This window comes from Liolophura sinensis, chromosome 6 (genome assembly GCF_032854445.1).
Source record: "Liolophura sinensis isolate JHLJ2023 chromosome 6, CUHK_Ljap_v2, whole genome shotgun sequence".
Taxonomy (NCBI): domain Eukaryota; kingdom Metazoa; phylum Mollusca; class Polyplacophora; order Chitonida; family Chitonidae; genus Liolophura; species Liolophura sinensis.
Genome location: NC_088300.1, coordinates 47,370,345 through 47,580,038, shown reverse-complemented (window position 1 = coordinate 47,580,038; position 209,694 = coordinate 47,370,345). Strand labels below are relative to the sequence as shown.

The window sequence follows — 209,694 nt, the reverse complement described above, 5'->3', positions numbered from 1 at the left end:
TCAACATACATGTATATGCAGTTAATGTACAGATAATATGGCCCTTTTGCCTTTGTTTTCTGGAGTTAAAATCTATTTACATAATTTATAATTATCAGTTCACCGCTGTGTAATTGCTGAGCATGGCTTTTCACTTTCCTCTGTCATGTTAGCCACTTTCTAGTTTCCACCTATAATAATTGGTTAAACAAGTATCAAATTGCTTAGAAACTATAAAACAGCCACAATTTGAGAAATCTGCATCTATATAAGTTTAGTCTACTGCACGAAGTTTTTATTTTAAATTTAGTAAGTTAAGCAAAAATTATTTACACTCATAGCATATTTATATTTAAAATTATGAAGGTACTGCACCAAAATTATGGATTTCAATTCCACATGTTGAAAACTATCATAAATCATTCATTGGTTATATTTATATTTCTGATAGGAGTTAAATATGTTGTTGTCAGGGATGTTTAATTTAAACTAACATTTCCCTTGTTACCTGAAAAGGCATATGCTCTCTCTGCTGGATAGTTGGTCTTAATTGAGAGTGCATATTTTGCACAGATGTACGAGTTCTTTGTCCTCTTTCGTCAACAACGAAAGTTGATATCTGTTCATGCCAAGAATGAGCTACCCTTAGCTGTAAAAGAAAAATTTGGGATATCCTTCAAAGTTTCAACTCCACCTATAATGATTAGGTCGATCTGGAATCCTGTGAAGATCTTCCAGATGGTGGGAAAGTCAGTGTTGGTTTTCTTCATCATGAAAGTCGGAAGTTAGCTGCAAAGCCAAGTACATCAGCAAATGGCGACAAGTTAGCTGCAGAACCAAGTACATCAACAAATGGCGACAAGTTAGCTGCAGAACCAAGTACATCAGCAAATTGTGACAAGTTAGCTGCAGAACCAAGTACATCAGCAAATGGTGACAAGTTAGCTGCAGAACCAAGTACATCAGCAAATGGCGACAAGTTAGCTGCAGAACCAAGTACATCAGCAAATGATGACAAGTTAGCTGCAGAACCAAGTACATCAGCAAATGTGACAAGTTAGCTGCAGAACCAAGTACATCAGCAAATGTGACAAGTTAGCTGCAGAACCAAGTACATCAGCAAATGGCGACAAGTTAGCTGCAGAACCAAGTACATCAGCAAATGTGACAAGTTAGCTGCAGAACCAAGTACATCAGCAAATGTGACAAGTTAGCTGCAGAACCAAGTACATCAGCAAATGTGACAAGTTAGCTGCAGAACCAAGTACATCAGCAAATGACGACAAGTTAGCTGGATAACCAAGTACATCAGCAAATGGTGACACTCAGAGTATCAGTGAGATGGAAAATGACTCTATGGAAGGAAGCTCTCCCATGTAAGTGTCCAGTAGGCCGAAGGCATGGAGACAATTTCTGTTGCCCGTTAGCAAGTTTGGGAATAGATTGTAAGCTGCTCTCCAGAAAAAGAAACCTCTTGACAAGACCCAAACCAGTGCGCTGATGGATATTTTGTATGAAGAAATCACACAATACACCTTGTGAGTAGTTATACAGCCCTTCATTTTTTTTAAATTTGTGAGAAAAGACTTTGCTCACAATTATAACATTAAAAAGTTAGAGGTCTGTGTTTACCCGCTGGACAGATGGTAAAAGGCTTGTAAATCTGCTGATTCCATGGGTCGCCCAGGTAAGCTTCCAGATTACAAGGATCAGCAAAGGTGCAACAACGCCATCTGAGACCACATGCCTAGCTGTCATTGTGGCCAGTAGTGTCCTGCACAAACCTTATCTATAAATGGGTACTTTATGTGTCCTAAATACCTCCAGATCAAGGGGTGTATAGTTAGATGTCAGCAGAACTGGCACTTTAGATGCTCTTGGTGTTAAGGTCACTGTTACAGCTAAATTTGCGATTTATTTGACAGCATATACAATAAGTGTATATATAAAAATCTGAGTTTTTGTTTTTATTCTTTCAGTTTTCTCTCTCCCTCCCTCCCAGTATGCAGATGTCATTGAGGCTTTACTAATGTCTTATCCCTACTTAAGAACTTTAAAAATCAGGGATTTTACTCTTGAAGGAGACCCTGCTTTGGTGAGTTTGTTTGATAAATTTTTGTTGGCATTCCAAGAGATTCCAAGATATAAAATGGTTTGACTTCAGCTGGCATTCTTGAAATTGTCCTAGATGCACAGCTTGGACAGGGGATTTGTGAATTCCTTGGCTTTCAATGCTTGTTACAAAAAGCAGCCTTACTGGTATGGACATCTGCACAGTTTAATGTTAATTCCAGACCACTAGTCTTCCACCAGTAGTGTGTATATTCACCTTGCCGGTTACAGCAGAGACATGTGTCTTAACTGATAGTTTGTGATGTTGCTGTTGTTTGGCTTGTGTGGTCAAAGTTTTCCATGCTTTAACCATGTGCTATTTGTTACTTCTCCTAATCACTGAACACGAACACTTGACTTGACTTGCTAACATTTACTTTCATACACCCAAATACATGTACAAACACCTGAGCACTCTCATCACTTCGCACAGACTTCCTCCTGTGTAACCCCGCGTTGCTACATGTATTTTGTAACTGTGAGGTGGGTAAACAAACAGAAAGTGTAAGACCGTTACAGTTATCGCTGTTCTCCCCAAACACGGTCAGTTTTAGATCGTATGACGCTATCAGCTTAATAAAGTCTTTATTTAATAACTAGAAGGACCACATGACTGCAAATAGCTAAAATATCCCAGAATTTGAGCCAAAAGAGTACAAATTGCGTAACCTCCACATAACCTAACAATCATTCTCGTCAAATTATGAGGCCTGACATGGCTATGGTTATCAGTATCTTGCTGAAGGTTGATGGTTTACCCCTTACACTCTGGTTTCATTCACCCATGGAGCTGTCCACTATATTATGAGTGGAATATTCTTGGCTAAGACATTAAACAACATTAAATAAGTATGTGCATGCCAGGGGAATAAGACAAGTAGCTGTGTCAAATGCACTTGACACGACTCAGTCTTTGTGATGCACAAGGACATCACATTCCCCATATTAAAGCATGTTGTCGCAACGCCTATTGAAATAAATTACGCCTATTGAAACAATTACTACAAGCCCTATTGAAATAGTTTTTCATTGTAACCGCAACCCCTATTGAAGTAATTGTTTCAGTACGGTAGGTGTTGCTGCTGTAACCCCTAACGAAACAATGTTGTTTCAATAAGCACTTTGTTTTACATTCATGACCGTTATTGAAATAAGTCGACTAGACACCAAGTTATGTTTGTTTGAATCTTGTATTTGTTAGTACTGTGTAAAACTGTAATATTGCTTAAAGGAGTTTGTACATAGGTTCAAGGTGATAAGTAATTTTTTAATTGAATTCTTTTGAAACAGAAAATTATTACAAAGTCGTGCTGTGTAAGCGAGATGTCAACATACATGTGGTACCATTTTTAATACTTTTAGATGTGGTATTTTTGTTTCTTGGGTCTCATTTGCTTCTGTCTGTTTACAGAGTAAACCACTGCGGTGCATGTGATCAGTGAACAAATTCATTATTCGCCCTTAAATCATCTGCTCCTTAGCATAGAACAATTTCCATTTTAATGTCCAGTGGCTTCTGATACTCATTGAATGACTTGTGGTAGATCTTATGCTTTCCAGAGACTCTCACTGCAAATTTGGGCCTCTTTAGTTTCTGTTATGTCATATCTATTGCATTCTGCGTTTAGATAACTATTCTTGATTGTTGATGAGGCAAATCTCTTTTACGATCTCATCCAACTTGTGAACATCATTAGTGATGACAGTTTATTTGTGCTTGTTAAAAGGTGACTTGATAGCAGAGCTTACTGTCAGTTGTATTCACTTGACTAAAGTTGGTTTAGTTGGTTGATTGATCAATTGGTGTATAGAGGTTTAGTACAGTTAAGGTTACAAATGTTGCCGCTTATCATAAAATGTTCTTTAATCATGTTCATTTATTTAATTATTTGATTGGTGTTTTACGCCCTACTCACTCACTAGGACAGAGCCTAGGGGAAACCCATGACCATCTGCAGGTTGCTGTCGTACAACTGGAAAGAAAGCCAACATGAGTTGGGCTTAAACTCACGATCGCACTGGTCAGACGCCTCTTGAATCAGAATTATGAGGTCCCTGCATGTTACACTGAATTCAGCAAGATTTGTGAACATGACAGAGCAGAACTACCATAAAACAGGATTTTCAGTAATATTTAAGCCACCATCCCCAATTCCACTAATGCATCGTGGAAAAATGATCAACAGCTCAAAATATTTGTAGAAAATAAAACAGTTTCTGATATTTTGAATACATGATATTCTATCAGTTAGGGAGATAATGCCTTTGAAACTATAATATTACAAAGATGTGAATAATTTCAAATGGTGAGTAGAGTGTATGCAAAAGTGTCTCATTGAAATAAATCTTCTTAACTTCAACCTTTTGAAAAAGTATTTCATTAGGGGTTACGACGGCTATCCCTATGGAAGTAATTGTTTCAATAGGGGTAATTTATTTCAGTATGGGTTGCGACACATGTACATGTATACCTGGGCAGTCACACACAATTCAACAAATTTTGTGTGATTTATGTGAATTTTTCAGACACTTCATGTGCATGAGCATAGTTTAAAGTCGAAAACTTAGAAAAACACAGTGCAGATGAAAAACTAGGGCTGCTAATTGCTGCACTGCAGCTGAAGTCCTCTGCGTTGAAGCATAGGCATAAAATCTGTGTGCTTTTATTTATGCCGGATATGACATGTTTTATGCACATGTACGATGCTGCAGCTATCTAGCCCATAATGTTATCTTTAAGCTACTGTTAATTATATGTTAGTTTCGCTTGACTCTTTCTCACTCATGTGATATATTTCAAGAAACAATTAAAGTACATGTGGGATTGGTGTTTTAAAACAAATTTTTGCTCAAAATCTCATTTTGAATTAACATTTAAGTATTACCACGATATGAAGAAGGTCTATTATGTTTCATTAATATAGGTTTGTTGTACATTGAATTTCTGACGCTGAAATAACAATCTCAAGACCAGTGAAAATACTGGCTCGAGTGAGACTCTAACTCAGGACGGCGGGGCTAGACACCACTCGAGCCAGTTTTTTCATTGATCTGATGACAGTTATTTCAGTGTCGGAAATTCAACATTGGTTTGTTGTAATGATATCATTTAGCATAAATAAATAAAATTGACCAGTAGATGGCAGAATATGACAAAAAAATACACTGTGCCACATGTCTGTCTGGATCATAGGGGTAACTTCCTTAACCGTAACAAGAAGGAAACTGTTTGGTTGCCTCTTAGTTATTTGTCTGATATTGTTTATTATTTTCAAAAACAGCGAGTTGTTCCAGAGGTGGCTTTCAAGAAAAGGGGTCAAAAGGTACATGCAGACAGTCATGAGCCTAAATGTAGGTCTTCAAAGCCAAAACACTGGGGTGTAAAAAACTTCCACCCTGACCTACCTTTGACTGAAGACGAGTCAGTCGCTAGAGCCAAACAGTGGTTACAATGTGAAGCTATGAAGAGATGACAGGATTTGTCAGGTATTCGTTTCCATTTGGAACTGACATTTCCAGACCAAAGGAAAGCAATCTTTACAGATCAGACCTCAATCCATGAAATCAGAGAAAACTTTCCCCTTATGTTTACAGAAGATGAGGTGAGATGTTATTGCATGGATAATTAAAAATTGTGTCTTCATGTACTAAAACGTGTGTTGGCCGCACTGTTTCTGTTTTATCATTTGTATCTACATAAATTCACCAGTTCCTAACTTCACCACATCACTTGGTTATTTGTATTGTTCTTGTAAGTGATTGTGTCATATTAAAAAGGAAAGGACATTAGGACAATAAGTGAAACTGAAAAAATGTTTTCTTTTTACAGAAAATTTAAAGGATAATGAATGAAGAAAACTTCATTAATATTTCTTGCAGTTATTAAAAGAATTCCTGAGGCTAACAGAAATTGACCGAGATAAACAGTTCTTGGCCGGATTGAATACTTAGGGCAAAAGGATATTCGATGTGACCCAGTCAACAAATTCTGATAAAGAGAAGATCCTAAATGCTATGGCAACATCTAAAATTGAAGTTGATAAAAACTGTGAGATGTGCAATTAATTTTAAGCAATTGAAAGACACACAGTAGCTATATATTACATGGGAGATCTATTGGGCTTGTAGGAAAACTATTGCTTGTCAGCAACAAGATCACTGGTTCAAATATGTCTCCTGTCGGTGCTGGCCCAACTAGCACAGTAAAGAAGAGACGAAAATATTAACATAAAGTCATCTTTAAAAAAAAGGTATGCTTTGTTGGACATAACTCAGCACTGTCAAAAAAAAGTAGGGTAGGTCAGCATGAAAATCTTTTTTTCCTTATTCTTGCTAATAAAAAAGAGAAAAATAAGAAAATCAACCAAAAACCCAATAAAACTTTTATTGTCATGTACCTGGCAAAGGTTTACACTAGTTTTCATAAGTGAAAAACTCTTCAAGCAGGGCATTAAATACCAATCAATGAATCAATCATAAATAATCAAGCGATCAGTTCTTAAACATGTTTCAAGATCTAATGTATAAATCTCTTGGTTAGAAATAACAAATTAATGTTCATACATTGTTGATATATTTTGTCAATGAACAGAAAAAAAAAATCATCCATGACAAAGTAAATGGAGACTATACTTCAGTTGGTGGAGTTTATTTTTTTTTATTTTACATGTATCTATTTTGTACATAGTATCTTGACTTCAGCGCTTTTCATTTTCTGTTTTGTTTTTTTGTTTTTATAACAGGGCTGGTTGGTTATGTCTCTCTGCTTGTCTTGTCACGTGTCTTGAAGGAGTGCCTGCCAGATATCCTGTGTGAGGAAAGATCCGTAACTTTACATTTGACAACTATTTTTATGAGTCTGTTGGTGAGAACGGCCACAGGCCTATCACAGAGCCATGAAAAAAGGTGGAGAAATTTTCGAATGTAGCTCACCCAAGTACTCAGTGTCAGTGTGTTTAACGAAATAGAGCATGTGTTTATGGTCGAATATTAGCTTCCTTTGGTGATGTGTTATTCATTGTTTCACCGTTGACATTACCACAACAGGCTACATGTACATAATTTAAATTGACTGCTGAAGCCTTACGAACACTAGTTTAAAGCCATTCTGACACACCAAGAATTTTTGTATTTTTATTTTATTAGGCCATATATATTTATGATATCACTCTAAACTTGACATATTTTCTCCATATAAATGGATATATATTCATCCATAGATTCTTCAGTGTGTACTAATTTCTGTTATTCTTAGTCTTGTAGTCTTTGTCACATTACCTTGTTAGCTGCATTGATTAGACGCTGTGTCTGTTACATGTTTCAGAAGCCAGAACATGCGAGTTCACCAACACAAATGTGTATCATATGAATTTCCAAGAAACATGTCCAAGTCTTGTTTAATGTTTTGAAAACTTTCTGTTACATTGTTCGAATGTGAAGTATCATGGTCATTTTAATGACATAGTTAATCTTAAAGGCATTGTTTTTTAAAGTGTAGTGATGACATTTTCAGGTTTTTTGTACAGACTTTCTTCAGCTGTTTTTTCCAGGACCGACAACATTAATGTAAATACAATTTGAAGTCCTGCTTTATCTAGGTATGTTTAATATTTTGACATTTTTCTCTGAATGTACTTGAGAGATCAAGTATGGCTGCAGTTAAATAGTTGATTTAAAAGCCACTTGGATTTTTAAAGTATAGGGATGAAGACTACCACCTTTTCCTGCTTTTTCAAGACTGACAATAAATACTTAACTGTCTTAGAACATTCATTGTGTATGATCTTAAATTCCAAAGCATGTGTTATCCTGGTGATCTTAAATATTTTTAAACTTTTATTGGAAAAACATGTGGTTGGAAGTTAAAATTAGTTGTATTTTTATTTTTGCTCTTCATCAATATAAGATCACTGAAATGAAACCCAACAATGGAACCATACTGTTTATTAGCAAATTAAACAAAAGTTATGAAACTGGTAACAAAAGGTTTTTCAAAATAAGATGATTTATATTTGGTTCAGTGTATTGAATGGTGTGGATATTTCCAATGACAAAAAAAGTACCTGTTTCCATTATTCTTGTTCCCTTTGGTGGCAGTAAGTGGATGAAGGTGCTGTTTCATGTAGTGTTGAATGAAATTCGCAGTTGACCAAACATTTTCCAACAATATGTTTTGTGACAAGTGGAAAAGTATAGTATAACGTGCCAGTATAACAAAGTTAGTGGGTTACCCTGGGCACTGCGGTTTCCCCCACCCATTAAATAATATCTGCCATCGCAAGAGTAAAGAAATTCTTGAGTAGGTGTTAAACAACAATCCTTTTGAAAAAAGACATAAATGTGACTGTTTATTAAGCACTGTGGGTTTATGGTACGTGTGTGTCTCGTGAATATCGCATGGTACGATTTATACTGAACTCCGCAGCTTTTTTTATGCATACTTACCACGCAGTTTTGTTTCTTTTCTCTATGTAAAACGTCATCACTAGTTGTTATTCACATACTCATGGCTGTGTAGGTTTTAAGAAAAGTTGCGTGAAATCCAGTGCTGTGCAATGCCCAGTTTGCTCTGGTGACTCATTGTGCAAGTCTCATCATCAAGTGAGTCAATATAAAACTAGGTCAACAGTTGTGACCCTCTGGGTTGGTCACTTGACTCAGCAGTTTAGTCAAATTAAGGATTTACCAACAACTCCAGTGACTCATTTGTTTTTCTGAGTGTTTGCGAATCTGTTGATGCTTGTAGCTTCCCGTTCAGATGATCTCCATCTCAGCACACCAATTTTCAGTATTTTAAAGTTAAAGGCTCCGTACATCTGTTTGTATTTACTTTCTGAAAACTGTCAGAAAAGGCATTTAGAACATGTCTCCGGACGTGTGGAAGCTCGGAGCCTCAGGGGCTTGGGCGATCCCTGGACCCTCGCCCACCATGTCTATAATTGGCTAGGATGCTGCCTTCAGGCCTGATTACGCTGGTCAATGTATAATAAGCATTGTTCAGTTTGTCCGCATGCGCTGTTAGAGTAAATATTTCACAACTCACATAGCGCGTATTGGTATTTCAACGGGGTATAAGTGTATACATGTAAAGCATTTAAGTGATCCGAAAACTGAATTTGTGCCATAATGTGTAGTATAGGCCTTCTTCATTACAACCGTGAGGATGGATATTTTTTCTCATAAAACACGTTCAAACGCGCGTACGGCTATGTAGTCCAAGAGCTTCTGCGGCCTTGCAGCCCCTGGGCCCTCGCCTCATTGGCTGGTATAATGACCCCCACCCCCCCTTTTTAATTTGGTTTCCACGCCTCTGGTATACAAAACCTCCGTCCACTGTTCTATTGTGGAACCTGAATCAATTAACCATTGCTGTTCATTTAATTTTTTTTAAACAAGAACTGATTACTCAAACCAGAACATTGATCTTGAAAATGCAGTGATATATTTGTTACATCTGAGAAATTCATCAGTCATTAATTCATATACTGCTTAAAATAACTTGCTGAAGTCGCTGTGAGCTGAAGTACACTTCATGCTGACTTCCTCTCCGATGGTACAAAATAAATGTATAAAATATGAGAGGTAATGACGTTACATATGCTGCAATCCAGCTATACAACTTGGGCGGGTAAAGTTCCAATATATATGAGAATGTGATCTATCATCAACCCATTGTAATCTCGTAAATAACTCGTATAATTGTATACACCAACTTAAAAAAAAAACTTTTGTGGGATAAAGATTCCCGAGTTCTTTTCCCACTCATTCATTTAACACATTAGCAAGGTTAAGTTTCAAGGATGAAAGACTTTAACCATGATTATGGAAGCGTGTTCTGAGATGTGCCTATATCAGATAAGATGATGAGAAAACTGCTCCATGCAAAACGGATACAGAATTGCAGTTTAAATACTGTACAACATATTATTATATATACCATTAATCCTTCCATGGCGCTACAAGAATCGCTTTCTTAATATAAATATTAAACAATTTTTGTTTTCATATAGGCAAAACGGTCTTGCCACAAATTATTTTTACATGAAAAGAACACCAAAATGAATGAACGAAAAGAAAGGCAATTTCAGTCAACTATAAAAATGTGCGATACTAACGCTGTACTATACATAATATTACGTGGTGTGCTTATAGGTGTGCTTATAGGTTCAATGTTCAAGGCTTTGTAGTCTATATAAGGAATGCAAAGAAAACATAATATCGCTCCTGAAAAGGAAAAAAAAGATTGTCTGGAAGAATAATTGCCTCAGGAAATAAAGCCAGACACAAACGACTATTCCAAAAGTCATGTGTGACAGAGATCACATCAGGCCTGGCGGCAGATGGCGCTTCAACCCTTGTCTTTGTACCAGCTGTTGGACAATTGTTTTCCCGCCAGTAGGATATTGCCAATGTCCCTCGAAGGGTGTGTTAACGACAGAGGTTACTGCCCTTGCCAATCCATCAAGGTGCTGCATGTGTATACAGTGTTCTATCGCCCACATTGCTTTTGCGAAGTACCAAGACGTTTGATTAGTCCCGCCTGGTATGTCTCCAGACGAATACTGATCACAACGTGGAAACCATTTAATTGATATTCCTATAACGAAGCTTACTGAATGTCAGCGTACATGGAGATATTAGCAATTGTAATTTTGTCAGAATATGCCATCAAGAAGCAACCCTTTCTATGGGGTTTACAGTTTGTCTTATAACAATACAATCCGAAAAAATTGTAGTTTATATACAACGCTCACCTATTGTCTTTGAAAGGCTTTCCGGTGGAATACATGCATGGCAAAACGGAAACTGGGCCATGCTTCACAACACCAGTCCAATCTCGCACGACCTTTATAAAATTCCTCGCTTTCCACTGTGACGTTACTACTCCTTCATGTGCTGCTCTTCTTTGAATTTCTTTTCTAGCCATTCTCACTGGTGATGGGAAACGCTTGCCACTCATGGTTACTGGTACATACCGTAATTATAGTTCGAACTTGTGTGAAGGCTGAAAGAGTCTTTGTCGTTCAGTAGGACAACCACTGAAATAAAGGAACAAAATCTTAATGTCTTGCTGTCAGAGACTTCCGACATGCTCTGGACATCTTCAGTTCTTATAATTATATATAGGTGATCTTTTGGTGCATTATTTGTTTTGAATATTGCGGATGATGCATGGATTTGAACTCCTAATTTTACTGATTTATTATTACTACAAAAGAAAAAGTCAGCAGTACCACTTATTCATCCAGCTAGAGTCGGGTCCATATGGGTATATATTTTATACTGGCAAATGTTAGCCAAGTTGGTTCAAGGCCAAGTTATTGGTTGAAAGAAATCGAATCTCACGCCCATCAGGTTAGGTAGCATAATTAAGTAGAACTGGTCATCTAGTTAACTCAAATTAGCACGGCACGTGTCGACGGACAGGATAATGACCGAGCAACAAGACGGTAAGTGGAATTCTAATTAAGGGTCAGACACTCTAAACGCTGGGCAGGGCTGACTCGGCAGCCAGAATCAAGCTTAATCAAGCCCAATGAAGAGGGATGCCAAGACAGGCAACACAGATCGGCTAGAGCTGAAGAGGGTGTTTGGAAAAAAAAGAACTCCCAACGTATACCATGAACGGGAACAGTTTTACCCTGAGCCAAAATTCCCCCTATCGAAATGCTTGTCTGGTGGTTAGTTTGTCTGCCTCAAGTGCCAGGGTTCAATCATCAGCCACGTCATGCTAAATTTTTGGCCAGGAGATTCGTCAGATAGTAACCTGACAAAGTGTGGTTTTCTATTTCCACTAACCTCATCGTCTTGGTTGAATAAAAAAAAAGAAGAATAATACAAAAAAATTACAGTGATTTTGAAAAGACAACAAATAATATAACCTTGGTTATTTAGGATGAAACCTATTCGGTGTATAACGGTTAGAGTGGCCACCTTGAAGTCCGGAGATGCCGGGATCAAACCCGGGTATCGTCGTACCAAAAAATGGTAATTATTGCTGGATCGCTTGGCACTCAGCACTGAGAGGTTAGAACAAGGAAACAGGATTGGTTGGCCCGGTGTTCAGTATAATGTGACGGTGGGGTGTCACACCTGGTGTCTTCGATATGATTCCTCAGTTGCGGCAGCACTTTGGAGGCATGGACTTGCCCTGCCACAAGAAGACACAATATATGTACAAACACCTAATGACTCTCTGTCGTCATATGACTGAAACATAGTTAAGTACGACTTTAATCTGCAAGCCTTTACCCCCGGGTCTACCGACTTCGAGGGGTCAATTTAATCATTAGCCCACGGAAGCGGACGCTTTCAAATCGTGGTAACAATTACAAAGTGTACACTTCAACCAATACTTGCAGAATCCATTACATTAAGGCCTTAAATTGTCTAAAGAGATCAGCATTTCTAGTCATTTCGGCTATACTTTGAGTATAGTGCATTTAAACAAACACATAGCACGTTAGTTAGTCCCAGAAACTTAGGACATTGTTTTCATCGGCCATAAGTAAGCCTTAAGTCTTACAGTAATAATGTTTACATGAGAAGCATCGAAGAATGCAGGTGTTGTACCAGCACACTTCTAGGGCTAACCTTATAATAGGTCTGGTGGTGTACAAATGACGCGAATCAGTGAATCACTTACTGATAATGATAAGAGACCAGATTTCACCGGTTATCTATGACCATTTGCCACGTTGTCGTCCATGCTTTGGTTTTACTTACTTTATAGTTGTTTATTTATTTATTTAATTTTTTTTGATTGGCGTTTTACGCTGTACGCAAGAATATTTCACTTATATGGCGGCGACCAGCATTAGGGTTGGAGAGGAAGACAGCTCTGGACTTGAACTCACAGCGACCTCATTGGTGGGAAGCCCATGGATCATTGCGCCTTGCTGGCGTGCTAATCCCCTCGGCCACTGAGGGCCCCTACTTACTTCATAAGCTGTAGCCTTTTGTATTATGTCCTTGAGAAGTAGGACTACCCGTTGACCATTTGACATTACGTGTGCATGACTAAATGTCTGGTGTTTCGATCAAGAGAGGACCATTCGCCACAGCTACATCCTTCCTCTGGCTGCAGTGCGCAGGTCGACCCAGTAACAGATGTTAATTACCAAACCTTGGCCCAAACGCCTAACGACGAGAAAGTCAAACAGCGAGACCCAAACTACCCTTGCTTAATACATTCCATACATCACATTTGCAACTGGGGTTTACAGGTGGCTCTCGTACACAGACCTAAAGCGTGGATTTAACGACTTCATACAGTTTTTTTTTCCTTTGGAAATAAGTCTTCACACTGAGACGATTATTGGCAAAATTACCAAACTGGCAATTGCCTGTATCGTATAAGAGTTTCTTGACTGCAGATGTTGGGTTCTGAGTAACCCGCATTCCTGACAGTTATTGACAAGGCTCCAGCCGTCTGCGATCGCCTACCATCTCGTTGAGGGGACAACGTCGTAAAGTCATTGACTGTAGGTGCTTAAATAGGGGTTTTACTACTGCGCCAGGGAATGTACGGGACATTCCACTCTGGGTTTCCTCTGTGTGTGGTATTACACAGACTATCCAAGACTCTCGGCATGGGATTCCTTCTCCCTGGAGACTCCGTCACGATGTACGACTTGTTCACTCCAACACGGATGTTTAACGACCTGAACCTTTACTTTAATTAATTGGGGGGTTCATTTTGGCTACAGACAAAAGGAGTCTTTGCAAACAAGTAGACAGAGCTTTGCAACGTGATCGGAATATAGTGAGATGACCAGAGGGCAATGGAAAAGCTTTCTCTGCGAATTGGAAATACCATGTGGTTGACTACGTGATATTCTTGTGGCTTGACCAAGAACCGTCTTCCTAATATTCACGTCAGCGAGGTAAGCGGTGTCAAGGTTGATATGAGTACCAGAAGGCTCTCCAAGTCTGACGCTGATGTTGGATTTATGCTCTCACTATATACCGATTAACCCAAGAGTAAGAATTTAGCTGTTCTCTACACGGGATAATTAGACTACGGATATGTGAATTTAGGATGTCTGTAGTAAGTAATTATTGCTGGAGTGTGTTCAAGTTGTGTAAAGAATGGGTTTCTTTTGTCTTTTGTAAAAGCGAGAAGCTTGAATTGCTTGTGAATTTTGATCGCTTAGATTGTGCTTGACGACGTTTCGATGTTTTCCGCTCCAGGAACAGTGTAATACCTCAAGAAATACACTGTCTTTCAAACCGCTATATTTCTAAAGAAATGCCAACGGCATCTGGAATTCTTGGAGGATGGTGTTAATTCAGTAATTCAGCCGTTGGAAATGGCTGGCATTTGTTTCTTCACGGACAGTTTTCGACATATCCACTGATTTGGATTTATTCCTGTCGGCTCTACAGACATAAACAATAAAGGAGCATCAGAAAAACAATAGTGCGGGAAATTCGTCACATTTTAGTGAACCACAGTTGAGAAAGGTAAACCCATACTACTGGTTAACATGAAAGTACTTCGCGTTTGACGTGTAATTAGACCAAAGGAATGTTCTAGAATTCTACATGGATGAGTGGTTGTATTGGGTGGTGAGGAAACATTCAGTCGAGCACCGCTTCCTGAGTTCTGAAGATCATACCATTATGCAACTGAATAGCCAAATGGAAATGAGAGCAACCCTTCTTGGTCTAATTTTCATCACCTTGATGACTTTGGACATGGTGCTTTGTAAGTACTTTCAATTTTGATACCATTTCATTTTTACTTTTATGATCGAATGTCGTAAAGTATATTACATCAGCCTACTTGTATTTTAGTAAAAATTATCCACCTTCAATATTGTCTAAGATAGCTACATGTGATATTTTTGCTCCCCACTAGATTCCGCTTGTCATAAATCATAGATCAAATACAACAAAAGACGGGTAGCCCTGCAACACAAACATTTCAGAAACAACAGTCGTCAGTTATACATTCATAAAACAAAGTAAAATTTCCTTGGCACAAGAAGCATAAACCACCGCGCTAGGTGGTTGTCAATACTTCTCTTCGCCTACGCAATGTCACGAGAACTAGAAGCACGTACTGTGCTCATTCAACGCTTACTACTTTAGTTTTGGGAGCGGCAAACAACTAAGGCATCAGTAAGATTGCTAAGTTTCTCAACTTGTTACAACACAGATAGTGGCATTAAACAAAGCTGATTATATCTGCTATGACGTCATTCCGATCAACATCATGGTTAACCGACCACACTGCAGTGGCCCAGGCGTTCCAGTAGCGCAGCAGTATGGGTTGGTCTAGTGTCTGTGTACTACCACTGGGCGGGTGTCAGGTCTGGTGTCTTCGTCTTGGCGTTCCCGTGATACAGCGCTACAATATGCTGACATGTGTCTGGCTTGCTACGTATTGGTGAAACAACGCTGAAAACCGCTGGAAAACAAATTACGGAGAACGGCTTATATAGCTCATTCTGAGCTGTGGTTATCTTTTTGAAATAGTAAGTTTGTTTTGTGGTGTGTGGTTAATACATCCAACAAAGAAAATGTTGCTTCAAAGTAAGTAATAGAATTACTATCATTTAATTACTTAGATTCACCCAAATATTCTTTGTTGGCTGTACAAGAATAGAAAGAAATCGCCCTTATTTCACAAGCTAGGTTTAATTTCCAAGCATTCTTTTGTGACCATGGCACTGACGTTTGGCATCTTACGAGCGGACGAAAACAGGGACTGAGAGGCCAACGACCTCTCTTAGCGCTTTAAAGGTGAACCGGTTCTCAGGGGAAGTACTCGTTAACTTCATAGTTGATGCAGCCAATTCTGGCTACCCTTGGGTGGACCACCATAGGAGAGCGGGCCGACTATTTACACCTGTTATAAGGGGAATGAGTACTAAGGCAACGATGTTTTAAGACCCGCAAAACACCCATCCCGCCAGAGGTGTGACGTACATTAACACTTCGATAATGTAACTTATATCCAGGAAGTATACAGAGCAACGAAAGCCATTTGCCCTGTGGGCTTATACCCGTGTAGTGGAACTTCAATGAAAAAGTATCCTTTTTGGATTCTCTGTCACATGTTGGTTTGTGATACCTTTGATAGGAGGAAAATGTTTTTTATTTGCTGACTGACGCGGAATTGCTGAATACTTATTTAACGTAGCGCTATACCGACAGCGTCTTTATATACACTTGATGTAAGATTTTGCCAAGAAACCCTCTGTCATTTTTGTACTCTGTTTACAACTTACTCAAAAAAAAAAATAATAATCGTCAACAATTGTAACTAACAGCATGACGTTGAAGACAGTAATTAATTAAACGTAAATTGCGGCTTCAAGTCAGATGCAGTTTGTCAAATACTAGCAAAGAGCTTTGATTTCCAGCGGCTACTTCCGGCTTTTTTTTTTAATTTTTTACCATAAAGCTGAGAAGAGGTGTATACATATTAAGTGAAGTACTCTAAGTGCAACATCATGAACACCAATAAAATACGAACAGTATATCAATAAACACAAACAAGATTTTTAAACAGTATTAGCCACATGTATGAAAAGGAAACACATATGGTGGAGTATCCTGGAATATTCTGTGGAAGACCAACAATATCAAAGCTGAGGGAAAATTGACAGACATAGTATTACACTGGAAATACGAGAGACCCTGTACCGTGTCACCTAGATCTCATTACGATCATTATATCAACACAACCAGCTGCTGAAAACAGGTGGGCTACTCCGGGGTGTTCTGTACCTAGTGGGAGTTCTACTCGTTCGGAATATCTTACTAGTCGTGTAACCTTGCACAAAGATTACATCCTAATTAACAGCTGAAGTTGTACATGGTTAAAAAACGGTTAAGATTTGGGTGCGTAAAATCTCAGTAAATGTGCAAAAGATGTCTCTCATGTAGATGCATGCACAACTACATCTTTCCGTTGTTTTTCTCAGCTTAGTTTCCAGTTGATACTTTGAAGTGTTTGTGACATACATTTAATGCAGAGAATGTGCTGTTTCTCTTCTCAGATCGAGCTTATAATTGAGAAATTCCCTTTGTTTCTCTTTCTGATTGATTGCTCATTATAGGCTTAAATAAGTAACAGTTTGACTATAAACAATATTTTTTTCAAATTGTCTAATACAAGTACACAAACCATTATATCTGATTTATTATATGCATACACATATAGCTGATTGTGATTTCGATTACACATAAACTAAAATGATACTGTTCTTAAGCACATAATGCCAATCCATGGAAATCTGTGAAATTGCGGCCTGAAAGGATTTCCATATGTACGTTGAGGGACAACAGATATAGGCCTACAAGTTTGCCTGTAACGAAAAGGGCGAATTTATGTGCCTCCGGTTTGATGTTCATATATACGTAACTGAACTGGCTTTCAAGGACAAGAACATTTCCAGAAGGTTCTTTTTCAACAACTTGTTAATTATTCAATCTCGCGTGGTAATAATAATGAGGGATATACCAAGGTAATAAACAAATCGAATGCTTAGTCAGGCATTGTGGTATAAACTCTTCAAAAAGAACTCTTCGTCTTGAGTTATTAGATCGTATCTCCGACCAAATTGGTGTCCATGAATATTCCCACATCGAGCCGCTCAATTTAAGCACCTCTTGGACTTTGGTAATAAAACGCACAGGGAAATCAGGGCTCCGGCAGCAGCTAAAGCAACCGGCATTCAGTGGAATACGTTCAACTTGGTTAATATCGCTATTGGAACGCCATCTAATGAAGCAGAAATCGATAAGTTGTTTTTCCGCTTAAACACAAAAGCCTTGATTAATATTAGGCGAACAGCTGTAATTAATTCCCGGTTGTTGAGATTGATTAGGACAAAGTACCCTAACAGCTGTCCCGTTTTTTGTCGGTTGGTTTAGGATTCAGTCGTCAGAGTTGTATTGCAAGACTGCAGAAAGAAGACCTTGTAAGTTGATGCTGTGAAAATAGGATTTACCGACGTTTACCGAGTTGACCAAAGGGAATAATTCATGATTTTCTTGCCTGGAATATTGTATCTTGCTCGGCGACTTATTTTATTGTTTTCCTAACTCAATATTCTTAATTCAGAATTCTTGGCGATATAGGCCAAAATTTCGGGAAAAAAAATCAGTGATACTCTATGGCTTCAAAACAGTTCATTATGAAACCTAAAAAATAGACTTCCCCACTGTGCTTCATATACCAAGTTTAGATTTTTACGTCAACAACCAGTGCCTGGTTTTATTTCATTAATCTGTTGAAGGGATGGGAATGAAATAGAACACTTGGCTGCACAATCCAATCAATACATTACAATTTATCAATTATCAGTAAATCAGTTTGTGTTATCATTAATCTATGATGTTTAAAGTTATCCCTGCATGGTTATGATTGAGGAAGTATAACTTACTTTACCATAATCTAGACAGTTTGATCTTATAGGTAAATATTGCCGATGCCAGAAATGTTCATGAATGGATTCGTCCATACATGTATATCCTCCCGAATATGATGCTTTGCCCATTGTTATTTTTTTACGCCAAGAGATCGATATAATCCTAGTTGTACAATACAACTTACGGACTACACCCTCACGAGCTACCAAACCCCCCTCAATCATACCCATTACGTCCATCATTTGCTAAACCGTTGTAATTATGTGATTCCCTTCCAAACTGCTGTCGATATAATAGCAATATAATAACACAGTTGAAGTCTCTCTTTATGCCACTGGAAACAGTAATCAGAGCTATTGTATATTCATGAATAGTTTTGTCGGCATGTGCGGAGAGGAAATTTGGCTGTCCAGAGTTCCAAATGGCGAGAGGCCATGTGCTGTCCATCAAAGATTTTTTAAACAAATTGTCATGTGGATGAATCATGTAATCCAGTCAGAGTGAGCTTAGTAATACATGGAGATAAACACCGAAAATGTAAGACGGATCTATACCCCAAGACTGCACGTATATATACTTCTACATTCATACACTGCTCATATATACTGCTAAACGCAAATACTACTGTATTTCATAGTACGAATATACTTACATGTATTTCTACAGCCTTATACTCACATATACTTACTAGAGTAGATACTAGAGTAATTTTAAACCTTTGGTGCCTAATAAACTGCAGTTGAAATTGACAACACTGCTTTTAGTTTTACCTAATTCTGCTTATTCAGTTGTGCTTGGGGGCATCTAAGTTGCTATTGTTTAAGCATTTAAATGAAATTTAGACCAAAATCCTGAGGTAAATTGACAGGAGGCTCTGACCCCTTACCAACCATGGCACATTTTGTCGTCAGTGCTCTGGTTTTGCTCTCTATGCTGTTATCTTTTTATATTGTATGCCTGCATAAACGGGAATTCTGCTCGTAGACTGAAGATCTCGTGGCCTGCTCCCTTTGAATTATTATTTGCTCGATCATACTCAGGTGATATGAATTCAGAATTATTATATGATCACGGAATACCTTTCTTGTCGCCTATAGCTTTTACACTTTGAGGACAGCGCAAGCGACAAGACCAAGTTCCTGGTTTAAGTAGGCAGCGATTCAATATGGAAGCTAAGTTGAGAACATGACCAATCACACATGTTTGTCGTCAGATACCGGCAACCGATCACACATGTTTATCGTCAGATTCCGGCAACCGATCACACATGTTTATCGTGAGATACCGGCAACCGGTCACACATGTTCATCGTCAGATATCGATCACACATGTTTATGGCCAGATACCGTCAACCGATCACAAAATTTTATCGTGAGATACCGGCAACCGGTCACACATGTTTATCGTCAAATACCGGCAACTGATGACATATATTTATCGTCAGATACCGGCAACCGGTCACACATGTTTATCGTCAGATACCGGCAACCGATCACACATGTTTATCGTGAAATACCGGCAACCGGTCACACATGTTTATCGTGAAATACCGGCAACCGATGACACATGTTTATAGTCAGATACCGGCAACAGGTCACACATGTTTATCGTCAAATACCGGCAACCGATGACACATGTTTATAGTCAGAAACCGGCAACAGGTCACACATGTTTATCGTGAAATACCGGCAACCGATCACACATGTTTATCGTCAGATACCGGCAACCGATCACACATGTTTATCGTCAAATACCGGCAACCGGTCACACATGTTTATCGTCAAATACCGGCAACCGATGACACATGTTTATAGTCAGATACCGGCAACAGGTCACACATGTTTATCGTGAAATACCGGCAACCGATCACACATGTTTATCGTCAGATACCGGCAACAGGCCACACATGTTTATCGTGAAATACCGGCAACCGGTCACACCTGTTCATCGTCAGATTATATTCAGGGTAATCTCAACAAAAAACTCCATTGGTATTGTAGTACAACAACGAGTCAGTTGAAGCTGATGGGTTGCACATGTTAATATGTTATAATAAATCCATGCGACGTTAGATGGTAGTACGTAGGCCGTTTTCATACCGTCATCCAACTCCAAATAGTCTGTGGATGAAGATGTTCAGTTACATGTACGTCCACCTTGCACGGATTAACTGGATTTAACTATGATATTCATATGGTTTTACGTTTGTTTATGTACGGAAGCACAATTATTTGTACCGGGTAACCATCATGATCTATTTGCCTAACTTCAGTCACGACATATAGTAATAAAGCAATAAGGTCAGTAAAGTCCATAATGTATTCAGGAAAATTTGAGGTTCCCTGGGTGTAAAATTTCAGATTCATTTTCCGACTCTCATACCCAGTCTGTTCTTAGATTGGAAACAGGTGTGTGGTCTTTTGACTCTGTTTGCCGTAAGGGGCGCCAGAAGATAGCTATGTAGCCTAAAGTTGTTCAGAACTGTCAAATATTCAAACCCTTTTCAGTTTCTACTATATTTTGTTTTTGTCACTGTTTTCAGGTCGTCAGTCTTGCAACATTAGCCCGAAACTACGAGACAAGTGGTTCTTCAAAGACAGGAAGAACAAAGGTTTTATGAGGATTCGTGCGCATGCATTAATCTACGTCAACAAAGAAAATAATACCAAAATACGATACAAGTGTTTAGAAAGGCGTGGAAACATATATTTACTGAGGTATATAATTAGATCTAATGCTGTACGTTTTTCCTTATCTAAACCATGCATTTGCATATATTTCACTGTTCTATTTATATCATAATGCCATTCAGTTGACCTTGATTTATGAGTTGTAGTATCATTTAATACAAAAGAAATTTTTGACATTTACATGTAAACCTGCGTGAGTGAAAAATGAAATTTCATTCATCAATATATAGTCTGTCCCCATAAATTGTTCAGACTTTAGTCACTGTGGCATGTTTAATGTCACTGTTCATATCATTCTTCAGTTGGTGTATTTCCCCTTTATTCAGAACCCACAGGACACCGAAAATAAAGAATGGAGTGTTGTGTTTAGGCTTTAGTTACCTGGGGGTGTCGCCATACGAGGGGTACGGGATGTTACGACTCAACTGTAAGTGCAACCAAATTTTCTCGCAAATATGTGTGTAGACATGTGACCGCATGTAAATGCAATCCCTGCAATATTCGCACCTTCTCGTCTGACATTCAGTGGGCCATGCCACTATATTATTAGTGAGCGGGACATGGTGTCATCGGTATGCATCATGTTTTTGTGGTCAGCATTGTGCTCACCTGGTACAACAAGATGGCTTCATTTGAAAACGTTAACCCTCAACTAAAAAAATCAGAAGAATCAAGTTTGGTTGTATCTGTAGCTATGACTTAGCTGTGAGTAGCAGTTACTCGGGCTATATTTCCAGATGACTGAATCTTCTTGCGATTGCAAGCAGTAAATCCTGCCATTATACGGAAGTTTAACAATCGTTTCGTCCCCAACCTTATGAGACAAATTTGACCTTGAACTGAACTATGTTTTGCCGTATCCCTTTTATTCCTTGTTCTGTTTACTGTAAGTCAACTGATATAGATTAGAGAATTCATCACAGAAGTTCATTGTGAAAACAATGCATTGCGGTGCTTCCGATATTTCTGTAAAAACTATGGAAAATACGATCATATAGAAATGGAATGCTGAATGGGTAAAACCTCTTTTTGGATAGATATATGTCTTAAATTGGGCCTTTACTGTAATCTTATATCTTGTATGAACCTTAATTTTTGCTTTCTCGTTTAACTTAGCAAACGGAGACAGTTTCAGTCTGATCAGTCCCAAGCCCGTGAATCGCAACACACCCATCGAGATTGATACCTCTTGTGATCTACTTTATGGGTCTCGCAGACAAGCCTTTGCCTTCATCAGGCGAGCAGGTGGGTCAAGGAGTTCCTGTTATCATCAACGATTAAATGTGTGTAATTGTAATTAAGGTCGTGCAGCTATCAGCGTAAACATGGCACTTACATTGCTTCTTGTGTTAGAATATTTCAATTTAGTCGTCAGTGTATGGCTTCGCTATTAGTCTTAGCATTGAAGTTAAAAAGGTAAATCAGTATTTTACTATATTAAACTGCTCTGCAGTGTTCGATATAAACCTCAGTCAGCATCCTTATCCCGGAGCTAAGGCATTCCCAACGTATCAGTCGTTTAATTGCAGTAGCTGTTTGCCTGACTTTATACGTCTGCCATAAACACATGTATTAATTAATTCATTAAATGGGTGTTTAACGTTGCACTCAGTTTTATGGATGAAGGAAACCAGAGTTCCCAGAGTACACAACCGGTTTTGGGCAAGTAACTGACTAGCACTCATGCAAATTGGACACATGTCTTTTCATAAAGCGTATAGGGTGTATGTCATATTGGTGGGATGCACGTGATCACCCATAAACTTCATATAAGGCCACCTAAATGGCCTTTCAAGTATTGTTGGCCATTTATAGTCGCCAATCTCCCTGGAGCATTGAAAGTGGAGGGATCTCCGTGATTCCCCATCCGATGTTGGGCTTACCTCTTCCAAATACACTGGTCTGACCACTCGGACACAAATTGGTTCTTTGGCCAGGGGGCGTTCGGCTGACGAGAGCCGAATGATAACAATTTACATTGAGGAAACATGAAATTCAGATGGTGAGCATTAACCGCAGATAAGTAATTCGAACCCAGTCTGTGCAGTCTGTCGTTCATTTCTACATTTGCTATGACGATATGTTGCCAGTCTGCCAGCGTAATGCTTATATTTTACAAAAACAAAATGGACAATCGGGCTTGGACCCGATTCGCCATTTTGCAGGAAAAGATAACCCAAATGCCTTAGTTTTGAAAGGTGTTCAATGTGCCTGTAGTAATGGCATTATCAAAGGTAATATACAGTTACTGGTAAAACCATTGGCTGTAACATTCTAACCATCATAAAGTTTGCGATCTTTCTTTACATTCAGGTAGTGGATGCCGATTTCCAAAAAAGCTGCGCGGAGAGTGGGACATAACCTATATCCACGCCCTAAAGGCAATTTTCACCCCAAAGACGCTGATATACCATTTGGTTGACCGGTCCACACTAAGCTTGCATTGTGATAAACGCGATGGAAATTTATTCCTACTAAGGTATTTCTGCACTTTCACCGCATTATTGCAAAACACTAAGATACTTGTTCTTTCATATTTTTTTTGTTTTGTTTCTTTTTGGGGGGGAGGGGGTTGGTCTTGTTTTCCTTTCTTGTCGCAGAAGCAGACACATATTAATGCTATATATTTTATTGCATGGCAAATGGACGCAGTTTTATTACATTACTACATGTGCAATTTCTGATTCTGTTGGTTAGTAAATGAGTGCCTTACCTTTTCCTCAGTCAGATGTCATTGTTTGCTTCTTCTTTTTCTTCAGAGCCAAAAACTATAACAACTCTACAATGGATGCAATCGTATGTTTTAAAATCACTCCCCTAACCGGGTCGGCATATTACTCCTACGAATTGTCGCGCTTGAACAGTAAGTTGTCATTAAAGCTAATTCTATAACGATTTCCACGAAGATTTACGATCGTTTTTTTGTATATACATACCCACGGTATTTTGACCAATTTCATTGACTATGCCAAGCAATCGAGCATATTAATTATATCTCTGCCTATTACAACCGGCATTTAGAATAGGTTTCTTAGTCTTCAAATCATACGAAAGAGGATTTGTTATCCTTCTGTATTCTGTATTACATTTGGCCAGGCGTTGAACATCATTGTAAATCTATTTTCACCCCAAATTTGTACGTGGCTCATACAGGAAATTCAAAAGCAAAGGTTAAAAATATCTCCGCTTAACATTAAACTAAATTCATGCAATGAAATCTACACATCAGTGTATTCTTTATATAAAGGGCACTAACTCTGTTTCATTATGCCATTGTGTTTTCAGGCGGCCATGAGCTCGACAATCAACTACGGCTGATCCCAGCTGATGAGACGGCCCACATACATCAAACGTGTAATTGGATTGACAGCCCCGGGAGACCAGAGTTTCTCTATCATTGAGTGCCATTGACAGGAAATGGCCATATGCATGACATATTTCACACTGTGCGACGATGAAGGATGAAGTTTAAGTATATTGAAACATGTAGTTATGCAGCAAAGTTTCAAATATTGACCGCAACAAGGAGGTTTAATTTGAAAGCTAAGGCAAGTTAAAGGAAAGATAATGTTCATTATTATGATAAGTGGAAACAATGGATTCCACAGTGAAATCACGATGGACAGGGAAATCTTGGTTTTATGCAGTATGATCTGTGGACAAAATGGAATGGGCTAAAATCACTGCCTTCTCTGTACAAAGTGACGTCAGAGTGTATACTGAGAGCATGGAATTTACAAGAGGCCTATAATATGATTGGAGAAAACTACCAAAGATAGAACAAAACACAGATATATCACGGCTGTACATATACGTTGCAAAAAGGTGTTGCACGCAATAAAAGCACATTAAGACACAAACCACATCATAACTTGAATACGTACATATATAACAAATCAGTACCTTATTTTTAGCAACTGTCACACATGTATGCAAATCCTAATGTAATGTGCATGCAATTTTAGTGAGACAAATGGAAAACGCATCCGTATATGGGGTGGTTATCTTTACTGGTATACGGGAGGAATGGTGGATATGGGATGAGATACGTCCAGGCCTCAGCACAGAAATGGGCATATAAACAATTAACATGCTTCATCTTAACGTAGAGGAATATGAAGACCAGATACATACACACTGTGACTCGGCTGGCGGAAATGGAGCACCTTAACGAAGGGCGGAAACCCAGTGCAATTACCAAGTGAGGAAACCGATGCGGAAACCAAAAGAATGAGTGAAGTGAAATGGAGCCTGCATGTGATGACAGTACATGCGGTTAATTTATTAATTATTAGCTTCCTGAAATCCATTACGAATTGTTTGTTCTTGCCCGCGCAGTTCAGATTAGCCGTTAAGATATCCCTTTTTTGGCAGTTTTTCCTAGCTTCAATTATTTTGAGGAAAATTATAATGAAGATACCTATAGGCCTTATTACGAGTGTTCCGATGATAATTTATGCAGTATTTGTTTCATTGTATACCTTTGAACAATACATTGCTACAGGTATAATCGTTTTCGTTTGTAAGAATATCTTGATCTAGTTCCTGATTAAAGGTATTTGTTTAGTTTCTGTATGGCTGTGCAAAACTGGTTGGAATTATTTCGACCTTAACGGTTCGTTGCTACACAGAAATGTACAGCTAATTGTTTAATGGTTGCTGATGTAAATATCCTGGTCAGCTGTGTTTCAATGCTGTTTCAAATGGCCTCTTTGTCTACCTTGTGATTTTATGACGGTTTTGTTGAAAGTTGTAGATTGTTTCAGCTCCACGCCTGAACTGTAATGACTCCTGTATCACTGATTGCTATTGTTACTTGTGACGGTGCTCTACTGCACCTAATTGTCATGGTATAATGATTTAACTGCTTAATATGATACAGATCATAACCGGTGTATTGGTTTCTTGAATGGAAGCCGGTTACAGCCATCACCGTACTATCGTCGGGCGATGGAACAAAATAACACTTGCACGAGTACGATGATGGCCTTAACCTCCCCACTTACTATTACAATATCTGCGCAATGTTTTCGTGGCACGCGATTCTTGCCAAACAAGCATAATTAATGGAGCCTACAAAATTAGAAAAGTATTCGTCTTAAAGAATTCTTGTTTTTACACATTTTATTAGAGTTTTGACGTCCTTCTGAAGAATATTTCACACCCTAAACTGAGTTCCTAGATATGAACGGATGAAACCGAGCTTGATTCGAACATGTAACATTATTGCTTAAGATCTTGTGGCCTAAATGAAATGATATAGACGATCCTGTCTCTGGCGTAATTGCAACGGGATACTTTTTCTGGCTTGATGGCGACTAGCGTCCAAGTCGGGTGTACCATTGTTCCCCTGTAACACACCGGCACTATATTACGTCATCGCTAAGACAGGAATTAAGAAATAAGACGTAGCTTGTCGTGTTCAAATCATGTAGGTAGCGCACAGCAGACGAGAGTTGTCCACTGTTTGAGAACGATGGTCCGAAGGTTTGAAGTATTTACTTCATTCTGGAAAAATGCAAAATCTGTCAGATTTTGGAGGAAGTAGACGCACTCACAGTACAACCTAAATTCCCCTTTTTTTTATTAGGAAAATGGAACTGTCCTGGCGTTCGTGACGTGGACGGTGGCTGTGTTTGTGTTTTCAGTTTGAACACACTCTACTCAATTGCTTTTCATGTTAATATTTTTGGGAATTATATTTAAGATTGAACAATAAACCGCACAGCTGTGTCGTGAATTACATTAGAAGGAAAGGTTCTTCTTTACTTTTGTTTAAAGTGACATGGTCGCCCAAATATAAGGTATTTTGGTGTTATTGCAGAATGAGCTGAGTATTGGGTATTTTTCACAAGAAGTAAAATTCACAACATTTTCGTTAATCCCACCACCAGCAAAGTACGTTAAGTGAATGTTTAAAAAAAATGAAAATTCGGCCAGAATATTTAAATAAGGCGCTGTCAATTCAGTGGAAATGGAGTACAGCACAGCGTTCGGTCAACTTCATATGTAAACAAACATAGCTGATTGCACGCATGAAAGAAGGACTTACGGCTCGCTCGTGACAGGATCGGCCAAAAAACAGAAGCGTAAAAATGAGCTCGACTGATTGACAAGCAAGTCTAGAGTTGTAATTGGTTGTCAGATTGAACGGTGGAGAACACTGAAGAAAGAAAAGGGTTGTTATTGGCAGGGGATGTTAAACTTCGAACAATAAAAGTTTCTGATTCCTAGTTTAATGAGAAGATTATTTGTGACCTTTTCTCAATGCTGGATAAGCCGCTATACTCTGATTGTATCTATGTGTATCAATATTCGAAATTATCCGAGTACGTCGACTGATCGAAAGTCGGTATCATCGGGAACTTTCCGAACACTGCGCATATGCTTCGGGCCCTTCCCGTTAAACATTAATGAAGCAAAATGGTCCGCCCTCTCTGTGTTGAATTTGAATAACAGCAGGGATTCTCCGGGCTCGGACAAGCTACATACTCAATGAATACTTTTTATTTCAACTGAGTGATTTCGTTTATGAACGAAGTTTAAAGCTTCGTTACGACGTCACACTCAGAATTTGTTTAAAAATTCAACCATGTCACTTGAATATGTCTGTGATGTTTCCATTAATCAGGTTGTTGTGCGTTCGTCCGTTTGCGTGTCCATAATCCCTACGGGATCTGCCCGCTCTCCTCCCACCATAACGCTGGCCGCCGTTGTATAAGTGAAATATTCTTGAGTGCGGCCTAAAACAACAATCAAATAAATAAATAAATAAATCATCTTGCTTTTATGAATAACACACCCGTATGCTGAGTACATACATGTAGTCAATGTAATATCACACCGAAGGCCAAACAAACAATGAGAGTGGGAAAAGAAGGTGGGGTGGGTGAGGCTTGGAGGTCATGAATCCCTGTCTTAGATTTAGATTGAACCTACACGTCGTGTATCCTAGGGGTTCGAAGACAAGGGTCTTTACCACATTTTATTCATGTCTTGGTTAAGTGAAAACCTCCAATTTCTGATACAGGCTAATGTGTCATGAGAACAAATGATATTTCAGTGGTCTCTTCTATGTACAATAATTCTTCCAAAATTTCGGACAGTATTTGAGGCTTTACCACAGGTGGCGTCACTATGAGCCTTGTGGGTGTGAAATGGGGAAATGGGTGATCCTTTTCAGGGCTAACTCAACATCAAGGCCTCGCTCCCACAAATACCTCCTATAGACTTAACAGATCTTGCCACCCATTACAGTGGAAACACCCAATAAATGACGAGAATTTTAATCTAGAAGGTGGTGTCATGTGGTAAAGTGATGTCAATTCATTGAAGAAGCAGCTTTTCACAATGAACAATTTTATGTTGTCGGAATCGCACCGGAATAAAAAACATTTTCCTCTTGTCTAAAAATGTGTTGATCGCCTGATAATCTGATTTGTTTTGGCTGGCAAAAAGAGAAACAAAAGAACCATAATTTGAAAAATGCCTATTCGGTCTTTACTCATGATTTAACGAGAACTGTCGCCTAAAACACAGCTGGGTTCACCTGAGAGGAGCTTTGTAAGACGGTGACCGGGTGGGAAGGAAGAGGGGAGGGGGCATTTTTAGGCGATCATGAAAAAGTTGTTTTTTTTTTTTTTTTTTTTTTTTTTTTTTGATTTCTGTAGGTTGAACAAAACATTGTCTAACATGAACAGTGCACTGCTTAGCCCCGAAAGACTCCAACTCCTTTTCTTACATTGGCCTTGCGTCGTTGAAGGAGTTACATATAGGCCTACTCGCATGTCCAGCTTCATAGTGGAGCAGTAAGACTAGAAAATAATAAAGCTATGCTAATGCGAGTGGGGGCATATGGTGGTGGGTGCGGAAAGCAGGTCTTTAGGATGGTGTCTTATTTGCACGAGACTTGTTCGATAACAAAGAGAATCGGTCTGGACCTTCGTTGAGTACGAAATTAATACTGTTGGCCTTGAGACTTTAACGACGCTACGCCAATACCAGAAAAGCTGTTCGACACTATTGGGGCTATGTACTGCTCTGACTTACCGAAATTAGGCTCGGCATTACAGGTTTGCTGTTATGTGAAAATCCATTTTCACCCTACGTCTTCGCACCTTCCAAATGTAGGCTCTAATGATGTAACAATTCATTATGTGGAAAGTTCACTGAGGAGATGTCAGCCTAGAACTGACTGAGTGTATTCAAATATAAACAGCCGAATTGTACTGATAAGCAATCGCAACTTTGAAGTTCCTTGAAGTTCCCTCAATTAGGCCTACAGCAGAGACCCTATTGGACCATGTGTTGTTTTGGTAATTGTTTTCAATTCTTACTACGGTAAATAGATTAAATATGTCGTGAACATTACTAATATATCTGCATGACTCTGCATATAAATGTATGATGGCTTTAGTGAAATGATTTTGTAACAAAGTCAAATGCAAAGACTCCAGAAAATGTGCTGAGTCATCATTGTGCATGTGACAGTGTGTCAAATCAAACTTTGCTAGCATAGATTTGGCGGAAGGATTTACAATAGTGCCAACTCGTTATTCCAAGAGGCGGGTCAATCAAAATACGTTCATCTGATTGGTTAATGTTGAATTCTGTATGGTGTCAGTTACCTATAAGACATTTACGCACACGTGACTGCGAGCTCTCAGAAAATGAAACAGAATGGAAGTAGCCTTGCACAAATACAATGTTAAAAAATGGTTGTAATATGAAGTAGGTATTGGGCAAATTTCCAAGGTATCCAGTTCCACAGTTGCGAACACAATGTTCAACCAATGGACGTTGGGTATATGATCGCCATTTTATGAAAACGAGAACTGAAACTGTCTGGACTATCTTGTAATGAGACAATACCTGCGTGAATCGTGGAAAACATTCCACTGCATTTTAAGGGAGCTTGACGACAAACATCTTTATCACTGAAAAGCATTTAATGGTTTAATTATTACATATATTTCAGGGTCTGTAAGCGAACAACACTGTTCCCCGGATAATGCTTTTCCCGGTGCAGTGTACCTAGTAAACTTAGACAGTAAACTTTGAAATTTACAGGTTTGTAACACCTGTTGCTTGATACTTTCTTCATTTTAATTCATAAGTAAAAATAAAGGTTTCACTGGTCGAGAAATCTTCAAACCTCACGCTCTCCGACTAATACCGGCTCAGAACTGTGTGAAAGGACTAGGTATAATTTGTGTGCTGCCATCTGTTCAGAGCAGTCTCACATGATGGCAGAAATTACATGTCCCCTGCAAGTCACCTCGGGCCATGTTCAGCATTTCACACGTGCTGGGAACATAGCAGGGTTATAAAGTTGACTTGAAATGCAAATGATTTCAAGTCAAGAGATTTACAACAATTTACAACATTGTTTAAATGTATTAAATTCTCACACTATGGTAACGTACGTGTAGGTACAGGGTTGGGGCCCGGGAAATTGGGCAGTAATATACCACAGTGTAAGAGGCTCTAAAGAGGTTACCTTCAATTCCAAAATATTTCATCACAGTGTTAAACATGTGTCAATATCTTGACGAATCAAAAACGTTTGATTGTTTCAACAAATCGATTTTAGTTTTTATTTAAGGTAAATTCACACACAGACTTCAGACCCTCACATTATTTCCCGCCCTTTTTGACTGTCCGCTGCCTAAAACACTGGGACTCAAGAGTCTGCAGATTACATGCATGCCCGCAAATAAATTGTACCTTAAAAAAATCATTTCACATTTAAATTTTAATTACAATACTGTGGAGCTTTAGAAAGGAATGGATGGTGAAAGTGATTACATTGTGTAATATATTGGTACCCTCTTTACTCCAGTTGGATTCAGGCGGAATTTTCTTTGATCTACCACAGCCACGTCACGTGGGCGTTCAAATCACATGGTGGTTTAACAAGGCTGATAAGTTGTTCGGGAGAGGAAACTGCGAATCCAATAACCCAAAGCGGACAGGTTATATTAGGCACCTGGCTCATAGTCCCGACAAGTTTGAGTTCATTACGTTGGGATTACAGCTTGTTGCATTCGATAAGTGGGAATCACTAATGGCGTGTGTTTTTATGGAATATATTTTGATTCAATGCAATTTATCATCTGGATATCTTCCGGGTTGGGCACTTCATTTTCAATTCCAAAACTAGATCGGAAGTTTTGTATAAAATATTACGGAGAACTTACTAGGATTATACCCGGTAGGGTTTTGATGAAATCGGAATCATGGCCCGCTTTCTTTTCTGAGTGTGGTCATGTAGGTACAGTAAGTATTTCTGAGAAGTGTTTTTGTGACGGCGTTGATCTGCTGAAAGTCAGGTCCTTCGTCCAGTTGTTCCCCCCCCCCCCTTTTTTGGGGGGGGGGGGGGTGGTGGTTATTGTACTGGTACCTCAGCGCACATTGATCAATGGCTGATAGTAGAGGAAGAACAAGCGGCCACCTCATTCGGCAGCGTTCTCAGAAGTTTAAATACCTGGGCGTTGGGGTGGGGAGTCTGAATTTCTAGAGTGTCCGACATTTTGGAAGAATTACGGTATACTTTCATTGATTCCCAAATGAACGACGAGATAACTCTTTCGCTCTCCTATTGCATCGATAGTTTCAGAACTTTGGTTACATGCTGTAATGTAGCGATGATATAAGGTTGTCACCTACATGTATATTATAGTGGCGTGGATATACGTGTACCTTGTGTAAACTTAGATACTGACAAAAAAAGTTAATGAAGTAATTTCATGGATAAATAATGATGAAAGGTTTAAATAAATCTGTCTGTATATATTCAATACCGGATATAAACCATACCATCAAAGTCTATATATAAGTCTCATGAAAACGCATTAATGTATCCGCAAAGGCTGTCCGTCACGGAGATTTCTGGTACTGAAATCTTGCTGAGATGGTCCCTCTGGCAGTTGCATTGAGTACCTTGTTGAGAGATCAAACTCCTGTGAGTAGCCGCACGCACAAAACTGTGAGAGAACATTAGACAGTTCCCATTTCTCTGAACGGATTTTTGGGATAAAACCCTTCTTTGATTTCTTTTCTGGACTTTTGTTCAGGTTTTCAGAAGCCATCTTGACGTTGTTTAGCAGTGGAATTCTTTATCTGAATAACTGGTGATTTCTCCTTGGCGTGGACGGTCTCGCCTACAACAGACAATCAGAAGCAGATAATATGTTCGTATACCCAACGTGCAATGACAAGAACGACATTTATACATACATGCATGCATGTATGCACTAATGAGAAACTTGTAACTTCATTATCGCCACTTCGTAATAAGTAACAGAAGTTTATGCCATCAAACCATCTAAATGATTTAGTATTTCTAATATGTAAATATTTTCCACCTGTAAATGTCGCCGCCATCGCACTAAGTGATTATACGAGGCATAACGAATGAGACAAGACAACGGCATCTTCATATGCTGAGGCAAGGTTTGTACAGAATCCACTGAACGGTCATCCTGTACTGGCCTTGACATTGTGAAGGTGTGTCAATGCTCGCTTAAAGCAAAGTTTTGATGATTACGTTTGTCATCACTTTACTTAGGTCATCAGAAGACATCCACATTTCGACAGTCCCACAATACCTACACATTTAAATTAGATTTATTTTTTTTTATTATTTGTCAAGGTCATACTCGAGAATTTACCAATGTTTTATGGGTAGCGGAGTCCCTGGGGTTAAACCACCGATCTTTGTCAAGTTACCCTAATTCTTCCAATTTTTGGGACAGATATTAGTAGTGCTGAAAGCAGAACATTAAATTTATTTCCCAGCTTTTCAGAAAAGTAAAGATATGAGTATGTTGTTCATTAGATGGTCAAACCATGTGACAAAAAAGAAACTAAATACTCCCTAATACAATTAGAGAAGACCAAAAATGTTCCAAATATCAGAAGAAACATAGGGTACTGTCGAAGATTCCCACGTGTGACGGCCACATTGATAGACTACAAGGTTATTTTCAGTGAACGTTAGACCCAAGGACAGGAATGTCCAAGACTGGGACTGAGCCCACACCTAGTGCTTCTGTCCTAGCACCACTCAGGAACGGTACCCAACATAACGATATAAACTGTCAACACAACATTATATCTGTATAATACCATATGAAGACACAAACAGAAGTGAAAACAAAAAACCTGGCGTAAGGGGACTTGAACTTTCGATTAAGGAAACAATCAGCGCATCCTGCATAGGCTTACCTGTAAAGTTACTAAACTTGCCGACTACATAAGAATGTACTTCAGGTCGCAATTCTGGTGAGGTCACTATAATCCTACGGTGATGGACAGAATGTGCTTCAGTACCGGTCTATATATGTGCCACAGCATGGGATCAGCACATGACCTAGAGATTAAATTGAGACCCCAAATGTCATATTTGAGATGAATAAAATAAAGTGCTATATCAAATACCCAATACGTTAGACAAAACATTTGCACATTGCACATGCGTGTTACTTTCTATATTTGAGATTTGTTACCTTGACATTACTTATGCTCCAGCTTTATATGAATACATTCATCCAGTCATATCACTAACCTCTTAATGACCCTCAGGCTTAATTTTAACCCCCCAGTTGTACATGACTATAAGCAAATATAGTATTCTCTTTTCAGTTCTGTTCAGGTGAACTGATAAAGCATGTATAAATACCAGATACACTTCGTTCTACTCACCGTATATAAATCTTCGCTCAATCGTCGGTCCCTCAAAGTATATATACCCGTAGACGTATCACAATGCTGTTACTAGTAACTGTCATCATATGCATAAAGGGAACACTCATCTAGGTACGAAAGGGAACACTCATCAAGGTGCGAAAGGGAAGTTGTCCTGGTGCAGCTGAGCTCGCAGTGTCATGCATCTGTTATACAAATGGGTATATACACGTATTATGGAGCCGTAACATGGCGACATGGTGAAAATAGAAGTTTGTGAAGATAAAAAAAAAAATTTTAAAGATAAAAAAAAAATGACATGGTGAAAAAAAATTTGGGGGGAAGAGGAAAAAAAACTTCTGAAGTCGGGTCTCCGAGTTTACAATTCAGGTCCACTAGTTTACAATTCGGGGCCCCGACTTAATTGGTTAATCACAGGTCGTTTGCCATCAAACAGCCAATAGGGCAGCCACAGACTCGCATCTCTCACTGATAACTACATGTTTTGACTAGGGCCTTATCATGGGATAAATAACTTGTGTTTTAACTCATGAACAAGGATTACAACGGACATGATCGCCTACACAGGTCAATTCCGGTCTGTTTAAAAACACATATTCTCAGCTGCCACGTTCAGTGCTTTTGAACTTTTTTTTCACCGTGTAATTTTTTTTCTCTTCCAATTTTTTTTTTCACTATGTCACTTTTACGGCTCCGTATATATTTGCTTCCTGTGGTGATATAAACCTTTAAAACATTTGCCATAACCGCTAGCTCTGACACCAAACAGGAGTGATCCTACACCAGAAGACACTTATCCATAAGAACAGTACACGTTGCGTATACAAGGTATTTTTCTTAGGGATGGGATGTCGGATGTGGGGATGTTGGATGTTTGTTATTTCACATGGAATAAAAGCCTTAATTTTACAGTATGGAAAGTAAAACCAGAGCAACGCCGACAGTGTGATAATTGAAAAATGGCCATACGTATAATTGGTGAAAAACGGCCCCTTGTCAGTTTACCGCAGTTTAAATCTAACTGTTCCTGTAAATGCGTATATATAGTATCAAATACACGAATCCTGTTGCCATATGGCTTAAGTAGAATTATGTAAAAAATGTAGTGATGTTAATTGCAATTTTACTGACCTAGAATTACTCAAAATGCTGTGTTATCATCACGTTTAACACTCAATAACAATTCGTTTTTCTCACCTATAGGACATTATAATACGATTATCATTAATAACATGAACAATCAATCAGGATAGCTTTGATGATCCGCCTCAATGTAACTTGCATTCCACAATCTAAACAACTTTGAAGCACATCCATTTTAGACAGATGTTTATATAAACATTATAAACTCATATTTCTCCCTCCTCAGTGATAACGTAACAATTTATAACGCAGAAATAAACCTAGAAAGGGAGTGTCTTTGTGAAGCTTCAGCCTTCGTCTGACTAATATATAGAGGCTCTCCACTGGTTGCTCTTTACCAGGCGAGACTACATGTATTTATATAGATAGACTGTACAGTTTTTAGATGAAAAAATTATGTCCCTTCATATGGGTTCTGTGCAGTTTTCCCTGAGGCAAGTAATCATGGCCCAGCTGTCCCACAGTAGACGATATAACGTATAGGGAGATTTGGCGGCTTTACCGTCATTTTTCTAATGTTACTACGCGCACTAGACATGAATAACAGTGAAAGTATTTGTATATACAGCGGTTCAAATCTGTCAACACATACTGTCATACATTCCAATGGTGAGTTAACAGCCTGCACGAAATAGACAACTTAAGACATGGCTGATGGAAGAGTCAGTATGTAGTGTCTCAGTTCAGATCGTATACTAGTACTCGAGCACCAGTGAGATCAGTTGAGCGGTATAATCCAGCTCCCGTCATTTTGAGCGCGGTCACGCGTGGGTTACATAGTAAGACAGATATATCTGGCGAAATGCATTGATATCGTCAGAGCTCTGTCTGGTAATTTCCTTCACCCGTGGGGAAACCCACGACCATTCGCAGCTTGAAATAGTGTATCACTTTCAAATGTTAGAATTGTGGTTGCAAAATAAAAGCGTAAAATCCTACTCACTGTCACATCTGTCCAAACACGTAGTAAATAGACTGTTCATTAAAGACGTATATATTTCTCCTCATGCACGGCAGATACGCGAGACAGATATCACCAGGCATGCGTACTGATTGCACAAGGCTACATACACAGTTAAATAGACGGGGTATATATATAGTGTATATTTATATATCATAAATAATTACGATCGTCTTCCGTGAAAACAAAGCACACTCTCTTCAGCACATCTCAATTTTATCGAAATGACATATTGTATATATGCAAACCTTTACTTGAACTAATTATAATGCCTAAAGGTGTAGAATATAGCATGACGCGCTTCATTTTCCAATTCATGACATCTACATGTGTTAAATGTTTTAAATTATATTCTATGTCTGTACGTCATATGCATAAACATGTACTTGTTCATATTTGTACACGTTTTCGCATATATATTAGGACGAGTTGTATGTATTCAAGGTCAGAATCTACGCTGTACAGTATACTATGTTCTTGGCCGTAAACATCAGTCAAATAAATAAATAAATAAATACACTACACATGCAGATCTTATTCATAAGAAGGAATATATGGCTCTAGAATCACACCTTGTAAGGTTGTCTCACATAAGATATATAAGTAACCTCTACTATATAAGGTAAATTTAGGACATATATGCATAGTGCCTTCTGTAATCATGCGTGAAATTTTCTCTCGTTTTCAAATATATGGTCAGTATTTGCTACAGTCAACCCGCGAGAGATGAATCCCTGTCGCAAAAGTTATTATAGGGCTAAATTTAAAAATATTTTGTACGTGGAAAGGTGTGCAGCGTTCATATACGTGTGACCTAGAATTTGTCAATCTGAAAGTCGTTTCTTAAGTTGTTAGACTGTTCCGTGTACGTGCGTTAACAAAACACTTACCGGTAGTGCAAAGGTAAAGCAGCGTTTTAGTCACGAAAGTCGCGGTTTTGATTTCCTGTATACAACCACTCTAGCCAAACAAATCTTAAAGAACTAAGATTTATTTATTTATATTATTGGCGCATTACGCTGTATTCAAGAATATTTCAAGAATACGGTGGGAAGAAATCGGATATGGACCCACTAATGTTGACTTCTTAACTGAATGTTTTGACAGGAAATCGCAAGTACTGTAAGTAGTTTAAAATGGACACTCAAAGGGCAATTGATATCAGGATTGTTAATCTGGCTTACAAAGTAGAAAAATACGGATTCGGAAAAAGCACGGATTCTATACTCCATGGCATCATATAGACTGGGGCAAACCACAATGCTGTTATTAACAAAACCCAGACACATACTAAAGTATGTGGAGTGCCATGAGGCTCCTTGCTTGTCCCTCTCCTTTTCCTTCATGTTTATTTATTTATCTATCTATTTGACTGATGTTTTACGACGTGCTCAAGAATATTTCACTTATACGACAGCGACCAGCATTATGGTGGGAGGAAACCAGGAAGAGCCCGGGGGAAACCCACGACCAACTTCAGCACGTTGCTGACACACCTTCCCACGTACGGTCGGAGAGGATTTGTGTCATGTATACCTACAACCAATGTGCGAATTCGATACGACTCCTTCATGTAAGCGGATGGTACATGCCAAAATCTATCAAAAAAACTGTATGACTTCACAGATTCTAAAACCATCATGCATGGAATTGCATCTGATTGGAAGTTGGAGCTCAACGTCTTGATATGTATGAGTGTCTTTATTAAAAACAAGCATTCGGTGATCAGGTTTATACTAAGGACGTTGATGAAACATAATGCTAGTTTTACCCTAGTTCATTTAAAGAATTCCTGAATTCGGACCCTGTGCCAAGACGGTGCGCAAAATGTGTTTGTACGTATGTTTCAACTCTCACATGGTGTATACCAAACCGCCAATCACAGAAAAGAATGTTTTGTACGTTTTCAAATTCCAACTTCATTCCAACGGGAAAGGTGAATATTCCAAGACGGTGCACAAAGTTTCATCAAATTCAGTACATAATTTTTCCGTGACGTTTCTGACAAACAGATGGGACGGGCGGACAGACAAACAGACAAATAAACGTCAGCAAATACATGTACGCTCCACTTTGGGAAGCAATAAATAAATATGAATAACGGTTTCAAACCTCATGAAAAACAAAACATGGTTACATTACATGTAACCACCCGTTAAATAAATTACTATAAGGTTTTCACAATCAAGATAATACAGTCTTCAGTTCATGTGGATTTATCAAGATTAAAAAATAATATGGGTGATATACAAACAATTTAGCTACCCTTCTGAAACACTGATTTATATATGTTCTTGACAGAGAGTTTGCTATCACCAACGATGGGCTCAATAGTCGAAATAGTGCTGTCATTTTTCAGTTTTATACAGTGATAGATTGAAGTTAGATAATGTAGCACAAACGCACCTACATGTTGATATTTAATAATGTATAGCCCATGGGCGCACAAACTGTGTGTTATCTGAAGTTGAAAGAATGTTTTATACCGGTATAAGTTCTAAAATACAAACAGCTATATATATATGACTTGTAGGCGTTTCTCCAACTAAAATGCTCATGGAGCACCGGAATAGCGCGTGGTATGCAATTCGTGATAATAATCCAATATTCGCGTCAATTATAACGGCTGATGGGAAAACAAAACTGGACGGATACTGCTGAAACTAATGCAGCTGATCACTTTAATTGCAACTCTAAACAGATTGTATTTTTAAAATTAAATTTCCATGCCGGTATATAATCCTATGGTGTTTATAATACATGTATATAGCCCTGAATCATGATGTTAAATTTTTATTTTATTTATTTGTCTACCTATTACACTGTATATACCCAGTATTTAGAGCATGGGAGAAACCATTGCACGTCATCAGCCGATGAACAAATCTATGGACCGAAGGTGCAAATGCTGGATTCGAACTTTCAACCTCACTGATCAAGGGAGAGGACGTCTGGCAGACCCCATGTTACGGTTCGATCAACAGCAAGAGCTCAAATTTTTTCGTACTGGTAATTAAGATATCACCATCACAAATCTCAAGGCTTAATTACAAATTACACCAGGAAATAAGATGCAATATTGATAAGCTCTAACCATTTATTGTACTTTTTCTGTCCGTAAATATGTTTACTAACTACACAAAAATGTTGGTTGCGACTGGTGGGCTATTACACTGTTATACAGTGTATGAACAAATGTAGTTAAGTTAACTTGAGGTTATAACTTCACATATTTCCATGTATATATGGAAATCGGGGCAATGTGGTATAAATAATTTCCCGGGCACAGTTTAAGCAGGAATCCAGAATGCTGTTTATTGGGTGTCTCCAGCCTCGGTCCGATATTGGTTGTGTGCAATACAAACAAATAGTATGACCTGGAAGGAAAATTCAGCAAATGAACTGTTTTTGGGAGGCCAACAAAGAACTTTGCAGATGCGTGTTTTTGTTGTTGTTGTTGTTTTTTATGCCCTTGTCTTATGTGAATGTAGGTTATGCTCCAGTAGATCTGGACGCTTTTATATACTAAGGGGCCGATCTGAATTATGACAGCATGTGTATGGCAATAGGGTAAAGCGTGGAAATCATAATACCGGTACATGTGATGATGTCATCGGGGAAAAGTGGGGCAATATTTATTTATTTATGTGGTCCAGTGTAACAGTTTATGTGACCAAAGATAGTGGACACACATGACATAATATTAATCAAACCTTTATGTAGGCCACGTTACTAAGGAAAACTGACCAAATCACAGCATTCCCTCTTATTTGCCAGTGCCAGAGGGGACTATATGTTATGACCTCGTCTGTCAGTCTATCAGTCTGTCTGTTCCTCAAACATCAGCTTTGCAGGCCTTTGTCTTTCAAATCCTTTCCTTATATTGAAATGAAATTTGGTATACACGTTGTAGGTTAACCATTAGAAGTTATAGATCACGCTCACGAGTTGAAGTCGTCCATTTTCAACAAAATAAGTGGTTCTTCTACCTGTTAGTTATTCTGAATCGAACTAAATTGGTGCCGTACTTAGGTTAGTTCACCGAAACAAATCATGAGCAAACCAAGTTCGAATCTTGAACTCTTCCATCTATTTCCAACAAAATTATGACCTATTTGTACTTGGGCGTTGACATGCATCTTTGACGGTTCAAACTTGTATAGGACGTATTGCACGTATTGCAAGCAATACTTCCTGAATATTTGTTTCCTGCATATATGAAGATATTGCTGATGTGGATGTGATAGATATGGAATAAATTTAATACTTCTGATTCCATCCGTTATTGGGAATACAGTAGTTTGAAGACTTTGATTGAATTGATACTATCCTTTACTGGGTACTATCCTGTTTTCTCAAATTGTAACTGTTTTAGAATTAATTAATTGCTTTAAATTTATTCGGCAATTTATCTATTGTATTTCATGTGCTGATTTTTTCAGCACTTCCAAGCTCAGAACAGGAAGTAACATTTTCTTATTCTTTTGTATGACTCAACTCAGAACTGAATAATGGTCTGTCCGCCATAAGGTGCTCGCTCAACCGCTGAGTCAGCAGGACAGATCTTCCATGTGCTGATTTTTAGAAAAAAATTCAGAGCATCCAGAAATAAAACAATGTTTCTGAAGACATTATTACTTGATATAGGCCCCTATATTAATTCTGCTTCAACTGCTCATGGCTCAACATCATTACTGTCCCACTTAACCCAATTGGCTGTCCCCACTTTACCCCGACAGTGGTTTTTGTTTTTTCCCATCACCTAATTTCTATATTGGATCATAAAGCTCATATTGATGAAATGTTACTCTGTGGGCATCTGCTTTTATCAGACATTCTTATGATTTCACAGGCCCGGGTGTTTTCATGACCATGGCATTGGGTGATTTCATGGACATGGCATTGGGTGATTTCATGGGCATGGCATTGGGTGATTTCATGAGCATGGCATTGGGTGATTTCAAGGGCATGGCATTGGGTGATTTCATGGGCATGGCATTGGGTGATTTCATGGGCATGGCATTGGGTGATTTCATGAGCATGGCATTGGATGATTTCACGAGCATGGGTTGAAACCCAGCCCAAGCACCCGTGTCATATGTATACACATCATATGCAAACCAGTCCAATCTGTATGCTATTTGTCGGGAAAGTATTTATTCATAACCTCCAATATATAAAAGCAGATATGAACAGTCATTTTGTCCTAGGTAAATGTGAATGTAAGTTAAAAGCAAGCATGCACCACAAGTCCGTTTTCGAAATCACTCCTTCATTTTGGAATTTTATAGTTTCTGTCGTAAAGGAGGTAGGAATGTCGTAAGTGTTGACAAGCTGGGAGAAGTGACATAAAAATCCTGTTTTTCGTGGAATAATAAATATGGACGAGCCCATGGAAGAGAACATCGCGGATTCCACTCAATCGGAACCGCCAGATGACAAGAAGAAACAAAATCCTTCCATTTTGAGGCCAGGGAGTATGGGTAAGGTGTCCTAACATTGGACGTCATTTGTGATCTGCCTAAAACAACAACAACAACGTCATGTTAACCAACCAGCTTGTTGCTTGCATTTATAACAGTCCTGAAGATGCGTTGTTTCAACAACTTGTCATTTCGTGTTATCTTTAATTCAACAAACACTAATTTTAAAATTCAGTAAAGAGAAACGTTTTGGATATATTTCGTCATTCCTGTTGATAAATTGACTCATTTGCGAGAGGTAAAACGTGCTATTTGTAAAATATGTACTTTATTCGGTTATTTGGAAGATAAACACAAATAACAGAGGTATACAACATTATCGGATTTTAAGTGTCATCACACAGATTGGCAGTTCCACAAGCATCTACATCAAGTGGCTAGGAAGATAAAAAAAGCTAACGAGGACCAAGTAATCTGAGTACCAGTACACTCACTGGTAGATTGAGAATTTTTTAGATATGCCAAAATCATGGCTGCTTAACCTGTAGCGAAATCTTGCCATTTTTTAGCTCTTTAGGGCTGTGATTATGTATGCTATCAGTGCTCTATCTTGTTCCATAAACATACCTTGCTGGTTTCAGTATACTACTGCAGGGCACCAAATAATTTGTCTGTCCATAGTCACAATCGTTACAGCTATCAATCCCAGGTAGGTGTTCCATGTGTCATCACTAGTAAACACACACAAGCATGAAACTATGGTGGAAATTGGAGGAATTCCAACTCCAACAGCCAGGTTTGAATACATACACCTCACAGTGAGTGGAATCGTATGCAATTACCACTGCAACTATTAGTCAAGTTAGACCTTTTGACATGCATTATGGCTGATTGTTGAGGATCAGTCACACCAGTAAGGACCTAGAGGGAACCATAATCAACACTGAGCACTAAAAACATTCCTTATGTAAATTAAACAAAATTGAAGAAAAGATTATGTACCAAATATGCTAGAAGTGTCATTAGTTATCTCCCATGTATTGGTTGAGAGGAGTATGCATTCAAACATGGTGGTTGGAGTTGGAATTTATCCAGTTTCCACTATAATTTCATGCTGGTGTGGATTTACTAGTGATGACACATGGGAACACCTACCTGGAATTGATAGCTGTAACGATTGTGACTATGGACAGACAAACCTCCCCTTCAAACCACCACACACACAGTCATACCAGGATGCATTCTCCTGAAAAATTATATTTGATTAGATTGCCATCACAAAATTGTGTGTGACGATTGGAAGGGGAAATGTTACGATGTGGATTTGGACAACTAGAGGTAAATGGAATGCTTATTCACGCTGCAGTCTTCACGACTTTGGGGACTGGTAGGTTCTATGACTAGAAGTTGAGCTGTCATGACTAAGATGTATCTAAATATTTCAACATACTAGTCCGTGTACTCGAGCTTTCGGCTATTAGTATTTTCAAAAATTCTTGGTTGCTGTAAGATGATCATGCCATTTCATTGATAAAATTTCTCCATTGTTTACAAACAAAAACAATATCTTGAAGTTCAAATGCCGTCATGCTCCTAACTTTTTCTTTCATTTGTCTGTCTCATGACTTTCATAGAAGCACTCACATGCCACATGTTAAACAGGTTAAACCTTTTTGCTATTGTAGTGATGATGACATTAACAGTGGAAGATTACGAGACTCATTATTGGCCCAAGCTTGAGAGTGCCATGAACCAACTGCTGACAATGACCCCAGGGGGCTACATTCCCATATCATATGAGCAGATGTATAGGTGAGTTGTACAGGAAGAGCTAACATTTAGTAAACTCCCCTGAAGAAATAACACCTATTAACTTACAACCTGTACAACATAGCAACCCACTTTCATTATGCAATTAAGCACAGAGTGTATCAAGCTACATCCTTATTTTAACACATTTTCTATTTATCTTTTTTGTTGACTTTTAGATTAAAGCTTTTAAATTAAATAACTAAAACCTGGTAACTGATTCAGTTGATCAATCACATAACCATTTAGTTTTTACAAAGGCTCATACCTTGCACCATAATGGAAGTTGCATTACCGATGGAATGGGCCCCATGGTCTGAATGGGCTTTTGGGTTGTTTGTTCTGCATATTTTCAAGTTCTAAGCTCAACTACAAAATTTATTTGATGGTTTCAGTTTTGACTTTCAAGAAATGGAGAACGATGAAAGCATAAAGCAAGAGAGTACATATCCTGGGATACCATTGTAAAAGATTTCCAGTGTTGCTTATCAGACTCATACTGCTGTATTAAAATCCCTGTGTTATTGAGTTCCTATTTTGTTTATATGAAACAGTTGAACAGTTAATACCTTAAACCAGAGGCTGATTTTGAGACGTTCTACATTAGTAACTGTATGTTCTTGTTTTGACAGTTGTGTATATAAGTGTGTGTGTAAGCAGTTTTCTGAGAGATTGTATGCTGATTTACTGAGACATATCACCAGTCACCTGGACAGGCTCAACGTGGATCTGGAAAATAGCGTGAGTAGCAAGTGCTCAGTATGGGAATACTTCATATGTGAAAATTTACGTTTTAATCGACTGGATGTATGATTTGAAATAATAACTTAAAAGGAGTTCTTGTGTCAGTATGCACACAGTGTGAATGCCATATTGGCATAGAAGGATAACTGTAAGTTTCGAAATGTAGTCCTTTTTCTCCTATCGGTCTATATAATCCAGCCATTGGCGTATTAGTGACATCAATTATGTCACACAGTACTTCACTGCCAGATCAGAAACCAATGATATGTAAAAAGAATTGAATGTTTGTTTTTTTAGAAAACTGATGTAAAAAGTTACGTAGAGAAGTTTGCGTTTGCAATGAACCAGTATCTGCAAGCCTTGAGTGGCATCGTACCAATTTTCAATTACATGGTAAGTATCCTGAACGCCACAGTAAGGAAAGTTGAACTAAAGCTGAACCAAAATAAATTTAAATAACTTCACTTGTTTACCTACAACAAAGCCAAAATTGAAACCTTTGCTGTTAGACAAGTGTTGCATGAGCTTGTAGACAATAGTCTGTTAACCAAAGATCTGTTGTGTTGGAATCCAGCACTAGCTGATTTGACTGTGACTGGTAAGCAAAACACTTTTGTGACTTGTGAAAAGCAGAGATTTCCTCTAACTTGTGTAACCTAAGTTTTGAATAATGCTGTGGAATAAATGATCCCAAATAACAACCATCACCGGCACCAATAGCAAAGATAGTAGGGCGTCCACTTCGGGAGCGGTAGATCCAGGGTCAATCCTGGGTCGGGTCACACCTAAGACCTTTAAAGAAGAAGTTGTAGCTTCCTCGCTTGGCGTTGAGCCTTAAGGGGTTAGTACAACAACTGGTTAACCCGTATCAGTATAAGTCATCTCTGTGAAGCAGCACTAGATAAAAGAGCGGTGGAAATCCGTCCTGCAACATTACACGCACTCTAAGGATTCCTCGTCGTCATATGAGTGAAAAATAGCTAAGTATGACGTTAAACCCCAATCACTCACTCACCCACTCCGAATAACAACCAAACATATGTGACCCTCCATCACAAGACGGTCAGCAGAGCTCTCTTGTGGTCTTACATGAACTTTGTTGGAGACTTGTTTGCCTTTTAACAGTATGACATACATGTGTGTCACTGTGTGGGGACAGTTTGGCTGTTAGGGCACATTCTAGTCTAAAAGTGGTCACCATCATATAAGTGAAAAATTTTTGAATATGACGCTAAATAACTATCCAAAGACAAAGGCAAAGGATATGAACGGTGGCAGCTGATTAAATATTTTTAGTCAACTGAATGTGTTTACAACTGTATTGAAATACATCTAAGGTTATTATTGACAATTGTTGATGCCTTATTCTTTACAGAACAGATTTTACGTTGAAACGAAATTAAAAACAGATTTGCATGCAGAACTGCAGAAGATCTTCACATCTCATGTGGCAAAGAACCATATCAACTTTCTACTGCGTAAGTATTGGAGACAAAACCCAGTAATTATGGTTCAAAAACTGCGGATGTACACAAATTTTCCAGCTTTCAGAAAAATATATTAAATAGCCAGAAGTTGGAAAGAGACATGTTCTCAAGTATGCAAAGGTTGATGAATTATGTGGGTCCTCTTCTCGAGCCAAGGTATGATACATGAATGCTGTAAATGCCTTTTTATTCACGTGGTACTAACTTTCGCAGATTTCGCAGCAAACACATTCCTGCAAAAATAAGTGCCATTGAATATAAAACCCATGTAAGTCATTTATTAATGTAGCATGCGTTACAGTTGTAAATTTGTTAACAAGCACTGCAGTTCTAATACTTTTTCAAACATGTTAATTAGCAATACCTAATTAGAATCTATTCTTTCTCAAATCCGGTTTAATTGATCATCAGTTAATCTTGCTTTCTTTTAAGAGGCTTAGTTCCGTCTGAGTGTCCACCACAATGCGACGTTTTTGTTGTTGTTGATTTATTGGGGGGGGGGGGGGGGGGGTAGAGACATACAAATGGATAATTTGTACTGGGTGTGTGTAGGTGATACAATATACATACGATGAGAGAGGCTGATTTTTCAGTGACTGTACTCGCCTTCCAGTCAGATCATCTTTCCGACGCGCCCTATACATCGCTCTGGGGTTTCCGCACTTCAGACTTCCTTTCATAATGATGATTTCTGAGAAATTTACTCAAATCTGTCACAGTTCACTCAAAGTTTCACTCACACTGCTGATGCATGAGAATTAAACAGTGGGATTTATTTATATCACATGTAATACTTCAGCGTCTGCCGGAGTGAGTGACACAAATATTTGCTAACACAGCAGGTAAGGGCTTCGTCTTATAAAGATTAACCATCTTCAAAAGATTAAAAGTTTAGGAGGATTAACTTCCTTTGTCTGATCAAGTTACTGTATTGCATAGAATTTTTGTCACATCTTACAGGTAAATGATAACATTGTTACTTGCATGCTTGAGTTGTTTTATTACTTGACATTTCTATATTGAAGTTTAAGCAGTTGTCCAAAAATTCTGTTAAGATCAGCGAAAGTTGATTCCGGCGAATGTGTCTTCTTACCAAATCCACGAAAGTTTATGTCCACAAATAAAAAGACATTTACAGCAGATTGAATAGGGTATCAGATCTATATCACTTGCCTTCGAAGATGTATATGGGTGTACCTATTTTTTTCCCTTTTTATTTTTTAGAAATGTCTTTCCTGTTCATTAAGTGGTAAAGACCATGTGGCATTCACTTTGTTGGCACAAAATTCATTTCTGTTCATTCATGTATAATTTACAAATAAACACCTTGAAAATTGAGATGATGATTTCTTTATTACCTGTTAAACAAAACCTGAAAATTGAAAAATTGAAACATTGATATTTTGTTTTTATTTCAGCACTGTTAGAAGAAGTCAGTAGTCATCCATTCCTTATCTCTCCTCCTACCATGGCAACCATGATTAAAAACTTACACCTTCTGAACAAAGGTAAGGGCACCAAATGTTATAATTGTGCATGTTCTTTTTACACATTCCTCTGCTTATACATTTACATGTAATATGTCATCCTTTTAGAACAGTGAAGACACTTGAAAACTATTCCATTTCTGTTTAGTAACCATTTGGGGACCAAACTTGAAATGTCCATCCATAAAGTAAGACGTCACAGAAAGACTGAACATAATGTAACCAGTGCGTGCTAGATGTTATGCAACTTTCCATTCAATTCTCTGTAAAGACAGTTTGAACATCATTTATAAAATAATAAATAAGACTGTAAAACTGTGGAGACGCCCATCACAGGAACCTTATTTCATAATTCAACTAGTGGGCAAGGACAAATAACATCACACAATAAACATAAATCCTTGTCAAGTTGACCTCCAGGTAATATATTAGACAGATTACAATATTGAAGGTGGTTTGTATATTTCCTCCATATCAGTTTGTATACATGTAGAAGTTGCATTTGTATAATTCTACTATTTCCAGAGTTCGCTCAGTTGAAGCCCCAGCTGTTTGCAAAGTACATCCCCAATGTGTTACCTGCTACTTCAGAGAAGGACTTAGAGAGATACATTCAGGAGACAAAGGAAATGCAGTCTGCTCTCTATAATATTCCAGAGTTTCACAGGTTTGTACACAATTAAGGTACTTTTTGAGGATATTTTTTGCCAACAGATATTAACGGTGTTAGGGTTAATTAAATGGAAAATTTTTGTTTCAGACTAAGAAATTCAGTTGCTGTTTTTTTTGTTGTTGCTGTTGTACATGGACTTCAAGTTTTAACTTGTGCATTAGCTGCCATTTTTGTGGGTGAAGTAAACCAACTGTAGATGGGTTATATAAATAAATGCTGACAAACTCTGACATGTGTAACACGTCATGTGTAGACCTTCATGTAAGACCAAACAAGAGAGCAGCTTCCACTGTCTATTTACCGGCCCGGATAGCACAGTTGGTAGAGCGTCCGCTTCGGAACCGGTAGATCCAGGATCAATCCTTGGTCGAGTCACACCTAAGACTTTAAAAGAGGAAGTTGTAACTTCCTCGCTTGGCGTTCAGCATGAAGGGGATAGTGCAACGACTGGTTGACCCGTATCAGTATAATGGCTTGGGCGGGGCCGCTTACTTGCCTTCGGTAAGTCGTCTCAGTGATGCAGCACTAAATAAAAGAGCGGTGGAAATCCGTCCTGCAACAAGGAGGCACATTACACGTGCATGCACCCTAATGATTCCTTCGTCGTCATATGACTGAAAAATTGTTGAGTACGACGTTAAACCCCAAGCACTCACTCACTCCACTGTCTATTTCCACAAATTCTCCAAGACTAAAGAAAGCAGGGGAGAAATTTCCTGTCTGACAACTATCTATGTGTAAAATAAGTTGTCAGAAATCACTATATGATGTTAGAGTAAAATTTTTAATGTTACAAAGTTACTTAAAGTGCTTTGTGGTGGCCACTATCATGTCAGTGAAATGTTCTTAAGTATGGCATAAAAGACCTGTTAAATAAAATAAATAAATAAAGTGCTTTGTTTATAATAACAGGTTGGAGAGTCAGAAGAGACCAAATGAGGAAGAATCTGTCAGTAAGTCTCAACGTTTTTCTCTGGTAAAACAAAGCTTGAATGTTGTTTCATTTTAGGAACCTGTGCGTATTCAAACCATGGGATGTTCCTTATAATCCTTGTCAAATTGTCTGTGGAATTTACTGGTTCTTCTCGCTCTTTTACTGGACACATCCCTGTCTCGAAGGCTGGGTCATTCAGTTAGCTATTTTCAGAGTCACAGCACGCTACAAAAAACGTGATATTTATGTGAAAAAGGGACATCAATGGAGATAATTCATTGAGGCCTTATCATGCTTATTGGCATGGTTAAAAACTGATTTAGTCGCAAATTAATTTATTTCAACTTTCTGGTCAGCCTACACTTTGGCGTATATGTTTAAACATTGTACAACAATAAAATAGACAGAGCGTATACAGAATAACAGATTAGAGATCAGTATAAGATTCATAGAAGTTCTGTTGAATTGTGAATGGTTGTATGAATGGAATAGTTGCAGAAGAATTTAACATCAAGTAACCCAACACTATTATCTTTGAAGAGAGAATGTTTTGATGGAGAAAGTGGCAGTAAAACTGTATACACTAAATTAATATGTAGTTCACATACTGTAATTCTTCGACCTTTTCACATGTTTGCAAGGTCTTTATTCAAGCATATTCTAAAGGCATTATTCTGTGAAGCCTTGAAACCAGCAAGCACCCAATCAGTGTAGTTTTGTCTCCAAAATCAAATCAAAAAGGAGCATCTGAAAGTTGCTCTTTCATATGCGAAAAGGTTGGAAAATTAGGGTACTTTGGTTCACTGTATCAACTTGTCACAAAACTTATCCAAAAGCATCATTAATGATTGAATTCAGATAATTGGTAGCTATGAATGGAGCTAATAGTTATAAAATCGCAAGTGCGAAGAGTTAAATCCTGTCAATAAATTTCGGTTTCAGAGCCAGTACCCGTTGTTAATTATCCACGACTGGATTCTTTGTGATAGCAGATGGTAGCCAGTTCTTCTGGTTGGAGGCTATCTACTCTTTGGCTGAACGCTTCTCACTCTGCCATGCCATCATTGACGTTTACTTCCTGTAGGAACACACCAGTGCGGTTGTTCTCAGGCTTCCTGTGTGTGCGTGCGTGTGCATGTCGGCTGTGGTGCTGTGTCATCACAATAGAGCATTGTTTTGTGCAGTGTACACAGACTTGTGCACACCAGGTATAAAATTGCTGAGCATAGCCGTGTATGTCAGCTTATTAGCAACTCCCTTACAGAGAATGACTGATAGCTGTTTGCTCAGCCAATAAATAAAGCTGTTGTACTACAGCTTTATAGCTAAATCTTTATTTATCTACATACCATTAGCTACTATTGCTCAGTGCTCTGGAAAAATGGAATGAGAGACAGCTGTGGACTGTGTGACAAAGCAAACCTGGGATATTGTGTGCAACCTTCTGTGTATTGAGCATATAAAGCCATGTAACATGAGATACAGCTGAAACATTGTGGGACATTGTAAAACTGACTAGATGATACTGCCGGGCAACTCTATGGTGTATCATAGCCTGGATCATTTTGACTCTTCAACTTCATACGCTGTAGCTAGTAATTTAAAAACTACAGCTTTGGTGAAACATCAGTTGATAGAATCAAGTTAACCTTGTGCGTGTGTGTGATACAACCAATCAGATATTTCTCCTGGCAAAGTAACTTAGCACTCCAGCTTGTTGAAGTTGTAAATATTTGTTTTTTTTTTTTTTTTTTTTTTTTTTTGAAGAGTATACATGAGTTTAAAGTGTCGCCTTAATAGGTCAAGTCACTCTTTGAAACGTAAACAAACTGTCAGCTCTCCAAAACGAGTTAGAATTGGCTACGCACTCGTGTATTATTACAGACATGTATTTCTATCTATCATACAGTCACCCGAAAATATGGAGAATCAATTTATGCATCTTTGTAAAATTTGGTAAAATTGTTAAGCTCTGCAGCACTAAGCAACCTATCAAATACGAATATTTTGAAACAATATTTTGCTGGATTTGACTTCTTTTATTTTTTGGAAGTTGTGGAACCAAATTGAATAAAACTTTGTTCAAGGATCTATTGGTAGATCTCCCAAAACATATTAAAGTTTGATCAGTGCAAATCACCTTCTCATCTGACTTTCTCAGTTCACTTGCATCTGCCATAGACTGGAGCTACTTTTGCAGGGCAGGGTTCAAGCCAAATTCAATGTAATTTTATGCCCAGCTTAAATACCGGTGACTGTGATCTTTGATCATATTAGTAAGTTAGATTATGGTCAGTGTAAATGACACTGGACCTACTGTCTCAGGTCAGAGTTTAAATTTGATGTCTATTATGAGGGTTAAATTTGATGTCTATTATGAGAGTTAAATTTGATGTCTATTTGAGGTTTATTATGTCTTCAAAACTACTGTGACAAATTCAGTGAAACTCCGTACATGGATTTACAGTTTCCCATATGTGATCAGCCCAAAAGACCTTGGACATACTTCCTGATGTATCCATTCTTTGTAATTGAAGGACCAACGGGCATAGTTGGGTCTCTTTTCTTGTGTAGATCCCACATGAGAATGAGGTTTCAAATGCCGAAAGTTAACACAAGATCGCTGTTTGTGAATGAGATTTTCACTCCTCATTTTTCCAGGGTTTGAGAGAGGAGTGTCAAGAACGATATTGACATAAAGCTTCCTCTGTGCTCTTTTTGTGAATGCAGCCTATAGTGATCAGCTGCAGAAACAATAGGGATTTGGTTAGCACAGGTTTTTTTTATGAAATTGTCTTGTGGAGAGTGTCCAATTTGTCAGTGTTCATTTATAAACTGTCAGGTTTACTGGATTTAATGGTGTGTGTGTGTTTTGGTTTGATTTGATTGTTTTTCTCTACACAAAATCATCACCTCAGTGATTACTTCACTGATAAATGCTTCAGTCCACTTTAGTTTGTCCAAACCAGTTCCTGGCAATAAATGCTCCAGTTTGTCCATACTAGTCCCTGGCAATAAGTACTCCAGTTTGTCCATACCAGTCCCTGGCAATAAGTGCTTTAGTTTGTCCATACCAGTCCCTGGCAATAAGTGCTCCAGTTTGTCCATACCAGTCCCTGGCAATAAGTGCTCCAGTTTGTCCATACCAGTCCCTGGCAATGTGTAATGTGGGGTTGCTCAAGCAGTAGTGAGAGAAACAAAGTTGTGTGAAGCTGGATAATGATCATATTAATCTAGAGAGCCATAGTTACAATCTAGGTCTGAAGCCCTGGGTGTCTGTAATGCATGTAATGTTATCTCTACTTGATATAGGTTTATGGCTTTATGGATTCGCATCACAAGAGTATTGATATTGGTTACCACTTTAAACTGTATGTTGAATTGAGCTATCAATTAATTTATGTTATCAAAAATCAATGAATAATATTTGAAGCTGTTTTTGAATACTTTAGCTAGTAGCCTCTCTGGAAAAACAAGCATCAATAAGCTGCTGTTTTCTCTTTTAACATGGTAAGGTTAAGTCTTATGTTCAAGGACATACCCATTGTGTCATTTGGTGTCCAGATCATTAATTTTGAAAGCTGTCTTCTCATACTTCCACCTAAAGTACGCTCATATTTCTGTGTGTATGTGCAATGTATACTAAACAAAAATATAAATGCACAAAGCAATTTTAGTGTGAAAACAGAGTGGTAGGTAATCAGAGTTCACAGCACTCAGTACAGAGTGTGTCCACTGTTAACATCATGAAGTACGGTATCTGTTATTACCAACCACTCTGTTTTCACGCTGCCATAGCTCCTGGATTATTGCCCTAGGATGTGAAAATCTGGTGGAAATAAAAGCCACAGTTGATAATGACTTAATTACCCTAATTGTTGAGTTAACACATTATTTAATACTGAGAGAAAACAATATAAACTTGCTCTGTGCATTGTATTTTTGTTAATTAAAGATTTATTTTGACCAATGGGGTTCCTTAGATAGTCCTGAAATTTATATCCTGTACATATGAAACTGTTCAAGAGTGTATTAAACAAAGTCGTATGGGTCTGTTTTTTGTAAAATTGTGCTTGCTGCCATTTCTTTGATCACCAATTTCATATTGCAAATTATGTTATGACTGGATATCTGCTTTATGTATTTTAGCTGGAACAAGCAGCTTTAATATGTCTCAGTCTGTTGATCTAGTGTAACTCGAAGAAGGACCTGCGTGCAAGATGACATGAACTTTTTGTGGGATTTGTTTGCCTTTTTTGCTAATACTTCTGTATGAAATGTCTTGTATCTGTCACACATCTGACCACCTCAGCTTGGAATTTATGATGCTTGACAAAAACTTTTTTAATCCATGAAAATGAAGTGGATCTTTATCACCAAGGTTAGTGATACAGTTTCACACTGAATCTAGTTTATAAACATTTGATAAGTTCCAGGCAAACCTTGGTTTGAGAGATTTATTGTTTAGATAATTGTAACACGCATGGGCTATGTAAATGTTAATGTATGATTGTATATAATTTTTTGTTAGAAAGATCATTTTAACCATGATATGCAGATTACAGACAAATTATGTAAAAGCAAGATGATGATGATATTTGTGAACAAATAATTAATTACTGTATAAAACACATCCAGTAGAGACCTGGCAATAGAACCTTGATCCCAGCACATCATAATGAAATTATATTTAAGACCACATTAGAAACTGAAACATGGTGACATAGTAAATGGGTCTAAATTTGTAAATATTCGCATAGCCCAGGCATGTTACTTTTTTCCCAAGCAATTGGTCTTTGCAGTCGTTACCCATGGGCATTGGGGTGATTTCAGTGGTTTTCCATTAAAACTGTGTCTTAATAGTCTGGTGGAATCAGCAGTGCTAATTTCACCTCAGCTTGCTGGGATATACAGTGATTTTCTGGAACACCAGTGGAAGACTAATTTACATGTTATTGTATAGCTGACACTTAGCTAATACACACTGCTAGCTGCTTCTACATGACTGAAGTAGCAATCAAACTTTGCACCTTTAGTGTAAATACATGTGGTAAGCATTTTCTTTAATAGTGGAAAATACACTGCTGGTGTCTGATTCAAGCTTAGGTTTTATAAAGCATGTTTAGTGTTTAGTAGCCCCTAGCTATGAGCACTTCATGCATGTATCTCCACAACATATGCTATCATGGTACAAGTAGTTAAGGGCTTACAAATTGCTATCAAGTGTGCTTCATGACATCGGGAGATCTCTTGTGTCAAAACAAAGGTAGCTAAATATAAAATGATAAGGCGGATTTAGAATGTTAGCAGATTTTCACCACACTGAGATGTTTTTGTGATATTGGGCTATTACAAGAGAAGATGGAGAACATTTCTGAAGCTGAATGCACCATTATCTGATGAAAAGTGAAGCAGGTTGCCATACCTTTGTAATGATGCAAGTCAGAGTGATATGTAATTTCATCCATATGTTTACAATAATTTAATGTTTCATTATGAATTATGAAAGCAAACACATTTTTTGCTGATAAAATTTTCCAATTCTTTACACCACCACTTTTAGGCTTTATCTTAGGCGTTTTGATGGCATATCCATGTGCTAACTGTAGTGGACAAGTGCATATGAAAATCAGCTACATACGGTTTTCACACAAGTCATTGTCTACTGACACTGTATGTCAAACAGCGTAGTCTTATTGTACTTGCACACTCCTACGCATGCATGCATGCATGTATAATAGTATGTTCAATAGTCCTGTATAAATGGAGTATAACACAGTTTGACAGACGATGGAATAAATTGAGATGTTTGTATAAATTACTAGTATCAGTCAGATGGACTCCTTTATGTTTTATAATTTGTTACCAGCTGTTCAAGCATATATCAATAAAATCATCTCCTACCTAATATTTCCTGTTTTTGTGGTACAGATGTTCCATTGTGCATCTTAGCAGCTTTGGAAGAAAATTTTTCTCACGTATTTGGTGTTCAAACGTCAGAAGGAAAATATCTTGCAATGGTACATTTGGTGGAAGCCTTGGGATATTTTGTCTTCATTACTTCTGTGTTAACTGAAGTTCGAGAATTTTGAAGGTCTGGTGAAATCTGATAGGGGCTTGTAGTATCTGAGAACCAGTTTTTTTTTGTTTTTTTGTTATTGTGATGTAGCACAACTGAGATATTGCAGTTCAAAGTATGCAAGACTGTGCACATTGAGACAGTTCCAGACGCCAGCATTCTCTCAGATTGATGAGTTCTATAACGTGGGGGCCTCCGTGGCTCAGTTGGTTAGCGCACTAGCGCAGCGTTATGACCCAGGAGTCTCTCACCAATGCGGTCGCTGCGAGTTCAAGTCCAGCTCATGCTGGCTTCCTCTCCGGCCGTACGTGGGAAGGTTTGTCAGCAACCTGCGGATGGTCGTGGGTTTCCCCCGGGCTGTGCCCAGTTTCCACCCACCATAATGCTGGCCGCCGTCGTATGAGTGAAATATTCTTGAGTACGGCGTAAAACACCAATGAAATGAAAAAAGTTCTATAACCTAAGGATGCAGATGTTTCTGCTTACAACACCTAGACCTGAGTACGTGTGGCTATCCCTCCTCCAATATATTGCAAGCCATATTATTTGTTGTCTTTTCTTTTAAATTCAAGTTCTTGTTTAATGGTTACTAAAAAATATTTCATTTTAAGAAATAGCCTTCCAGTAAAGGCACTTTCTACCCAGCGGTCCAGGACCCCTCACTGATCAAAGACGAGTAATCTCAACTGAGGGATGCTGTCTAGACTTCTTCACCACTGATTTTACTTGATTGTTGCTAAGAAATCAAAAGATTTTCACTTACACAATGGTTGTCGGTGTTATAAGTGGAGTAAACTGGATTGTCCCATGTAAATGCGAATGCTGAACATATTGGTAGAGAGACAAGTGGTCTTCAGTAGACGTAACAATATCACAAATGCTGTGTACTGCCAGAAGTCCAGTTCTGGTACTACAGTTCGTGAAGGAAAGAGGTGTCATTTGTGCCTCTGGAACATCGTGAGACTGGTGATTTGTAAATTAATGTCAACAAAGATTGCCTAACATATTTCACAAGTCACACGATACAGCTGGACTGTTTTTACTTTTAGCAACAAAAGAATTCAAATTCAGCACTCTCCTATTCAAACCTTTTCCGGGATGATGAATAAGCCTTCCAGGGCTGGGTTTGAATAACTTAATTGCTCCTCCAAGCTCTCTCAGCAAGACGGACCACATGGCCAAGTTATTCTCGTTCATTCTGTGGTTTAGAGTGAGTGAGTGCTTGGGGTTTAACGTCGTGCTTAACAATTTTTCAGTCATTTGATGACGCCTGTGTGTTAGAACCTTCATCTTGCAAGATAATGCATGAAAAGCCGATCCCACACCTTATTCTATTACTAAGGGGTCAGTGAAGTCTTTTGTGTTGCTGAGAAAGAGAGCTGTGTACTTTCACTGAAAGTGTACTACGTTCCACTTTGAAACAAACACAGTGTAAAATGCAATGGGCCTAAAATTCTTACTGAGTTTAAATCATTTTTGGTTACCTTTGAAAACAAAACCACAAACATCCAATCACTTCTGAATAAATATATTGTATAAACTACCGTCTTAAAATATAGCTACTTCATTCTGTATATCAAATTCTTTTCAATATTTGGTATTACTCTATGCACAGGGGCTACAACCACAGTTTAGTTTATGTTTAAAGTATGTGTGTATACTTTCTTGGCATGCCTGGACCAGTGTACATGATAACACTGCACTCTCTGTGTAGACTGATATGGATGTACATATTCATTATATTGCACTGATAAATACCACTGTATGGAAAGCATGCTAATAGTGTGACAATCTTACAAATTATGGAGATTTGTCACGTAATGATATTCAGTAACAGATAATGCACACTGATGATATGATGATGCCCAGTAATAGGTGACACAGAGATGGATGAGATGATACAAGTCACACTCAGATGATCTCCTGTTACAAATAAAACTGGAGACCATTTGAATGAGAATGATCTCCAATAACAGATGACACACACATTTGAAGTTATGATTTTCCAGTAATGGATGAGGTACACACTTGAAGTGAAGATTTCTGGTAAAAAATGAGGCACAGTGCTGATATACTCCATTAACACCTGGCACACTGGTGATGTGATGATCTTCAACAAATGAGGCACACTGCTGACGTGAAGATCTTCAGTAACATATGAGGCACACTGCTGATCTTCAGTAACAAATGCACACTGCTGATGTGATCTTCAGTAACAAATGAAGCACACTGCTGATGTGATCTTCAGTGATAAATGAGGCACACTGCTGGTGTGAAGATCTTTGGTAATATATGAGGCACACTGCTGGTGTGGTGATATTCAGTAACATGTGAGGCACACTGCTGATGTGATCTTCAGTTACAAATGAGGCAAACTGCTGGTGTGAGGATCTTCGGTAATGAGGTGCACTGCTGATGTGGTGATACTCAGTAACAAATGACACCCACTGCTGATGTGGAGATATTCAGTAACAAATGAGGCACACTGCTGCTGTGATGATCTTCAGTAACAAATGAGACACACTGTTAATGTGATGATCTTCAGTAACAATTGAGGCGCACTGCTAACATAATTATCTTCAGAATCAAATGAGGTACACTGCTGGTGTGGTGATCTTCAGCAGCACATGAGGCACACTGTTAATGTGATGATCTTCAGTAACAAATGAGGCACACTGCTGGTGTGATGATCTTCAGTAAAAAAATGAGGCACATTGCTGGTGTGATGATCTCCATTAACAAATGAGACACATCACTGGTGTGGTGATCTTCACACTGCTAATGTGGTGATTTTCTGCAACATATGAGGCACAATGCTACTTTTCAGTAACAGATGAGGCACACTGCTGCTGTGGTGATCTTCAGTAACAAATAAGACACACTGCTAATGTGATGATCTCCAGTGACAAATAAGACACACTGCTAATGTGGTCATCTTCAGTAACAAATGAGGCACACTGCTGCTGTGGTGATCTTCAGTAACAAATAAGACCCACTGCTAATGTGATGATCTTCACTAACAAATAAGATACACTGCTAATGTGATGATCTTCAGTAACAAATGAGACACACTGTTAATGTGATGATCTTCAGTAACAAATGAGGCACGCTGCTAATGTGATGATCTTCACTAACAAATAATACACTGGTGATGTGATGATCTTCAGTAACAAATGAGGCATATTGCTGATGTGGTGAACAAATGAATATCCCTGATAATGTATTGATCTTCAGGAAACAGATAAAGCTTACTGACGTCATGATCATCTTCAGTAACAAAAAGGTGATGATCTCAAGTAGATTGTAGATCAAAAAATATCCATTAACACACAGCATACTGATGATGACGTCCAGCAACAGATGAGGCTTACTTGTGATTTTATTATTTACTTATGTGATAGTTGTTTAACGCCATACTTAAGAATTTTTCACATATACACATGGCATTTAGTTTTATAGTTGGAGAAAGCCATAGCACCTGTTGTAAACCACCACCCTTTGGCATGTTACTGACAAACTTTCCCATGTATGACATACAGGTTTGCTGGTGGGAAGACAAATGGTCTCCACTGAAAGTTAGAAGACACAAACAACTATATGAACATCTTATACCAATTATTGTCACCAAGGCCCCACAAACAGTCAGTCTCAGATTATGGGGATTTACAACTCCCTGTTCCAGGTCACGTTTAAACCAGCACCTTGTGTGTTCTAAAGAATGAAAGTCAAGCTCCTTAACCACTTAGCCAATGTCCATTCCCCTTTCTTTTTGGCATACCCATGACGTGATGATCTCCAGTATCAAATGAGGACCACTGATGATGTGATCAGCTGATGTGACAATCTCTAGTAAAATATGGCATACCCATGACATGATGATCTCCAGTATCAAATGAGGACCACTGATGATGTGATGAGCTGATGTGATAATCTCTAGTAAAATATGGCATACCCATGACATGATGATCTCCAGTATCAAATGAGGACCACTGATGATGTGATGAGCTGATGTGATAATCTCTAGTAAACTATGGCATACCCATGACATGATGATCTCCAGTATCAAATGAGGACCACTGATGATGTGATGAGCTGATGTGATAATCTCTAGTAAAATATGGCATACCCATGACCTGATGATCTCCAGTATCAAATGAGGACCACTGATGATGTGATGAGATGATGTGATAATCTCTAGTAAAATATGGCATACCCAAGACACGATGATCTCCAGTATCAAATGAGAACCACTGATGATGTGATGAGCTGATGTGATAATCTCTACTAAAATATGACATACACATGACATGATGATCTCCAGTATCAAATGAGGACCACTGATGATGTGATGAGCTGATGTGATAATCTCTAGTAAAATATGGCATAAACATGACATGATGATCTCCAGTATCAAATGAGGACCACTGATGAGCTGATGTGATAATCTCTAGTAAAATATGGCATATCTATGACATGATGATCTCCAGTATCAAATGAGGACCACTGATGAGCTGATGTGATAATCTCTAGTAAACTATGGCATACCCATGACACGATGATCTCCAGTATCAAATGAGGACCACTGATGATGTGATGAGCTGATGTGATAATCTCTAGTAAAATATGGCATACCCATGACATAATGATCTCTAGTATCAAATGAGGACCACTGATGATGTGATGAGCTGATGTGATAATCTCTAGTAAACTATGGCATTCCCATGACACGATGATCTCAAGTATCAAATGAGAACCACTGATGATGTGATGAGCTGATGTGATAATCTCTAGTAAAACATGTCATACCCATGACACGATGATCTCCAGTATCAAATGAGGACCACTGATGATGTGATGAGCTGATGTGATAATCTCTAGTAAAATATGGCATACACATGACATGATGATCTCTAGTATCAAATGAGGACCACTGATGAGCTGATGTGATAATCTCTAGTAAAATATGGCATATCTATGACATGATGATCTCCAGTATCAAATGAGGACCACTGATGAGCTGATGTGATAATCTCTAGTAAACTATGGCATACCCATGACATGATGATCTCAAGTATCAAATGAGGACCACTGATGATGTGATGAGCTGATGTGATAATCTCTAGTAAACTATGGCATACCTATGACACGATGATCTCAAGTATCAAATGAGGACCACTGATGATGTGATGAGCTGATGTGATAATCTCTAGTAAAACATGTCGTACCCATGACACGATGATCTCCAGTATCAAATGAGGACCACTGATGATGTGATGAGCTGATGTGATAATCTCTAGTAAAATATGGCATACACATGACATGATGATCTCTAGTATCAAATGAGGACCACTGATGAGCTGATGTGATAATCTCTAGTAAAATATGGCATATCTATGACATGATGATCTCCAGTATCAAATGAGGACCACTGATGAGCTGATGTGATAATCTCTAGTAAACTATGGCATACCCATGACATGATGATCTCAAGTATCAAATGAGGACCACTGATGATGTGATGAGACGTCATAATCTCTAGTAAACTATGGCATACCCATGACATGATGATCTCTAGTATCAAATGAGGCCCACTGATGATGTGATGAGCTGATGTGATAATCTCCAGTAAAATATGGCATACCCATGACCTGATGATTTTCAGTATCAAATGAGGGCCACTGATGATGTGATCAGCTGATGTGATAATCTCTAGTAAAATATGGCATACCCATGACATGATGATCTCCAGTATCAAATGAGGTCCACTGATGAGCTGATGTGATAATCTCTAGTAAAACATGGCATACTCATGACACGATGATCTCCAGTATCAAATGAGGACCACTGATGATGTGATGAGCTGATGTGATAATCTCTAGTAAACTATGGCATACCCATGACATGATGATCTCCAGTATCAAATGAGGACCACTGATGATGTGATGAGCTGATGTGATAATCTCTAGTAAAATATGGCATTCCGATGATGTGATGATCTCCAGTACAGAGATAATGAGATGACATCCCCTCCCATACAGCACACTGCAGATGTCATGATCGTCTCTAACACATCACAGATAAAGATAAAATCTTCATATTCAGCCAACTCCTATCTGAATCAGAATGCCCACCTTCAGATAGTAAGCTTTCCTGTCACCATGACAACAGCCTGACCAATCAACTCCACCCGATCTCCACGCAGCCTGATGCGCAAATCACCACCTCGAGGAGAACATTGATGCGCTGCAAAAACATGAATGTTGGAAAATCTGTTTTAGTGAGCATTGATGGTTATCGAATACGTTAGTGTAGGGGGAAACATTTTGACCCGTGTGCCTAGCCTCTAATGAGATCAAGTGTGCCATTTTTTGGGAGACTTAATTCACACGTTTTAGTTAGTAGGAACTTTCAAGCCCATAAACCTATACAGGTTGAGTTTTTCTGAGACCTAGGCCACATATTCCTTAAAACTTTTCTTTGAACGTTGTGTAGAATGAAAGAAATCAATCCTAACTGAAACAACAGAGCATTCATTTCACTGGGTAAAAGATGGTTACGTAAATTGTCAGAGTCAGAATTGGGGAGAAGGGGGTAGTGTTTTGCCCTCTCCACCTGTACACATGGTATGCCTATCCCTCAATGTAACATCTTTTGTTACAAAATGTGATTCAATGCAACACAGACTGCCACTAATGTGTTCCCCCTAAAATACTCACCAGAATGTTGTTGTACTCATCTGAACATAAAGTTAAACCGTTACATTGAAGAAATATAGGGACGAGATTCTTTGCAATGAATCTAGTTGACAGCAATGACTGTTCCAACAATGTAACTGTTTCCCTGAATGAACTATTGTTAGTTTGGTTGCTGCGCAATTATGAATATTGTTTTTTTTTTTTTTTTTCAAATGGAGCTTAGTCTGATTTCCTTCTAATCAGGCAGACAACTTAATCGTGACTTACCACACATTTCTGTCTTGTTCAACACTATTGACCAGTAACTTGCCAAAACTGTGTGTGCTGAACCTGTAGACAAATTTTCATAAACTAAAATCAAGGTTGATTACCTGCATTGTGCTTGGTGAAGTTGTGGAGTAATTTGCAAAAAAAAAAAAAAAAAAAAATTACAGCCAGACTATAACAATAAATTGCAAGCATCATTTTCTGAAGTTATGAAATAATTCGCAAAAGAGCTATATGAACACCAACAATGATAGTCAGTCTATTGAAACATTCACTATTGCACGAGCTGTATTAGATCCAATCTGATTTGTTTACATTTTTATCTAACAATTATTTTGGAAATAATATTAGTATTTAGATGCATACAGAGGCATCATGTTGTTAAGAGAGGCATGTACATGTATGCATGCTTGGGATTTAATGTCATACTTAACAATTTTTCAGTCTTATGACAACGGAGGAGTCATTAGGTGTGTTTACACATAGTGTGTTTCTTCTGGCAGGGCATGTCATGCCACCCATGTGCTGCCAGTAGTGAAGTGTCATGTCGAGAGATACCAGACATGACACCCCACCCAGTCACAACTATTAAATAAAGGAGAACTAATTATCATAAAGTTTCCAGTTTGGGAAAAACCATCTAGTTGACATTTAAGCAAAACAATGAAGACACTTTTGCTGGTCATTATGATACTTATGGGCTTTAGAGGGCTTTGTCCACTTTGGGCCACTTTCACAAAGCTTTGTAAATCATATTTCTTGTAGTATTTTTTTGTAAAAGACGTTGTCTAGGTTATAGTGCCATAAAGCGATGTCATTTGCCAGAAAATTTATGAATAATTGATTTAAGAAAATTTATGAATAATTGATTTAAGAAAATTTGTGAATGAGGGCCCTGGTCTTAAGGAACTAATTAAAGACAGTGGACAATACCTGTAACAGGGTCCTCTGGAATTCCATTCCAGGGAGCAAAATACCGAGAAATAAAATCATACTGTGGGCCTCCCTTCCTTGAGTCTATATCATCAGCTGCTTTGATCTCCTTGTGGGCGGAGCCAATCACTGTAACAATCACACCTCTGACTTCTGTTGTCAACTGACATTTCATCAGTTGTTGTGTATCAACCTTTAAATTCTCAAGGAATTCCCTATGAAATTGATCAATCAAAATACAAATAGCTGTACTAATAAGGTAACCGGTTTTTTGAAGGGTTGATTGATTTATTGATTGATATGAACAAGGCCGTTTACACAATCCCACTTTACAACTTATTAAGCCAAGTTGAACCAGAATAATTTTTATTTGCATAATTTAACATCATTAATAGCTGTTGTTTTCAGCAGCAAAAATCAGGACATTACTGCTTACTTTCAAACTGAAACTTACTATGCTATGACTTCGGTCATTGCTTTATGTATTTTTGCATAGGTACTTGTAACATATTAGCATACGGAGAGGATCTAAAGGCAATTCACATATATATATATCACCAAAGTCTATTCCAAGATCAGTATAAATTGTACAAAGTTATTACATATCAGTATAATATAATTATTTTGCATCTTACCTTGACACATTATCATGTAACCGTAGCAACAGTTTTTTAGTAGTTGAGGAATATTCTACAGCAAGCACCTTGTCTTCATCAACAATATACTGCAATACATAACCACCATTTAAAGAGTAATATTTTCATTTCATAATGTTACTACATTTACATGCTATGTACAGCTACTTCATAATCTGTGCATCAAACCTGACATTCATATACCAGCTGTCAACCAATAAAGACATTCCAAGTCAATAATCGCAAGGCCAATTCACAAAAATAACGTATGAACACAAATCACCAAATAACTAAGAAAGTATATAAAGTAGACAGACTGATAACCTTACTTCCTGGCTGACACAACAAATAATAAACCTTCAACGTTATGTTCCTCCCCTCTTGTCATTGTAAAGTTATTGGGAGAAATTTTGACACAGTAGTAAATAAAAAATTTTGATGTTTTTCTTTAGATGGCTACAGCACATGCAAAAGATATGAATACTCCCAGTCGATTTTTAGAATATTATTACATTTTTTAAAATCATACCTTGAATAGCTCCAAGAAATCTTCATTCCTCTGAAATAAATATTAATATAAAAGTAAATTAATGCCACCAGCTTGAACTTGACTTCTCATTTTTTTTCTTGATTTAGTTCTATCAGGATGGCAATAAACAGAATTTCTTACTTGTCTTTTTCTTTTTTGAATGTAGCAACTTAGAAGAAATAACCAAAGCTCACAACATCTGCCAAATTTCTTGACTCATAATTTTCATATGAAATGGATACTCTTGTCAGATCCTCTACCCATCACCTGCCCCAAATCAGAAGTTTAGAAAATAATGTACATATAAAATACAAATGATAATTATGTTACAATCACATAAAACAATTCAAATCATTTCCACACAACCTGCTCCTCTGCCCACTTCTTCCCTCACCCCAGCCCTGTCGTGTACCTGTCGTGTGCTGGGATTGAGTGGAAAGTTCAATGTGATTTCCTCCCCCTCGCGCCGAGTAGCAAGGATTCCACTGTGTGTGTCAAACTCTAGCATTTCTGACTGATTTCCTGTTCAGTAAACAAAGAACACAATCATACTTAGGCCCACAGGATTTTCAATCAATTATGACTGACAAACAACTAGGTGTGATTATGTCAATATTGCATTCAATCACAATATAATCATTCATCATATATTACATTTATGTGTTAACTGATTGTTCAATACCAGAATGTACATTCTGAGGTTTCTAGATTTAGACATACCAGTATCCAGGCCTGTCAACACAAAGTGATCAATCTGGCCGAATTTTTTTTTATTTCCAATAACAAATAAAGCATATCCACTCTCTCATGAATATCAAGTAAGACCTCTTAAACGATCATACTATACGGAGGCAGCATATTTTTTTAATACCGTGAGGTGGCACCAGTTTTACCCATACATTGTTATGTCAAAGATTGAAAGTATCGCAATGTCTACAATTTACAATCCATCAAAGGAATGTTTTGTCAACGTCTGATGGGTTCCCGTTGCGCCCAATGGCTTATTGTCACTATGGTCCCAAAATGGTTTTGGTGGTTGATCCCTGACTCTGTCCAAGGATCAGACTGAAGTATTACTTTTTGTGTCAATAAATTAGTGTCAACTGCAGAAACATGACCTGTTCCCTGTCTGTATGGAATGCTAATATGGCTTATTTGTCTTACCGATAACAAAGAATAAGACAGCTGCAGAGGCGAGGGTGGCATGACCACACAGTGGCACCTCAGTCGTGGGAGTGAACCATCTCAGTCTGAATCTAGAGACTGCAAAAATTAAAGTAACAAAATAACACCATCAAAAGTTGTCATGAATCTCAATGGGTTACTATCTTGACAATTGATGTTGGTAATTGTCATGTAATCCCACATTTACATTGTACCTCAGAAGGTACAATGCTTTCAAAAGGTTTGAGCAGCTCTCTTCCTCCAATAATGATGTTTATTTTAATATACTCACCAGTTTTGAATTCCTCATCTGTGTCAGCCTCTATAAAAGCTGTTTCTGATAGACCCACTTCAGCTGCCATTTTCTGCATCTCAATGTCACTCAGCTTCTATAAACAATAAATAGATTTATTTCTTTCTTTATTTGATTGTGGTTTAACACAACACTGAATAATTTCTGTTCTTCTTCTCATTAACTTGTATATTCAGGTTTGAATTCTTATAACACTTCAGGTTTTTTTTTTTTTGTTTGTTTACTTGATTATATTCTTGTTACATGCAATAATAACATGCTCTAATTTCTTTAGAATCCCTATACTTTGTTAGCACCCCCTCCCCTTCCAGCTCTTTTCACAAAGAATTTTTTAACGATGGCCTGACACACATATATGCCGGTACGTCATTATTGCCTTTCACAAATATCTTTTTCCACAATCAAATTACCGGCAATTAGATTTAGCCGAAAATAGCTTCAGCTAGTCCATCTAGATTGAAACTGTGTGTTGTTTTTAAAGTTCGGGAATTCATCGTGACACTGTTTTTTAAACCGGCCACACTGTCTGGATACAGCTAAGCTCTAGGTCTAACCAACGAACACTACAGGCACTCGCAGCCTGGGCTGCGCGAGAACCTTTTCAATACTCACACGGTCTTCAGTAACCACGCAAACTGCTGCTGGGTTACCACAAAAGGGCACAGCTGTAAATGCATCGACGGTGTATAGCGGGTACTCTCTACGATCACTGCTCTCCATCTTCTACTTTTCACTAGAAAAACTTTCCTCGCCTTTTCCCTCCAATGTGCATAACCAAATGGGTCAATGAGAGTTATCCCCACACTGTACCTTTCAAGGGGGACTACTATGCAAACAAAGATTCCTTCCAATGTGACGCGTGTTGTCCACAAATACTCATTCAAGGCCTTCTCCAGCCAGGAATGCGGTAAACTTCTACCTCGGGCAATTTTGTAGCATACATTTTGTCATCAACACAAAATGTTTAAGGGTTAGCCCAGCAATTGTTCACTGTGTGAATATCTGTCATTCCCATGCGTACCACCACTGGTCTAAATACTGACATTTGCCACACTGTATTCATTTACACACAATTACCATCTCCATAACACAAATTTATGTTTGACTGCTGTCTCTACGCTGATGAATCACTTACATTACTGACTTAAGTGCATAAAGTGTTTGAAAATGAACTACTATAATCCATCCACTGGGAAACCTATTTGTTGGGTTCCGAGCCTGGTTTCCTCCCACCATAAAGCTGGCCAACGTTCTAGAAGTGAAATATTCTTTAGAACAGTTTCAACCTCCAGTCAGATAAATGAATAAAATTGTATACAAGCAATGACTTATCTCTTCCACAACATATTCAATGATAACAAAGAAAAAAAAATAAACCCTTTCTGGATGATAAACTGCAATAGTTTATTACTTAACGATGTAAACATTTACCAGATTCATAACAAATGCTGCGTGCTTCATCATTCGTAACAAGAGTTGTCAAAAGGTGAACAGACACAAGATTTTCAAATCAACATAAAGATGTTAAAGGTCTTTTACAGGAGCCACTGGTAAATATACACAGGCACACTGCAGACAAATAGATTGATCTGAAGCCTTCCAAGAACATCCCAAATGGCCTTTAATAAGAGCTTAATGATCTTGAGGACTTGTAACTTCCTTTATATATTGATAACGAGGTGCCTAATTATTAACCTAAGTAACAAGCAGAGGATGGCGTCTGGTACCCCATGCCGAGATCTTTTCGGCCAGCCCTTAAAATTAACAAGTCATAAACTTAAAATAGTGTAATACTCGTTACAAAGCCCTACAACTGTTTCAAGACTTTTAATTGAAATACACGTCATTTACACACACAGGACAAAATAGGACAAGTTTTTTATGGAGGCTTCATACACTTACAGCTGAGATTTGAACGACATGCTGGCCACCTGGATGCTAATGCAGTAATGCAGTTTATTTCTTAAACAAGTTATCATAAGCTTACTTGAACATTGTAGCAGCTAAAGATCTTGTTTTTCCTTTTTTATTATTTCCTTTCCAGCTGATAAATAAAGATGACTGTAGAATAACCATGCCATCTATGACACAGATTGAATAACACTTCCAGGAGTAAACATCCACAGCTAATAACCTTTATATAGCGTCAGCATACCTTTTATAACATTACATGCATCTTCCTAACTGAAAACTGAAATATAACATCACAAATATATGACATTTTTTTTGAAAAATTTCAGAGCCTCCTGTAATTGATGTTAGCAGTTCTCAATACACAGAATTGCCAGACTTTCTTGGCTTGTCATTACTAAATCTAACAATAATCCCTGACTTTAACCAAGACAAAATCTGATACAGCTTGAGATTTCATCATTTTTAGATTTGGGTTACACACATCATATTAAATATTAACATTAGTACAAACATGTACACATGAAAATGCTCAAAGGTAAAATTCATGACTGTTTCAAAACTTCTTGACTGACATTTATTCATGACTATTCAGGTTTTTTCAAGACTGCAGCAAACGGTAATATACCGTAAAGAACGGCCTAAGGAAAAACTTCTATGGATTACATTTCCAGTCTAACAGGACATTTTATTTTAACACAGAATTTAAATACCCTAATCTGAAGATATATGTGTATGGTCTGAAGCATTTAATGCCATCTCTGTCCAAATTAATGAGCCTTACAATGCAGAAGTATATTAAAGAGAACACTGAATTGGCTTTCAGTACGAGCAATAAGAAACGACAACATACAGATTCAAATACTCAACAGTACATACAAAACAAACGTGCAATATCACAGACTTTCACAAAAAATATACACATGTACATTATCAAATTTGACCTGAAAAATTTGTCCAAACGGGCCATGTTTGTGTTATTTCACAGAGGATTAACATGCCTTACACATGCATGGTTTGGCAGCTTATTCTGGAACTAGTAAGTTTGGCAAACCGTCTCAGCCTCAAGCAAATGTTCAACAGATTACATGTACTACATGGAACAATGTGAAGAATTTAACAGCACCAATTTCACAGCTGGACCACTAGCTGGTCAAAATTGTGACAAATGAAGTGAATGAGGAAAACTAGTTACAAAATGGAACTTAGTTGAAGATTTGAAAGTAAGCCTGCAGTTAATTTACTTACATAAGTGACTAAAGAAGGTAAATACACTGTATACTTTGTCAAAGCATTCAATATTTGTCCATACAGTGATAGTCAAACAGCTGCTCTACTAAAACCATGAGCACCACGTCTCAGCATAACTTTGGAACATGAAAGATCATTTTGATCCTAGAGAGTAATAATACCAGTTTCTATGGACACAGTTCTGTTGCTTTTTAGCCACGGTAACAGTAATAATTAGTTTTAGCTTTTAGCTTAATTAAACAGTTCCACTTTCCAGTAGCTACCAATAAACTTAACAGTATTTAAATACTTGAGCTTTCATAAAAATTGACAGTTCTGTCCACGGATTATCCTATTTATTCAAAAGTATTTGTCAGTATGAATAACAATTTTCAACACTTCTTCGCATACATTTGCTAACAATTCATGTGTCACATAACCTTCTTACTTAATGGATATTACACACAATAATTAATACACAGTTCTTTGGTAGTCTTGATACGCCAGGCGTCTCCAAGAGCAGATAACTCCTGATGACAGCTCACTCCAAATCCTGAAGGTTGATGGTCGTTCCTGTGAATTCAGAGCTCACATCTGTACTGGGAGTGTCATGGAGTGTAGCTAGTTCTGATGTTAGGGAAGTTTCATCTGGGTAAAGCTCTGGGTTTGGTGGGTCATCCTTAACAGTAACAGATAAATAACATTAGTCAATAACAACATTATGAGAAACAGGATATAACACAAATGTTGTATGTAAAGACAGATAGCTCTCAAATATTCTATGCATTAAGTAAATGGACAATCATAACAAAAAATAGGAAACAGATGACGATCGATAATATCGTCTAACTAAACCAAATATGTACTAACAAGTGTGATAAAAACAAGTATGAATTTTATGTGTCAAGAAATCCTCATACTAAATCTTTATAAGACAATTAATATAATACAAGGGATTTATGCCGTTAAACTATTGACAGTTTACCTACAATTTCGATATTTTGTTACATGGCAAGTCAGGTTGACATGTTGGCAGAGAACAGAGAAAACACTATTAAACAGGTAAATCTGCTTAACTTCTCATATCAGGAAACAGGTTTTTGTGCAGACAAACCCTATGACACAGTATCAAAATCAGCAGTCCATGGAGTGGAACTAGAACATTAATCAAGAGAGACAACCAAAAATTCACGAAATCAATGTAGTAATCTTACCTGCAATAACTGGGTCTGTACATATGTGGTCCCTGTGTCAGGGTCTCTATATGTGATACCCTGAGAGTTCATGACCTCAGAAGTCCTAAAGGTCGAAGTTGAAGAGGTCATTGCACTATCAGTGAGTGTTACTAGGCTTCGGTTTGCTACCATACTTGTAGGAACTGAAACAGAACGAGAGAATAAATCCACAAAGTTTAAAAACAAGAGAAAAGGAAACCAAATGTGGGTCAATCACAGCCATCCTAGCCCACGTGGGTCTGCATAAAAAAAAGAACACTTCAGTTTGAATTCCATGCATGAAATTTCTCTGAAATTGGCCTATAATTTGCAACTATGTTAAACGGGGTAAACAAGTTAATCATGAACTCTGACCTCAGAAATTATGTCTGAAGTCACTTCACCTCCAAGCACTTATGACTAGTGAAACCAAGTTTGAAATTTCCCTGCGCAAGCCTTGCATATTTTGGCCAACCTTCAACAAATGGCACAGCTTCTACCTGGTAAAGTGGGTAGGTCTATTTTATCCTTCAGCATCAGACGTCTTTTCTTGGCTCTGTCACTTAGCATGTGGTTACTAAGGTAATCCGTCCTCGCTGACCCACTGGTGTTCTCCTGAGTCACCCGTGACGCAGCACCTGGGTACAAAGAAAGTTACATATTATTTATCTCATTTGCATAAAGCCATCCTAATGAATATGTAACTCTAATAACGTGCACAGTTTTGAGAGGAGGAAATCAGGCAGACGGGTTTGGAAACCGTTATTTTAGTTTAACCCCAAACATAATTAGACCAGTAACAAATCTATAATGCCTTTGCCAAACTGTCATTTGTGAATATCTGTCAAGAGAGGATGTCACCCGAAATAGCAGATCTTCCTAAATTTCATCTTGTCAGTAACATTCTCTCTCTTTCTCTCTATGGCTTGTCATTTCAACTGTGTAGTATTTTCTTGCTGCTTGATCCGAAACAAACATTCAGAAAAAAATACTGTTGAGCTTTATTTGAATGACACAATCTTATTTCTACAAATGAATCTAGTATACAAACCTTTCCCAATGGAGATTTTGGCTTTATGTTTGTTGTTGTTGTTGGTGGAGGGTGCTGTAGGGGTTTCAGGACTCTGAGTGCAGGTACAGGTCAACGCAGGTGCAGCGCAGTTCGTACAGACTGTGACAGGACTGCCCGGCACCATCATGGTGGCAGGAGGAACCCCCAGCAGGGCCCCGGGAAACACGCCTGGAGACTGGAGATCATTGGCTACTATGAACTGTGTAACCATATTAGAGCTGAGCTGTTGTGTGAGGCTGTCAGTGGGGAAGGAGCTGGCTGTCATCACAGGCTGGTCTACACCTAATCGGCAAAACGAAAAAATTAATTCAGTTATTTTAACATCATGTTAACAGACCAGAAATGATAACATTACATCCAGAAGAAAATGAATCAAATGGGGATTCCTAAGTTGGTACTACAACTTCTCACCTAAACTATACCTGAATGGCTTCTAAGACAGTCAAAGCTTAACGACTCCCCTCAAATTCATAGAGACAATGAAATATATAAATATACTAACAAATGTACAATATAAGAATATCTCTTAAAGTCTTACTTCAGTGACAAGAGAAACCAGGGAAAAATGTTATTAAGATATAATTATGGTATGAAGGATATCTTATGGACTATAGCTGGCACCACAGTTAAAAAAAATTTACGATGAATACCACTGTTTAACACCTGTAAGTGAAGAATCCTCAAAAACAAAATCCTCTGCAGTTTCCACAAAATTTTCCTGATGTGACGTGATAATATTCCTGAATTAGGCAGATATGACGTCAAGTAAGGCAGTTATACTGGAATGACGTCATATTGTATGAAAGCATGATATCGTTTGTGGCTATACATCAGTGATGGACGACGGCAAGTGTTCTTATATGACGTCACACCTGGCAAAATTGGAAATGACAGAAAACTTTGTTTCCGTATTATCCTCCCAAACTACAGCTACTAGAGCGGGTTGAACACAAGTTAAGGAAGCAATCCCGATTATCTCTACTATCATTTTACCTTGCTTTTAGGTCGGACAAGTCGTGACGCTATTGTAGCTCTTTAAGAGACGAATCAGACCCACTTACCTGTTGCTATGTAATCGCTGGGGCTAATTAACACCGGGTCTGACGTGCCTAATAATGATGTGGGTATGGATGTATTGATGTTCACGGCTGAAAGAAAGAAAGAAAGGTTTTCTTGATGGGATTGGTGATGAACATGGGTAGATGAAATTGACGCATCTATAAAAGCATGTGAATGTTGTTAGGAAATAATCATTCAATTAAAACACATGACAACCAGAGCCTGGATTGTAAGACATCACCCCATTGGTCGAGAGCTTGTGGTCTAGTCCATGGTGAAAGTTTACAAGTTTCTTAGTGTCATTAGACAACTTTCTTTGTGTCATTTAACAAGTTTCTTAATGTCATTTGACACATTTCTTCATGTCCTTTGACAAGTTTTTAAGTGTCCTTTGACACATTTCTTTGAGTCATTTGACAAGTAAACTATCGCTGTTTGACAAGTATCTTATTGTCATTAGACAAGTTTTTTAGCGTCCTTTAACAAGTTTCCTACTGCCATTTGACAAGTTTCTTGGTGACATTTTCCGTTATTGATGTCGTGTTGATTAACTTATTTACTTATCTGATAACTGTTTAATGACGTATTCAAAGGTCGTCTAACGCGATTGATTGTCTCACTTAAAGACAGCGCAACATTTCTGATCCATAGCATCTTTATTTTCGTGTCATATAAACTAGACTTTCCTTTCAAACGAACATAATGGTCTTGAGAAACAAGAACATATTATAGTACCAAAACTGTCAGCATCAAGCTGTGTTCACTAGTGTGACCTGTTGAAAGAACTTTTTGAATATAAACAAAGCATATATACGATTTGTAACATTCAATGTGAATTTGGCTTTTGACGTAGATGGGTGTCATGTAAGCGTTTCTAGTTTCACAGGCACCTATTTACGACTTCTCAGTGACTTTGACTCTTACCTGATACAGGTGTTGTGACAGAGTCACTCTGTGGGGTGGGGAAGTTATCTAATGAGCCCTCAGGTAAGTCATCACCAGCCAGCAAGGGGACAAGATCAAAGTGAGTGTGGTCTGTTACTGAAACAATAACACAATATCATCTTCATTTGCTGACAAACAAAATCAAAACAAAATCTAAGTTAATATCCTGTTTATTGAATTTTAAAATCTTAATTGAATTCAAAACAGTATTAGCTTATATGACCCCAAATCATGTAGAAATTAATTAGTATGATCACCATATCCTTGATGAATCTTTAGTCTTTATATTAAATGGGGTTTTCCAAAATATTAATACTACAAATACTGCCATATAAAGCAGACGCATCTGTGTGTCAATTAAAACAGGTTACCAGTGAGATAATACTGAAATCAGTTTACAGTATGAGTGTCATCACTGTCACCAAACCAGCAAACTTCTGTCCCCTTACCTGACACCGAGGAAGAATAATGCTTCGTGATATGGTTCCTCAAGCAGGATTTGGTAGCGTACTTTTTCTCACAGCCTTCCATCGGACAGAAGTAGATAATTTTTTCTCCCGAGTGGTCATGTTTTTTCAAATGAACATATAAACTACTCTTTGCTGTAAATCTTGAGTTGCACCCTAAAACAAAAGCAGAATAGAACATGTTTAATTCTTTCCACCGTTTGACACCAGATTAATAAAACCACAAATGTACTTAGCATCTTGCTCGATTCCTTCCCTCTAAGCCAATAACAATTTTCATACCATTTCTGGTGCATATTGGATGTCTTAAAAGTATTTCCTTGTCTTAAAAAGGATTTGTACATTTTAAAAAAAAAAAAAACATATTTAAACTTAAACGCAAATTATGAGGTTGTATGCAAGGAATTCTCACAAGGCAGTGCAAATAGCAGGCCAATTGGCTGCTATGTTATAGGGCAAGTCTAGGTCTGCTGACCGGTTTGTGATTTCTCACCTTCCACTGGGCAGAGGAATGGTCGTGCACCACTGTGTGTGACCACATGACCTTTGAGATGCTCTGCCCTCATGAATGCTTTGCCACACCCCTCTATTGGACACTCCCATCTCCGTTCTCCTGTATGCTTGTTGATGTGCCGAGTTAATTTGCTCGCTGTGGTAAATGCCCAGCCACATCCCTGGAAAAGTAACCAAACATCAGAAATTCCTGTTCACTGTTGGTCTATACCAAACAAGAAAAGAGGCTGCCAAGACGCATGCTTCCTTCCCTTCAGAAAAATATAAATATGCCCCCCCCCCTCCCCTTCCTAAGAATGCGGACCTTTTGTTTGAGAACTCTGCATTTCTTTGGTCAGATAAGTTATTAACAAAAACTGTTGATTATGGCAGATAATGGTACATCATTCAACATAAAATGCATTCCTAAACATAATTACCCTATGTACAGTGAATGCAAGCTTCAGTTCATAACATTTCAACACAAATTAATCTGATTGCAGTTGAACACTATATTCCATATATACATGAATATAATATGAATTATAATGCCATTCAAACTCTGGACAAATTATGTGAATTGACAAGCTACATTCACAGAAATCAACACCTCTCAAGATAAATTCATAGAATGAAACAGAAAATTTCATGTCCATATGGTTAATGCTAAACCATAACATGGCGTAAAATTAGTGTGACATCAGAATGAGAAGAAAGTTGACTTTGATATTTAGAACGCTAACCTGTTAACACATGCAATACCAATAACATGACAACAAACTATGAAACAAGAGAAATGACTACACTAGACAAACCTCATAAGTACACAGGTAGGGTTTCTCCCCAGTGTGGGACCTCATGTGCTGCTTGAGCCGACACAATTTCTCAAATGTCTTCCCACAGCCTTCAAACTTGCACGTCAGATCTTCTCTCTCCTGCTGGTGCACTCGGGCATGGGAACCCATACAGTTGGGTGAGAAAAACACCTTGTTACAGCCTACAACTGGGCACCTAGATAATCAAAGCAAACGAGTAAGCATGACAATTACCTTAGCACCTGTATCAAATTTCTTTACAATGCACTTTTAATTCTCTGCTGTCACTTTCATTTTCTTACCAAGGAGGAATAAAGGGAGACAGCTTTGTTGAAATTAACAATTTGGATAAATGAATAATAATTCCAGCCTACTAGATTTCTTAACATAAGAACAGAAATTAAACCATTTGGTGAGAAACACAGCTGCTGGTAAAACTTCGGTCAATGACAGAATGATCATACTTAGTTAAGCATCCAGGAAAATAACTCATCATTAATCATTCATAAGAAAATTAACGTTAAATCAGCACAATAAGTTTGTTCACTCTCTTTATTTTAGACCTGCTAATATCACATTCCTTGATGAGCCGGTATGGCTGTATCAATTCAAATGGCCACAAAAAACACTGGAGAAACAACACACATAAAAGTGACATCATACATACTTGTAATTTTTCTCTGCTCCCACGTGATTTTTCATGTGCAGGTCAAGTTTTCGTTTTGTGTGGAAGCGCTGACCACATCCTGGCTCGGGACAGAGTTCGTTACAAGGACGTTCATGTAAACGCCGATGGGAGTTCAGGTTGTAGATTGTTGTAAATTTCCGCATACATCCATCGATATCACACTGCAAAACATAACAGAAAGAAAATAAAAATATCACAGGCAGAGACCAAAATAACACAAATTCACCCATGAAATATGCTTTGCTTTCAATAAAAAAATATATAATTTTTTTTGGAAGAGATAAACTAAAATTTCTCCGCCCATAACTAAGTTGCACATTTTCTCTGATTCTGAGAGTTCTGTTGACCATGAAAGGCGTTTTGAAATCTACATTATTCTCTTTAATCCCTCTTACTTGTGGCACTCAGGTTTATGGATTAAGAAACAATCTTTCATCCACAAAATTCCTCACACAATCATGTCCTAATCTTGTAGGTCTAATATATCTAATCTGAATACACATATCAAACAATCTATTTTCCTTGACTCCAGCAATAGCCTCAACGTTATAAAGACTCACCACATAATCCTTCCGTCCTTCGTGAGACTCTCCATGTCGTCGTAATTTATAAGCGGTTGTGAACGCCCAACCACAACCAGGACGAGAACACTGAAAATTCAGAAAGCTTACAACTAAAGTAAACATTAAAGTCAGCCACTAAATCTGAATCAATAATAATTATCTAATAAAGTAGTATTCCAGAAATGTTCTAAAAATCAAAAAATTCTACACTGCTTATCAACAGAATGAATAGTAAACAATCGTCAGTACACAGTTACTTATTTGGTGACGCCATTTTGCTATGTTATAGCTATCGAGAGTGACGTCACAAAACCTAGGAGCTCTCCCTACTATCGGTATTAAACAATGTGACAATGAGAAAATGCAAACAAAAAAGCCTGATACCCAATCGAAGAGTATCAGCTCTGTTCCATGTTCAAAGGGCCGGTGTTTCTTTCAGTTGGTTGCTCGGTCAGGGCAATGTTCGTGGAAACAAGCACCATGTTTAGGCAGTCCTGCACGTCCTCGTCCTGCATGAGTGTAAGCATTAGGCCTAGCTTGCTGTACCGACATCAGGGAATTTACCAACATAGCAGGAACTTATACTTGATAACAGTCCCTTCCATTCAGATTGGGAAAATATTTTTATAATAAATCTGACTTTGCTGAGGAAAAATAATGCAAAGTCACAATATTTTTTTTTTCAAGCAATGACTCTCCCGAGATGGTTTTTTTGCTAGCTCACTCTGACAAGTTACTGCATTGTCAAACGCGCAGCTGTTCTAAGTTCCCTGCTCATAAATGAGTGGTCCAAAATGCACCAGTTTAACACTTAAGCTAACTGCAAAATCCAATTAATTGCATGGTATCCCTTTATCCACTGTAAGAAACCACACTGACAATTGAGAGCTAATAGGTTTTTTGACGTTCACAAGAAATATCCCGCGACGCTTTCTGTGCTAGTGATCAGTCAAATTCATAAGGGCTTCTACAACCATGGTTACTGGGAGTGAATCGTCCATCAGCGCCATATCCCCAATATCTTCTCGGCTTTCATAACTTTATTGAATTTTTTACATATTTTTCTGTGCTAATCGTGCCCTGTATGTATATATAGTGACAGACTTTATGCTCACTTTAAGAGTTTAAAAAAGTAAACTAAAACTGTCACTGGTTAGTTAAAATGTATTTGTTAATAATCATAAAAGTACCCACTATTCTCTTTTCATCTCATCAAATGTGTTTCTCACCTGCAGAAATTTCTATATTTATTCTCTTCCTTTCATTATCTCTCCTATTATCATTTTATCCGTTCGGGCAGAGACACCATCACACCATCCCGGCAAATAATATACACTATATGTTAAAGTAATTTTTGCAGATTCATAATCTGTACACCATATGGCACACACAAGAGCTTAAACGTGCCTCAACTCAACTGGTTGTATGGAGTTGGTCCAAGTGGTTGATTTCTACACAATTTAAAGATTTACTGTACAACTTCTGTCATTCTTTCGCAGGTATATAAGTGAAACATTCTGGGGTATGGCATTTAACATTAACAAAATAAATAAACAAATAAATATTTGTTGCGAGCAAATGGTAACATACATACCTTGAATGGCCTTTCCCCTGTGTGTCTCATCAGATGTATTCTCAGCTTGGACTGTTTTCTGAAAGCTTTCCCACAGCCATCTTCTGGACATTGCCAGATCTTCTTAGTACTGTCATAGGCCTGACCTGGCACAATCTCAGATGGCTCCTATAACCAGTTAAACACATAAACATCAGAAAATGGGCCCGTGTGCTGTGGAGATGTCTCATTAAAATTCAAATATTTTCAGCAATGCTAGCCTGGTTCGTAACTACATTGTCAAGAAAACCAATTTTTAATCAGTCCTGCCAGTATTGTTCAATAATTTCACATGAAATCAAATGCTGGTGTTTATGTATCACAACTCAATAACTACAAGTGGCTTCTAACCTATGCAATCGCTGTGAGTTCCAGTCCAGCTCATGCTAGGCTGGAATTCTCTGCGATCGTATGTAGTGAGGTAGACCAGTAACTTGCAGATGGTCCTGGGGTTCCCCCGGTCTCTGCCCAGTTTCCTCCCATCATAACGCTAGCCACCGTTGTATAAGTGAAATATTCTTGAGTACAGTGTAAATTTCCAATCAAATCACTTACAAATACATATTTTAACAAACAAAGACAAATACAAGTTGAGAGACTGGGACCTAATATTAAGATGTAAACAGAGGTACACTCATCTTTCTTATCACCTACCCTTATAAATGACAGTGAATTTCTAAACCTCCTTACTAGTATACATGTATACCAGTACATATATGGCTGACTGTGGCCGAAAATTTAGACTTTCTTTCTCCTAACGCTTCCCTTCCATCATAATATTAACAAAATAAGAGTACACAATGAGAAAAACCCTGGACAAACTGATTTTCCTCACCAGAGCCTGTTCCTCATTCGCTTGCGTCACACTCCCCAACGGCACAGACATTAAAATCCCATTGGTGTCAGACTGACCCACTGGTAATAATAAATAACCTGTCAACAAAACAGATGTTTACACATCTAGTTGTACATGTGTATTAGTGTAGTCACCATTCATTATACTAATTTCCTGTAACATATCATTTTAATATACTTATATGCTTCTGAAAGTGCAGTTTTACAAGCCAACTTTGGATGAAATAAAGCAATTCAATTCATATTATACCAGCACTATTATAAACAACACAGCCTATATCCATCTAAAGCTATCACAAGATGTTACTATAAATTTGTCGGCAGAGCAGATCAAATTTTGCTTGCAGGAGTTTTCCAAAGCAACTTTTGAGATTTTCACATTCTTTGCATTTTGATCAGTCCAGGTATTTTAGTAAAAAATGTTAACTAGTGATAATTCTATTTTATTTACTACCCTGGCCCAAAAACTGTATGTCCTATTCCCACAATATGGTCAATACGGCACCATACATACCATCTGACCAAAAATTTAGAGCATGACTAAGTTACATTTATTTATTTTTCCTGATTCTGAGAGTTTTATTCATCTTAGAACGATGTCTAAAAGATGTCCACAAACATTGCCTGACCAAGTGCCAAACCAAAAGAAACATCGGTCCTTTGAACACACAACAGAGGTGATACTCTCTGGCTGGGTATCAGACGTTTTTGTTTGTATTTTCTTAATGTCACATTGTTTAATACCGATGGTGCGAGAGAGCTCTCAGGTTTTGTGACATCACTCTAGATAGCTATAACATGGCAAAGGGGCATCACCAAATGAGTGGCTAGGTAATGCCGATTGTTTGCTATTGATTTTGTTGATAAGCTGTGTAGAGTTTTTTAAAAAGATATTTTTAGAACATTTCTGGAATACTACTTCATTAATTAATTCAGCTTTAGTGGCTGAAGATATGCTAATTTTACAAAGAAAAAAAACACATGCCATCAGGACATGAAAAAAAAGGATGCACCCCTGACTATTTCACTTCAAATAGGATGGCGTGATGGTTAGTTTTATGGGTGGAGGTGCTGCTCAAGAGCAAATCATCATTCTGTTAAGTATAGAAAGTAACTGACACCCTCTTCCACGTCACTCACAATTTCTCACCCACAAAGTATCACATCTAATGGTTGATAACATGTCCAATGAACTTTGTGTAAAACTACACTAAGAAAAGAGGAGGCCGAGGCTTAAATTGAACAAAAACCTCAACTGCCTTAGCAAGTGAAAGAAAAGCATCTTAAATAACCACTTGGCTATGACCCAACCCTAGTATCTAAGGCCATACCAATTCCATTTTATGCTTTACAGGCAAGTAAAATCTAAAAAAAAACAAACAGAAATGGAATATAAATAAAAATTAATGTCCATTTCCATCTTTTGTTTGATTTACAGGTTTATATGAATTTCTTGTTTTCAGGTCTTTCCAATCATGTTAATATGTCTTCAACAAGAAAAACTGCTTGACAAGACAATATTTTCCACAAATTAGTTGATTTTCTAGTTTTATTTTTATACCCTAATCTAACATGGAAAACAGATTTATTCTGGTGTTAACAAAAAAAATTTAAATTCGTGTGGCCAAACTGGAATGCAAAACAGCAATATATACAGGTTAAAGTACCTGTTAAGCATTCTGCAGGTGGTGTGACCATATCACCTTGTTGTTGGCTTGATGGCGTTGTCACAGGTTGTGGCACTGGATTCTGTACCACAGTAGCCATGGGTGGTGCTCCTGTCAAAGACGCGGTGTTCAGCTGGTACAACTGCTGACCACCACCAGTATTCACACGGATCTGAGTAGAGTTTGCTCCCTTGTCAGTGGAGATATATATTGTGGCTAGAGTACAGTTTGCTGGAAGCGAACTCGTTGAGTTTGTAAGTCCAGCATTCACTTTACTGGCTCCCGCCTGTGACACAGAAAGCACTGGTCCTGGTAGCACCACACTTGGAGTAGAATTGTATGTGATAACAGGGGCAGTGCTCAAAGCAGTCACACCACTCACAGAAACTGCAGGTTGTTGGGTCACCATATTTTCACGAGCAGGTGAACTACAACTTGTAGTAGCGAGATCGACATTGTTAATTTTGCTGTTGTCTGTCAGTAATGAAACGCCTGTTGATCCAGTAAGTTCTGAAATGTTATTACCACTTGACCACATTTTTTTCACAATATCATCCACAGAAGGTGCTAAACTTTCTTCCAAATCTAAACACTCATCTGGAATATTTTCTAATTCGTGTGGTGTGAGCAGTGTATTGTTTTTATTTGACTGCTGCAAATCATGGAATTCTAGAAGGCCTAAATCCTCCTCATCACTTGAATCAGAGTCCGAATTAAACAGCTTTTTGTCTGGCAGAGTTTTAGGATCACTGATATCAGTGACCAATGATGAGTCGGTTACCAGGGACGAGTTAGTTGCCCCTGACATGGTGCTGGCCAAACTATCAGTTATCGGTGTTGTCAATGCTAAATCGCCTGGAGTGAGATGCTCCTCTGGTTTAGACAGCTGAGAATCGATTCCCATGGGCACTTCCCCTAAATCCCCTGTCACACATCCCCCGTCCTCTTCCATACTGACTGAGCTAGCTCCAGTCTCCACTCCGCTACCCAGCCCTTCCACCTCTACTTCGCCGCTATCGGCAACCACAAAGAAATCCCCGATGCCCTTCGACTTGGACGACAGATGCCCGTCCAACTCATCTTGATCGGAGCTCAATTGAAATCCTACATTTTCAAGATTTTTCTTCAGCCATTCGGGGCTGGCCTCCACAACGTTAGTGTCCAAACTAATGAGTGAACTGGTCGTCCCATGAACAATCTGGGCCTGCAGAACCAGCGGCCTGTCATCATCACCGGATGTTGTGACAACAACAGGGCTACCACCGCCATCGCCATTTTGTCTGGTACCAGCTCCTACCACGACAAGTCGATCGTTTTCTTGCTGTGTGATTTCTCTCAAACCTATTTCGTTGTCTGCTCTCTCGCTGACAGTTCCCCCATGTGGGGCCAACAGGGCGCCGCCATCTTTTCCTTTATTTTGTCCCCCTTTTCGCGACATAATTGGTCCCCGTGTGAGTCTCCCGTTTGGGGTTCGCCATTCCTGTCCAAAGCGGCAATGAAAGGGTCACGTGGTCTGACGTCATAGCCGCAACCCCCGTTTACAGAAGATCATATAGTTACTTTTTACAATATTGTAAACAAGGTCACATTCACTTCTAACTAAAAGACATTTTGAATTAAACAAAAAGAGCACAAAAACAATAGTCACGAGGTTGAAGAAAATCTATACGCGTTAAGAGTCGAAAGATGTTTCCTCCCACAGTAATGCTACCCGCTGTCGTGAAAACGTGAATTATTCTCACTTGAGTACGGCACTAAACACCTATATATCAAATAAATAAATATATAAATAAGTAAATACTTTTGGTAGATGCTGGTTGATTGTCGTGCATTTAATCTTTTGTTCCATCTACCTTTAATCAAAGTCATGTCGCAAATGTTTGGCCTGGCTGAGCAAGACGAACCTGTAGAATTCCACATACTGTGACATTGTATCGATGTTTATTTGATATATTCATGTGGCCTGCTACGTGCATATGCCTCTGTATGTGTTTTCCCAGTGGGACCGGTTGTCGAAATGACAGATCACTGAATGAAACGGTATAAATGTTATGCTAGATACAGCTAGGGTTACAAATTGTTAGGGGAATTATATGGCATGCCAGTGCGCGTGTATAGATAGAATCGGGGACTATACCGCAATACCGGAAATTTTGTGTGCCAGTCCGATTCGTTTAACTTCCTGTCTATCTATAAAATCAGTTGTCCTCATGTAAGCGCTTTATCTGGGATACAGTACACTCCAGGCAGCCGCACTATCAAATTACGATTCGTCTTAGTGACGCAATGGATTCCTAGAGTCTAAGCCAACCTTATAGAGTTTAGCATTATGAAGTAGAAAAGTATTCGAACGGCATTTTCTTTGCAATAATACCCAACATATCGATGCATAGAACTTGTCACTAACGAAGGGCAATTTTGGTACCGGTAGCGAGTATACTGGTTGATTTTATAGATAGCTGAATCGCGACAGGTAACAAGTTAAATGAAACAAACTCCAACAGGCATTCCCTGTATACTTAAGCATGCGAACTAGAGTCGTACTTGTAAAAAAAAAGAAAAAGAGTCCTTGTTGAAAGACAGGATCGTTGGTTTAGTTGTTTTATTTGTAGTCACTATTAGCTGAACATAAATGTAATGAAAACCAGTCATGTCACTCTGGTAAGGTACGTTACAGGTTATCAGGCAAATAGGCACATTTAGCTCTACACCTGTACTGTTTGTTTCAAGTTCTTCTTTTGTGTAGTCAGTAACATAGCTATATGGATTGTTGATATGCAAATCTTAATTATATAACCCTCAATATGATCCTTATCAAGGTGTTCAAAGTCTGAAAACAATATTTTCCCAGAGCTTGTGAAGCAAGTGTCATATATGCACCACTTTCACAAAGCAATTACATATGTATTTGATTTATTTATTTATTTCATTGGTGTTTTACGCCGTACTCAAGAATATTTCACTTATACAACGGCGGCCAGCATTATGGTGGGAGGAAACCGGGCACAGCCCGGGGGAAACCCATGACCATCCGCAGGTTGCTGCCAGACCTTCCCACTTACGGCCGGAGAGGAAGCCAGCATGAGCTGGACTTGAACTCACAGCGACCGCATTGGTGAGAGGCTCCTGGGTCATTACGCTGCGCTAGCGCGCTAACCGACTGAACCACGGAGGCCCCCATATGTATTTAACTTTTACATTATTTGTTTGTGCACAGTTTACCATTGAACATTATGTTTGGGGTATATTCCAATGGTGATTCCCAGGCTGATATATTTGCAGTGCTCCCTCACTGGAATGCCATGCTGTAGACATCAGACATGACATAGTATATAGACACCAGGCTGATCAGCACTTGGCAAAGTGCTAGCAATGTGAAATCCTATAAGCACAATTGAACTCAGGAAAGTAGATTACTCTTCACTCTGAGGTGGAAGCTCATAATTTGGTGTAGTTTTACATCATATCCATGGTGCCACGATTAATTGTTTTATTGTTGTTTAATACCAAACTCAAGAACATTTCACGTACATTCGAGGAGAGTCTGGTGTAAACCCCAAACCTTTGGCATGTTACAGACACGCTTTACCAAGTGTGACGTATGTATATTCACACCACAACAGTGGAGGACAAATGGCCTTCGGTGAATGCTACACTGTACAAAAGGCCACACACAAGTGTTGTCATCCACTTTTTGTTACCGAGGCTCCATGAACATTGAGAACTGGGGAATCCACAAATTCTTTACCCAGTGCCAGGCTTGAAGCCATACCTTGTGTGTCTCTAGTAATTTAAGGGCAAGTGCCTTGACCATCTGCTCCCATGCCACAATTCAGTTACATGTTAGCCATACGCATTTTAACGCCTGGGTCCTGTCTTCTCAGAGTGAACTGAAAACAAACTATGAATGGAAACAGTTGGATAAAACATTTGTTTATTGACCTGTTTCACCGCTGTCACCACACAAAGAGTAATGGATTATCTTACTCTTAACCTTTCACTGGAGGAAATGTTGAATTAGCAGTCAGTACTGACAAGGACAGAAATCAGCAGAATAACTGAATCACACATCAGAATTAATTAAACACCTGTACTCTTTGACTATTAAAGCTTTAGCCACGTGATCAATTGTAGCAGGCACAGGTCAACACTCTGGAATGACAGTGTCATGGACAAGACTTCATGCTGAGAACTCAAATGTTCTGAGATCTTGCTGGAGGTCTGATGATAATATTAGACAAATATGATTCATATCTAATATTGATGCAAACTGTTGTAACTACTGTAAAATAGAATTCAATCCCAGCAAAGCAGACCAAAAACATCACCCATAGTTAATATTTTCTTCTTTCCTGTACATATACAGGGGATTTATTAATTTGATTGGTGTTTAATTAACACGGTACCCAAGAATTTTTCACTTAGAGGATGGTGGTAAGGTGGAATACACTGTGGAGTTTTATGAGTGCGGGAAACTACTGATCAAGGGCATGATTGTTATCCACAGTTTCTTGTCATCAAGGTATTGTGAACAGTTAGAGCGAGAGTTTCAGCTTGGGATCTCACTGCTCATAGGGCTAGAGATCTCATTGCTCACAGGGCAAGGATGTTTTATCTGACTGAGCCGGTGAAGAACCCTTCAACCTTCAACTTTTAAGTGTAGTTTTTACAATGGCATACTTTCTGCTTGCCTTGGTTTCTCAATTTTAGCGATTTACACAAAAGCTTAACAAATATCTGCAAACATCCACATTTCTGCAAATAACTGTACAGAGTGTCAATAAGTCACACTGATATAAAAAATCTATGACTCAAAAAGCAGCTAATTCCCTCAGACTTGTCCACTGCTCTGTAACAACACAGATCTCTGCATTTTATTGAGCCATATTGTCTCCTGTCCTGCTAAATACATGTATGTTGGAAGCTGTCCACCAAGACAAGACAAGCAGTATGTGAAGTCATTGGTGACCTTTCAACCATAAAGTTCATGCATCAAATTTTGTGTGTCAAAGGTCATCCCCTGACCCCTGGTTGTGGAGGCTGGCCTGGCTGTTGTTCAGCATTATCCAGAGACTTTAACAACCTGAACAGTCCTGCGGCTTCTCTTATCCGACTGAACTCGATACAGAATGCTTGTACTTCAATAAATATGTCCTAGAAAAGAAACAGGAATTGATGATATTTTAACACCACAGTAACAATTAGCAACAAATTGAAATTCTAGTAACTGCTAACCAACACATGCTACTGGCATTAAAAAGCTGTCTTAAATTATGACATGGACTATCATATACAATGAAAAATTTTCCAGTTAAACAAGACAAGGAGCTTTGATCTGAGAAACACATTTCAGATGACAGCATAGCCAGTTCATCTGAGGTCTGCGTCTAAAAGGGCTTTACTCTGAAAGTTTGATCTTTGTTACAAAACAAATTATTTGATTTATTTATTTATTTATTTGATTGGTGTTTTACGCCGTACTCAAGAATATTTCACTTATACGACGGCGGCCAGCATTATGGTGGGAGGAAACCGGGCACAGCCCGGGAGAAACCCACAACCATCCGCAGGTTGCTGGCAGACCTTCCCACGTATGGCCAGAGAGGAAGCCAGCATGAGCTGGACTTGAACTCACAGCGACCGCATTGATGAGAGACTCCTAGGTCATTACGCTGCGCTAGTGCGCTAACCAACTGAGCCACGGAGGCCCCCGTCAAATTATTTGAAGCTGGAGATTCAAGCTTATGATACCAAATTACACTATCACAGGAAAGGATCTGCAAACTAATGCCCTGAACGCTTTTGTACAACAGGCCAATGGTTAATCACATATTTCACATAAAATGACTTGAAAGTTAGAGAAGCGCTTGGTAACGAAAAAATGTGTCTTTATTAAACTAAGACATATTTTTATTCACTAACATACCGTGACATTTATAATTTTGTTCCTGATGAGGGACTGTAAGAAGACGCAGACAAGTCGCACCAGCCTGTTCTGCATGTATCTATCCTTGATTGTCTCACAGGTGGAGATGCAATTAGAGATGTACAGGTGAATAAATTCAGATGGTAGATCCACAGCCTGAAACATAATTCAGATTCAAATGTAGTTTTGTTATTTACTTCACAAAAAAAATCATTTTCCATTATATGAATGCACTGAAGGAAGTTTTTTTACTTGGATGTGTTTAATATTTAATTTGTGTTCACCAAATGGCGAATAATTTCTCATGGTAAACTAACTCAACCTGTATTAACGAGAAAATCAGACTCACCGTTGTCAATCTGTTCACCACTTCCATAGAATGTAAAGACATCTCCATGTTAACCAATACTGAAAAGTATCTGGAAAAAAAAAAAGTACAAAGCATTCAACTGGCTGAATAAGGCAGGGTGTCCAACTGGAGAACTGTATTTCACCTGAAGTTTGGTATGTAAAAATGCTTTTAAGACACAAATGTAGGCCTTAGAGTGATAGTTTTGTTATAAGAAACTACTGAGTGAGTGAGTGAGTGCTTGTGGTTTAACGTCGTTCTCAACACTTTTTCAGTCATATGAAGAAACTACTGAGGCTTCACAAAAAAATTTTTAAGGGTCTCTGTGAGAATCGTACACAATGTGTCATTTGCAAAATGCTAAATATTAGGTGAATTAAAGTATATTTTAGAAACTCCTCCAAATGGTGACCAACTACCTGTACTATTAAGTGCACATAAGAGTAATGAGAGGAAAAACCTTACATTGCCTTTTCACTGTCAAATTTTAACCAATAATGCAGAATGCGATATTGCAGTGTTTTTAAGTGCTCCTTTCTCAATCTGCTTTACATTGTACACAAGAATATTTCACTTATACAATGGCAACCGGCATTATGATGAAAGTAAACCGGGCTAACATAGAAAAAACAAAACAATTACTGTCTGATACACCATATGATAACCGAATGATTGACTTACTCCGTTATTTGATTTGACTGCATCAATTTGAGCAGAACTTCAATGGCTACCAGAGGGTTGTTCTCTACAAGGTCTGGTAACTGAAAGATCAAAATGGATTACAGTGTAAGGGGGGACAACTCGAACAATACAAACCCAGTACATGTTAGTTTATGTGACACTCTTGGTTTGTCACAGCTGGTATGGGGATTTATCATGAATCTCATAATGTACTATATTGAGAATCTGTCTCATTGACAATGAGAGAGGTCAAAGATACATATTTCTATATGATATTATATAAATCTTTGTTTCCTTCAGTTGAATTCCACTAGAGTGGCACAGTTTATGTCACAACTGTGATTTCATGGACAGACTTCTGTGTGGGAATTCTATTTTGGCCACAAGAAAGTTGACATTTTATACAGACCTCTTCTGCTGTCACAATCTTTTGGGATTACAACTGACTTGGTATCAAATCAGTGTACAATATTCCTTGACGTCAACTTTGTTTTTTATTTTGTTTCTTTGCTTATCTCAAGACTGCTTACAATAAAACCTGCCATAAACCTGGACAATTCATTATTGTATGAGTTGGAATCGAAAGTGTGACCTCATCAGGCAAGGTTGAGTAAAACCATGTTTAGTCACTCTTCAAGTACAGACTGCCTACACACAGGCGTGTTACCTTGGCAGGTGTGAGCCCAATATGGTACACCAGTCTGGGGTCTTTCTCCAGTTCTCCGAGCAGTTGCTGTTGATGGCTATGTACCAGGGGTCCCTTGAACGCCCGGTTCATCAGCCGCCTGACCTCAGCCCCAGCAGAACTGCTCACACACATAGTTGTGTCCCAGGCTATACTGTGATCTCCATCAACTGGATTCATCCACACCAGCTATAAGAAGTGAAACAGAATACATGACTGAGAGGGTGTCTACTGTTACATGACATATATATGTATAACAGGAGCCAGTTGTTCAGAAGTGAATTAAAAGTTAAGCCAGGCTTAAATCTTAATACCAGTCTCAACCTAATACGAAACTAATGGCACTTTAGTCAAGTCTAAAGTTAATACTGGGCTTAACTGCTAATACACTTTTGAATGACTGGGCCCAGAACTCAACTGTAATTATCATTACATGTATATATAAATCGATGACCTCATTACTGGTTTTAAGGAGAAATGAGTCAATACTTTTATTTTATGGTACATCATAAAAAAACACTACAGTGACACGTATATGACATTATGATTCCATTATAAGAGTTACAAGATACCGACTGGCTGACTGTGGATACAGAAACCCCCGCTTTAATGCCTGCAGTTTTGGTTGGGTTTGAATAAATACACAGCATCTAATCTATGATCTAAAATTCAGCACAGTCTAGACTTGCCTATCTGTCACACCAGTCCCTTAGTGGATATTCTGTGAAAGCTTAACCCAGACATGCCTATCTGTCACACCAGTCAATTAGCAGCAATTCTATGCAAACTTATCCTAGACTTGCCTATCTGTCACACCAGTCAATTAGCAGCAATTCTGTGAAGGCTTAACCTAGACTTGCCTATCACACTAGCTAATCAGTGACAATTCTGTGTAAACTTAGACTTGCCTATGTATCACACCTGTCAATTAGCGGCGATTCCGTGAAGGCTTAACCTAGACTTGCCTGTCTGTCACGCCAGCTGATCAGGGACAATTCTGTATAAACTTATCCTAGACTTGCCGATCTCTCACACTAGCGCGTTAGTGACAATTCTGTGTAGATTTATTGTAGACTTGCCTATCTGTCACACAAGCCAATTAGTTGCAATTCTGAGTTGACTTAGCCCACACTTGTCTATCTGTCACACCAGCCAATCAACAACAATTCTGTATATCTTTAAGATCACAGCTGCTTTTAATCGCCGAGAAGATTAAAGACCAATTGAACGCGCCAATACCGACAAGAACATGTTGTGCAAACAATGCAATTTATTTTCCTGATTTGTGTTTTACTCTGTACACGGGAATATTTTCCACATATATATATATATATATATATATATATATCAGGTTAAGAGATTTAAGAGGTCATTAACCTGACCAAGGGCTACAGCAGTGTCAATTTCTTACCTCATCCTCAGCCACATGTAGAGGTGGGGCAAGCCTGATAAACTCTGGTCTCATGGATGTCTGTACAGCAGGGTTTGGGCCCTCCAACAAAGCTTCTATACACTGTCGCTGTACATCAGGGTTGATCATTCCAGGCTTACCAAACTGTTCAAAACTGAAACCAAAACAAGGAAAAGTGAAACAGTATCAAGCACACTGTTCAAATCTAGAAAAAAAACCATGTACAATGAACACAGGTGAAAAATCCAAAGAAAGAAGTAATGTATGAGCTGATCTAGTACGCAGATCTTCAAAAAGAACACCAGCGGTTTGATACTGAGGAATATATGAAGTATGCAATGATGATAGATGTAAACCTTCAGTTTCATCAGCAGTTGAACACATGATATTACCTCTGGAATATCTGCATATTTTTATGCCTCTGGTGGAAGCAGCATTTATAAGTAGTTTAAGCCCTAAATATAGAAAACTGGGCCTTTGTGTAGACTTGACAAATGTATGTAATTGGCTTAAACTCTTTGGCAGTTTCCTAAAGCTGTCTTACTTGTTAGGTTTATTGTCTGGGTCAGGTACCACACATGGAATGCTTGCTTTACTCAAGGCTGGCATCTCTGACTGCCGCTCTGCCAGGGCCAGCTGAAGGCCACTCACATCAAATGACTGCAACAAAAAGTCTTAGAACCTCACAACATGCCCATCATAGTAGGGTGATTTATTTACTTGATTGGTGTCAAATGCCTTGGTCCAGAATGTATCACTCTAGTCTATATGATGGCAGTCAGGTTTATGGGTGGCAGAAACAGGGTGGAAGAAACAGGGTGAATAACTCGCAATGTCATTAGGCTTAGTGCTGATGATCCACATGCATAGGAACACTTGGAAATTTTCAGTGAAACTGTTGTTTATATAGTTTTGAAAAGAAAGAACACATAGACCACAAAAACAGGGAAAAACTCATTTTATATTTTTTTAGCTTGTTTGAACTGGGCTTCTGCTCTGGAGGTACAATGTATGAAGGAAACAAATTTTTCCGCTGTAAGCAGTGAGGAGTTTCCGTAGATAATGCGCTATGATCAAAAACTTTATGGACAGACGGAAAAGACAGAAAGACAACATGATACAATACTATGAAAATAAAGCTATCAATGTATAAATAAGGGAAACACTACTACAGCCTTCCCAGTTAAAGATGTTACCAGACTTCACACATTTAACTTCATGTGTAAAGCTGAACATGTATAAATCACTTCTCAGGTGTTGAAATACTACTGCATAAAACAATTCTAACACTGAAAGCACACAATTATTAGGATAAGCTGCACTGTAGATACTGCAACCTTGCCATAACTCCACACCAGTGATAATGTGCCCAGTGGGAGAAATTTTTTTTCTATGGTTTCTCATCCTTCTGTATGCTCATCATCAGTTTAATGTCATTTTATACATGTGGATTTACACCAGCATTTATTATTCAGGTATTTTTATTAGAATGATCAGAAATCTGAGTAAAATCTACTATACAGTGATACAGCTAAAATACTTCAAAACTGACAGGTAAGACACAATCACAATTTTTTACCTGCATGTTCCCAACATCCATCTGTACTATCTGTGTGGGTGTTTTCTTGAATATCTGTCAACGCAATATACATGACTGTATCGTGCAATCACATTAATGAGTCCATAAAGCAAATCATAACTCAGTTTATCAGAAATAAAAGACCAGCCTTGTACAGAACATTCTGGGCCAAGCAGCACTTCATGACGAAACTCAATGTTTTCTTGCTTCTGTTTTTGAGAATCATCACTAATTTTAACATTGATTTTTGTAATATGATTTCCAGAGTGTCTCCTAAAAGAAGGCAAATCTCAGTTTCTGTGAAATTAATGTGCTGCTTCAGCTTAACAAAGAAAAGCCACAGTGTCACAATATACATATGTAGAAGTGGTGCTGGCCATTTGATGGACTATCCCCTTACAATGATCCTCAAGCAAGGATGTTACAAAATAACCATTTCTACAGTATTAAAAGATTAGTGTCCAGGTTTAGCTACTTGTCCTAAGTATAAAGATTATAACTTGTTGAACAGTATGTTACCAGAAGGACCTCTGAGAAAAGTTATTATGACTTTAAATCCCCACTCAAACAATCCTAGCCGATTTCCAGCTGGTGATGTCATAGATGGCCAACGCAAGTCTAGCTGGCCTTAAATAACCTGGGAATTTGTATCAAAACAGTGACATTTTCGAAATAGATTCTAGCTACACAGAAGCAAATATACTCTCATATCAATTTGGACCCATAGTGAACAACGCTGAAGTTCTGATTTATGACACTGACATTTCTGGTCAGACTTCAGATTCTGAGTTTTCAGACAATGAATTTGATCTTTATCCAGGCATTTCCAACCACATTGGCAATACAAAGTGGTAAGCTACAGCTTTATCGTGTGTTGCACTGTGGGTCTACATTTCATGTGTATATCATATTTAATATTCACCCCTCCCCCTCTTTGTCTGCTCAACAATAAAATATCATTCCATTCCCCGAGTGGATTTACTTCAAAAATGGGTTTGTGGGAATTGATTTTCATGCATTTCATCAAGGCAACACTGAAAGAAAATTCTTACAACTGTTTAATTTCCCTAGTTATATTAGGACCAGAATTACTCACGCAAACTTGATCAAACAGATATTATGGAAGGTGACTTTAATCCTCTTTTGTTTCCTGCGGTGTCACTAAACCTCGTAATCTGGATCAGAGTTTAAAACAATGAGGAAAGGATTGTCACTAGATAAGACTGCTTTTGCACCTACCCTAAGCAGTGTTCAAAGAGATGTCACTTGTTTTCATACCTGTGATGAGTAATTTTAAGCAACAACCTGTTTTTCAACCCCATTCATTAATTCTTGATTAACGCAGTCAAGCAACATGATTAGTTTTGGATTGTTTTCGCTTTTAATCGTCCTCTGTAGCTGGTCAGAAACCGCTGGCATTGTCGCAGCTGTAAAACGGTCATCACGTTGCTGTACACAATTAGTTAGAAGCTCACTCATTGGTCCACAGGAGAGACACAACCAATGGGATAGCGTGTATCAAAGCGACATTCACTGGAAGCCACCACAAGGTTTTCCAGCCCAGCAAAGATTTGGCTGTATTTGATGGGTATAAAACCCTTCTGTCTTGTGCTGTGAATCAATGCTTTCTTGAGGGCCAAATCGTCTGGAAACTTGAATAAACTAACCCCAGGGTTTTTCGACGAACCTGTTTTCAGAATCCTATGCAGAACAGCAAACCATTTCATGGAGAAATTTGATATGCTTGTTGTCACTTTTGTGGACACTGAACTAAATGGTGAAGCTCTGACAGTTCGTTTGATTTGTATGACGTTATTCGGCGGAGAATACCGAGTGTTAGCGAAGAAAATGCATAAACCCAGCCTCATTATCTAGTGATTTTAATGCCAAATTACTTAGATTACTGTACTTTTTTCCAATATTCTTTGACTCTCAATTTAACAATGTACTAGGGTAGCTAATTATAAATAAATAACCAATCTGGACAATAATTCTTTAATTAACTTATTTATTTGATTGGTGTTTTACACTGGACAAGATTTTCTTCGCTAATCTGATGGTGATCAGCTTTATGAGGGGAGAAAAGCAGGAATAAAGCAACCAAAGAATATCTACTGTAAAGTAATATCACGCTGCAAAGCTCAGAATATAGGACAAAATGACACCATAAAATCTGGGATGTGCTACAATTAACACAGAGAAATGGTCACCAGATATATAAGACAAACCTCTTTTGTAGGACTGGATATAAGTTGTGATAAGAAGTAGCGCTCTGAGCTGGAGATAGGAGGGATGGCCCAATGTAGGTCATACTGACCTGCCTCCTGACTTTCTGTGGGTGGATTCTGGGGGAAAAACATGAGGCGAGAAAACATGTACATGGAAGTGTTTAGGTGTGAATCTATGGGGTACAATACAAAACCCAAAGGAAATGACCAACCCCCCCCCCCCCCCCTCTCAGACAAGTCAAATCAAGTCAATAGGATTTTGGTCAAATTTCTCTTTCTTTTTACCAGTACCAATTTTCCCTGTCACTGACAGAGTCTTTCAGATATGACACAATCAATGAGAATGATTGCATTTTATGAAACATTTCTCATTCTTCACTGTCCTACTCATAACCTGTAGCAAAACAAATATACATGGTACTCTATAACCTTGACGATTTGTATTTTACATATAAGGAAGATAATCAAAGCTTATAAATGTTATGTTTTACTCCCTTTGGTGCTTGTGCAAAGCGCTCATCTGACGACGTAAACAGAACGAACAAATCTATTATGAAATGGGATGCTGTTTTCGCTGACAAAAATGAATGTATAGATATCACAGGCCATATGTAACAGAACAATGTTACGCGATCTTGTTACTTTCATTCCATCCTTGGCAAACAACTGTGATGTCACAGAAAGGTTAACCATATGAAATCAGCATATGGTGGACAATTTGCAACTTTGTATTACATCCCCATTGAAGTGACTTATGTGACTTTTTCATCTTTAATTATTAGATTACCCGCATTAACCATTTTGGGGAGGGTTACAGAATTGAAATAATACTCCCTGCTATGGGTACTTAGCGACAGTATTATAGTCAATAAGGCCATCGACCTAATTAATAGCCTCTCCCACCTGAATGACTAGAAAACTGCAGCTAGACAACCAAAGCAGGAACATTATTTCTTAAATCTTTGTTTTTCAAGCTGTTACCAAGTGTCAGACAAATTTTGAATTCAAACAATGTCCTGCCTGGTTAAGTCAATTTCAGAGCATCATAAAGAGCTAATTGTTGTATATCCAGAATGTAAATGTGTTTTAATAACAAAACAACCATAAATCACAAAAGACTAGTCTGTGCAGCACAGTGGAGGAGGAGAACTGAAGTTTAACTCTTGGAAACACATGAATACACAAACGTAATCTCTTGATGGCCTGCTAATAAACATTTTACGAAGTACAATCAATAAAACATGAAGGAACGAAAAATCATACCAGTAAATGTACAAACACAGATGCGAATGGATTGACAGTAATAGGCTCAGTTTTGTACATTTCATACAACAGAAAAATGGCTGCCAGCTTCTGCGTTGGATCAGGCAACAAATCTTTGTTCTGTAACATCAGAACCTGTTGAGATAAAAGCAATACTGTTAGAAATACATGTACAATATGACTGCCAAAAAAACAGGTGATCTGCCTATTTGCTCTGAAACTTTGGAAAATCAGTAGTAAGTAAACTCATTACAAAGTCAATAATTGCAATAAGTTGTATGGATGAAATACAAAAGAGTTCACACTGCTCATTAAACATTTGTAATTACTGAAAATTTGAGCTGATTTGTTCTGCCCAGCTTGATAAAAAAAATTTTCTTTTGTCTTCCTGTTGTATTCATCAGTTTTTATACTTCTTACCACTGCCATTCCAACTTTGAAATGGTCTTGTTTTGAGAAGTAGTGATGGAATACACCAGACAGGGCCTCAAAAGTCTGTGTCTGCGTAGCATCTTCAGATAACACACTGAAAGTAGAGAAGTATTTTAATGCATACATTAGTCGACATGATTTCTTACTCAAAGCATGTGGGGCAGCGCAGCATAAGGACCCAGGAGTCTCTCACCAATGCGGTCGCTGTGAGTTCGAGTCCAGCTCATGCTGGCTTCCTCTCCGGCCGTGCGGGGAAGGTCTGTTAGCAACCCGCGGTTGGGCGTGGGTTTTCCAGCCCAGTTTCCACCCACCATAATACTGGTTGCCGTCGTATAAGTGAAATATTCTTGAGTACGGTGTAAAACACCAATCAAATAAATAAATAAACACCCATAGCACGTTTATACTTTCAAAATTTTAGAGAAACCAGTCACAAACATTAACAATTTGAATTATATCTATATACTTGATTCTTGTTAAACAGTCAGCTTTATTGATGGAGGAAATTTGAGTGCTCACGGTAATTCACTGGCAAATGGAAAGTCACTGATGATTTATTTCTTTATCTGATTGGTGTTTTACGCCATACTCAAGACTATTTCACTTATACAACAGCGACCAGCATTATGGTGGGAGGAAACTGGGCAGAACCCGGGGGAAACCCAAGACCAACCACAGGTTGCTGACCGAGAGTAAGCCAGCATGAGCTCACAGCGACCACATTTGTGAGAGGCTCCTGGGTCATTACATCGCTAACCAAATGAGCCAAGGAGGCCCCAGTTACTGATGAACTTTCTAGCATGGGAGACACACGCGGGGTGACATGCACACCATATTTTTTAGTGGGTGACAAGAGGTCATCATCAAATGTGATACTAGTATTGCACAAATGGTCAAACGGGCATTATCAAAAACTTATAGTCACAGATCCACATTTATATTAGGACTGGGTCCACACTTTGTGGGTTCTAGTGACTGAAAGGCAAGAGGCTTAACCACACGGCCACAACCTGCATGGAAACAAGCTAACTTACACTGATAATAGAACCCCTTTATGACTGGCACGCACATATTTGATGTGTTCAACTACAGATGGATCATAGATCACCAGTGTTTAACGTTATGTGCCCTTTATTTTTGTGAGAGGGCTGTTGACTGAATGATCCAGATGGATGACATAACTTTCTGCATTTTCTGCTGAATGGGTGACTCACTCTAGGGTTACTGGTTCAAATCCTGAAGAAGTCATGACTAATTCTGTGCCTCTGAAATCAGCATGTGCTATACTGGTACATAGAGCATGCAATCTCCAAAAATTACAATGTTGTCAGTCTATTATTAAAGGTGAAAAAAATTCAAATATCAATCAAATACAATTGAAAAGTGTATGCATTTCCTTGCAGGTGCATCCCATAAAAAAATATTCTAATATGTACCTCAAGTTGATAAATTATAAATAAAGTCAGCGCAAAAATCCACTGTGTGCGACTCCATTTTGCCTAAGAACTAGTCCTGAAGTCTTCTGTGTTAGGAGGAGAATTGTTTTCGGAAACTGCCGAAGTGCAGTTCGTACATTTCTGGTAGAACTCTTCTTCTCAGAAGGTAGAGAACAGTACAGTTTGTTTTTCACTTGACGATCGGGAAACCGGAATGTTGGATGTAGGCTCCGAGTTTACACGAACAAGCTGGCAGATTTAATGACTCTCACTGGCTGAGAGGCAACACACCCCTGGCATAAATTACAGGGTGTTGAAGATGGAGGACGCGATGAACTTGGCAATTTATGCCAGCTTTGCCATTTTCAGGCTTTATGTGTATGGCGAGGAAAAATCGCAAAATTATGTAGCAGGCGCCACCAGACAGCAAAAAATGTGCTCTTTTCAGCCTATAGTGTCATGTTTTTAAGTTTTCTTTTCCTTTAGGTATCTGACCATATGTATTTATTTATTTATTTATTTGATTGTTATTTTACGCCATACTCAAGAACATTTCAGTTATACAACAGCAGCCAGCATTGTGAAAAAGGCTATCATTTTTTTTTTTTTTTTTTGTAATTTGATCTGACATAGAGGTACATGTGTTCTGTGAGAAGCAAAACAATTTTTTTTCAATGGGACCAAAAACCCGCGGCACGTTTCTACGAGGCTAGGCATGAGAGCCTCACTTTCGTAGCATCGACTTGTCAACTATGACAGGAGGCCAGTGCACAGAAAATGAGGAGATTTGACATCGTTTAGCCCAAATTTATGGTTACAGAACGTGAATCTAAAGTAAAATGAACTGTTAGTTACATGGTATATACACTATTCTACATATGCAGACTATTGGTTTTTAATTTTGACCAGGTCTTTTGTCACAAATTAGTCTGACGGGATGTCTCTTCATCCTAAAGGATAACTTATGTCAACAATGCTACCTCTCACATAATGTACCTACTTTACGTGCTGTCCATCACACATCAATGTTGGGGTGGACAAAAAATGTCTGTCCGTACTCACAGTTGAACGAAATGCTCATCTCGGCCAGATGTCCCCTCTTCCGATCGCTAGTAAATCCAACAGAGCCGAAAACTACAAGGCCATCGCTGCTAGGCACATAAATCAACCAAGAGGTGCGGACAGACGCTTTTTTTATTGGCCCGAACATCGATGTGTGATGGTCAGCACGTAAAACAGGTATGGTTAGGACTGGTGGCAGGTAGCATTGTTGGCATCAGCGTCGTCATCCTTTAGGATGAACAGACGGCCCGTCTGAGCTAGTCACAAATGTACATCCTATTATCTGATCATACCGCTGATTTATAAACACATGACTGCATCTGTATGGCTGTACAGCTCAAATGTTGTCATAAATTAGACACATATCCTTTCCATAACAGCGTTTCCCAATGTAACTTTGTTTTAATTCATTTGTCCAGAGAAAAACTAAAGAACTTTTCTGGTACATTTGGTGTCGTTGTTCGAACTTTCAAAAAACAAATGCACGCCCTTGTAGTCGATAATTTGCTGGGTGTAAGATAATTATTTAGGTTTACATAAAATACATACCTTAGCAACGATGCTAATTCTTTCAATGTCAACTCCATCGATCTGACAAAAACTAACAATTTGGAACACAAATTTCATACAACAAAATCAAACATTTCAATTTACTCGTCGCTACATCTGAGAATGGAAGATGATACAATACCTACACCGGAAAACTTACTCGAAAAACGGATCGGCACTGCTGCTTTCTTTAAAACAACAAATGGTCAAAAATTGCCAGTTCTTATACAATTATTTAGCCATCAATTTTGATATTTATTTTCTATTTAACTCGTGCTACTGATATTTTCAAAGGTAGTCCATTACTTGTAAATTTTGATTTCTGAAAACTGGATAGCTGAAGTCACGTGATCATAACGCAATCTGTCTGCAAAATAAAAAATCTGACAGGCTTGATGATGTCGACAGCAAGAACTGTGGCAGTTTTTGCCATAATTGTTGGCTGTTTCGCGGTTTTGTACCCAAGACTTTTTCATCCATTTGTAGTCCGACTATTTGGTGGACACAAGCCATCTGGATCAGAAGTTCCACGTAAGAGGAATTGTTTAAATCAGCTTTGTAATTTTGCCCACGTTGTTGTTGCACTGATTAATGTCAATACATTGTTTGCTAACTAGCGAACATACTTACCTAGGGCTAATAATTTGCACGCTGGAGATCCAGTTCGAAGTCGCGATACAATTTTGTCTTTGATTAAATCTTAGTTCAATTGAATTAAAGGTTGAGTTCTATTTTCAACAACTTCTGATATTTACCTGCTTATTCCAGAACGAGGTTTGTCCATTCTGCAAAGCGCTTTGTGGAACTAAGTAGGCCCAAAAATCAACTTTAAAACAGCAGCACATACCAATTTCTGTTGAGGATTGATGGGGAAATGGTGCTGTCAATCACCCATACACCTTGAAATCCATTTCTGACTAGTTATATGCAGAAAATCTGGTAAAGTGCTGAGTTTTCTCTCTTTCAAAGTCACGGTCTGCATGGGCAGATCAGGTGCATCCAAAATCCAGATTATATCTGAGACCATGGGCAGAAAACATGGATAACGAAGTAAATGCACACATAATAGCCGTGACTTTGAAGTTCAATTAAATTAAACTTTGAGATTTATTTTCAACGATTTCTGATATTTACATGCCTCAAAGTTTAATCGTTGAATTCAAAACGGGTTAGGTCCATTCCACAAGGCACTTTGCTGAAAGAAGTTAAATCCACTCCAAAGCTGTGGCACACCCCTACTTCCAGAGAGCTTTGAAGAGAATGGGACCTTTATTAGCACTCCTGCAAGTGTAAATCAATTCCTGAGCTGAAATGTTGTTGAAATCCGCAGAAACATTTCCTTCTGGCTCATCAAAATAACTTGTGCTGTCATGGCGAGTCGGGTGTACTGAAATCTCGAAACCGCGCACCAGAAGATAGGGAAATCAACCTAACAAGACAAGACCACGCAGCCCAGTCTTAAATGATAACTTTAGAAAATGATTTCATCATTCATCGTGGATGTAGAATAGAGAGAACAATTTACCTGGTCAGTTGAGCAAGAAAAATTAATTCTAAAGGTTCCAGTCAAGTCTTATGGCTGTCGTGTGCGTATCGTTGCCCACCGTTTTGGAATGGATTGAATGGCCAACTTCGTTCCACAAAGTGCCTTATGGAATGCACCTGCCACATTTTGGAATTGAAAGATTAAACATTGAGGCAAGTAAACATCAGAAATTGTTGAAAATGGACCTCAGTGTTCAATTTAATTGATTTCATTAAAACAGTGATTTCAGCTTTTCGAGTTCCGTGGATTGTATCGACACAAATATTGCTGACCTGTTAAACACCCTTCAGGATAGTCCTAATATTCTGAAACTGACAAAACTTGCAGCAGATATTGTGATAGGCCTAACGGCATGCTGCATAGTTAGAGTCATAAGTCCCTCCATTTGAAAAAATTAAGAGTTTTCAAACAACTTTTCTGACACTAAATTTCCCACCTTATCCTCTTGTTAGCTACATTCAAGCATGTATAGTCCCTCTCTCCTCTTCTGCAGTCTAATTTCTCCCTTGTTTGTCAATTGTCAACGATATTTTGCTGAAGAAGATCTCTCACACCTGTTCTCAGTTCACGCTTTCACTCTTATGAGGATGACTGCCAATGTGTACGTACGAACTACTTGCATCACACATGCGTTGTGGACATTGCTCCAAGAACATCCGGACAAACAGGAGCCTTCCCTGCTTTATCTTTCTTGGAGCTGTTGTTGGTGATTTGTTACCCTTCAATAATCTGTGTCTGTCCGTCAGCATTTTTTTTCGGCAGCGCTTGTGTCTGTTGCGATGTTCTCGGGGCATCATGTTGGATTTGGGCACAAGCAGCAGTTACATGTGTTTTCATAGATGTCTATGGAATCAGTCAGTGTAATGATAATTATCATGATTTCTATCAACACAATGATCATTGAGTGTATCTGGATGGACTAGTACATAGGTTAAGTGTTTGAATAGCAGTGGATTGAAACTCTGTAATTAATTGTGAACAGACAAACACAGTTATTGTAGTTTTCTTGCAACATCAGAACTTGTCTCTCTTTTTTTTTTTTTTAGCCTCCAGAATCTGTGTCTAGGAAGTCTCTGGTCAGTGCATTGGTTGGGTTCTTGACGTTGCTACCAGAACTTACTCCAAAATGATGTTTTCCAAATTTTTATGTTATGCCTTTTATTTATTATTCACAGTACATGCATATGCAGTTTGATTTCCTGTATCGTTCACAGTCCATCCTCCAGGCCATGGGAGGCGACCAGACATGAGAAAACCAGGAGAAGGGGAAGATATCAGGAGCCATATACGGGTATGCCTGTGGATATTATCATGATGTGATCTGAAATTCCTCAGCATTAATCACAAGCTGAAGATGTTTAGTGTTTAGACAAGATATATAGTTAATACTTATCAGTCTGGAAAGAAAAGGAAGATTTTTTTTTTTTTTTTTTTTAAGAAAAGGGTTGTATCTTTATCATCTAATTGTGAAGGAGAAAGTGTCCTCTCTCTCTGTGAAATAGAAAACAAGTATACTTGTATGTGACCTATTATCTTTCTTGACATTAGTTAGTATTTGCATAAGAATAATGACTTATGATCTGTGTTTTAATTATTTTCATTGTTTAATTTTCAAACATGTTAAATTGATTTGTAAGGAAATGTAAGACCAAAATTAAATAAATTTTATAAAATTATTTATATTGCAAGGGGTACAAAATTACTTAGAATGTAAAGAATACTTGTAAGATTAGATCATTTCATGCATACATTTTGGCTACTTGCTCGTAAATGAACCAAGCTTAAATTTGCATAGTTTTTTCTGGTTCTCTTCCCTTGTAGCCTGGGCCTCATCCTGGATTGAGGGCTGCTGCAGAAATGAGGCAACAACAACAGCAGCAAGGGGGAGGTGGGCGTGGCATGATGGGTGTGGTCTTACCAATGTACGCTGTGGGCATTGTGCTCTACCTTATCTACACCATAGTGAAGGTACGATTTCACGGTAACATACATTTAGTTCCATGATCTAAGACGAAGTCCGTAAATGATGTTATGTTGAGTGATTTGAGTAAATTGGGTGCAGTGTTCTACATGAATTTTAGGTTGGAATACATTTGAATGATTGTCTTTGGTGGAGATGAAATATTACTTTTTACATGTTCGGAGTATGTATGTGTACATATGTTATCTTTTTCCCAAGGTGTTTTCAAAGCGACAAGAATCTCAAAGGAGTGAATCAGAAAGGCCGTCTCAGTTCAGAGACTTCAGCTATGAGCAGCGAGAGGATAAGTTCACATTTGGAGATGATTTTGATGGAGAGGATGACTACAAGGAGTTTATGAGTAAAAGACAAAAACAGAAGGAACTCGAGAAACTGCTGCTAAAGGCTGATGACAGACATATCAGTGAGTCGTTATGTAAGGCCCACATAACTGTCGTGACATTCCATGGTTTTGTGCTCCATGCTGACTTACAGCTGTAACTGGTTTTATGAGTTTCATTAATATCATTTCCTCAGTTACAGACATAGATTTTTACAATGTCTTTTTTAATCTTCTTGTAACATTTATTGGCAAAAGTTCTTTATTACATTGTTCAGCTGGCCAAGAACCTTTGCAGATTTTTGAATTGATGCAATGCTAGTATTTCTGTCATGTTATTATTTGAAATACTTTCAAATAAGGATCCAGTAAAGAATATTTTATGAGGCATCAAATTGTAGTGTGTCACTTGACAAACTATGTCAGGTATTTAACACCTGCTGTAAATTAAATTTCAGCGGAGTATGAAATGCGCCAGCTTCAGAAGAGACTTGAGGAGACAGAAGCCCAGATGTCACGAATCCTGCAGGCCATGCAGACTGTAACCGAGAAGGTGGATGAGCAAGGAACATCGGAAGGCAGTGGTAAACAAGAAAAGAGCCAAAACGATCAAAAACCTCAGGCTGCACCTCCAGCAACTGATAAAGCTCAGAGCAAGGACCCTAAAGACATTTCAGACACTGTAAGCTTCTTCGCAATGTGTTGTACATGTTACAAGAGTCTTACTATGAATTATCGATTTCATTTCTTGTCAGTTTTGTTTTACATCGCTCTCGGACTGATTGTTGCAAAGTGTAGATAAATCTAAACCTACATTTTATGAGACTCACAGTAATCAAAGTTTATCTTGAGGTTGGTGAATGCGCATTGGTTGTCAGATTATAATTAACTCCAATAATGGGTGTGCTGGTGTGATCAGTGGTTGTATTTGATGTACCTGAGGTACAAACTTGTGAAAACTGCTTTTTTTTGCCTCTTTCTTTGCATATAAAATCAGTAGATCTACAGTAGATACTTGATATATTGTGATAATTGATATGAATATCTCGAAATATATATATTACTTCAAATATTTTTGTGTACAGTACATTCATACTTGCTGCAATATGATAATAAATTCCCAGGAGTTAGCCATGTGTGACATTAGCAGGAGGCAGAAATTCTACTGAAATATTCACTGGAGTGAATGAGGCGTAGGTTCTGAAAGAAATTTTTTGAACTCTTTATGTACATAAATCTGCTTATTCAGCAGGAGGACAAGGGAGACAAATCCGTTGACTCCACACCTGATACCGACTCCTTTGAGGTGGTCAGCAAGACGGGTAGCAGCAGCTTCAGCGTCATCTCCACGCCCACTGATGAGGATGCTCCGCCCATTCCACCCTCAGAAGCCACAGAATCTTCAGACCACACTCAGAAAGCTGCAAATTCTAATTCATCCCTTTGGGAGGAGTTTGAAAAGGCGGTGCCAGAGGATGACATTGCTGTTCTGTCCACATGCAAAGCAAACACTGATGGCATTGAGGTAGAAAACCTTGGAGCCTTCACGGAAGACATTGTTGTTGACAAGGAAAACAAAGAGACGGAAGAGTCTTCTGTGAGACAGCGTAAACCAAACCCATTGTGAAAAAGTATTTGTTACTGCAACATTTTAGCAACAGTTAAAGAGATAATATCTTGGCCTGATTCTACAGAAGTGTAATGCTTACCACACAATATGTCTGATGTGCCCTTGAGTGTATTTCCTGGGTTTAAAGGGTTCTCTTTCTAGACTTTGCCACCTTTTTTATGTGATGTGTGTATGGATAAAAGTTTACGATGTGTTACAGTATTGACATGAGACTCAGGTGTGAAGTACCTGATCACAGATCTGAATTCCAGCCACTGGTTGGTGGGTGTATGGAAGGTTTATCGTCATTTTTCATGGTATTCAACAAATATCTTTTGTCTGACAATATTGTGCAAACTTAGAACTACATGAATATGCATGTGTCTTAGAAATCCAATTTAGCATTGTATTAATATCTTTGATGATCATTTAATTGTATTTAATTTATTTGTTACTTATTAGTCAGGGATAAGTGTTGTAGCTATTGCCTCTCATGTAAAATCCATCAGTAAGTATCTATCTAACTGGTTGTATTTTTGAAGTCATGTCTGAGATAATAAAGTATTTAAACAATGGTTGATTTGTGAGGAAGTTGAGTACAAACAGAATCAAAAACCAAGGATCAAAATTCTGAATGTACTATGCCATTTTCTTGATATCAGTTGTAAATTTTTTGTTTGCCATGATTCTTGTCAAGAGCTGAATCCAACCTTTTGTGTCAAAATACATAATTTGGTGGTAACCATAAATAATTTGTGTGTTTGTGAATAGATTAAATTACTCTTTAATCAGTAAAAGCATTGTAGAATACAAATCCCATTCACCTGTTATTGGCACTATATATATGTGTCATAAAATGAACAGGAATGTAATGTTAAAACATTAACTTTGCCAGCACCTGTGTTCTGTCATCTGTAACTGTTATGTTGACGCTCTTTCTTTGTGTACATATGTATTCTGTGATTATAAGGTATCCTTATGGCAATATCTTTAAATTAGAGGTACCCATTCAGGTTATGGTAAATGAGACATCAATCTGCAGGGATTTTGTGGGTAAATGAAATCACATAATTATGTTTTTTATATTAATCTTTTGTTATTTATGGCGAGAGAGTTTGGATAGATTCAGATCTTTAAAATAGAGGTAGAAATTTTGGTTTTTGCTAAGTGATTAACAAATCACTTGATGTGCCTAAGATGTTTTCGAGTCAAGTTTTCATGTTTGACCTGGAAATTAAAATGAAATGTTTATTTTGGCAGCAGTGTGGCAAACATGATCTTGTAATTGTTAGCCACCCTTTTCATAGTTAATCGTTTAATCGCCTAGAGATTTGCATTTTTTAAGTGACATATTTTGCTTTTTTTGCTTTATAAGGCCACTTAAGATGTTTTTTGTGAAGTTTGATTAATTCCTTACCAGAAAAGCTAAATTGCTGTCATCAAAAGTATCATTTTAAAGCCTTTACATACTTTTTAATGTTCATGTTTATGGAACTTTAGGTGAAATACAGTATTTGACATTTAAATTGCCTGCAATAGAATAGAGCTTCTGTTAACACGTTTATGTCTTTTACAGTTTTGTGTCCCTTTTGATAAATTGGCAGCTATAGGTAAAATGTGGGTTTGGTTCGAGTGAAACACAAATAACACATTGTCTCCGTATTAGTTACAACTTAGCCTTTGATCGCTTTGTGCAAGACACCCTAGAATATGTACTTAAAATAATTAATATGTACATGTATGTACAAATATATGATGATAAAATGGTTTGTCTGTACATGTAGATGTATCTGTATGATAGCCAAATGTGGCTGCATTTCAAAGTCACTCGACATTACCCAGTACATGAATATCCAACAAAGCTATGGAACTGAACATTTGTATATGTACATTACATTGTACTAGTATCTGTGAATTGAGAGGTCTAGTTAGAGACATAAAGGTATTATTCACTCAAGTCCTGGACATCTACAGTAACCTAGGTTAAGCTGAAGGTGTCTACCAAATGGAATAGAAAATAGTTGTTGGTATGGTCGTTGAATCATTAATAGTCGGTGAAATATCAATCTCTCAATTAATATCTGCATCAGAATTATTCACTTTGAATCTTAGTTTTGTTTTATTTGGTGGATGAAATTTACCCGTAGATATGTTGGTCATCATTTCACAGAAATAAGGGTTTTGTTTTGAGAGGTTTATTGTATTTTCTTAATGCTAATGTATATTGCATGTCATCTGTTACAGTCTCAAGACTTATTCTAGTTTCCTGTGAGTTAAATGAATGCCTTTCTACAGGTAAAAAGTCATGCACCTTTCATTGTTTTTTTTTTTTTCTTTTAAGGGATTGAATGTCTTGCATAAATAGACTGAGATTTTACTTATTTATTTGATTGGTGTTTTACGCCATATTCAAGAATATTTCGCTTATATGAACAGCGTCCAGCATTATGGTGGGAGGAAACCAGGCAGAGCCCAGGCAAAACCCACGACCATCCGCAGGTTGCTGCAAGACCTCCCATACACGGCCGGAGAGACTGCACATAATGTCTGCCTTGATATGAATGTTGTTTGTATTTTTATCGGTGCATGCTGTCAAACTGTAGTTTTCTCTTCCACTTATTAAATGCAGGGGATATAGTTTTTTTTACACATGTTCACATCAGTTGGTATTGTATATACATATTTCATCTTTTTTAATTACCCATCATGACCATTTGGATGTTTTGTGATATTTTATGGACCGTCTCATATGCTCAATACTTTATTTTGCCTGCTAAAATTTTACACGTGGGTATTTTTTTTCATTGTAAATTTTACATTTTTGTTTTCAGTTATAATTGCATTAATCCTTTGCTGTAGAAAGCTGTTCTGTTTTGTACACTGTTGTACCAGTAAGTATTGGTTGTGTCCGCTCTGTATGGTAGATTAAAGAGACATGAACTGTTCTGTTGCAGACCTCTTCCCATCCTTCCATTTACCAGTATGACACACAACTTAAAGCTCCATTTAATTTTTGTGTACAGTCACTGCTTTGTTGCCATAGATTGTGCACTGAATGTCGTCTCTAAATAAATTCAGAGAGAAAACAAACATTGTTAGCTATAAGATCCTCAGCAACATGACTCTAAATTTGATGGCATGTCTTGGACATCAGGGTTAATTCGTTCTTGAATGTGTTTCCACCACAAGTTAGGATTTCCTTTATGTGATAGTAGTCTGGTTACTGGGTGGAAGGAAGTCTCCACACCCCGCACAGTAGTCGACAAGTAAAAAGACAAACCAGTGGTGAATGTCAGTTATCTGGGCAACAGCTCTCTCATTACTGCTTGGTTGGGTCTTCACGTCATGCTCAAAAATAATTTGTTAATAAGTATGCCCCAATGCCACTTCGGCAATACTGCAGCCACATTGTGGTTCAGACTGAATGAATGAATGCTTGGCGTTTAATGTCAAACTGAACAATTTTTCAGTCATGACAAGGAGGAGTCATGAGGTGTGTGCATATATACTGTCTCAAGGCGGCAGGGCGAGTCACTGAAGTATCATGCCGAAGACCCCAGACATGACACCCCACCAAGTCATGTTATAGTGACACTGGGCCAAACAGTCGTGTATTCTCTAAACTTTCAGTGCTGAGTGCGAAGCAAGGCAGCAACAAGTAGCAACAAAAGTCTTTGACCTGACCCAGCTTTGATTCCGGGTTTCTTGACTTCGAGGTGGACGCTCTAACATTAGGCCACCAAAGCAGTCTATTGTGGTTGAGGCATCTACGTTTGGCATGAAGGAAATCATACCACCTAGCCAGAACATGACCTCACTACTCACTTGAATTCCATCACCTTTCCAGATAGCTGACAACCTTCCTGACATAGCTAACTAGTGGCACCTCACTGTTCAAGGGTTAGTGATCAGCTCCTGTGATAGATGACAAACTTCCTGACATAGCTGAACCAGTGGAAGCATGAGTAAAACAAGGCCTCACTCCTCAAGGGTTAGTGATCACATCACCATATAGCTGACAGACTTCCTGACATAGCTGAACTAGTGGGACCTCACCGTTCAAGGGTTAGTGATCAGTTTCTGTGATAGATGACAAACTTCCTGACATGACTGGTGGGAGCAGGATTAAAACATGACCTCACTGCTCAAGGTTTGTTATCACATCACCAGGTATCTGACAAACTTCCTGACATAGCTGAACTAGTGGGAGCAGGATTAAAACATGACCCCACTGCTCAAGGTTTGTTATCACATCATTTAAAACACGTCCTCCACACTCTAGGGCTAGTGGTCTGCACGAAAAAAAATTCTTAGTCTTACATGTAACTCAGTCTTGCAGCATTTCGGTCATATGATGACTCCTTGTAGAATGGAAATGCCAGCTAGGACATAAGTATAGCATCACCTCACTTGAATTCCATGCCGAAGACCCCAGACACAACGGTAGTCTATGGATTTCATTTCATTTCATGCATCACCTTGATCCTTATGCATAACACTGATTACATTAACTCTGGTTTGAGGGCTTGTACAGGCTCACACAAGCCTCAGCTACATTTGTATATATCTCCAAAGTAAATACTCTTGAAAAAGTTGGAATAAGATGTATGACAATGTACTTTGTGAAGTAAATTTCGGCTTTCAACATCCTCCCTGTGAACTGGAAGATGAGTGCGCCATACATTTAATAAATGCAACATTACTCAGAACAGACACATTTGTGAAATTTCAAATCATTTATGGTTTAATGTTAATCATAACTTAAATATAAAATGGAGGTTTAACACCAGTAAGTTTACAGTTATTTCTCATAATATCCAAAAGGTAAGAACAAATCTGGGGACCTACTGGTAAAACAAAGAAAAATAAATTATACAGATACTCATTCTGCACTCTATACATACGAAATAAGACGTGAGAAAATTTAACTAAAAATATTATAAAAAATTACGAGTAGACAATTTATTTAGTCCCCACATAAAAAAGAATTTTTACTACCACTCTCCCCTTTTCTTCTGAAATGCAGAGTGCTCAACAATCTGAGAGAAGAAAATCTCAAAACAACACACTAACAATAATGAAAACAGTTTTTAAGCAACCGGAGTCGTAGAAACTGCAAAGTGAAGAGGTTTTCTATTAAGTTTCCATTCTAGCAGCTTTTATTGATGTACTGGAGTTACCAAACAGCATATCAGTGTAGCAATGAAATGAATAGAAAAAACGACGAATTACAAAACCACCAAATAGAGAGCGGGTGTATTAATGAAAGTTTTCAAACACATCACACAGATAAATTTTGCAGCTCTATATTCTAAGCCTCCACCAGATATGAAATTTGGAAACAGGTACGTACTGCATTGGATTCTGGTTCATACGCGAGTAAGTTTTAAGACGGCTTTGTTTTAGTTGTATCAGGTACCAATTGTGGACTTGGTAAGTTGACATGTACGGATCCAGCACTGTTTGATGAAGTCTGTATTCCAACAGAAGGAATATTTCCAACTAAGGAGCTGTTCATAGCAACCCTGTTCTGTTGTACCACAACATTCTGAAGGACAGGTTGGGCATTTATCACTGCACTGGTTAGGCCAGGATTGGCTCCTTGTTTCCACGGTGAAGTCACTTTTGCTGTACTACTACTGGGTGATACCATCTGGAAAACAACTGGATGATTTTGTGCTGAGTGAGCAGTCCCATAGCTGCCCACAAGTTGTACTCCAGTCACAGGGGATTTCGGTGAAATTTTCTGAGGTGAAAGCACTGGTTGTCCAGATGTCGCATTCTTGGGAGACAACAGGGGAGCAGATCTGACCGGTTCTGTGGACAGCTGCTTGAGACCGGGTGCTGTGTTAGTCAGTCCTTGATGGTTGATCACTGTGCCTCCTGGACCTATTACGATGGATTTCTGTAGCTGAGCATCCTTAGCTACCACACTGCCCATCACAGTAGTTCCTCCTGACAGTGCCTGAGGAACCATCATCTGGATTATATGCCCCTTGTTTGTGATGGTTTGTTGCCGGCTACCCACCCCAACCAGCTGAACAGGCTGGTTAGATGGGGTGGGTAGAGTCAGAAGTCTGTTTGGAGAAATGTTGACAGTTTGGGACTGGGATAAAGGCTGAGGGTGAAGATCTTTTGTGGGTGAAGCGAGGAGCTGTTTTACGACGACAGGGCCATTGTTCAAAAGGTTTGTCTGTGCAGGAGTTTTCGGTTTAGCCATCAAAACTTGCTGCATAGGAATGGTGCTCGTTATCTTTGCCAGTAATCCGGGTGCCGAAACACCAGGTTGTGCTTGCAAGACTGTTGGTTTTGAAGCTGACTGCACAGTAGCCTTGGTTGGTGATACCATATCCTGAACAACTGTAGATGGTATCTGGACATATTGTGGTTGAACAGAACTCACCAACGATTGCCTCAAACCTTGGTTCACTTGTGGCTGTGCCGCTGTACTCAGGCTGATGGCTTGCAGCACTTTGCTTTCTTGGCTGGGGACTGTACTTGCAATTTTCAAAACTCCGTTTTCCAATGTGACCGGAATACCCTGAGAGGTGTACAAATTTCCACCAATACTGAGAAGCAACAGTTTCTGCGGACTTCCACCAGTCTGACTGGTTATGTTCAGCACTGAGGCCTGGTTCATAGCTTGTATATTGTTTAAAGTCGCATTCCTGGGAGCCTTGTTTTTCACTGTCACTTGAGCTGGCGCATCCTTTTTGGGTGAAGCACCTTTGCCAGTCTGCTGCATACCCTGACTCAAGGAAAGTAGGACCTGAGCTGCTGGCAAACCACCCTCTGGTTTCCTTGAGGTGTCTGGCTGCTGAAGAACCACAAGGGGAGTCATAGAATGAGATGCTTCTGTGGATGTAACATGAGCAGGCACACGCTGACTAGACATGGTGGCCACACATGCTTTAGTCCCATCGGTGATGGCTGTGCCAGGTATCACTGTATGTCTACCATCACCCTTCTGGTTGATGTGAAGAATTTCAGGCATGGAATTCACACTAGTTACTGGTTTAGGAACATGATCTCCTGATATTTTTGAACACTGAGAATCAATTTTGATGTTCATGCCACTCATCAAAGAATTGGTTGCGAGAACTTTCTCTGGACTTGCCGCATCCAAACTGGCCTTCATGCAAACCACACTTGCTGAGGACACTGGAGTGACCCTGTTAGGCAAAACAGTGTTGACAGCTTGAAGCAGGAGTTTAGACGAGGAAGCAGATGATAGAGTAGTGTGTGGAGAGGTCTGGGGCTGGCTAACACTGTTTGGTGTTACAGGGAGTTGAGTTACAGATGCAGATGTCAAACTGGTTTGTGGATTCACTACTGAGGACAGGAGCATAGCTGGCTTGACAACTTTTCCATGAATTGATGCTTGGTTAGCTGCTGATATCGCAATACTCTCAGCTCCTGGCACTCCAGCCTTGTTCTGTAATACTTGTGGATTGGCTACAAGGACTTGCTTGGCTGACGTGGGTGAGCCTTGCTGCAAGGCTCCCTGGGGTATGACTAAGCCTTGTGGGGTTAGAAACCCTTGAACCAGTCCTTGAGATGTCATGAAAGTCTGAGGAGTTACTTTCAACAAAGTGCTGTTTGGAGGAACAACACTGTTTTGCACTTGGTTCTTGATTCCGAGTGCTTGGCCTGAGATAGTTGCTGTGGGGATTCCTGCTTTCAAAACAGGGGTCATGGACTGACCAGGAATCCCTGTTGATGCTGTGAGAGCTGTCTGTGGTATTTGATGCATGGCAGGCTTGGTGTTCATGACGACTGTATTTCTCCTCTGCGGAACATTTCCAACCATAAATGCAGTTGCAGAAGTTGTTGATAAAGGCGAATTTGATGAATCGCTTGAAGTTGAGGCATTAATGACAGGAATAGGAGCTTTCATGCTCTGTATAGTTTTTGTGACGTTTTTCCTCTGTTGAATTGATGGCATAGTTGAAGGAGCAGGCACTTTCAGATGGGCAGTTGGAAGGGTGGTTTTCACGGAGGTAACTACTGCTTGCACCGCAGAGTCTAATGTTTCCTTACTGGGCAGTTTCAACGTTTGTGGTAGCCCTTTGATCCCTGTGTTGACTGTGACCACTATTGGCTGAGTGTTCAGTTCTGACTTTGACATTTCAAGGACCCCAGGCAGCTGCTGTCCCACTTCTGATGCCAATGACAGCACCTGGGCCGCAGATGGTACAAAAGCTTCCTTTGCGCTTTCTTCTGAGTCATCCTTGAGGACATCTGAGCCAAGTTCTAAAGCTTTTTTCGCTCTGTCCTGCAGAAGACTTTTAACAGTGACATGACAAGCATACTTTGGCTTGTTGGGAGAAGTAGGAACTTTGAGTTTGAGAGAATGATCTGGAGATATTACAGTGCCAACAGGTGCTGTGGGAAGTGTGTGTGTAGAAGTAGATTGTGCAGTCAGAACGGCAGATGGAGTGCCCATTTGAAGAGTTGGTTTTGTCACAACAGGATGATGAAATGCAGAAGGCTGACCTGTAGACGTTGGCACCATACCAGTCAGAGTTAATGTCTGCTTCCCATCTTTGCCCGTTGGGGACAGAATGATTGCACCAGTAACAGCACTACTCCCAGCCTTACCTGTAGACACTGTCTGTATTCTGAACGCCTGGTTTTTCAACAACTCTTGGATGACACCAGGTGGCAAAGTACTAAGCACATTTTCATTGTAATGTTGAACTTTGCCTGCTGCAGGCCCACCTTTTCCTGGACTTGGCACCGTGAGATGAACAGCTGTGGGTCTGGGTTTGGCAATCTCGATTTTCCTACTTTTGTTTCCAGCTATTTGTATTTGGGCCAGAGTGTTCGCTTGTGGTGTTACAACACTTGAGGGAGGTTTTGAGGAAGGGGTTGCACTGAAGATGACAGTAGAGGTTTGTCCTAACTGTTTGGCAGATGAAGAGGGTATAACCTGCACACTGAACGGTGGTGACTTTTCCGATTCCGCAATGACACCAGGTGCTTTCTTAGCCAGAAGCTGTTGTATGACTGGATGTGAAGTACCAGAGTTTGGCACTGCTTTCATGATCCGCTGAACAGCTTCAGCAGACAAAGCTGAACTGTTTGTAACACTTTTAGCAGACAATGCTGAGGACAACAGATTCTGTTTTGATGACAAATTTGCTCGCAGAAGCATTTGACTCGCTGACATAGATGCTGGGATGGTTTGGTTTTTCAGATCAGAGTTCAATGCTGGCAGTTTTAACTGTTCAAGCAGTGACATTGGGATGGTGCGGATCACTGGATTCTGTGAGTTTATGCCATGATGCTTTTGTAGAATATTGGGAACGTGGTTGCTGGTGGGTGAGTTCTCCTCTACGTTCTTCACAGCTTTGCGTTTCTTTGGACCATCCTCACTGTTATTGGGTATGACCCTTCGTTTGCGTAACCTTCCCCGAGAACTCATTGAGGTTTCATCCTCAACAGGTGTGTTCCTCCCTGACCCAGTGTCCATGTCTAGCTCCTGCTTCCTGGCCTTCTTCTCTGCCTTCTGTGGAAGTCTGGCAGAAGCCTCAGTCTGTTGTTGCCGCTGCTCCTCCTCCTCCTCACTAGAGCTCTCCTCCTCAGAAGCAGACTCCTCGCTCTCCCACACATCCTCCACAGGTTTCTGCAAAACAAGATTATCTCCATATTAAGACTGCTTGAAAGGCTTCAATAAAACCCAACCCCACAATGGGGCAAACATCATCTTCACACAAGACCATAATGTGGCGATCATAATGTGGCACATCCATACAGAGATGTATCTCAACTGTAAAATAATACGGAAAGACTACATGGTCACACATGAAGACATGAATAAACAATGTCAAAGAATTGACTTACTTTATGATTTATATTTGACTTGAATGGTTTTTACCACCATGTTTATGAATATCTCACTTGAAGTTTTAGCTGTACGATCTGGCTTTGTTCTGTATGTCGTACCTGACACTTTTTAGTCACGTGACAGCAATTTTACAATCATTCATACTTTTATTACAGATTTATGGGTGGAAGACTAAAGGTCAGTTGAGTAAAGCGCTGATTTTTGCCACATCATTTTTTGAGTTTATGAAATGACGGTCTGACTTGCGACTACATGTATACACATAACTGTAATAGTGTTTTTTTTTTTTTTATATAGTTAAATACTGTAGAGAGAGGCCTGAAAACAGATATGCAACAAGGAACGATACAATACACAATATACAGACAATCCTTCATACCAAGACTCATGCTTGTAATGTCATATACCTCTGCCCACAACAAGATAACATTCTACAAAAAATACACTTGTAAGCACCTTTTCCTCCTCTTCATCAACATAGTCCTGTTTCTCCTTCCTCAACTTGGCCCGTGCTCGTTTTGTTGCCTGAACAAGCTTGCTTTCCCATGGTTCCAGTTCTTTCAATAGAAACACCAGCCTATCATACAGTTCTGTTACACATTTCTTCCTCACTGGAGGCTTGGTCACCTGTAACGCAACGTCCTCATTAATGTATACAATGTGTAACATAGGTGTGTCCAGCTTAGTGTGAAAAGTCAGTTCCTTTAGGGGAGGTAAAAGAATCAAAGAGACATACAGGAAATATCTCTAAATCACTATATTATAGAATTATCTGGTTTTACTCTCAAAGCTGAAAACTGACTAGAATATTAATAGAATTTTCAGCAAAGTACAGTGATTAATATTACTAAGTGCACACATCTCTCATTTTATTCAGCAATTATCCAACATTACTGGAGATTTTCCAAGAGATTAACCAACTGTCACAGCTGTAATATGGCGTCACTCAGCACACAACCACCATGCTTTGTGAAGCTACCAGAACACATGTGGACACATGAGCTTGTATCATCACCTACATGTATCTACAAAGACATCACAGGTTTTACTGTTTTATGCACATGAAGTTTTGCATAGATTTACTGATGAAGTCTGCCACAAGTGTGCTAGCCACAGAACCCACCATACATACCCAGAATATCTCACTGTCTTACCTTGCCTCGCTTGCCCCTCCCAGTGGTCACCACAGGCTCTGGCTCAGCAAACTGCTCTGTCAGCTGTCTCAGACACTCAACATTGTCAGCTATCATGCTAAATGGACCAATGTTGGGAGTCTACAAACAGAAAACCAACACATATTGTATATTTATGTACTGGTACACCTGAATGCTGGTCTGATGATATGCACAAGAACATTTGTTTTCCTACAGTTTTGCTCATATTCTTAATACATAAAGATTACTATCAGCTGGCTGTACCAGATATCACAGATTATAGCAATCAAAGAAGTACATATACTTGCTACCATGTAGGTATGTACATGTAAACAACAGATGTAAAGGTAAAACATTAAGTTTCAGTGCTTTAATGCCCATGGCACGTCATACCGAGAGCATTTGGCGGAAAATTTTTTAACTAAATAACCGAATAAATTTTCACGTCCTCACCACCTCTTCGACATCTTCCTCCTCCTCCACCATCTCCTCTTCAGCAGCTGCCTTCTCCTCCATCACCACATCTTTGGAGGCAGTGTCTTCAGCCAGACTTGTCTCCCTTTCCTCATCAGTCGGCGCATCCATCTTGGTTTTGTCTTGATATTTATCTGCTAAACAATTCTCTTTAGGTTCATAATTCAAACCGTCACAATTATTGTTAGGCCTCAGAGCATGCTTCTCATTCTCTACGTGTTCTGCAGATGTAAATTTGTCAATGCCAGATTCACTGTCTTTCTCTGACTTGCAATCTGTCACAGCTCCTTTGACATCACTACTTTCTCTGCCAGAATAACAGGACATATTAGCAACAGCCATGTTTGCTAGCAAGGACAGTGAACATGTCCCTTTGTCTTCTTCCTGTTTCATTTCTGGTTTAATACTGGTCTGTTTGCCTAAACTTTCTGGAAAATTGTTTACTGAATCACATGGTTTAGTGTCCATTTTACTGTCTTCTATCTTAACATTCTCTTCTACATTATTAGCTTCATTTTTGAATTCAGTCACTGTCTTTGAATCATAACCATCAGCTTTACAGTTAGTAATGGTGATGCCATCATTACGATTTCTGACAGGTTTTACATCCATCGTGTCTTCAAGTGTAACACCTGGTTTGGTATCACAGATGCTACCCTCTTCACATTTAAGACTCACACTTTCACTGTCTGTCTTTGCACTGGATACCAAGCCTACTTCTGGCAGCCTATTTGTATGATATTTCTCTTCAGAATCCATTTCCTTGCACACTAAGTCAGTATTGGGCGTATTATTATGGTTGGCACCTTCCATACCAGGCTTGATCCTTGTCTGAACTTTTCCATTCTGTGAAGCATTAACTTTGCTGTTACACATGTCATCATACCTAATGCTAAATTTCGAAGCTGAAGACTTATTAGTAGTTTGAGAGTCTTCCAGCTTATCATAGCTACCAAGTCTGTCATCATGATCGGCTGGTTCAGAAACCTGGACACAATTTTCATTACCTGAGCTATTGTTCACAGTGGGTTTGCTTTCTGGAGGTTCCACCAACTCCACATTTTCTGATTTATCTGTATCACAGTTGGAGCTTGTACCGTTAGTCTGCTGTGACTGATCAGTTGTTTCCTGGTATGATTTTGGAATGGGGGAGTCACAGCTTGCGTCACTCCCTTGTGCACGCCCTCCCTTCCTTTTTCTGCTGGATACTGTACGTTCAGGAGTGACATCTTTACTGCTCCTGCCTCCGTCCTCCAGATTAGCTTTTGAAAACGGTGAGTGGCAAGTGAGTTTTGTGTCGTAATCTCGTGGTTTTCGTATTTTCCCTCGGAATGACGGAGGTTCTGGTGTGTTGTCCTTGCTGCTCACACTGCCATTAAACCTGCGTCTGCTCTTGACGCTGAAGCGTGTGCTAGAGCTGGCATAGCTGCTGCTGCATGTGCTGGACTCATCCATGCTCACACTGCTAACTCCCGTTTCACCGTCTGTCTCACTTTCTGAACTGCTTGACTCTACCTGGCCCACAGGTAATACTGTCTTAATATGCTGAAAACATAAATATCCAAGTATTTATTAATTAATAGCGTATTCTAGGTACAACATTTGAATTCCTGTACAAAAAATTGTGATGGTCAACTAAACATGTTAATTGACTACCCACCATGAAATGCAACGCACAACCCCTGTTAACTAAATTTTCCTATGAAACACCCGGGGGCCACTTTCACAAAACTTGGCGGGTGTTGTGATGTAACACAGTGGTGCATTACATGAATTCCACTTTTGCTAAGCCTAACACCATGACTATACACACACAATTTCTTGCAAACAAAAAGAACCATGATGGCTGACTTGACACAGGATTGAACCACGGTTCAACACTTACAACTAGGCAATCCCTTGGAGTACTGTGAATTTTTTTTCTCTCCCTCTGAAGTGTGAACACCATTTATATCCCATAAAATCCATCCTAACTTTGTATCCTTATAAAGCACACAATTATCTTCATCCTGTGGCTTTCCTCAATATACAACCTTTACCTTTCATGTTATGAAATATTATAACCTCATATAATACCTGTCTAAGTCTGCTTGGCCTGGAAGTAGGTACTGGGGCTACAGCAGCCTTCTCTTTGGCTTTCCGTCTCTTTTTCTTCTTTATGCTTGCTTTTGAACTGTGATTATGCTGCAACAACAACAACAAAAACATACAGCTAAACAATCTTAATGTTCAAAGGCACCACATAAATGATATATTTAATTTTGAAACATAATTTTAGGATGACCCAAGAGTGTCACCATACTGTTCCCCTATGTACCTACATGCACATATGCTTCTCAACATGAATGATTATGGTTTCGACATTTTAACAATTCTTAGCTGATGCTTTTCAGAAAGCAACATTTAAACTAAGTTATTTTCCATTGCTGGATCAATGCTTTCTGCATTATTGTACTTTACTTTGCCAGGATAAAATGCTTATGGACACCTCACAGAGCCTGAATGAAGCCATCACATATTGTCAGAAATCTAACCCAGCCGGATATGTGCCCAGATTTGCTGCAACTGAGACCAGATTATATCTGAAGGAAAACTGAAGCAAGTAAAAGATCACCTTTCTCTTGCCAGGAGAACTGGGGGCTACTGGTGGGGTTGGAGAAGGGGGTTCAATCACAGGATCCATCTTGGGATGAGGGAAAGGAGCCTGTTTATAAACCCTCAAGTCTGCACCACAAAACTGGGGGAAATGCATGTAGGTATTCCCCTGTGAATCATAGCCAAGTATATACTCCCTCTGTTCTTCTATTGGCTGGGACTCTATGGCATCGCGGATTGATTCCTGGGTAGCCTGTGTATGAAATTATGACAGATATAGCTATTAACAAATTAAATTCTTGACAATTCCACACTCTATTATGTGTGGCAACTTCATATTAAAGTCATGCGAAGGATATTTTTCAGAGTTAAAAAAAAAAAAAAAAAGGAGAAAAAACAAGTGCCCCTGGTACCAAAGATTCAAGCACACAGATCATTCATTACACTATGCTTAGATAGTGCTTAGAGCATGGAAGATCTGATGGACTTATATTCATCTGGTACTAGCTGGGGCCCACACAAGACACATGCCTACATCCTGGGAAATTGTCGCAAATATTTAAACCAAAGATTATGTTTCTGGTCATCCAAAAATACACGTATGTTTAAAACGGTAACGAAGAATAGACATCATTAAGGCTATCCGATGTATATAATGTGATGTCCTACAAAACTTACCAAACAATGATCACAGAGAGACTTGACAATCCATATCTTTCTATAATAACTTAATTCGTGGTATTTCTTCTTCAAGAGAGGATTTTTCTTTCCTGGAAGGAAGAAGTAAAAATTAACTGCGTATGAGACAGCATGTGTACTTAATATAAATGTAAGTATATTTAAATTGATCTCTAAACACTCAACATCAACAGTTGCAGCCTGTAAATGCTTGAGGTCACATTTTGACTCTTTATAAAGAACTCAACAGCATTATTTGCGATCACTAACACATCCGATGAACTATGACAAAATCCATTCTCCATACAGTATTTTAATTCCGTTCACAATGAAAGATGTCTACTTCAAAGAAACACTGTGAGCACCATTTCCAAAATATGTAAACGACTGTATCGTCATATCGCCAGTTATACACTTTATCACCACACTTAAAACAACCAGATGTTCTGTTTAAAATTATTATCCAACTTCAAACAAGGATATGAATTACTTACCTATAACAGTAAATAAATAAGGGTCCAATCCTAACTTCGTGGCAGCCTGCAAAAAATTTCAGAAACCATAAAATGGTTTTGTCGAATCTTTTATGAGCTATCAATCAGTATCATGTTAAGGAGTTATCAAATATCAACTTTTCACTACAATTGATGTTAACAGCTGACAGATAATTTGTTAGTTAGATGGATGGATACTGTTCAGTGGGAACATTAGAACTGGGGCTGTTTAAATATACACTGTTAATAATTATTCCTGATTAACTATGATCATACCATTTCTATATCGCTTCCACTGTCTGCTAATACTTTATACCACTGTGCTAGTCGCACACGCAACTTTTCTTCCCACACTTTGTACGGCATCATGGGCTTCTTGTCCAGCCTGTGAAAATAATAAATGTATAAAAAAAAAAAACAAAAAAAAAACAGTACATGGGTGTTTGATCAATTCATTTTCAGTCACAAAACATTTTATATCTGCTTACCTCCAAATTTCATAGGGTAAACAACACAAGTGTACTACAGCCAGGAAAGATGAAGAAACATACATGTAAGTAACTGTGTAACAGTTTACACAAAAACTATAATACTTAACCTTGACAAATGCCCGGCAGCAGGACCTCGAAATCTTTTTATTGATGCTAAACGTTCCTTTCAGACATCATCATGATGACATCAAATTAAACACATAAGGACAATACCACAGAAACTGATACATTATATCACTGTGGACATTGCTCTACAATTCATCTTTGACTTCACACCAGCGTGACATCATGGGATTAAACAATATGATGCCTTCTCATTAATAGTGGACATGTCCGTGTGATGACAGTTACAGTCTCCTTCCGTATCACAGCACTTATATTCATATGTACAATGTAAGTAAGAACGTGTGTCTAGAAATCTGACACTACAGTACTTGGCACAATGTGCTCATGTGCTTATTAAGCATATCAAAATCAGAATTGAACATACATGAAGGAATTACCCACAACTTTTTCCTAGTGTTATATTTATTAGTGTAATTTATGTTGGCAGAAAAAAGCCTCTGTCAACGTTACTTCAATGATGTTAGGATATTCTGAAATATTACCTTGTTCGCTGATAAGGTGTACTTAGTAGAGTAGTCATCACAGCCTGTAATGTAGAGCTTTCCTTGGCCATGGCAAAACAGCGCTCCAATTCATATTGTACCACCTCTCCAATGTTGAGGGGCTCTTGGCAGAGAAACAGGAACAATCCAATCTGGGGCAACTTAAAGAGAAGAAAAGATATATGTTCCAAACTCATTTCTTAATTTGATTGACCCGTGTTAATGCTGTATTCAAAAACGCTGCAATTACATGTACGTGACCACCATTAGTTTCAAGGGTGGAGAAAATCAGACAGACGAGAGTTATAGCAAGTCTGTCACACAGTCACATAAATTTTCACGCGCACAGCCAGTTTAATGTGTATGCAATATTTGTGGAATCTGGTTCATTTTCTATGATCTTCTTGAAATACTGTCTCAAACACTCTAAGAGCCATTGATTGGTTATTGCTTGAGAGAATCTTGACGCTTCCCTGTGTGGATGATTCATTACCTTGTGTTTCAGAGTGATAAAAGACTTGCATATTGACTGTAATACTATAACAACCAAACATAAGGGATATGTTCCCAAATTTCAAAATTTGTCATAAATCTCATCCAATACCAATTTTAAACAAAATAAATGTTTGCATGAAAATAGACTTACTTTAAACAAAGGGACATATAATTGACATATAGAAGCATTATATGTCATTTATAACTTCATTTTCAAGCTCTACTTTACACAATTTTCCTCACTGAAATGCAATATGCTGCACTAAACCTCTCTACACATTGTGCACTTCAAATGATATAACATAAACCATAAAGTCTTAAGTCACCTCACAATCCATAAATTAAAAGTGCACAGAGAATTAAAAAATTTACAAACTTTCGTTTTATTTATTTAACTGTTGTAAATAGCCAAACTCAAGAATTTTTTACTTCACCATAGCATTTGACGTTATGGGTGGAGGAAACTGTAGTGCCCAAGAAAAACCAACAACCTTTGGCAAGTTACAGACAAACTTTCCCACAAGACGTACAGATTTGCACACCATAATGCTGGAATACAGATGGTCTGCAACAAATGCATTAATGCCCTCCAGGTGCATCACTCAGAGCTTATTTTCAACAACACCCAAACTGTGTTTTTTGAACAGTGGGGCAATCTACAAATTTCCTGTTCATGGCTGATTTTAACCCCACATCCCAAATCTAATAGCAAATGAAAGGCAAGCATTAGTTTCAGACTAAAAAAATTTTTTACCTCCCACAAATGTTTGAGCTGTGTTATGATTGGCTCTTCCAGCAAGTGTTCCTCCCAGTCAAGAAGCTCCTGAACCATGGCTTCCTGTGCAGCGCGGCGCTCCTGGATTTGTTGTTTCCTAGACTCCCGTTCTCGCAAAGCCTCTTCATGGCGCAACTGATTTAACAAGGCCGAGGAATCATGAGGGGCAATGTTCTTGCCACGTCGCCTTAAACCTACAGTAACATAAAAAATATACATGTAAGTATAAACATGAGGCCAACAACTGAAGCATTACCACTGAACACCTGAACAAATTTTCCTTCATGACTGAGATAATATCACATAAACATGATTGTTGTACACGCAAGTTGCGCTCTCAATGGACATTATACATGCATAGGTATTTTTACACTGTAAACATGCTGAATGAAAATGCTAAAGTTGTAGTTTCCATCATAATAAAGGGCTAGATATGAATGCAATAATGAATTAAAAATACACATAAGTACGACATCACATTAGTTATATTAAAAGACGGGCAGAAACACACCTAAAGGGCCACAGCATTATGGTCAGAGAAAACCGAGCATAGCCCGGTGGAAACTCTTGACCATTCGCAGGTTGCTGGTAGACCTTCCCATGTACGGCCGGAAAGGAAGACAGCATGAGCTGGACTTGAACTCACAGCTACTGCATTGGTGAGAGGCTCCCGGGTCGCGGAGGCTCCTCGCTCTCTGATTACAGAAACGTAGTAATCCGGACCACTGGTTAAAGCTGATAACATGGTGGCGCTTTTCAATTTCTCAATGGGTGCACTTTTACTTACTTTGAACTGCAAGATCCAGTTATGCAACATCTCCAAAAACTCTATGCTATACTGGTTATATTATGTGGGATAGTTTATCTATGTACATATACATCTGATTTAGTCTTGTCTTTTCTTTTAAATCACCATGGCATAGTAATGCAAACAGGTATATATACATCTCAAACATGGCTCCACAGAAACTGTAGAATAACTAATGACAACTTACTGAAAGCTCCATACCGGTACCCTGACAAGTCATTTAAAGCAAAGATAGCCAGGGGAAAAAAGATGTCAAAAATCAACACTTACTGGATCCATAAGGAGTCATTGCTTGCTCAGAGAGTTTTCCAGAAGTTGCAGCAATACTTGTCTTCTCTCTTAAGTCTCTGGAAATTCAGAGCAAATGGCAAAACTTAAATGTGTTTTATTTAAACGTGCTTTGAAGTATTTTGTAATCAAATTCTATTTTGTCATTATTTTAAATACCAGATCTTGACCTCTCTAAGACAATATTTTCTTACAAAGTGAATGTGGACTACCTTCACAAATGTCCTTCAAAGATTATTGTATCCCAAAAAATGAAATGCATTAAAGGGTACCTTGACAGTAATGCCAACTTCTGCTCCAGCATTGTTTCCAGGCGCTGACCACGCTTTGAAACATAGTGATCTGGACCATTGTAGCGATAACAATTTTCCAACATCAGACGAAAATCAGCCACAAATTGGGTTATTGTTTCATATTCAGCAGACTCAAATTTGTCTCTCACTGAAACAAGTTAAATACAAAAAGGTCAGACAGATCAAAAACAAAACATTGAATATGAGAGCTACAGCACCTTTTCTTTATATTCATACAGACTGACCTTTAGTCCAATTTATAAACAAAAAGTTACAGTAAAGTCTGAAGAAAGATCTGTTGTCAACCTTATGCAAATGAGGGGAATCCCTGAAAGAGGGAATCCCAAAACCAGGGAACCCCTCCATTCCATCACACAGAGCAAGTGTACGACCAACGACTGTGAATTTGTACGCTATTATTATCATACCAGCATCAAGTTAATGGCTCCATTTTGGTACAAAGGGTTATTAAAATAATAACAGGACTAAGGGGAAAAAAGACTTACTTTTGCAAAGCCACATTGGCCGTTTCACACGTTCGTAATAATCGTGAAGTCCATACGCATCGCTGTCAACAGCGTCCATGAAGGGCCAGTTGACAGACTTATTTCCATCCGCCATCAACTCACGAAGGATTCTATAGCCATGCTGTAGTTCACTGGTAGCTGGTACAAATAATTCTTGGACTTCTTCCCCAGTTCTCTGAGCATCTTCCATATCTGCATCCTTTTCTTTTGGGTGATCATTTGAAGTGTCATGGAAAGAGTCGTTGTCGCCCGAGTTGTTCTCCGAAGGAGCGACGCAACTTTCCGAGGTGACAGATTGCGGACTTTCCATGTTGAATGGACTGGGACACACTCAAGACTTCCTGTCCATCTTAATTTCCATCATCGGAACTAGAGAAAAAAAGTTCAAACGTCACTTTTGTAATATATCTCATTGGAATGAATCGTCTTATTTTTGTGCAACTTCGAATTTAATTTTTACACTTTTGTCAACTCCCCAAAACTATTCACAGGCCTAGAATAGAATCCCTTTCAAAGTAGATAGTCGTGGAATCGAATGGAAATAAGTAAAGAGAGCGACTGTTTTAAATATAACACAAAGCAGAGAAGTCCTAATTTTACCCACAAATAAAGGTACAAACAGAATCACACCTGCATAATCAACCTTTCACATATGTGGAAGCGTTGTCGGATCACCGAGTAGGGTGGTAGTTATATTAATACGCAACTAGAACTATTTACACCACAAATATAACAACATAACCTTTGCTGCGCGTTCAAAAACTTGACTGAATATTTATATTTGAATTTAGTTTCACGTCTGATATATATATACATTTATAATAACACCCATCAGTAAATGATAACCCAAATCATATCTAGAACTATTTTCTTACGATTTCCACTCTGCTCTATATATGCAAAATAGATGTTATACGGTTCTCTATTTGCATACTTTCTATCTTGGCGAGTTTCTTCCTTTGGTAATTGTCACACTTGGTACAGATGTAAAGAAAAGTTGCCAATCAAATAACTGATGTTACACGCCTCGTCAAAATCATTACAAAAATACATATTCTGGAAAAAATATGAACGGAAGTTCGCTTTGCGCATGTTCAAAAACGTGTGTCAGGATTTCCGGGGATTCCCGAGCACATTGCTTCGCAACGATGGAAGTGTCTTGTTTGAAAATAATCAGGTTTTGTGTTGTTTTGATTTCATTATGCATCTACGAAGTCGTCGGAGAAGTAGATTTGACGGTGGACATTGAACCTGGTAAAACAGAATGCTTTTACGAAATCACAACAAAAGAGACAACGATTGAAGTGGAGTACCAGGTACACAGCACATAAGTAGCATATATCCAGTGGGTCTGCGGCTGAAGACCAAACGTATAAGAGTTCAGTGTGCTTAAGGCCATCTGACGTGTCCACAGATATAGATGATAAACAAAACAGGCTTTCGACGTGTCAGCTTTGAGCATGGCAGTGACGGCGAAATCATTGTTTGAATCAATTGCTTTCTTTGTGCATATCCATTGGATTCCACCATTCGGTGTGAAAATCCGTTTTAAGATTTCAAATAAAACTGCCTGTAGATGACGGATCTACACATTTGTATGGGACATCTTCGTTTCTGTGAAACAAAACACAACAAGGAAAGGCTCAAGCTAGTCCTTGCCCAACTTTAAATATGCAAACACATATGAATGGTCAGTAATTAAGATTTATTTATTTGATTGATGTTTTACGCCATACTTAAGAATATTTCACTTATACGACGGCGGCCAGCATTATGATGGGAGGAAACCGGGCAGAGCCGGGTGGAAACCCACGACCTTCGGCAAGTTGCTGGAAGACCTTCCCACGTATGGCCAGTAATTAAGATTTTCCAAATGATAGGCTAAGACAGTGACATAGACTAAAACATGCTGATCTATTTCTATATATCAGATGCATGTCTAAATTTAGTTTGAAACGTATAATTCGATTGGAGTGGCGTAGCTATGAGAGTTACAGTGCAAAACACGATCGACTTTGCGTGGGATATTTTCACTTTGTGTCCATGGGAAAGAGATGCCTGATATCTTGCCTTAAGGGAACTCCTTTGCGGTAGCTGTGCAGATGTGTCTTGGGTAAAAAAGAAAGAGAGGATACCTTGATAATCCAATCTTGTCGGTGGGATTTCTATGTCTGAATAACTACTGCAATGTACAATTACCAGGCACAGATGTGGACTCTATTTGAAGAAGTCGCATAAAAAATATGCTTATTCGGCAACTACAAGATATTAGAAAGCATTTCACATTGTAGTTCTTTTGGCTGCACACCTGCACCACTCAAATCAGAGCTGCATTAGGTATGCTACTAGTATAAGTTATGTGCAATAATCCTCATGTATCTATCTAGGCCTATCTAACAGCCTCTGTTTTTTCAAAGTTTATATCAAGGAATGACAAAATACATGTAAGCGATATAAACAGTAAACTGAAATCAGTGATTAATTTGACACCTCTATTGTCAGGAATTTGCAAATATATGTGGGTAGGGTGTCCTAGAGAAGTGTGAAGGTGTGTTTTGGGTTGAATATAAAAATTTCTTCATGTGCTAATCTGTGCCATTGTCTTACAAGATAATCATATAGAATTAAAAACTTAAATGATTGTATAGTCTTGTTCTGTATATTCTGAGCATTATTGTCATGGATTGGTTGTTCGGCTTTGTAAAATAGGGGATGTGACAAAGATGAAGAGAAATGTGTAGATCTACACTTGGTCTGATAAATATCACTTATGAGTTAGAGTTGTTCCTGTGGGGTTTTTTTGTGCATTTTTATAGAGAAGTCATTACACCAATATGTGGTTCATATAGATCACCATACCATCTGAACATTTATCTACTTTTCTCAGTAAAACCCCAAAATCCCAATAATTCTTAAAATCTTAAAAAGATTTCTCCACTTCCTATGTTTTTGTGATATATGTACATTTCAATACACAACCACCGTGACAAACTTGAAGCTGTTGTCATGGAACGTTGTTAATTTTGTTAATTTTGTTAATTTCTGACTGTCTTTATGTATGAACAGGTTCTTGATGGTGGGGATTTGGACATTAGTTTTTATGTCCAAGGACCCAAAGGTACAATCATCGCTGCTGAGATGAAAAAGTCAGAAGCAACCCACAAGTTAGTAATACCTTTTTTGCTTAAAATTTGCGTATATTTGTTGACAGTATAACCATAGTTGTAGGTTTATGCGACATCTAGTTCACACTTCCTTCTGGCAACTAGGGAAGCAATGTCTAGATTATCATCTTCCGATTATCTTCTTGAAGTTAAATGCCTCTTGAGAAAATTTGATAAAAACAGACTGTAAATTTGAAAATGCTTGGATTGTATGTCATTGGGGTGTTACTGTAAGTCTGTACTTAGTCTGTCTTGAGGACTTAGGGAGCTGGGGCCTGTTTCACAAAGTGTGCGCAGTGCTGCGAGCAAACAACTTCCACAGCAACTGGCAGCACTGCATGCGCTTTGTGAAACTATACAGAGGTTTGTTTTAAACAGATATGTATATAAAAAAAAGTCAAGATTCTTGACATTAACATTTGAGAAACTAAGGGTAATTTCTGAAGGGACACAATTCTGCTTTACAAAATCTGAAGTGATGTGTTCACTATTCAGTTTAAAAATGTCTGTTCTTGCACTAGTTTTTCATTGTCTTCATAAATAATATTTGGTACCTTAATTGTGTGTAATGTATTGCTTTGCAAATTATATGCCCGATTGGTATTTTAGGATGCACAATAAGATTGGACATGGTTGGGTGTTTATTATCAACTGAAATAATTATCTTGTCTCAGCATGAGCTTGTTAGTCGTAAGCCAAATTGTTTTTGTTGCACATAATTGGTTTTGGGCACAAATCAGACATCCCCTGTCCAATCTGCTCTGGAATACCAAAAAAAAAAGAAAAGAAAAGAACTTTTAGCCATTATCTTTTAATTTAATAACTTTTTCTTTTGCAGATTGGATGCAAAGGTGCCAGGGGAATATAAAATTTGTTTCGACAATAGTTTTAGTAGATTTTCCAACAAGATATTATTTTTTGAAATTTCCACTGGTGAAAATGAGGAGAAGCAAACTGGTGAATGGGATGATGTGATTGATGAGATGGAAGAGCTAATGGATGTTACTTTGGAATATTTTAAGGTGGGTTTGCAGCAGGTTATGTTAAATCACATTTATGACTATATGAGCTACTTGGTTATCCTCTAATTTGGTAGTATTTGTGTTTAGGTCAAACAGCCTGCACAATGTTATTGTTTATGCAGTGTTGGAAACATATCCCCACTCAAGGACATTAATCAGAAGATCAGTTTAACCCTGTTTAATTATTTTTCTACATTCTATTTACCATCCATGTTAAAATTGGCAGATTGACCATACCATGCTGTAAATTAACAGTGTCACATCATATCTCAAAACCTGCATATTAAAGCTTACATAATTTTTGAGTCCTTCATGAATTATTTTCATTTACACATCACATATAGTCTAAAGTGATGCATCGAATATGCTTTAAAGGGTATTAAATACAAATGGCACGAACTTCAGACAAACATGGTAATCAAATTTGCTGAACTTCCCTTGGGTTCAGCTTGAGCTACATGCGAGATGTCAGAAAGTGATGGGAGAGGATTCTTGCTGGAACGAAGTTATCTCCCCTTAGTTATTAGTTTTCAGCCTCAAAAAAGCCTACCAGCAATTTGTGGATGTATTAATAGCCTATGTTGGTTGATGTATCTTGAGTTCAGAATTTCAAATACAACTTGAATAGGGTCCGGGAAAGTAATGATTTTGTTGAGCAACTGACCTGCAATGGTTGTGTGGATGTTATTGACGCCCAGGCCATCAAAGGATCTTTTCAAACAGATGGCAAGTTTAGTATTCCTTTAATTATTAGCCTAGCCCTGGGCTCCCACGATAATGCTGACCGTCGCTGTATAGGTGAAACAGTCTTAAGTAAGGCATAAAGCACCAATCTAATAAATATTTTGTAGACCAGACATTTATGAAGTAAGGACTGAGGATTGGCTTTGTTCCAGTTTAACACCCAATGGGCTTGTAAAACAGAGCACTGACATTGAAAATGCCATCATGAGAGCCTCATCTAACTGTAATCGAAAAACATTGAAATGTAAGCTTGAATTACATGAATCACTTTTCTCTTTGCAGGACAGTGTTGATGTAGTCAGGAATAACCTGGACAGAACCATGCAGATGCAGACAATAATGCGAATGCATGAGGCCAGAGATCGCAATATTGTAGAAAACAATTTTGAGCGTGTAAATGTTTGGTCTTGTATCCAGCTCTTTATCATGATATCTGTAGGTTTGGCACAAGTTCTTATGATTCGTAATCTGTTCGACGATAAAAATAAAGTTGGCAAAACCAAAGTTCGTACGTGATAATCATTTAAGATAGGGCCTAGGGATATTGCAGTGTTTGTATAAATGTAAACTACAGTAGCCTACCCCTGGCTCATTATTATTAGTTTGGGCAGAGGGTTGTATTAGTATTTCTGTAAGTGTGTTAAGGCGAAGCAATTAAGGGGCTAGAAATATTAGTAGTATTTGGACCGTTTCCAGAGTCGAGGGAGTTGTATTTAACTACTACAGGCGTTACGGTTTGTTGACAAGACAGATGAACAGTTCAAGGTGACTGAAATGCACAATTAATTTATGTAAAATATGTAGGTATACCTAGACAAATACTAGTCTTATCTGCTACACATGTCCATACCAAGCCTTAGGCCTCGGGATCAAGAAGCGATCTTAGACTGAAGTCATAAAATTTGGTATGTTCCTTTAAGCTATTTTAGCTGAAATTTGATGTATACTCACTTATCCAGAATTTACATTGTCAAGCAAAATTTTGACCGTACAACATAAGAAACAACAATTTTAAAGTGATTTGTAATTGTGGCTTAATTCTAAGATCGCTTTGTGATCCCAGAGCCAGATCTTATCTGCCCATACTAGTAGCGTCAGTAGTACAGTGTCCATGTACAGTAACTGTTATTTGACCCATTTCCTGAGATAACACTGAAATGGCAGGGCACTAGCATTGGGTTGTTTAGTCATATGATATGCCGGTGCAGGTAGAAATGCCTTTAAACCTCTTAGTTAAAGTGAGATTTTTTATTCCAGGCTAGTGTAGCTGGTACTCCACAAGTCCTTGTAAAAACAGTTAGGTCAGAATTACTTTTTTCTCTTTCAAGGTGATTCTCCGGCATTCTGATTCTCCAACAGTTACTCAACAAACCATTGGTGAATGCATAAAATATGTGAAATTGATGACAATAGATAATTGACTAATCATAAAGAACAAAAACATCTAATCCATTTCACTGGAATGTTAAGTTTTACAGATAATGCAATTAAATCAAATTAAATCACAAAAATAGATTTTGCCATGATTTTTAGCTTTAGAATTCATGCTGTATATTATCGAAAATGAACAAAATCTTGAATCAAAATTCTTTGTTTTCCAGCATCACACAGCTAGTTCATTCATATGGTTTCTGTTTGAAAAAGGGGATATTCATAGCTTACATGTAGTTGGTGGAAGTCTGTCATTTGCAATAAGAAATTAAATAGTGGTGAATGGTGCAGTTCTGTCAATGTGGTCTTGGTCTCCCTGTTCTATTTCAAACTATCAAATGTTGTTGGCAAGTCGGTTTGGATTCATGTGTTCAAGACAGTCATTTGGAAGATTACACTGATTGTTTCTTGCGTTGTATTGATGTATTTTTCTTTCTTAACATATATGCTATTTTTGTTAAAAGATGTTACTAAGAACAATTGCGTTGGTGTTCTGAGCAGTTGAAAGTGTATCAACGAACAAAAGATCAAACTGATTTAATATGGTCTGGAGGAAGCTTTTAATTACATTTATAATGTTGTGCTAATTATATTTGTACATAGGTTTAAAATGGTGCTTGATATATGAACAATTTTTGTTTCCTACAATCTTGATGAATAGACAGTGTGATATCTGAGGGTGTGTTTATATTGCTTAATATACTTATGGTTGCAAGTTAGACCTCTGGTATTTTTTCCCTTTTTGGATGTGAAGTATGAAAGTATTGTGATCTTCAGTAAACAGTGTGCATATGACTTGGGCAAAACATATGCTGGTAACTACAGGTGGTGTTTTAGATTCATTTGAAAAGTAAGAATTGCTGCAATTTTTTTAAAATTGTCTGGAAAAAGGAAATTTTTTTTTTTTTGGGGGTGGGGGGGAATTTGTGTTTTTTTATTATCATTGAAACATGTCTTCGCAAGTCCCAGACCTGTCCATGAATTTGGCTGAGGAAAAGCACTGTTCCCTGTGGAGTATCAGTTAAATGTGCCCAACAATTTCTATCAAGCTGCCTTGTTTCTAAAACAATGGTGTTTTTTTCTGGATTAATCTCTTTATTTTGGTTATTTCTTGAATGTGAGTTTATGAACTCATTAAAGTCAATTCTAGTGAAGGTAAGTATTTGTGTTATTCATTTGGTGATCTAGATTGCCTTAGGATCAGGGTGAATATGTCCCCCTAAAACAATCCAATAAATAACTTGTTAGGACTCTATTGCCGTTGATGAATTATCTTGCATTCTGAATAGGCCAGTTGAATCCGAGTGTACTTGTTCATATAGCAACGCCGGTATAGATCAGCATTGATGGTAAAACTCACCTTTGTTAAACATTCTCATAATTTATATTTATTTAAAATTCCTCTGTTGCTCATTAGAAATTTAATTAATTTTAAGATTTTTTAACCATTTTGACATTGTTCAGCTCAATCAGAACACCTTCAGCAATGAAATATATATTATCTAATTATTTTTGTGAATGTTCATTTTTGATCAGAAATTTATGAAATCCAATCCATATCAAAATCTTTAGTGCTTTGTGTTGGTTATATTTTTGAAATTGCTATTTTGTAAACAGCAACAGAAAATAAATCTTTTGCTTTTAAATCTTTTTCTATATTTACAAAACTCAAAAAGTTCATGAATTGTTATGCTATTCTAATGTGATGACCATTAAGTTAATAGTTAAGTCAAATATTGATGCTAGTGGGTGTAGATGGACTTGGTGCATGATTTTATATTTCTGCAATCATCCTTCAGTATAATGAAAATAGCACCTATTTCACAAAGACATAACTGCCTGATGTTAAAATGTTTAAACCTTATTACAGTACTTATTGTTTGATATTGGAGTTGAAATTTTGACACATTTGTGCGAGGATAACTTTTGTAAGGTGGTCAAAATATGAATTCCTAGACTCTTAAAATAAATGGTTCAAATTTTGACTTTAAACCCAAATGGCCTTCTGAAATCAGCCCATGTTGTAACCTTTGAGGAGATCCAAAAGTTGCCAAATTCCCCAGTGAGGTTTTGTGTTATACTAGTAACATTTGTAACATCTATCACAAAGACTTAGGGCTGAGAAGTTGCTATAATTCTTGTGCTGGTTACACTTGTCATATCTCATATTATGGCTCAGTCCTTAGAAGTTACCATAGTTGTACAGGTTACAGTTAACACAGATCTACTTACAACTCTGAGCTTACAAGTTACACTAGTTGTTCTTTGTCCAGTTGTTACATTTCCTTTTTTGACTCAGTGCTCCCAAGTTACCATAGTTGTCACGTCTCCAGTTTGCTTCAGTGCTCAAAATCTACAGGACTGATTGTTTTGAGTAGGTCACATCTTTAACCAAGCTGAAAATTTTCTAATGAATGGAGGGTAAAGTTTGTGGAACGGGCATGGTCAATGTAAACTGACATCATGGCAGCTTTTAAGTTTAATAATTCTACCTTGTTGCATGTTCTGGTGCCATTAATAAAATGCTTGGCATAAAATTGTCAGTTTTGTTGTTTAGTGTTATAGAGATCTTGGTACATATACATGCTGTTGATGTTATTGAAAGCCACTTCCATGTACTTGTGACTTGGCAATTAGTGTCGCGTAAAAATACATAAAAACTATGCAGATTATTACTTGTTACCATGTAATCCACGTTTTCTTTTCATACTTTTAACATTAACAGATTATTACTTGTTACCATGTAATCCACGTTTTCTTTTCATACTTTTAACATTTAAGAGTAACAGGATACATTTCTATCTGGCAAAAAAAAATATTTTGTATAATGGAAAGTTAGTGTCAACATTGGCTGTCTTTTGATCATGATAGAATACCCTTTGAAATCAAATGTATTTAAAATTTGTAATTTTACTATAGTCTCACTTGTTAAAATTTGAAGCAATACAGGGATGATGTGTTCAATCAGTGATGTTTTCTAAGTCGTCATTTTTCATTTCAGGGCAGATTGTCAACTAAAGTGTGTTCTGTACTGTTAAATGTAATAGATGTTATATTACAACTCACTCTATGGTGCACTTTACAGGAAGCTCAGAAGTTTGGACATTTGTGATATTCATATAATTGTATTCTGCTAATGAAACTGAGAACATTTTCAAGAGGTTTAGAGACTAAGTTAAGTGTTATAATTGTATTTAAAATGTTTTAATAAAGACAGTCCTTCCAGTTGTTTTCTTTAAGCACTAAGTTTATCAAAAACTATCAATACTAATGCGGTGATAGGTTATTCAGAGGAACGATTCGTAGAATGCACTGCTATCTGATCACAAGCATCTGTGCGAGGCTAGAACTGTGCTGCCCATTTTGCCCAGATTCATTGCTCGCTAATATCAGCTGTTGGGGGTCAAGATTTAAGGTATAAAGGGCAACAACACTGTCAGCCATGACAGACGCTACATAATAAATCCTGACCCTATAGGCCAAGTTTTGAGAAATCCGTACAGTTTGTCACCATTACATGCTGATTTACAAAAGTCCTCTTGGTTTATACTTCGCTGGTAAATGGTTAAGGGAAATACTCTGTAGTAGCTAGGGTGTACACAGGGTCATCTTGAACAGGAGTAGATTCCACACAGCTATTCCTGACAAAAATTTGAAATACAGTTTTACTAATTATTTCGCGACCCTATAAATTTTGACTGCTTCATTAACGTTATCTTCAGACCAGAATCAGAAATCTGATTTAAACACTTGCAATACAATAATTGCTTTGTGGAATCGACCCTCAATGAAGCAAACTGACAAGAGGCTGTATTTCACTGGTTGCACATTACCATTTGCCAGATAACCATTCTAGAATTACTCAAAATGCTGTGCTGTCATCACATCTGAAAACCAGTCACATGACAAGGGACAAGGCTTCGGGAACTCTGACAGCAGATTTTTGAGAGATATAATTATTCAGGCATACAACATAAAAGACTACACGTGAAGGGCTAAACAGAACAGTGACAACTGATATGGGTAGTAAATGGTCACACATTTACCTCAGCTGGAGTTTCATGCTGTTCATGTAAATGCTTCATCAGCAGCAGAAATTTAGGGATACCAGAAATCCTCTAGAGCTAAATTCTGCAGTTCGTCTTGTGTAGCCCAAAATACTGATCGAGTAGTCGTAAGTGCATAAACAAACGCACATCATCACCACTTTCCTGGAGTTTTATTTTCCATTTACTTCCAACAAACAGGCAGTGTTGTTCTACACACTTTAATTTATAAAAAGAACTTATCAAATGTTATTCAATAACAATTACTAAATGACAAAACAAGGTGAAGAAATCTGTCAACCTTTTTTGCATGTTTGCAAGGTGTTTATTTCAGCATATTCTGATGTAATTATTCTGTGTAGACTGATGTAATTATACTTTTTATGAAGCCCTGAGATTGCCCAACCCAAGCAATGTAGTTTTGTCTCCAAGAACAAATTAAAAAACTGAAAAAGTTGAGGAATTAGGGAACATTATATATTGCATAAATTACTGCGACAATATACCCACAGCTTTGTAAATCTGTTTTGGAGACCTTCATGGCCTAGTGGTTAGCGTGCTAACCCAGCACAGTGACTCAGGATTTTCTCACTAATACGATCACTGCAACTCTTGGGAACACATGGGAGGGTCTGACAGCAACTTGCAGATGGTTGTGGTTTTCCGCTGGGCTCTGACTGGTTTACTCCCACCATAATGCTGGTCGCCATTGTATTCGTGAAATATTGGACCAGAAAACCTGCTTTAAACACACCCATGTTACAGTCACATATTTTGTGACATGCAGTTTGTCAGTACATTTTCTGGTGTGAAACATCTTCACTTGTAAAAAATACAGTCACCTGTTGTCTTTACCACCAAATCAGAAGCATGGTGAAACCCCTTTATAATATTGTTTTGTTATATATTAGTTTTTCATGTAAACACTGTACTTGAACAACTGATTCACTATAAGAGATTGAAATGGGGCAATTCTGTATATTATCAACATCAAGCCTGATGGCACTGTCTCTTCCACTCTGCAATGATGGGTGTTTCTAAACTCTTGTCACAGTCCATTTTACAAAGAGCTGTACGCCTCACTTTTTTTTTGGAAATCTTTTGGACAAGCTAGGATCAGCTCTTTTTCTTCCGCTTCAGAGCCTTAAAGTCCCCTTCCTGTTCTGCCAACATCTGGTGTATGTCGCGCACTCTCTTCTTTCTCTCCTTGTCCCTATAAATAAAATAAAACAAATGTAATCATCAATACCTAACACTGATTCTGATATTTCTTGTAAAACTTGATGTCATATCAGTGCCTGAAGTTTAATGCTAATTAGGTTTTTTTCACAGATCTGTCACTATCTACAGCTTGTTAGGAGGTATTTTCACCCTGATGCCCTTTGAAACAAGTTCATTTAAAAGAAAAGACAACAAATAATATAAGCACAGTTATTTGGAAAGAGGGGTGGAAATAAACTTAAATGGCCACATTTTTTTTCTGCCATGTTTTGTAACTCTTAACTTTTGATCAGGAATTCTCACATGGTTGGTAAAAACTGCTAACATGATGATGTTTTTGACTCTCTCAATGTACATGCATGGGTTTTCCTGTCACACTTAGCAATTTTTCAGTCATATGACAACAAGGAGTGTGTCTGCATATACCGTGCCTTCTTGTGGCACTGCAAATCCTTGCCGCCAAAGAGCTGCTGCCGTTAAGTAACATTCAACCCAGTCATATTACACCGACACCGAGCCAACCAGTCCTGTTTCCTTGCTCTAACCTCTCACTGCTGAGAGCGAAGAAAGGCAACAACAAGTGTTATTTTTAATGTCTTTGGTCCGACCCAACACGGGGTTGACTGATTGGTTGAAGTATGTATGTATGCTTGGGGTTTAAAGCCGTATTTAACAATTTTTCAGTCATATGACGAGGAGGAGTCATTAGGTGTATGTATATATATTGTGTCTTCTTGTGGCAGGGCAAATCTATGCCGCTGAAGCATCATGCCGAAGACACCAAACATGACACCCCACCCAGTCCTATTATACTGGCACCGCATCAACCAGTCATGTTTCCTGGCTCTAACCTCCCACTACTGAGTGCCAAGCGAGGCAGCAGCAAGTATCATTTTCAAAGTCTTGGGTATGACCAAACACGGCTTTGATCTCGAGGTCTCCCAACTTCGAAGTGATTGCTCTAACCATAAGGCCACTGATTTTTTTCTTTTTTTGATTGGTGTTTTACGCCGTACTCAAGAATATTTCACTTATTTGACGGCGGCCATCCGCAGGTTGCTGGCAGACCTTCCCACTTACGGCCGGAGAGGATAAGGCCACTGAAGCGGTCGTCTGATTGATTGATTGATTGATTGATTCAGATTGGTGTTTAACGCTGCAGCCAAATCAGCAAGAGATGAATTCAAGCACACAACCTCATTGGTCAAGGGCTTGACAATTGCAGTGAGTCAGCTCCTTAACCATCTAAGCAAGCGAGCAACCCAGTTAGCGTGAATGGTACGTTAGAATAATGTCAGTTACCTTGTAAAATTCCCTCACAGTCATAACTGACCGCCTGTCATCTAAATGAAATATTCTAGAATATGAGTGACACAATTTCAGTGTTATTGCTCTTACTTCTGTATTTGTGCATCCAGTTGCTGTCTTCCTATGAACTGTACATCTCTGCGGATTTCTCGTATTGCCCCCTTCATCTCGCGACGGTGTTTGTGTATCAACCTCTGACGCTCATTATACTCCTTGTCGCCTCCACTCCTCTTCTTCTTACCATCAAATCTAAAAGTACAACATTGGAAATATGGATGACCTAATCTATGAATTTTTATCATAGCACATCATTGTATAGGTCATTACTTTCAAGATCATTAGTCATCAAAGTGGTTATAAAAAAAAGTTTCATTCTAAAACATTTTGATATTTTCCAGTGAGAATAACCTTTTATAAGAGACATGAAAATGAATTCTAAAACAAAGATTATGTTTCTATGCCAAATGAAGAAAGTTATGCCCCACAATTTTTAAAAAAAAATTTCACTTTGGGGGGATTTTTCCACCTGTTAATTACCCCTCTGAATGATGCATATTTTCTGTCCATGGTCACATTTTTTCACAAATTACGTCACCGGTGAACACCTCTGAAGTGCCCCCGAATTCGATAAGCCATGTCACTACACTGTGGGCAAGGCGACATATACACAGATATCATATTGCATGACTTCTTTGGGCCAGCTTAGCACCCCCTCCTCAACCCCCATCCCCGCTCCATTCGGTCTGTTCCCAAACCCCTGCCCCCATTCGGCCAGACCCATTCAGTCTGTCCTCTACAAAGTTCTCTTTGAAGAGAGATCATCGCTGATGTTACTGCTGCAAGTACTTCATTTCCAAACTGACCACTGGGGCCTTAAGAAAACTGTACTATGAAGCCATTTTTACCCCCCAAAGCAAAATTTGAAAAACTTGTTTGCACTGTTTTGTGATGATACACATGATAATCTGCACATTAAGAAATAAAACGAAAGCTTTTAAACATACCATGTTATCATTTGAAGTGACAGCAGTGAGTACCTTGACAAGATGCAAAATACAGGTGTTCCATGCAACATTTTTAATCAGTTACCTCCCTTTGTCCACTTTTCATACTGATCTCTTCTTACATACCTAAGAATCTCTTTTCAATACAAATTGTAGTAACTTCAGGTTACAGCAGATGTAATTCTTTCACCCAGTGATCTAAAAATGGAACATCAAATTTGTCAACCATAAGTGCCAACAAAAAATAGCTTATTACATGTTACAGTTACTTACATTGTTTCTATTTTGGGTTCAAACATTTTCAAAGGTTGTGGTTTTTTGCTCTGCATGGAAAGGTATTTTCTTGTCCTGCATTTTACAGCTGCTATGTGCTCTTTGAGAGATGAGATTTTCTCCTGCATGAACAGAAAGACATTAGACATTATAAACATGGGATCACAAACCTTCCTGAACTTGATGTGCACAGGATTCACATTAACACAAGGGAATGCAGTTCTGAACACAACATTAGAGATGGCCAGTTTTTTGTGGGCGTGAGAGACAAGCACCGAGAGCAAACCACTGATCTTGGGTAAGTTGCTGGTAAACTTTCATAAGTGTGTTAAATGTCATTTTGGTGAAAGACATTAACTCTCCAGTGCAAAATTCAACATCACGATGTTATGAAAGCTATCAATACTTACAGCTCTATAAAAATCACTGAAAACAAACTTATTCCATTAAGCAAAACTCTATGCACAAAAATCTGTTAACTTTTACACTGTTTGTCAATATCAGACACAAACCTTCAGTAAATGGCTGACACCTTTGGGAAGTTTTCCAATCATTTGATCCAAGGGTTGAAATATCTCAGAATGGGCAGATAACTCTTCATACAACTGTGAGAACTTCAGGCTCAGGTCAAGACATGATGATATCATTTTTACCCTGAAATTTGATTAGGTATTACAAATAACTCCATTCTCATCATTTAATATTCATTTGTCTGATCACTACTTGACACAGTATGATGTGAATGCTGTAATAACTTGTGCAAAAGCTAGATATAGCATAGAGACATGAAACTGATCTCCATTTTTACAACAGTTGTTCAGAGTGAAAATCACAGACAGCTATAATGACAATATTATAACTGCAGAGTACCAGGGAGGACAGTCACTGTTTCCTCACTGAACCATCATACCAAAGACACCAAGCAATACCTTACTGAGATAGTACACAGGGGTTGGTGACACAAAGCATTTTCTAAGTAGTCAAAATTAAAGGAAAATTGATCAACTTTTCAAAATTCCAGTGCCCAAATTCCAGTACCAAAAACTAAGTAATGTGAATAGTTTTAAACTTTTTCTGAAGTCAGAAATGGCTTTGTGGAAACAGCCCTTGATAACCAGGCAACCAGTTGGAAATGTCCTTTTGTGGGTGTATACACAGGCCTGCTGGATATAAGGAGGAAAACTAAAAAATGGGGGTCCTACTGATTGAGAAAACTGTTCAAATGTTGAACAAATCTTTGTAATTTAAAAACCTTGTGCTACCCATCTGCATACATCACCCATTTACAAATCCTACAGCATCAAGATTTTTAATTAATAGTACAACTGAACGACATACCTAAACTCATCTGTATTTAACGAGCTTTTATACAGGGAAGAGGACAGGGTTTGGGAGATGGTCAGGCGCTCGGTCATAGATATATCACTGGGAACAAAAAGGATTTATTCATCTGTTAATGCCTTGTGTGAACGAAATTAACCAGAAATAACTTTGTAAGAGTGTGTGATATAAAATGCCAATAAAACAATGAATCTTGGGTAAACATGTTTCCATTGATAAGATTTTCATGCACCTTTCAGCTACTTAATCTGACTTTAGTGATATAACTGTGAAACATTATCCCAGATTATTAGTTTATCCAACTCACCTTAAATCTTTTTTCTCGACCTTCAGAAGGTCAACAGATTTCCCTACTGGCTTAAATGGCGGTAAAACAGATTCAACTGTAAACACAAATGATATCCATTACTCCACTGAAGGGTCCTAAAAGTTAGTTATCAAGTGATTCCGACAGAAGTATTGGTATATCACACAAGTGACTGACTTGTGTCCACTTGGTAGATGTTTTAACCCTGTTGATTTTGTTGCATCTCATGTGGGAATACAACATGTTTTCTTTGAAGCTATTTATTTACAAGTAAATATATTCTGGTGCTATTGTGAAGGAAATGTGATGAACTTCAAAGTGGACTGCACTTTTGATCAAATGTAGAGACAACATGGTTTTAACTAAACCATATAATAATATTTAATTATTTCAAATTTTGCATTTCTTGTAGGCCTTTCAGAAATATTTTCTTTTATATTCTACTTCTGCTTTAAACGTTCTCATTAATTAACACATCCTAAAACTTCAGAATAAAAAGTTTTTAAACATCCATAATTCAGTGATAAAAAAAGCGATACATAGACTGTAGCTGAGGCCCTCAATAGCGGATTGCACTAAAAAAAAATAGAACACTATGACCTGTTGAAATTATTAAAGTTGAATCTTGCTAATTCTTTAAGACAAGCCCTTGTAATTTGAGGGCTTGAAACTTGACACCCCAAAATATTCGTATCCGATGAGACTTTCCTTTCACCTTTTGTGTAAAACTGCTCTCGTAACTGGACTCTCACCTTTGTCCTTTGATTTCTCCGCAGCTAAAAACAATAACCCTCTGAGAAAATTAATGGCCTCTGGGAAATATCTTTTGGAAGAGCTCACATACTGAAATGCAAGAAATCCAGTTGCTTTTTATAATTCTTATCACTTAAATGTCAAGTTGAAGCATTTTATGCATCAGTCTCTCAAAACCATTTCATAATGTGACAGTTGTAGTTGTCCATTTTTTAAAAGGCTGACTGAAAGTGTGCGGAGAACACAAATGTACCTGCTAAAGTCCTTGAGAAAATCTTAGATATGTAACTGCAAACATAACCCAATAGTGTATGAAGCATCTTCCTAGAAGGCCCTGCAGGTTCAATCTTCAGTCATGTCCAGCAAAACACTTTGAAATTTCAACCTTGATGCAGTACTTCCTCGCACGGCTATACGCAAATGGAGTTAAACTCTGGGTCAATACAGTGTAACTATTTGGAGAGTATACGGCACTATACTGTTACCACAACAGATATGACTCCCAAAACTGGTTCCTGGAGAGGATGAGAATCTTACCTCATAGACTAGAGTACACAGGTACAAGCCTGCTGCTGCGTCTCTCTCATGGACTACAGGGCACTGTAAGGGAAGTCACAAAACAGAATCATGCCAAGCCCAGTGGAAGGCGCACAAACCGGCTTTTCAAATGCATTGGGTACATAAAGCATTCCAAATTTTTTCAATGATAATTTTCTTATCAGATTCTCAGCCTGTCTCTAAACAACAATCATGCTTTTGAAGAATTAAGAACATTAATTTTATTTATTTATTTATTTATTTGATTGATGTTTTACGCCGTACTCAAGAATATTTCACTTATTTGATGGCGGCCAGCATTATGGTGGGTGGAAACCGCGCAGAGCCCGGGGGAAACCCACAACCATCCGCAGGTTGCTGGTAGATCTTCCCATGTACAGCCAAAGAGGAAGCCAGCATGAGCTCGACTTGAACTCACAGCGACCACATTGGTAAGAGACTTCTGGGTGATTACGCTGCGCTAGTGTGCTAACCAACTGAGCCACGGAGGCCCCCATTATAAACATTAACATAGAAAATATCAACAACTGCTTTCTAACTTTAACTCACACATCTGACTAGTCCAAGGCAACAACCTGAAGGTCAATCAGAATATTCTGAGGTAATCACTCAACATAGCAGCTCTGTTTAGATTAGCTTTAACAGTTCTGTATTATCCCCGACTAAAACTACTGGTCCCTCAGAGTGTGAACTCCAATGTGCTTTTATCTCACTTGTGATAAGAGCTGACTCATGAACAGCATTGTAGGAGTGACGACGGAGTGACGAAAATCTGATGTGGGAAATAACACAGATACCAGTTTGAGGTGGATCAACTGAAATGAAACCATCAAATAATCATGAAAGATTGGTTATGAGTTTAAATTTATTTATTTATTTATTTGAACAGAGTTTTACATCATACTCAAGTGCTCTTCACTTACATGACAGTGGCCTTCATAATGGTGGAAGGGAACTGATTTTCTTTTCACAACTTACACAATCATAGATGCAATGACGACAATATAATGAACAACACTAGGAAAAGCTTCAAAATCAATTCATAGAACATCGCACGGAAAAAACATGTTAAGTCAGTATCAATCTTACCACATCTAATGTGGGGAATCCCCTGATCTTCCTGCTCTCTGCCTGATTCTGGAATTCCCCCTGATGATTGCGGATGACCTGCAGCATGGACTGAGCACATTGTACAGGAGAGAGCTGGCAGAGGTCGTACAGGAGAGGGGTGAGGTTATCCACTAGCCCAAGCTGAGGAGGGTCAGACTCCACAGCCAGGCCCACATACTCCAACATCAGGGAGAACAGGCCCTGGAATAACAAAATATGAAAATAAATCTACAACTTTTATAGGTTAGCTCATTCTTTCACTTAACAAAAAAAAAAATCTGCAAAATATGTTCATGGTACAGATAAATTGAATTGCTCCTCGTGTATACAGAAATATTTGAATTTATAGACTAAACAATGACACGGAACTGTGCACAAACATTTTTTGCACGTTCATCAGTTCATCTAGACAAAACCTTTCAGGTGTGTCGGTCTCACCGTGTATGTTCTCCCATCACTGGGGTCAGTTTTATGAAGTGTAGGAGTACTTAGTGCTAAGTGGAGTACTTAGTGCTAAGTAGATTTTCGCTTCATACACTTCATATCTATACATCATTCGTAGTCATGGCAGTTAAGGGCTTACTTAGCTATAAATTATGCTTCATGAAACCTGTCCCTGGGATTCCTCGAAAATGTGCTCTCCTTTTGATTTCATTAACTGTGAAATAATTGGTGTCTTACACAATCATTTTTCACTTCCATAGAGGTGCTCAAATAAATGGGTAGAAGAGATGAGAAACTTTAAAAACCACCTTTGACAACCCCCCTGACTTAAAGCCGCAGCCAAACCAATGACACCAGAATTCGGACACACAGCCTGATTGGTCAAGAGCCAGTTGTCTTCTAAGACATCAAATCAGATAGCCCTGACCCATAAATCCTCATGCTACACAAACAAACATGTATACAGATAAATATCGTACTAGATATTGCCATTTTTACTCAAACCAAACACTGTCTAAATAACATGGCAGTCTGTTCAAAACTCTGCTGCATGACCTCATTAGCCCAAAACCATTTTTTGTTGATGTTCCCAATTTATTTATTTTTCACTTGCCATGCCATGGCACAACCATATGTTTATAACTGATCGCAAACATAACAGGTAGGTTTTTCTCACATTTAAACCTTTCATAATGTCCAAATGACACAAGAATTCCTAATCTGTTCAAGGCTTCCCTTTTGTTGAAATGGCAAAGGAATTTCTAAACACAGTGACCTGGCAAGAGGGCCTCTTTTACATATAGTGCTTAGAGTATTCTGCTTGCTTGTGGCTCCCCTGTTTGTTCATTTTGTTTTCTCTTAATGTAATCAGAATGTTGTGAGCTTTTGGTGTGATAATAAAGAGATGTTTTCCTAAAAGAAGATGAACCATAAATATATGGTTTATTTTTAATATCCAGCTCACATGGGTTCTCAGTGTACTAGCAACAGACAGAGCCAATTATGTACTTTTTCTTTATTGCCACTGCCCTCCAGCTCAAGTTCACATGTCCACGGATATTCTTCTTCCCAAGCCTCAACAAACTGTCTCAAACATTTAGCGCTATCGTACAGTTCTTCATGAAGACAAAGACGGACTACTGGGATTTGTTTTTGACCTGTAGTAGATGTAAGTCAAAAAACGCTCCATTGAATCTTTTTCATTGCCACAAACGCAAGGCAAACAACAGGGTGACCAGCCTCCACTGAGCCTTCCTGGCAATGCGCAGAGAATGTTAGGCTTAAACAGGCTGCTGATCTCATAGCACAAAAACATCTGTGTGTGGGAGAGTAGGTGCTGCCCATTAGGCAAAGCCTCGTTCTGATGTCATCCACCCGTCTGAAAGCTGTGCATGGCGAAAGTGAAGTTCACGGTTTTACACAAATATTTTACCAGTGTAGTCGAAAGATTCAAACAAAATTGTCAACATGTGCAATTCAGACAAACAAATTACTTTTACACTCACACAAGCCACTTGTACTGGGCTACCAAAAAAAAATGATTTCCTTGCTCAATGCCGATTTCAGTTGCATTTGGTAAGCTGGCAAACGTTAAATTACATCACTGGTTGTGCACATTATTCTTTGTCTAACACACCATAACTTCCAATTATCATCAACTGTCCTTCTCAGAATATCTTCCAATGTTGTTCACCTCCTTATATCTTCCCATGTTATCTTTCACCTTATCCTCTGCTTGCCACTGCTTTATGCCAGTGAAGTGCCTGGATGTGTGCAGTTTTGAATACAAGACTGGCCCTGAATACAAGACTGGCCCTGAATACTGTAACGGAGCTAAAATTTCTTCAATGACTATTACTCAACAGATCTATGTATTGCTCTCAGAACAGTATTTTGGAATATGTCTGAAAGGTACAGGGAGAATGATATACTATTGTAAAACTGAAAATTTCAGAGCCATAAGTAACATTTAATGACCTTTACATACCTCTAAAAATGGATTTGTTTGGTCGAAATATTAGGTCAAGAAGAGGACACACTTTCATAACTTCACTGACCTCTAGTTTTTGCTTGTTTCCCTCGGCCAAGCTAGGATGATTACACTGTTTCATCCTCTGTAGGATAACCAGCTGGTCCATGATGCTGTGCTCCTGTAGTAACTCCACCAGCTCCTCATAGCTGCCTGGAACTGTGGGGGGCAGAGAGCAAGATTAGCACATCAAAGAGATCACAGGTTATGAGTAACAACCTGTGAATCAAAATAATTCCATTGATCTTTAAAATGAAATGTTTACTCCACATTATTTATACAGACCTTTTTCAGTCTGCAATGAAGAAAGTATTATTATATCCATAAATAAGACCAAAATATTCAATGTGCCAAAAGATCAACGAATAAAAGTGATCCAACCTTCAAACGTGTAGGGAAGTTCTTTTCTAGCAGCTTCCATAACCTCCTTCCTTGCCTGGAAAGACAAATACAATCCTTATATAAATTATATTAATGTGTCTTATTTTTGAAATATTTGTGAGATATTACACATATTCATCTTCTGTATCTTTAATATTTTGAGTTTTTGTATTGGCCGGAAGAAAACTATGACTATGATCCATTATAAAGCCTTCCACAGAAGAAACCAGTTTCCCGGAACATCTTTAAAGAACCCAAATGTCTGAAAGTAGACATCAGTATTGTAAATTTTTTCTCTTTCACCAATATTTACCTTAAGATCAACTCGTTGAGTAGATTTGGTTTTTGTTTCTTCATCTGGCTTCTTAGGTTCAGTTTTGCCGATGTCTCTCTGAGAATTTTTAGCGTCATCATCGTCATCAGATTCAATATCAGCAAAACTGTCGTCATCTGAAGCTGCAAACATTTAAACATAGTGGAAGGGCTGAAAAAGCATATTACATTCCTCGAATGTCAAAAGGAGATTCAAATCCTCTCTAGTCTGCAACTTTACTTAATATTCATGTTTTGAATACAATGGAATATAGGATGTCTTAGTTTTCAGTGAATTTCAAGAAATTGACAAAGATGAAATCTTACAATCACTGTCTTCATCTTCTACCTCGCCTCCACTTGCATCTTCCTCAGATTCTTTGTCTTCATCCTCTGACTGATAATCCTTATCCTCATCTGCACCTTCATCCTCTCCATCCTCCGAAGCGTCATCACAAACTTTGCCTTCTTCATATTTTAATACCTGGCGAAACTTTTTATCCACTGCATAGCTGTAAAATGTGTAGAAGGTTTCAATAAGCAAGTCTTTTAGCTCTGAAGTGTGTAATCAATTTCTGTCAAAAAGTGGAAGCAGATTACTTACTTTTCCGGATTTCTCCTTGCAGATATGTATGAAACTTTACATTTAAAAACTTGACAAAGTAAAGTTTACAGTATAATTTCTGCTGTACACGTTACAACCTCTCATCAAACAATCTCAATTTTGTATTTCTGATTTAATTTCTGTCGTGCGTTTTGATTGTAATAAAGATGAAACAATTTGTAAGTAACTCAGTTTTCTGAGAACTCAACCACCAGTTTTCCTCTCCACAAATGATACACACTCTGCAGATTCTGGTGTGGTTCTTATCAATAAATAATGATCCAGAAAAAATCAAGAAAAACAGATGAGTGCGTGGACAATCGTATGGGCAATGTACCAGTCAGAGAGGTCATCAGCAGAGACATGGGATGAGGCCGCTGTTTTCTCCTCTATCACACCTCTCATTCGTCTCTGACGGTCAGCCTAAAACACAATAAAAAGTCACAATTCTGCACAGCAAATATATTTTAAACTAAGAGACAATATAGATGATCGAAAAAAGGTCAAAATCTGGATATTTCTCAAGAACACATACATAACTTCATTGTGTCTTCTATCTTTCTTAATCTAGCTGCTGAAGATATCACCAAAGAAGGTACAAAGGTACAGATCTCAATTTAAATTGAAATATTTACACCCACTATAATTACTTTGCAAACTAATTGAAACAATCCTCTCAAGGTTCTGAAACTAGCTATTTTCACCTTGAGATTTTCTCCATGGTTCTTGCTGCAATTATGCCATGCCAGGTACTAACATTCTCCCTACCTCTAATTTTTGGAATCTCACCTAAATACCTCTAAATTTTGGATTTTCTCCCAACCTCTAAGTTTTGGAATCTCACCTAAATACCTCTAAATTTTGGATTTTCTACCTACCTCTAAGATTTGGAATCTCACCTAAATACCTCTAAATTTTGGAGTTTCTCCTTACCTCTAAATCTGTGATGTTTTGGGATGAGGTGCAACACGAATAAAGTTTAAAAAAAAAAATGCGCCTTCTGCCCTCTTTTTGCACCTACACATTTGTATCAGCTGACATGAACACTGCATTCAAGTTAAACACTTAAGAGGATTCGAATACAGCCATGCTCACTTCTAACTTCTGAAACCTCTCTCAAAACTACCTCAAACTTTTGGAGTCTCCTTACTGCTATTTCTGGAACCTCTTCTTACATCTAAATGTTGGAGTGTCTCTTGACCTGTGAGCTTTTGGAGCTTCTCTTTACCTCTAATTTTTGGAATCTCTCCTTTACCTTTAACTTTTGGAGCCTCTCTTTACCTGAAACTTTAGGAATCTCTCCCTTACCTCTAGCTTTTGGAATCTCTCCCTTACCTCTAGCTTTTGGAGTCTCTCCCGTACCTCTAGCTTTTGGAATCTCTTCCTTACCTCTAGCTTTTGGAATATCTCCCTTACCTCTAGCTTTTGGAATCTCTTCCTTACCTCTAGCTTTTGGAGTCTCTCCCTTACCTCTAGCTTTTGGAATCTCTCCCTTACCTCTAGATTTTGGAGCCTCTGTTTGCTTGTAACTTTTGGAGCCTCTCCCTTACCTCTAGCTTTTGGAATCTCTCCCTTACCTCTAGCTTTTGGAGTCTCTCCCTTATCTCTAGCTTTTGGAATCTCTTCCTTACCTCTAGCTTTTAGAGTCTCTCCCTTACCTCTAGCTTTTGGAGTCTCTCCCTTACCTCTAGCTTTTGGAATCTCTTCCTTACCTCTAGCTTTTGGAGTCTCTCCCTTACCTCTAGCTTTTGGAGTCTCTCCCTTACCGCTAACTTTTGGAATCTCTCCTTTACCTCTAGCTTTTGGAGTCTCTCCCTTACCTCTAGCTTTTGGAGTCTCTCCCTTACCTCTAGCTTTTGGAATCTCTTCCTTACCTCTAGCTTTTGGAGTCTCTCCCTTACCTCTAGCTTTTGGAGTCTCTCCCTTACCGCTAACTTTTGGAATCTCTCCTTTACCTCTAGATTTTAGAGCCTCTCCCTTACCTCTAGATTTTGGAGCCTCTCTTTGTTTGTAACTTTTCGAATCTCTCCCTTACCTCTAGCTTTTGGAGTCTCTCCCTTACCGCTAACTTTTGGAATCTCTCCTTTACCTCTAGATTTTGGAGCCTCTCCCTTACCTCTAGATTTTGGAGCCTCTCCACTTCTTCCTGTGCAAGTTCCTCCTCTGTTTTCAAGCGATCTGAAGGCTGGCAACAATCCAAACATCTGAGTATTTGAAACAATATAACACATACTTTTATGGTCTGTAGGTCAATTGTGGCATCAACCATTCAACCATATCCATACATTATATGACCTGCGTGCGATCTCATCATGGTCTCATTGGCGCGTGACGTAGGAATGCTCAACTTGACTAAACTGGTATTATGACAATATCCCTCTGAGCTCAGATTGGAAAGTCATATAACCAAATGTTTTTTTGATGTCACTATGTCTGGGTGGGAAATATCTAACATGTGAAATAACACATTCAACAGTGAAGAAAATCTATAATTTCACCTATGTGTAGACAACAAAAGAACTATTTCAAACATTACCATATCAGATAATGTTGTTAAAATTAGCAAGCCTCTAAAATCCATCTTTACCTGAATTTTGCTGACTTACCGTTCCTTTGATTTCAAACTTGAGTTCCCTCACAGCAATGTCGTAGTCATCCACCTGACGAGCGGGTTCTTCAACCTTGCCACCTTTCTGGTTATCAAAATGTAATTATAACATTTACAGCAGCACAGATTTGAAGAGTTAACTACTACTGGTGAGTAATGTGATAGCTTTTTTTAACAGATTAACATGGACAAAATCAAGAAATATTCGCTTTTGCTCTTTTTTTAAAGAACTGTCACTGATTACTGTTTAGTTCTTAATCATACAGAAGTTACTTTAATGGTAAAGGATATAAGATCTATTAGTGAAGTGAACACCTTTGTAAGTCATGGCGAATTGGGAATGTGTATCAAGCTGACCTTTGACCCCGTGACAAGGGCCTGCAACTCTTTCCACTGCTGGTCCAATTTCTCTGTCATCTCAACAGCCTGGTCCCGCTCTGTCTGTCTTTCTTGCTGGAAAAAAAAAGATTGTTCACATTTTTTTCACATTTACTCATTTAAATTTCTTGAGGAACAGCATTATCGAATTTCTCACATTTTTCTGATGTTCCCTCTGAGCACCCAAAATGCCAGCACTAAATGAGAGGCCAATCTTGGAAAAAATGCCAGTGCCAGTGAAATTTACAATGGATATTGCTTGGCAACGTTTGTTATATCATAAATACAGTACGAGTCCAGAAGTGAAAAAAAAAAATAATAATATGCAAAGCCTTAAGCCGTTTATAATTTTCACCTTTGATGAGAGTAACATTTAAATGTGTTCCAGTTCCACTTTGCAATGTTCTTTTTATTATTCATTTCTACATTTTGTCTGAATAATACAGATGCAATAGAGTCAAAGTTCAACGTACTCGACTTTAAATAAAGAAGTGTTATGACATATGATTACTAAGTAACACGAAAATTATAGTACTGGCAAACCCAGTAATACAAAATGTACTCTACATCCACACACTGAATGATTTAAAAGAGTATTTTACCTTTGCCTTTTTAGATTTACTGATGATCTCTTGAAGCCTTTCTTTCCATGGCTTGTCATCACCTTTTTCATCAGACTTTTTTAGAAATCCTCCAAAAAGTTCTGATGACACATCACCTAAAATGACACCAAAGATCATAATACCACAGTGGTTTCCATAAAGTTTACAGACAGCAATCATAGTGCTTACATACAAATTGAGACCGCTTCAGTGGTCTAATGGTTAGAGTGTCTGCCTTAGAGTCGAGAGACCTGGGATCAAAGCCTGATTGAGTTATACTGAAGACAAAAAAAATGATACTTATTGCTTTGTGAGGTTAGAGCACGGAAACAGCTCGAAGGATCACGAAACAAACTTGAAAACGTAAATTCTAGGAACATGTACATTATTTGTACAACAAATTTCAGGTAAAATAACACAAAGGAACATAGCAAATTTAATGATTAATATTTTGACTGAACTAAGATTTTTTCATGATCCAGGGTCCAGAAATGGTCGGCCCGGTGTCAGCATAATGTGCCTGGGTGGGTTGTCGCCCTGCCACAAGAAAACCTGATATATGTACAGACACACCTAATGACGTCTTATCATCATATGATTGATAAATTGCTAAGTATAAAGTAAACACCCAAGCAACGATTCGGCAGATCCATGCGTCAACGCCACACTTAAGATGGCTTGGGGATTTAGATGCTTTATGTCATTAGTGTGTCTAAGCTATACATCAGCTCACTTGCTGATTCAGGCGATTTATGTCATTAGTGTGTCTAAGCTATACATCAACTCACTTGCTGATTCAGGCGATTTATGTCATTAGTGTGTCTAAGCTATACCTCAGCTGACTTGCTGATTCAGGCGATTTATGTCATTAGTGTGTCTAAGCTATACCTCAGCTGACTTGCTGATTCAGGCGATTTATGTCATTAGTGTGTCTAAGCTATACCTCAGCTCACTTGCTGATTCAGGTGATTTACGTCATTAGGGTGTCTAAGCTATACCTCAGCTGACTTGCTGATTCAGGTGATTTACGTCATTAGTGTGTCTAAGCTATACATCAGCTGACTTGCTGATTCAGGTGATTTACGTCATTAGGGTGTCTAAGCTATACCTCAGCTCACTTGCTGATTCAGGTGATTTACGTCATTAGCGTGTCTAAGCTATACATCAGCTGACTTGCTGATTCAGGTGATTTACGTCATTAGGGTGTCTAAGCTATACCTCAGCTCACTTGCTGATTCAGGTGATTTACGTCATTAGTGTGTCTAAGCTATACCTCAGCTCACTTGCTGATTCAGGTGATTTACGTCATTAGTGTGTCTAAGCTATGCCTCGGCTGACTTGCTGATTCAGGTGATTTACGTCATTAGCGTGTCTAAGCTATGCCTCGGCTGACTTGCTGATTCAGGTGATTTACGTCATTAGCGTGTCCAAGCTATGCCTCGGCTGACTTGCTGATTCAGGTGATTTACGTCATTAGCGTGTCCAAGCTATGCCTCGGCTGACTTGCTGATTCAGGTGATTTACGTCATTAGCGTGTCCAAGCTATACCTCGGCTGACTTGCTGATTCAGGTGATTTGTAAGTCTGAGCTTACCATCGAGATTGCCTGCATCCAGATCATCATCACTGATCTCTGGAGCCTCAAACTTCTCCATCTCAGCCAGGGACTGGCCATAATGGGTCAGTTCTATGTCCTCATCCAGGTTAAACAGGGAGCCCTTCTCATGACTTCTCTGTAAACAACATGTGTATCTGTAATCCAGTGCCCATTTTCATAGAACTTTTTATATGTTTTCAATACTACAATGCCTAGATTTTAACATTATAAGGCCTCATCACTGACAATAAAAGTTGGAAAAGATCTGTATACGACAATTTGTTCAAGAACATTTTTTACTGGTTACATAACAATTCAGGTGAACAACTTTTGTTAAAAATGTTTATATATTAGAACTGAAAATAAGAATGAATGAATAAGGCATGACCCACAATGCCAGTTTTTCTGCCATATTTTGAAAGACATACTTAAACAGAGGTTAAAATCAAAGTTACAACAGTATTTGCTGCATGAAGTTTGATGAATGCAGCAAATACAGGTCTTTATTCCTTTTTGCATAAGAAATAACTTGAGACAAAGGCTGCATGTACAATAGCTTTTGTTTTCCAAAGCCACCATCAACCTATAACCTCCAGTGTTTATGCTTTCTCAGGTTCTCTTAACAGTAAATATAAACAAAAACTGCTACCAATAATAATATAAGAGAGCTGGCAAATCACAATGCTACTGTACCTTTTTCTCCAGGGCAAATCTCTGGGTCATCTTCTCCTCCACACTCAGATTTGGATTGTTCTCGCCCAGACGTTTATCTATGAACACATTGGCACTATCCTTCTGTTCCAACTCCTTCAGAAGTTTCTCCTTTCTCTGAAAAGCGCATGGAATTGTGTTTAAACAAAGACATGGAATTAGACAACCAGCACTGTGAGGGGGTTGGGTTTACTTCCAACCTGTTAACAAAATCCAACACCAAAAAATATGTAATATTATGCTTTCAGGACTACTATCTGTCCACAAAATTACAAGAATTAGCCTAAATATTAATCACACAAAATCATGACATTTACTAACCTGTAACTGATTTGTTTAGCATATACTGTCCCAGATAAAAGACCAGTTTTAAGATTACTGAATGAAAGTGTACAGACCTTTAATGTGTGCTGATAGATTAAAAATAAATCTCTCTTTTAGCTTTTACCATGCCAGCAAATTCTTCTGTATTAAAATCTTTAAATACTGAGCAACCAAGTACATGTTATCCACATGAAACAACCACTAGAACAATGCAAACACTATGTTTAGCCCACAAGCAGTGATAGCAGGCCAATCTAAAATCCCCCTGTTCACCACTGGGTTTGAACCTGCACCTCATTTGTACTAGTGACTGAAAGAAAAGAGCCTTTACCTACAAGACCATGACTCACTCCCAAATACTGAAGTTTAAATTTTTGCACAAAGGGTAGCATATGCTGTCCCGGATAAAAGACCAATTTTAGGATTACTGAATGAAAGAGTACAGACCTTTATTGTGTGCTGATAGATTAAAAATAAATCTCTCTTTTAGTTTTTACCATGCCAGCAAATTCTTCTGTATGAAAATCTGTAAATACTGAGCAACCAAGTACACGTTATCCACATGAAACAACCACTAGAGCAATGCAAACACTATGTTTAGCCCACAAGCAGTGATAGCAGGCCAATCTAAAATCCCCCTGTTCATGACTGGGTTCGAACCTGTACCTCATTTGTACTAGTGCCTGAAAGAAAAGAGCCTTTAACTACAAGACCATGATTCACTCCCAAATACTGAAGTTCAAATTTTAGCTCAAAAGGTTACAATGATAAAATCTTTCCAAATACGTTACCTTCCTCATTGCCTTGGAACGAGACAGTCCAGGAGCCCCCTTGTCAAATTTGGACATCTTCTTGCCCAAAATGTCATGCTTCTGTTTATTCAGCTTCACTTCAAAGGGATTCACTTTCGTCTCCACATTCTTTTTCTTGGAAAGCACTTTGTCTACTGAACCTTTTTTCTTCTTTGCCATATTTCAACTGAAAAAAAAAACAACTGTTTAATGCAAGAAATGAAATAATTTCTAAATTATTTGGAACTACTTATAAAAATAATCTTTTTGAAGCAATTTACAGTTCAGTGGTTAAGGCCATGTATACGGAGAGGGCCAAAGCATATCATTTAGGTTACATACGTCAGATGCAGAAGTGGGAAAGGATTACAGATAACCATGTCGCAACATCAGCATATTGAGAACCGAGAAGTGCAGGGTAAGTCAGTCCTTGTGTTTCGTTTACTTGAGACCATGGATATCCAGCTGCAGTCATTCATTGTTTTACTCAGGCCAACATGATTTACTCATACAGACACAGTGGTGAAAGCATTGTGTAAATAACATGTTTTCCCCAATCATTTGCATGCTGTTCCGTCGTGCAAGTAAAGTGCCTTCAATGTATACATAAACATAGAATAGCTTTGTCTGAGTTTGCCGACATTAGATTTGGCAAAATTTTGTCTTGCCAAGGATGGCCCAAACCTACGACAGAGCACGATCCAATTAAAAACCTTCTGACGGTGGTTTGGGACCATCCTTGAGTTGGACAAATTTTGCCAAACTGCCCAAAGAATCTCGGACGAAGCAGAGCTTGTCCGAACTACGAAACAGGACTATGACTAGTCATTTTGAAATATCAGAACCAAGGTGAGAGGCACGAACGGTATGCTATAATCTGACAATCTTATTAAAGATACAGCGCATGCAAGACGGTACATCGAACAAAATAAATGGATCAAAACGCACGGATCGTACATAATACAACAACAGCGCCTGTTTGAAACATTCGGACTGGCAAAGTTATACAAAAGGCATGTCAAAGATGTGGCTGCTACTCATCGAAAGATGAAAACACAATCTGATCTACGTTCCTAAACAATATCACTGAACTCATGCTTACCGAATGCTTTGCAACTCAGTGTGAATAACGATTCCAAATTGTCAACAAGGCGCACGTGTTATGTGTGCTTTCTTACCTCGATGTTGAGAAGAGCATTGGAGTTGTCTCCCCCTAGACCAATGTCAGTACCAACGGTCACTACCACAAAACCTTTAAACCACGTTTTCTTGACTTGTCGTAAATGACGACGCCTTGTGACACTATAACCCTATCAACGCCATTTATGAAAAAAGATAAGAGAAATACTTACGAACGTTTGTGAGAGTGGCCCCAGTGATACAATAGGACTAAGATACCGCAGTCTCCTTTGGTAGTTTCTAAATACCAATGTACCGGTACTTAATTTATGCAGAAAACTTTCAATGTAAAAGATAAAGCGATATCTGAGTAAAGTGTTTGTACATGATATACTCCCAACCATCGCTCCCACTCCATCTTGAAAAATGTAAATCCACCATCCTCGACCAAGTTGTTCAACTACTGTTTTATTTATTTATTTACTTGATTGTTGTTTTCTGCCTTGCTCATGAATACTTCAGTTCCATGACAGCAGCCAGCATTTCTGTGGGAGGAAACCAGTCAGAGCACGGGGGAAACCCACTACTGTTTTATTACATGGTGTTTGGAATTTATTATGCAAACCAAAATCAGACAGAAGTGTTCAGCCAGTGTTTTATTCATATCTGATTTTGATCTATGCAGTGACTGGGGCATTGAATTTGTGGGTTTGTGTTTAAAGCTGCACTCAACAGTATATTTCACTTATGCAATGGTGTGAACAGGATTTGAACACATGACCACACTAATCTCAAACTAAGAAACGTTCAGCCAAAGACATTTATCATTTATACTCCTCGTTCAATGAGGGCCTGGAACTATGAAGTCAGTCCAGGTTTGAACACAGATTATATTAGTTTAATGTACATGAATTACTATGTGAGATCATAACCTTCAATCAGGGCCATATCTACAGTGATTTTAGTTCTGTAAAACATCTGGGCTCGAACAGCAAGCTAATCAAGATGTATTTTATTGAAACTAACGAGTAAATTGAACAAACCTATAATGATGATAATAATGAAGTCAAGGCACCTCCACGCAAATTTAAAGGTTTCACAAACTTTCGATCCACATGCCAGGATCAATTAATCACTGTGGAATGTTCAAATATACAAAAGCCAATCATTGGCAATGTTTACTTGTAACCACATCATTACATCACAATGCAAGGAGAACGTCATAAAGGCTTATGGAAAACATGAGATACACATCAACAATCTAGAATAGGGTCACAATACACTGTATTACACTGTAATAATAATACAGTATTCTGGAATGTCACAGAGTTTACAGTGTGTCTTTCAAATGTTAAAACCATATCAAATTATCACTAAACAGAATGCGATATAAGCGTCAATATCCTATAAAACAATATTTAACCACATCATACATCTTTTAAAGACAATAATCTGCTGTGACCATGTGATCATGCCATAGGTACTACTGACAGGTTGTAGTTGTCAAATGTAAAATTATTTTATGGTCAGGAAATATGTCTGAAATGGAGTTACATCTATCTAATAAACTTATCCCATATATTGTTGATCTGAATAACACAGTTAAGTATTGTATTTCTTAGTAATAAATGCTAAATTTTTCGCTTCTTCCAATGTGGTTTCGTAGATAATACCTTAATACTGTCCCACAAAAAGGTTTTGTTACAGCTCCAGCTTGTGAAACCTTTCACATTCATGTGGTGATGCCTTGACTTATTTTTACTTGATTATTATTATTATAAAGTTAAGTTTCTACATAATTTTTTTTCGTTTCTTAAAAGGCCACAGAAAGCACATCAATTTGAGTTGCATTTTATATAACTTCACAATGTTACTTTTAAAGTTTTGGGATCAGAACCTTTAGTATTTTTCTAGATATGGCCCTTTCTATGCAACAAAAAAATCCAAAAATAACATTTAAAAAAAAATTTAATTTTAATAAAATAACCACTGTAAAGGTTTCCAGAAATCAAATGTGTTAAAACATACGCGGTACATGCCCATTTGTCACTGGAATAAACATGATGAAGTTGACTCAGTTCAGTGCAATACAAGATATTGTGAGATGCATTTAATAACAAATGGAACCACTTGGTGATAGAAATGTGTATCAATAAATCAAACATGAACTGACTGTTCCGACACTGGGATAAAAAAACAAGAAAACTGCCTCAGACACCTCAATATTTTTTCATTATTCTTAGTTAAATTCAGAGAATTTTTCTCAAAAAAAATTTTCATAATAAAAGGAGGAAAAATTTTGTGCTTCAGTGAAAGGCATCATTTCACAGCTGAACATCACAATAATAATCTCACATTTTAGTAAGCATAATGTAAATATCACATACAAAACAATATGATGTTGATAAATATTAGACTTGTACACCTAAAGTCAATATCATCAAATGGACCCAAAATCATCTTTTTATGCCTAATATATTGCTGAAACCAGATATATGTGATACTTACGTTTCATAGACAGGCATTTAGACAAAGCACATTATTTATGTACCTCTTTTTCACACATTTAAAATTATTTCCTTTTATTAATTACTTGTAATTCATTTGTAATTACTTTAATAAATTACTTGCAAGAAATTATCTCGCCACTGAAGCACAAGGAAAGTGTAAGAAATTGGAGTTTGTCAAATAATTCACCTCTTATTTCGAGTTTACCTTCTTCACACTTAATATAGTTTCCCCTGAAATTGGTACTGTGCCCAATGAGGCAAATTTTGACTTGAGTCTGTCAACTAGTGCCAAGGGACTGGTTGGGTTTAAGTCTGATGCATTTTCCTTCACATGTAGTTTTGCTATTTTGTCAATGCAGAAATCTACATGATCAGGCTCCTCAATCTTCTGAGTGCTCTTTGAAGAGCAGTTAGATTTACCTTGTTTTTTAGTTTTCCTTGTCAGCTTATTTTCTTTACCTGATGATAATTCCTTACAAATGGAAGATTGTTTCGAAATATCAGCAGAAACAGGCTGACAACTTGTTGACAATATGCTAGACACAGCAGAGACAATACTCTTTGAAACATTTTGTGTATGCAGATTGTCCTTGTGGAGGTCAAAACCTTCACTACATTGACACAATTGTTTGGTTTTGTTCAAGTTTTTGCTTGTGCATATTGATGCATAGCACATCTCATTCAGTGGTGATCTGGCTTTAGTAACAGTTTCTTTCGACTCCTTTCCACAGTCAACTGCATTCACCTCTACTGGTCCAACCATGTCTGCAGTTTTACTTAGAGTTACCAGTATATCATCATTATCACATTCAGCACTTTTCTTTTCACACTCAATCCTTGTCGGTTGCACTTTCATTTCCTTGTTACATGTTGTTGGAGTCAGAGGCTCTCTAATCTGTGACCCTGTGGTGTCATTTAGCAGAGAGGTCTCCAGATAGAAGTATCCATACCCTGGACTGATGCTGCACAGATCTGGGCTGTCAAATGGCACTCTTTCCCTAAGCTTTACTGAAGATGTTTGAGGAGTGGAGACAGTGTTTACCCCTGAATCATTCAGAAATACCTTCATACTGGACAAGTCGTGTGGTATGCCAGGAGAACTTCTCAACAGTCCATCCTTTATAGAATTTCCTTGCTCGTGATTCTGCTGTAAGGACGGACTCAGCATCCTTGTTAGCCCAGAAGAAAGGTCTGGACTGGAGAAAGGGTTTCCTCGATTCGTATATATTTTGTTGTCCATAATTTGTGGGCTGGCACATACTGATTCAGAGCTGAAGAGGTCAATACTATTATCGCAGGTACACAGGATACTCTGATCAGGCTCCATGCCTGAGGCATCCTCGGGTACACAGGTAATTGTTATCACATCTGAAGTCCTCACTGTCTCATCTGTCACTAAGGCATTAACCTCCGCTGTACCTAACAAACTATCACCATCACCTCTTACTAATGATGCATCACCGTCAGGGCTGAATAACTCATACACACTGCCATTTCCAGCGTCTGAGTCACTGAAACCAACCACTTTCTCTGAACTCAAATTTACAATCTTTTGGGGACTTGACAAATGCTGATCAGATTTGTCTCCCCCTGCTGTAGAGATGATAATAATAGTAGGTCTGCTATTACTGACATTGGCTTGGTTGTGGTCTTCAGCAGCAACAGGTGAAGAAGTTTCACTCAAATGTGCATCATGTCCAATCAATCGATGATCTGTTCCCTTCACATCATCATCAGATCTGGTAAATGTATCATTTTCCACTTTTTGTTTTTGTCTTGGACTATTACCCATTTTTTCTGTTACAAAGTCTGGTTTGTTCTGCCTTTCTCCTTGAGTTGTCTTCACTTTGACACAGCTGTCTTTCATAGCTACCATCTTGATTCGCTGTGATAAGGGAATATACTCTGACACACTATCATCATCGGAGGACTCAAAATTTCTTGCACTAAGCTCAGTCAAAGTACCGCTACTGCTGTTTTCCATGTTGGTTTTTACTTTGCCATTCACAATAGCAGAATCATACACCTGCTCATCTTGTCCACTTTTCACTGTCACACGAGTATTTCGTTTCAAAGTTTGGATTCTGGGTGGAAAATCCTCATTTCCAGCAGACATAGCATCACTCTTCTCACAATTCACTTTGGCAGAGTAATCTGATAACATTACTTCAGAGATCTTGATGTCAAGATCAAGGTTATTCAATCTTTCTGCAACCAAAGAGACCATATCATCTTCTTCAGCAGGAGCTTTAGAATGGGCTTTGTCAGGTTTTACCTTCTTCCGACCTGTTTCAAGTAAAGACAACACATGACAAGTCATCGCTGTAACTCTTGTTTCGACGCATATGATTACGTCTTAAAACACAAGTCAACAATAAAAGGTTACATCCAAAACTGTAAACTGCTATGTGATATCATTTATACCATTGTAAATCATAAATGGTTATGGGAAAAGGGAACAAGTGAATATGTTAGCTAGGGTATTAATTAAAGGACTGAATATCAGCTGGAAGCATTTTACAGAAGATGAAGTGAACGGCATTCAGTGCAATGTTAATCATGTAACAGCGCAAATGAAATCTACATTGAACACTTCTGTAAGACCCACAGCAACAGAGTCCAGTATGCCACACTGCATGTAAAATGCATTACCAAAAACAAATCTCCCAAATGAAATAAGTATCTCTTGGATCAAATAAACATCTTCCAAACCAAACAAATATCTCCCGCACTGATTACACACCTAAAACAGAAGCACTTAAGAGTACAGGGTAAATGACAGATCATATGTACCAGGCGGGCAATCTAAGCGTCCACCTCACAAACAGACATATCAAGTAGGCTGCAATATCCAGTCTGTAGAATAGTAATTATGTCCACAATTAACTGCGTAAAAATGCTTTTTAATAATCACTACAACCAGAGGATGGATGTTTCGAATGTGAGTGCCTTCTGTTTCTTCGATAGTTTCAAGCTGCTTCTAGAAACATTGTTACCACATCAACACGTGAGGTGCGGGTGTTCTTTACCTTTTGATACTTTCCTAGCTTTCTCCATGCCCTCAAACAATCCCATTGTTTCAGAGAAGCACTGTGTAAACTTATCTTCTTCTTCTATGGTGGTGTAGTATGGATTATCTTCAGTGGCATTGTCTGAAATACAAAATTACCCGAAGGGTGAAGCTGATGTTTTTGACTTTTTCGTATTTCTTCATCTCAATGTATGTTGAGAAAACTATCAATAAATACAAACAGTTATTGGAATTTTTAAGTTATAGAACAAAGATAACATGGCCAATTATAACATCAGAATACAATATCCTTAAATATTTTGAAAAACCTATCAAACATCCACAAAAATCACAAAAGGGCATTCATTGACTTGCAAAAGCAGAGGGATACTTTTAGTGACATCCTGTGTCATGCAGATTAGGGCCAGTGGTTAAACAAGGTGATGATAGAAACACTCTCTGCCTAATTATGTCTTACAAGAACAAGGATTATGAGAAATGACGTACGGTACCATAAGTAAAACACTGTATTTATTTATTTCAATGATGTATTGTTCTGAAGAATATTTCACTTATACGATATAATGGAAGGAAACAAGGCAGAGCCTGAAGGAACAAGGTAGAGCCTGAAGGAACAAGGTAGAGCCTGGAGGAACAAGGCCGAGCCATGAGGATACCCATAACCATCTGCAGCTTGCTGACAGACTTTTCATTGAGAGGGAGCCTGTATGAGATGGAGTTGAACTCATAGCCACTGCATTGGTGAGAAACTACTAGTGTGCTACGCTAGCACACTAACCACTAGGCCACAGAGGCCCAGTGAACCCTTGTAAGAAAAGCTATTTCAGAATGTAATGAACAAAACAATCATGTTGTCATGTGTTTTAGTATATTCAGCCTCAGTTAGATTTGTACCAAAACAATACTGAAAACACACATAGGTAAGAACAGAATATGACTCAGAATTCACCACCAGTATAAGCAGTCACATGTGTTACCTTGTCGCATCCATTCTACCTCCAAACACGGCACTCCCTGTCTACCCGCCTCTTTACAATGCTACAACAGCAACAACATCAATAGGATGAATTGCCAATCGATATGAAAAATAATCTGTTAGGCAAATTTTTTCAAATATTACCACACTACATATTTAGTCATGCCACATTTAAACTTTTGTGGGGACCCTCGCCAGTTTGACAGGTAAAATGAGACTGTAAGGACTAATTTATTTATTTGATTGGTGTTTTACGCCGTACTCAAGAATATTTCACCTATATGACGGCGGCCAGCATTATGGTGGGAGGAGACCCGGGCAGGCCTGGGGGAAACCCACGACGATCCGCAGGTTGCTGGCAGAAGGAAGCCAGCATGGGCTGGACTTGAACCCACAGTGGCCACATTGGTGAGAGGGTCCTGGGTCATTACACTGCCACTGGCTCGCTAACCAACTGAGCCACAGAGGCCCCCAGACTGTGAAGAACTTTGATCAATGATGCCACGCGTTCAAGTCCAGCTCATACAGGATTGACTGCGGATTTACACCCACAGATTGATCAGGTCCTACTTGGCAAAGGTCGGTGGTTTCCTTCAGGCACTCCAGTTTCCTCCACCCATTTAACTTGACCATTGTTAAGTTAGGTGTTAATCACCAATACTCAGTATGACGCTGAACAGCTATGAAATACACCGATAAACCTTTAAGTTAGGAATGTGAGCCTTGACATTAAGAAGTGCAGAGCATTTCAAATTTAACCTGTTTAACCACAACATTTCGCTATGAGTTTAACCAAACTTCATGTGGATACTTTCCTCTGTTAACAACATCATACAGAGAATGTACACTTTTGCAGAAAATATCCAGACATGATGTGTGAATTACCTGGTATCATGGTGACGTCACTCTGCAGCTCACAAGGGCAAATCAGTTCATTTTAACTGGTACATACAATACTGAAAATCATCTACAAGAAAGGGCTTAAATTTACTGAATTACCTCAAAGATGAATAAATTAAATATTTCAGGTAATTAAAAGTTAAAATGTATTGATTATCCTCCTCCCGTGCCATAAAGTGATCAAGTGACGGCACAAAGGGACGTCACCATGATGTTTTAACTTAGTATTCGCAGTCCTTCAGCACTGACCGATGAGGCACTAAGTGCAGGGCTGGCTTGTGTTGACCAGTCAGGAGGATGTCTGTCATGTCCCAGAGAGTGATCAGAGGCAGGACCTTTTCCTCCGTGTACTCTCGCGGCCAGTCCAACTTCTGGAAGAGGAAGTCCTGAAACACGCAACAACATAACAACCACAACGCTCATTGTTAATAGACTAATTGACGGCAAAGAAGAATTTACACCTTAATATGTATGCTAAAGAACCATTCAAATTCTCTAACATGTCCACAGAAACCTGATAACCCTATTTCTCCTAAAATCTGGGACACCTGGTCTGCTCATTTTTTGCCGATATACATGTAATTGTAGCATGAATATTGAATTTCCCTTGTTCACAAGGTTAGACCCATCTAATGAAAAACATACTCATATCTCTACTTTTCCAAAAGACTGGTAAAGAAATGTAATATTCTACCTTTCAACCACCTACTAATATCTGTCCCAAATTTTAGAAGAATTAGTGTAGCCAGCCATTAGTTTGTCAGGGGTTTGTTTGTTGTTGTTGAAAGGCTTTCATTCATTTTTATGCATTACAATTACCTGCAGTTTCTCTATCCATGGACGACGCTGTCTAAACTCCTTCGCAGCACAGGTATCCTTGGCAACCAGAAACTCATTAATGACCTGATATAGATTGATTGATCAGCGTCTGAAAAATATGGCTCCCAGATTGGCTCGGAGTGTTTTCTAAACAAAGCACACCACAGTCGTCACACGTATTATTTATCTGACTGGTGTTGATGCCGTACTCAAGAATTGCCTCTGACTCAGGATTATTGTTGGAGAAAACCGGCAGAGCCCCGGTTAAACCAACAAAAATCACAAGCTGCTCCACAAAGCATATATAAACTCAACCATGGTAGCCATGTTGTGTTTCTCAGCAGTGTTATTCCAGGACTGGTTCCTTGACTGACAACATACCCTACCTATCTGTATTTATCTTAATTGATGTATGATTAATTGCTTAAGACTCTTTGTCTCTCTTAACATTCAGAACTTTTAAGGTTTCAGTAAATTATACTTTCTATTGTTCTGTTCACCAAACACAGTATAAATGCAAATAAACAGCGTCATGCTTGGCTGAAAAACACAAAACCAGTCATAAAGTTGGACAAACTGAGGGTGGATTATTTCATCAAAGTCACTTGGATGTCTCTTATATTTCCTATAAATGTGCACTAGTTACCTCATGATTGGGAAAATTTTCCACTTTCATTGCTTTTTTCCACACAGCCTTTTCTATTCCTTCCAAATTACTGCCATCCTCTGTCTGCCAGGCCTCAAACCTGAAGAAGTTTATTTTACATATGAATACGATTAGCATATTTAAAGACATGATCCACAAAGCTCACACACTACAACTGCATTTACACTGCCCCGTCTTAAATTTAACAATACATGCCCAGTCAGTACAATGTACATGCACCTTAATGATGTAAAACATACAAACACAAAACTCTTGCCACACCTGTCCAGTATATTCACACCTTCCAGCAACTTGACTAGTTTCAGGACTTGCTCTTTTCCCACCCCAGGTACTCCCTTAGGCAAGTAATCGCAGCCGAGTAGGAGTGCTAGTCCCACTAGACCCTCCTGTCCTAAACCTAGGCTTTTCTCTATGTCCTCTCCACAATAGCTTTCCACATGAGGGTCCTGAAAAAAAGTATAGCAACAAAAAAAGGATAAATTTTTTCACCACAAGGTTCGTCCAAAGTTAAAACCTGGATAGTATCCTCTGAAAAATCCTCTGACACATTTCCCATACGTGATATCATCATTCTTTTAGGGATGTTTTTTATGCAGTGGAATAGGTAAATCCATCAGATGTCAAGCTATTCCTACGCACATTTTTTTAGAGATCTACATCAAAAGACACATTATCTGTGATAAGAATGTATTAAAAAAAATTCAATCAATAAATACTTGCACGATTAAAGTTGTTAATAGGAAAACTATTATGTGTATTATAACCTTTGTGTTCAGGGTAAAATTGCGGTAAACAGTCCTCGCTCCATAAAGGAAGGCATCTCCATCCTCAGTCAAACAACCATCAGCTATCTGTAAAGAAAAGTAAAAATACTGTCATCCTGCTTTTGTAAGTAATACATATCAAAAGAACAAATTTAAAGTAAACTTGAACAGGTTTCAAGTTATGAGTCAAAAGCACAGCTGGGTCTTCAAAAATTTACTATACTGCAGACACTCATTCATGAATATACCTAACTCAGATTGAGTTTAGCTCTTTTGGCTGAAAAATTTGAGGAGTCAAAACACATTTCAAGTTGTCCTGGTCGTAAAAATGGGATTTGGAGACACAAATATTTCTTATTCAAGACAGTCACACACCCATGATGATCAACACAAAGCACAAAGATACATCAGATGCTTGTGCTCTCAACAGTAGAAAAATGTATACATGTACATGTACTTATAGTTCACTTTAACCAATACTGGTGTTGACTGGAAGGGAAATCCTAGTTTGCCTTACCCCCTGACGATTAAGCAAGGCACACAGTGCTTCTGCCTCCCCTTGACTGTAGATATAAGGAATACCCAGGTGGCTTAGCAGCTCACAACACTGAAATAATACAGAGGTGTACGTGACAAATTTCAATGAATAATAGGGTGTCCAGAACACCGACAGGTAATATTTCCGAGTGACATGAAAAAAAAAAGTTACCTAGTGTATTTAACAGGAGTTTTGGTCAAATATTAGTGGAAATTTCTGAAATATTTTGAGCCAAAAATCAACATTATCAAAACATTCTTAGATGCAGTTTTGTATTTATTAGAGGAGAGCATGATGTTATGCCCACATGACAGATGTGTACATGTCGAGAAACTTTTTGACAGGTGCAAAAACAAATTACAGTTTTATTATCATACTGTAAAGAATTTTTCAAATGTATAGTGAATGGAAGACAGTTGAGTTTTATGGAAAAGGAGGTAAAGGGTAAACCAAAGACTTTTGGCAAGTGGTAGACAAGGGTTTGTCAACAAATGTAAAACTGTGCAGATGGCCAAAGAGCACTGTCTTACACTTACTGACATGGAGAGCAGGGGAATCCGTTAATTACCCAGACATAAGACCAGCTTTGAAACCACTTCTCGTGCATCGTAGCCACTGAAAGACAAGGATTTTAACCACTCAGCATCCCTGCTATCTCACAAGATCAAAGGGAAATTTCCACTGGCACAAATACAGACATGCAGGACATTCTGTTACACTGCATTTATGGCAGACCAAAAAGAATCATTCAAAGATTACTGCCTGGTAGACTCGAATCCTTGAATTTTTGTAAAGAATTGACACTGGTTCATTGAGACAGGGAGGATAATCCAGGAACATCCCTGTACATGAATTTTAACCTACAGCATGGACACGAATGTTCTGATGTTTATAACAATCGGAATGCATTTATTTTCGTTATATGTTTTAATTCCAAGAGGTACCAAAACAGATGGAATTAAGGTACTTTGAAATCATTATTTTTCACAGTTACACATCGCTTGGTCTTTTATACAAATCATGACCTAAAATGTCTGCTAACTCAGCTTGCTTTATTATGTCACAAACTGATAATCACACTTAACGATCGATGGCGTCCTATTATCTATGCAATGAAAGAAAGGTTTCATATATGGCGTCCAATAAAAAAACGCAAAGCAATCAAACAGTCAGACATCAAAGAAACTACATGTACCTAACTGAAGTTGAAATAACTGTACTATGAGCCTGTTATGTCTGTCTGTAGGGCATTACTGGCTGTCCAGTTCAGCCTTACCTCTTTTAGAATGGTGTTAAACTGGGAGCGGCCTTTCCTCTTGGGCTTTGACAAAGACGATGTGGTTTTGTGTTTTCCCTGGTGTCGGGCTTGCTGTCTTTTTGCCATGGTATCTCGTTTCAGATCAGGTGCTTCTCCATCTATCGCAAATATAAGCTTGATGCCCATTTGGGTGAGATTAGACACCCGGAAAAACAGGTTCCTGTTTTGATGAGAAATATAATTAACGCACTACACATAATGAATATGATGTAAATGAAGTAATAAACGATTGCATTTTGCCAAAGCATAATACCACCCACTAAAACTTTATCAGACAACAATTACTAATTTACTGCAAGCAAAATTTTTGCCAAAAAGTTCTGTAAGCAGTGAATTTAGGTCAGCATTTTAAGTGCCATGGCAAATTTTTCCAAATAAGACCATTGAACACGCAAAGGTTCATGGAGTTAGTCAGCTACTGGACGGGTGAAACAGAAAACTGGTGCTACATGTATTTGGACACCCTGTTTTCAGCACTTTTAACATGGGAGAAATAGGACAAAATGAAATTTGGACACCCTGCTGTAACAAAATGGCCTCAAAAATAACTTCATTCAGCTAAAGTATTGCTCTATTGTAGCTGATTGGCAATTGACCGTTGAGGTCACAAGTTCAAACCCACTTCTGGATGGCTCGGCTGCGACTTTATGTCAGCAGGATTCTCAGGTACCTGGTGAAAGCTTGAGGTTTACTGTTTTTTGTCCACCCATAAATTTGCCAGCTCTCATTCATACATAATGGAAAATGACCAAAAAATTTCGCCCCAAAAAGTCCACTTTCAGAGGCAAATAAATGTGATCAAATATTAATTTTGATGCTGTAACTGTTTTTCCTGTAGGATATCAGCCTACCTTTAAAACTAACCTCATAACACCTTTCTAAGATAACTAGAACTCTTAGAATCAAGGAAGTAAATAAAATAGGATTCAGTTCATTTAAACTGTAGCTACATTAGAAATTTGCCTTAAATGCAACATCATTAGTAACCCGAACATTTATATACAATTTTTGTAATGCCATTTTAGCCATGAAGTGTTGTTTACAACATATTTTTTTTGTAAATAATGGGAAACTTGTGGATGAGCTACACAAGTAGTCCAAACGATAGAAGAATGTATTGTCTTCTGTCTCGTCGCATGTGTACTGCAAATATGTTTTATGAGCTCACATATATCGATAATTGGCGCCCTAGCGCAGCATAATTACCCAGGAGCCTCTCAACAATGTGGAGTTCAAGTCCAGCTCATGTTGGCTTCCTCTCCGGCTGCGGATGGTCGTGGGTTTCCCCCAGGCTGTGCCCGGTTTCCTCCCACCATAATGCTGGCCGCCGTCGTATAAGTGAAACATTCTTCAGTACCGCGTAAAACACCAATCACATAAATAAATAAAATAAATAAATAAATAAATATACCGATAATCGTGACGTAATAAAGGAATGAACAAATTAGTTCACAGCTTTGGATCATCTTATTACATGTGGGAAGGAGTTTGCGAGTTTCCTATTTCCTTGCCATAATAATTAAGTTGTTGACAAATGTGTAACAGATGTAGAGCCAGATATACATGTAAATAGGGCATGATACCTTCAGATGTGCTGTTTAGACATACCTGAGATGAGGTTTCAATACCACTCCTTGCATTTGCCGGACAGCATTACTTTCACACACCCAGATACTGAGGTCTACAGCCAGCGTCTGGCCTTTTAGGTCACTCAGGGGCACATGCTTCTTCACAGGAGCCAAAACTGACCACAGCTGAATAACCCCCATTGTGTCTCAATTTCACACAGACCTCATAGATTTAGTCTCCAATCTACAAAATATAAAATGTGGCACAAAGCTGTTATAATAGATAACCATCACACTGTCTGACTGTCCTACACAAAGCAGTCAGTAAAGAAAAAGAAGACAATTAATATTACCTCAGTTATACCTCAGTTAAGATGGATGGAGTCAGACTAACATGGCTGAAGCCATTTTCTGCTGACATGCTCGGTAGAACGTTTAATGTAGAATTCTTACAAAGGTCATGGGACACACCAAGTTAGAGACACTGGAATATGGTATCACGTCACTCGTACTCCATGCATCCTCACATGGCTAAAACACAAAACAGGGATAGTGTGATGTCAGCAGAAACAGCTACGTTTCGGGGTTGTAGAAATAATTTCTTGTCTTGTTTGTGTGTGTGTGCTCATAAAACTGACAACATGGCAGTGCTTGGCATTGAGCTAAGTGCACTATTGGCTTTTCACACATTATCACTTGAGATCTGTAATAGTCACGCAGTCTGACTGGCTGAGAAAAGCCAATAGTGCGCCTTAACATTGTTTTTGTCTCAAAGCACAGTCGCACTTAAAAACTTAATACTGCAAAATAATTAGTGTATTGTGATATATTAAACTTGAAATTCTTAACCGCAGCATTGTTTTCATTATCTTCAATTAAGTCTCCGAAAAATTGCCTTCTTATTAAATATCATGTAATGTTCTTGGCAAATAATGACCACAAGGGAAACAACTCTTGTTCTGTTGCCGTTAAACTCAGGGTAATTCAGTGTCCGTTGTGAATCAAAGATGCATGTATCTGTATGGTTTGACATAAAGGGCAAGTGATCTAGACTGAAAGTATCGGAGAAATGCCTAAGCTAAATAAGGTAAGACTGTATCCACCCATACTTTTTGTAATAATCGCCAAATTAAGGGGTTTTGTTGGTTCTTTGATAACATGTAAAGGGCAGCAATCTTGGTTTCTCGGCGCCGCAGGCAAACCACAAAACAAACAACTTTGTAGTCATTCAGAACATTATCAACAACAACAACAACAAAGATTAACTCTTGATGCCAATTTGCAGTTCAATCAGGCATTTTTATTCGTCCATCAGAAGATAAATTTTGTCACACGACAAAGTTATATGCATACCTGCCATAAAAACATGATGCAAAACGATCTACATGTAGCTGAGGGTTGAACTTTCGATCTCTCTCTCTGTCTCTGTGTCATCTAAAAGTTGAAATCCCCGCCATTTTCCCGAAGGCGGAAGAAAAAAATGATGAAATTTTATAAAACTTTTTAAATGTAAATCATCCCTTTTGAATAAATCAACAATTAAAATGTATAGAACCAAAAATTTTAATTTGGCAAAATCCGGGTAAAAATTTGACAAAACTGTCAGTAAATACCTCCACGTGACTTCCCACATGTGTGAGCAGTCCAGGTTGTAAGATATTCGCGCCAGTTTTTAAACAACTGATCAGATGTGTTAATATTGCGGATATTTAGGGCAAAAATGCCTCTTCTGGGCAAGAAAGCCATCTCCCAGATTAGACCTGTAACTGATATCAAGCCAGATGAGACGATTTACACCATTGCTCACACACAAGAACAGTTCCGATCACGGGAGTATCCTTTGCATCTTGCTATTTTCGCATCCAAAATGGCGGCGGTGTTGTGTCAAGACAATTGAATGTAGGAAAATTGGTAATAACTACTTAAGTAGCAAGAATCAGCAATATTTTGGTAGGTGGAATATATTTATGTTTGACGAAAATCATTGTCTGGCAGTTTGCGACTGCACGCAGTTGTGTTTTCTTTTTTCTGTTAAAAATAGTGATAAAACCGGCTAATTTTGGTTGTTTACATCTCTATGACGACCATGTGAGTGTGTGGGTGTGATTGGGAGGGGTGTCGGTCATGTGTCGTCATATTTGCCCAATATATATGTATTAATTTGACTTTAGAGCATCATTTCTTTTAAGTGACCTATTACAACAGCCGCCATATTCCTTCTGGCTCACGCCGGATCTCTGCCAATGTCGTCTGCTATGGGCAGCTGCAGGGAACCTTCAGCCGGTTTACTGCGTAGAAAACTTTGTTTATTTGAATTTGAAAGACCCTGGATAGTAAACCATTCACCTTATTATGTTAACTACATGCAGCCCCAGTGACTTGCAAGTTCCATTGCTTGCTGTTGTTGTTACATTTTTTTTCTCTCTCCAGGTTTCAGTTCACCAATGTGATTAAGGTTGTCCCCTAAATACCTGTTTGCATAATACTGCCTGCACAGTTTGTGATGTTGAGTCCCAGTCAGACTCTTCTTTAGGTTATTAATGCACGTGTAATATTGCCATACTGCATTGTTTACAAATTTCATGTGAAATTTGCTTAATCTCTTGATGGAAATAATTACTGTGATGAATGAAACAGCATATTTACTCTCTTTTTGTCATTATTTCGACAAAGTTTTGGGATGATACAATCTGTGGGCCTGATGTAGACAAGTTATGCTAGAAGGAGTCCAAATTTTTTGATAAATAGGATGACAATTATGGATGTGTTATCTTCCTTAACTTGGTGTTTTGCATAGGGATTTTGAGAAACGGTTGCATATGTACAATGAGAGAGTTTGGACTTGCCAGTGCACAGGACACACTAATCTCTCACACGAAGAAGCCCTAAACTCAGAAAAGGCTGTGCACAAAACCCTGAAAGCTCAATTTTCACCCTGTTATGAAAAATCTGTGCTGGAGCTGGTGCATCATAGTGAGTATATCTGGTCTTCAGTGCCTAGGTGCTAATGTTTACCACCAGGGGGCGCCACTGTTGCCATCTATCACACTGGAGCTGTATCGCAATATGTAGGGCTATTACACAGCCCTACTTCAGCTGTTCCATGTATACGCAGAACTACAAGTAACCCCAAAAACACTAACACTGCTTTTCATTTTAGCATAAAAATAGTCTATTTTAGTGAACAAACATGAATTTAAGTATTTTTTCATGAATTTTCTTTTTGTAAAGCAGCTATGAGAGAAAACATATATTTTATCATAATAATCTCTTACTCCTTTAAGTCATGAATGGTTCACTGGATAATTTTGGTGATGAAATGTCATCTTTATTTTCTGTCTGAAAATTGCTACATATGTAAAGTTTCTCATTTTTCTTTTCAAGGCACTTTATCTTTAGAAACATTGGTGGATCAGTCTTGGTTAAAGTTGCAGCAGTGCTTGTGTTTAAATGAAAAAGCCTCCTTGAAAATTAAAACAACTGAAAAATGGTAAGTGGCTGCTTGCACACCCTAAGAAATATGTATATAATATTCAATAGCTTGTATATTTATTCCCAATTTTAAGTTTTATTTGAATAGTTTTATTTTCTAAACATTCTTAGTTTTAGGCAATATCTTGTCTCAAACTATATTGTTAATTATTCGAATTCTGTGACTCCATATTTTTTGAGAATTACAAGTTGGATGATCATTTGTTGGATATAACTGAAATAAATTTTAATATCGTACCTCATTCTAATTTTTGTTTTTTTTTGCACTCAATATTCATACTTTTGTTGTTTTTTTTTCTGTTTGTCTTTCCCTTACAGCCTCGAAGGGACTGTTGTTAAAATAGATATTAATGGTGTGCAGGTAAGTAACAAAATGTTGTTTTTTATTATGATATATTATATTTTTTTTTTTTTTTTTTTTTTTGATTGGTGTTTTATGCCGTACTCAAGAATATTTCACTTATACGACGGCGGCCAGCATTATGGTCGGTGGAAACCGGGGGGAAAACCCACGACCATCCACAGGTTGCTGACAGACCTTCCCACGTACGGCCGGAGAGGAAGGCAGCATTTTTTTTTTATTATGAAGCATATGAAATATAAACAATGACATCAGTACACAGTTTCATTCCTTTTAAGTCATATGTCATTTAGTGTAATTGACCTTGCTTTTTTATGTCAACCAGATTTGTTATTTAGATATTGATTATGAATCTTGAAAACTGTCCCTTTGCAAAAGCTCTGAGTAGTATTTTGAATTTCCACCCATCATATCATGTCTTCAATTTGGTTCAGGCAAACCCAACAAACAACTGTAGCTCTCCCTCGAGTGACAAGGAGAATTCCAGTGAAGCATCCGGGGATTCGTCTAAGAAATGGGTCCCACCAAAGGTAAGTGAGTTCATTTGTAGTCAAGACTATATATTTGAATACCTACAATTACCATTCTAATCTTGTGTGCATACATATATATTGATTCAGAACATGTAAAGCAACAGCGAGAGAATGTGAAATAGGTTGACATCATTGGCCTTTTATAACCATAACGGCCTAAGTTATTTTTGAGTTGTTGTAGGGGGATGGGGTTGTGTGGTCAGGCAGTTGTCATCTATCAATATGGTATGCAAGTCTAGGTTATTAAATAAGTAAGTTTGTCAGTAGCCAGATAAAAGTCATTGGTTTTCCTTGGGCACAACAGTTTCCACCGCCTTTAAAATTTACCACTATCATACAAGTGAAAACATGAAATTCAGTGTAGAGTGGAGAACCTGTCATGCCTATAGTATTTGGGCCTTAGCAGTGTAGCGTAGTGTTTGTTCCTGTCTGTGCATTAAGGTATTATCATTACAAGAAAACAGTGGTCTGTTCAGCTTGTCAATACACAGCTAAAGAAGCCCATTAGATCATAGTAGACAGGAAATAACAGAATTAGACTAATAAATGTATTATGATACAAACATGCCAAAAATGTGATAATCCAGTTAAATCTGAATATCATAAGGACTTCTACAGTTCTAGGTGTATATAGTTCTGTGTATATATTGTTGACATAAAAAGCATTTCTGTTAATGCACCTTTATATAGATAATACATGTATATTTTATGTTTGTCCTGTCAGCTGTTACCATACAAGTATAGCCTAAAGCTGGATGATGCTGACAAGGTGATCCACGACATACCTGCTGCTGATCTGACGTGAGTTTTTCACGTTTTGTAATAATTTTGATGAAGTCAGAAAGTGTTTGTTCAGGATCATCCGGATGTCAGGAGTTTTCTGCCGTTATAGAGTTACTAATTTGTAGTAAATTGATGTATGGATATTTAAAATCCGTACATTTGTGCTATGCTTTTACTTTAGTGTATAGGTAGGTGATAAAGTTGTAACAATGTTGGTTTCTTCGCTCGCATTTGCAATACCATGTTCAACTTGAACATTTTCATTATGAAAGCTCAGTGAAATTTGAGAAACCAATAGGCCTGCTCTGGATTACTTTCCTTGTTACGTGACAGCAACTATGACATAAGGCGAGATTAAGTTTTGAGGTGTTCTTGAATGAAGTCCATGTTTTTCTGCTTAAGAGTTGGCCAAACTATATAATGTATTTAACTTGGGCCAGGATTTTAAAATTACCTCCGAATGGATAAATATAATTAAGGTTTATCCTTGATTTTCCAAATAAGTTTACAAAATTAAAATTAAATCTTAAAGCTTGGTCTTAGACTGTTTTATGCCACTTTAACTTTCATATTAACCATTTTTTGCCTACTCATAAAAATGCACCTTTTAAATGGGAGAGTGACCTGAAGGGAGGTAATTCAGTGCAGCTCTATTATCATGCAATTTTTGTATTGAAAAAAAAAAAGAATCCAGCTGGTTTAATACATGAAGTACATGTGTGGTTTGCTTGATGCCAGTATTATATAGATAAGCTTTTAATGTAGACTGTCTTTAATCTGCAGGCGCTGTGACAGACCTCCTTCAAAAGAACTTCTGCGTCTGTTCATCAGAGCTAATGCCATCCGGTCAGGTCCCACCCAGCCATGGGTTGTCGACGATAATTTAGTGAAGAAATACAAACTACCCAGCAAATTTGTAGACTTCCTTTTATCCCCTGCTAAGGTAAGATTTAAGAGAGGAGTCCTTTAATACAGCCGCAGATTACAATGGTTGTGCTGATTGACTACAGGGATGGTGGCCTGTTGGTGGCCAGCTGATGGTCTCTTGGTGGCCAGCTGGTGGTTTGTTGGTGGCCGGACGACTTTCATTTGAGATCCTTTCATGAGAGATAACTAACTGTATTTCAACTAAAGTTTGGTATGCAAAAATGCACTTTCAGAAGCACATATAGGCCTCAAACTGGTACCTTTGGTACCTCAACTTTTACAGTTTTTCAGATAAGAAATTTATCAGACTTCACAAAAAGAGTTTCTAAGTTGCCCTAGGAGGTGGACGAAGCCAAATGTGTCATGTCAAAAAAAACTAAAGCAATCAGTGTTTATTTATAATGTTGGTGTTTAACACTGTACTTGGGGATTTTTCACTTGTGACATCACTCAAGTTTATACATAGAGTATGTGCCACAAAAAAATGCTAAACTTAAGGTGAAATGCAGAATTTCCCCCAAGTACTGATTTATTTATTTAGATTGGGTGTTTAACTCTGTACTCTGCTAAGTTTGTTCTTATGTAACAGCTGTTATGTGTGCATAGAGCAAACTGAAGATACAGGAGTGAACTACTACCCTTTGCCAGTTACTTGACAAATCTCCTGACAGACAGCCACAGCCAATGCAGTATTTGCTGGATTTGAACCAAGAGCAGCAACTGTCTCATATAAGGAAGGTCCCACACCCATCAGTGTGACACATTTTTTTAACCCAATCATCTACACTTTAAGCTGAAAATGAAAGTATATTGAGATTTTTTAAATTATTGTCCCTTAACTGTTCATTTATGTTGCAAAAGTTTCCACATAGCAGATTTGAAGGAATCAGGGTTAAACAGTGACCGGTGAAAGCATTAGAGCACCGTCCTTGGGAAATATTGAGGAGAGTGGCTGGTCAATAGGGTAGGCTCTCTGCATGAGGACTGACAGCTCGTAACAGTAAAATTCTCATTTCGGAAAAGCCCTGACACTTGCACGTTGTACTGAGCTTGACTGTGTATGGTCATATGCTTGTTCAGCCCAAATTTGTATAACCATCAGCAAATGGGACCAACTCTACCAGTTCAGTTAAGTTGTGTCTTAAGCTCTCATGTGTGCCGAGCTTTACTTTGAGTGTTACATATATATAAATCGTGATGATCCACAAATTTACTTGAGTGAGGGGCAAATTAAGTACGGCGTATAAAAAATACCTCATATAAGAAATCTGGAATTAGTGCTTAAGATGCTAATCACCAATTTGCTCAAAAGTTGATCTGATCATGGCCTGGTTTTTGTTGTTACAGCTACTACTTATAATAAATTTCATTCTGTTTATGTTATTTATTTATTTTGAAAACAACAATGGTCATGAGCAATCTTTTGCTTGAACAGATGGCAGAAAATGTGAAACTGGCCGAGGAAAAGGCATCTGCAAAGAAGCGGAAATCAGTATCAGCTTCTGCTGATAAACAGAATAAGAAAGCCAAAGGACTTGGTAAAAAAAGTACCCTTTCTGATAAAAAACAGAAGAAACTGAATTCTCCGTCTTTAGTGAAAAGGACTAGTGGTGGAGGAAAGCTTCCTAAATCTCTGAGCTCTCCTGCTAAAAGGAAGAGTAATGAGATTATTGAGGTGTATAGTGAAAGCAGTGATGACGAAGCTTTGATCAATTTGATGCCCTTGTCAGTCCTGAAAGAGGGCTCTCCAAAAAAGGGCATCATTGGGGGCACCACTCCATCCTCCTCAACCACATCCACACCACGCAAACGTGGTCGGCCAAGGAAAGAGAAAAATGAAACAACACCTAAAAAGAGACAGTCGGTGTCCAGTAAAAAGGAGGATGCGTCTCCAAAAAAGCGACGGAAAACTCCAACAAAGAAGGAAGAGGACTCATCGGCAAACAAGAGGGTATCTCCCAGGAAGCGCAAGAAGACTGACAAGGTACAGTAGTGTATATTTTAGCTTAGTACTAATCAGAAATAATCAGTTAGAAAGATGTTTTGGTGTGAATAATCTGTGATTGGAAAATTTTTCCTCACACAAAGTTTATATCGTGAGGAAGGAAGTCATTTATTAGGATGTATTTTATGATGATGTCATTTTGTTCCTGAAGAAAACTTTCAAAGATTTTTTCTTTTTTCTTTTTCAAGAATATGAAACAGATGACCTTGTTTGACTTGAAGTCCCAGAAGACGCCAACAAAGAATACTCCAGATAAGAAGAAAGTTGCGACACCACCCCGTACCCCCTGGGTAGTCACCAGGTGTGTGAGTTGCTGTGGGTTTGTCTGGTGGGGGTGGGGAGGGGAATTTCTTCCTCATCTGCACAAGCTTAGCTTTGATTGACGGATTTTTTTCCATTCAAATTAACTTTTGTTAGAATTAGAACTATCAGTTTGCTGTTGGGTAGCATTTGCTGGCAAAATACTGTACTGCATACACAAAGTATTGTTGCAAACACCGTATGTCTCGCATATTGCCAATGTGACATTTACACACACCGAGAATGAAATGATAGTATAAGTAGAAGAATCTTAATAGATCTGTCCATTCATTCCCACCACTATTAGATCACTATTAGATATCTCTTGATAAGTACTCCAGTCACTTATCACTATTCCTGCTATTTATTAAAGATGTCTCCTCTACTTTTGCTAACAGAATTTTGAAGGCCAAAAAGGATGGGAACAAGGTAAACTTCAATTTGCTGACCACAAAAGCTGCCAAAGACTTGACAGCTGCTCAGAGATCCCGTCTTCCAGAGGAAATAAAGGAGATAGTACTGGCCAAGTACGATAAGTTGGAGGAGAAACGTAAAATGTGAGGATCACTTGTCATTTCTGTTAGTAATATTAATTGATACATAGAAAACTGGAACTATTAATTGATACATAGAAAACTGGAACACTTGCTTGAAAATATGTATTTTCAAGCAAGTGTTGCTTGAAAATACATATGCTTTTGAAATGTTTAGGTAATTGGGTAAAAGAAATTTTGTGTTGAAGTTTGAAGTTTTATCATAAAACAACGTGGTAAAGCAATTGAAGTATTGACATGTGGGCTGCTTTAGGGTTTGTGTTTCTCATGCCATATTGGATTCAATTTGAGGTGTCATCACAGCACTCTTTGAAGTGGTGTTTAACGGTTCATTTTTTTTAGGCGCCTTGTCATTGTGGTATGTTTTAATGGCATTGATTGTGTGGAATGAGTCGCCCAATACAATGTACTTTACGTCTGACATAATTATTTCCTACACAGGAAGAAAATGACACCTGCTGAAAAGGAAGCTTATCTCCTGAAAAAGAAAGAAGAAAGAAAGAAGAAGTTAGCGGATCGCATCAAGGCCAGAAATGTCCAGTTGAGAAAGGTTAGTTCAATTTTGTCAATTGCTTTGATGCGATACAGTGTGGAAAAAAACGAACTTACTTTGAATTGCAATATCTTGGTCGTACAACTGTGCACAAAAAACAATGTAGGCTTTTTCAACTTTATGTTGGATACTTTATCTATGCATATGTACATGTGGTCTAGTGTTGTCTCTTCTTTTAAAGATCCTTTATTTTCCACCAACATGGTTTGCAAATCTGAACTTCACAGGTGGGTTAGTGAATTGCCAAATGACAGCTGAGAATAGGTATTCCAGTGTCTTCCATCCATAAAACTGACTGGCATGGTAGAAGTGAAAAATTGATCAAAGGTGAGGAATAGTGCTTTCTGTGAGCTTTGCCAAGTGTCCTTCATACACAAACCGGCCAATATTGCAGGTACAGCATAATATGGTCATCAGATAGACATACATGTGATTATGTATATAATTTTCAGCGTTACGAGGACCAGGATTTGGAACTGAAGCCCATCCCTGATCCAAAGCTGGTCCCCACCCCAGACGGACTGCCCAATGAGCTGTTTGGAGAGGTTGCCATGGTGACAGAGTTCATCTCGTGTTACTCTGGGCTGCTGATGCCTGATGAGGAGTACCCCATACAGTCAGGTGAGCGGAAGAGCTTCACAAAGCTGATTTGTTCTCCTCACATCAAACGTGAGAAAACTGATTCAGCAGAAGAGTCTTTAACAAATATTTGTCGTTTCAGTGTTGGTGTACTGTTTTGAAAATTATTTGCTCTGTTTTACACATGGCAGAGTTGCCACCATGAAGCAAGACTAATAGTTGTGTGCACAAGAATAATAGGTCTAGGCTCATCACAGACAGTAGTAGGCATAACACTTTCCCAAAACAAAATTTTAGGACATACTTCAGAAAAACTTTACTTGTTAGCAGTCATGGTGTCTGTTCAGTTTTGGATCGTATCCTAGACTAACTAAAGTGTTGGTTGGACAGGAGTCAAAATGGTCGCCATTAGTTCCAATGCTGGAGAATAATTAAACTTCGTGCGGAATTAAATTCAAACATCCAATGCGCTCCTTTCTTGTTTGCAGATGCCCTTGTAAAAGCCTTGGCTTCTGGTCCAGAAGGATTCGCTTACCTTTCTCGGGTGTTGAAAGTTTTACTACAGACTCTACTACAGGATGGAATTGCAGAAGTAAGTGAGCTTAAAGAGCATCATTTGTAAATTCACCAGACCCCTAGCAAGAGTTTCAGGAGGTGTCAAATCACTGCACACTCATGTGCAGCTCAGATACTGTATATGCTTTATTTATATATTTGGTCACTGTTAAACACAGTACTGACAAATTGTTGAAAAACCAAGCTGTGTGAAAGCCACAGCTGAAGCAGTGGGAAATGGATTTGAGCCCGTGATTTCATTGTTCAGGTACCTCTTCTTGTCAGATGTGGCAAGAACAGAGTTGAAACAGAGTTTTCGTTCACACTATTTTCTTGGTGTGGTCGTTTTTGTGGGCTTTCTTTTATGTTCAGGCCTGTTTCCATGTCTTTTGAATAAATTTGAGACTTTGTGATAACTATCTATCTCTGCAGCTCTCTAACCTAGAGTTTGGGCATTGTTGTTGTAGTATTATGCTGAGCTGGACACACCTCTGAGTGACATTGCAGTGACCCCGTTTACTGCCTCAGAGCTGGTGCGTCTCTGTCTGAGGAAACAGGACGATGAGGCAGCAGACAATGATGTCGATAACGATGTTGACAGTGTAGAGGAGGAATCTGAAGTGGTGAGACTAACCTGACATTATTGTCTTACATTGGTTTTGTGTTTCTGTTGTTTTAACAGCAGTTTCTGCACTAGTTATTTTTCAAATCTTACCACCAATGCAGGGGGCTCATTAGAAGGTGGACATCTCTGTAGAAAATGGAGCAGGTAACCACAGCCTTTGACCAGTGCTCCTATTTTACTTCATTGTCAGGTAGCTTGTTGCATTTCTAAGGTAGCCTGCTGCTCAAAAAGATAATGAAAGCCCTGCCAATGCAGAATTTAAAGGATACTCTCCCATATCACGTTCATTGTTGTCTTCTGCACATGAAGATTTTGATTAAAACGTTCACCTATGATGTGAGCCTTCTCGTGTTTTGTATTTCCAGCCTGAAGACATCATCCAGGTTCTTGAGACAACTGAGCTGTTCCAGCTGACAGCTGACCAAAAGTTGAAGATCCTTAAGGGACTTTGTCAGCGTATAATGGGCTCCTACTCTGTACAGGACTATATGGAAGAAAAACAGAAAGAGGCCAGTGTGCTCTGGTGAGTTATCTCCCTTGCACACAATAGCACACTTTTATACCTGTAGCTATTCAACATAGAAGCACAGCCAGTGGGAAACCTTATCTTGAACATAAATGAATATATTTATTTTTTTGTAAAGACCCATAATCCTGAAACAATATCTTGCATACTGACCCGCTTTGCCATTTTAGAGGAGCCCATGAGTTATCTAAGGCTTTCTTTAGAACTGAGCCTGGACCAGTTAATAGTTCATGTGTCGAAATTCCACTCACCTTGGTTTATCCACAGTTTTACATCAAGAGATGACAAGATGCAGTGGCTTCTCCCAGAAACTCCACTATTTGTCATGTAACTGGAATTTCACCTAAATTTTAGTCAGAATAAATGCTTTTTAAGAAGCTTGGGTCAAGATGGGTCACTCACCCCAATCAAGTAAGGTGTGCCACTTGAAAGAAAAAAAAATCTGGGTAAACACAATATTCTTCATTGCAGTGTCAAACCCCATGAAATGAATAAATAAATCCTATTCCCGAACTCCTGAAGTTGAATAAAGGATTCAATGATTGTTTGTTAACAAGAAAAGTGTCTGAATTTCACAGGAGACAAAAAACAGCCCAGCTCAAAGAGAAGAACAAAACGAAAAAGAGAGGAGACAAGAAGAAAGAGGTGGAAGAGAAACCTGAGGAAAAACCAGAGGAGACTAAGGCCACAGATACAGGTGTGTGGATGCTTTGCAATTGGAAAGTTCCCCCGTTTAGATAGAGCTGCATTAGATAGCGGCTAGAAGAGTACAGAGTATTTCATTGAAATAGTTTGAACATTACATCTGGAAAAGAAATTCCACGTATTGTTTGAGAAAAATGTATTGCTTTTATTTGTAATCATAAGTGCTTTTTGTCTTCAAACCGAGAATAGGTTGTTCACATCTTCCAAAGTTATATTATCGTACTCTTCTAGTCTTCTCAGCTTTTGTTTCACTGGAGTATCATGTATCTTTTCAGAACTTGGCATTGCACACTTCTATGGCAAGAAGACAGGTGGTACAGCAGAGTCCACACCTGAACCTGAGTCAAACGACATTGCTGACTCCATACTTGCAGCTGATCCTGCTGATATTGACCTGGCAGGCGTTGTCAAAAGGCGGCGTGTGTTAGCTGCCCGCGCTGCTGCTGAGAAAGCTGTTAAAGAGAAGGAAGACAAGATAAGGTTAGAAATTTATGAGTTATTGATATACATCTACTTCTGGGTATGTTAGGAAGGTTCAAAAGTCTGAAGGGTAATATTTTGTTAGGAGTTGTACAAGTATGAATGTATCTTACTGACTCATAGGTACTGCTCAACTGGCTGTCTACGTGTAGTTTGTCTAATATAATATCCATATGAATTGCAAAAGTATTTTAGCTGTAAGTAACTGGATTCGGATGCAAATTCATCAGTATTTTTCCCTGCTGATGTAAAAAATACAACTAATCGTCTCTTTCTTTTGACTCATGCATCTTTAAGAACATTTTCTAGAACAATTGTAATGGGATGAAATGTTTTTCTATTGAAAAAAATTCTGTGGAGTACAATGATCAATTTCATGCTGTTCATTAAGCATTTCTTTACCATTACAGGCGGGAAAAAGAAGCTGTTGAGTATAGGAAGCAAAAGGAAATGGAGTCATTTGAGAAGTCTTTTAATGTGAGTAAAAACTTTCTGTTCGATAAATGCTGCATGGTTTGCTGAGTTAATTCCATGTTGTCGGGTTCCACAAAACTTTCTTATATGAGATGCTGACTGAGTAGCAGCGCTGTATTTTGCCAGTACACTTCCTACCCACCACTCCCATTCCATGTTGTCGGGTTCCACAAAACTTTCTTATATGAGATGCTGACTGAGTAGCAGCACTGTATTTTGCCAATACACTTCCTACCCACCTCTCCCATTCCATGTTGTCGGGTTCCAGAAAACTTTTTTATATGAGATGCTGACTGAGTAGCAGCACTGTATTTGCCAATACTCTTCCTACCCACTATTCCCATTGTATCTCATGAATTGACTTTTCCAGAAAGGAAGGGGAATGGTCTCTTGCTGACAGATTACAATAATGGCTTCTCCAGCCTGTGAACAAAGAAGTCATTTGAATTCGTCTCTTGCTGCGTATGGCTTTATATTAATGGAGAGTTGTCAAGTGCCTGGTTTCCTCCTGACCCTGCCCTGTTTCCTCCATAAAGTAACACCTGTCAACATTAAACTCCAGTCAAGTGAAAAATAACTTTACCTCGAAGCACTGAGTAGCAGCACTGTATTTTGCCACTACACTTCCTACCCACTACTCCCATTCCATGCTGTCGGGTTCCACAAAACTTTCTTATATGAGATGCTGACTGAGTAGCAGCACTGTATTTTGCTAGTACACTTCCTACCCACCACTCCCATTCCATGTTGTCTCATTTCACAAAACTTTCTTATGAGATGCTGACTGAGTAGCAGCACTGTATTTTTCCACTACACTTCCTACCCACTACTCCCATTCCATGCTGTCGGGTTCCACAAAACTTTCTTATATGAGATGCTGACTGAGTAGCAGCACTGTATTTTGCTAGTACACTTCCTACCCACTACTCCCATTCCATGTTGTCGGGTTCCACAAAACTTTCTTATATGAGATGCTGACTGAGTAGCAGCGCTGTATTTTGCCAGTACACTTCCTACCCACCACTCCCATTCCATGCTGTCGGGTTCCACAAAACTTTCTTATATGAGATGCTGACTGAGTAGCAGCACTGTATTTTGCTAGTACACTTCCTACCCACTACTCCCATTCCATGCTGTCGGGTTCCACAAAACTTTCTTATATGAGATGCTGACTGAGTAGCAGCACTGTATTTTGCTAGTACACTTCCTACCCACTACTCCCATTCCATGCTGTCGGGTTCCACAAAACTTTCTTATATGAGATGCTGACTGAGTAGCAGCGCTGTATTTTGCTAGTACACTTCCTACCCACTACTCCCATTCCATGCTGTCGGGTTCCACAAAACTTTCTTATATGAGATGCTGACTGAGTAGCAGCACTGTATTTTGCTAGTACACTTCCTACCCACTACTCCCATTCCATGCTGTCGGGTTCCACAAAACTTTCTTATATGAGATGCTGACTGAGTAGCAGCGCTGTATTTTGCCAGTACACTTCCTACCCACCACTCCCATTCCATGTTGTCGGGTTCCACAAAACTTTCTTATATGAGATGCTGACTGAGTAGCAGCACTGTATTTTGCTAGTACACTTCCTACCCACTACTCCCATTCCATGCTGTCGGGTTCCACAAAACTTTCTTATATGAGATGCTGACTGAGTAGCAGCACTGTATTTTGCTAGTACACTTCCTACCCACTACTCCCATTCCATGCTGTCGGGTTCCACAAAACTTTCTTATATGAGATGCTGACTGAGTAGCAGCACTGTATTTTGCTAGTACACTTCCTACCCACTACTCCCATTCCATGTTGTCTCATTTCACAAAACTTTCTTATGAGATGCTGACTGAGTAGCAGCACTGTATTTTTCCACTACACTTCCTACCCACTACTCCCATTCCATGCTGTCGGGTTCCACAAAACTTTCTTATATGAGATGCTGACTGAGTAGCAGCACTGTATTTTGCCAGTACACTTCCTACCCACCACTCCCATTCCATGTTGTCTCATTTCACAAAACTTTCTTATATGAGATGCTGACTGAGTAGCAGCACTGTATTTTGCTAGTACACTTCCTACCCACCACTCCCATTCCATGTTGTCTCATTTCACAAAACTTTCTTATATGAGATGCTGACTGAGTAGCAGCACTGTATTTTGCCACTACACTTCCTACCCACTACTCCCATTCCATGCTGTCGGGTTCCACAAAACTTTCTTATATGAGATGCTGACTGAGTAGCAGCACTGTATTTTGCTAGTACACTTCCTACCCACTACTCCCATTCCATGCTGTCGGGTTCCACAAAACTTTCTTATATGAGATGCTGACTGAGTAGCAGCGCTGTATTTTGCTAGTACACTTCCTACCCACTACTCCCATTCCATGCTGTCGGGTTCCACAAAACTTTCTTATATGAGATGCTGACTGAGTAGCAGCACTGTATTTTGCTAGTACACTTCCTACCCACTACTCCCATTCCATGCTGTCGGGTTCCACAAAACTTTCTTATATGAGATGCTGACTGAGTAGCAGCGCTGTATTTTGCCAGTACACTTCCTACCCACCACTCCCATTCCATGTTGTCGGGTTCCACAAAACTTTCTTATATGAGATGCTGACTGAGTAGCAGCACTGTATTTTGCTAGTACACTTCCTACCCACTACTCCCATTCCATGCTGTCGGGTTCCACAAAACTTTCTTATATGAGATGCTGACTGAGTAGCAGCACTGTATTTTGCTAGTACACTTCCTACCCACTACTCCCATTCCATGCTGTCGGGTTCCACAAAACTTTCTTATATGAGATGCTGACTGAGTAGCAGCACTGTATTTTGCTAGTACACTTCCTACCCACTACTCCCATTCCATGCTGTCGGGTTCCACAAAACTTTCTTATATGAGATGCTGACTGAGTAGCAGCACTGTATTTTGCTAGTACACTTCCTACCCACTACTCCCATTCCATGCTGTCGGGTTCCACAAAACTTTCTTATATGAGATGCTGACTGAGTAGCAGCACTGTATTTTGCCAATACACTTCCTACCCACCTCTCCCATTCCATGTTGTCGGGTTCCAGAAAACTTTTTTATATGAGATGCTGACTGAGTAGCAGCACTGTATTTGCCAATACTCTTCCTACCCACTATTCCCATTGTATCTCATGAATTGACTTTTCCAGAAAGGAAGGGGAATGGTCTCTTGCTGACAGATTACAATAATGGCTTCTCCAGCCTGTGAACAAAGAAGTCATTTGAATTCGTCTCTTGCTGCGTATGGCTTTATATTAATGGAGAGTTGTCAAGTGCCTGGTTTCCTCCTGACCCTGCCCTGTTTCCTCCATAAAGTAACACCTGTCAACATTAAACTCCAGTCAAGTGAAAAATAACTTTACCTCGAAAATGGTACATTTATCAATATGATGGTAAAGTTTAGTATGTAGTTTGTTGTAAATACATAAATTTTTAAAAATAATTTTGCCTTTTATGCTCTTACAGGAAGGAATTGCTCTGGCTAAGCTGGTGCTGCGACAGAGTCCCATAGGAACTGACCGTAACCACAACAGATACTGGGTGTTCACAAATACCACACCTGGTCTTTTTGTGGAGAAAGGTGAGTTAATGATTATAGATAGAAAAAATTCATACCTTACCACTCCTTATACAAATACTGTGTAATGAATAATGTATGGTTATTGTCTTTTCTTACTCATTGAAATTCATCCAGAAAATGTGGAGGAAAAGATGTGATCTGTTAATGAAATTAAACATGTTGTGTTTCAAAGTTGATGAAATTGCATGTTTGTGAGGTTTGTTTCTCGTGAAAATTTGTCTGGATCTGTCTGTCAAGATTATTTAGATGGTGTTTGTTTCTTGTATAGCTGATATTACAATTGCTGCATGTAGTTCTGGCCCTGGTATCACAAAGCAGTCCAAATTTAATCATCAAATTTTGTATGTTCATTTTCGTTATTTTGGCTGAAATTTGTTGTACAATAACTTACCCATTAGCATAATTAACATTGTCAAGCAATATTTTGACCTTGTTACATTAGAAATAACAATTTTAAAGTGATTTAAAATTTGACCTTAAGTCTAAGATTTTAAATCTGACTGACTGTCTTACTACAACAGTATGTACAGTATTATTCTATGAACTTTGTGTTCCCCCAGGCTGGGTAACTGCTGACATAACATACAATTACAAACAAGGAGAGAAATCTGATGATGAGAACAGTATCATATCCTCGGATGACGATGATGAAGAGGACAACACTGGCAAATCAGGGAGTGAAAAGATCATTGAGACCACGTAAGCTATGACTGGATGTCTGCTCCATTCACACATAATAAGAAGTACTCACAGTGTCTTTCATTTAATCTATCCATAATTGTGTAGGCTGCCCAAATGGTAACAGAAAAAACATTGTTGATCAAAAAATCAAGACAAAAAGAGTACCCCTTTTTGGGGGGGGGGGGGAAATTAAGATTGTCATCCGTGGAATTCTGAATTCTCCTTTAGTGGAATGCATTATAGTGTATGCTATATAATGTGATCCAAGCTGTTGTGCTATTAGTGGTACTGATTTGTGATGTGTATTTTGTTTCAGGTTCCCTCATTATGGGCAAAATCTGTGGTTTATGTATGATACAGTCAAAGACTTTGAAACTCTGATTGAAAATCTCCATCCAAATGGTGTAAGAGAGAATGCCTTAAAGAATGAGCTAAAGAAAAGACAAGCAGATATTGTGAGAGCAATCAACTCTGCCAAAAGGTCAGTAGTTTAAACTGGAAATCGTGCAAGGAAATAATACATATAGTGCTCAAAGAAAACTCTTAAACTTTGTGACCCAGTCAGTAACTATATCCAGCCTTTCACGCACAAAAATTACTGCCATACAATATTTTACCAGCATAAATGTTTCACCAAATAATTATCCTGCTAAACAAAGTTGGTGAAGAATCGGGTGAAATTTTATTTAATTAACCATAAAACATTCATATGTGTAAAACAGTCTTTCACTAGATAGCCCTTCAGGATTAGTTTAATATCTCACAGTTTTACAGATGCCCTTTGATTGAAAGATATGCAGGTTTCCGAAGTCTGAACATTGCTCATTGTTAAAGTATGTTTTGCTTCAAATGTGACAGCTTTTGCAGTCACTTATTGCGGTTTTAATTGTTTTCTTTGCAGAACAAATAATGAACTGCGAGAATCAGATGGGAACGAGGAAATGCTGGCTGGATTTAAGAAGGTATGTAACTATATTTCATCGCCAAACAGGATGTGTAGATGAAAATAAGGCTGTCAAAGTTATCAATGAAATGTTTTTTTCTTTGAAAACCTACTATTGTAGTGTCTTAGTGTAGTGACTAGTGTAGTGACTGAAACAGAGGATTGGATACATAGGCTGCATCCAAACTTGTCTTTCCTTTCACTACCAGAAGATACAAAGTATAGTAAATGCACCAGTATACTTCGCAGTCGTGTATAATTCGCAGGAAAAATTGGGCCATGAGTATTCTAGAAAAACATTTGTACCTGTGTATTTGACGCACCCTCATCATTCGCTCGATGTTTGTCCTCATGATAGCCTGCTTATAAAAGGCTTCACAGGGCGCGATCCCTTATTGATCGCAATCAGCCATAAGTATATTGGTGTATATACAGTAATTACATGAAGTATACCCAGGTGTAAGTAATTACTCTGCTACTCCGTAACTCTGAAACAGTGAATGTGTTGTGTTTTTTTGAGTCTGAGGGTTTGCAATTATTGTAGGAGTTGCTGGATTTGGAATTGCGACTGAGGAATGGTCAACTTGGGGGTGTTCCTGACCTGGCAACATGGGAGGCCAAGCTTATGGACAGTACCAAAATTGAGGACCTGGTATGGAATTGTTGGCAGTTATCAGCACTCAGAATTGAATTTTTTATCTACCTTGGACAAACGTTGATACGAAGACACCTGTCCAAATAGTGAACATCACTGAAATCAGCGGCAGTGTGAAAATGCTTCATTATTTGAGACACTTACATTTATTTTAATTACCAGTACAGCACTTATTGATTGGATTGCTGTTTAATGCATTTGCAGTCCTATTCTTTTGTGGACTGAGCACAATTATGTTTTATGTGGCTTTTTATGGCATCAAGAGTTTTAAATATCAGGTGTTCACTGACCACCTAGTGTCTTTAGAACAAAACTCCCCTGTGTATTGTTTCAGCATGGAATGAAAACTTCGTTAAACAACAACACCTAAATATGACCAAGACAAGACAAGACTTAGTAAAGTCTTAACATTGGAATGCATTTAACTTGCTTTTCACTGAACAGTGCATGAACAGATGATTTTAATTGAAATTTGAAGCCACCTATCCCTGGACAGTCGATATCCCTGTGTCTTCCATGTCTGGTTTGCGTCTTACTATGAAACATGTAACTTACACTATTTATTTATGCTACTTATTCATACTCCTCCCTATCACCTTTCCAAGAAACTGAAACAAGAAATCAAGCAATCCGTTAATCAATTAATCTTATTTTGTTGCCATTAATAACCATTTTTAGCTTACCTGTACAAAGTAAGGTGAGGTATTGTAATGGCCAGGGAAGTGTTGGTGTCGGAGGTGTTGGTGTCTGGTTAAGCTTTTTTTAAGCTCCTCTATAAAGGGCTGTCATTCATTGATTGAAGGTTAAGCTTTTTTGTTTAGCTCTCTAGTCTAATGTATGGTGTGTAAATGCACGCACTCGAATGGAAGGTTAAGCTTTTCTTTTTAGCTCTTGTATTTTGAGCTGTGACACATGCATTGAAGGTTAGGCTTTTTTTGCTCGGTAGTCTAAGGTATGGTGTGTAAATGCACATTCTGGTATTGCAGGTTTAGCTTTTTTTTTAGCCGTTGTATTTTGGGCCAGTACACATGGATTGAAGGTTAGGCTTTTTTTCGCTCCCTTGCTAAGGTATGGTGTGTAAATGCATATTCTCAGATGGCAGGTTAGTCTATTTTTTGTTAGCTCCTGTATAATGGAACTCCAACATGCAGCGATAGAAAGTTATGTTTTGTTTGTTTTTTTGTTTTGTTTTTTTTTCCCCTGAGTACATCTACAAAGGGCCTACAGGTGGAAAGTTGAAGTATTTTATTGGTTTTAGTTTATAGGCTTTGTGAATGTTTTTTATTGATTTTAATTGATAGTCTTTCAGTTCAAAAATATACCAGTTATATAAACTTCGATTTGTTTTCGGTCTACCATTTTCCTGTTTTGTGGATGCACACTCAGATTGACTTCATTCTGTTGTAAACCTGGATTTCAGCAAGCCTTTCTTGTAGGGCTACAGTTTCTTATGCAAGCACTTATTTAGATAAGCTTTTTGTCGCTCTAAGCTACTTTACTAGATTTGTAGAGTGTAAGAATTTACCTTGGTGTATACCAATTTTATCTGGTATACACAGTATCTGTTTAAAGCTTTCCACATTGGGAGTGACACTGGCCGATGCATGTGCCTTCCTGTACTGTGATGGAATGTTTAAACCATCCACGCAGACATTGACTGTTGTGAGCTGAGTATTTGCTCAGCCAACCTGAGGGCTGTGGTGGCCACCCTTAATGCACGGATACTCAATCATAAGAAGTGATTTGCATATCAAAGACCACTCCTTCGAGTTGGTACTCGAACACCCCACATTGAATTTCTTTTACTACCATAGCTCAACATTTGCTGAGCCATTCACAGCGTTAGAATTGTTCACGGATTGCTGCATGCTGTTCACCTTTATCATATCAAAAACCGCTGCCTCAACATTGGTTCTGTGAATGCCTTGTTTATGTTTCAGGGTGCATGTCTAAATGAGACCCAGCTATTCACAATGGATAAGTTTCTCAAGGGGATATTTGTAAAGAAAGAGAAGAAAGGTGTGAAGGATTTGGGTAGATCTGACCCTTCTGACGGGGATGTGACTGTGAAGACAGACGAGGAGGAGAAAGGTAAGTCAGTCATTCTCCTTGTGCAACCTAGATCAAAATTGTCTCGTGGCATCCAGATCACATTTTCCTGGTATAACCGAGATCGCATTCTTCCCTTGACACTGTGATCAGATTCTCCTGGTAACACTTAGGTTACATTCTCGTTGTAGGAAAAGAATCACATTCTCCTTGAAGTTGTAAGATCACCCTGTAGCGAAGAGATCACATTCTCCTTGTAGCATATGGAGCACATTCTGTCCTCCTAGCTCTGAGATCACATTCCCTTTGTGGCACTGAAATTATTTTTTCGTGGAGCTCTGGACTCTCTCTGTGTCACTGAAATTATGTTTTTTCGTGGAGCTCTGGGATTACATTGTCCTTATAGCTGTGGGATCACATTCCCCTTGTGACATTAGGTTGACTAATTCCTTTGCCAATATTTGTCGTTTCTTCTACTGGCTCTGCGTGAAAATTCGTTGACAGGTGACTTGGCAGAGTTTCTAGTTATAGTTTTGTTTTCTTAAAAATTCAGAGAATGTTGACCGTCCTCAGACTGCAGTAGATAAGTGGCGTGAAGGCTTGGAGCAGTCCCAAACTCTGTCCAGACTCCATGTTCTTATGGGTATTTTTGACTCCTGCATAAAGTGGGAGAAATCTGCTGAAAATGCTGTGAGTATTAGAATTTCCTCATAATAAAGTAACTTCTTCATTTCTTTGTAAGGATTAATTTCTGATTCACAACTTAAAAAAAGCTGTTAAAAGATTATTAAATAATATTTTTTTTGAAAAACTATAGTGTGAAACCTTAAGAAGAAAAAAAAACACACACACACAAGAAAAAGAAAACATGGCAAAGATTTTTTTACTGTTCAAGTTTTTGAATTGTTATTGACTTTCTGTTTGTGATGCTGCTGAATGCATTGTGTTTTTTCTTATGATACCAGCCTTCTTTTCTCCGTTACAGAAATGTAAGATCTGTCGTAAGAAGGGTGAGGACAACCAGTCATTGTTGTGTGATGACTGTAACCAGGCCTTCCATTTGTACTGCCTGAGACCCGCCCTGCCTTTCATCCCTGATGGGGAGTGGTTCTGCCCAGCATGTAGGGTGAGTCCATTATTAACAAGTGCTCATGATCAAGTCTTTTCCGTGCATTGCAACATTCTTTATGCAAGTTTAAGGCCTACTTTCTCAGAACTTGGTCTCCAGACCAAAAGCAGTTAATAAGTGGTCAGTGGTGGTGACTAGTTTGTTAAATTGCATGGCTTTCAATCACTAGATCACACGAGATGTGGGTTCAGTTCCATTCAGCTGTCGGCGCTCATTTTCATGGTCTTACATAAATTTCGCTGGGGACTGCTTGCCATCCTCTAATGTGAGGAAAGACAGGTGGGAATGTTTGCCAATAACTCTGCAGAGGTCAGCCTATTTCCTTCGTCCATAAAAGTGGCCTCCAGCCTGTAAGTCAATAATTCTTCAGTATGCCATTAAACAACAATAACAAATCATCACCATAATGCTGGCCACCATCGTTTAACTCCTTGACTCCAACAGCCCACTGCAGTCGCCAGTACAGTGGCGGGCAGTAGCCGTGCCTGCCTTCCGCCCGAGCAAGCGTGAACAATCAGCCTCAACGGCCGTACTCGCCTCTGTGTGAGCTTACACTTTAACGCCGAGCATTCTATGGCTGGCTGGTTTTTGTCATTTATGTTTATTCTACGTAATCTTGTAAAATATTAGTGTAGTTGTGGACTTACATTCATGCAGACATTTATAAAATGAGATTATCGAACTGAACATTCACAGAAAATGCAACACCAGTGAAAAGTACCGTAATTTTGGAGTTGATGATATGCAAATTCCTGTTCATAACCCCCGCTTTTCTGAAGAATAGTATGTGTTTCTGCGTCATCAAACTTTGAAGAAATACAGAGAGACCAGTTATTTATCGTGGGTTTGTTGAAGTGTTGAAAAGAGCCGTACTATAGTCAGTCGTTTTCTCACTTCAGCTATGCAAAAATAACAAAACATTTTGTTGCCGAAGGCATTTATCGTTCATTGGTCAGTAGTTGCCCTATATTCCATCACGTGACATAGCGGGACAGGATCATTGGTCAGTGATATTCAGGTCAGACCTACACACTGCTTTCAGATTAAATGATAAATACAAAACAAAGTAATGTCATGGTCGTCAGATTCACTTTCTGATACGCTAATGTCTGATTCAGTGTCACATTCCCTGTCAGCAGACGGTCTATCATAGATTGTGAAGCCCAAACAATCCTCTTCTTCGCTGGACTCGACCAACGAAGACATGTTGACACTCAAGTGTATGTGAATCGAAAAATAAGTTCTAATTTTGTTGTGGTTAGGCATTCAAGCCAATAAAAACCTCCAAAATACTAGGAAATACAAACCTAAGACATCAAGACAGGTGTGTTTAGATTGATTTATACTTGAACAAAACATTTGGAAGCAAAATATGCACCCAGTGAGAAGTGATGTGATATGTGGGTTTAGCCGCTCTTCGGGAAATGAGGTCCTATCGGCTGTGCGGATATATCCGCACCTTGGGTTGATACAGAACGCTCTGCATGCGGCCTGAGCCATGCATCAGAGCAAACGAGTTAAGTGAAATAGTTTTGAGCACAGCACAGAATACCTACCAAATAAATAAACAACAAATAAATAAGTACTATCTTGAGTATGATTTTATGAGATTTTATTCCTGAAAACTACACAATATTGTATTTGGAAATTAAAGAATTAACTAGAACTATATAAACTGAAAATCACTGCCAACATGTATATATGCATGTCAACCAAATCAAAACAGTAAGTATGCCTTGATGTTGGTTTGCGATGTGTCTTAGCTTATCCTACGTAATTCAAGAGAGTGACGTTGTACATTACAGCCACAGACCCAGCGACGACGACCAGTGCCAGGCACGTACCGGGATATGAATGGCGAATCGTCAGAAGGATCGGAAGATGAGGTACTAATGCTGGAAAATTGAGTGCCAGTCTTTGTAGATAGATGTAAATAGTACTGAACATTCAAGACAATTGAACTTTGAAAATGTACAATTGGAATTTTTTACACTTTGACGACAGAGTGGGCCATGTCTGAGCATGTAAGAGTAAAGACGCATGCCTTTCATACGATAGGACCCATGAGGTCTGGGTCAAATCTCAGCCTTGGTGAATGTAAGTAGCGAACAGCGTTTTGGGAACATATTATCTGTTACTGAAGACCACTTGTCTTCCATCAGTATAACATTCAAGTATGTATGATGTTCATCAGTAACTTAGCAGATGCATTTGTGTTTCCATGTTGACTCTATTTGGCTCCACCTATAAAACCGACTGCTGTCGTATAAGTGACAAATTCTTGAGTATGGCTTTAAAATAAAAATGAAGTGAAGAACTAAATTATGTTTGAAGTGGTGTTCCTTTCTTGAAAGTACAAATCACCAAGGAGTCAGCTGAAGCTGAACATAATCATGAGAATCAGATGTTCTTATGTATAGCAAGACAAAAACAGCAATGAAATAATTAAAAAGTGGCCTAAATATCAAGCTGACCAATTGTGTTAGATGAATCTGTTTATGCATATTCATGAGCACTTGGGTGTTTGTTGTAGGAGTTGAGTGGCAGTGATGAGGAGTACAAGGAAGTCATCCAGCATGATGAGAACTGTCTGGTGTGTGGTGGGGATGAAGGGCTAGCCTTCTGCTCTGAGTGTCCCTCCGCTTTCCACCTCGACTGTCACGTCCCTCCCCTCAGGCACACTCCAAGGTAACCACTCCAACTTTGATCCCCCTAATGAACGAATGAATTCCTGCTTTGTGCTATTGTAGGTCAGCAGCATTTAAAGCATACTGTAAGATTTGGTTGTTATATACTGCGTGTCTCACCTTAGACCAAGTTGTATAAGATGTTGGATTACAAGTCCTTCATTTGTCACCATTTGTGAAGTATTGCTAAGGTGTGTCTATGTAAATCCTTTAATCATAACATTTAATGCTTTAATACAACAACAAAGGGTTAAGATACTGATTACAAAGAAAAGTGGCCAAAAAATATAATTTGAGTAATTTCCGAAGAGGGGTAGAAGTAGACCTAAACAGCCACAGCCAGTTTGTTCTCATGGGCTTTGTAACTCTAAAAATCAACTGTTAATGCAAAATACTTATATTGTCATGGAATAGGTCGTGTTAAATTGGAAACAATGTCGAATCTCTCGTACCATACGCACCTATGGTTAAAAGCCAAACAGGGTTCTTGTGAGGTCACTGGAAGCAGGTTCATTCTTGTTTTACAGAAATAACTTGATTGTTGATATTGATAACATGGTGGCGTCATAGATTTTCTGAATGTATGCATTTTAGCTTACTGTGAATTGCGATGTCTCAGTAAATATACAATATCACCAACGTATAAAGACATGCATTTCAAATTTTTTGGGAATACTTTATTGATGTATGTGCAGTTGGCCTGGTTTTATCTGTTCTTTGTACAGAATTAACATTTGCATGTCTTGTGTGTAGGTAAACCTGACAAATGTGAACCAGTGCAGACCTCCTTGTCATGGTTTTCAGAATATGTTATGGCATCAGTGCAATCAGTGTACAGAGGCAGTACTCTGATCTGATTGAAAATGAAATGGAAAAATGCAGTGTTTCAGTAGTCTGTGTTCTCTCTGTGTCCAGGAGTAACTGGGTATGCAGTCAGTGCAAGACTGGAGTGAAAATAAAGTCAAAGAGACATCACATACCTGTCCGTAAGTACTGAAAACTATTTGATAATTGTCACTTTGTGTTAAAATTTAGATTTTTTTGTATTTAATGTGCAGTGAATATTTGTTTTTTCAGTTTACCAGCATTAAAGGACAAGAAAGTTTTCAGGATTTTTCTGGAATTCTGTTTTGTTGTTTTTTTTTTTCACTACTTAACTTGAATTCCATTGAAATTAAAAGTTTGTTTAATTTCGCGTATCGTTTGGCTGTTTCTGTATTTTTAACATTTTATGCTTTCATATCCAGTTGTTGCCCTACATCAGCAAAGACATGAGCTGAATCGCCAAATAAAAAAATTTAAAAAATGCAGAAATCTACTCAGTCTATACTCAGATGAAATTGTTGAAAGAAAACTTACTGAAGAACAATGTGGTTTAACTTGTGTTCTCAGCAACAAAGAAGAGGCGGAAATGTTACGATGTCTCTTCTGACGAAGCTGATGAGTTTGAGACATCAGATGAGGATGATGATGAAGATGCATCAGATGCAGAAATCCTACCTACATCGCGGCGACGTGGGAAGGCAACTGGCACGCCTGCCATGAGGTCTGTCGGTACAACCACCAGCGATATTGAGAAGGTCATCATACCTACCAAATACAAGACGCAGCAAAAACGCCATGAATCCAGGCGCTCCGAGCCAACACGACGTGCCGATAACAAAAAGTCTGAAAGTCGGCGGTCAGAAGGATCCGCCGCTAAGGCTAAGGCAGAAGAGGAAGAGGATATGTACACAGGATACATGAGACCCACGTGTAAGCGGGGCCCATCAGATTTATCTGTGAGTACCCCTGACTCAGGAGATAGAATGTCTGTAACATACTGTAAAGTACTTATTATTCGCTGGAATTTATTTTTGCGAATTTTCTCCAAAAATATGTTTGCGGGAATTAATTTTTGCATATTTAAGAGAATACTGAAAAACAAATCTTAAAATTTTACAAGATATTATTTGGCCGGAATTGTTCAAGCACATCAAACAGATATCATCATGGGTGGCATTAATGCTCCTTTGTTTCCTGCATTGTCGCTAATCCTCATGATCTGGATCAGAGATTAAAACTATTGTTTTCAGTTTTCTACTTTTCCCTTCACTTTACAGGCATAGCAAAGATTGATCAAACTAAAGACAAATAAATTCCCACTTTTTTTTACACCCTCAATCCTTAACAGAGTTTATATATATTTGAACCATAATTTCCCTTCCCTACTGTTAAAAAATTTAGCTGGCCCATCAGGCTTTTTAGGGCAACTCCTGTCACCCTGGCAAAGATTTCTCATTATTACTAACTTCATTATTACTACTACCTGTAGTATGTGATTCAATATTGGATATTTTTTGGGCTGGAATTATTTTTTGGGCTGGAATTATTTTTTGCGGTAAATTATTGACCGGGAAGTCCACAAAAATTAGTTCCACGTAAAAATGAAGTACTTCACAGTGTGTGATGCTTCACTCCTGAATTGCCTTCCTTGAAAAGTACAGACCAAATATCTACTTTTCGAGAGGTGAAAACTCTCCCATTTTGTTCAGTAGCATGATTGAATTATGCTCAGTCTACCCTGACTTAGTGGTATGTACTTTCTGGAGTCTGGTATGGAATTCAAGTGATGTAGCCACCCAGAAATTACTTTCTTTTGGTCAAAATAGGGGGGGGGGGGGTTGTTGTTTTTTTCTTCTCAGTTTTTTGGTGTCATGGATTGATGGTTCCTAAACTTAAGTCTGCATGACTTCTTATCCATCCAATGCATTTTGAATTCCATGCTTAGAAAAAAAGTAGGTTAGGGAAGACATGGTTCAGTTGGAAAAAGTCCAAATCACGACGGCTTGAGGTTCAAATTCAATTCTGCCCTTTGACAGGGAATTTGTAGATTTCACTCTCTCTTGTGGTTCCTTTGTGACAATCCAGAGTCAACTCATGGGGTTGTTTTTGGCAGTCCTATGTTTGTTGGAGTAAGGTGCCAGTCTGAACATTAGGTGTGGGAAAGTTTGCTGATGGTTTACTTAATCTTTTCTCCACTCCACTCTCTCTCCAAGAGAAGTTTGTATGTCTCAATATCTGATTATGAGAAACATGTTCCGTGTGGGTAAGCCTTTACAGAAAATAACTCCAGAAAGACAGGCCAATAATTTGCATAAAATTAAAAGACGAAACGGACTATATATTTTTTTTATTAAATTAAAAAGAGACAATTGTAAAAAGAATTGTATATTTTTTTCAATTTTCTGTTCTTACAAGTAAAGTAATTTTTATTTTCAGAATTATGAAACTGATTGATCGTTTTTGTTATTTCTTGATCAGCTGTGTGAGCAGATTTTAGGCTGTTTGTTCCGGCACAAGTCCAGCTGGCCATTCCAGTCCCCAGTCAATAAGAAAGAGGTATGTTCTTGCCCTTTGCTATGTATTTGTCTGACATGAGAGTTTTCCTCACATCTGACAGGAATTCTTGTGAAACACGAAATAAACCATTTCTTAAAGAATTAAATACATTTCAGACATGTTGTGTCACAGATTTTTTCAGAAGTGTGATTTCTCTATTCCTAATTTTATGTTTAAAATCAAATGTGCATTCCCATTTTCAAATTAACATCCTTGTTGAGGGGATTTGAATATACTGCTTGTGGGGCACTGGTGACAATAAGCAGTTGAGGACGTCCACTTGTTTTCCACCAAGATAATGTGCAATTACATGGAAAAGTCAGTCAGTAACTTACCAAAGGAAAGTGGTTTACCCCCAAGCACCACCCTTGAAACTGAAAGGCATCATATATGTAAAGTCTTCTCGAGTATTTGGTTAAACAAATAATCAAATAAGTTAAATGGGCATGAAAGAGGACCTGTACCAGTCGTTCTGTTAATGGAGCATGTTATTTCTCCACTTCAGGTACCTGACTATTACACCATTATTAAGAAACCAATGGACTTTCAGACCATCAAGAACAACATCCTGTGTTTTGTGTACAGTTCACCAGAGCAGTTTGTGGAGGATGTCTCACTGGTGTTCCGTAATGCTGCTCAGTACAATAAGGTGGGCTGTGTGAACAGATAATACATGATGCAGATTAGCCGCTCATGAGAAAAAAAAAAAAAAAAAATTTTTTTTCATCTCTTCCAACATGGGCAGAATGATACTGTGGTAGTCCTGTAAAAACAAAATACGTTCATGTTAACTTTCATCCATTTCAGTAGAAAGTCTATTGAAAGTGAACATCCTTTGACAACATTTTACTGCCCTACTTTCTGAGACCTGAATTCATATTTGGCTTGCTAACATTGTACCAGTGTAATTACTGAGCCAGATTTGAGGAAATCACACATGGATTCACTGTTGGGGACACCCATACCTGATCACATTGAGGCCACTGTGAATGACCTTTTGCCTACTTTCTTGGATCAGAAGTCTTATTTAGCCGGGGTTAATAGAGTAGGTGAACACAGTGTCTCGATTACTGTATGCTTGGCAATAACTTACCCAGTCTTGGTGATGGGCAGTGGATCCTGTTGTGATAAGCTGCAGTGCTGAGGGTTTGGGTGTGTTAATGCAGCCTCATGTTTTTATGCCTTCCATACGAATGCAGCTGTCTTTCAGTGGGTGTGTTTTTGTAAATGTGAATGTAGACAGGCAATCCTCAGAGCAGGCTGTTTGAAGAAATGTATTAGCTTAGTCTCTTCAAATTCCATACACACCTCTTTAATAGCATGATTGAGATTATTGCTAAATTTTGTTGTATTTCCCTGATACCTTATGACGGGAATTTCTCATAACTTACAACACAATGATTTGGAGCATACTTTTGTAACAGTATTGGTAACAGGACTGCACTTGGATGTCTTTTTCCAACCACTGTGCCGTCCTTCAGTAACTTTATTTTCAACTGCAATGAGCAACTCATTAAATTGCAGGATTATTTGGTCAGGTGGCCTTTCATTTAACAAAGTAACAAGGGATTGCAAGACAACATTTTTCTCTTGTGGGATGTTGTAGCTATGGCAAATTTTTTATGCGTGTTGTGTGTGTGTGTGTGTGTGTGTTTCCTCTTCACTCAAATTAAAGCCCCGATACTGCAGTGGCTTAGAGAAACCATAGCCAGTACATGTTAATAGGGGCATACTGACCCCACAGTTGTTAGTAGATATATGTAGAAACAGTGTCAGACTTCAGTCCAGGCTGTGGGTAACTGAGTGCTGAAAATATTTAGAATTGTCAAACAATCCCCTTGTACCAGAGCACCATGTCTACATCATGAGAGACATTACACTGCCCAGTTCAGGTGTGTGTTTCGTCTAAACACATCTCCTGGACGGATCCATGGGTCACATTGGTTGTTGTTTTGAAGCATAAATTATCAACCCAGTTTTAACTATGTAAATGTGTAATAAATGTCACCTCAAAAGAATAATTTTCTTGAGAATGGTATGAAACACAAACCAAATAAATCAATCTAAGAAGAACACCTTTTGTTCAGCAACTTAAGTACCTTCTTTTAATAAAGTTATATCTTGAACAGGAGACACGTATGTATTTAAGTGAATTACATGTTCTGGTGAAGTGTATCAGGTGAAGGACACTTGTCTACAATTCTAGGGCTACAAGTATCCTGTTCTCTTATGACCTTTGACCTCGAAGGGTTGAGTGAAGGGCCAATCAAGTGCTTCTGCCAGTTGCGATTTAAGTTCTGCTGTACTACACTAAAGTTAATACATGCTATATGACAGGATATACATCTGTCTCTGAGCACAGGTGGATAGACTAATAACATGACGTAACTAGGCTTGACACATTTCCTCTGTTATTTTAGAGATAATTGTTTTTTTAGGAAATAACTTGAAATGGACAAATTTATGAGTTGTTTTTTTTGTTTGTTTTTTGTTGTTTTTTTTTTGTTCACTGATAATCAGAAGAATAGTTATCTTATTTAACTATCCTACATCTGACTGCCCCATTATTCTAGGGGGGGTTGTGGGCAACAAGCAGTCAGCAGTGCAAGGGAGGTCCTTTTGATGGTGATGGTACACTAACGTTAGTCACCATCATTTCCCATCCAGCTATATGGTACACAGTGTACACATTCAGCTTGCCATTGAACGTCTTTGCCTCAGTGACACGTGGGAAAAGTAACTCAGTTGCATACCAAAGGCGAGTTGTTTACTCTGATCTATCCAGTATACTCTGATCTATCCAGTATACTCTGATCTATCCAGTTTATTCCCCGTCCACACGGTGTAAGGGAAGTATTGTAGCAGATGATATAAAAAATTTTATGATTGGTCAATCAAAATCAGTTTGGAAGGAATGGTGCATTTATATTACCCTAAGAGGCTGTCAAACCCATGTTGAACGTGGCAGTAAGAAGATAAATTATATCCTCAACGTTTCACATGTTCACCTAGTGTTGTTGTGATCTTATTTTCATGTGCTTTTCTCTGTCTAGATATAAAATAGTATAGAGATATTATAGTGCATAAATCTTGATGTGGCCAGAAGCACCCAACATAAATTATTGCCAGAGCGAAAGATGGCATTAGATAAATTGCATTCGGAGTTGCCCTTAAACATTCTTCAAAAGGTTGAAGAAATAGGGTAGCATGACTGTTACATAAACAGTATAATGATTCTGTTCATCTATGAATTACTAATTTCAGATTTTTCATTTCAGATTGACTCTGAAGTTTACACCTGCATGCTGGACATGGAGGAATGTTTCACAGAGCTTTTACGCAAATTTTTACCGGAATGTCGCTATGAAAGGGAAACAACGCTGAACGGTTACGACCATAACGCAGATGCATCCAAACGACCACGACGCATTTGAGATTTGACAAGGTGCAACAGTTGGAACTTAAGCCATGACACCAAATTTAATTGATGCACATGCTAAATGGAATTAGACGGATTTTCATCATGCTTCATCTATTAGAAAATTAATGATGGAGATGTCCATCTGTTGTGTTTAGAAATCATTGTACTAAAAATAATGGAAAATATCCTCCATTTAGTGCTGAGAAAATTAAAAGTGATTCATGAAAGTGTGGACATCCTGCTTATTGTTGGCCATTTTATCATTGATTATAGGCCTCCTATACTACACTTGATTTTTAATCATACCCTTATGGGGTAATAAATTTATATGATAAATATCCAAAATTTCCAATTAATCTAAAGCTGATTTGGTCGTATTTCTGTAAATAATTATCAAACTGGTTTTAAGTATCGGCTGTTTTTACAAATCCTTCATAGCGTCTGTGTGAATGAACAAGAGTGTTGAAAGCGAGAAGTAGAAGTTTTATCTTGAAGCTGTACATGTTTTAGTTCATTTCTTAGGCTACATTGTATCATGATCACTCTTCACATGAAGCCTCTGTTTTTAGCTGAAAAGAGTTGTCTTTCGTTGCTGCTTGTACTGCGAGCTGTATTTACACATTTTTATGTATGGTAGTGATATATACAGAAGTTAAGCCTGCAGCATTAGGTGTATAAGTGGTTGTCATGGTGAAGTGTAGTCAGTTTTTGTTCAAAGCTTTTTGTATTGTTGCAATAGATAATTTATTTTGTCGCAGGTTTTTGTATTATCTGAGATGTTTGAAGGAACTGACTAAAAGTCGGGCACATCAAGAAATATGCGTGTGGCTAAAACAGCAGTAGTGATCGTAGGGTATCTGGTATAGTTGTTCAGTCGTCATTGATTTGAGTAAAGCTTCTGGTAAAGCGTAATATAGGGTATGTCTTGCTCAATGAAGGAGTTCAGTTAGGTTTTGTAGTTTTCACACTGCCCTGCCTAGTTTTACCTTTAGACCAGACCAGCATCATATAAATTGAATGTTCTGGAGAAGGCTGTACAGAAACCCCATCAAATGAAAAAAGAAATAAAAGTGTAAAGGTCACAGTGCCCCCAGCGTCTTCAGAGACTGATGCCAGACGTGCCTGTGATCACATACATGTGGCTGAAACATTTAATTTAAAAGAAAAAAAATTAAACGGATAGGGCAGGTGGCTTGATGCACAACATGGCTCAGTCGTTATAGAGATTTGTAAGAAAATACAGAAATACACAACCCTTAGTAGTTTTAAAATTTAATCTGTGGCATTTAAAAGGTTAATAACTGTAGGGAGGTTTTTTTTCCCTGAACAATCTCTCATTCAGAACTGTAACAAGGATTATTACTGAAGTTAACATGGGACAAGTAAATTTGTTTTCTTGCATGTTTGAAGTAAAATGTTTCCGTTGCGTAAACTTTGTTCAACAACAGGGTTGGAGTTTATTTCCACACTCTAACGATGGAAATAAAAGTAGTGTGACTGCGTAATCAAAGACAGGTTACCATAACCTCATCTTCACAGTCACCTTCATCTTGGTTATTGTTGTAAGAGGTCAGTAAGAAAATCTACGACTTTGAGGATGTTTACAAATTCAGCTTTAAACAGATAAAATAGACCAACACTTGGCGGCAGATTTCGCAGAAGGATTGGAGTTTAATTCCACGCTCTAACACAATAAGCTAAACAAACGCCACTTAATTACATTAAGCCTAAGCCAAAGATCCAGACCACGTGCCATGAGGGACGTGTTCTGTTGTTTTAGAGGAAATGTTCATTAAATATTCTAGTCCCAGAAGGGAAGAACAAATGACGTTGTGTGAGAACTCTTTTAAAAATCGATACGTGTAGTGGTATCATTGGCCCCATGCACATCAGTGAGTGTGTTAGCATTGGCGTGTGATATGGACGCTGTTGTTCGAAGTCTTGATACCTTCCAAAAGATGTTACTGGCTCTCTTGGTAGTGTGAGGAATGTACATGGTTTTCTTAAGGTCCTTAGGTATATAACACTCGTTTGTAGATAAAACGGTTAACATGGAACCTGCGTCAATGCTTCCAAGCCCCTTTATGTGCATGGCCGCCATTTTCACGCAATTCCGTTCTGTAGAGTTTCCACGAGATTTATTTTGCGTTTCACGAAACTTTCCTTATCGAATACTGTCTCAGATTATAATCACCGGTATTGAATCAGTCGCCTACTTATTGTAGTCACAAGGAAACCAAGTGAATGAGATTGATACACTTTATCTCGTAGAGCCACTTGCACGAGAGTTGTCTGACGGTGACAGATTTGTATCCATCTACACGATAGACTTACGTGCTGTATCCATATGTATATTCCCTTGGGTGTAAGAAGCTTCAAGTACAAAGCGTTCAGAATGTAGACTTGCATAATTTGATTAGTGCAGCATTTGCTCACAGAATTGCCTTGGTGTCTCGATCCGTAAAGTGATATAATGATCTGTAACGCCGTATTTAACAACGGCCATAGGAGCTTAGATCTCAGTTGATTAATTTGGCGAATTTAGCATGCTATTCGCATTGCATTTAACAGTTTAGCCGGTTACTCAATCATTTCTGTTAGCGAGAAGCACTTGTAAACCTACCGTTATACATTCTGTTCCTGTGTACGGTTTTCTAGCTGATTTGTGTGATAAATATGCTCTCTGTGTACATCCGTCATAAACTCGTCCCGAGTTTATCAAGATTAGCATCACTAAGTTACACAGAAAGTGGTGGCACAATTACTAGACTGATGAAACGGCCGGTGCCGGTTTAGTAAAGCCCATCTAAGGTTAAACTGCGCAAATTTATTATTGAAGGTGGCGATGGGTGGTTCTTAGATGTGTAAATGATCGTGTATTCAGTAAGTGTGTAGGTTGACCCATGTCATTGTTGTTTCATTGAATGACTTGTAAACCCTAGCCTGTATTATAGCTTTCGTGTGGTATCAAAACTATGTTACATTTCGAATCCTTACACATCTGTTTCTGTAGCGTCATTTACTTGTCAGCTTTCAGTGTGTTGTCTAACGCTATGTATAACAGGCTAATAAAAGTCAATTGTATAGTAAGAGTTTTTTGTGTGATTTCTATTCCATGTAAATCGGCGGTGTATGGAGGCCGGATAAGGCAATCATCGTACTATCGGCTATATTATAAATATATATTTCTTTGTGGCTTAAATGGCTATCACCCATCACGAGCGTGTACACACTATAAGCGGAACAAGTAATAAAGTGCATGTATCTTAAATAATGCACCACGTATCTTGTCTTAGTTAAGGTCGATGGGCAATGATACGATGATGGTCTTACGCGGGTTCCACAGTGATGCGATCAACCGGACAATCTGAAATTCCAATACTTTCTGGTCCTCTCTTGGGTTAAACCATCCTGTTGTATTCCCCTTAGGTGTGTTAGTGTGACACATTCTATAAACTGGGTTGCAAATTGGGTTTCTGTGTTCATTTACTGCAGCTTGGTTCACGTAGTGCAATACTCCAGACATTTAACATGTCCCCTAGTGGCAATTTTTTGCGGTTGTGTTTACGGGGCTTAAAAAAGATAGCTATTGACTCATTTACCACTTCTACTTCCCTCGTAACATGCTGTCAACACAGGCTCCTCTCCTAATTTAATTTAGCTAGCTAAGGAAGCCATGCTTAAGATCGGAAAATCCAGGAGCTTTCGTCGGAATTTTGGGCTCTTGAGGCCAGTATTAACTGCAGTTTCCAGCAATAATCGGGACCTCGCTTGCTACGATGAATGAAGCACTTGTTCGCTGCTATACTATCACCTTCTTGACGGAGATGGTTTGTTCGGATCCAGCTTCTATTGTTTTATCTGCGGCCTTAAATCATGAAGTTTGTCCGGAACCTGACGAAGGGCGGTGGTTTACTTGGGGCACTTCGGTTTCGGCGACCCATAAAGTAAATGGACCGAAGTTACATAAGTGAAAAACAATCGAGTCAATCGCCAGCGGTGTATAGGCTTGTGTCCTCTCCCAGCTTGAAGGTTTTGCGCTATTCTGAACACTGCCGACTCAAACAGTTATTTGTGTTGCCTGGCACTTGTGTTGCCTGGCACAAAGCATACACTTCCTTGATAATGTGCATGCCTTATTGCCTAAATTGTGTTTTATAGTTTGCTACGCTTATTGCGTTGAATTTCTTACCATATGATTCCTTACTTGCTCTGGAGCTACAGCAGCTTCCAGTGGGAGACTGGTTTAGCCGTAGGCTTGTGTTTTGGTAATGGCCATCTCTTTCAGATTTCCCAAAAGTTTGTGGGAGGTAGAAACTTCCCATCCAGTGGTGAAATTTTCTCGCCAAAAGCAATTCGGGTTAAGCTGCGTAATCTATTGTTCATATGTACCATAGCGATGTACGAATTGGTATAATGTCGTATACTTACAAGAGAACATCGGTGAATACGGCTTGGGTCCGAGTCGTCACGCGCGGGGAAAGTTTCCTCATAATACTACACGAAGTATGGAAGTTAAAATATTAACTGTATGCATTATAAGGAAATGGGCAGTCAGGCTGGGATGGGGAGGGTTACGATAAAAAAAGTACCTGAGCCGTGGGCAGTAAACATTGACCTCCATTGTATTATTAGAAATTCTAGAACGGTTTTCAACACCAATCAAAGAAATGAATTATTTCGTCTCATGCTGACCCTTCCAGTTATATTGAAGATGAGGCTATATTGTTTCAAGAGAAAACATTCCTTAGTAGGCGTCCGAACAGTGTGGAATATTTTGTTAACGAGATGTAGAGGTTCTATTCTTTCAAGAGGAGAACATTCCTAGTCTGGAATTGTATATGCTGAATATAAGTCTTTGCTGTTCCAGGAGAAAACATTATATACTTGTCAAATTACCGAACAATCTGGAATTGAGTAGGCCTATGCTGAATAAAGGTTTTTGCTGTTCTAAGAGAAAACATTATATATTTGTCATATGGCCGAACAATCTGGAATTGAGTAGGCCTATGCTGAATAAAGGTTTTTGCTGTTCTAAGAGAAAACATTATATATTTGTCATATGGCCGAACAATCTGGAATTGAGTAGGCTTATGCTCAATAAAGGTTTTTGCTGTTTTAAGAGAAAACATTATATATTTGTCATGGCCGAACAATCTGGAATTGAGTAGGCCTATGCTGAATAAAGGTTTTTGCTGTTTTAAGAGAAAACATTATTTACTTGTCATATGGCCGAACAATCTGGAATTGAGTAGGCCTATGCTGAGTAAAGGTTTTTGCTGTTCTGAGAGAAAACATTATATATTTGTCATATGGCCGAACAATCTGGAATTGAGTAGGCCTATGCTGAATAAAGGTTGTTGTTGTTCTAAGAGAAAACATTATATATTTGTCATATGGCCGAACAATCTGGAATTGAGTAGGCCTATGCTGAATAAAGGTTTTTGTTGTTCTGAGAGAAAACATCATATATTTGTCATATGGCCGAACAATCTGGAAATGTATATGCCGAGTTTAAGGTTTGAACATTTGAATTGTAGATGTGCATGAATTTTTTACTAAAGTCTGGAGACGTTTGATAAACATGAGCACTGGTACTCATATTAGTTTACGTAAGTGCTTTTAAGATCGAGTGCTAAGAGCGTAAGGTGAAACCGGACCATGTGGAGAACCACGTTTTGCCTGATCCGATACTCTGCTTATAACGACTTGTCTTTAGCTGTACATATATACTGGTTGGCTGCTGGTGCATTATATTGAGATTTTAATATACGTTCTCTGGGAGTGTTGTCGCTTGGTGTGTGTCTGTATTCAACACTTCACTTATATCGCCGTCTTTGGTAGGGAATCGTTTTAAGACTCCAGCTTATATGTGATGTCCAGTTGACATTATGTAAGAAGAATGATTAGAATCTGTGAAAGTCAACCCCCCATTTTCCAGGTCCCAAAAAAACGATGTTTAACACAAAGTACCAAAGAAATAAGAAAGTATATAAAGTACGAAAATAGGGCGGAACCATGCAAAGAGAATGAGTCAGCATTTTTTAGTGTTGGAAACACACAAGTTATATTAAAGGCGACTATTTAAGATACGTTAAGGCTGGGTGAGACCAGTCGTATTTCATCCAGCGCATGCGTATTTTAATTATTTTCTTATTTGACTCGTCTTGTGGGCTCTTGTTATAAAATAATTTAGGTTGAAAGCAATCGCAGCGGATTGAATACATGACAGGAGGAAGTCGTCCAAACAAGTTGATTGAACTGATTTGATATACAACATTTTTCTCCCATACATTTCAGAATTTAGGTCTGCATGTTTTTGGTGTTATACGCTGTGTGAAAGGAAATTACATATGGAAGGTAATTTAGACGATGTAGTCATTACGTACAAATGTATAGTTGGTTAATCAATATATCTTGATTTAAAGCAGATTACAACAGCTGTGGAGAATGTTGAAAACAAATTTCTAGAGATTTTTCTTATTTTTTGGTTGAAACGTATAAATGCATTGTAGGTTGTTGTCAAGATAGCGACTGGTCTCTCGTGTGGTTCGGTCAAAAATCCCACAGAATGTGAGTACTGCATCAAGTGTGTACGTAGCGTAGAAATCTGGGACTCGTTAAAGGACGATTGTAAATGCGTAATATATATATATATATTATATAGATGCACATCTGGATAGGACAACAGTGCATGTACGTTAGACCTGTGACAGACATAGGGTAATGGAAGCGGTATTGCCAGGCCTTGGGTTATGCCAGAGAGCAAGAACAAAAAGGAACTGCCTGCCAAGTAAACTGTGTTGATGGACAAAGTAAGTCCACACGCATAACTTGTGTAGATAAGCCCTCACCAGCTGGCAGTTGGGCTTTAGTTTAGCGAGACAGCCGTACGAACTAACACTGTTTCAGCTGCTTTGAAAAGAACCCCATTTTTAAAAATTAGAAAAGAAGCCTTGATTGAAACGTTCTCCTTTTTTTGTAGATATTTGCTGGAATTCACATTTTGGCATAATGTACACTCTACAAACTTTATGTATGTAGTGCAAAACAATACTTCACTCATCTGTCAAAGCCCGATGTAATGAAACGCGGGTTTGTTAAAATGCAAAACACAAGGTGCACTAGCGCTAGTATTTTTTTCTTTACTTCTCCCTTCATATATATATTTTAAAAAAGAAGGGAAAAAACAATAGCCATTTGACATGTGCACAATTATACGATTTCCCAACCGCTGACGCAAGCGGATATGAGTACGTGGCTCGTGGTGATACTCCTCTTACCAAAGTTAAAAACTCTGTCTGACGTGTTGTCTGGGTATATTTGGGTCCTCATTATATAGCCAATATTGCGTATACACAAATAGGAACAATCGACTTCTATACTGACTTGTAACAGGAAATAACCAGTCTAATGCAGATTTTGTGATTTCATTTTCATTTCATTCGGGGGGGAGGGGGGGGGGTCCTTTCATGTAAAAAAACCTGCAGGGCTCATTATATTTATCCTCTCCATACGTAATTTACAATCGTGTGCATGGAGACAATTAAAGAAAACTCAATTGCCCTAAAGGTACAGTTACATTCAGTCCATCATATTGCTCAACTATTATTTGTTTGCGTGTGCATAAGCCAGAGAAAGCACTCCGGATGGAACTTTAGTCCCCAGCGAACGTCTGGTACTCTCTAATACCATATAATGTTTCTTTTCTAGTAATCGGAGCGAAAATAGAGGAATGTATTGCACTGATAATTCCAAGAAAGGCTGTTTAGAATTGGGCTAGAGTTGTTCTGTTGAAATGGGCCCTCCTCTATACTTTGCCTTTTTTTTACAGTCGTTTATAGTGCGTTTAGCTGACATTTAAAGATGTTCGTCTAGTTTTGATTTGTCGAATTGAAAACCATATCCTGTGCCCTGGTTGTAGCATGTTCTCGTCACGATATGGCTGTCATATTGCCAAACTGGCATAAAACCATATTTATTCATTCTTTCATTTAATTATTTTTTTTTAATTCGCTCGTGAAACATTTAGGCTTCTTGTATAATTGGCATGTATATAAAAAATTCGATCTCAGTCTCCTCGGTCACTCACTACATAATGAAATATCATCTTGACATCCTTTCATTGTAAGTGTAAGGCGGAAAGATCGGAGAAAGATGATACATACCAAAATATTTCTCTGGTTTTCTTTGTTTTATGTGTATTTTTCACAAATGACCTTTCAGGTCATTAAGTAGAAGCCTAAATGAGAACCAACATATAGGTCGCTCTCATAATCCTAGCTCAGGGTTAGAAAAAAAAGACAACAAGGGGCGTATATTAGTTAGTAAGAGTTAATAAATTTGATAACAAGGCTGTTAAATGGCTTGTCATGAAGTCATGAATTTTGTAGTTCACGGTATTTAAATACGTCAACTTGTATGTTAGTATACATGTATGCAAACCGAGATCAATACAAGCAATGCTTTTTGAGACAAAACCTTTATAATAACCTTAGCATCAGCAACGATTCCCATGCAAAAGAGGCTATAAGTTTTGTAATTTACGCCAGTTAATATGCACAGAAGGCATCAACGATGGAATATTGCGCTCATGTTATTGCATGTACTTTATACGTATGGAAGCTTGAGCACAATACATGCAGTAAGCCGACCCTCGGGGTATGGCATATGGCCTGCTCCTAGGCGAAATAACATGCAGATGCATATGGTCAATTTTTCTAGAATATAGGATGGGTAAAAGCTGTCGACACTTGGACACTTTTGATCTGGGACACATCGCATAATCCAAATGAGTTTCTTTTCCTTTCTTTCTTTTTTGATTGTTGTTTACCGCCATCCTCAAGCAGAAATTTTATACGATGGCAGCCAGCATATTATGGGAGGAAGAAACCGGAGTGTCCAGAGTTGGGCTATGTATAATGTGCAGTGAACCTTCCCATGATGTGTGGTAGATGTGATATTGGTAGAAGTATGATGTGTTGAATGCGTTAAATAGTGCATGGGACACATATGTTCGTAAGAAGAAAAAAAAACAAGCCAGTCCAAACAAAAAAAGCAATTTTGAACATAACCTGATACAACAGTATTAAAGTATCAAAGTCAACAGATAAAACCACTGTACACACTGAACTGCTATTCAAGATCCCCATAGTGGTCATTCCTAAAAAGAAATGCACTTTATGCCTGAATGCATTGGCTGATTTTATATACCGAGACTTGCTCACAAAATAGTGTACAAAAGAGCAAAGACATTCTGTTTATTAGCATCGGAATGGATTTGCGGATCAATGTGATACAGTTTCTCTGATAGTGCGAAGAATTTATTTCGTAAATCTGAATACGTCCAATAATGAACATTGAGACATGCTTTGTGTTTACTGGGAGTTCATATCATATTAGGCTTCATTTCAATCTCGCGCGATCTCGTGAGATCTCGTATGCATGCAAATATGTGGTAATCGAACAGAAAAGGGTGATAGGTCTATTGTTTTAAAGTGTTTTATTTGTGCCTTAAAAAAGGAATCGACTTTAAAAAATCTTGACAGACCCGAAAGTTAAAACCTCTGATTGTATAAGGGTCCGTTTAAAACTCCATGAGTTTTAAATGTGTCTTCAACATGCAAAAGTCGAATTTTGAAACTTCGTCGAGTTTGTTCAGTGTGTATGGGTTCACGTTTTACCATTTTCTGGATCATTTTCGTCAGTTTCCCATTCATGTTTGCCATGGTTTTAATTAAAAGAGGAATAAACCTATACATACATGCAATAATTCTGAGTTAAGTATCTGTTTATAGGCATATCAGTGTAACGTAAATTTTCAGTGAGAAACAAATGACGGGAACGAACTTTAATATCTTGATGCTTCCTACCAGTCCACTGTGGATAGAGAACGGGATTTGCCCGTTTTGCGTTTCTGGCGTTGATCAGATTCAAGGGCATTTTAAATTAGTCTAGATTATTTCTTTCCTCTTGATATATTTATTTGTTTTTCAAAGGCTTAACGCAAACGAATTGTGTCTTGTCTTTTGTTGAGAGTGGTAAAAAAAAAGTGTGTGCACAACTGCAGAAGTGAACAATATATACTACACATGCAGGCAACTATCCTTTAAATTTTAAATGTTCTTCAATGGAAATTGACCTGAGGGAGTTTCCATTATGTTATACACATGCTGCTACATACAGTATATAGTTATAGCATACACTTAGACCTATACATAAACTACCCATATATGGCTTATATATATGCCGTCGCCTTGGGAGGTTTCAACAGGCTACTTCATTACAATGATTCGTTGAATGACAAGACTAAATTAATATACACAGCCATGTGACCCTAGCCAAATGAAAGACAGCTAACTGTATGTTAAATAAGCTTTTGTTGCTGTTTAAATAGGGGCTCATTTTATCTCGGTTAAGATTCTTCACTTTGCCGTTACAAAACGTGCGCCGGTCCCTATACAGCATAGCCCAGCACACATAACTACGCGACCGCAGTCGTGCACGATGTCATTACACACGCTAGGGGGTTATCCATAGACCTGGCGAGTCACTTCGCCATCTAGGGCCTATGTGTTAACGCCAACAGCCATAGTCGCCTGAGGGTGAAATTCTTTACGCATGAACATGGAGGAGGGGTCACGCTTTATATACCATGTAATACTACTGGCTCTTAAATACTTATATCTATACCAGATAGTACATACCAGGGGAGTAACGATAGGGATAAGAATAAATAGACATACATATACATATAAACTCATCTATATACATGGTTAGCAACATATATGGTTAGCAATATATACCGTCAGCAACATTACATGGTCAGTAACATATATCGTCAGCAACATACATGGTCAACAACATACACGGGCAGCAACATATATCGTCAGCAACATACATGGTCAACAGCATACACGGGCAGCAACATATATCGTCAGCAACATACATGGTCAACAGCATACACGGGCAGCAACATATATCGTCAGCAACATACATGGTCAACAACATACACGGGCAGCAACATATATCGTCAGCAACGGATTGGTTGACTGAGTGATTGACTGATCAATTTTAATGAAAATTTCACTTATTCGACGGCGGCCACCATTATGGTTTCAATTTTAATATATGCTTTACTAATAATATTGTTAAAATTCACCTCTTGCTGGCTTCCTCTCTGTCCGCACATGGAAAAGGTCTGCGCATGGCTATGTATTTCCTCCGGCTCTGTCCGGTTTCCTCCCAACAATATACTGGCTGCCGTCGTATAAGTGAAATATTCTTGAGCACGACATTATACATTATACAATGAACACTTATAATATTTCAATAATATTTCACGTGTACACGTTGGACCGTGGTCAGTTTCATGACCACTGGAAACAGGAGTACCCCGAGTAACCTGTAGCTCCTCTATAAGTTGCCCTATGCCTGACCGCTGTCTACTGCTTATCAACATCAAGGTGTATTTATTTCATTTGTTAATTTGATCGGTGTTTAATCGTGAAGTGAATATTTCACATATACAAGGGTGGCCAGCATCCGTCAAGGTGTAAACCAGGAAAATGTATGGAGGTACTGAAATCTCTGTCTCGTTTATCCGATGACTGGAAGACAATCATCTTTACGATGAGGTCAAGACTCGCCTATGGCCTTGTGCTGGAGACGCCAGTGACATATCGACTCCACCCTTATATATATTAGCATGGTCATACAGACAACCAATATAAGGTGACAGGCCTGTTAACGAATCTGTCAGTTTTGGGGTAACTTGTGATTCGGACAAAATAATCAGTCAAGCTAACGGAACAAATCTATTTCCATATATACATGGGTGGCATGAATGTTTTGTCCGACACGCTAGATGCTACAGGCTGGAGGAACCAAATGAATGACTGAGCCTACATTAATAAAATATTCCAGCTTGCGCCCGTGTTGACAGCTCGGGAAATTGCATTCAGTTGCGTTTGGTTAACTGTCTAGTGAATGAAGTGTATGTGGGTGAGTGTTGCATTACCGCAAATAACTTATACAAATAACATCTGGAATAAGCAGATCCAGCACAGTCATTCATATC

The 209,694-nt window shown here is 38.3% G+C and overlaps 11 protein-coding genes across 17 annotated transcripts; 5 read left to right on the top strand and 6 right to left on the bottom strand.

The window, feature by feature from the left end:
* Positions 1–13,303: 13,303 nt before the first annotated feature.
* Positions 13,304–25,738, top strand: LOC135467761 (uncharacterized). Its single transcript, XM_064745599.1, has 7 exons — positions 13,304–14,800; positions 21,020–21,194; positions 21,494–21,594; positions 22,284–22,412; positions 23,481–23,646; positions 23,927–24,030; positions 24,453–25,738. The coding sequence occupies exons 1-7, from the start codon at positions 14,638–14,640 to the stop codon at positions 24,566–24,568; spliced, it is 954 nt and encodes a 317-aa protein (XP_064601669.1). The 5' UTR covers positions 13,304–14,637; the 3' UTR covers positions 24,569–25,738.
* Positions 25,739–41,294: 15,556 nt separating this feature from the next.
* Positions 41,295–50,181, top strand: LOC135468968 (CDK2-associated and cullin domain-containing protein 1-like). The gene is made up of 9 exons (XM_064747465.1): positions 41,295–41,462; positions 43,088–43,214; positions 43,844–43,952; positions 44,253–44,348; positions 45,331–45,433; positions 46,861–46,950; positions 47,455–47,596; positions 48,515–48,555; positions 49,479–50,181. Exons 1-9 carry the CDS (start codon positions 41,360–41,362, stop codon positions 49,520–49,522), a joined length of 855 nt encoding a protein of 284 aa, XP_064603535.1. The 5' UTR covers positions 41,295–41,359; the 3' UTR covers positions 49,523–50,181.
* A 10,567-nt stretch (positions 50,182–60,748) lies between these two features.
* On the bottom strand, positions 60,749–65,871 carry LOC135467274 (phenazine biosynthesis-like domain-containing protein 1). Its single transcript, XM_064745041.1, has 10 exons — positions 65,764–65,871; positions 65,131–65,224; positions 64,839–64,937; positions 64,069–64,196; positions 63,675–63,704; positions 63,146–63,234; positions 62,608–62,725; positions 62,511–62,571; positions 61,578–61,640; positions 60,749–60,858 (listed from the first exon to the last, which is right to left on the bottom strand). The coding sequence occupies exons 1-10, from the start codon at positions 65,869–65,871 to the stop codon at positions 60,749–60,751; spliced, it is 900 nt and encodes a 299-aa protein (XP_064601111.1).
* Positions 65,872–68,595: 2,724 nt separating this feature from the next.
* On the bottom strand, positions 68,596–81,191 carry LOC135466639 (zinc finger protein ZXDC-like). 2 transcript variants are annotated; one of them, XM_064744232.1, is made up of 14 exons: positions 79,742–81,191; positions 78,055–78,152; positions 77,202–77,348; positions 75,605–75,694; positions 75,024–75,205; positions 74,357–74,552; positions 73,543–73,723; positions 73,032–73,205; positions 72,562–72,678; positions 71,640–71,726; positions 70,558–70,860; positions 70,007–70,144; positions 69,507–69,670; positions 68,596–68,971 (listed from the first exon to the last, which is right to left on the bottom strand). In XM_064744232.1, the coding sequence occupies exons 1-14, from the start codon at positions 81,177–81,179 to the stop codon at positions 68,834–68,836; spliced, it is 3,453 nt and encodes a 1,150-aa protein (XP_064600302.1). In that variant the 5' UTR covers positions 81,180–81,191; the 3' UTR covers positions 68,596–68,833. The 2 variants fall into 2 exon arrangements, with proteins under 2 accessions (XP_064600302.1, XP_064600303.1); XM_064744233.1 differs by having other exon boundaries at positions 79,778–81,191.
* A 2,472-nt stretch (positions 81,192–83,663) lies between these two features.
* Positions 83,664–97,448, bottom strand: LOC135467986 (CCR4-NOT transcription complex subunit 11-like). Of its 2 annotated transcripts, none has more exons than XM_064745961.1 (12): positions 97,343–97,448; positions 94,284–94,389; positions 93,864–93,998; positions 92,601–92,717; positions 90,373–90,426; positions 89,338–89,453; positions 88,794–88,947; positions 87,365–87,571; positions 86,698–86,777; positions 86,017–86,086; positions 85,668–85,823; positions 83,664–84,895 (listed from the first exon to the last, which is right to left on the bottom strand). In XM_064745961.1, the coding sequence occupies exons 1-12, from the start codon at positions 97,378–97,380 to the stop codon at positions 84,755–84,757; spliced, it is 1,374 nt and encodes a 457-aa protein (XP_064602031.1). In that variant the 5' UTR covers positions 97,381–97,448; the 3' UTR covers positions 83,664–84,754. The 2 variants fall into 2 exon arrangements, with proteins under 2 accessions (XP_064602031.1, XP_064602032.1); XM_064745962.1 differs by lacking the exon at positions 97,343–97,448 and adding an exon at positions 96,598–96,659.
* A 277-nt stretch (positions 97,449–97,725) lies between these two features.
* LOC135468000 (resistance to inhibitors of cholinesterase protein 3-like) lies at positions 97,726–105,539 on the top strand. Of its 3 annotated transcripts, none has more exons than XM_064745995.1 (6): positions 97,726–97,873; positions 100,103–100,179; positions 100,710–100,856; positions 101,068–101,272; positions 101,647–101,870; positions 102,438–105,539. In XM_064745995.1, the coding sequence occupies exons 1-6, from the start codon at positions 97,738–97,740 to the stop codon at positions 102,813–102,815; spliced, it is 1,167 nt and encodes a 388-aa protein (XP_064602065.1). In that variant the 5' UTR covers positions 97,726–97,737; the 3' UTR covers positions 102,816–105,539. The 3 variants fall into 3 exon arrangements, with proteins under 3 accessions (XP_064602065.1, XP_064602064.1, XP_064602063.1); XM_064745994.1 differs by having other exon boundaries at positions 101,068–101,284; positions 102,441–105,539; XM_064745993.1 differs by having other exon boundaries at positions 101,068–101,284.
* Positions 105,540–107,524: 1,985 nt separating this feature from the next.
* LOC135467449 (uncharacterized bromodomain-containing protein 10-like) lies at positions 107,525–123,005 on the bottom strand. The gene is made up of 15 exons (XM_064745222.1): positions 122,958–123,005; positions 122,307–122,696; positions 121,780–121,948; positions 121,490–121,566; positions 120,391–120,605; positions 119,142–119,302; positions 118,319–118,427; positions 118,043–118,088; positions 117,549–117,640; positions 116,890–117,123; positions 116,352–116,459; positions 114,255–115,820; positions 113,802–113,921; positions 113,104–113,274; positions 107,525–112,425 (listed from the first exon to the last, which is right to left on the bottom strand). The coding sequence occupies exons 2-15, from the start codon at positions 122,635–122,637 to the stop codon at positions 108,184–108,186; spliced, it is 7,641 nt and encodes a 2,546-aa protein (XP_064601292.1). The 5' UTR covers positions 122,638–122,696; positions 122,958–123,005; the 3' UTR covers positions 107,525–108,183.
* Positions 123,006–123,450: 445 nt separating this feature from the next.
* Positions 123,451–129,575, top strand: LOC135468145 (transmembrane emp24 domain-containing protein 1-like). The gene is made up of 4 exons (XM_064746230.1): positions 123,451–123,643; positions 125,394–125,491; positions 126,330–126,513; positions 127,540–129,575. The coding sequence occupies exons 1-4, from the start codon at positions 123,476–123,478 to the stop codon at positions 127,771–127,773; spliced, it is 684 nt and encodes a 227-aa protein (XP_064602300.1). The 5' UTR covers positions 123,451–123,475; the 3' UTR covers positions 127,774–129,575.
* A 4,242-nt stretch (positions 129,576–133,817) lies between these two features.
* Positions 133,818–152,566, bottom strand: LOC135467273 (nucleolar protein 14-like). Its single transcript, XM_064745040.1, has 23 exons — positions 152,492–152,566; positions 151,390–151,576; positions 150,257–150,391; positions 149,561–149,699; positions 147,968–148,083; positions 147,345–147,440; positions 146,986–147,072; positions 146,496–146,564; positions 144,717–144,802; positions 144,103–144,287; positions 143,777–143,919; positions 143,464–143,518; positions 143,111–143,241; positions 140,589–140,810; positions 140,213–140,314; positions 139,479–139,541; positions 138,941–139,031; positions 138,189–138,264; positions 137,879–137,965; positions 137,053–137,194; positions 136,541–136,662; positions 135,354–135,512; positions 133,818–133,947 (listed from the first exon to the last, which is right to left on the bottom strand). The coding sequence occupies exons 2-23, from the start codon at positions 151,567–151,569 to the stop codon at positions 133,851–133,853; spliced, it is 2,583 nt and encodes an 860-aa protein (XP_064601110.1). The 5' UTR covers positions 151,570–151,576; positions 152,492–152,566; the 3' UTR covers positions 133,818–133,850.
* A 2,624-nt stretch (positions 152,567–155,190) lies between these two features.
* On the bottom strand, positions 155,191–167,040 carry LOC135468843 (flap endonuclease GEN homolog 1-like). 3 transcript variants are annotated; one of them, XM_064747294.1, is made up of 11 exons: positions 166,953–167,040; positions 165,640–165,843; positions 163,990–164,191; positions 162,693–162,782; positions 162,176–162,262; positions 161,673–161,857; positions 161,391–161,490; positions 160,745–160,828; positions 160,175–160,311; positions 159,027–159,087; positions 158,061–158,170 (listed from the first exon to the last, which is right to left on the bottom strand). In XM_064747294.1, exons 2-10 carry the CDS (start codon positions 165,798–165,800, stop codon positions 159,042–159,044), a joined length of 1,092 nt encoding a protein of 363 aa, XP_064603364.1. In that variant the 5' UTR covers positions 165,801–165,843; positions 166,953–167,040; the 3' UTR covers positions 158,061–158,170; positions 159,027–159,041. The 3 variants fall into 3 exon arrangements, with proteins under 3 accessions (XP_064603363.1, XP_064603364.1, XP_064603365.1); XM_064747295.1 differs by lacking the exon at positions 162,693–162,782; XM_064747293.1 differs by lacking the exons at positions 161,673–161,857; positions 162,176–162,262; positions 162,693–162,782; ... (1 more) ...; positions 165,640–165,843; positions 166,953–167,040 and adding an exon at positions 155,191–157,304 and having other exon boundaries at positions 158,048–158,170; positions 161,391–161,463.
* Positions 167,041–167,256: 216 nt separating this feature from the next.
* On the top strand, positions 167,257–200,694 carry LOC135467715 (tyrosine-protein kinase BAZ1B-like). The gene is made up of 33 exons (XM_064745535.1): positions 167,257–167,432; positions 168,397–168,572; positions 168,984–169,089; positions 169,410–169,452; positions 169,887–169,982; positions 170,710–170,786; positions 171,552–171,711; positions 173,131–173,679; positions 173,889–174,001; positions 174,399–174,557; positions 174,996–175,104; positions 175,560–175,728; positions 176,175–176,278; positions 176,709–176,864; positions 177,232–177,389; positions 177,971–178,089; positions 178,373–178,577; positions 178,988–179,054; positions 182,555–182,669; positions 183,230–183,368; positions 183,667–183,831; positions 184,252–184,312; positions 184,838–184,945; positions 186,889–187,039; positions 187,551–187,687; positions 187,983–188,123; positions 189,932–190,012; positions 190,660–190,814; positions 191,729–191,799; positions 192,206–192,594; positions 194,117–194,194; positions 194,700–194,843; positions 197,473–200,694. Exons 1-33 carry the CDS (start codon positions 167,320–167,322, stop codon positions 197,626–197,628), a joined length of 4,770 nt encoding a protein of 1,589 aa, XP_064601605.1. The 5' UTR covers positions 167,257–167,319; the 3' UTR covers positions 197,629–200,694.
* The last annotated feature ends 9,000 nt before the right edge of the window (positions 200,695–209,694 follow it).

Coding starts and splice junctions, on each gene's coding strand:
- LOC135467761 (XM_064745599.1), top strand. CDS start 14,638: ATGGATGAGTGGTTGTATTGGGTGGTGAGGAAACATTCAGTCGAGCAC. Junction 14,801..21,019: donor GACTTTGGACATGGTGCTTT/GTAAGTACTTTC, acceptor CACTGTTTTCAG/GTCGTCAGTCTTGCAACATT. Junction 23,647..23,926: donor GGAAATTTATTCCTACTAAG/GTATTTCTGCAC, acceptor CTTTTTCTTCAG/AGCCAAAAACTATAACAACT.
- LOC135468968 (XM_064747465.1), top strand. CDS start 41,360: ATGGACGAGCCCATGGAAGAGAACATCGCGGATTCCACTCAATCGGAA. Junction 43,215..43,843: donor TCATATGAGCAGATGTATAG/GTGAGTTGTACA, acceptor TTGTTTTGACAG/TTGTGTATATAAGTGTGTGT. Junction 47,597..48,514: donor AATATTCCAGAGTTTCACAG/GTTTGTACACAA, acceptor TTATAATAACAG/GTTGGAGAGTCAGAAGAGAC.
- LOC135467274 (XM_064745041.1), bottom strand. CDS start 65,871: ATGGAGAGCAGTGATCGTAGAGAGTACCCGCTATACACCGTCGATGCA. Junction 65,225..65,763: donor GCGTGGTTACTGAAGACCGT/GTGAGTATTGAA, acceptor TGTTTATAGAAG/CTGAGTGACATTGAGATGCA. Junction 64,197..64,838: donor TGTCTTATTCTTTGTTATCG/GTAAGACAAATA, acceptor TTTACTGAACAG/GAAATCAGTCAGAAATGCTA.
- LOC135466639 (XM_064744232.1), bottom strand. CDS start 81,179: ATGTCGCGAAAAGGGGGACAAAATAAAGGAAAAGATGGCGGCGCCCTG. Junction 74,553..75,023: donor GGAGCAGAGAAAAATTACAA/GTATGTATGATG, acceptor TTGATTATCTAG/GTGCCCAGTTGTAGGCTGTA. Junction 69,671..70,006: donor AGACCTACCCACTTTACCAG/GTAGAAGCTGTG, acceptor GTTCTGTTTCAG/TTCCTACAAGTATGGTAGCA.
- LOC135467986 (XM_064745961.1), bottom strand. CDS start 97,380: ATGGAGTTGACATTGAAAGAATTAGCATCGTTGCTAAG. Junction 94,390..97,342: donor GAATTAGCATCGTTGCTAAG/GTATGTATTTTA, acceptor CTCTACTTTCAG/TGTGTTATCTGAAGATGCTA. Junction 84,896..85,667: donor ACAAAATTATAAATGTCACG/GTATGTTAGTGA, acceptor TTTCTTTTCTAG/GACATATTTATTGAAGTACA.
- LOC135468000 (XM_064745993.1), top strand. CDS start 97,738: ATGATGTCGACAGCAAGAACTGTGGCAGTTTTTGCCATAATTGTTGGC. Junction 97,874..100,102: donor ATCTGGATCAGAAGTTCCAC/GTAAGAGGAATT, acceptor TATCGTTCACAG/TCCATCCTCCAGGCCATGGG. Junction 100,180..100,709: donor ATATCAGGAGCCATATACGG/GTATGCCTGTGG, acceptor CTTCCCTTGTAG/CCTGGGCCTCATCCTGGATT.
- LOC135467449 (XM_064745222.1), bottom strand. CDS start 122,637: ATGGAAAGTCCGCAATCTGTCACCTCGGAAAGTTGCGTCGCTCCTTCG. Junction 121,949..122,306: donor GCCAATGTGGCTTTGCAAAA/GTAAGTCTTTTT, acceptor AACTTGTTTCAG/TGAGAGACAAATTTGAGTCT. Junction 112,426..113,103: donor TTGATGAAGAGGAGGAAAAG/GTGCTTACAAGT, acceptor CTTGTTTTGCAG/AAACCTGTGGAGGATGTGTG.
- LOC135468145 (XM_064746230.1), top strand. CDS start 123,476: ATGGAAGTGTCTTGTTTGAAAATAATCAGGTTTTGTGTTGTTTTGATT. Junction 123,644..125,393: donor CGATTGAAGTGGAGTACCAG/GTACACAGCACA, acceptor ATGTATGAACAG/GTTCTTGATGGTGGGGATTT. Junction 126,514..127,539: donor TTACTTTGGAATATTTTAAG/GTGGGTTTGCAG, acceptor TTCTCTTTGCAG/GACAGTGTTGATGTAGTCAG.
- LOC135467273 (XM_064745040.1), bottom strand. CDS start 151,569: ATGGCAAAGAAGAAAAAAGGTTCAGTAGACAAAGTGCTTTCCAAGAAA. Junction 144,803..146,495: donor AGAGGCTCCAAAATCTAGAG/GTAAGGGAGAGG, acceptor ATTGTGTTTTAG/GCTGACCGTCAGAGACGAAT. Junction 140,315..140,588: donor GATTCCCCACATTAGATGTG/GTAAGATTGATA, acceptor GTTTCATTTCAG/TTGATCCACCTCAAACTGGT.
- LOC135468843 (XM_064747293.1), bottom strand. Junction 158,171..159,026: donor GGTAGAATGGATGCGACAAG/GTAACACATGTG, acceptor TTTGTATTTCAG/ACAATGCCACTGAAGATAAT. Junction 157,305..158,047: donor AGCTAGGAAAGTATCAAAAG/GTAAAGAACACC, acceptor TACTTGAAACAG/GTCGGAAGAAGGTAAAACCT.
- LOC135467715 (XM_064745535.1), top strand. CDS start 167,320: ATGCCTCTTCTGGGCAAGAAAGCCATCTCCCAGATTAGACCTGTAACT. Junction 174,002..174,398: donor ACCCCCTGGGTAGTCACCAG/GTGTGTGAGTTG, acceptor TTTTGCTAACAG/AATTTTGAAGGCCAAAAAGG. Junction 192,595..194,116: donor GGGGCCCATCAGATTTATCT/GTGAGTACCCCT, acceptor TTTCTTGATCAG/CTGTGTGAGCAGATTTTAGG.